Genomic DNA, 258,050 nt, shown 5'->3' on the forward strand with positions numbered 1-258,050 from the left:
AGGAGGGATGCCTAGAAAACTGGCAGAACACGCCTTCTGTTTATGTCTGTGAAATGTTGACTGAAGGGTTTGCTAGTGTGGGAGGCAGTGGACTGAGTGAACAGATGCAGGATGCCTGAGCACCACTTCATGAGCTGGGGGCCTGAGGCACAAGAAACAGAAGAAAGAGGAGCCGAGCCTTCTGAGGCAAGGTTCAAATGTTTCCAGCTTGTGGATGGTTAGTGCTACCTACCAACCTGACATGATCTAGATCAGTGGTCCTCAACCTTCCTAATGCTGTGAACCTTTAATAGAGTACCTAACATTGTGGTGACCCCAGCCATAGAATGAATTCATTGCTACTACATAACTGTAGTTCTGCTACTGTTATGAATTGTAATGTGAAGGTCTGGTATGCAAGGATATCTGATACTGGCAGGTTGCAAACCACTGATCTAGATTCACCAGGGACGGAAGTCTCTTTGAGATTTCTAGATTAAGTTCACCTATGGGCATATCGGGGGAGGGATCTAATTGGGTTAATTGAGGTGAGAACACCCACTCTGAGCATCAGTGGCATCGTTTCATGGGCTGAACCTTGGACTAAATGAAAAGGAGGATGAAAGGCGAACACTACAGGCGTGCATCAATTCAATGCTCTCTGCTCTTGACTGTACGGTGACATGGCCACTGCTTGAAGTTCCTGCCACCCTTAACCCCCCGACAGACACACTCAGTGACAGATTACAACCTGGCATCATGATTCAAATCAGTCCTTTCTCCCTTAAGTTCCATTGTCAGGAAGCAAAACCGAGGCACAAGTGGTTGAACATTGGCTTTCGATTATTTTAACTTTCCATTAGTAGGAGTTCTTTGAAGTTCTCAAGTCTTTGACCCCAAACGGGAGACTCAAATTTTGCTCTCCCTGGTTCTGTGGCGTCCGGTTTTCTGGAATGAGCCAAGCGGTTGAGTCCTCTGAATTTTCAGCTTGCAGAAGATACTTTTTAGTCTGTGATTCTGTAAGCCAGTCCTCTAGTAAGATCGTATCCACATGCATACTAATGTTGGTTTTGTTTCTCTGGAGAACCCTGACTAAGGGTGGGAAGTCCAGCTTCTCCACTGACACGGTGAAATACTGGCTCCTTACTGCACAGGAGAATTGGCCCTCACACTCTCCACAGGATCTTCTCTGGCACTGTCAGGAGGTGGGAGGACCACCTTGTTACAGTGCGCGCATAAGTTTCCCACCTGACCTCTGTTGGGGTATGTGGGGGAATCACAGTTGATTCTGTTTTAGTTGTAGATGTCTAAAAGGTTCTAGTCCTGCTAGACCACCTGCTTTTATCCTTTTTCTTGAAGATGGCAGGTGTTCTTAGAGCCTTTCCTTAGTCTATGCTGTTGGCACTTCCAAGCTGCCAGCTTCTCCAGCACCAGTCAGGCCCAGGCATACACGAGGCACTCATTCCATGTCGTTCCGCAGGACCCAAGCTCACTAGACAGTCTGCCTTCTTCCCACGGTTTTAGTCTGCCTGGGAATACTGATTCTCTTTCCCCATAGGGTGTTAGCTTAAGAATGATCAGCAAGGAATACAGAGAAAATTACATCTAACTCATATTTTCAAAACCCAGTCCATGTTTCATTTTTCCCAAGTGGTTCAAATCAAACTCGAAGCATCATATTTTTATCACGCAAAACATTTTAGTTGGGATAATATTAATAACTATATTACTTAAATATACAGTCAAATACGCCAGTAACTACCCATTTAAAATGAAAAACAAATCATTAATATAAAACAATTTCCTGGCTCTACACATGTGCACACACACACAGTGTATGTGTGGGTCAAAGAGAACTTTTGAGAATTGGTTCTCACCTTTCTGCGCCCCATGTTCTGCTGCTGTGTTCTCTAGGCTACCTAGCCCACGAGTTTCTGGGTGACTCTCTCATCTTGACATAAGAATGTTTCGATTGCAGGTGTGCACCTCCACATCTGGCCTCTTACATGAGTTTTGGGTTTGAGTTCAGGCTCACACAACTTTTGCGCACCTTTCTTTTCTTTTCTTTTTCCTGACACATTGTTTCCATTGAATGAAATTTTAGACTTCTTTATATTCCTTTCATTCTTGATGTATATTTCACTAGAGACTTATTGTCCAAAATGTTTTTGATGAACTGCTTACTCTGTGGCTATGCTATAAATGTAACCAGTTTTTTTTACCTTGCTCTTAGTTCTTTTAAACTTTAATTATTTTTTTTTACTATATAAGATATAGAGATGGCTTCAAAACTATTAGAGTAGGTGTAGCTTTCCACTCGGTTGTCTCCTTTATTCTCTTTACCCGACAAGTACTTACGGTTAGATTTGACTCAGGCTTCTATTACGAAACAATGCACAGCACAAACACACAGGCAAATGGCAGCAGGCAATGAGAAACCATCTATCTTCCCTTTGAAATAATTATAACAAGATGGTATCTAATATAAATTTACCATTTTAATCATTTGGATTGCATAGGATGGCTTGTTCCCACACTGCAGCCATCACTGTTATCCCTTTGGAACTTTTTCATGATCTGGAATAGGAACTCTGCAACTGTGGGACAACAGCTCCTCATTCCCTCCCTCCCTAGCTCCTGTTAATGTGTATTCTACTTTGTGACTCAATAAATGACCTCTTCTATCCACACCGTGCTGATTTTCCCCCAACCCTCTTTGCTAGACATCACTTCAGAGGAACACAGCGTTCCTAATTAATTTTTCTTCTATTTGCATGATATTCCATAAAATGAATCAAGCATGCGTGCAGCCAGTTCCTCCTTGATGAAATGTTTGCATTTCCAGCCCTTTGCTATTACAACAGTGCTGGGATGAATAACTAAAAGGATCCATCATTTTGTATTTTTCCAAGTATTTTTATGCAGGCTCCTAGAAGAGGTATCACAGAGTGAAAGAATGAAGGCACATGCGATTGTAGAACATTTGGGCTTAATGCAATAAGCAGCAATGAAATATAAAGTCGTTTAAGTATTAAAGGAAAAGTCACAGGGTTACAATTAAAGCACTGCTTTAACTCATGAGATCATTTATTTCGCTCTTTAAACCATTATTTGTTTGATTCAAAATGCAGGGGGGGGGAATGACTTCTCTAGCTCCCAGTGTCCCCTCCCCCAATCTTTGCTACTCCTACTTTTCCCTCCTGCTCTATGTGGACAGTGTTAGAAGGGTTACTACCTGAGAGTCTTTGTCTGCCAACTACAGCTACGCTGGGGAAATAAAGAAGGGAGGTGTGCCAATTCTCCAAGAATTTCTGGCTGTCAAATAGCACATCTGGACAATCCAGACTAGGAAAAACAAGGATGTATACTCATTTCTTTTCAAGTAAGTTTTTCTGGGCTGGAATGAGCCGAACATTGTTCCCAAGAACCATTTCCTAAACTGCTTGCTCATTCCTGGTTTTCAGAGGTGTGTGGTCGTCTGGCCCATTAATTCCACTGACTAAGAGATGGCAAGGGCTTCTTAGAGACCTCCTGAAAGCAGAGCCACAAAAGATCCCAGAATCTGAAGGAGAGACCCTCTACATTTACAGACCATTCATCGCACCCATTGCCAGGTTTAATCATTAATCAGAAGGGGTCCTGAACAAAAACTAAAGTCACGCCCCAGTCCCATTTACCAGCTATGCAGCCAACTGTCCCAACAACAAACCATTCCCGTTTGAGGACCCAGGCAGAGTTCTGCCAGGGGTCACACCTGAGCACATCTCCTCTAAGGACTCCTTGCGACTGTGGCGCCAGCGCGTGGCCGAGGCTCCTTGCCATGATATGAATTCCTTCTGTACTGCGGATGCAGTTTAATCTGGAAAGGTCCAGGCCGTTTGTTCTACGGATTGATGGAGTTCCTGGTGGGGGATAGCAGGGCGATCCGAATGTCCTAGATTTCCAGGACGGACAGGACTGAGGTTGAGCTCCAGTGTGAGGTCTGTCCTCCCCCCCCCCCTCGTCAACACACACACCCAACACACACAGGCGGATCAGAGTCTTGGTCCCCGCAGAACTGGGTCCCATTTTCTACCATGTGACCTCTGCCCAACGGGGAAGTTCAGTAGCACTCTCGGGTTCCCTTGTCTCCAGTCCTTGAGACCCCGGAGCTCTCTGGAGGAAAGGCTGGGGCCGCGGTGGGGTCTCTCCCCAAACTTGGTCGCTGGTAGCCCCCTCCCCCGCCGTCTGCTTGCTTTGTAAGGCAGTCAAAACAGAGCTAGCGGCCAAGGAGCGGGACGGGAAGCCTGGCCGCCTCGCCTCGCCCCTCCAGCGGGCTTTGGCCCCCTCTTCTCCCCCCTTTCCACTTCTCTCCACGCCCTCACCTCCCCCATCCCCCTCTCATTTCCTCTGGCACCCCTGCTCGCCAATCCCTCATCCGAAGCCCGCTTCCAGCTTCCAACCTAGACTAAGCGCTCAGCTCCCCCCGCCCCCCCACCCCAGCCGCCACTTCTCCCCAATCTCAATCTCCTCCGTTCCCTTTGCCCTGCCCCCCCTTCCTGCCTCTTTCCCCTCCCCCATCGCTCACTCCACTCCTCTGCCTGAGATCTCCCCGTAACATTGTCCCCGCCCATCCTGAGCCATGCTAGCCCCTCCATCCAGGCTGCGCTCCACGTGTGGACCGCTGCGCCCGGGCCCCCTCTGACAGCCACCGCCCGCTGTCCCGCCCCGCGCCCCGCCAAGCCTCTAAAACCCCGGCGCCGCGCCCTCCTCCGCGGCATCTTCCCCGGCATCCAGCCTCCTGCCCTCCCTCAGCCAACCCTTCCCCCGGGCCCCGCGCACCTCTGATGGGCTGTGCAGCCGCCCCGCCCCGCTTAACTGCCCCATAGGACCCCAAACGAGCCCCGAGAAGACCCTCCTCTTCTTTTGGGGGTGACTTTTGTTCGCTCGCCTGTTTCCTTTGGTGACTTCTGCAGCTTTCCAGGATCTGTGCCCGGAGCGCACGGGAATCCACTCAGCCTAGGCACCCCCCTCCCCCTGCTTTTTTTTCCCTGTGAGGTCCGCTTTCTTTGTAACTTTATGCCGCGGCTGCTCGGGTTACTTTTGTAATTTCCCGCCCCCACCCGCTGGCGGTCCTGGAGTCGCTCGGGGCAGTGGCCCGGGGGATGCAACGTGGACCGCGCGGGGCTGCCGGCTGCATCGCCGCCGCGCCTCGCTGCCCCCAGCGCTAGAAGCCCGCGCCCCGCACGCACGCTGCCGCTTAGGAGCTGACGCTGCATCCCGCTCCACCACTCCGCCAGGACACCGCAACCCAAGCGAGTCCCGTGAGCTGACGAAGGGCTGGTCAGACCCTGATTTTTTTCCCCCCGGGCCTCTCGGATTTGGTCTTCGACAGTCCCCTCTCTGCGGGCCTCGATCCGCGCGCTCTTGGCGCTGGCGATGGGGAGACGGCGGCGGTCGTGTCTCCAGCCCTACTTCGTGTGGCTGGGTTGCGTGGCGCTCTGGGCACAGGGCACAGCCGGTCAGCCCCAGCCTCCTCCACCTAAGACGCTCCGGTCCCAGCCGCCCCCGCAACAGGTCCGGCCCGCAGTAGAAGGCGGCTTCGCGGCGCCTGAGTACCGGGACGAGGGTGCGGTAGCGGCGAGCCGCGTCCGCAGGCGAGGACAGCAGGACATACTCCGAGGGTAGGTGGGCGGCGGGATGACTGACTTGTGCGGGAGACCTCCCTGCCTTCTACTTCACACTCTCCCTGACTGTCGCGCTGGCGGGTAGAGCCTCAGTTCCCTCCACTAGGACACTTAAGGACCCCGAGAGCTCCAGGAGCGCCCCTCATTTTTCTCCCGGAAAGCCTCAATTGCTCCGCGGAAAGCCCTCCCTAGGGGGCTTCGGCTGGCTGCCGGTGGGAGCGGGCCTCTGGGTGCAAATAGCAGAGCATGTGCGATGTCTGTGGCGCTGGGAAAGGTTCCCAGTGTCAGGCCGAAAGAGGGCCTGGGTCTGCCCTGGACAGGGCCCCCCGGAGTCTGCCTGCTCCCCACCGTCGAGGGCGCAGCTCTAGAGCCTTTTGTTTGAGGACTTGTGCGGAGCAGTCGCTGGTTATCATCGCCAGATCCAGCGCTCCGCCTTCCAAGTCGCCCTCCTTGACACTTGGGGGCCAGAGACAACAGTGGAGCAAGGAGGGATGGATTTGGGAGCAAGGGCAAGGATTTTTGAGCGGAGTGTTCCTTTTGTTCTCAGCATCCGGACTCTAGAATAGTAGCAAATTATGCGTTTCTTGTTTCTTTTCCCGGTTTAAAAAGCCGAGCAAGGGAGGGCAGTTGAGAGGGGATAGTTAGAGGTTCTGGACCCTCCCCCATCCCAAACTCTAGCCCCTTTACTTCCACATCTGCTTCCCAAGCCCCAAGAATTTGAAATGGAACTTTGATTTGTTCGTTGTCCTGATACCTACTCGCTCGGGTTTTGCTTAGGAAGAGCTTCTTTTGTGTTACTGCGCCTATCCTTATGTGGGTATTGCCGTGTTTGTCCCCTGCAGGCCCAACGTGTGCGGTTCTAGATTCCACTCCTATTGCTGCCCTGGATGGAAGACTCTCCCAGGAGGAAATCAGTGCATTGTCCGTGAGTGTTTGGCAGGGCCCACACAGCATACTCAGCTCTGTTTCAGGGCTGACCTTGTGTACAGTGTTTAAACACTCAGTTGCCCATACAAAGCCATTGGTCACACAATGGTAAGGAGAGCTCAGTGGTGGGGAGGAAGCCACACCAGCTGAAAAACTTCACTAAAGGAAACTCAGGAGGAAGACATTGATAAAGGTTTTAGAATGCTTAGATTTTTTTTTGTATCATCTGTGTGTATTGATACAAACGGGGTGGGGCATTGTGTTAGAGCAATACCCTGGATGATTCAGCATCACCTTTCCTATAAATTCCAGCTAAGACCACAGTGTTACTATGGTTACTCTTGGACTCCTAGGTTTGGGCCATCAGAAGATCAATCTTAGACCTTTACACTACTTTCTCATCTCTGGGCTACACTCGGCAGCCACATGGCAAAGGTTTAAAAGGAGTACTCTCACAGATTTTGAACTGACCAAAAGTTAACAGATTTTTGTAGTTGCTGTTTTGTTTTTTTAAGAGAATAAATGTAAGTTGTTTGACTCCTTTTATGGCTAGGAGACAGTTAAATTTAAAATTTCCACATGCCAAATCTTAACAGTGGACAGTATGTTTTCTCCAATGTGACTTTTATGCCCTGGAAAGATCTGTGTATCAGAACTTAAGGGTTCACATGAATTATTTTCAGCTTCCAGAGTATATATGCCGGTCTTCAAGTTCTAAGCGCATTAGTTTCTGGTGTTATGATTAAAGACTCAGGGGGTTCTCATTTCAAGGGCTTTGTGGGGTGAAGTGTGATTGGCCTTTCCCGGTGTGTTTGTGGAGCCCAGCCACATTGTCCTCTCTGGAGGACAGCCAAGGCACAGACAGCACATGCATTTACAGCCTGTCTTGACTTTAAACTGACCTTGGTATTCCCCAAGGGAAAGATAATTATGCCACTGTCAACAGAAAAGGGGTAAGCTACCCTAGCCAAGGGGTAGTGTGGGCACAGTGGCATCTCCAACTCTGTATTTATTGGGTTTGTGGGTTTGAGACAGAACCTAAATGCTATTTCTGTGCTGTCCTTTCAAAGGACAGAAATCTAAAGTTTTGTTGTAAAGATTAGTTCTCTCTTTTTCTTCTATTCAAAAACCCCACAACTTCTAGCAATGAAACAAAATAAGAAACAGCTACTGTGTTCTTTTAAATGATTGATTCATAAATATTTTCCAATAAACCCATGTATGTACAGGTCTTTGGTTTTTATGGGGATAGGGGAGAGGAAAAGGAATGACTGGTCACTTGCCTTCTCTCAGGACTTCAGACAGTCCCGTGTGAAGTATTTATAGAAGGTGCATTACTCTTTCCGGCCACTGGGGCATTACCGGGGCTGCCTTACACTGTTGGGATCTACAGACTCTTGAAACAGCTAACGTCACTCACCACACACCTGCCACACTGGCTGGGAATGACTTAGGCACTGTGGAAAGTCTGACTCACTAAATGTAATGAATGTGACTGCCATTATTGAGTTGGAGAGCAGCCGAGGAGAAGGGATAGGTTTATGGTACGGGTTGCAAATCTGTAGAGTCAGGTTTTATTGGATCAGTAAGGAATGGGAACTGCAGAGCCTCCCCTCCTGGCATGGTTGCACTGGTAATTTATGCATGGCCCAGTGAGTGTCCACTTTTAAACACTTCGGGTCTTTGACTGTCTTTATGCCATTTCCTTCTTTAGAAGGTCAGCTTCGAGCACCTCACAGTGAATATGGTCACCTACGTTTCTTCCATTAGAAATGCATACATTAGACAAACATTGGCGTTATCTTCATATCTCCAATAAATATTGATGACATTTATGTCTAGTATAGCTCAGCAATATTTATTATTAACATCATAGGAAAATAATTTATGGCTTGAGATTAAAACTTGTGCACAAAATTACCGGAAAGCACTGCCGCAGTGGTACCATCCCCTTTGCAAGAGCCTCGCCTAGTTTAGGAATTAAATTCAGTTAGTCTGTTATTTTTGCATCTTAAAATGGTCATATGTGGAGAAATATGGACATTAAAATCATTGTAAACTAAAAACTGGGAAATTTTTAATTCCCGAATTTCTTGGTAACAAATATTTCTTTGTTTAATTTACTTCACCATGAAGCAAAGCGAAATTCTGAGGCACTTTTACAAAATAATGATAATAATATGAAGACCCACAATTAATTTTCTCATATGTTACATCTCCACTTTGTTTCCACCCAGAGCAAGCTTTAAAGTTTGACGTTTGTCTCCTACCAGGCTTCACACGAGAAGACAGTGAAGAAATGTGTCTATTACTTTAAAAAGATGATGCATTGTGGTTTTGTTCCCTCCTTCATTGTGATCATTTTATTATTCGTTTTGAAAGACATGATCTCTAGCCAGTCCCAGGAATGGAACCATGTTGTTCAGGCTGGCCTTGAACTCCCGGGCTTTCTCTCAGCCAGCCAAGCGCCTCGATTACAGGCTTGAGACATCATGCCCAACTGTTATTATTCTTAATTGTGGCTTGATATGTCACTGAAGTACTTCCAAATTTCCATGTTTGTTTCCAAACCTACTTTCTAGCCTTCTTTTTTCAAAAAAATTAAAAGAAATCATCCAAGAACATGGAATAATGGAAGAAGAGTTTGCTTATGCATTTATTTATGGAGAAAGTATGCAGCAGTGTTTTGGTCATTGGGGAAACAGTGAATGGGATTGGCTTAGCATCACAGCAATTAAGAACTAAAAAAAAATAATATGTCAGAACCCTCCATGATGACCCGTTTCATTTATGCTTTTAATGAGAAAACTGAACCCAGTGACGTTTTGGGTATTATGTGTGCTCACGGTGGGTCATTGGCAGAGTGAGACTTCATCTTCACACCTCTTGTGTGCCACGTGTGTTAAGTACCAGTCCATGCAGCATCTCCTAATGTCACCAGACTCCCAGTGTGTGCACCCTTTCTCCTGCTCCTTCCAACACTCCTAGGATTCATAATGTCAGTTAAAATGGAGGAGTTGTACTGAGACTGCAGACTGCAATGAGCATAGAGAGGAAGGAGTTCATCACTCTTACTTCCTCCTACTGGCCTGTGCAGGGGACACATCGAAGCCTCGACAGCCAACTGACTGCCTGAACATGTCCAGGATCAGCCCCTCAAACCTTCTTTTGGTTTGAGACCAAATGGGTCACTCCATCTAAACCTAGATTAATCTGCCTGCTAAGAAGGAAGAACCCTTGAAATAAAATTATATTTCATGAGCATTTGCCATAGAAAATTACTGTTGGTCAGAACCTAATATAAATATTAATTCTATGGTGGAAGCCATTTTCTTGCCTTTTCTTTTAATCTTAAGACCATAATATTTTTACAGTATTTTCATTCAGGATAACCAGTTGAGACATTGCCCATATTATATAGATACCAAAGGCGATCTTAGAAAAGGAAAGCAATTACCAAATTGGTTTGCTCCTGTAGAGTGTGTTTCTCATATCATGGGGATCCCAGGTCTCGTTGAAAGCTCTGAGACCTCTCCCCAGCAAAAGATTCATATGCACAGTGTTCTAAGTATTTGTGTGTGGTTTCAGGACATTTCCAGACCCTTCCCTTGTTTCTTGCATTCGGAGAAATAACAAATCTGCACATAGCCTGCATGCTCAAAGAGGGAATTCAACTAGGGATATAGAGATAACTCTTTCAGCTCCTGACTAAATTTGGGAGAGAGTTCCCATTCCAAGGCACTTGACTGAAGGTTTTGCGTATCTGTGGTATGTGATGTGTCAATGAGCCTAAACTTGGCTTAGATGACCCTCAGCTTCGCTGGAGGTCACAGTTGTAGGGAGCTTCAGTCCCCACCCCCACCCCATCAGAATGGCTCTTTTAAGCAGCGGGAGTGGCTTAGGTTGCAGTGATGATATGGCAGACTCAAGAGTGGAGGAAGGAGAGGAATCGTGAAGGGGGATAAAGATTGATGATTGGATAGGGCAGAAGCCAGCTGTGATGGAATGTGTATGAAGCCAGACGTTTGGGCAACTCATTAGAGCCCAGGTCTCTGTCTCTACCAATATCACATTCTTAAACAGTGGGATCTATTTTCCAAGATGCTCAGTCTCTCCAGGTGTCCCCACTACTGCCAGCTCCCTAGGATCAAGATCCTTTGGTGAACCCTGAACTCAAAAGTTTCTGGTTTTGAATAGAAAAAGCAACTTGTATTGATAATCAAGTTAAAGAACTGGTGTCAGTTGGTATTACGGAATTTTAAAAGAGCTGCATTACTTTGTCCAACATCACAAGGAAACTGTGAGACTTAGTCCCACATCTCCAGTGGGGGATTTTTATCTCATACTAACACTCAGATGTTTCGCAACATTAATGTCATGCCAAGGTTTTCTAGACCTGTGGTTTTAAAACTGTTGTTTTCTCACTGTGGAACGTGACTGAGGGTGCTGTCTCTCATTCCCATCTGTGCTGTGCTCTCTCCAGCGATTTGCAGGAACAGCTGTGGAGATGGATTTTGTTCCCGTCCCAACATGTGTACTTGTTCCAGTGGACAAATATCCCCGACCTGTGGAGCAAAATCAAGTATGTTGCCTCTCCCTCTCCGTGGCTATGTCCACTGCATTTTCCCTAAGCCTGGGAACCAGTGACAAGTGCCGTTCTTGAAGGAGATATGGATGGGCGGTTGTTCTCACTAATTGGGCTTACCTGTGTTAAATTTTGAGCTAAGACAGTCTTGTGCCATAGTTGTTGCCTCACGTAGGCAATTGTCAACAGAGAATGTGTCTAGGTGGCGGTATGTTTAGGATTCCATGACGTAATGTTTTGTAATAGCTGTAATTTCCTGAGCATTCACTCCGCATAGCATTCTGGGAGAGGTGTTTCCGTTCTTTCAATCCTCTCATCCACATTGTTTGATATTGTCATGCTCCTATTTTGCAGAGGAGGAAAGTGAGACACATGCATATTAACTAACCTACTGTCCTACTTTGACATCATTGCTATGATAAGCAACATGACCGGAAGCAACTTGGGGGAGGAAAGGGTTTGTTTCATCTTACAGCTCCCAGGCCACATCCCATCACCATGGGAGGTCAGGGTAGGGACTCAAGCGGGAATCTGGAGTCAGGAACTAAAGTAGAGTTCAGGATGGAGTGCTGGTTTTTGGCTTTTAACACTTTTTTTTACACTGTTTTCTGGCTTTCTCATCTACCTTCTTAGCATCCAGGACCACCTGCCCAGGTAGTATTGCACAAAGTGGTCTGGGTCCTTCCATATTCATCAGAAAAATGTCTAATGTATTTCATCATGGTCAGTTAAGAGAGCCATTTCTTCAATTACGGTTTCGTCTTTCCAGATGACTCTTGTTTGTGTCAAATTGAAAAAAAAAATTCTAACCAGCTCACCTACCCAAAGACTTAAGTCTACCAACTAAGACTGGCTAACCTGTCATCCCAAACACTAGCCTGTATTTGGTGTCTTTTTGTGCAGCCTCTATTCTATTTGGGTCTTAACTATGGGGAGAGAAGATCAGAAAGACAGCAGATGTCTACTGAAATACTGACCAAATACTTTAGATGTATTAACTCACTTTCCTACACACATTAATTCCCAACAATTCCATCAAAGTAACTATAACAGTAGACTAAGAATGTATTTTTCTTTTCATGACTCTAGAAAATGTTGGGACTTCAAAGACCAAGATTAACCCCCGTGCAAGTGTTTGAGATCTCATTAGAGTAAGCTAGAAGTGATATTGTATATTTGCCTGCTCAATATCTAAACAAGGGCTTTAAAGCTCCCTAAAATGAGCATGACTTTGTTGAATTTTAATGGTTCCCTCCTAGGTTTTTGCTAAACAAGAGTAATGAGAACCTGTCTGATTCAGGAGTAAGATTTAAACTGGGAACACCAATGCATTTGTCTTCTTAGTGGCAATAAAAATTTATTGGATTATAACATTTGTGTCAGTAGAGTACATGGAATATACTTGCCATCAGGTTGGATCTGTAGTTTATAGACAAGCCCATGAATGCAATTTGGTGACTGATGTCTGTATTTTTTTGTCTTCTTCACAGTCCAGCAGTGTAGTGTGAGGTGCATGAATGGCGGGACCTGTGCTGAGGACCACTGCCAGTGCCAGAAAGGATACATCGGGACTTACTGTGGACAACGTAAGAAACCTTAGCAATAGCTTTTGTTGTAAACAGTGTGACTGAGTGTCCCTTTCCTTTTAGTCAGAGTGTAAGAGCTTATCCAGAGCTTCTTGCAAAGCTTGTGGATACTCATTGGAAGAGATACTTTTATATAGTAAGCCATAGTTCATAAGTAATTGTCATAAATTTAACCTGAAGGGATTCTTCTAACTTGCTCATTTTTGTGTTTTACAATATTGATGTTGAACACTAGTTACATGCTATAAAGTTTGACATTTGTCATGGGTATTTATGCCACAGAACATAGGTATGTTCCTATAAAGGTTACTGGAAAACCACTTCCTTCACTCCCACCACCACATACATGCAAATTTTAAGAATTGCCAAAATTAACCCATGAGAGCCAATTTCATAAATTACCTTGTTCCAATGTATCTAATACCAGAATACAGGACTGTATGATGATTTGAAAAGTTTAGATCAGTATGAAGAAAAAAGAGGCTTTAGCAAAGAACTTACCCACTCGCAGTCCTGGAGATTGCAGTCAAGATCGTGCATCTGCCAGACAGGTTGGTACCATGCTATGTATACCTTCACGCCAGTAAATAAAGCTGTCTTCATTGGAGAGAATTACACAATGATAAAGAAATAGTCCTGTTTGAAGGGGGTGCAAAGTGTGGCCCCTGTGTTGTGACACGTCCCTGGGGAATATATTTGGCTAATGTTTACCAGCTTTCCTAAGAGCTTACACTGATTCATTTGTTGGGTTAGTTTAGTTTGCAATACTGAGCACGAGTCTGAGGCTTCATGCATGATCGGCAAGCTTCCTGTAGACAGGATCTCACTTAATTACCCAAGCTGTCTGTCAACTCACCATCTGGTCTGAGCTGGCCTAGAACTCGTGATTCCCCAGCCTCCCCCTCCCGAGTAGCTGAGATGTATAGGCCAGGTTGGCCTCACTAACATAGTATAATTTTAAGTTCATATGAAGAACACAGAATTAGAGAAGGTTAAATGACATAGAGAAAGGTGATCTGTGTCCCTTCATTCACTTTTCATGTGAGTCTAGACTTCCGGGCTTCCCTAAGAACTGCCAGTCTATTTCTAGCATAGAAGAACCAATGTTAAGTGTACATGGGTATCTGCTTTTGATTAGGATATTCATTTTTGCTGCAGCTTAAAATGTTATTGATTGTGATAAACAGGTATAACATAGCATTTCTCATCTTGAACAAGGGTGTAGAACTCCAGTCTTACAGCACAGACATCCCAAACAGACATCCTGAAGATGAGGATGCAGTGTCTGCCCTGGAACGTGAATGGACTAATGCCACTGAACTGTAACTTAGCATGTTCAAGATGAGAAATGCCATGTTATACCTGTTTATCACAATCAATAAAATTTTAAGCTGCAGCCCCTATCAACCCATGCCCTCTGGTCAGAGGAATATGAAAGGCACTGAGTTCTAATCAGGGCACATGTGGGTAGTTCTTCCCTGAGTGTCTCATACAATGGTGTCTTTCTGTCGCTATTTCATCACAGAGATGATAAAACATATGGTGCAAGCAAAGGCTTTGCTAATAAACCCAGCAGTTAGCAAATATGGAAGTGAAGGTGGTGGCTACAAAACAGCAGTGGCAGGGATAGTTTAAGGTGACATTTTCTCCTAAGTTGTCCTATGGAAAGGGTGTTACATTGTTGAGAGTGAAGATGATGATGATCAACTTTTGATTCCAGAAAATCTCTTGAAATGTGATGTTTGGTAATGTGAAGATGTTGAAAACCTTTAAACTGCCTTAAAGAATCTCCCCAAATAAGGGCAGTTTTCCTTATATAGCATTCCTACATTGTACGGAGCAATGTCACTGTGTGTCCTTCCCTTTTCATGGTGCAGTGACATTGTGCACGTAGGGAAGGGGACTGGCAGGTAAATGGAAAGGTGACAATCTGGGCCAGTTAGTTTCTTGTCAACTTCACCCAAGTTGGACTCATCAGGGAAGAGGGAACCTCAACTGGGAAATTGCCTCCATCAGATTGGCCTGTCGGCAAGTCTGTGGCAGCAATTTTGATTGGTGGTTAATAGCGAAGGGTCCAACTCACTGTGGGATGTGCCACCCTTGGGGCAGATGGTCCTATGTTGTATAAAAAAGCAGGCTGAATGCTGGGAGATGGTGGTGCACGCCTTTAATTTCAACACTTGGGAGGCAGAGGCAGGCAGGTCTTTGTGAGTTTGAGACCAACCTGGTCTACTGAGTGAGTTCCAGGACTGGCTCCATAGCTACTGAGAAATCCTGTATCAAAAAACAACAACAACAACAACAACAACAACAACAAAAAACAAAGAACCAAAAAAAGAGAGGAAGGAAGGAAGCAGTTTGAGCAAGCCAGTAAGCAGTGTCCCTCAATGGTCTGTGTTTCAGTCCCTACCTCTAACTTTCTGCCCCAACTCTGCTTCAACTATGCATCCTTACTGTAAGGATGAAGAACTGTAAGCCAATTTTCCTACCCAGATAGGAGTAGTATATAACCTAATGCAGATATAGGTAATGGGAACATCTAGCATGAGAAGAAAACGGTAAGGGAATGCACATGTGCACACAGGTTGAAGTCTGTGCTTTGAATCCTGGGGGAAAATGTTCTGGACACAAGGAAAAGTGAGTTCAGAGATGCTGTGGCAGAAGACAGACCCCATCTACTGTGAAAGCAGTAAATAGAACCTCTATTCCCCCATAAGGTGGAGATGAAACACAATGACAAGAAACAGACAGATCTGGAGAGAAAGGTTTGGCTCTGTAGGCCTAGGGAAGAAACTTGTGCTATCTTCCAAACATACTGGGAAACAAATGCATTTGAGTAGTTAAGTATCTTAGCTAGGGTTACTGCTGCTATGATGAATCAACGTGACCAATTTAGGAAGGAAAGGATTTATTTGACTGAAGGAAGTCAGGACAGGAACTCAAACAGAGATGGAACCTGGAGGAAAAAGCTGATTCAGAGACCGTGAAGGAGTGATGCTTACGGACTTGCTCTGACGGCTTAGCTCTGCAGTTAAGAGTACAAAAAAGAGCCGGGCAGTGGCACACACCTTTAATCCCAGTACTCGGGCAGAGGTAGGCAGATCTCTGTGAGTTCAAGGCCAGCTTGATCTAAAAATTGAGTCCCAGGACATCCAGGGAAGTTACACAGATAAACCTTGTCTCACAAAACCAAAAACAAAGAGTAAAGAAGCTGTGTAGTACACATGCTTGTCATTCCCACACTTGGGTGAAGAAGCAGACAGATCTCTGTGAGTTGGAGGCTAGCCAGGAATACAGAGAGAGACCCTATCTCAAAACAAACAAGCAGTCCCCCGTCCCTCCAAAAAGCTCTAACAGTATAAAAAAGCCTTTGGTTTTTCATGCATGTTAATTCACATAATACTTTGGGCGGGGAAACGCCAGCTGTTATGAGCAGGGATGCTGAGGACCAAAGAGGTTGGAACACCGGGATGGAGGACAGGACTCATTGCTCATTACACCCATCTGCCTGGCAAAGTTGTAGAAAAGATGCTGGGAGGGCCTGGTATAAGGCAGAGTTGCTTCAGTAACCACAGGGCTTGGAAGGGAGAATCCTAAAGCCAGCTAACTGTTCCTCTTATGTGACTAACAGCAACAGCAGCGAATGACTGGAAGTGTGGTCTGTCCTTACCTTTCTGTTCACAGATCCATATCAATATCCACAGTGTTAGAAATCAGAAATCGGAAATATCAGAACTGTTTGCTAACTCATTTTGAAATTGGTGTTCACCGATGGCATATGTTCCCATAAATAGCTTATGAACAATAATTCTACTTTCTGAACCGCCAAGCATATTGTGAGGAAGAAAGGGCTTGTTAGCCTAGCACAGACAGGTTAGGTTAGGGTTGCATAGTAAGTGGCCCATATCTGCAGGAGAAGCTGAACCTTCATGGCACCGTCCACCTGTCTGGGTTTGAAAACCTCAGAGAGGCAGCCTCCTGCTGCTCATAGATCCCAGTCGGGGGCAGGCAGATCCTCTCTGTCTGTAGTCTATCAGGGGAGCGTTGCAGATATACGTGCATCTGGAGGGCAGAGATGGTCGGATGCCTTTCTCAGGAGTTCATTTTATTTATTTTCTTTTGAGGTGGGTGTCTCACTGGAGCTACCATTCAGGTAGGCTGACTGGCCAGAAAGCTCCAGGAATCTGCCTGTCTCCATCTCCCCCAGTGCTAGGATTACGGGGGGGGGGGGGGAACCAAACTTTTCTTATGAATACTGAAGTCCAAACTCAGGCCCTCGTACTTGCGTGCAAGTACATTCCTTGCTGACCCATCACCCCAGCCTGTCTGTGGCTTTTCCAAAGGCTGGTACAGTAACTGGACGTGGGTGGGAAAGTGGTTTTCATTCCAATGCCCTTCCGCTAGATAACATTTAAAGAAGATTCCTTACATTTTCATTAATCACATTCAATTAGAGTTATCCGTCTGCCAAAATATGTGTTGGTCAGTTGGGAAATCCACATCTAGTAATTGTTTACAATTGAGCCTTCGCATCCTGGCAACTGACTCCAAGACTCACGTGCTCCTTAGAGATCTTTGGGAAGTTCTCATTCTCTTTGACATTTCTATCCACCCCCATCTGTCTCGCAGCCCTCATGGCCTGCTTTCCCTTTTGCTGTCCTTTGTATTTTCTCCTTTAACTTTTTTTCCTGCCCGTCAGAAGTGCCACCTGGAAATACAAGGTGTGATGGGTAACGAAGCAGAAGTGCCTCTTCTCCAGAGCCCTATAGCATCATGCCTTGGAGCAAAATGAGACGGTAGCAGCTAACCCTGAGGTCGTATGGCATATAGCGTCAAAGCATGACTCCAATACGTAACCCCGAGGTCATTGACACAGTGATGCTTTAAGATGGAGAAAATCCTTTCTTTCCAAGTGTGTCCCCTCTTGCTATGATCAACAGAGCAGCAATCACCGGATGGTGACAATGAGTGAGGAAAGAGCCAAGTGGCTGCACCTTCGGCCTATTTCCCTCTTATTATCGAGCGTCTTATTTTTGATACATACATCGCTTGGAGGGCATGTTAATAAGTTATGCCTCTCATGTCCCTGAAGAAAAGGTAATAGAATATTGAATAGTGATTGCCTGTCTCTTGTGAGTATCAGACCTATTATCCTCATGAATCTGATCAAGAAAAAAGACTTACAATAAACTTGATTAATAATGAGATCTATGAATCGTGGTAGCATCTCTGACTTAGTGACCAATCAGATTCGTGCACTCATGTTTTCGAGAAACAATTGGATATAAGATGTTTACTTGGCAGCATCACTGCAGGATCTTGCTGTGCTTGGAGACGTGGTGGTTAATGAACTGTTTCTTGATCTTTTGTGTGCAGCTGTCTGTGAAAACGGATGCCAGAATGGTGGGCGCTGCATTGGCCCGAACCGTTGTGCTTGCGTTTATGGATTCACGGGGCCACAGTGCGAGAGAGGTAAGAGGGGGAAGAGACTGGGGAACCTATGTTTTCAAAGTTCATTCTGTAATGTTATAACGATGTCTGAATGTGTTTTTGCTGTTCTATGGGAATTGTTTCGATGAAATATATTTTTATACAACGGTAGTTAGAAGGGTAAAATATGGCCCAGTCCTCTCAGAAGCAGAAGTGTTCGGTGATTTTCATTACAGTGATCCAGGTCTGGGAGGCCTGTTCAGAAGCAGTGGCCCCAGGGTGATGCTGACTGATTGACTCGTGGCAGATTCTCATCATGTACTACATTTATTTTCTAGACACTATTGGGAGTAACCCCTCTGTTGTTAAAAAAAATCAATAGTAATATGTCCCTGGCTGGCCTCCATAAAATCTGACCCAAATTGCCTTAATAATAAAGAAACACACTACGTTCTATAACACAAGTCCAGAGCTACTGGGCTTTCTATCAGATGTGATCAAGTCTTTCCAGTCCTTTTGGCTCTGCCCTCCTGGGGCTTCTGTTTGGTCTTACTCTGGTGGCTTTTGGAGTGTTTTGTTGTTTGTTTGTTTTGTGGTTGTATGAGGACTGTCATCATTACTGCGGTGACATATTCTTTGTTGGCTCATCTATAGAAAGAAGCCTCTCTTTAACTGTGTCTTGGTCAGTCATAGTCTTCAGAGATGCTTCCTGATGGTGGGATTAAGCTTGGGTTCTACACAATAGTCTATGACAAAGGAAAACCTTACTCTGTTGGCTCTGGATTCAGCATCCATTCCTGCAGCATGGTATGAGGTAAGCATTCCCAGAGCTGCATGCAGAAGACGGCTGGGTATGTGAACCCAGCCAAACTTCCCTTGGGCAAGACAGAAGGGTTCCAGGAATGGGTGCTCAAAGAAAGCATCCTGCACTGACCGCTGCGCCTCCGTAAACAGTCATCAAAGCTGGCGTGAAACCAGCTGACAGTGATTCCAATAGCAATTAAAACCGTTCCCTATTAGCTGCTGAGAACAGCCAGCATTGATGCTGTAACGGCCATAGAGCCTGAGGACAGCTGTGGTCGTGGTCCACCAAAGAAGCTAAACCTCATCAAATGTGATGGCTAACTGCATAGCCCTGAGCCATTAGAGTAAATGCAAGTTTAGATTAAAGGTAACATTACATTGTCACATTGTTACATACATCTTCAAGTGATTTTCCCTGGGCTTGTGACGGCATCTAAAGTTACAGAGCACTTTATTTAAAAACTAAAGTGTACGGAGTTCATATCGATGAACTATTACAGGTTTATGTGCAGAGACCCTGTGGAATTGTGAAGAAAACTAGTACTTCAGAACCTAAATCATTATCCTCACAAAAAAAAAATGTAATGTTGGTATTCAGGATAATTTTCATTCTTGAGAATGAAAATGGCGAAGCCTGAGAAGTTTGATGCATGAAAACTTATAACATATGTCTGTGTGTGCACACTGAGATATGTGTGCTATCCCTAATGTCATAGAGATTTCTTGGGACTAAAGTACATTCCACAGATGACAGAGTTTATCATTATTCTTCGGATGAGTTCTAAAGCTTTTGCCAGATGTTCTTATTGGGGAAAGGAAAATGAATTGAGAAACGTTAGCCCAAGTGCATCGGAATAAAATAATACAGATTTCCTAAGCGATGTGGTTTAAAGACCATAGAACAGAAGATAGTAATCTTAAAGATGCAGACCCAGTCAGGACCAGTGGAAGCGATGCTTTCTGTCACTGACGTAGGTTCTGCAGCTCTTTCATCAAAGCAGGTGACAAAGTTCGTTCCTAACTGGTACAGTTGGTTGGAGTCTTCCAGCCCAGGCTTCCAGGTATGACGTCACTGTTCTCCGACAGTCACTCATTCACTGGCTCTGACTCCAGGGGAGTTATTCAGCGTTTACATACACAGTAGTGTGATTTCAGGAGAAACTACAAAATTGATCAGTTCATGAACTGACCTTAAAAGCTTGCTTCGCATTGTTTTTGATTACTGCCCTTCTGTCAGGCAAGTACAAAAGCTTCATTTCCTTTTTAACACGCAGCTAGGAGTTTCCACTCCTAAATTGCAGCCACGAACTTTAATATTTTATGGATGCTTTTTTTTCTTTTCAGTAGAATTTTTGCATGTCATTGTAATTTTAATAAAATCAGAGTTCCTCATCTCTCTTAAGAACTATTGGAAGCGCTATATACAAGAGGAGTTACCCATTTATGTTGAGTAAATAGGCTAATTTGCCTGTTTATGGTTAAAGTTCATGTTTTTACTCAATTACTGATTTCAGAATACATGTTCTCTACTATATAAGGGGAAAAGGAGCTGCATAAAGTCAAGGACATTTCCCCTCCTTATTGCAGAATACATATAATTTTCCTTTAAACTAGCCTCCTGGGCTCAGAAGTCACATTGAACAGGCCTGCTTTTGCAACTATCTGGGTTCTGGCAGACTGCTCTCTGGTCTCAGGCAAACACTGAGGGTAGCTAATGGCTGGCATGATTAAGCTATTTAACTTGAGTCTTGGAGCTGTAAGCTGAAACTCTGGAGTCTCCTGTCTTTATGATACACACAATGACCTTTTATAGTTAGCAGAAAAAGAGAGAGAGGCCTTGTGGTACCATGCTGACTGTAAAACGCAGACAGCTCAGCTGCGTCTAAAGCACATAAAAGTATTCAATTAGTTTTGCTTCCTTCACAAAACAGATGAAAAAAACTTGTATGTCCCATGCACCTGAGAAAAAGCAGAAACAGAAATCAGCATTATATAGCAAGCCTCCATGGTCACCATCCTGAGAGCACCTTATTACTTAACAACAAGAATTTCAGGGAGGCAGAGCAGAAATAAGTGAGCCCATGTAAGGGATGTGTAGACACACTAAAATGATTCTTTGATTCCCGATGTGGTCTGCCAAGTCTCTTTTTAAAATTTCTTTGACTTCAGTGAATGCTTATTTAATGATTGAATTTCCCCTGAAGCTTCCCTATGAGCATCTGGTAAAAATATATGCTACACCCTTCTAGTTACACATACACTATGGCTACAGATTATTTTTGTCATGTAAAATATGTTTTTCTTAGAAAAGCATTTAATTCTATAAACCTTCAAATACCCTGATACATAGTGACATTGTCTTTAAAGTTTAAGTTTTCTCCACACTACCACAAGAAGATACTTTTTAAAAAGAGAAACTAAAGGATTGCTTTTTAACCTATCAATGTTTTAAAAAAAATCCTTCCAGGGTATTAATTTGCAAAGATATAGGATTGTGAGACCAAGTTCCCAGTGGCATTGGTTGTAATAGCAAAGCTTTCATGCCTGGAGGGAAAATGATATAGGACCGGTTTCATGTTTGCGCAGTTCTCATAAACTCATACAGTTATAGTGGCAGAGGCATGAACTCGCTGTCGAAAAGGATGCTGAGGCAGAGGACTCTGATATGTCCCGGTGCCTGGAGCCACAAGGCTCTCACTCACGTCTACCTGCAGGGCTTTCATTGTCAGGTTCATGATTGGTTGAATACTTCACTGTCTCTTTCCTACCTAACCCGGACACCTAAAGTGTGCACACACAGCCTGGTGATGATGGTGCGTGTCTTTAATGCCAGCATGGGGAAGGCAGAGGCAGGCAGATCTCCGAGTTAGAGACCACCCTGGTCTAAAAAGTGACCTCCAGGACAGCCAGAGCTATGCTGAGAGAACTTGTTTCAAAAAAACAGAACAACAAATAAATAAATTGAAAAAAAAAGTGTGCCTACACATCCTGTCTTATCTGGTTCTGTACGAAGGTGAGAGCAACACTTTCTCCAACAGATTCATCATTGTCTCCACTAGAGTAGACAGGAGTGCAATGTCAGGTCTCATTCAAAAAGAGGTCTTAATTAGGCGCATGACTTTAATCCCAGCACTCAGGAGGCAGAGGCAGGTGGATCTCTGTGAGTTCAAGGCCAGCCTGGTCTACAGGGGTGAGTTCCAGGACAGGCTCCAAAGCTACAGAAAAAACCCTGTCTCAAAAAAAAAAAAAAACAAAAATAAAAAAACAAAAAAGGTCTGAATTTCCTGTATGTCAATTCATTCCCTCACATGTCAAGAGGTCAAGAGATAAGGTAATAGTGATAGTCACTAAACTACTTAGACCTTATCATATTTCAAAAACAAGAAGAGTTTCTTGGAGTTTCTTTGGATTCTGGGAATTACATAGACAAAATCCAAGTAATAAAGAATTTATACACTTGTTAGCCTGTGTTGATTTCCAAGACTTGGAATTTATTGTAATGGATGCACGGTGGGTTCCTACAGGATTTTAGTAACACAGAGACTAGATAATATGGGCAGAAATACTGGACCGTATGGTGAAAGAATAAACTGGTATCCTGCACACATCTGTGGGCAGTAGGTGGACACTTTCATGATACTTCTAAGAAATGTCTATGCAATACGTTTTATTCAAACTATAATTTTTTATACTTTGTAATTAGCAGTGATATGTGCTAAAATAATTTAGAAAATAATACAACATAAAAGGAGAAATTCAAATTATTCATAATTCCTGGGCTCAGGGTTAAGTGCTATATAGGTACTAAATAAGTTGAGTTTCTCTTTCCTATTCTTCAGAAAGTATTTTCAAAGAATGGGATCTTGCCTGACTAGAATCTGCTCCTCCTGCGTCTTTCCTCTCTGGCGGCTACATGGCATCTCACTGACTCTGCCTTCTTTCTCCCAGCATTCAGTTTAGTTTTCCCCATCTAGCTCTGTTCTGCCCTGCTATAGGCCCAAAGCAGTTTTATTAACCAATAAAAGCAACACATGTACAGAAGGACTTCCCACACCATCAGAGGACATGAGATTGCGATCGAATTCAAGGCCCAGCTTTAGTCCCTCCATTGTATGTGTCTGGGCAGACCATCTTCTGCCATTTGACCAGAACAACAGAGACTTTGACATGTTCTGCTGATTTCCATGGAAAAACTTTCTGGTGGTTGCTTCCTTGTCTAGTGTGTTTGAAAAATTCTTTATTATTATAAAATATTATAAGTGTCTATTTTTCTCATGCTTTTGGTATTTCTTTTTACCCTTTAATCTGTTACTGTGTGGTACTTATACAGCCACAAATTAAAATATATGACTACAATTAAACCACATTTGTTCAGGATGTTTAAATTTTACTCAAACAACCTTAAATATTTGTTAAGAACTTATCAAGTATCAAGTACTTGGAAATCTAGTTATAAAGAAATAGTATGTATCCTATTCACAAGAAGCTAATTGTGTATTTAAGGACCAGAACTAAAAATCCTCTCCAAACACAAAGGTACGGTGCCCATGGTAGATACCATAATAGGAATGGGAAGAAGTAATGAGCTCAGGGGTACTTCTCAACTGAAGGGAATTAAAACAGTCCCCTTGTCAGTAATGCAAATGTAGTGTAAAACGCCAGCAGACCACTCCCTACATGGATATGATGACGATAATATGGCTCATCTTATGACAATACTATTTAAGCTCCACAACCCATTAGATTTGCTTTGTGAACAAAGTCAGCTTTCTCTTTCTTCAGAAGGGCATGATCCTTTTCTTTCACACTGAAAATTTAGTAGGATGTCAACTGTAAAGACAAGAGATTATCGAGTATAAATGTTAAAGCCACATATGCTTCTGAGTCAGTGAGCACACACATCTCCCAGTGCACACACATGCATTTCTGCTCTGGGAAGGTCAGTAAGGAGAACATTTTAGAACTTCGCACCCTCGAAGCTAAACCTAGACTTAAGTGGGCATCAGAGGAATACCAGAAGATCTGTGAGAACTTTATTTAGGTTTTGGCACTCGTTCTGATGGTGTCTTTATCTTAAATGCCATGAAGAAGACAAGGTGGGAGATGGGGGGAGGGGGGAAAGCAGATGCTGAAGAGCAGAAACAAAGGGAAAGAAGAAACTAAAACCGATGGAGATGGGAGAAGCAGTGGTAGGCAAGGCCAGTGATGCTTACATTTGTCAAGGGAGAACTTGGGTCTTGGAGGAAAATCCTTTCCTGAATAGGCTCATCTAGAAACGGCCCCGGAGCCGGGCGGTGGTGGCGCACGCCTTTAATCCCAGCACTCGGGAGGCAGAGGCAGGCAGATCTCTGTGAGTTCGAGGCCAGCCTGGTCTACAAGAGCTAGTGCCAGGACAGGCTCGAAAAACTAAAAAAAAAAAAAAAAAAAAACCGGCCCCGGTTCCCGCCCCTTTGTTCTTAACTTAAGCCTCTCTGTGTACATTTGCTGAATAAGATATTTACTGACTTCAAGATCAAATCAGAGGACATTAGAAGTTACCAAGTCTGGAAACTATGCAAAGCTGCCATACCATATATAAACTCATAAAATTTAATTGGAATAAAATATCGCTATGTAAGGGTTTGTTGAAAGGAATTAAATACATCTGTGTACAGATGGATGAGTGTTATATAACAAATACAATTTCTACCCAAATCTCCAAAACAAATATTACCTGTTTCTAGGAGTGAATGTAGCCTGGAGTTTACTCTTAGAGTTACTGGGAGGATTAAAAATTGTAAAGCCTGACACATGATCCCTGAGCCTGCCACACAGCTGGCTTCCACTGTTATTTGTTGTGTTTCAGGAAGGTTGGGTGCAGTGAAAATTCAAAGATTCGTATTACCCTCATGTGGCATTGCTTGCCCTCCCTGACATCTGCTGCCATGCAGGCAGAAAGTGTCTCTGATAATTAAATGACAATCATGTCGTGGCTGGCATCTCTCAGATGCTGACATTGATAGCTTTAGTGACTCTTCAAATTATCGAAAAGATCTGTGTGGCAGTTTCTTATTCAAAATTAAGTCTCAAATGAAAGAACCAATGAGAGCCAAGTTCTAGGGGTGAAGTTTGATGCTCCTTTTATTCCTTTTACTAGAAGGGAACTTGGAATAAGTAGGAACATTTTGGAGCATCTCATCTCCATGAAAGGAGAATTAATTAAGAAATTTTCTAGCCAGTGTTTGGCCCAGAAAAGGCATTATAACCTATAAAAAAATTATGAAGCAAAGTTAGGATATGCACACTTAGAAATGATGAGCTTGGTGGTGTGGGGGAGGGAAATAACTTAGGGTTCTCAACACTTCTTGCTCTGGTTCAGGTGACTTGAATTGTAAGGGACTCCGGTTTCATCCTTGTTGTTTTGTGACCATGTACACTTGACTGGGAAATCTATAGCATTCTCACTACGTGGCTTGCTATGTAGTTGAGTAATCAGGCTCCACATGTATTGTTTTAACAAGTTTGTTACCCCAAATATCGTAATTACTTCTAGTGTGTTTTTTTTTTCTATTTGACTCCTTTAAAGTTTATATGATCCCTGTGCATAGAATGTGGTCTTGAGAGTTTCACAAAGAGGGGCCTTTGAACAATTCAGGAAGCCATTCATCTGCAAAGTGACCATTAGACGTATACCCCTTTTATTTTATTTATTGCCGTTTATCCAAGTTGCCTAAAGTAACTGTGCTTATCCTTGTGTTGTGTGTGCATATTCAGTTGACTGTAATCTCTCCACAGCAGAGACTTTCCTCTCCTCTTGCCTTTGTGCTCCTTGGATTTCATATGGTGCAGTGCAATTGAAGCCATAGCATCACTGTCTTGTGAGCCTGTGGGATGCCAAACAGAAGAAACAGGACAAGAAGTGCTTAGTAAGGGTTCTTAAATGTCCTTGGAGACTTGTTTATCTAGCATGGCCTTAATACACAGTCAGTGAGAGACAGGATAAGGCTGGAAGAAAAAAAATAGACCTGAATGTGTTTGGAAAGCCAGAGGCAAAAGCTGCTCTTTATTTAGTCTGCACTGGGGCAAGTGCTCTGAGTGGCTTCAGGATTTGAAAGTAGTTCCCCTCAAAGGTCAGTCTGGGGCAACAAGACAGAATGTAGGCTGGGAAGCAAGAGGGAAGCAAAAGGAATTAGGAAGAGACACATATATCAGTTGGAGTGTAGCAATCCAGTATAAAGTTTATACAATACACTCACTGAAGTATGATATATGTAGGCCTAAGTTAGACTGTTAGCATAAATATTAAGTAGAAAAAGTATGTGTGTAATATTGAGAAATAATACTTATTGAAGTGTTTAATCATAATACCACAAAGAACGGATTTTTTTAATTTAATTAAATTTTAAAAAAATTAGTTATGGGGTGTATATGCTCACCTTTGGGTGTATGTCACAGAAGCCTGAGGTTGACACTGATGCCTTCCTCCATCAGTCTTTGATCTTCGATTTTGGAAAGTTGGAGCTCATGTGTTGGCCAGACTGGCTGGATCTGCTTGTTTCTGGAGTGCTAGACATGCACGGCGTGTGGCCTTCACGTGGGGGAACTGGACCTGAACTCAGGTCATTCTTCTTGGGTAGCAATCACTTGACCTGCTGCATCATCTCCTCAAGCCCAAAGAGCATCTTTCAAATTTTCTTACAAGAGAAGGGGGAGCAGTCCACAATGAAACAAGGCCGTTTATTCAAACCCGCAAAGCTACTAGGTGAAAACAAAGGAAGATTTGAACACAGGAGGTGTAGCCTCAGGACCTCCATGCTTAAGCACATCTTCAGATGCAGCATGTAGGCCATCTCCCTAGAGACAAACCGTGTCGACCAATCAGTTTGTGTAAGGATAGCAGGGATGTGTTACAGGAAAGATTGAAAACTCACATGAAGCCAATGGTTTGCCGGCACTTAATTATTCTGCTATCTGACATAAATAAGTTTATTTTTTGTGTATGAATTTCAGATTTTACCTCTGAACTGATACACTAAAAATTATTTTTGTAATGGCCGAAAATGTTCAAAATTCATCACCTTAAAACAAAATGGATGGCATATGCCTTTAATCCCAGCACTTGGGAGGCAGAGGCAGGCAGATCTCTGTGAGTTTGAGGCCAGCCTGGTCTACAAGAGCTAGTTCCAGGAGACACACCAAAGCTACAGAGAAACCCTGTCTCGAAAAACCAACAAAAATATAAATAAAAAATGGAGTCTTTGATTTGTAATCAGAATAGACAAGTGGAGGCCTTATTGACCCTTCTCATTGAAAGTACTGGAAAAAATAAAATATTTGAGACAAAAACTTCCAAAAATATTGGACAGAAAGTTTTATGATTTGGCTCACAAATGTCCCCCAAAGGAAAAAAAAACACATAATGGCTTCGTCCTCACTGTCTACAATATAAGTAAGGTCTTCTATGTGTGAATAAATAGCTTTTATTTTTAGTTCGTGACTCTTTGAAAGGAGAATTTGGCTGTTGAACTGAAAGATAATTGCAGTGTTCCTTTTCTCACTGCATGGCTGGCCCATTAGGTTTTATTATGGAATAGCTTCCCCAAGATCTCTGCACACGAGACTTTCTCCTTGTGGAGAATGTGGACCTATTGTCTTATGTTTGAGTTCTAAGTGGTGTTTGTTTAATTTTGGAGGTTTCCATGTTCCTTACTCATTTCTTTGGGCATAATACAATTATTTTATTCACTGACTATGTCATAAAGAAGTCTGAATCAAGCTTTATTTTTTATGTCCTATTTTTTCTGTAAGATTGAATACTTTGGCTTTTTAATAATGTACAATATTCTTCTTTATTATTATACAAGTTTTAATGATCAATTTGGAATAATGGTTATTTGAAAACATGGAATTTTTCTTCTATTATATGTTTGAGTTCAATTTTAGGTCTTCCACTTCAGTTATATTGATATTTATCAATAAACTTAACCTGCCATTTGCTCTATAATTGTTTTAATCTTTGTCAGTGAGTCTTTTTTTTCAATCTATATAATCTTCTCACCAATTAGCAGTTTTATAATAATTTGCTTTTGCCTTCAATTTCTTTCTTTATCTTTCTTGGAGTTTTCCTGTTTTTCTTTTAAGTTTTGTCTCCTCACTGCCAGCCTTTTATCAGTCAATTCACTTTCTTTTTAAAATTCTCTTTTTAACTTTTTTATGTCTATGAGTGTTTTTTTACTTGCATGTATGTATGTGTGCCACAAGTATGCCTGGTGCCAGCCAAGGTCAAAAGAGGGCATCGGATCCCCTGGAGCGGGACTTAGGAATGTTTGTAAGACACCATGTGGGTGCTGAGAACCAAACCCAGGTACTCTGCAATTGCTCTTAATTGCTAAGCCATCTCTCCAGACCTTCAATTCATCTCCTTACATAGTTCTTAGTGGAGACCTACTTAGTGCCAAGAATGCCTGTCTGTTTTTGCTTCCTAGTTAATCTTTTCCTCCCCCAGTAATGGAACAATTTTGGTCTCTCAGCCTACTGTGTGCCTTGCTGTTAATACAAAGAATCGTAACATGCGAACTACCTCCTACCCTGTCCTTTTATGCCTCTAGGGAGAGGATAAAAACAGGTGACTTTGTCCAGGGTTGCTAGGCGATGGAGATAAATTTCCTCTTCTCCCTTTAAATATCACTCACACGTTACTTCTGCACATTGTTTCTGTTCTGTAACTCTTGTTGGAGACCCAAGTGTTCCAGGTTCTCAGTGCCCTAAGCCCTCCGGGGTAGAAGATCTCAGCTGGGCATTGGTAGTTTGGGGGAAGGAGTTGAGCTCTGTACTTTGTGTCCAGATGACTCCCTTTGCCTTTTCAAAGGCGTTCTTCAAGTTGTCCAGCCCCGCCCCCATTTCAGGTATGATGCCTGGTAGCTTCCTTGGCTGTGAAGAGACTCTGCCTGCTTGGTTTCAGATTTCCCCCAGCCCTTTCCAGCCCCAGTCCCTTTTCCCCATATTGTAAAGGATTTCACCTTCTTTTCCTGCACCCCCACGCCCCGAGACTCTGTCACCTTCACAATCCTCATTTAGTCTCTTCTGTTTAATGCTGGAGAGAATTGACCTTACGTAGTGATGATCATTGTGTCTTCCATAACTTCCTCCCATCTGGTAGCCATCACACTGGCTGGGGCTGTCCAGGACTTTGGCTTTTCCTCCCAGTGTGATGCTATATTGGTAGCAGGGCTTTTACTCCTACACATTTTCTCTAGTTCATAAGCTAAAGGCAAATCCAGCTCTCTATGGAGAATTAGTGAATTAGTGAACTTTCTCAGGGTTTGAGTCTCTCCCCTCATCCCCCATACTGTTTGCAGGGGAAGGTTTGCAAAGCCCTCTGTGTCAATCCTGGACTGTCATTGTGATGCTGTTCTGGGGCTATTTCCTTCTTTAGGTACTGGCGATAGGTTTTGCTCTGTTGTTTGTTTTGACCTCTGTTGAGTTGTTGTTGTTCATAGTTTCTGTGGGAAAAGAAAGAGTCTGTGATATGTTTTCAATTTGCTGGGTTTTTTCCCCCTAAGACATTGACATCACAGGCAATTTTTGACTTGGAAATCTATCTAAAGTCATACAGAAAGCCAAGTGTAGGTACTTCCCATACGATAAAATTTGTGTTCCTATATCTGATATCTACAAGTAAGATGATGGCAATGCATTAGGTACATTTAATGGAACCAGGAACCCCAATTCCATGGGTGCCTTTTCCTCTGTGGGTTACACATGTTTCCCATGACCATACTTCATGTCACAGTTTAATGCATGTAAACTCCTTCCATATGGGTCAAGTTGCATGTTTTCATCTGATTTAGAAATAGCACATAAGGCACATTCCACTCTTGAACAAGGCCATTTGCATCTTAAAAGGGAAAGAAAGAATGTTCAGAACATTACAGTAGACACTTTAATCAGAATCTGACAGTTTATTGTGTTCCTCAAACTTGTGAGTAAAATTGTCGTTTGGAAAACAAAGGCGTCGCGTTTGCTGGTTGACAGTCATGAGAATAACCTGGATATTTTGACAGAAACATTTGTTCCCATACCGGTTCCCTGGAAGTTCTGGTTCAGTGCTCAGGTGCACTGTATCAGAATGATACAGACCAGGGAGCTATAAAGATGCTGTCAGGAAGCCGGGCAGTGATGGCGCATGCCTTTAATCCCAGCACTCGGGAGGCAGAGGCAGGCGGATCTCTGGGAGTTCGAGGCCAGCCTGGTCCACAAGAGCTAGTTCCGGGATAGGCACCAAAGCTACAGAGAAACCCTGTCTCGAAATAACCAGAAAAAAAAAAAAAGATGCTGTCAGGAGCCTTCCTTGCATTCAGTCAAGTAAACAGGCCTGACTAACCATCAGCGGTTTACAAGCCTCCAAAGTAATCCCATTATAGACAGAAGGCTGTGAAATACTAGGCTACACATGGTCCTTTTAAAACACCCCAGGGTGTTTTTTTTTTTTTGTAACTAAATAAGAAGTTTACCAATCATTTTTTTATTTTTTCCCCAAGATCTAATACTGATTTTTCTTATTGCAAAGTCCCAAATGAAGGCCTTTGGGATGATATTCATTTTTAGGCTATTTTGAGACAAGTTATAAATCTTCAGATTATTTCATTAGAATAGTTGTGTGCCTCCCTCTAACACAGCAACACGGGAATCAAAAGTAGTCTACTTTTATCTAGCATTTCTCCACATCTTCTATTTTCAAATCCTGATGACCTCAAATTCAGAAGCACAGACACACCTGCTGACAGTAAAACGAAAGATCCCAGAGTGTGGTGACTTCAGACACCAGCTTGGGTGCTGTGACATAAACTAGAAATAATTCGAATAAACTTTAAAAGTTGTGTGCACAAAACAGAAAGTTTTCTCTAGATTTTGAAAAGGATAATCTCAGTTGTTTGAGACAAACCTCTGGCATACTTTGATGTAGTTGAGCTGTATTTTATCCAGGAACTCAAGGAGAGATTTGGAGGGTTTAGTGAGGCCGTGTGCAGACTGGAGTAAGATATATGAAGACACACATACTTACATTATTATTTCTTGTGTTATCTTTTATAATACCTCTTCTTTTAGAATACTGTTACTTTTAATGATATTTAAAAATTATAGCCGGGCAGTGGTGGCGCATGCCTTTAATCCCAGCACTTGGGAAGCAGAGGCAGACAGATCTCTGTGAGTTCGAGGCCAGCCTCGTCTACAAGAGCTAGGTCCAGGAGAGGCTCGATAGCTACAGCGAAACCTTGTCTCGAAAAACCAAAAAAAAATTAAAAAATTAAAAAATGTATATATACGTCTTGCTACTGATGGTTTTGCAAAGCTAAGTAAGTACATTTGGAATGAAGCCAAAGGAACATGATGGATTTCTTTTGGTTACATCAAGAATTTTTGTGAAGGAGTTAGCGTGTAAAGGGCTATTTAAAAAAAAAAGGCAGCTTGGAGGGTGTGGCTCTGGCACTTGAAGGAAAGAGCTCCCATCAGAAAGAACTAAGTGAAGCTGACAACTAGCTCATCAGAAGATTCTGGAGGAACTAAGGAAGTGATGGTATTTTGGGCATCTCTATGAAAAGTCTAAATATCCACTAATTCAAACATTGATTCTGTTGTGGTATTTGAACCTTTTGTTTCTACTTTTTCTCTTTCCCTACCATGTTTGTGTATTAAATGTGACCATGAGAATATATAAGATTTTGCAACAGTCTCTAGCCATACCCTCTGTTAAGTTCTAGGCCCTGTGGATCTGTGCAGGGACTATGAAGGGAGGCCCTTGGATTGCATTTGTGGAGTCTCCAGAGAGGACCACTATGCTACACCCTCTGCATTTCTTCTACTGTGTGTGTCCTGTCTCGTTTGAGTTCTGCTATCTTCCCACTCCACTTCCCTTGAAAATGGGCTCACACCTCAGAGAAGGAAGCAGTGCTGTAGAGGTTGAGGATTCTCTATTTAGATTCAGTTTGGCAAATAAAAAGAAGTCAGTTTCTTGCACGATACAGAGACCTAATTTTTAAAATACTATTTAATTACTAAAATTATTAAACGTGTTCATCCAGCCATTCCATTGAAAGCTCTGTGGAGATTTCTGTGTTGTTTATTTTTTAAAAATCTGATTGCAGCGGATCTTGAAATATGGCCTTAACATTTTCTACTTCAGTCACCCTGAATTAGGGCAAATTTCCTTCTTATAGAGGGTACTTCAACGCCAGTGGTCTGTCATGACGGAAAATCAGATGACTGTCTTGTGAGTCACTCTTCCCAGAGCTGGGGGTCTGTTGTTCCTTCACCTTAGGAAGACACTAAAGCAAACCTGGACCATAGCTATTTGCATCCTACGTGGCAGTTCGGAGTAAACTATCGCCTCTCACCACTTTGGTCTTCGTTCCTATGGGATTGGGTTTGTTGAGCTTACCAGACCAGAAATGATAAGTCATAGTGACCTGGGGGAATTTGACCCACAAATTTCAATCCAGATGTGGATCTGAATGTGTGTCAAATACTAAATTTTCCTAAGACTAACATTTGATATTCCAGCAAGTGGTCCTGGCACTTCTGAGTCCTCATTTGCCAGAAAGGATAACTCAAAGCCTTCTTCTGGACCTGACTCACCTTTGTGGAAGACATTTTTGAAAAATGTTTGATAATCATACATTACTTTTGTTTGTCCAAGCTGGTTTGCTTCTTTGTGGCTGTGTTAAAGACATAACCAGAAAGCAGCTATTGCAGGAAAAGAGTGATAGTATCCTTCATCAAGAGAAACTGATGCAGGAGCTGATAGAGACCCCGGGGGAACACTACTTCCTGACTTGCTAAGCCTGTTTTCTTATACAGCCCTTGACCACTACCCACAGTGGGCTGAACTCTCCTTCATCAGTCATGAATCAGGACAACACCCTGTAGACATGCTCACAGGCCAGTCTGATGGTGTGTGTGTGTGGGGGGGGGGGCAGTTCCTCATTTGAGGGTCCCTCTTCCCAGGTAACTCTAGTTATGTCAAGAAAGCTGTTTTAGTTGATTCTTTTCCTTCCAGTAAATGTTTTTCTAATGTATATCTTTTTAAAAAGACCTCAACAATGTTTTGTATGTTTCAGAATATAAATGTTGCTATTTCTTTTCTTAGTGTTTTCCTTAGGTAAATGGAATTCTTAATTTTATTTTTCATCATTTATTGCTAATGTTTAGAAATATAATTGATTTTCATGCATTGATTTTGTATCTTGCAACTTTGGAGAACTAGTTATTATTTAGATAATAGTGGAAAATACATGAGCATATGTGTGTGATCATGTTACCCAAAAACAGAGAGATTTATTTTCTTACCTAATTAGTCTGGTGGAAACCTCTATGAACAAAAGTGGCAAAGTAGCTTTCTTTGTTTAATTCTTAGTCTTAAGAAGGAAACACCCTTTGTTTCATCACTGTGAAATTGTATTTTCTTTTCTTCCTTCCTTCCTTCTCGCCTTCCTTTTTTCCTTCTATCCACTCTCTCTCTCTCTTTCTTTCTCTTTCCCTCTCTCTCTCTTTTTTGTAGATCTCCTTTACTAGATTAAAATTTCCCTTCTAGTTCTAGATTTTTTTGTATGTTTTCATCATAAAAGATACTAGATTTTATCAAATGCTGTCTATCTATTAAGCTGATCAGATTGATTTTGACTCTTACTACATTGATATTATGATATCATATGATATTATGATAATTAATTCCTATACATTGAAACAGCTTAAATCCTTGCATTTATCTTCTAAGTGATGAATATAATTCTCTGCATAGATTGTTAGACGTGGTCTGCCAGTGTTATGCTGGGGGTTTTGGAGCTATATCTATAATGAATATTGGTCTACTGTTTTTCTTTATTTTGATAGTCTTCTGTGCTTTTGATGCTCTCCAAACCCTGATCCCATAGAACGACTTGTTACTACTTCAGTCTGATTTGTGACTACTCCAGAAAAATTTTTGATACTTTGTATCATTTTATTAATTTGTCCTTGTCTAGATTTATAGATACATGATTGGCCATCACTTCATGATTGAGTGTACTTAAGTAGAACCAGCAATAAGTATCCTCTCATTCCTGATGTTCATAATTTCAGTGTCCTCTTCTTCTTTTGGTCAATCTAGCCAAAGATTTGCCAATTTTATCTATCTAAAATAGAACAAATTTTTAGTTCTGTTGATGTTAATTTTTCCATTTTTAGGTTCATTAATTTCTCTGTAATACTTACTGTCTTCTTTTGGCCTGCTTTAATATCAGTTTGTTCTTCTTTTTCCCAGTCTCAATTTTGTCATTTATCATTTTTTTTCTGGCAAGAAGGCCATGAATTTTATTGGAATTCTTTTGTTGGGGACATACTGGTTTTTTTTTTTTTCTTTTTCCAATTGATTAAACAGTTGCACTCTGTGTCTAGGGTTCTGTCTCTGTTTTTTAATGACTTGGATGTGTTGAATTTCTTTGAGGTTGTCTTATCTATTTTAAAGCATAGTGACCAAGACAACTTACAAAAGGAAAGAAAAGAATTTTTTTAATTTTTTGAAGGGGGTAGAGGGGAGACTTGCAATTTCAGAGGGTTAGAGTTCATGGCCACCATTCTGAGGAGCGTGAGAGCAGGCAGGCAGGCCTGGCACTGGAGCAGTAGCTGAGGACTCACGTCTTGAGAGATAATGATTAGGTACAGATAAGGGAGTGAGGGGAATAGGAGGGGACAGGCTTTTGAAAGCTCAAAACCAGTTCCCAGTTGGCCACACCTCCTCCAACAAGGCCACACCTCCTAACCCTTCCCAGTTTCAAATATCTAAGTCTTTGTTGACCATTCTCATTAAACCACCACAGAGATGTAGATTAATTAATAATGTATTCCATCAGACTGGAAGAGATCTGTTTTTGCTTTTCCCTCCCCCACTTTTTTGTGACTATTTTCTCTTTTTCTTATTACCTATATCTTCAGGGATTTAACAGTTTTCCACATTTCTCTGAATCCCCTTTCCTTTTAACTCTTTCTTGTCTTTGATGTTCTGCTCTCAAAGTGGCCTAACTCTAATATGAGCCAGTGAGTGAACTTAGAGGGTAATGGCGTTTGCCACTAAACTTGATACCATGATTTTGATCCCCGGAGTCCATGGTAGAAGAGGAAAACTTATTCTCACAAGGTTTCCTGTGACCTCCACATATGTGACCTTCACAGCACATCTGTTGAAAAAGAAAGCAAAGAGAAAGAAACTCAGTGCTTGCTTTCTGTGTGCAGTCCGCTCTCAGACCTGCTTTTGTCTTGCAGGTTTAGACTTTCTGTTGGGTTCTTTTTTTTTTTTTTTTCGTCATTATTGATCGCGAATGGTGTCACTTTTAGGAGACACTTATCATACCGTGCTCATCCAGCACGATTTCCTTTATTCCTTGAACTCGATTAATAATGATTGCTTTGAATTGTATCAAATCTGGTCCCCTGCGGCTTCTCAAAGACTGGGTGCTTCCATTACAAACTGTTTTCTTCACTGGTTTTGTTGAAAACTTTAGGAAATAATACAGTATAACAAGTCTATGCTTTGGCATGCTACTCAATGCTTGCCTGTTGACAAGCCTAAAACACAGTTGTTTAGTGAAGTAACTTCCCCTGGTAGCTGAATGCTTCTCCTTTGTTTCTCGGAGAAACCCAGGGCTTTGTCACCCTGGGGTGCTAGTGGTTTTAGCCAGGCTTTCTTTGACTCTCCCCTTTTCTGATCCCTGTTAAGCTGTCTGCTTCTGTTGATGCCACACCCATTTGTGAGGTTCCACTAATTGCCCTCTAATTACTTTATTGTTTTCTATAATGTCTTGGGGCATACATTGCTCCACAGGCTGATCCAGTTAAATCCAGGCCCCTTTGCAGAGATTTTTGAGTCCAGACTCTGAGGTACTTAGAGTTCTTTTTTTCTATGGTTCTCCCAGATAAATAACTGGACTGTGATTTTGCCCATTGTCCTCATAAAGCCACCTGCATCCTCTCACTTAGGCGAGAAAATTTGGCAAGTTTCCATTTTCAAAGTAGTCATAGTTCTTTCTTTCATAAGTTAAGTAATATTTCAAAGGTTTTTGTGGGCAAACTCTCTGAGCAGTTGCTCGGGATCGGAGCTGCAGGCAGTGAGTGGTCTGCGTCTTCTCAGCTTGTCCTCACTGGGAACCTCTCCGCATAGCATCATGCTGGTACCCTAGCCATGTCTGCCCTTCTGTTCTTGGTCTGATGCCAGAGTAGCATCCACTCTACCAGACTCTCTCCCCCGTCTGTCTCCGTATGTCAGCCTCTGCCACACCAAGCAGAGGATACTAGAGTCTTTGTCTGCTTTCCTTGCCTTGACTGAGACAGAAAGGGAGGGCTATCTGTCAGGCCTGCTGTCCTTGACTTCAAGGAGAGCTTCCTGACCCTAAATTGGCACATCAAAAGGAGGAAGGAGGTGTGGCTCTTAGTAACACAGACTCTTGCTGTTACTGAGATTCCATAGACTTTCTTGAAGAAATGTTAACTACTCTGCTTGGTTGCCTGTAGGACAATACTCACGACTTAAAATGACTGCTGGATGAAGAGCTTAAATAATTGTTTTACTGGGGACCACTTCAGCAGACCTTCTATTTTCTCTCTCTATTTTTTGTTGTCATGCATTTATCTTTAAATTACTTTTCTAATTCATCAACTTCCTCTCTGACATCAATTAAACAAAGCATCTCTATTTTATTTGAACGGCATTATTCCACTCGGAATGTTCACCTGGGCTAGTCCATAGTCTCGCCTAATGTCTGTTGTCTTTTTTATCCACTGCATTGAAATCTCTTCATCTCCATCTTCCCCTGAGTCTCAGCCTCCATTGCTTATGGTCAAGGTTTTTGACTGCTCCACTAACACTCTGGTGTGACACGTTACATTGGACCTGCTGGTGTTTCAGAGCTCCGGTATCTAGGTATGTTTCTAGTGAGGCAGGATCATCCGGTCACCTAAACCAAGGATCTCACAGTCACACTGGACAGTCACTCCACATCCCAGGCAGATGTCACTAAGTCTCGTCTACTCTACCTTTGAGACATCACTGGAATGCATGCCCTTGTGAGCAGTGCAACGCTGGTGTCTTACCTCAGAACTCTTTCCAGACTGTTTTCACGGTCATCTTTCCAGCTTCATACCACTTTGTCTCTACGCTTCCAAGTTAACAGATTTTCGTAAGTACCGACGTTAGAAATGATAGTCATTTCTCTCTTTTTTTTTGCCATTTTTTATTGATTTTTTTATAGAGTTCTATATTTTTCTCTGCTCCTCTCCCTGCCTCTCCCCTCTCCTCTTCAACCTTCCCCCAAGGTCCCCATTTCTCAGGAGATCTTGTCTTTTTCTATTTCCCATATAGATTAGATAACCATTTCTTTTTAAAAAAAATATTTATTTATTTAGTATACAATGTTCTGTCTGTATGCCTACAGGCCAGAAGAGGGCGCCAGACCTCATTACAGATGGTTGTGAGCCACCATGTGGTTGCTGGGAATTGAACTCAGGACCTTTGGAAGAGCAGGCAATGCTATTAACCACTGAGCCATCTCTCCAGCCCAGATAACCATTTCTTAACTCAGCAGAGAAGGCCTTTATGAGTGCGTGTAGCCCATCCATGCTCCTTGTGTGGACAGTGAGCATCAGGGGCATTATGGAGTATTGACGGCTCAGTGAATGTCAGTGTGTACTCAATGTCTGGCTCGTATATGTACTCAGTGATTATTTACTGTCACCATTTTCACACCTTTTCCTTCATACCTGAAAATTTTCCTCACCACTCCAACACCGAAGTGCAGCAGTCTTTTTCTGTGCTGCCAGCCAGCTCCCAAATCATGACATGGAGACTTATTATTAATGATGAAAACTCGACCAATAGCTTAGGCTTGTTTCTAACTAGGTCTTTTAGCTGAAATTCACTCTTATCTTTTAACCTGCCTTCTTTTATATGGCGTGCTTACCTTGCTTTGCAATGCCCATGATGCTTCCTCTATGACCCTCCATTCTCCTCTTCTTCCCAGCGTTCTCTCTGCCCTGAAAATCCTGCCTGGCTATTGGCTGTTCAGAGTTTTATGAAACCAATGTAGTGTACAAAAAAGATTATTCCACAACACTAAAGTATGCCCTGTCCCTGCCACAGGGAACTGGTTTGTTCTCCCCATTCCCTCCTCTGCCTTTGGACTTGACTCTGCCTGCTGGATTTCCCACCGCCAGGTCTCAATGAAGAACAAGAGGCACCTGCTCCCCCATCTTCTCTTCACGCTTACTGTAGAACACTTGATACCTTTTTCACAGGCTGCTTTCGAAGGCTAGGGCTCAGGTTGAATTTACCCTGTATTGACAGCTCTGTGCTGCTTATGACAGTAAAGCCATAGAGCTCCCACCCAGAGAAAAATGCAGGCCAGTTTATCTTTCTTATTTGACTTGTGTGTCTTGTGTAAACTTGCTGTGGTATGGATACTTTTTACATTTAAAAAGTATTTACATTTGCAACTGAATTTCTTCATCACATCTGTAAATTTTTCTTTTTTTTAATTTATTTATTTATTAAAGACTTCTGCCTCCTCCCCGCCACCACCTCCCATTTCCCTCCCCCTCCCCTGATCAAGTCCCCCTCCCTCATCAGCCCGAAGAGCAATCAGGGTTCCCTGACCTGTGGGAAGTTTAAGGACCACCTACCTCCATCCAGGTCTAGTAAGGTGAGCATCCAAACTGCCTAGGCTCCCACAAAGCCAGTACGTGCAGTAGGATCAGAAACCCATTGCCATTGTTCTTGAGTTCTCAGTAGTCCTCATTGTCCACTATGTTCAGCAAGTCCGGTTTTATCCCATGCTTTTTCAGCTGGCCTTGGTGAGTTCCCGATAGAACATCCCCATTGTCTCAGTGTATGGGTGCACCCCTCGCAGTCCTGAGTTCCTTGCTCGTGCTCTCTCTCCTTCTGCTCCTGCTTTGGACCTTGAGATTTCACTCCAGTGCTCCAATGTGGGTCTCTGTCTCTGTCTCCTTTCATCGCCTGATGAAGGTTAATATTCAGGAGGATGCCTATATGCTTTTCTTTGGGTTCACCTTCTTATTTAGCTTCTCTAGGATGGCGAATTATAGGCTCAATGTCCTTTATTTATGGCTAGAAACCAAATATGAGTTCCTCTTTTTTTTGGGTCTGGCTTACCTCACTCAGAATAGTGTTTTCTATTTCCATCCATTTGTATGCAAAATTCAAGAAGTCCTTGTTTTTTACTGTTGAGTAGTACTCTAATATGTATATATTCCATACTTTCTTCATCCATTCTTCCATTGAAGGGCATCTAGGTTGTTTCCAGGTTCTGGCTATTACAAACAATGCTGCTATGAACATAGTTGAGCATATACTTTTGTTGTATGATAGGGCCTCTCTTGGGTATATTCCCAAGAGTGATATTGCTGGGTCCATGGGTAGGTTGATCCCGAATTTCCTGAGAAACTGCCACACTGCTTTCCAGAGTGGTTGCACAAGTTTGCATTCCCACCAGCAATGGATGAGTGTACCCCTTTCTCCACAACCTCTCCAGAAAAGGCTATCATTGGTGTTTTTTATTTTAGCCATTCTGACAGGTGTAAGATGGTATCTTAAATTTGTCTTGATTTGCATTTCCCTGATCGCTAAGGAAGTTGAGCATGACCTTAAGTGTCTTTTGGCCATTTGAACTTCTTCTGTTGAGAATTCTCTGTTCAGCTCAGTGCCCCATTTTATAATTGGGTTGATTAGCCTTTTACGGTCTAGTTTCTTGAGTTCTTTATATATTTTGGAGATCAGACCTTTGTCAGTTGCGGGATTGGTGAAGATCTTCTCCCAGTCAGTGGGTTGCCTTTTTGTCTTAGTGACAGTGTCCTTTGCTTTACAGAAGCTTCTCAGTCTCAGGAGGTCCCATTTATGCAAAACTCTGTCTTTAATTCCCCCACAGACTGGATGTTTGAATAATCTTGATTCTGTGTGAAAAACACCTGTGATTTAGGGGTTTTGCCTAAAAAAAAAGAGAGACAGAAGTTCTATTTCTTCATTAGGGCCTTTTTCTGGTTTCCTCTGTGTTTGTGGCTGCATTTTCTCCTGATGCTCTGCTGATTTGGGAGCATCTATAAGAGAAATCTTGTTGTTAAAGAACAGAAAGATTTCTGAGCAAAGGCTGGGAGCTGGTTCAGTGGGTAACACGCTTGCAACCACCAAGTCCTGGGAGCTGGTTCAGAGGGTAACACGCTTGCAACCACCACGTCCTGGGAGCTGGTTCAGAGGGTAAACACGCTTGCACACCGCCATGTCCTGGGAGCTGGTTCAGAGGGTAACACGCTTGCAACCACCGTGTCCTGGAAAGTGGTTCAGAGGGTAACACGCTTGCACACCACCATTCCCTGGAAAGTGGTTCAGAGGGTAACACCCTTGCACACCACCATGTCCTGGAAAGTGGTTCAGAGGGTAACACGCTTGCACACCACCATGTCCTGGAAAGTGGTTCAGAGGGTAACACGCTTGCACACCACCATGTCCTGGGAGCTGGTTCAGAGGGTAACACGCTTGCACACCACCATGTCCTGGAAAGTGGTTCAGAGGGTAACACGCTTGCACACCACCATGTCCTGGGAGCTGGTTCAGAGGGTAACACGCTTGCACACCACCGTGTCCTGGAAGGTGGTTCAGAGGGTAACATGCTTGCAACCACCATGCCCTGTTTTGATGGGAGTTCTGGGGGGTTTGAACTCAGGTCCTGCCTTTGCTTAGTTTTCTGATTTTAAGAATAATGTATGTTCAATAAACATAACTGAGAAAATGCCAAGCCTTACCGGAAAATTTTTGAAATCATGGGAAAATATAATCAAAAACCCTTTGCTATCCTGTTTTATTTTAATTTCATACTGAGGAGTAAACCCAGGATATCACAGATGCTAGACAAGGTTGAAGCCAGCATATCACAGATGCTAGACAAGTTCATTGTTAGTTTTCGTTTTAAGAAAGGTGTTATCCATCTCACCTTGAACTTATAAAACTTGTGAATGCTGGAGAAACAAATATGTGCCACCACACTATGGTACCAGCCTCTGCCTTTGGTGAGCATCTGTTCTTTTAAGACCTTCTCCATTAACTGCTTCACCAAATGGACATCACGTGACAAGTGAGGGGTAGGATTAAGGTCTTCGCTCAGCTTCACCTTCTTCTAGGATCTGTATCTTCCTACTATGTTTTATACCACACTGTTTCTCTGGCTATGAATTGCAACTAACAACTAACTGCATACAATTTTGGACTCAACTACTAACTTCTGGGGGCTTCTATATGTGTCCCCTGTTGGAGCAATCACGCCTACCTCATCAGTGAGTTCGTCTTTTCAGAAAGCAGATGTAAAAGGGCCCCATATATGGACAAGTGTTTTATACTTGTTCATAATGTCATTACCAAAAGAAATCCATTCTTTCTTTTAAAAATTATTCTGCTAATATTTATATGTGAATTCATCACAAACATATAAATCCATTTACCTGATCAAAACAGGATTTTTAACTTTATGAACATGGAGGCAAGCATTGCCTGGACATATTAAAAATTTCCAAATAGAATTAGAAATCAAACAGTTTTTTTTAAAATTCAAAGAAATTAAAATTAAGATTTATGTGATTTAAAGAAATTCTTTAAAGTCAAAGCTCATCAGCAGTCCATGACAGACACACAGACACTGGCAAAAGCAATGGCAGCTGACGAAGAATGTTCCTACAGCCTTGCCTGCCTCCTCCAACCCTGACGGCTGAGCCCTGCGATTTAGAGTTGGACGCCAGTTTAAGGTTTTATCTTCATAAGAGATTTGTGAGTCTGGGTTTATCGAAGCATGAGCTCCTAAAGTGCTGTCCTGCCAACAGAAGTGATGTGGGGGAATGAAATAGTCATCAACATGACTGGAGCCTGTCCTCATCTGCCAGAAGAAAGGAAGGACCCAAACTGTGTCCACACTCCTGACAGCTTCAACATCACGCCAGTTTTGTAACTCTTGTTACTTTTTATATTTTCCATAATTCAGGTCTACACCACTCCTTAGGCAAACGGTCCCTGGGGTTGTCTGCGTGTCATTTCTCTAAGTCAGAAAACTTCCTTCCATAGTGTTCTTCCATGGAACTGGCTGTGTCCCTATTGTACAACACAACAGGTTTCAAGTAGAGAGTCAAGTTTGGGATGCGTTTTTACAATGTCCTGTGCATTTGACATTTGGTTACTATTTGTATTTTCTTTGCTTAAGAATGCTATGTTTCATAATTATAAGGTACCTACATTATTTTAATAAAGTGAGCATTCATTCAACAGTACTCACTAGTAAACTGCTGTGTACACACACACACACACACACACACACAATTTAGTACACACAAGCAATGAGACATTTTCTGGTGCATATAAAGAGGTTTCTGATATATTTCATTGAAAAAAAATTCAAATAATTGCATAGAAACTTTCAACCTGAGAGTATGTCATTGACTCTAAGGCCTCTGTTAATTGGAGTCTTTTACGTCAGGGCCTCTTTCATTTTTTCTACTCTCAACCCGTTTTTACCCAAGAAATGTTTATATGACCAATATAAACTAGGTGTACAAATAAAACCTTAACTGTTCATAAGTCATAAAGAAAAAATTTAAAACTGATTTCTTTTTGTTTTATGTGTATTGCCTGTGTGTACTAAATATAGTATGTACATGCAGTGCCCATGGAGGCCAAACGAGGGCATTGACCCCTCCCAGGAACTGAGATATAGACAGTTGTGAACCACCATATGGGTGCTGGGAACTGAACCCAGGTCCTCTGCAAGAGCAGCCAGTGCTCAGAACTGCTGGAGCCGTCTCTCTGGTTCCAGGAAATTTATTTTCAAATGATTCTTTGGCATACATATAAGTTTACCAATCATTAACGTTAAAAACTAATTTGCATATGGAGCTGGTGTTCTTATTTATTTTTACATGGATAATTAGGTATCAGCTCCATGAGTATTTGATATGACAGAACATAAAGCATCTTCAGTGTTTTCCAGAACTGATTGATAGTTGCGCATCACCTGAATATGTGCTAGAAAGCAGCAGAAATAAGTATGGAGCCATTTCAGAAATTCTTAGAAACTCTATGCTAATCCTAAACTGAAATTAAAGTCATGACTTTTCATGAAACCCAAAATCAACTACTCGTACAGCAATTTTAAGACCCCAACATCCTAACATAACACAATCCATTATACTTATAGACACATGCTGAGACGTGACAGTTGGAAAACATTCTGTCATTCTGCCTGTATTTTCCATAATCAGACCGTCATTCAATCTCTGTAGCTGGGACGGTACCGTGAGAAAGGCAGTTTATAACATTGAGCAGAGCCAGATTTGAGCCCAGGTGTAGCAGGCAGTCACTGTGAACATGATGGCATGTACCGTGCCAAGTGTGCCCATGACGGCATGTACCGTGCCAAGTGTGCCCATGGCGGCATGTACCGTGCCAAGTGTGCCCATGGTATGCTAAGAAGCAAGACCACAGTGAAGTCCCGTAGTGCAACCTGGGCCAGTGCTGGCAGAATTACCTCGGATTCTTTACAGGTGTATTTGTGAATTCCTTTCTGGCCACTGAGTGTTCAGAAACTTTTTACTATTGCGTGATATTTTGCAACCCCACATTCGATAATGTGACCCCGTGTGGGCTTTCGACCCGTGATCTATGAGGCTCTAAGAGCTGGAGTACCAACCTGTATTCAGTTTTCTTAGTCAGCAAAGGCTGATTTCAGTTTATCAAAATATCCAGTGGAGGCTGGTGGGGACTTTGATCACCATAGCAACTCAGGGACGTGGGAAGGAAAAAACTGATTCTCACTCTCCCCTCTGTACATGCTGAGGCAAGGAAAGAAGATACTGTGAGATGCATAGTGGCTGTTGGGGCTGGCTCGACATTCCAAGTCTTGCTTTATCAGCTATATGTGTCTCATGCTATAGTTACATCTTTGTAAGGGACAGAGATTTGTTTCTTCCCATGTGTCTGGAAAAAAGCAAGTTGTATGCTACAGGCAGCACTATGAACCAGTACAGGCCTGAAGAATCAAAGGACCTGGCTGTTTTTAGGGACCTGGCCATTTTTTTTAGGGATCTGGACCTTTTAGGGTCCTGGTTACATTAGGGACCCAGCCATTTTAAGACCACAGTGAAGTCCCATAGTGCAACCTGGGCCAGTGCTATCTGGCTTAACTCGGATTCTTTACAGGTGTGATTCTTTAAGAGTCAAAAGAAGAAAATGCTTGGTAAAGGAGTCTTCATAGGAAAGGTTTTAAGTTTGGAGATAATTCAACTGCTTGAAAGACTTAAAAGGAGGGAAACTGGACTGCTGTAATAGTCTATACATAGCTAAATCTCTGTTAGCACTGTTCTGGACACTTTAGTGCCACCCATGAAGAGACTGTACACTGTGGGAGATGCTGTGAGCACTGGTTCCTCACTGTGCACTGTGGGAGATGCTATGAGCACTGGTTCCTCACTGTGCAGTGTAGGGAGATGCTGTGGGCACTGGTTCCTTACTGTGCAGTGTAGGGAGATGCTGTGGGCACTGGTTCCTCACTGTGCAGTGTAGGGAGATGCTGTGGGCACTGGTTCCTCACTGTGCAGTGTAGGGAGATGCTGTGAGCACTGGTTTCTCACTGTGCAGTGTAGGGAGATGCTGTGGGCACTGGTTCCTCACTGTGCAGTGTAGGGAGATGCTGTGGGCACTGGTTCCTCACTGTGCACTGTACGGAGATGCTGTGAGCACTGGTTTCTCACTGTGCAGTGTAGGGAGATGCTGTGAGCACTGGTTTCTCACTGTGCACTGTATGGAGATGCTGTGAGCACTGGTTTCTCACTGTGCAGTGTAGGGAGATGCTGTGAGCACTGGTTCCTCACTGTGCACTGTACGGAGATGCTGTGAGCACTGGTTCCTCACTGTGCAGTGTAGGGAGATGCTGTGGGCACTGGTTCCTCACTGTGCAGTGTAGGGAGATGCTGTGGGCACTGGTTCCTCACTGTGCACTCTGGGAGATGCTATGAGCACTGGTTTCTCACTGTGCAGTGTAGGGAGATGCTGTGAGCACTGGTTCCTCACTGTGCACTGTAGGGAGATGCTGTGGGCACTGGTTCCTCACTGTGCACTCTGGGAGATGCTATGAGCACTGGTTCCTCACTGTGCAGTGTAGGGAGATGCTGCGGGCACTGGTTCCTTACTGTGCACTGTAGCGAGATGCTGTGAGTACTGGTTTCTCACTGTGCAGTGTAGGGAGATGCTGTGGGCACTGGTTCCTCACTGTGCAGTGTAGGGAGATGCTGTGAGCACTGGTTCCTCACTGTGCAGTGTAGGGAGATGCTGTGGGCACTGGTTCCTCACTGTGCAGTGTAGGGAGATGCTGTGGGCACTGGTTCCTCACTGTGCAGTGTAGGGAGATGCTGTGGGCACTGGTTCCTCACTGTGCAGTGTAGGGAGATGCTGTGGGCACTGGTTCCTCACTGTGCAGTGTAGGGAGATGCTGTGGGCACTGGTTCCTTACTGTGCACTGTAGGGAGATGCTGTGGGCACTGGTTCTTCACTGTGCACTGTGGGAGATGCTATGAGCGCTGGTTCCTCACTGTGCACCGTGGGAGATGCTGTGGGCACTGGTTCCTCACTGTGCACTGTGGGAGATGCTGTGGGCACTGGTTCCTCACTGTGCACTGTAGGGAGATGCTGTGGGCACTGGTTCCTCACTCTGCACTGTAGGGAGATGCTGTGAGCACTGGTTCCTCACTGTGCACTGTGGGAGATGTTATGAGCACTTGTTCCTCTAACAGAGAAAGAAGTCTTCAGATAAAAGCTGTGGGGTAAAAGACTATAGCACAGATCACATACCATTCTCAATGTAACGTTTTAAATCCATGATTCCAGGTGATACGTGTTTGTTGTATTGCAGTTAAACTCTAACAAGTATCTCTAAGTAAGTCCCATATGTGAATTATTTCTTGGATTCAGTTTTAAAAAATCTGATGGTTCTCACTAAAATGAGTCATTTCTGCAAGACGACTCTGTCCTTACCAAGGTGAACTTCAGTATAAGACTGAATAACTTAAAAGCACAGTGTGCAGTGCCTTAGGAGATGACTCGGCAGATAAGAGCTCTCTGTGAGGTCATCAGGACCTGGGTTTGATGCCGCAGCATCCACATGAAAAGGTGTGTATAGTTAGTCCCCAGTGCACGTAGCACCAGGGTTGTGGAAGACTGAGACAGGAGGGTTACTATGACTTGCTGGCTGCTAGCAAAGCTCCAGCTTCAGTGACAGACTCCATATGATATAGCAGGACAGGATGTGTGTACAGATACATGCATCCCCAGACGCACACATGCAAATCTATCACATGCACATACAACACACAAACACACACACTCAAAGCAAGAAAATGACCCTACTCAGTTCTTTAAATAAGTAAAACTTTATCAATATAATAATTTGTATTTCCTTTCATCCCTAACCTCCCTTACTTACTGGGAATAGTGACTGCTACATATAAACAGGGCACCTAATCTCTTTCTGGTGCTGCTGTAGCACTAGGGCTCAAAGCCAGGGCTCCACATACACTAGCCAAATATGCTGACCCTTGATATCTACATAACCCCCACCTGTGTGATCACTAGCTGTTAAATTTTGGTAGTGCTGCTTTTTTCTCTGCAAAATATTTCAGTTTTAATTATGGTCCCTTTATGATTTCTGCTTAGTAGTGATATTTCCATGTGTTCAAATATGTGATATTCTTAGTGAGCTTCATAATTACAAAATGATTTTTAAAAGTTTTTAGTTATCAGTGTTGTTTTTGAGAGAGAAAACATAGCGGAAAGCAAATACACTCGAACGTGAACAGTACAGGAAGAGGAGAGCTACAATTCTCTGAGAATCTAAGATGACAACAAAGCCAAGAGAAATGGCTTCGCCATTGAGCAGTTTTAACCCCGTCCCTGCCCTCGCCCATTCGTCCTCAGTAGTGTGCTAACCCCCCATTCGTCCTCAGCAGTGTGCTAGCCCCATCAGTCACCAGCCGCCACCACAGGTACTGTGAAAAATGGTGCATTCCCAGACTCGAGCCAGGCACCATGGCAAGATGGAAATGCAATTATGGAGCCTCTTCTGGCAGCCAGACTGGTCTGCTCTGTACAGATTATGATTTTGAAAAGTATTACTACATACTTAAGTTTTTCCAGATATTTTCACTTAAAATGTTAAAATGCATTGATTTATATAAAGACTAAGATTTTTCTGATCCACACTAATACAGTCTATCTTTCAGAGCATAGAACCCTATTAGACGTTCAAAGTCATTATATTTTATATTTTATGTGCTCACAGATTTACCTGCCCTAACTATTTCATTAACTATTCGTTAAAGTTTTCACAAAGACTTGGTAGTAATTCAGGATTTAGACACTAATGGGCAGACACTACGTTTTCCAATGTTTGTTAAGAGAGTTTTTTTGGCCGGGCATGGTGCCGCACACCTTTAATCCCAGCACTCGGGAGGCAGAGACAGGTGAATCTATGTGAGCTCGAGGCCAACCTGATCTACAGAGCGAGTTCCAGGACAGCTTCCAAAGCTACACAGAGACACTCTGTCTTGAAAAGTCAAAACCAAGAGAGAGGGAGGGAAGGAGAGGAAGGGAGGGAGGGAGGAAGGGAGGGAAAGGGAGAGAGAGAGAGAGAGAGAGAGAGAGAGAGAGAGAGAGAGAGAGAGAGAGAGAGAGGAAGGGAGGGAGAGAGAGATTGAGAGAGAGACAGAGAGAGTTTGAGATTGAGATTGTTTGGGCAGCGTCTTCCAGGTTAAAACATCAGCCAGCCTTTGGTGTTTTACAAGACTGCCTCTCATTTCTCACTAGAGTCAGGTGCCTCTGTGCCTTATAGTTGATACTTTCTTTTACAAAGTCATTTTTACTCTCCTACTAACCTCAAACCAGTGCATCCCACTGGATCCTTTCTTCCTTTCTGTGGATAGCTCATGTCTGTGTCATCCTGACCAATCAGTGTGGTGGAGACAGAGAAGGGTTTCACGTTGGACAATTCCAGCATGCGCAAAGACCTCTGCAAGGGTTAAGCCTCTTGAAATGGCTTAATGATGAGCAAGACCCTCTAAGCATCCTAACATTGCTGGAAGTGTAGGGAAGATTAATATTTGGGTCTCCACTGGATAATAGAACTAGTGTGCTCTGCTTAAACTTCTAATCTAAACCCAGACACTGGCAGAGCATTGGCTGCCACTTGTACACATCACCCCATAACTACAAAATCAGCAAACAGGAAAAAATGCGAAGTTTTAAAGCTGTACCTAACATTTTAAAAATTTTCATTATCCATAAGATGACCCATGCTCCAGTTAGGGTTCTCAATTGCCAAAAATATACCAGAGGAAAAAATTCAGCGTCTGTAACTAAAGATAGTAAAAGAGGAATGTTGTGTAAAGTATTGTGTATGTTATAGGACAGGACCTGCGGGCAGCGTGGGGAAAGGAGAGTGGAGACGAGGTGCTGAGGAAGAGAGCCAGGAAACCCACCCAGGTCCTTCCAGGTCCTTCCAGGTCCTTCCTCTATGCTTTGCTGCCACCATTGTCCCCTTGCACTGAAAAAATATGCAAATATGCTTTGTATGATTCTCCCACCAAGAACCACACAGTGGAAAGCTCTCTCAATTGAAAAGAAAGTTTGGCGCTAGACAAGTTAGGTATATCTACACTTTGTCTACATAGCTCAGGATTTACTTTCAGTGTGAGCTTTGAGAGCTCTGTGAATTGTGGGAGTTTAGCTTTAGAATGAAACTGTGCTGCAAAACGTGTTAGGAACAGTTAGGGGGATCTCAGCTGTTCGCTTTTCTGCTCTAATTTGGTACCATTTGACTTTGTTCCTGAAAGCCCGCCTCATGGGTCTTAACATTTAGTCTGTATATTAATCAAAGTTGTCTGCAGGTACCTGAGAATTGGGATAATTTTCTTAGTGACTAGATGGAAAATAGACAAAGACCTTATATACCAGAAATGAAATTGTGGAATGCATGATTTTAAGTCCAAAGAAGACTTTTTTTCTAATAAGAAGTGTCAACTTGATATGATTTGCTCAATAAGGAGAGAAATTGATAAATGATTGATTGATAAGAAAGATAAATAGATAGTAGGTGATGGATATGTGATAGTTAGATGATTGATTGGTAATGGATAAGTAGCACATGACTGACAAATGGTAGATGATTGACAGAAAGTAGATGCATAGATCTATAGATGACAGGCAATATACAGATAGGTAATATGTAGATTGACTGATAGGTAAATAGATACTACAGCATAATAAGAATCACACTTCTCAAGATGTGATTGAGAATCACATCAGAGATGAGCGATCAAAAGCCTGAATAGAATTTTTACAAATTGGTTGACTATAAGATGTTTTTGTGTCTCCGATTTGCTCGCGACATTGCGAAACCCTGAAACTCTACTAGGTCTCCTTCAATGTACATCACTGGGTGTGGCCGGCTCTCAGCCTGGTTCTCCCTGGAAGCCAGAGAGGCTGCAGAGAGATGATCTGAGCAGATAAGCTCAGAGATAATCAGAAACCCCTGGCTGCTCCTGATCAGATCAGAGCAGCAGGGCTGGGAGCAAGACTGAGTGAGAGCCAGAAAGCGAAAGTGCTCCCTCCAGCAGCCCACAGACAGACAGACAGACACTGTGTTTTTGTGTTTGCCCGTTGTGCTTTTTGGTGAGGTTTTTAAAAATGGAGGGTGTTCTTTTTTCCTGCAAAGCATTTCTGTGGATTTGGTATTTCTCTCTGCAAAGTTAATTTATTACTGGCTGCCCAGTATTAGTTTTCAGGCTGTGAGTCCTGGCTTTGATTCTAAACCAAACTTAGGGGAGGGGTGGGAATTTGAATAGTGGGGAGACCCACTCTGAAGGAGGTTTGCTCTTTCTTGGGAGGACCCCGCTATCCATATAAGTGGTTTCTTCCATCTTACATAAACGGGACCACTTTATCCATACACTTGTTAGACGTCCACAGCCTCTGCTCCGTGGACACTCTTCTGTGGTATGGGGTTCATTTTACAAACAGAAATGGAGGGAGGTCAGCTCCTTGAAGATCACAGGCAAGTTATTGGTGAAAGCTTGGGTTCTAGAGCTGCCAGGCAGCCCCTCCCCCATTCCCAGGCCTTGAGCTGGGTGCTCCTACACAGAGGGGCAGAATGTAATACCTTGCTTAGTGGGGTTAAGAAGAAGCATTTAAACTGCTTGAAAATCTCAGTACCACGTGAAATAAACGTAGATGCCTCTTGATATTGCTCTTATGCATATCCACATGTATGTTGTGTGTTTGTGTGTGCGCACATGCGTGCACACAAACACACAATTTCCTCGGCCCTGCATTGCTTACAAAATCTTGCATAGGAACATATGAATTAATATTCTAGTTCTGAAATGTGAGCTTTTGTAGATAGACGAACAATGCAAGGAAGACAGAAGAACCTTGAGGCTGTGGACATTTAGAAACACCATCAGCACTATTAGCGACTTGGGCAGTAGTGTAGGATCTACAGCGGATTGCTTGTGCATCATAGCATGGCACAGGTTCCGACGTTCTCTGAGATATTTATGGGGGCAGTGATGTCATCTGGAGGCAAGCCAGTCACACAAAAGATATGCTTTCACTAAATCTGTTTCAGGCAGCCACAGCTGAGGATATGACAAGGCCTTGCGTGGTGAGAAAGACAGATAAGTGTTTGCCAAAGTGTATTTCACCCCACACCGGTCTTCAGGAATACTCCTATATAAAACATTTTTATGAGCAAATAAATTTTGAAGACTGCCTACTATAGCCTCCTCTTGGCAGTTAATATGCACATGAGTACATTAACCACTCCTGAAGGTTAGTGGCTGCAGCCAGAGGAGCCAGTTCTCTTGAACTTGAATATATTTTCTGATGTTTGACCACAGAATTTTTTTCTGACGAAATATTTCTGATGCTTTGTGTAACTGGTAGGCCACTGCCCACACACTGAGAAAGGCTGAATTACACTCTACCCTGAACCTCAGGCAGTCACTAACCAGGCCAGGGACTAGCTTGGTACCTTAGAGTCATCGCTTGTAGGTGTCCGGGAACCATTTCCTATTGGTTGATAAAAGGATGAGCCAAGAAATTTGGGCTCTTACCTTAAAGCCTCCTGATGAGACTAGTTCCTCAAACTTCACAGACATCATTTCCTCATGTGTCGATCCACAAGCAGACCTCTTTGTTTCTAGGTTTTGGAAGCTAAGTTATGGAAAATGATTCGCCTTTAAGTCGTCTGTTACAGTGCTTAAATGCTTTCGGATGCTCCATCTAGGATGGACTGAAACTTTATAAGCACCCATGCAATTCTTCAAGTTAAACTGAGACTTTACTGTGCAGTCCAATGTTATCTTCTGTAGATAGTGTGTCTGGCTTCTTGGGCACTGGGTTAGCCTTTTCTGTCATCCACCTGGCTCCATCGCCACAGCCTCTTTCAGCACTGAAGTAGCACTTCCTTACATCCTGGCCGTGCAGAGAGTGCCAGCAAAGCTGCTGATAAGGACTTGAGTGGGCTGTACTGCCGCTCTGCAGAGGACCCGCTGAAAGAGAAAGTCCATAGCTGAGCATGATGTAATATTAGCAACTGTGAAACAGCAAGATCTGGGCAGTGGCTCAGAAGTCTTAGACACGGTGGCTCCTGGGTCACAAATCAAAGTACCCAGTGAAGCATTTAGTAAATGAGGCTAATTCATTGACAGAATAAAGACCTTACAGTCTGAAAATATGGCAATGAATAGATGGGCAAGAAAATGATTTTAGCTCAGAGCATGAGCTATTGATCTAGTGTGGAACGAACTCTGCCGTGATAATCAAAGATGCTGAAAGATAGAGAGTGTGATAGTTGAGAATATGGATTTGGGGGTGGGAACACGGCTCAACCAATAGAGTGTTCACTATGCAAGCGTGGGGACCTAACTTGGATTGGCATCACCTATATAAAAGAAAAAATCTGACACAGAGGCAGGAGTTGGGGAGGCTGCGGCAGAAGGATCCCCGGCTGGCCAATCTAGTGGAGTCAGAGTTCCTGGTACAGTGGGAGACCATCTCGAAAGACAGTGTGGAGAGCCATTGAGAAAGACATGCAGCATTGATTTCTAGTCTCCTTATACATGCACATATATGAACACATGCACACAAAATCTTGAAAAAGAAGAAGGGATTTGATGCGAGATACAATTACTTATTCACAATCTGCATCACTTAGGCACCAACTGTGTGACTTTGGGCAGTTTTGCTTAGCCTGTGTAAGTCTACTGTGACCATCAGTAAAAGAGTTATTTGTATCACCAAATAGGGCTGGTCACAGATGAAGCAGTGGTACACGCATGCTCTACACAGACTTCGTGGTGGGCACACACACGTGTGTGCTTTGTCCTCCGTTCATGTGTCGCCGTTTTCTCCTACCCACATGACAATAAAAAGGGAATTGCCATAGAACTGCTAGGGTCTTTGGACTTTGCATTTGGTCTTTGGCGTTTGGATGCGGACCAGCAGGTAAGTCCTGAATGTGGCCATGTTTCATTGCGCTCTGAATCTGTATGTCCTCAGGCACACAGACCCTTCTAGAACCATTCCCTCAGCACCAAGTGCTGTTCTAATTTCAATTTCTCTGTGGTGTTGGGAGATAACCACAGGAGCATATATAGCTAGAACATTCCGGGATGATGTAAATAAGTGTGTTTTCTAGTTTGGTAGCCACTAACCACTGTGTGGCCTCTGAACACTTGACATGCGGCGAGTGTGACTGAGGAACTGAATGTTTGTTTTATGTCACCCAGATTTTAAGCTGCAATTGAGGAAACCACATGTGGCTACTGGCTGCCGCTCTTAGCCACGCGCTGTGCGTGCTGGTAAACCGCAGTGCAGTGAGACTTTGAAGTATTGCCCCTTGATTCTCTAAAATGATCAATTTCGTGTCACAAAGTCTCTCGTTGAAAAAAATCATATATATATATATATATATATATATATATATATATATATATATATATATTGGTTTTTCAAGACAGGGTTTCTCTGTAGCTTTGGAGCCCGTCCTGAGCTCTTGTAGACCAGGCTGGTCTCAAACTCACAGAGATCCACCTGCCTCTGCCTCCCGAGTGCTGGGATTAAAAGTGTGCGCCACCACTGCCTGGCTGAAAAAAAAATCATCTTTTTTTTAAACAGCGCAGAAAGTTCTTTTCTTTGGTGACCTTTAGTTCTTTTACCCAAAACTACACAAGGGCTGTGGCAGATTCGAGCTTTACATGCTGTTAAAGATGTGATGTTTAGTAGACTCTGTTGGTGCCAATCTAAGAACTATGTAAGCAAAAACTACAATAAATTAATGAATTAAACAGAATAAATGAATAAATAAATTTATTGTGATAAACTTTATTATAATAAATTATTGTTCTCTGAAAAGCAAAGATTATATTTTATTTGTTTAGAACAAAATTGTATATCTACCAATAAGGCAAGAGTTTGTTTTCATTTTTTTCTCCTTAGTTGCTTTGTCTGTTTTTGAAAAACTCTGTGTTTCCAGAAGTTGCTGTTTTTTCTTTGTATTTCAATGTACCCTTTAATATGAGCCTTATCTCAATTTAATTTTAATTCTTAATCTTATATAATAATCTTAAACCAACCAATGCTCTATGTGTGTGTGTGTGTGTGTGTGTGGTGTGTAACTGCATGTGTGACTTAAAGTGTATATGGACATGGAACCAGACATCAACATTTTTATCTTTTAAAAATTGTATTTTGTTTCGATTAAGATATAATCATATCACTTCCTCCCTTCTCTTTCCTCCTTCCAACTCTTCCAATGTCTTCTATTCCACTCTCTCAAATAAATGACCTTTTTCCTTTGATTGCTAATCTAACACTAACATATACATGAATATATAAAAACTCTCTACTGAGTCCATTTTTGTTGCTTGTGTGTATGATATCAGAGCTGACCAATTTTTACATCATTAAATAACCATTTATGGAGCTTATTCTTGGGAGAGACTAATTGTCCTTCATTGTTGCCTGTAGTTCTTCTTTAACTAGGGGTGGATTTCTGACACCAACACCTTAGCATGTCTATTGATGTTGTACTTATTCCTGTCTTGTGTAGGTAGCCATATCATTGCAATATCGTGTATGGGTGGCTTCACTCTCATTTCTAGAAGACAAAATCTCACAGTAGTCTTCTTGGTGCTCTGGCTCTTATGCTCCTAGTCCACACACACCACCTTCTGCAATACTCCCTAGGCTGTAGATGCCAGGGTTGTGTTATAACTGTATCTGTCAGGGCTGGGATTGACCTTTGCATTATGACCAATACTGACTTTCTGCTATCAAGAGAAGCTTCTTTAATGAGAGTTGACAACAGCCGTTATCTGTGCCTCTAATGGTAAGTATTTAGAATGTGGTTAGGAAACATGCTGGTTTCCTAAAGTGGCTGTAGTAGGTTGTCTGCCAGGATTCATGACTTCACTAGCACTGCGTAGTTGGCTAAGTTTCTAGTCCCTGGCATGGCTTCCTTCATGCTGAAGGGGCTTTAGTCCAATTAGATAACTGTTGGTTACCACCAAGATGTGAATGCCACTACTGCTATGTTGGTAATTCTGGTGACTCATAGATGTCACAGCAGGATAAGACTGTGACTGCTCTCCTCCCTTGGCATCCTGTATCGTAATTTCTCATCCTGAGAGAGCTAGTTCTCAGGGAGGGTACTATCAGATCAGAAGCCCTGTGTCTGAGTTGTACAGTGTCACCAGCAGTAGGGACTTACTTTCTGCCTCTGAGAGACAACCAGGGATAACAGCAGTAGTTTATATTGTTTTGAGGATCACTTGGACCACCCTAACTAACAACTTAAAGAAAGCGTCTGTGACCTGGTACTGGGGTTCTTATTAGATAGTCTATGGCTCTTGTGGGGAATATTTTCATCTCAGGTTGCATAATTTCATTGGAAGATTTTGTGTGTGTGTGTGTGTGTGTGTGTGTCTGCATGCGTGTGTGTAAACATACTTACAGGTATTGTGTATAATTGTAGGCACATATAAAATAATGTGATTCCTTTAGGCTTTATCAAGCATCCTCATCGTTGTTTTTTCTTCTTCTCTTCCCCCTACCTGATTTTACCATTTTTGCCCTTCATAGTCCCCGCCTGTTTTATTTCTGAAGACATCATCTCTCACTGATTGAACCTGGAGCTCACTGATTGGCTATACTGGCAGGCTAACAAGCTCCAGGTTCCTATTGTTTGTGCCCCTGCCTTCACTTGGGTTACAGATCTACAGGTGGTTTTTACGTTGAGTGCTGGGGACCAGATGTTCAGGTCCTTGTACTGATACATCAGGTACCTTACCCATTGAGCCATCTCCCTAGTCCCTCATCGAACTTTTATTACCTTCAGATATTTTTGTTGACTAATTTTGTTATTTGATAATTTCATAAATATATAATGTTTTTATGATTATTCTCCCCTTTCCAGCCTTTCTTATCACTCTCATCTCATCTCTCTTTTATGCCTCTCAAAATGAACCCTTCTGCTACAAGGCTTTTGGTTTGGTTTTGTGACCCATTTATTTTAACCAGAGCCATCTGTGTAACAGTTGGTTTGAAACTACCTGAGAGTGATGGGGGAGGGGGGTCATGAAAGCAATTATATGCACTGCCCCTCACTAAAACTCTAGTTCATCAGTAAGGGTTAGGGCTTCCTGAGTCCCTCCCCAACCCATGCCTTAATGTTACTGGCACCACCTGTACGGACCCTGTGCAGGCATCTGTAGCTCTGTGTCTTTGCTAGAAGATGTTGTTTCATAGATTTTGCTTTCTTTTCTAACTCTGGCATTCTTTCTGCCGTGCCCCCTATTGGGCAGTGCTCCATGAGCCTTAGTGAGGACGGAATAGATTGCTTTGTTAGGATAGAACATTCACCCATCACTTATACTGAGGACCTTGTACAGCCATGAATCTCTGCTCATCACTGCTCACTAGCAAGGGAAGTGTGTTTGAATACACCTGAAAGTGGCATTTGTCTGGGGGTAAGCATACATGTTTAAGGGCAGCCTGGTGCTTTGTCAAGCTAGATAAACAGCAGTATTCACTCCCCCCTTAGTGCCTATTACTCCCTTGCCATGGGGTTTTGTCCAGATCTCTAGTTCAAGGTCTGTCTTTCCTTCTGTGGAGTGGGTCCCAAATCCAATCAGAAAGCAAATGGTTAACCTCATAACCATAGCACACCTTAGGATATAGCTTACTTATTTAGTCGATTGACCTAATAAGATCATAATATTCACAGAAAAGTAAGACCATTGGTACCGCGTCTCCCTAACTGGCCTGCATAGCATTCTCTGGCACCATGAAAGCTAGCTGGGCAGGAGGAAGTTTCTAGTTCAGTCCTAGTCATTTTCTCCATATCACACATCCAAGATCTATAGTGTCTTCAGTACTAGGTATTCTCATCTAACTCTGGTGGTACCCCCCCCCCCCACAAAATAGCATGAGCGTGTATTGTTTTAAAGTCCCTGGGCCTTCTTCATTAGCAGCTCAGAGGTATCTCACCTTTGACATTGGGGTTCAATAATACACATCCTTTGAGAACAGCTTTTTCTGGCTATACAAGGAGGCTCCTGTCAAATTCCTTTTTAAAGAATATAAATGATTTTCTAAAATACGGTTATGAGATACTAGGCATCTATAAGGCTCTTTCATATCCACTTTGTTTTGGTTCATCTTTCCCCTCCTCTCCTCTGTCATGATGTATGCTTACAGTTCAGTATCCTAGCCATCTTGCATCATGTGCTATATACAGTGCTTGGGTCCACTCCTCTAAGAATAACTCTCATATGCAGATTTGGGGCCTCAGACTCAATGTAGCCTATGATGTCATTTATCTGCATGCGTTGTCCTGAAAATGCAGATTTGTAGTGACAGGGCTTGGAGAGCAGTTGTCTAGGACTGGGCTGGTAATAGACATCAGGAATGTTGGAAAAGTAGCAAAAATGTTCCCGAACTGAATTTCAATAAATGTGCCGCAATCTTCTCATCGTGTGTTTCAGACAGATGGATTCACGACTTGTAAGATATACTTTAATTAAGTTGTTTGTGGGAAATGAAATGCAAGGAGTTGCCAGATTTTTTTTATGAGCATGTTAATTGTCCTGATGTTTAAAAGCATGAAATGAAGAGCCAGGGAGATGGTTCAGCAATTAAAGATACTTGCAACCCCAAGTTGAAAGCCCACTGGCCTGAGTTTGATCTCTGGAGCATAAGATAAAGTAGAGAGCAGACAGCTGACTCCACCAAGTTTTCCCCTCACATCCACGTGTGAGCCATGGCACACATGCCTCCCCCCTCACACATCATGCAATTGAACACAAGCAATGAAGAAAAAAAGATAATGAGTTTAAAAACAAAATCAATACACGAAATGGTCTAAAACAAGTTCTCAGCCACTCACGTTTCACTTGGATATTAGAAAATAAAAAAAAACAATATTTGTGTTCCTAGGCTAATTTAAGTAAAATAAAAGTAAAATTATTGGTCATAACCCAATGAGGAAGTTATTAGTTTCTCATCCATTGGCTCCAACATACCAAGTTGATAAAACATTCCTAAGCTTGCTCCCACCCTGACCCCTCATGCTTAGTGGTGTGGACAATAATAATATTTTGTTAATGGTGAAACTTTCATAAAGAGAATACATGATCAACAAGCAATTGACTAAGGCATGTATCAGATTCTTGCTCATAGCCAAGGTCCAAGTTGAATTTAGGGACAGAATACTTTAATTTGACCAAGAATTTAAATTCCTCTTAAGTATGCACTTTTGTTCTTGTGTTTGACAGTTGCTGAATGCCTAGCTAAGAATGCAAATTTAAACTTTAAAGCTATTTAAGTGAGAAAGAAAAGTGTTATTGCAATAAGTAAGCTCCTGTGGATTTGATGCAGAGGAAAGTGTAAGCCATAGGAGGAAGGCATAGGCAGTCTGTTGTTGGAAAGGCGCCCAAGGTTGCCTGCATCTGTTCCGCCAGAAAGGTCATTGGCAAAGATACACAGCTGCTTGTGTCCACTGAGAATGTGCCAAGAGGCCAGCCTTTTCAGTAGGTGCTGTGGGGAGATGAAGGAATGAGTCTCCTGGCCAGTTGGTTTGCTTGAGGATGGGTTAGAGGATGGCCCTACAGGCCTTTTCCCTGGGGATCAGAAAACCTAAAGTATTTGAAGATAAGAATTTATGCATGCACCTTACGGAGTCACAATCTTAACATCTTTTGGTAATAGAGTTTTCCTATATGTTCAGAACTTGATATAATTGAAAACTGCAAACCCAATATTTAAAATGGCAAAATATGGGTTTTATGAAGATTTTAAAAAGTTATGACCTGGAAAATACTTATTCCTAAGTTTGGTATATCTTTCCATATACATAAAAGACTTTTCTTCAAGAATTCAGCTTGCAGCCAATACATCTGCTGTTCTTATGAGGGAATTAAAATAAGCTATTTTTGTGGAAGTTAAGCTGAGAACGTTAAGCCAGCTTGTGCCAAAATACCCATTCTAGATTTTGTTTCATTACATTGAATTTACTTATCTTTATGTTAGCTCTCTAAGTACTCTGAACTTTTAAAATACCCATTTATTTTGTACAAGGAAGCCTCCTTTTTCATTAAACACGGTTTTATGTGGTTTTAAGTTTTGTTTGACAGTGCACAACCTTTATATGCTGTAACACATCCTACATGCCATTGTGAATGTCAGATTGTTATCTAAGTTTGGTATTCACATTCGTGGGTTTGTATAAGACTCAATACCACTAGTCTTTGCAGTGAAAGCCTGGGAGACGTCTTTCATTCCCAAAGGGTGGTCAACGATGAGCTACAGTTTTTCTGGAGAGAAACCTTTCTTGTATGTGTTCTGACTTTCAGGGCTACCAATGATTATACCAATTGGTCATTAGGAAACTAACTTTTCTTTCATTTCTTACATCTTGCAAATCCACAGCAGTAACACTCAATGGCTTTCTTATTGGTGGTTCAGTACTGCCTACAAGAATGTTTACTAGTTTCACCAGATTGTTATTGAAGTCAATTTTCAGCATGAGGAAAGCAGACTAGAAATACTCAGAGCCAGCTTTGAGTTGCCTATAGTCTGATTCAGCCTTCAAGCTTTGAGATGCATGTGGATCCCTTGAAAATTTTGTTAAATAAACTGAGTCTGAGTCAGTGGGTCTAAGGGCGGGATCGAAAGTGACACCAAGATAGGTGGACCCCAGATATTGACCTTACACTTTGAGGTGTAAGAGTCCTGACTTCATAGGAAGGTCATAGGAAGGTCATATGAGTGCCTGTATATCATGCACCCGTTACAGATTTACCCAGACTTTGGCCATCATCTATAGCAGCAGAGGGTAACGGTTATCTAATACAGAACAAAGAGAACACAACACTGCCTAGCCTGTAGAGAATTCTTGACATTTCTAAGCTAACCATAAAGATACAGACTGATACAGAGATAGACATCAGCTTATGAGACCTAACTATTTATGCATTGTTTAAACTGCCCAAATGTGTTTTTGATATGCAAAACACATTTTCGTCAGGTCACTTTGGCTTTCTAAACTCTTGACCACTTAGTCTGAAAGGAGAATACTTAGTGGGTAAGGAGGATTAATCCTTAATGAAAATGCCTTCGGAGCCCAGGTGGGACTTTTGAATGCATACTAAGGTTGGGATTAAAGTAGGAGGGTCCTAGGAGGACAGATGCTTTATCCTATCTTGCAGTGTGACACATTAAATTTAGCACAGCTAAAACGTCCACGTTTTTCAAGAAAAGCCTGAAATACAAGTTTCTTGTGAAATTTCCCATTTTTACAATGTTTACTACCAATTGAAATTCTTTAAAATCATCCAAGCCAAGAAAGCACATCTGGGTGCCATGAGCCATTGGCTGGCAATGCCCAGTGCAGAATCCACTGTGGTCTCGGAATATACATCTCACGACTGGAAGTTATAAATTTTCAAAATGAAATTCACTGTTCTTCTGTCCTTGGACGGCTCAGAAGGAAGTTTCTGGTTTCTGCCTCTGGTAAATGGGGTCTTTAATGATGCCTTTCCTTCTCCTCTCTCATTCCAGATTACAGGACAGGCCCATGTTTCACACAAGTCAATAATCAGATGTGCCAGGGGCAGCTGACAGGCATCGTCTGCACGAAGACACTGTGCTGTGCCACCATTGGACGAGCCTGGGGTCATCCCTGTGAGATGTGTCCAGCCCAGCCTCAACCCTGTCGCCGGGGCTTTATCCCCAATATCCGCACGGGAGCATGTCAGGGTGAGTCTGTTATGTTTACCATGCCAAGTGCCACCTCTTTGACTGGGGTCAGCAAACCTGAAACTGTTTATGGGAACCTTGAAAACAGTACCCACTGCTGTAAATGAAGACTGCCTCTTCGTTTCCCGGTTGCCCTGACCTGAATAATCACACAGAAACTATATTAATTACAACACTGTTTGATCAATGGCTCAGGCATATTTCTAGCTAGCTCTTGCACCTTAAGTTAACCCATTTCTATTTGTCTTTGTATTGCCATGTGGCTGTGGTACTATGTCATTTTCGACATGTCTTGTTTCCTCTCCAGCAGACTTGCCTCTCTCTCTCTTCTTTGGCAGCTACATGGCATCTGCCTGACTCTACCTTCTTTCTCGCTGAATTCCGTTTAGTTTTTCTGCCTACCTATATTCTTCCCTGCCACAGGCCAAAGCAGGTTTTTTATTAACCAATAGTAATAAAACATTCATACCATACAGAGGGGAAATATCATGTTGCCATGTGGATCTGCTCAGAAGTATGACAGATGTAGTTTATATTTTAGTCACCTAGTGGAAAGTTTCAGTTCTTAACATTAATGGAGAAGAATAAGATGATAAATAAAGAAACTTTAAAAAAAACCTAACTCCTAAAATATGTAATGCAATGAGAGGGCAAACTGCTCTATGTCCGTATTCTGACGTCACAATTCTTTCCACACCCATAGTGCACTACATATACACTTCATTGTCTGAGAGAAACTGATTTCTTCTCTCTCCTGATCATCCGTGATGCCTTTCTCTCCAGGTAATCTCCAGGGCCTCCCATGCCTCATAAGTGGCACTGTACATATATCAAGGGCAGATCTGAGGCCTGAAGCTCCATGGCCACAGAGTCCAACCCAAGTACCTAGACTGTGTAATGTGATTTCTAATTGGTCTTAATAATAAAAACTTGGAGTCTGATATTCAGGGGTGATCTTTATCTTTAGACACCTAGTGGAAAGTTTCAGTTCTTAACATTAATGGGGAAGAATAAGATGACAAATAAAGAAACTTTTAAAAAACTAATTCCTAAAATATGTAATGCATATTACATGATGAAAGATCAGAGAAGCAGAGCAGCCAGCCACTAGTTCTTACCTATACAAAATCCTCAGACCGAATGGGGTATCCTGTCTCTACAAGTCCTCAGACTGAATGCCTTCTCTGCTAAACCTCAGACTGAATCCTGAGCTCCTGGCTCCTCCCACATTATATTTCTCTCTCCCCCCAGCCATATCACTTCCTGTCTCCACTTCCCTAGTGCTGGGATTAATGGTGTGAGCAACCACGACTTGAATTTGTGTCACTTTTAGATTTATTCAGTCTTTTGTAGCCCAGGGTGGCATTGAACTCACAGAGATTGTCTGCCTCTGTCTCCAGAGTGCTGGGATTAAAGGTGTTCACTACCACTGTTTTGCCTCTATGGCTAAGCAGTGTGGCTAGCTCCATACTCTGATCTTCAGGCAAGCTTTATTTGCTAAAGCTCAAACAAAATGTCACCACAGGAATGGTGCCACTCATTTTTAGCCAACAGAACCCTTGACATTCACTGACTACTTCTCTGATGCCATATGTACTAAATCCATTTTTAGAAAGTGGAAATAATCTTTCCAGTAAATCGTTTAGATGTAAGGGAGTTTAGATGACTTTTGTATTATTGACAGAAGTGATGTTGTTTCTGTTTGAGACACAGACATTAGATGAACTATTATAAGTAAATCATGATCAAGGTTAGAGCTAAAGGTTTCTGACTGAATTCAGCAAGTATGTGAGATGTGATGATGGCATCAGTCCCATTAAATAAATGTCATAGTTTAGGAAGCAGACCAGTGTGTCTCCATGCCAAAATTACAACTGAGGATGCACATATAGCCTTAGTTCACTGAACAATAAACCGTGGAACAATTTGATAAATTTTAAAAAATAAACAGTAGCCTCAAAAGGTTTTTGCCAGTTTTGTAGTTTTATTAGAAGGATATCTAAATAGTACCCCTAAGTTGAAAAATCCAAATTCTATAAGACTCCCTAAACCAAGAACATTTTGTGCACTGACATGATACCATGAATGGCAAAGTTCCACTGTGACCTCATATGGTAAGTTGATATTAAAATGCACAGAACCAGGGCCTGTCTAAATGGCTCAGCAGTTAAAAGTATTTGCTACTCTTACAGAAAAACCAAATTTGGTTCCCTAAATTTACATTAGGAGGCTCATTATTGCCTCTAATTTGCTCTCCAGGGATCTGTAACATGAGGGCCTGCTTGTTGGGGTTTCTGTCCTGCCCAGTTCCCACAGTCATTAGGTCCCAAAGAATCACACAGAAGGTCTACATAAGTTATAAAACTTATTGGCCCATTAGCTCAGACTTCATAGTAGCTCTTATAACTTACATTAGCCCATTATTCTATTATATGTTAGCCACATGGCTCAGTAACTTTTTCACTAAGGCAGGTCACATCCTGCTTCTTCAGTGTCTGGACAGGACTACAGAAAGAGCTTTCTTCTTCCCAGAATTCTCCTCTTCTCATTGCCCCCCTACTTCCTGTCTGGTTGTCCTGCCTATATTTCCTGCCTGGCTATTGGCCAATCAGTGTTTATTTAAAACATAATTGACAGAATACAGAATTGTCTCATACCACTCCCCCCCCCTTTTTTAAACAAAAGAAAATATCCATAGTCTATTTTTTGGATATATGCTCTATATTTTGAGCATAGTATTCCAGGCTACTTCCGGCTGATTGGGGGCACTGATAATCTTATGGGGACCTAAAGAAAATTTAGAGTTATGGTCAAGTACTGACTGGAGTATTCTGTGAGGCTTGATCATCTCAGGCAGCATCTTGAATTTGTTCTGGATGTAGAACTGAGACATCTGGGCCATCTGTTCCTACCAAAGATTTCTCAGATGGTCTTCCTTAATCAAACCTGATTTTTCTTAACTCAGAATAAATCCACAACCTCTTATTTCCTGTAATCTCTTTTTTGAATCTCTTCTCCAAAGTAACATACCTTTTGCCTTCAATTTTGAAGTCAAGGTATTTTCAAAATACTTATCTTGGATTAATTCAGCAGCATTTATAAGCAAATATCTTTTAGCAGCTGTTGCTCCTTCGTCAGCATTCAAACATTTCAAAGAGAGCATAATAACATACAGTATCCATATTCTCTGTGTGTTTTCCATCTTTATGTGACTTTATTTTAAACTCTATTTCTGTTATTTTTAATTTTTGGCTTTTTGAGACAGAGTTTCTGTGTACCTGCACTCATCTGGAAAGCACACAGAACCTCATGCATGTGGACAAAGAAAAAATTAATCTATTCAAAAATGCACCACCTTTAGTCCTGAGTAAAATTATTGTGAAGCACTGTGTTCAAGTATGTAAAGCATAAATAAGCTTTGTGTTTAGAGTTGTGCCCCGTTCCCAAGGCATCCCATGTGTGCTGATACTCCAGATTGAAATGAACTGTCTCAGCTCAGTTAAGACAACCTGTGATTATACTGGTGTGAATTAATCACATCTTAATCACTGTGTCATAGTGATCTTCAGAAGAGAGCTTCAGGGACACTGAGGGAATAACAAGACAACTCCACAGATCAGAAATCGAGTATTAATCAAGAATGACAGTCAGGTCACTTGTGGGCTTATGAGGCTTTCTAGTAACTTTTACAGAGAAAACTTCAAGGATGAAAGCTGTGTTAAATGCTGATTTTAATATTCTTCACTACAAATAGGAAGCTTTTCTATTTTTCTTGTGAACACTCACCGGTCTGAGAATTGAAACTATTTTCTTTATGTATAGATGTACTTTAATACATTCTAGATATACTCTTCTCTAGAGGCTTCTAGAGAATTAGTGTACATAGGACACCATAAGCATGGGTAACTATTAAAAATAAGATAACCCATTGCATAGATATTATAATAATGTGTTTTCTTTATTCTACATCACCTTTCAGCTTCTAATATACTTCTTTTCTCTTTGGCTTAGTTCCCTGACTGTAGAATGTAATTTCATAAAGGCAGGCATCTTTTATTTCACTGGTGAGCTTGGGGCATGTCGGACAATGCCTACTGTGAGTGCACACACAGAAAAGGCAGTAAATATCCTTTGGGCCAAGAAATAGTTGCAGGATTTAAATGCCTTCAAACTTAGTATTTCAAGGAAAGAAATCATCTGGGTTAAAAAGTCATGAAGCCAAGGTAGGCACAATTATTAAATCTCCTCATCTATATGTGCATGTTTATTTCCCTTCGGTGTTCTGGCAGAGGCCTCATATTTCAGAGCACAACTGTTTAAGGGATGTGTCGTCCATGTTGGGATTCTGTAGGCAGGTGTTAGTAATGTCCCAAGATTTACTTGCTTGGTTTTGCTTATGCAGCAGAGGTTAAGTTTTGGACTTCATTTGCCTCAAAACTCCAATAGACTAGCACAGTAATAGAAGCAAAGTAAAACTTAACGCATGGTTAAAATGTCTGGGAAAGCGAGATGAGAGGTTCTGCTTCATTTCAAGATCACGCGGCACAGTTAGGAAGTTTCCGTATGTGTGCTAATTCTCAGTTTAGAAGGTTTCTAGACTACAGCTTTCTATGATTTCATTTTCTATTGTTCCTAGACTGTTTCCTCAACATTTCTGCAAGTTAGTTTGGGAGAGGTGGTACATTAAAAATGACACACTGGCATGCATGTCACACGTTTTTTGATAATACTGGTCGGTCACTTTATAGGGTGTTTGGAATTTTTTTAAGTTAAAAACAAATGTCAGATGCATAGAAGACAATAGAAATTGCTTTAGTTCCGGCTTGAAAACACTGATCATACTAACCAAAGCAGACCATCTCTGAGAGTTGGTTACCCTATGGCTCTTGCAGTTTCTATTGGTTCATGGCTTAAGAGAGAATAAAACAATATGGCTTCGTAAAGAACACAGTAACTGTGAGAAATGAGAGGCAATACAAAATTAAGATAATACTTTAGGAAACTTAATCTTTGGAGAAAATAGGAAGATTTATTGTGTTGACTTTTTAAGTTTTAGCTCTGTCTATGATAATATTCTATAACTAGATAAGCAGTATCCGGTGCACATTCTTGGGGTGCTTAACAACCTTTGACTTCTTTAATGTTGATAGTGGGGTGAGTTCTCTATGCACACTTAGTGGTGTGCCATCTCCAACCTTCATCCACATTTAGTGGTGTGCCATCTCCATTTCCATGGCACTAAGTGAACAAAGTTAGCTCATAGTAACCTTAAAGTTTAAGCTATCACAAAGCAAGTGAATTCAAAATTTTGATAGTTGTATTAAATCCTTCCAAGAATTTTATGAGATTTTATGTCCTATGTAAACAGCTATTTATTTGCATGTGTACACTATTTTCGTATAGTTTGTGTTTTATCTATTCACACGCATATATTCTAATTAGAAGTGATATTTTACTTAAGATTAATACCTGATATTTTGTCTTTTGTAATTGTAAATAAATGTATCCACTTCAAATCTTTAGTTATATTAAGATGTAAGCAATAGTTATTAATTTATGTCATTGATACTTAAGTATTGGGCTTTTAAATGTCTCTGCTTGTTCCAAAACTTAAAAACATGGTGAAGGAATTTGTTTATTAAATTTTAGTTCTTGGTTGAAAAGGAGATTTGGCTATTACCTTGGTTAATATAAATTAGTGAAGATATTTATAGCCAAAACACACGTAACTTGGCTGTATACATTGACCAAACTAATCATGTAATGAACAAGTCTAATCTTAAATGAGCATTCTGTCAACATGAGCCACTACTACACATTTCTGATTTATTGAGGCTTTTAAAATCATGAATTGGAGTTGAAGTCTGATATTTGTTTTTGTAATCTATAGGTTTATGATGGCTTTAATTTAATTTAGTAATATGAAGGACTATATTGATTAATATTTCCCTCTGCTTTTAAGAAAACCTTTAAATTCCCGGGATAAACATCTTCTGGTCCTGTTACACATTTTTTTTTTCATGTATTCCTAAGTTTGACTCATAATTCTGGGTGCCTATCCCAGAGGAAGATTATCCAATTCTGTTCTTTTTATTCATGTTTCCTTTGGTATTGTCTTGGTCTGACTTTGAGGTCAGACAGATATCTTGTTAGTCACGTCGGCAGGACAGCATCACATTTTCTGTTGTGAGAGTTTGGATGACATTTCTGTCATTTTCCCTTAAATCTTTGATAGGCTTCAGTGGCTTGTCCACTGAGGCATGAAGTGTTCTCTGTGTTAAACTGTGAATGAGACTGCCTTAATGGATATACTTTATTCTTAATGTCTGTTTATTCTTGACTGAACCTTGGCATTTTTACCTTTCAATAGACTAGTATATTTCACCTTAATTATTGAATTCCTGCCATTCATTCTTTAGATCTTTTTTATCTTTGTAGACTCTGTGGTGATATGTTCATTCTCATTACCTGTATTATAAAATAAGGTTTTTTTTATATCTGTAATGAATACTGACATAATACATCAATTTTACTCAAATTCCCAGAAACCCTGAATTTACAGTAGTTATCTATATGGGTTTTTTGTTTTATATTTTGACATGTTCTCTTGAATTTATTCACTTCACATTTAATTAATGCTTTTAAAATGCATGGATATAAAAAGTTAGATCATTGGGCATAGAACTTAACGCTTTTTGCAATATAGACATTTTGCTGCTCAACATTTACCTCTGGCTACGAGTTTAGCAATAGCTCACAAGCCTTTTTTGGTATATTTTCATTGTTTAATTAAAAACATGTTCAGTTTGCCTTATGATTTCTGTTTTAATTCATGCATATTGTTACATTTCAATATCTGAGCTTTGTCCTAGATCTTCTTCATTTTTGCTTTTAGTTTAACCCCTGTGCTTACATAACTTACTTTCTATGCTTTGTATGGTGTACACACACACACACACACACACACACACACACACACACACACGACCTGTCCAGGGATTCTGCCCTATTTCCATGGCAGAGAGATCTCGTGCCTTTGAATCCTCAGGGTTCATAGTCACTGAACTCCATGAGGAAGCGTGTTGGGAGCATTCATTTTACCATTCACTGGGAAACTGAGAAGATAATGATAAACTCCATGCCAGAACCAGGAAAACACACAGTAAGAAGCATTCTTTGACATAACCAAATCAGTAGATTGTCCACAGCACAGACCAGCACAGGTGGATCTCCAGAAGACCCGTGTGACACGCGTGGTACCATCTACATAAGTTAAATAACAAGCATGCAAAGAGGGTCTGCTTCCCTCAGCTTGTTGTCTTAGAACATTTTCCCCGGACATAAAAGAAAAATACTGATCTAGTCTGGGAATCAATTTTTTTATGTTTAAAATGTTTTCTTCTTGCAGACGTTGACGAATGCCAGGCGATTCCGGGGTTGTGCCAGGGAGGAAACTGTATCAACACCGTGGGGTCTTTCGAGTGCAGATGCCCTGCTGGCCACAAGCAGAGTGAGACAACCCAGAAATGCGAAGGTGAGATTGCCTCGGGTGCAAGCCCGGTGGCTGATCCTGAATCCAGGGAAAACTATGGGTTTGGAACTTCTCAAACTAACGACTATAATCCTGATTCTTTATCTTAATATGGAGGTGTGCATGTAGCCCATAGATTTGGTTTTAGGAGCATGTCCTATAGGCTTGAAGTGAACGTTCTGTATCTGGCTCGTCTCACTGCCTCTGAGGTTGTAAGAGTGAGTGCCGTTTAGCCTTTTATAATTTCTTTCATAAGGTAGGTTTCATTTCATCTGTGAATTCATGTCAAGTAAATTTAGTGTTCTAATTTATCTGTGATAAAGTCTCCATCATTATAAAACTTAAGAAATGTCTAAACGCATGTAGCTTCAAAGATCATGTATGTTTTTAGAATGCTTTTAGCAGGACTGAAATTTCTCCATCGTTACCTTACTTTAATCAATTTATGTCATTACAGGTAAATTTTTAGTGCATATGTCCATGTATGTGTGTGTGTATACGCTCACATGTGCGTGTGCCTAGTGTATGTGTCTGCGTGTTTGTGTGCATGCTCCTGTGTGTGATGACAATGTTCCTGTGTGTGAGGAGAGGCGTGCACATGCTTTGGTGTGCATATGCCATGGTATGCACAAGGAAGTTAGAGGACAGCGTCAGGTGCCTATCCTCTTCCATCTGATTCAAGACAAGGCTCTTGGATTCTCCTCATTCTGCCTTCTGTCTCACTATGAGAGCACTGGGGTTACATAAATGCTACCACAGCAACCTCTAAATTAATTCTGCAGATCTGAACTTAGAGCCTCATGCTTATACTCCAAGTCACCATCTAGCCCAAAGGCACTTTCTAAAGACAGTAACATATAATTATTCTAGCTAGTTGTAGAAAAGGATCCCCGTTCACTCTAGTTAAGGTTTTTCCTTTTATAGAAGGCAATAGTTGGATTACTTTATGTTGACCAGTTATAAAGAAGCATACCTATTTACATAGACAAGAAAATGGGAAAGTGGAAAGTGAATACTTCATTGTACACAGCGAATGGGAATCTGAGTGCCATTGGGAAAGAGGAGATAGCATATGGGCATCGAGGCTACTGTTTCACTCCTTGCTACACGATTTTGTGTTAGTATCATTTTCTGCTTTCCATGTTCTTCTATTTAGTTACAGTCAGTCAGCACTTGTCTTCACGGTCTTACACGTTTAACAGTGTTGCCAGCTAATTTTCTGATCCTCACAACAGCAAAGTGAGGAGAATGCCGTTGATTATTTTAAGGACCACATAAAATTTCTCTGGAATTCTTTCTAATAATATTCAAGTATTTGCACTACTTCAATATGATATTGATCATCAGTGTGCTTGAAATGCAAAGGTTAAAAAACTCTTGCAATATGTGGGAAATTAATCTGAATTAGCGCAAGAAATGGACCAAACATTAAATGGTTTACCGAAAGAGTGCTGCTATTCCAGTTTTCCCCCCTAGGTCTTTGGAGGAGTTTGTCCTATTGCTCACTCCAAACTTTATCCAAGAGTGAGGGAAGAAAAGCCAGTCTTTGATTATAGGTGAGAAGGCGCAGCCACTGGCTGATTCTAGTGGTTGTGACATTTCCGTTCCACATCAAACAATGACTTTCTTTTTAGTTGAATGTGGAAGAAGTCTTTTTCTCCATCACGCTTCATCAAAAGAGCATGCAGAGCCAAGGCAGAGCTCAGGAGAAGACAGGACCACTCTTTATTCCCACTCGCCAAGTTCTCTGGGAATGGGAGTTAGAGCTATACCATAGGCACCACCCAGGGCCCCGAAGCCAGTCATGTCTTGGCTTACATCCTGTCCAGGCAGCCAACTCCATTTAAACATTGCCCAGAAAGAATTATATGATTTAGTATTTGTGATTTGTGGAAATGGAGGAATTGGAACAAGGGTTGATTAGTTTTGTGAAAGCGCCGCTTGTTAGAAGGCATATGTATTTAGAGATGTCTTCAAAGTGCCCATTATCAATTTTCTTTGGGTAATACTGTTCCTGTGTATAAAAGAGCAAACAGTCCTTACATAGAATTATTTAATTCAATTGATATCAAAGTGCACCTTGGAATACCAGAGCTTTGGCTAGTATATACAATGTCTGGTTTTGAATTATATTCACATATAGTTTAATATTGTGTTATCATAAGTTCAAATTGATGGATGTTCTAACTAAAAATATTGCCACAGCAGTTACTTTTTTATTATCAGAACCTAGGTATTTATATTTCAGTGTTAAAATGTAAAATGGAATACTGGCAGATTTATTTTTAAATTATGTCCTTCCTGTTTTAACTATATGAAATTCCATGCTTTTGTTCTTGTAAAAGAAACCTCTGAATGTCTAAGTTCCTCTATCTTCCCCAGACTAAAAGGGCACAGCATTGTGAGTGTGAGTCCCTGGAGTGATGGTATTTTTTGTAGGTAACCACAACACAGGGCTGTCGATTTTGGGGAATTGTGATGTCAATGCACTTTGTGTGTGTCTGTTGACTGTTTCTCCCCAATGCTTGAATGAGATCCCTGAGGACAGAAGCTCTTCCTTCTACCACACCCAGACCCGAGAGCGATTTCTGATAGGTGTGGCAGACTCCTTACCAATAGATGCTGACCAGCAGGAGCCAAAGTTTTTTAAATGGTGATCTGTTGACCTGAGTTCATGTCCAAAAAGTAGGCCAACTGTGAGACCAGGATAAAACTGTGTTTAGAAAGAGGAAATTTGCCACAAAAAAAAATTATTTCATTGGGCCAGCTTTCATTTTCCTTTAAAAAAAAGTTTATTCCTTTATTTATTTATTCTTTAATGGATTGATTGATTGATTGATTGATTTGGAGACTGGGACTCACCATATAGCCCTGGATGCCTGGAACTCACTATACAGTCCAGTTGTTCTTAAACTTTTACCAATCTTCCTGCCTCTGGAAGGAAGTCTATCTTCAGAATCTGGAGTTATTGGGGAGTACTACAATGCCTTACGTTCATTTTTTTAATTTCATTTTTGTATGTTCACCACTGGGAGGCCAAGATAAACTTTAACTGTGGTGTGTTGTCTTTATCTTCTGAGTCATTGTCCCTTTATGTTGACCTATCATTCTGAGGTTAGGGAAACTTTGCCTTCTATGAAGAAGGAAGAACAGCCCTGCTGCCTGCTCATGGATTAGAACATCCTCCTTCTCTATTGTGGAAGACTTGATCTGCCAGTCATGGAAGTTTGTGCACCAGTGGCTTTTGTTCTGGTTCAGGGTGAGGACAGACTACATCTCCTTAATGTTTGAAGCCTGAGCCTTGCTGCCATCATGGAAGCTGTGGTGTTTAATATAGGTGATCTGGGATGTTTCTGCTAGGCAACTGGTTTCCCCTCTCATGCTCAGTATGGTCTACTGCTCAAGACCTTAATCTCAGCCCACATCTGGAATAAGTACACATCCATATTTGTCCATGTGTGTGGAAAGAAAGCCATTTCTCTCTTCTCTTTGGTTAGGGGCACAGTTCCATAAACTTCCTGATGATAGCTACTGCGGCCTTGCTTATTTTCAATTCTGTCAGACAGCAGACAAATGACTCTTCAGTGGAGTAAATGATCCCTTCACATCCCAAGAGGTGGTTGGTCCGGCCACTTATCCCACTCAGACATTCATGAATATAAATATCCTGGTAGCTTAAAGGAAGAGGAGACACTAAGGTCTGTGTAGAGCTGACACACCGCTGAGACTGCGCCGCTTGCTTCTTTCCGCAAACATGCTAATGTTGGTTTGTTTTGCCCTGCACATGGCTAGAGACCAGAGGGTGCCAGATGTCCTCCCCTCGTTGCCACCGTACCTTCTGTAACATTCCCGAGTCTTTTATTCGGTCTTGGCGCGTTGTGCCTGCAGGAAAGCTGCATTACAGTCTTTCCTTCTAGTGCTCCTTGTGTGTCGGGCGCTTATGTTCAATTTATCCTGAAGAGTCTTTGGCCTTGGTGTATTTATTTATACAGGATCTTGTCCCTTGGAGTCTGAGACAGCAAATGCATTTATTTGTGCTTGGGACACTCCCAGAATGTGTTGGCACGGTGTCCTTTGCTGCTGTTGCAACTCTGCTTCACTAAGCCTGGGAAGATAAATTCTCTGTAGTAGGATGAAAATTATTTGCTTCTACTCAGATTTCCAAGAGTAAATTAATTTTAAAAAATAAATGCATCAGCTATTTCTTATAGTGAAGGCTATGTATGGGTTGGATAATGAGGGAAGACAGTGGTTAGCAATGGAAGCTGATGAAGCCCTGCAGGTCACCAATAAAAAAAAATGGTGAAAACCAACATCACTTAAATCCCGCAGAAAGCTTAGAACTTTGAGGTTGAAACAGATCTATTCCCTCTGTTGAATATAGAATATTGAATATGAGACTGCCATATCTAAACCTATTTCCTGATCCCATAATAAAACATACTTAATCTCTCTGTCACAAATCTCACTGCGTTTTAGGTTGCTTTGTTATTTTTCTCATGCCTGGGTCTGCCAGCAGACTCCATGTAGCAATAATAATGGCTAATGTTCACTATGCACTTACTATAACCTCTGGCAATACTGGGGCAGTAAGATAACCCAATTTATGCTGGCTGTTTTACTGAATCATCACAACAGAGCAGGAGGGTGGCCTACTAACACTAATCTACTCCCCCACTGAAAACATCAAAGCACAACAGGCCTAGGAACTCTCTCCAGGTAATGTGACTAAAATGTGGCATTATTGAGATCCAGCCTGTTCTTGGTCAGGGGTGTCAATCAGACAGGTGAGTGATGGGAGGTACAGCCCATAGAGGCACAGCCCATAGAGGCACAGCCCACTGAACAGTAGCCAAGGAATTCAGCCTTTTCTTAGTTTGTGTATTGTGGCATGTCTCTGAAATATCTAAGTAGGTCAGAATTAGATGCCATTTTGTGGTCCACTCACTGGCTGTGGAGTCAGTAAACTTCATGAATGGAAAAAAATGCCAGTTCTGCCTGATGTAACAAAGATAGAAAACATGGAAATTAATCCTTTATTCTTCTCTTCGTCCTGCCTGTTCACAAGAAGCTTTCCCATGTCGTTGATGACAATAGTTGTATGTAACCAGGAGCTCTGTGGCTCCAGATGAGTTGCCATCCCTGTTCTCTACTTGGACTGGGCATTTGAAGCATCCCCACACGGCCAGTGTATGTGTGCTTTTCAGGAGACTGGCCCACAGGTCTGCTTCTCTAGGAAGCTTACTTCCCACTGAAATGCCTTCTGCTTCCTCTCTGGATTATTGATGCATTTATATACTCAGCTAGTGGGTTTTCTGGTACAGTCTCTGTTCATTAAAATATGATTTAATCTGTACCACTTCATCGAACTAATCCCCCTACCAAGACTATGAAACTTTAGCCGGGCGGCGTGGTGCGCACGCCTTTAATCCCAGCACTTGGGAGGCAGAGGCAGGCGGATCTCTGTGAGTTCGAGACCAGCCTGGTCTACAAGAGCTAGTTCCAGGACAGGCTCCAAAACCACAGAGAAACCCTGTCTCGAAAAACCAAAAAAAAAAAAGAAACTTTAGGAGGTCTAGGGAAGCAAGAGTCTGGGCTAAGGGAATAGAACTGAAATAATTCCCTTCTTTGTGGAAAAGGTCCATAGCACCACCCTAGAGGAATAGTCCTAAAAATTGAGTGTGTTTAACCACTTTTGTGGAAAGATAAGGTAAAATTTTAAGAGTCAAAAATTAAGGAGTATGATAACAATGCCTTTAATCCCAGCACTAGGAAGACAGATGACACTTTAGACTAAAGCATGACTTTAAAAGATATTAATTATTTACTATAGTGTTTGTTTTGAGAAACTTAGGGTTACGATTAAGCATAAAATAATAATAAAAATAATAATAATAATAAACCACACAGGAGGTGTCTCTGAAGGGTCTCCTCAAAGACTGAGAGAGAGTTTTGTTTTGCTTTGTTTTGTTTTTCACATCTTTGGCTTCTTTATCTCCATCTAAGGTGACATATGGTGATGGGCTATAAAGACGGAGTGAGAAAGGGAGAGGAAAGAAGTGGGTTACAGGAGAGATCTGGGAGATGGTGGAGTCACACACCACCCAACACACTGACCAACAGGTGACTTGCCCAGTTACTTTATCCTTGACTGTCAGGGGCTTAGCATGCAGAATAGCTTGGCCCAAATGGCCCAAAGACATTCAACAAGGAAAGTCCAGTAAAACAAAACAAATACATATCATATAGTCAATCAAGGAGGTGATCAAGTGTACAGCAAATGATTTTGAGATAACTGGATATTAAATTTGAAAAATATTAGATTGGAATGTCACATGACATGTAGTCCTAGGCCCAAAAAGACATAACTTCAACATTTTATCAACCCTGGATCTGTAGAGGAATAGATGGGTAAATTTCAGACTATAAAATAGAATAAATTCCATGCTAATAAAAGAGAAAAACTCCACAAACGTGAATAAAAGACATATGAAAAAGTGAAAAAATGCTGTTCTTAGCACAGATAAAGACAAATTTTTCAAAATATGTAAAGAAATTCTGTGAATCAATAAAAATATATCTAATACAAAGATGAGCAAAGACCTGATTTCACTTGACAAAGACAATTATTTGACTGCTATTTTAAACATATTTTTCCTTACATAGAATAAAAATATGTAAACCAATACAGGGATAACTTTTTTGACCAATAATCTATGACAAAATAAAATTGTAATTTCACTAAAGGTGAATAAAGGCCATAAATATAATCATAAATTCCTGACAAAAATATTAGGAGTATTTTGACTACCAAAATACAAATGTACTTGTCATTTAATCTATTAACTTTATCCTAAAATGTTATCCTATCTATATTCATCTTTAAAAATATAGACATAAAGTTATGTTTTCTTTTCTATATTGGCAAAATACAGTAAACTATATCTACAGTAGTGGACTTAAAGAACAAAATAGCAAATGATGACCTCTTAAAAAATTGTGGTTGCCTCATATGTTTATGTAAGTGTATTAAAGATATATTTCCCATGACAAAAGCAAGTTGTGAAACATTTACATACAAAAGATAAAATGTTTTGTGTTGAAGGCTAGACCAAACTGAGACTTTCCATTAAGTCCTGGTTATAGAAAAGGAACATAATTCCTTCTCTAAAACCAGGAATACACTTGGTAGAGTTGGTAATGGCCTGAGGCCAGGACCAAGGGGAAGCTGTGGCTTTGGATTCTGAGAACCCTACTCTTCCCACCATGTAGGGCTGTGGTTATTAGTTCCCAAGATGCTGTGTGCTTGGTTTCTGATGCCCTTGGGATATCCTGTGTTCTCCTTGTGCAACATTGCTTGATTAGTTCCCTGTTGAGCTGACTTCATCCCATCATATAGTGGCTTTGTACTGACTCTGCCCTATTTTTTTTCCACAAAAAAAGAATAGTATATGAGATGCTGGTCTTAATAAACTTGCTTGACATGAGGCATAGGTTGTATAAGACCCCTGTACCCTAGCTTTCCTGTTTTCTCATATTCTAACCATAATCCTAAAGAAAGACCTACTGGCCCAAGTCAGTTTTATGTGTGTATGGATTTACATATTTCTGCAGACTATCAGTGGAAGGACTTGAGGGAATTCTCATTCAGTATTTTAAAACATAAAAATTGGATGATTTAGAAAAAGAATGGGAAGGCAACTTTTCATTTAGTGCACCAGCTGATGGTTTTGTTCTTTTTTGAAACATCTAAGAATAGTAATTATATATTTAAAAATAGGAATTGATGCACGATTAATAAAAACTCAGAGAGAGAAATTGGGGTTCAACTTGAAGGTCAGAAAAGCAAAGCAACCAGCCACTGACTCTTGCCTCTACCTCAGTCTAAAATAGTGATCCTGCCTCCAAGAATCTCAGAATGAGACTGTGTGTGAGAGCTGTCTCCTCCCATTTCATAATCCTCTCTGGAGCTGGGATTAAAGATGTGCATCACTGGGATTAAAGGTATTCACTGCCTGATTGCTATGGCAACTAGTGTGTCTACTGGGATTAAAGGTGTGTATTACCAATGACTGGTCTGTAAGGCTGTCCAGGAGGCTATTTTACTCTCTGATCTTCAGGCAAGCTTTATTTATTAAAATACAAATGAATTGCCACTACAAGGGATAATTATTTGTACTCAGAAAAATTGATAGTAAAATTTCTATGGCCTAAAAATTCTTTTTATGATATATTTATATTGGACTGAAATTTAGAGAAAATTCATTTGGAAAATGGGGAAGTAAATCAAAACTGGAAATCAGGAGCGCCTGTTCTCTTATAAACCATCTAGGAATGGCAACCAACAGTGGGGTTATCAGGCTGACCTTTAGATGCGCCCCATTTCATAAACAGAAATACCAGCTCCAAGAAAGAGAGATTAGTGGGGTAGAGTGGTGGTGATAGGGACTCCAGAGGAACAGCAGAGCAGCAGCCCTGAGCTAACCTGTCAAAGAGAGAATAGATCTATAACCCCCGCGCTGCGAGGTCGAGACACGGGGGTCCCTGGAGCATTCTGGCAAGTCACTCTAGACAGTCAGCTCAGTAAAAGCCCCTGCCTCAGAAGAAGAAAGAAGGAGGGAGGAAGTGGAGGAAGAAGAAGAAGAAGAAGAAGAAGAAGAAGAAGAAGAAGAAGAAGAAGAAGAAGAAGAAGAAGAAGAAGAAGAAGAAGAAGAGTGACAATGAGACTGGGATGGAGAGTAGAAAAGAATACTCGACATTGACCTCTGGCCTTCACATGCACAAGCACCTGCACATATGCATACATGCACACACACAGGCAGATCGCATTTTTAACTTCTATCATAATTGTATTTTAATAATTTTATTCCCAAGTAAGAGGAAGCATGTAGAGAGAAATAGTTACTTAGGTGTGAAGTATTACTCAGAATGTCCATGGGAAGGGAGGAGAGTGGCGTACCTGTATCACAAAGTCAAGTACCCACACATCAGGCCGGTAGGAGCTATGCCAACACCAGCACATTAAAGTCTCAGCCTTGATACAGTCATCATGATCGACTTTACTGCCAATGATTTCCATATGTGTTATAAAATACAGTATTTCCATGGCGTGAATTATTGAGAGTTTTTATATATCATTCAGTGGGGATGGACAGTCAGCACAACATCCAATAAGTAAGACTTAACAAGCTAGCACAAGTTTTCAAAATGTTAAAATTGACATTCGGGAGCATATCTTTGCCTCGTCTGATAACCTGCTGAGGGCAATGACATGGTGATGAGGGAACGTAGCACCAGAGAGTTCATGACCAGTTAATTCCTGTCGGCTCTCAGCTGGCTGTGCTCCCCATGCCCTAGTAAGTTTCATACAAATCACAGCAATGAGCATTTGATACTCTGATAATTAAATGTATGTAGCATAAGAACAATCGTGCAATTACACTTTTCTAGGTCAAATGCTCTAAACCAGTGTTATTTTACCAGTGCCAATGTGTGTTCATGTCTTTTTATAAAGCACTGAAAAATAGGTAGAGCAATACACATAGTTCTTGCAGTTGAATGTCTCTTGATCCCTGGAAAATTCAAGAACCTCCAAAACACCTTTTTCATACGTGTAAAACAGATGTCACAGGCAAACAGCACTTCCTTTCCCCTTAAACAATTATAATAAACAGGTAGGAGAGATTTTCCTGGCGGTGTTGGTGAGAAGATAGTGAGTTCAATTTGGAGTTTCCTCAAAACAGAAGGTGCAGTAAACTTTATGCCCTCCAGCAAGAGGGACAGTAATGGCAGATTCATTAATTCAGAAATGTTATTTCTAAGTTGTTGCTGGTCTTCTAGACCAGTGGTCCTCGACTTGTAGATTGCGACAGTATATCAGACACCTTGCATATCACAATTTATATTTTGATTCATAGCAGTAGCAAAATCACAGTTATAAAGTAGCAGGACCGTTGAAAAAAATAAAATAGCAGGAATGCATCATCATCTAGTTACATCATCTAGTTAGAGGAGAGGTAGTGTGTCTACATCAGCTAGTTAGAGTGGGAGAGGGTGTGTGTACATCAGCTAGTTAGAGAGATTGTATATCTACATCAGCTAGTTAGAGTGGGAAACAGGTGTGTCTACATCAGCTAGTTAGACTGAGAGGGGGTGGGCCTACATCAGCTAGTTAGAGTGGGAGAGGGTGTCTACATCAGCTAGTTAGATTGTGTATCTACATCAGCTAGTTAGAATGGGAGAGGGTGTGTCTACATCAGCTAGTTAGAGTGGGAGAGGGTGTGCCTACATCAGCTAGTTAGAATGGGAGAGGGTGTGTCTACATCAGCTAGTTAGAGAAACAGGTGTGCCTACATCAGCTAGCTAGAGAGAGAGAGATGGTGTGTCTAGATCAGGCCAGTTAGGGTGAGAGTCTGCTCAAGTTCATCTGTGCAACTAGAAGGCTGTAGAGTCAGCCATTTTCATTTCCACAGAAAATGACTCCGTGAACTTTTGTGATTCCACCTCTTCCTTGGGAGGGTCCAGGTATGCACTTTATTATAGGCTGAGCCTGAAAAGTGACCCTTCCATACTAGTCACACAATCCATTTTCATACGTACACAGTGTTTATATCATACAGTATATTAACAACTGCTTTTGTGAAGTGCTGGAGATTGAAAACAGGGCCCTGCTCATGTGGGGCACGTTCTCTAATTCCAATCTGCCTCCCCAGCTACGTACCACTACATTAAAAGTTAAACTGAACTTGAAAACACAGAACCTCTTAGGACAATTTTCAACAAAGCAGAACTAAGAAAATACAACTACAGCAATAGCAGGTCGGCTTTCTCTGCAGAAATCGTATGCTGTGTGTATTTGGCAAGTGAGCATAGAGACTTCATTTTTTGGTTTGAAAAACTGAAAAGTACAGGGGGAGTTGAGCACTCATGACATTACACTACTACAGTGGAATGTAGAACTGGGTTCATTTTCACCTGAGACCATTTATTTAGGAGATAAAAATAAATTACTCATAAATGTATGATTAGAGCATTGAGAAATGATCAACTTCTTTAGCTTTCTTACCGTAGATTGCCAAAATGCTTCTTACAGCATCAAGGTTTTACGCACGGCTTAATAATGGGAGCAGGAGTACAAAGTACTGAATTCCTGAAGCTTTGCCAAGTCCAAATGGTTATAGTAAATTTCACATTGGAATTTCCTGGCTTTCATGTTCATGAAATTTTAGGTTTCCCCAACCTTAATGGGAGACATTCAATTCATCGTCTCCTCATTGAAAATTTGAAGGAAACTGTGAAAGGTGGGGAGAATTCGTAAAGAATTAGTGAGGGCCTGCTGGGAATACGGGTCTGTGGCAGAGTGCTTACTAAGCAGGTGTGGAACTCTGAACTTCAGAGCTGGTAGTGGGAATAAAAACCAAGAAAGATATTGGAAGACAATTTAATAGGGCTCCTCTCTGCTGTTAGAGGTACACTCTGCACATAGTTGTAAAGTTATGAAGATTAATTAGTTTTATTTATCCTAGAAGTCCATGTTTTAAATGTGATGTTGTTTCCCATGTGTCTTAATTTGGATTAACAAAGGGTAACAAAATATTTTACCCCAAGAAAAATGTTGTTGGTTCAAGGGGGGCGGGGGAAGCAGTTAAGCACTGTTGGTGAGTTATTTCCTTGCTCTCCAAGGAAATCATTTTGGAAAATATATCAAAACCTAAAGTTCATGTTGCTCAACCATGTTCTCAGTGACTTTTATGTTTTGAGGTGGAAATAGTTTTCCAGGTGTTGTTACAGTGCCACAAAGCATCATGATGGCATTGCCTCTTGCTGCCAGCACTTCGTTCCTGAATCACTCCGAACTAGAGTCTAGGAAGATGCAGCATTGATTCCAGGTCAGCGGGGAACCCTTTATTACACTGCACAATAGTAGCCTATTACAAATGTCATTATTCCTAGTGAGCGAGCACATAAAACTCTTCATGAGAAAGTTCTGCTGGCATCCATTTATGCTAACATACAGAGAGCATTTTAAGAGCACTTTCCTAGACTTGACAGCAGGTGCTATTCCTGCTGCCACATTGTCACCCCATCCTGTCCCCAGGTGTAGTCTTGTTTTGTTGGTCACCACTGCCAGCATCCAGAGAAGAAATGTAGCAAGTCCTTGGGCTCAGCTCAAGTCATCACTTTGCTATGATGTTGATGGTCTAAGGAAATATTTATCTGATATTCTCTTTCTTCTTTACATGGTTTCTCTCAGTACTCTGTGTTTGGAATGGGGGAGAGATGCAGAGCTCTTGCTATACTTGAGTAGGAGTCAAGAGTTGCATATCCAATACTTTGTGCTGGAGGCTCTTGAGCACCTTTGTAGATGGAATTTTCTTAGGGCCACAAAATCACAAATAATTATTTGGATACTTATGAGCTATGAAAGTTTGGCCAATAGCCTAGGTTTATTATTAACTAGCTCTTATAACTCAAATTGACCCATATCTTTTAATCTACCTTCTTTTACATGGTTTGGTTACCTTTACTTCGTAAAGCCCATGATGTTTGTTCTGCATCCTCTGCCGTCTCCTTGTGACTCTGTTCTTCTTCTTTCTTCTCTCTGCCCATAAAATTCTGCCTAGGTATTGACCATTCAACTTTTTATTAAACCAATCACAGTGACATATCTTTGCACAGTATAATCAAATATCTCACAGTATTTCCCCCTTTTTGTCTAAATAAAAAGGAAAAGATTTTAACACTGACATCGTAAAGCTATATATTCAGTAAGAAAAATTATCAGGTAAGAATTCCATTTACAATATCCATTCCATTTATATTTGGCAATTTTTAAAGAAAATAATGTATTATTTAGCCTGCTTAGTGAGTCCAAAGTTTTGTGCCTAATTTACCTTCTATCATAACTAAGGAAAAATAGAACTGTAACTATCCAGTGTTCAACTCAATTGAAGACCTCAGAAGGATATTATATTACCTGAATAAATAAAGTGCATTGCAAGCAACTTTCAAAAATTTAGAAATGACAGAGACATCTAGCTACTTGGGCAGTCACCCAGAATTCCTCTGCAGCACTGGAGCATCAAACATTTGGCCGATAATCCTAGAATATCTGGCAGACTCACCTATGAATCAAGAATTTCGAAGAATTGTCTTGCCTTATCTTGACAAAGTTCGACAATCTTTTTCCTTTGTGTCCTCTTAAGTAAATGAGTACTGGAAATACAAGCACAGACTCCTATGCTTATATGGAAGTGCATTACCACTGAGCCATTTGTCTAGCCTCGCTATTATGCATTAATTCTATTGTGATATCCTCTCTTTGCTTTATAACTTTCATCCCACTAATTTTATCTGTCTTGGTGGTTTCATCATTCTTTGTCCTTGGCTGACAATCACCTTCCAAAATTCAACTGTTTCAAGATACTCTAACTCAAAGGGTTAATGAAGAGGCCATTGATTTCCCCTAAAATCTCATTCTGTCTTACGTTATTTATTTATTAATTCCAGTCACTAATGAACCTTGCTATGTCTTTCTCTTACCCCTTCCTTCTTACATCTAGGCAACTCTTACCTTGTCTTTTTCTCCCCGAGGTCTGATCTATTAACTAGAACTTGATGACCTCTACTGCCCCTGTCCACACTAATAACTCTGTCCTTTTTTTTTCCAACACTGAAATGTCTTCTTAACTAGCAGTGGACATATAGTTAGTCTCTACCCTACTTTCCAAGACTCAGTTGCCCCTCTTTGCTCCAAAACAATGACAGCAAAGTATTCTAAGACTTTTAATTACTTTCTGGTTTTATCTTCTATGTAAATGACCTCAGCTCACAGGAAGGTCATTCCTCACCCAAGAGACTCCCTTCATACTTTTGACTCTCACTGTTCCCTATCTGGAAAAACACTCTGGTTCCTTCCTATACAGGTGATGTTTCTCTCATATTCTTGAAGGATCCTTTTCAGATACTATGACTTCAAGTACTTGTTCTGAGCCTCACAACTGCATTGAGTTAGAATACTACTATAACCTGTTGCCTTCCAGGGCAATCAATCATCTTATGATTTGTTTTATGCCCATCTTCTTGGCAGACTGCAGATGCCTGGCAGTTACAGACCATGTATAATTAGTTCTTGGTATGTGGCAAATCAAAGACTTTTAATCGGCAGTAACACACTGTATTTATGAGATATTTGAAAATACAATCCCTAGAAAAGACAGGAAAGATGATAGTTATGTCCTTTCTAAGTGACCATTGTTTCACCTGCAGCTCTAATTCATAGATACTAAGTTTAGTTATCAATTCATCATCTAAGTTTTATGGAAAAGGGTTAAATGAGGTGGGGGCTTAAACAAACATGGAGACTTTAGCTTCAAGATACTGAGTTTCCTTAAGAGACAAAATTTTTCAAGCATTTTTTTGGAATAAGGTAATAAAAATTAAAATGATGCTCTATTTTAAAAACCTTCTGCTTCATTTCGTTAAACAATAAAAAGCAATCGATTATAGACATGCTATTCTATGTGTGTAAGAGAAAGTAGTGTGTTATCCTAACTAACTGGCTGGTTTTGAGAAATTAAAGTTATCATCATTTATTGTTACAGTAACAAAGTAATGATTAGGATGGACTCTATAAATGTCTCTGGGAGTTCGAGACCAGCCTGGTCTACAGAGCTAGTTCCAGGATAGGCTCCAAAGCCATAGAGAAACCCTGTCTCAAAAAAACCAAAAAAAAAAATCTAAATGGGTAAATTTAGAAATTTGAATTTAGTATGGAATAGCATTAAAAAAATCAATGACTTCAAAAATATCAAATAAGAATCCCAGTAGAATTTTTCTTAACAAAACTGGTATTTAAGTTTGAAAAGTCTTAATTTTTTAAAATCTGCAAATAAAAAAACAAGGTCCTGTATAAAAATAATTATGTTTCATTGTCAGTTATAAAATCACCTTCCACAGATGAGCAGTTAGTTATACATCACTACCAGGAGTGTGAAGATCTGTTCCAGGAATATAGGATTGACTCAGCATCTTTAAATGAATCCATGTAGTACGTCAGAGTAGATTAAAGTTCACGATCACCACAGAAGACGCAGGAAAACATGAAAAACAACAGAAACAACATCTCTAATGTCACTTCCCAATGAAAAATATCTACAGATTAGGAATTTATTGAGAGGAGTTTCCCCGCCGTTATCAAGTGCATCTTCTGACATGCCAAAAGAATTTTTCTCCACCAGCAGGAAGTAAACTGTCTGTTCAGCATTTCTGCTCAGTTTTTGTGGAGGCTGCAGCCAGGACAATTAGGGAAGAAAGACAATAAAGGTCATCAACTAGAAGAGCAGAAGAAAACTACAGCAGTCTCTCCTTGACTTCAAAAGATGCATCTCAGAAGTCCCAGGGGATGCCTGAAGCTATAGTTACTGTCTGCCTATTTCTGTTTTACTGCCTAGTTAGCTATCTCTTTACATATCCATATGTAGTATTTTCCTATACATATATAAATACATGCATACATTAACTTACACATGAGGCATTTTATAGTTAGGTGCAGTGCTCACATTAGCACAATATTAAGAAACTCGGGAGGTTCTTGCAAACAGAGGGAGCCAGCAAGGGGACAATCCAGGAGAATGTATACTGTGTAGATGTGTCCACTAAAGGGAAGTTTGAAACCTGAGTAAGATGAAAATTTAATCACACTACTCAAAATATACACAATGTGTTGTTTTCCATTTAATATTTTTGGACTCCTTGAGCCTGGCTAACCAAAATCACAGAATGTGGATCCGTGTATAAGAGGGGTGTTGTGAACAAGCCATACCAGAATCATAGACAAATACACGTGTGCCTTTCAATGTGTCAAAATTTATTGAGTAAAAATAATTTTACAAAGTACAGAGCTTTCAAAGGCAACAATCTGCCTGATTTTTCTTCTTTCCTTAGAAATCTGGTTAAGAGAAACACATTCCTTTATTCCAATTTTAGTTACTAACATTAATTCTTAGAGATCATGCATCACACACGGTGTGTGTGTGTGTGTGTGTGTGTGTGTGTGTGTGTGTGTGTGCCTGTGTGTACATGTATATGTGTACATGTATGTGTTTACATGTATTTATATGGGATACAAAATGGATACAAGAGATTAAAAGGCTCCAGAAGAGGTTTAAGAAGTAGGCTGATAAAAATGTGCAGATTGTATTGGATAAGATAATGAACCCAAACCAGCTACAAGTGAAAGGGCAAGACCTGGTCAATAGCCAGAAGGGACAGACAGAGGAACAGCAGGTCCAGAGGGGTGAGCAGGAGGGCGAAGGTTGCATCCACAGTGGGGACCAGCTGAGAAAGAGTAGGAAGTTGTCTGCCTTTTGATCCTTGATGTACACACACAATGATAGGTCAGTTGTTGAAGGGGTCGTTGATGTCACCATCTCAGCGTGGGTGTCCATGTGAGGGAGTTTTACCCTTTCATGAGTCCACTGTATCAGATAAGTTCTGCTCTCTATGATATGGCTTTAGTATGTTCATGTGCCTCTGCAGTCTGTTTGCCATGATAAATTATTAAGGTGACAGCAATAAGTCATGTATCAGTCTATGCTGCATGGCGGTGCTGGACAGGTCATGTGTGTGAACCTACCCAGATGCATAGTGATTTTCCATGGTCAAAATGCAGTCAGCAGCTGCCCATGAAATGAAATGTCTCAGGAGAAAGCACAAACTGAAAACCACTGTTTTACACAGTTAGAGCAGGGCACACCCTGATTCAACAAGGGACTGCAGTGTCTGTATGGTAAATGATGTGCTTAACCAATAAAATACCACCTAAAGGCAATGAGGTATCCCCTAAAGAGTCTGCAGTGTACTCTCAAAAGAGTGAGGATTCCCAAAATGAAATTAAGAGAATTCTATTAATAATAAGATCAAAAAGAAAGAATCTTAAATCAAAAGACTGAAAACTATAAATAGTGTTGAAGTAAATTAAGATCTAAATAAATGGAAATAGGCTGTACTTTTTCAGAATAGAAGGTTTAGCATTGCTGAAGTGCAAGCAGAAGGCAGAGAGCATTCTGGAAATGATTCCTCAAAGCCCACCCCAGTGACACAGCTCCTCCTAGAAGGCCACACCTCCCAATCATTCCCAAACAGTCCCACTAACTGCGGACCAAGTCCTCCAACATATGAGCCTATTGAGGCCATTCTCACAAGCTGCCACAAAACTCTATAATAAAACGGTCCATTTTTTTGAGATGGGCAAAGGAATTAAATACATTTTTCTTAAGATATACAAAAGATTGATAAGCACCACATTGAAATATCGGCAGGATATCCTTAGGGAAATACAAACCACACTGTGGTACAATAACACTTCTACCCCTACTTAAAAAAAACACCCCCCCCAAAAAAAACACTGCAGGAAACAAACAAGAGAATAATAAATGTAGGTGACAATATGGAGAAACTGGAGTGCTCATACAATGTTGGTGGGAGTATACAATGTCACTGCTGCTTTGAAGACAGTTGGTCTCTGTGACACCTTAGACATCACATTGGTGACAGCTTTGTGTCCACTAGCTCCCAAATGTAAATCACCCAAATATCCACAAGGAATGATAAGGTGCATCATGCATACAGCCACTCCAAGGGAAAAAAATGTGAAAACACACCACAGCACGGAGCAGCATAGCCAATGTCAAGCTACTTGAAAGCCATGTGTCCCAGAAGGCCACCTACTTTATGATCTCATTTGCATGGACTGTGCAGACCAGCCAGTTGTGTTACGACAGTCTAGATTAACGGTTACCCAGGGCTTGCAGGGGGCTATGAAAAGTGATTAATAACGGAGGGGAATTGGCCAAGGGGGTGAAGGTGTCATTAAATTAGGTTGCAGTGATGGTCTTACAGCCCTGCACTATTTTTAGAAAAGTACAGCAGAAATTTATAAAGTGAAAGTGCGGAGTGTTCAGTAGAGGAAAAGTTTCTCCTAAGCCCCTGATAGACAACAGAACTCTGAGAGCAGCTCGTATATGTTGTGTTCTCCAAACCCAAGAGGGAGAAAGCAAGCAGGAGCTTTCCATTTACAATTTATTATATCACACCAGCATTGCCCTATTCGAACTAAAACATGCAGCGATTGATTGTCCATCACATCCCAGCTCAGGGATTTGCCTGCTTCCCACCAATACACCTACAAGTTCCTCAGATTGAACCTAAGGATACAGGCTGCTGGCACTGGTGGAAAGGAAGGGTTCTAGCAGCACTTCCTAAATCTTATCACTTGTTCCTGGTGCTCATGGAGGGCTTTTGAGGATGCCTCTTTTCCAGAAGCTTTCCAGGAAACAGAACTAGTTGAAGGAAAATGGGATATGTGCAGTTTAGCCAAGCCAGGAAAAGAATGTAGTTTTTCTCTGTACCATGCCTGTATCAATTTTTAAAACCTTAGGATTCCTAGAGAAGTAATACAAGGAGCAGAATGTTTAGACAGCTGGCTGTGTAACAGGCCAACCTGCACTTTTGTGGGTTGCAGAGGATGAAGAGCATCTTGACCCCATGCTGCCTCTATTTGCCATCAGATCATCTTGATTCTCCTGTATTTTCACAAGGTTAACACGGTTGTAGAATGTCAGCCTGGATGTCTTGTGACCCATGCAGGAAATATTGGTCTAACCAATCCTGAGGTCCATGTTTCTGTTCAACCATAATGCTATTACATCTCTGGCTTGTGTTTATATCAGTATTTCTGGGGGTTAAAAACCAAAGCTCCTGGCTCATTTTAAAAATTTAAAAATGTTCAAGAAGATGTGGGGGAATTATAATAGGTGTGCAGAAATGGCTTTGCCTTTTCCTTGGAGTAGACCTGCCGCCCTTAGATACACTTGTTTATACAAGACAATATGTGATGTTCATTGATATAGGTCCTCCTTTCAAATCTGATTTTAACATAGTGTCTTGAGGAAGAAAATTGGTTAGAGAGCTATGTGCATGTAGCCCACTGCACATAAATGTTAATGCTGTTTTATCAGATGAATAAATACTAGGCATTCGTATTCTGAAATGTAAAATGTCTGGACCACCATGTTCCTGTTTGTTTGATATTGCTTTTGTATTGTGTTGTTTAAACTCATCTCTTTAATTCTTAAAATTTGGGGAGTAACTTGTTCAAAAATACTTGGGAAAAATCATTTTCTTTATATAGAACATTCATTATCCTGACAGAGTGTTTACGGCACGTATCTGTTTTGAACTTAACCTTTTTAAAGTTCCCACCTCATTCTAAATACACAAAGATTTTGTAAAATAAATATTTTAACAGAAAACCTCAAAATTAAATGTTATAAGGATTAGTTTTGATTAACTTAACAAAATTATAGTCAACTGGGAAGAGCGTCCTTCATTTGAGGAATTGCCACCATCAGATTGGCCTATGAGGAAATGTGTGGAGCATTTTCTTAACTGATTGATGTGAGAGGGTCCAGTCCACTGTGGATGGTGCTATCCTTGTGCATGTATCTCAGGGAGGTAGAAGAAGGCACACTGAGCAAGCCGTGAGGAGAAAGCCGTAAGCAGCACTCTTCTGCATGGACTGAGCGCATTCGTGATGGACTCTGAGTCCCAACAAGGCACTGATGTTGAACGAAGGAATGAAAGGCACTGCCCCTTGGCGTCAGTCATTTGAACAAGAGCAAATTTAGATTTGCATCCTTCACTTTGGGCTCCCTGTGTCTCGGGTCTCCTCTCTGTCTGCAATCTGTGAGTCTGAATCTGTGCCTACCTCTGGACTTGTGTCTGCCTGTTGTATCCAAATGTCTGTCCCTCACTGCACAGGGCCTTGCTCTATCTTTATTGAGCCTTACAGGAAGCATCCATGGGGATGGAAGGTGAGGGTTTACAAAAATCTTTAACAGAGTTTTACGCGGGATTAAGTCACTGGCTCCGACTCATCCAAACTTACCCAGATAGCAAGCTTCATGGCTTATCAGCCAATATCCATACATGGTTGCCTTCAACTTTACATGGCAAATTTCAGAAGTTGCTTTCAGCTTCCGTGTTTGCTGCTTTCGGCAAATGATGCACACTCATTAGTTCGGTCAAGGGTATAGAAGGGTGTATGGTTTAAGGTCACAGCTATGCACTAGCTTAGGCTGTAAAAGTTGCTTACATGGGAAACCCAAGCACATAAGCTTGACTGTTACATTGTTCTCTGAAAAGCAGGTTAAGCGAACTCTTTGACTACGCAATAGGACAGCGGTCTTAAGCCTCAAGAGACCTCAAGGTGTATTACTAACTTGGACTGTGATGTCCAGCCAAAGTCCCAGTCTCTTAGAATGGAAGAGGTGTTTTTGTAATATTGCGTCACCACCCGATTCAATGACCTCTGCTTCAGTTCCTGTCTCCAGGTTCCTTCCTTGAGGCCCTGCCTTGGCTTCCCTCAATGATGGACTATAGACTGTAAAATAAAACAATTTTTTTTTTGCCCCAATTGGTTTTGGTCAGTGTTGTATCACAACAGAAAACAAACTAGGAAACATAGCATCTATTTCTATATTCCAGATATTTCTTTCAAAAATACCCCCTCCCAAATGTCAAACATCTTTCACTTTTCAGTTTTGAACCAAAAAAAAAAAAAGTTCTTTATTAGGAAATGCTTACAAATTAAAGTTAGCGTTCAAAGAAAGGACATGAGATTTTATAATATTTAAGAATTTTCAGTAATCCTAAACCACCCGAACTCTTGGGCTGCTAATCCTTTGGATGATGAAGACAATACGATGCCGGGTCCAGCCTTCCGCTCTTGCCGCCTGCTTCCCATCATGCTATGCTCGGTCTCATCTTCCTTGGGGAGAGGCGGTTTATCGGGATCTTTGTGGTTTGCAGTCTGTCCCAGCTTCATGCCTGTGCTGCTTTCCAGCGACTGGAAGCTCAGCATGCACGAAGATGGCAGCACCGGATGCAACAGGTCCTAATTTGCACACATGGTTTCATTTTGTGGGGCGAAGGCTGATGGGAGGGCTCTAACCGCTTACACATTTGCTCCTCATTTGTGTGGGCAGTTCCTGGTAGACTTCTGATCTCTCGGGGGATTGGTAGGTGTGGATTTGCGCCTCTGCCCTTCAGCAGCTGCGGAATCTCCAAAGAAGGCAGCGTTTTAGAGGACGTCCGAATGTTGACCTTCTTTTTACAAAGGACATTTAAAAAAAAATCTAATGGTTGCTTTTGATGATTTGTCAGAATAAACGGGCAAAAAAAAAAATGAGTGGAACAATAGAGGGATATCAAAAAGGGATGGCTCACCCTATGTATTATAATTTAAAACTCTTATTTATTATCTGTTTATTATCATTTCTTATATTTTTCATTTCATAGTTTTCATTACTTTCCGATTGTTTAAGAATCTCATACGTGTTTGCAATGTGTGTGATCAAATGTTCCCATCCTCCCCCCTCCAGTTCCTTCTCTTTCTCCCTCACTACTTTTTTTCCCCCAACTGCTCTGATTTTAAACACTCTTGAGTCTACTTTGCGCCGCCCATGTGTGAACTGATACAGGACCAGTTACTCCGGGCTAGCTTCTCAGGGACTATATCCCTGAAGAAAACTGCTTCTCTCTCTCCAGGCAGCCCCTGAGTTGCTTCTCAGCTAAGCGTGGGCCTTGCTGTCCACCTCCCTTCTCCATGCTGGCCTTTTGGCTAGCTCCGTCTTGCGCATGTCTTGTACATGCGGTCACACACAGCCCCTGAGAGTTAATGTGACCTTTATGTGTACTGCCAGGCCCAGGAAAGACCGTTTCCCTGTGAAAGTTCGCTATCCCTTTCAACCTTCCTAAGGCCTCTTCTGCAGGGCTCCCCGGGCTCAGGGGGAGGGATGTAACGATGCAGCTTAACCATTTTCCCTCTCACTTATAATTAAAATGCAGTTATTTTGCCTGTCTTGTAAATTGAGACATTCTAAAAGAATGTATACAGCACAAGAGGACAAGAACATAAAAGAAACAACAAGTCCCCATTTACTTTGATTCTAAGTAATTATGTTTATGACTTTTATAATTGCTTCCTCTGTTCAGTGGTCTTTCCTACACCAGTGTCTTTGAGAACAATGCCAACAATTGGGTATCCCTGGCTGGGTTTTCTCCCAGTGGCTCATTTCCTTTTGTAAAAGGGATTAGCCTTCAGCTCCCAGTGTGCCTAAATGAGGTTTTGTTTGACTTTCTACCTCTCTCTGCCCCTGGGATTAAAAGAGAAGAAGTACAGGAAAGCTTATAGAAACGCTCGGGTTTCCCATTTTAGGACAACTTAAGAAAAAGCAGGCTTTCGTTCCTGTGCAAGGAAACAGTCCATTCACAGAATGAAGCGGAGTGAAGAAACACAGAGAGCCACAGAAGGAAAATCCAGTGCCTCTCAGCTTTTCGCTTTGCCATAGTTAGTTGTTCAAAGTGAAGTTATTCCCAGGATGTCAAATGTACCAACATCCAAATGCACATACCAAAAGCACATCCTAAAGCCAAATAGGAAAAAATAATCTGAAAGTCTTTGTTGATTCCAATGCTTATTGTCAAAATTAGCTATGTTTGTATTTAATTATTCCATATTTAAAAGGTAATTGTATATGTGTTTTTTGAAGGACTCCAGAAGGATCTTTCCCTCGCTGGTGTAGAATAGGAACTTAAACGTTGACGTCTTTTTGGCAATTTAAGTTGCGCTTGAGCGGAAAGGACTATATAGAGTTTTGCTTTCGTTGGCCTTGTTTTGCTGCCCTGGGATGTGACACTCAACTCCGTTCCCATAGATATGTGTGAGAAATTCCTTAGGGCTTGAAACAAGAGTATCTTCGGGGCTACATGATCTGGCCTAATCAACCATGAGTGCCCTCCTGGTTTTCTAAATCCTGTTGTTTAATGAAGGCCTTTCTCAATTATCTTCCCTTGATTAGACATCGATGAGTGCAGCGTGGTTCCTGGGGTCTGTGAAGCCGGCGACTGTTCCAACACCGTGGGAAGCTATTTCTGTGTCTGTCCGCGTGGCTTCGTTTCCTCCACAGATGGCTCTCGGTGCATTGGTAAGCCTTGCATTTTGAAGGTACAATATGCTGCTTCTTGAGGACAGAACAGGCCTCACAGGTATGAAGTAGGTGACGATTATAAAGCCACTGGGAAATGGACATAGACCAAAGGGCCATTCTAAAGCCTTTGCAGTATTTAGCATCACTGAGGGGTTGCTAGACCAAGTACTGTTTGTAAAGTCTTCGCTTTCTGGGGCCATCTGGCTTAGTTTTATGTTGCCAAAATCATTTCTTTGGAAGAAAGACTTGCTTGGGATGTAACTGCTGCCCAGTGTTGCAGGCACAGCCAGAGAAAGATGTCAGATCTGCTTGGGAAGCTGGGATATAGTAATTAAAGATTCTTCTGTTGCTGTGCATTGTGAACACAGGCAGCATCTTTTTTACTTAAAGCTTGTTTGTTCTGGTGAGAAGTACTTATTACAAAGAAGAGTTGGCACTCCTAATTTTGTGTTTCCAGCGTATTCAAATTAAAGCCAAATATACTTACATGGTCTGCTCTGTTGGAAAAGATGAAGCTGTACTTTGCAGCATGGTATAGTTTAACCAACAGGAAGCATGCCTTAGGCTTCTGTTGCGTGAGCCCAGAGATTAGGAAATGCCCTTTGACGTACAATCATAGTATAGTTACCTTCACAATTCTTGCCTTGGGCATTCATCCCGGTCAGCAGCAATATTGAGCTGATAATAACTACAAAGAGAGGGAGAAATATGTACAGTTTCTACAACAGCACTCAAGATTTATGTGATGATGAATTAAGGAAATTAGTCTAGTGCCCGGAGAATAGAGTTTCATGGTCCACTGGAGGGAATAAATGGGATAATGAAGCTTTCCCCAGTCCGACAGTTGGTGTATGAGTAGCTCCCTGAGGGGTTACTGGATTAGTGACAGTACCAAGTGAACCAGTTCAGGAGCTGGAACTACAGAGTTAAGATGAACTGAAGATCTCACACCAGCGATAAAGGGCTATGGCTCAAAACCATTTGATAAATATCTTATCTCCCTGATGCTAAGCTAGCTATGGCCATCCATCCATCAGGGAGGGTGAGAGGTGTGTGTTCTGTCACCAGAGGGTCATGTTGTCATCACAGATAATAGGATCACAGGATAGACATGTCAGTGACAGTCACAGCTGTCATGAATTGTATATGACATGTGACATATACAATTCACACCCTCAGGCACTGCACACTCTCAGTCCCACCTATCAGGACTCAGGCAAGCTACTGATCCCTCTCCACTAACATTACAGGAAGTGTTTGATGAAGTAATCTCATCGTGATCACTGTTGCTGTTATTAGGAGAAGCAGGGAAAGGCAGATACGTCTACACCACAAGGTTTACCGGCTAGTTATCTTTCTTCGCTTTGTCTCACCATTAAATGAGAATAACCTGTTTGTCTCTTGCAAGTCTTCACTGAGCTTGTATCCAGGGTTCATTTGTGACCACCTTCAACCTAAATGCCCATCTCGTGATTCTCCTGCCTCTGCCTCCTTCAGCAAATCCTACCGGCATGCGCCACCACAACCGGCCTAAATGCCCATCTCTTGCTGTGAAGTAGGGTAGCATTGTCCTGTTTGCCTACAGACTCCTCTGCCCGAATTATCGTGATTTCTCCGTTCCATACCCAATGAAGCTCACTCATTCTCTGAGCCTCAAATTCGGAATTAGTTTTAATAGCCACCCCTACCTCATCTCAACTCTGGTCTTGGACACAATGATGGAGCCCCTTCCACATGAGCCGTGTCCTGTGGCTCAAGGTCTATTGTCCTCTCACAGGTGCCTGTGCTTTTCCCACCAGCCAGACTTTGGGCTCCTGCCTTCGTCAGCCTTGTGGGCCTTGTGGATTTCAGGCTTCATGTTAAATGTTGTATGAATTTCCTGCCATGTCAATGCATTTGAATGAGTGGGAAAACCACAAAATTTGTGAGTAAAGTGATAGTGAATATAGGAGTCTCTTTTGGTGAATGACATCTTGGCATCATTTGGCTTTGTGATGGGCAAAATGATGCAGTGCTCAGTCATGGTCCTGGATACGTCACAGGTTGACTCCAGAAGCTGAGTCCTGGACCTCCAGAAAGACCCTTCGTTTCAGAGGAAATATTCTATCGCATTAGACAGAGAAAGAGCACCCCAAAAACAGAAAAGTGAAAAATGACTCCCAGAAATTATAAAGCTTTTGATAAAATTAAGTGAGCAGCTTAATTTAAAAAATAAACGCATTTTATTTTGAATAAATATGTGTTTTTGTTTGAGAAAAAAATACAGCATCTTAACATGTAAGAGGTTTTGAGTTTTAAAAACCTTGTGTGTATATGTTCTTAGATTGAATTCATTTATGATAGACGATTATGTCGTGAATATATGAATTTCCTTCTGTTTGTTTTGTAAATACATAGTATACATACTAATGATGCTGAGCGGGATAAACTCAGAATGGTCTCAGGTGTGACGCTTCATGCTATTGCAGCGTTGTTCTGAGCGATGTTGGCTGGATCTGCCCTCCTTCCTCTTCCTAGTTAACACAGTTCTCCCTACAGTATCATAAGAAAATCAACGAAGCCAATATGCTGAGTCTAAACCACATTGTAAAATGTCTGGGAACTCAATCCTTCTCCTGCGGACGAGAGAAGAGTTTCCTGGGGCAGAAGCATTTAGCTAGTCATTTCAACTTTCAAATAGCATAGCCCTCCCATTTCATTTAATGCTAAATTAGGAAGACAAATCCTAACTTAATGTTACCTAGTGTGTTAATCATTTTTTTTATGTCTAGGAAAAGGAAAACTTTAACTTGGAAACTAACATAAGCCACATTTAAAAAGAATTGAAGTGTCACTAATTGTATTTTTCCTTAAAAGCATTTTAATAGCATTATTTAATGAGCCTTATGTCATTTTGGAATTTGTTCCCCTTGGGTATCATTAATACCTAATTTCCACAATTTAATACAGGCTCTGAAGAATGACTGGCGTAAGGAGTAATAAGTCATGACTATTTAAGCCGCATAGAGCAAGCTGGGTGCAGGCGAGGGCGGCTGCCTCTTTCTGCCCACAGAGCTAGCATCAGCCCTCAACAGGTACTGGTGAATGCCAGGCAATCAGAGGCAAGAAAAGTTTAGAAGAAGAGATTAAAACATTTGGAAACTCTTGCAGAGCGTGATGTTGTCACAACCCTCTAAGGCATTCCCCTCCTGCCTTACACGTTTCCACGTTCCGGTACACAGCATCACCTGGAACGTCCTGAGGATACAAACATGAAAATATAAAGTGTGTGTGTGTGTGTGTGTGTGTGTGTGTGTGTGTTTGAGGGAAGAAGTAACTCACTGCTAAATACTTTTAAGGTAATATGTACTGTTAAAAGAAAAAGAAAAGGCGAGAGCTGCCAAGATGGCCCAGCTGTAGAGTCCTTATGCAAACCTGCTGAGCTCAGTTTGATCTCCAGAACCCACAGAAAGGTGGAAGGAGAGAACCAACTCCACACAGTTGTCTTTTAACCTCCACATGCACAGAATCACAAAAATGTCTTAAAGGTTGATAATTAAACTTCTAAAGGAGAGGGCTGGAGGGGACTCAATGCCGTACTTGCTGTTCAAGCATGAGGACCAGAGATTAGCTCCACACAGCCCACAGGGAAATCCAGGGTGAGCAGTGTAGTAACTAGTTCACAATCATATAAAAGAAGACCAATAATTAAGGAGGAGTGCCCAGAGATGAAATGAGACAAGGAGGCATCTTGACTACCTCAAGGGAAGCAGTGAGCCCAATTCCCTCTGTGGTTCAATTTCTTTCTTTGTTCCTGGTTCAGTTTCTATTGAATAACATCCACATGAAATTTTCATAAAAATTATCCTGGAAAACAACAGATTTGTAGAGTTAATCCACAGTAGCCCAAACTGGAGCGAGGCCATCAGAAATGTGGAAATTTGTCCAGTACCAGGGAACCAACTGTCACGAGTATTCTGACCTGGACTAAGCTTCTCTGCTCTGTGTTTTAACGAGCAGATATCATTCAGCACAGACATATGTGCTTCAGGTTGCCATCTCCAAGTTTGCCCAAGGATTCATCACCCAGTGCACCCTGTCATTCAGTTTTCATCAATCAAATTTAGAGTAAATGCCAGCCCGTGAGGCACATTCCGATAACCATACCTTGATTTTGTTTCAATAAAGATTTACACTTTATTCAGAGGAAGAAAAATGTTTCCTCTTTCTGGGGACAGTGGTAAACAAGACTTACAAAGCCTGCTTGGGCAATTAAAAAGTCAGGAGACGACTAGCGGAGTGGACTTAATGTGTTCTCTTTGCTGTGTCCGTCTAGTTGAGTGCGCACCAAGGGTTAGGACCATTGTTTCATGGGTTTTCTCTGCTTTGGCTCTAATAAACCCTTGCTTCAATGAATAATGTCCCTGGGAAGCTTCCATTTCTGCCAGGTGCTCTTCTAAATGTCTTCTTTCTTGATAAAATGCAGTACTTTGCAAGGACCATGGAATTACAGGCACACTCAGCCGGACTGAACTGGCTTCCTATACAGGACATCTTTTTGTGGACCTTAACCATGGATGCCACTGTTCCATACCTCGTACTAGAATATTCTGTGTGCTTTGATTCAAGGGATTAGAAATATGCCATCTATCTCTTGGTTATTATTAGAGGAGAGGGATCATGAAGTTTGTGAAAACATTTATTATTTTCTATACAGTACTCCCTCTCTGCCCCTACCCTCGCACATATGGCCCAGTTTTCTAAGTGTGTGCGACATTAGCTCGAGATTTCCAATAAAAGAGCTCGAGACTCTTTTATTATCAGTTTTTTCCACATTCCTATGTGATGGTAATGTAATATGTGAACTAAAATACATAATTAAAAGGCTAGTTAATGTGCAATGATTTTTTTAATGAAGTCCTGCTTTCTTGATCCCACTGGTATATCCATCAGTGTGAAGTAGAGCTGTGTGTACACAATGGGAGGATGACTAGTCCCTCCTCAGTGCCCATGGCAAATGACTAGTCCCTCCTCAGTGCCCAGGGCAGATGACTAGTCCCCCCTCAGTACCCATGGCAGATGACTAGTCCCTCCTCAGTACCCAGGCAGATAACTAGTCTCCCCTCAGTACCCATGGCAGGTGACTAGTCTCCCCTCAGTACTCATGGCAGATGACTAGTCTCCCCTCAGTACCCATGGCAGATGACCAGTCCCCCCTCAGTACCCATGGCAGATGACTAGTCCCTCCTCAGTGCCCATGGCAGATGACTAGTCTCCCCTCAGTACCCATGGCAGATGACTAGTCTCCCCTCAGTACCCATGGCAGATGACCAGTCCCTCCTCAGTGCCCATGGCAGATGACTAGTCCCCCCTCAGTACCCATGGCAGATGCAGGTTTCTGAACTTGCAGTATCCCAGCCTGTATAAGGAGACGGCTCCCACATCACCAGTCCACAACCAATGTCTGGAGCCCATATAGAACGGCCCCCTGATGCACTTGCCACATTGCTCATTACATGTTTATATACATTACCTTATTCTAAATGGATAGTGTGCCTGGTTTAGGAGATGTGCTGAAGTGTGTAGAGTGCTCATGGTTTCATGACATTCATTCAGATCAGAGAAGTGTCTGGTGTTTGCTGGTGGCATAGAAAATGCTTAGTTTTACTAACTATTCCACACATGTCTCTTCAGGTCATATGTAATATGACCTGATCTCACAGACATATCGAGAGCATATGGCTGATAGACTCTAGATATGTCTGTGAGATCAAACTCAGTGACTTTATTGTCCAGATTTCTCTTCCTGTCCATCACCAAGAGAGCTGTTCCAATTCTACTATGGAACTAGATTTACTTAAAGTTTTTACCTTGGACTTCTATAAGCATTAGTTTATATAGTTTGGGTTTCCTCTTCTTTTTCCCACTTTGGATTTATTGGTTTTCTTAGGTCTGAGCTTGCCTTAGGACATTGCTGGAAATTCTGGAAGGTTTGTATCTGTAGAACATGCTGTTACTCTGTCTAGGCCTTCTTCCAATACTCTTATCAGATCATCACCCTTCCTCCTTCATCTCCACGTTTCTCAACCTCCTTAGAGCATTTCTGATCCCAGTCTCAGAACTCTCCTGAAGAGAATGAGTGCGCACACACCTACCGCAGCAGTAACCACTCTTCATTTGCATGTGGCAGCCTTCTTAACCCAGCTGTGACCCTCTCAGGCACAGACTCCATAGAGCTTGTCTAAGACAGTTCTTCCATTGTGTGCAGCCTCTTTTACACTATCCATAGTTCAGACGTTCACAGCTTTAAACCTTAAAAACAATTTAGTGGCTAATCAGTATTTAACTATTAATGATTTAAAATGGTTAATGCTTAGCAGGACTGGTCTGATTATTCTGTTACCAAAAATAGTCAACAGTGCTCCTTCAGATTCTTTTGCTTCCTTGAGGCTTGTTTCTTTGTGTTGTTTACTTCCCTACTGGCTAGTCTTGTTTCTTGAAAGTTCTCGAAAATCCCTTGAGACTTTCTTAGTGTTCTGCTCTGCTTATATTGGCTTTTTCTAGTTATACAGTGTGTTTCTTTGACATCTGTCAAAACAGAAGCATGCTATGAATTGTAAAAGCAATGTTGTTTATATGGGAAGAGCCTATGGTTATAAATTCTCAAAAGGTAGTTACCTCCTTCTCTCCACAGCTCCAAATAGAGACAGGCATGATTTCTCACTGCCCTCACTAGGTCACCAATGCCCTCAGGACATTTGTCTTTGTTACACCATGGTGGGCGGTGTCTAGATTTCCTGTTCTGCATGCTTGTGCCTTGTGAGACTGTAACAGGTTTGGCAAAGCCATTGTTTAATAGAATCTGAAAAGTGAAACCCAACTGCACACTTAAGACCTAAGATACCCACCTTCACCTCATTTGTAGGCTCCCTTTTAATCTTGCTTTTCAGGCCAACAGAGAGCTTTTTATTCATACATGTTTGTACTTCAGGGTAATTTTATTAAAAGGGACATACCATGTAGACAATCTACATGGGGGACTTATTGTTTTATTTCATTTTTCCACCAGCCCTGGTCCATGAGTAAGAAGAGTTAAATACAGTTATGGAAGTAAATATGGGTCAAAAGTGCCACAACCTCCTTCATGCAGAAGCCTTAGCAAATTTCATGTTTCCATCCTACCTTGTAACATTGGTTGTATTCTATAGTTTGGGGGATTATTTTTAAGAGTCCAGGGCTTTCTTGTTTCAATTTCCATTCTGTTCATGAGAGGCACAGCCATCAGGTAGAGCTAAGCATATGACACTTTGGCTCCTAGAATGAATGTTTTAAAATGTGTTCCCATGTCTCACTTCACAATAGAAATTAACCTGGGATATCACTCCCAGCTACAAACTGTTCAAACCCAGCTCCTAAGATTTTCAGTGTCTCCCATGGCTTTAGGCCATACATGCAACAAATTCAGTGCTTTGCTTTTGAGCAAGCTAAGCTTCTATTGAAAAATGAAAGGATGCATTCCACTTCCTGCTGGCTATCTGAAAGCCAGATCATTTGTTTCAAGCTGGGTTGGAAGCCCTCTGAAGACGCTATGGACCATTTGAGGAAATGATGTATTTATGTTAGACTATGGAATTAATACAAGAATGTCAGCTGTTTATATTACTGGCATTATTTGCGATAATTTTTTATAATTTTATGAGCATTGTAAGTGCATCACTTCTGTCCCTCATTCTTCCTCTTCCAACTCCTCCCATGCCCTTCTCAGTTTGATGACCTCTTTTTTTTTAATTAATATTGTTACATATGTGTGTGTGCGTGTGTGTGCAGCTCATTGAGTCCATTTAGTGTTGCATGTATTTGTATTTAGGACTGACCACTTGGGACTGTGCCACCTGTCGAAAAGCTTGTCCATGGAGAAAACTGATTCTCCCTCTGTCAATTTGCATCATCGGTGCGATGCTCCTCAGTATTGCTCTGTACCTTTTTACAATCAGGGAGAACATGTCTTTGACTGCATCTTCATAACCATCAAGATGGTGGTATCCATTCATAATCTAACACTTCAGAGGCCCAGTAAGGGTGGTTTCGAGTTTGAAGCTGCTCTGGACTCCACAGCAAGTTCTAGGGCTACCTTGGCTACCTGTTAGAACCCTGGGGGCTTTGTTGTTTATTTATTTGTGTGACAAAGGATCTTGATCAAATTTCAAAGCACATGATTAACTGGACATAACTTTTTTTTTCCTTTGGGAAAAGAAAGGTGGTTGTCCATCAAGCTTGCTGATGACCTGGATTTTTATTCCAGTGTGGTACGGAGTTGATAGTCTTTTGTCCAGTGTTTCCTGCCACTCTGATTCTTTCTCAGTTTAGCAGACAGAATGAAATCTATTAGACTCAAATTCGATCTGTTACTTTCCTACCTCAAATCCTCCAGATAGTGTACCAATGATTTACGATAACTGAATTGCCAAACTCAATGATACTTCTGAGTTTTCACCTTGCTTCATGTCTCATCCATATTTGACTGACTTAGTTACCCTTAGTTCTTACAAGGTATCTCACGGCCTTACAGTTTTCAGTTAATTAGATGCAATGACAACTCACAGATACACCCCTCTGCCTTGAGTATTCTCCTGGGTTCCAAGCTCATTTCTTCGACATCCCAAATGTATGATGGATTACAGGCTTGTATTGTCTCAGCTTGTTTATTTCCTAGCCATTGCCATCTGAAATGTGCAAATCAAAATTCAGGAAATTTCCACCATGCTTTCTCTTATATCCAGCATGTGGGTGACTTCCCATTCGCTCTGCCTTCAGATGTCTCTGCCCAATGCTTTTTACAACATGGTACTGACTACTGCCTTACGTCTCCTGTGTCCTTTCCATGCCTCTTCCTTCTCTTCTCTAAGTTCTCACCATAGTCAAGATCTTAAACATGTCAGCCATTTTCTTTTCTCTAATTTAAACCATCCCATCTGCAAACCCTCACAACAGGGCATTCAAATCCCATAATCATTTCATAGTGACTCTAGGGCTTCTGTGACAGTAGCCTCTACAATTCCCTCTTCTTTAGTCAATTGGGAACCTGTGTTTTGTACCGTTGCAGTCTGTGTACTCAGACGTCAGCGTCTCTGGTGACTTCTGATTGATCTTTAAAGCAGCACATCCATCAGTTAGATGCTGTTGTAGAGTGAACAGCTACATGGATCTCAATGGCAGAGCAGGACTTGTTTAGGTCAAGGGTGATTCTGGCCTAGAATACATAGAAAACTCTAAGCCAGCCTTGGTACATAGCACAACCCTGTTTTGTCATCGTTATTTTTGTTGTTGTTTTTTTCTTGAGGGTGGTGGTGTTCTTGTTTTTTAAAGGATTTTGATCAAGCCTAAACAGGGTTGCAAAGATGGGGTTGGGTTGTTACTGTTCCCCAAGCACCAGACCTGTCTGGCTTGCCACTGAAGCTTGCCTCAGAGTTACCTATCTTTCATTTTCATATTCAAGGAACTCATCATAGAACCAGTATATTTAAAGGAATCTTTCCTGAATAAATAAATTAAAGCAATGATCAGATGTATAAAAACTAAAAGGCAAAGGAATGAGCTGGTTTAAGGAAAATAAATCAATGCAATTTACTTCGCCTAACATGGGAAACAGTTGCTGTAGCAACTGGAGGTAATTCCGCCATGTCTTCTGTTTTCCCTTTCCATCTTCAGATCAGAGAATGGGCACGTGCTTCTCTGGCCTAGTGAACGGTCGCTGTGCACAAGAACTCCCGGGCAGAATGGCAAAGGCTCAGTGCTGTTGTGAGCCCGGCCGCTGCTGGGGCATCGGAACCATTCCTGAGGCCTGTCCTGTCAGAGGCTCTGGTGAGTGGCGGGTTGTGTCACCTTGGCAGCAACAGTATTAAGAAAGTCAGTAACACTGGTAATCTCTGCCCTTCTTGAAGCAGACCAGATGTTTATCTGGATCACCACCGGCTTGTAGTGTGCCAGTCCTTTACCATAGTTCCTTTCCTTTCTCCTGACCTGAGGATCAATCCCTCCTGTAGCCTGTGCCTTTCTATTGAAAAAATCCCCTAGGATGAAAAAGAAGACACAGCATGAATAGTAAAGTATGATCACGGCCTCATAATCGAATATGTTGACATTTTTTGTTATCTTTCCTATGTGGAATTCTGAAACTCAAAAATAATTCAAGCTTCAGAAATTTGCTAATAATGGCATCTTATGCATGCCTTTATAAAGGAAAAATGAGACATTCTTCATTCTCTCAAAAGCATGAAACCATAAGACGCCACCAAGTTTGATCCCTAATATATGGCCCTAATTCCATGATAATTAGGACAATTAGGCAGTTGCTACAGCCTTGCTTCTTCTTACTTGGTTTTGATATATACAACTAAGCAAAGATTTTTTAAAGCTGTGTGGATACTAACTACTGCAAAAATTTATTTTAAAACTTTGTTCTGGGTCTATATTAATATCTAATCCCTTAAAAATGAAGAAAACAGACATAAAATTTGGGTGGACATAATACTGATGAGAATTCAAGTATAACCAAACACGTAGAATGAGTTTCCTAAAGCTTTTCACCTGCTCAAGTAAATTTCTTGCAATAATAGCTATGCCTGGAATTTTATGAGTTACACTTAGGGGCTAAAATACAGGGGTGCACACAAAGGGCTCTTTGTGCGAGTCAGTTAAAATAATGAGGATCATTAGTTTTAAATATTTTTTGAAACACCTATACCTTGCTTTTGTTAATATATAGCGTTGAAAATATTTAACTTCTTATTCATATTGTGTAGACCAAGTAAAACTGACCTATGGCTTCAGTGCTGCGGCAAGAACTCTCTGTTTCTGTTTAACCACACTCTTTCTCTTACAGAGGAATACCGTAGGCTGTGCCTGGATGGCCTTCCAATGGGTGGCATTCCAGGGAGTTCCGTTTCTAGACCTGGAGGCACGGGGGGCAATGGCAATGGCTATGGCCCAGGAGGGGCAGGCTTCCTCCCCATCCCTGGAGGCAACGGCTTTTCTCCTGGTGTTGGGGGAACTGGAGTTGGAGCCGGGGGTCAGGGACCCATCATCACTGGATTAAGTAAGTACTCACATTTCCTCTAGATTCTTGAGTTTTCAGCCTCAAGTGATATTATATTAATAAGCATGTGTGTGTAAGAGTGTGTGTGTGTGTGTGCGCGCGCATATAAAATACACTAATACTAAGTTTAAGAAAATGTGGTAGGAAAACATTTCATCTGTCCTTCAACCCTTTTGATAAATTGGAACAATAGAATATGTGAGCTAGGCTCTTCCAAAATACAAATGAGAGTCCAGGAATATGCGATCTGGGTGACGTCACTAGGAAGCATGTTTTGGACTCAGTTCATCTGGCCTGTTTTGCTGCTCTCCTCATATACGGCTTGGATGGTGTCCCAGCACCGTGTCTCAGATGAGATAAAGCAAGCCCTGCTCGGGGCCTCTCCAAACAGCCTAACGCACGCATCCCCCTTCCCTCGTGCTTTGCCATTGTTGTCAAACTGCTTGAAATTGAGAACTGTGGGTTTCAGAGCAGAATTGGCATCTGTTTGCTTGACATTTAAGCTCGGTCTTGAAAAGCACAGTTCTTGATAATAATATTTAATAATGTCCCACCCTGCTATGTTTATTCTCTCTGGCATGCTGCCTGTTTGCTACATCTAAATATTCAGCAAGTTACAAAAAAGAAAAAGAAGTGGAAAGTGCTCACATGTATGGTAGAACATTCCTGAAATTTTTTTTAAAAGTCACGAGCAGAGTTACCAGATGTGTGACTTAACAAGTGTAACTTGTGACCATGTGTCTCGAGGATTTGTTTTTTTATAAGATCCTTCATATTAAAATTAATAAAAACGTGAGTGTAACAGAGAATGGCTATAACTAAAGTACACGCATGCGCACACACACATGTATACACACACTCACACACATATACACGCATGCATGCGCACGCACACACATGCATATGCACACACACACACGCATGCATGCACACACACACACATATTTCAAACACCTCCAAAATGAAAAATATGATTTAATAAAATATGGAGTAACGGAGTCTTCTGATATATACTTAATTTCTATTAAGCGTCTAAGAAAATCAGTTCAAGGAAATAGTGCATGTTATGATGATCAAGCCTGATTATGTCATAATTTTCCATAGCAATTCTCAACCAGACAATAGACATATGTAAGCACCACACCAACCTGTGTTTGAATGGACGCTGCATACCCACTGTTTCTAGCTACAGATGCGAATGCAACATGGGCTATAAACAGGATGCAAACGGAGATTGCATAGGTAAGCTCACAATTCTTTAATCCTCCTTGAGTTTTCACATAGCTGCTAGACTGTAAGATGAAATGGGACTGAATACGATCTTTTGAAGTAAAACTAATTCATGTGCTGTCTCTCTGATGTGTATGTCTCTCGCCTTATCCTGGGACCCCTTAACTGGTTGTTGACTTAAGTCACATCAAGAATTCCTAATTCTCTCTTTTCCTGCATATAATCTGTTTCTCCTTTCTTTGTAGAGTTTCTTATCCTTACTCTAAATTAAATTTTTAAAGTGAGTGTATTTTTAGAGCAATATTCATTGATCCTTTTGAAGTGGCAATGCTAATAAATATACAAATATTATGGTCCCTGACTCATTTAAACTCTTAAAAAGTGCTGGCTCTGACTATAGGACTACAGCCATTAACTAATTCTTTCTCTTCCTCCTCTCTCTCCTGCTTTTGGTTTTCTGAGACAAGGTATGTAGTCCTGGTATGTAGACAAACTATGTGGTTCTGGCTGTCCTAGAACTCACTTTGTAGACCAGAATGACTTTCAACTCACAGAGATCCGCCTGTGTCTGCCTTCTGAGTGCTGGGATCAAAGGAGTATGCCACCATGGTCTACAAGCATTAATTTCTTAGATTCAGAAGGGCTGTATCTAACGAAGTCAGAGAGCTATGGGGATGACCAAGCTGGTAAAGTATGAACTTTGTAAGCATGGGAAGTAGAGCTCAAAGTATTATGTTCTTGTAATCCCAGCAATGGGGAGGCAGACACAGGATGACCCTTGAGACCTGATGTGCAACCAGTCTAGCCAGTCAGGGACATTTAGGTTCAGTAACATATCCTGTCACCATCAAAAAAAGAAGAAGAAGAAGAGGAAGAAGAAGAGGAATTGTGGAAAACAGGGATGTTGCTTGCTTTATTTAGGGTTTCTATTGCTGTGAAGACACCACAACCACAGCAACTCTTATAAAGGAAACCATTTAAGTGGGGCTGGCTTACAGTTCAGAGGTTTATACCATCATCCTCATGGCAGGAAGCAGGCAGACATGGTGCTGGAGAGGTGGCTGGGAGTTCTATATCTATATCAGCAAGCAGCAAGAAGAGAGAGTGACACTGGACCTGGTTTGAGCTTCTGAAACCTCAAAGCCCACCCCCCAATGACACACTTCCTCCAGTGAGGCCACGCCTACTCCAAAAAGGCCACACCTCCTAAAAGTACCACTGCCTATGGGCCTATGGGAGCCATTTTCATTCAAACCACCATAGATATCAAGCTCTGTCCTCTCCACACACCTGAAATGCATGAGTGAGCACACAGACACACACACACACACACACACACACACACAGAATAGTCATAAATAAAAGTTTTTATAATATAATGACAGGATCTGGAGCCATGTCTCAGCAGTTTAGAATACTTCCTGCTTTTGCACAGGACTTGTATTTGGTGTCCAGTGTCCTTGTCAAGGGGCCAAGAATCTGCCTATAACTCCAGTCTCAGGAGACCTGACACCTTCTTCAGGTCTCCACAGCCACTCACATACAGGCGACATGCATTTACACAGATACACACACACACACAATTTAACATAAAGATAAATTTTAAGTCAAATTTAAATAACAATATAAATATCGCATATCAATGTAAGTACCAGGTATAGAAAAATATAAAGGAGAGTCTTTTCTAAACCAAAAATAAGAAGTGAGACTCTCTGTGTCTGTATTAGTCAACTGAGATAGGTTGTTTTAGCTGAAAAAAAAAATGCAATCAGACTCAATTTTATGTCAGCTAAATACTTGAGAAAGGAGAGGGATGTCTTGAAGGATTTTTAGATAATTGTGGATCTTCTCTGATATTCCATTCAAGGCTAATAAGCAGTGATTCTTACAGCTTCCATGCAATGTGGAATCATCAACAAACTGTCTGATTGTTGTGTTCAGTCCACAGCCTGTCTTGTATGTTGGGTGAATTTTTCAATGGGCATTGGATGTCACCAGAAAAACAATGGCTCCCTGCGCTAAAAGTTGTCCTATAGCCAAGATGTTTCACCATTATTAAAGAAACTCATTTGCTATTGCCACCTTCAGATTCAGTAGAAGAAACTCTGTTAAATTTTAGAAAATCAGCAGTATTCTTTTCTTCAACCACTTTAAGCCTGGGATTTTAACTTTAGCATCAACTAGACATTTTTATTTCCTTAAAGGGACAGGCTCTTGTGTTTCTTCTTCAAGAATATGTCTTATAAATCACACATTTGAAGAACTTTGGTTTGCATGTCAGCTCATCTTCAAGGAAACATAGTATTCTGTGACAAAACACGGCTCACAAAGAACGGTGCGGCCATTCATTTCTTAGACAGCTGAGGTGCCTCAGTCAGAAACGGTGTGTAATATGCGTTCCTGCTCTCAGAGAGTTTAGGAAGCACACTCACAGCTCAGGGTATGTATGGTACGATTCTGCTGTCACAAACACTGCTCTTTGCTGAACAGGACTGTTCTTTGCTCTGCTGTGCTGCGTGTCCTTGGCACTGTGGCTTTCATTTGGGCTTAGGAACGAGCATTGCTTTGTCCTGTCACTGAAAACGTCCACACAGTTGAAGAAGGCAGTGAGATCTTCATGTGAAAATGAAAAAGTTTCTTAATCGTGTTCCTGAAATCCCAGTGGCATCTAGGAGCCCATAGACCAAACCTCGAGACCAGTTATTATGTGAACCAGCCATATATGAACTCAGAAGCTGTCAACTCTCTTTCCCTTCTTTCCTCCCTACCTCCCTCTATCTATCTATCTATCTATCTATCTATCTATCTATCTATCTATCATCTTTCTATTTATCTATCTTTCTATCAATTTATATCTCTCTTCATTTCTCTCTTTTTACTTTACCTTTTATAAAACAAAAGTTTTTTTTAAAAAAAAAAGTTTTTAAAAAAGCCAGTATACCTCTGGCTTTCCATGGAACTCACGATTTTGAGCATGCTAGCCTTGAACACCCAAAGATCTACCTGCCTCTGCGTCCAAAATGATGGGATTAAAGGCATATGCCACCATTTTCTCACACTTAAAAAGTAGTCTTGAAAAGTCTGTGTCCCTAAATTTCATCTATTGATTTAGAGTCATAGCTGGTGACATGACAACGCAAAAGAATACAATGAGCTCAGAAGCAGGCTCTATAGGAGCTATGACTTCACTCTCTGAATAAATCAGAATTTCCTTGGGGGGGGTTATAAAAAGCCATACTCAGCACATCTCCTTTTCTCTCCTCACGTTCTGAATCACTGAAGAGAAACACAACCCATCACATATGGTGTTGCCCAGATACTGAAAACTGCATCTGGATATGTTGTTTAGGTTCCTCATTTGGACTTACCAAGTCTGAAGTCCTGAGGCAGATGGCCATATCTGTAAAAATACCCTATACTTTTAGATACTAGCCAAAGGTGTACCCATTTGTCCAACATTAGACTCATGCCTAGAAAGGACAGCTAGAACCCCACTAAAGCTTTGGGTTGTTCAAGTTGACTTCCCTCTGCAAATGCCACTCCCTGAACATCATCCTCCACAGAATCATAGCCATGGATTTTGCTCAGTTCACCCGAAGATGGTACATAGATCACACCCAGCCATGCCCAGGAGATGAGTTGGTTAAAAATTTAACATTGAAGGGCCTGGCATATTAAGCCCTAGGAAGGAAGGGTTCTTGTTACACTTCTTATCACCCTTGCCTGCTGTGGCATTGAGAATGTATATCTGCATGGTTTACTATGTTAGGGAAACCTAGAGCTTCTGCAGTGTGCCCAGATATGCATGGTTATGATAGAGATGGATCTCATTGTTCAACAATGAAATCCCATCAAGGTTCTCTTTCACACTATTATAATTCACACAGGCATAGCTTAATACTGAAGCACAATTTCAGCAAAAAAAAAAAAAGTTTTTGGTCTTTCTAAATCTACCATTCTCTTTCTGGGGTGTCAGATTTTAATCATTTGGAGTTCATAAGGAACAAACTAGCATTTTTGGAAAAACTGGGTGAATACTTAACTAGTAGTTAATATTCTAGTAGCTAGAATAAGAATGGTACCTCCTTAAAATAGGGCATTGTTTTGAGGAGTAATAAATTTGCCTTTATATTTGGAACTCCTGTTAGATGGTTACTGAAGCATAAGGAAATCACTGTGCTAAACATTAAAGCAACAACATCAACAACAACAACAAAAAACCTTTGGCCCTTCTTTTTTTTAATTTTATTTATTTATTAAGGATTTCTGCCTCCTCCCCGCCACCGCCTCCCATTTCCCTCCCTCTCCCCCCATCAGGTCCCCCTCCCTCATCAGCTCAAAGAGCAATCAGGGTTCCCTGACCTGTGGGAAGTCCAAGGACCACCCACCTCCATCCAGGTTTAGTAAGGTGAGCATTCAAACTGCCTAGGCTCCCCCTTCTTGCCTCTAGAATTGTCCCTGAAGCCTGAAACCAGTGGCCTTTGCTCAGCATGTTCCTCTTATCTTCTTGTTCTACTTTTGGTATGAAGTTCTGCAGTGTCTTGGTGCCTGTGTGAGTCACGCGGTTGTTAAAATCATTTTACCTCTTGTCATTGCATTATAGGACAATGGGAAATAAACCCATTCCTCTTCTGCTACGGGTAAAACGGAGCTCTTCAAATAAAGTATCTAAATTAATATATAAATTATTTTTCAAGGATAAACTTTTAAACTCAAATAGTGTCTGAAAATTCAAAAACTTTAATAGTCAATACTTCCACAATTTTTTCATAAGATTCCCATGAATTCTTCTTAACCTTTCTCAGTCCTTAATGAAGTCAGAGAAGAAAAAAAAACAGTGTAGTGACTCTAATAGTTGTTTATCTCTGTCCCTTTTTTTTTTTTTTTTGATTTTTGAGACAGGGTTTCTCCGTAGCTTTTTGGTTCCTGTCCTGGAACTAGCTCTTCTAGACCAGGCTGACCTTGAACTCATAGACGTCTGCTTACCTCTGCCTCCCGAGTGCTGGGATTAAAGGCGTGCGCCACCATTGCCCTGCTCTCTGTCCCTTTAAGAAAGGCAAATGTGATCACTTTGCCGTACTGGAATATGAGACCCAGAATTGAGAAGAGACATGAAATGAACATTTCAGAAGGTAGTGATAGTGACTTGTGCTTCTTCTGAAACCAAATCTCTGGTAGCTGGGGCAGGAACTCGATGATGAAGTGTTTGCCTGCATGCTTAAGATCTTGGATTTGATCCGGAACAAAAAAAAAAAATGAAAATTAAATATAATTCAACCAGGCATGATGGCACACACCTTTAATCCCAGCACCCAGGAGGCAGAGGTAAGCAGATGTCTATGAGTTCGAGGTCAGCCTGGTCTACAGAGTAAGTTCCACAACATCCAAGAATACACACAGAAAAACCCTGTCTCAAAAATAAAACAGAACACAACAAATCATAATCCTGTTAAACAAACAAAAATCAACAAATGAGGTTTAAAAGGCATATGGACATATAAAGCAACTTAATTAATTTGCCAACGAAGAAATAAAAATAAATGAACAGGTACAGCCTATCTGTTGGCTGGGCCCTTGGAGACTAGGAGACAGCTTTTATATCACTGAATGACAGGGTGGCAGGAAGAGTTGTCATGGTAACAATAAGCCATGGGTGTAGGATCTTAAAGTAGGAAGACATGCTGAAGGCTGTAGCCTCTTCCGGTTTGCCATGGCTTCCCAGACAGTTTACCTGGAAAGGGGAAGTTGGCTGTGTGGTCTCTAATTTTATTCAATTAAACAGTGTTATGTTGGGACTTCCATCAAGATACCTCTGTGGATCCTTTTTAATGGTTGAACATCAGTAAAGTCCATCTAGACAAACGAAGTGATTCTCAGCACTGTGCACTGGAGGTGCTGTTTCATAGTAGGAAGTGCACCGGTAATACCACTTGTGTTTGCTAATGCTTTAAACTCTCTCTTCCCCTGTTTTTCCTGCTTCATTCCTTTGGCTCAGTAGAATTGATGGTATCAACCAAAAGTATCAATGTACGTGAGTCTTAATGGGCTGAAAGGGCCTTTGAATGAATTGAAAAACCATTTAATCCTGTTAAACTTTGCTGTCTTAATTATATTCACCGTGAGGTTTTGTTTTGCCTTGCCTTCTTTTACCAGCGAGGGTTTAATTACACTCCATCTGAAGGTTTATAGAAACGAGGCTGGTGTGATTGAGAGAGCGCAGTCCTGTGGCATGAACATCTGTAGAAGGAGTGGCGATCTGTTTATTAAAATAGTCACCCTGCGAAGAGATCGCCTTGCTTTCTCCAGTGTAGCTAAAATTATGATGCTGATGGCTTCTGCATGTACCTGGGATGGCAAGCCACCACGCCAGCTCCTTTAACTTGCCAGCATTCAAAATATTATTTAGTGAGCATTGCTAAGGGAGGATAAATTCAACTTACACTGGCACAAGTGATTTCCCTGGGATTTGCCTGGTCTGAAATGTCAAGCCAAGTCCTTTGTTTACACACCCAAATGGAGCCACATTTAATTGGGCCTTAAAAGACTACAAAAAAAAACTCCAGCTTTCTCGTCTTTCAGATCAGGTAGTAATTGCATAGAATTCTATTCTCTGTGAGAAAAATCCTCAGTGCCAATTTTAAGACCTGCAGGAAATCTGGAGTTAATAGGGAAAAAAATGCTTTTTAATCAGTTTTCATTATCTGTGTACTTTGTTTGTTACTACAAAATAAAGCCTCGGTGAATGCCTAGTTGTGTTTAGATAGTTGAGTCCATAACCCAGTAGCAGAGAAAGTCCATAGTCCATCAACCCTGTTCTCTAAAACTAACTGTATTGACCACATGTGGTGTTCATATGTGTGCGTGTGTGTATGTGTGCATGCATGTGCGTGTGTGTGTGTGTGTGTGTATCTTTAGAAACCATTCATTGTTCTCATGACATTGTCTAAGGCCTTAGGCTACTATGTTGCCTAGCTTGCTGTAGTTACTGACTATTATAGTCTGTTGGAACTCACGTTGTTGCTTTTCAAGGTCTGTGCCCTTAATCACTGGGCATTATTCCAGTTGGAAAAAAAAAATCATTATTTCCTGATTAAAGCAAATTCTCTAGTACTCTCCAATAAGCATTATTTTTTTTTGTAAATCTTCACATTGGACGCTGTGTATTTGAGGAAAGGAATTTTCATTCATTTATAAATACTCCGCTATTTAGACTATTACCACGGGCTGGCCTTCTCTCAAGTTTAGGAGGCTAAATGCACTTTAAACAAACATTTCTGCAAATTGAGTGACGCCTGTAATGGTTTCTTTTGCTGCTCACAGATGTTGATGAATGCACATCAAATCCCTGCACTAATGGAGATTGTGTTAACACACCTGGATCCTATTACTGTAAATGTCACGCTGGATTCCAGAGGACTCCTACGAAGCAAGCATGCATCGGTAAAGCGGGGTTTCTGCACAGAGAAAACGGCTCTGTGAGATATAGTCAGCAAAGCTGTTGGAGTTAAAGGGAACTTACTAAAACGAGGCACGAATCGCTTAAGCACTCTTGCATAGTAGATTTGTTTTGTAATGCCCTTGGAGAATCTCCCTTTCAACTGAAGCACTGTGTGCATGTAGAACCCAGGCAATGTAGTATCTGGCTTCAAAACACTTCAGTCTGCCTTCTTTGCCCATACAGCATGGCCTCCTCCTCCCAGTACCATCAGCATTACCCTTCGCTGAGCTTAAGATATTGTCGTTTTCAATGACTGTTTTCTTTGAGCCCCACTCGCAATCCGACACCACATGGTGCCTTGTCTGCATGCAGAGTCCCATGGCTTCATCCACCAACACCGTCATCCAAACCCTACCTTACTGCTGATGCATCTCGGAATTCATCTACCAGACAACTCCACTTCTCTTCCCCTTTCCTGTTCGCCCACGGGCGGTGGTTGCCTGGATCGACTTCTCCTGCCTGCCTTTGGTCTTTATTGCCCTTAACCCAGAAATTCTGTGATTTCTTTCCCTTACCCAATATTAGGTTCTGACTTTTAAGTTCTTCATCCCTTATATCCTAAACAGCTGCATTAATAATTCCAGCCTACCCCCTCCCAGACCACTCCTAATCTCACTGCACCCCATTTCCTTCTCGCTTTCCTTTTTTCTTTAGTTTTGAAACAATCTTTTCTTGTTTTACACACCAATCCAAGTTTCCTCTCCCTCCCCTCCTCTAATCCTCCCCTCTTCTCTGCCCCCCTCGTCCCCTCCTCAGAGAGGGTAAGGCTTACCATGGGGAGTCAACAATGTCTGGCATATCACTTTGAAGCAGGACCAAAGCCCTCCCCACTATATGTAGGCTAAGCAAGGCATCTCCCCCAAACAGGCTTCAAAAAGCCAGTTCAAGCGCTAGGAATAAGCCCTGCTCCCACTGCCAGCGGCCCCACAGACTGCCCCAGCACACAACCGTCACCCACATTCAGAGGGTCTATTCCTATGCAGGTTCCCCCGCTGTCAGTCTGGAGTCAGTGCGTTCCCGCTAGCTCAGGTCAGGTGTTTCTGTGGGTATCAACATCATGCTCTTGACCCCTTTGCTCATATCGCTCCCTCCTTCTCTTTGACTGGACCCTGGCAGCTCAGACCAGTGCTTAGCCATGTATCTCTGCATCTGCTTCCATCAGTTGCTGGATGAAGGCTCTATGATGACCATTAAGTCTCCTGAGAAAATTGAGAGCATGGCGTGGGGAAAAGGGTGGGCCAAAGGGGAAGAAGAGGGGAGAAAGAGAAGGGGAGAAGAACACGAAGGAGAGCAAGGAAAGAGATACCTTGATTGAGGGCATCATTATGGGCCTAGCGAGAAGCCTGACACTAGGGACATTCCCAGGAATCCACAAGAATGACCCCAGCTAAGACCCTAAGCACTAGTGGCTCGAAATGGTCTTCCCCTGAAGTCAGAGTGATGACAACCTTGTCATCCTTCTCTCTTTCTTTCCCTCTTTACCTACTATCCGGTTCGTGGAATTGCTTACACCTTCTATGCAAGAAGACAAGTTAGTGAGAAAGCAACACGCTCTTGGGTATCACATGTAAAAATGCAGCGAGTATTTCAAGTCGCGTGCATTCTCTTCCTGTTTTTATTGACAAGCATTGCAAAGGAATGCTGTTTGCCTCTCTTTCGTCATCTCAGATATTGATGAGTGCATCCAGAATGGCGTCCTTTGTAAAAATGGCCGCTGCGTGAACACAGATGGAAGTTTCCAGTGCATTTGCAACGCTGGCTTTGAATTAACCACAGATGGGAAAAACTGTGTCGGTATGGCGTTTTCTCTCTCCCTTGAAAACGGTTTTTAGAGGATATACATTTTCTTTAGAACCACATACGTGATTTCTACAAAGGCTCCCGCATCTCGCGTGTGGCAGAAAGCTGGTCACAGGACTTAGGTATATAAAATATGAATGCATTTAGCATGAGTATCGAAATGACATGATAGAATTAATTAATTAGTCATGTCACAACAACTCATGATTTATGACGTCTCTTGTTTTTCTTATGCAGTGCATACTTAAGTATAAATAACAGGTATTCTTCTGCGGTGTGCTGTGCTGTATTTTAGATGCCAGGCATAACGCTGACAGGATAGAGAAGGAGCTTCCTTCTGAATTTGGGAGAATATGGCATAGTTGCTATCCATGGTCACTGACTGGAATGTTTGGCACGCCAATCATCCTTGGTTGGCATGCTTAGCTGAGCAATAGATGTCAGAAGTGGGACTCACACATTCGCTAAGGAAAGCCAGCTCGTTTAACCTGACTGAGGATTACCATACTTTAATTCTATCAAAAACCGGACACCCACTGAAACCGTGTTACCTTCTCGGGAAAACAAAAGCCACTGTCTATATGGTTTTAACAGCAGCTACCCTATCAATGGGGAAAGAGGCCGTGAATTTGAGAGACAGCAAAGAAGGGCACATGGGAGGGGTTTGGAGAGAAGAAAGGGAAAAGATAAATGATGTGATTATATCATAATCTCAAAGTGAAATCTAAATGGTTTTTAAAAGTGAAGCAGTACCCACAAGCACAGGGATCGTATATGAGGTAGTTTTGACTGGAGACCACAGAAGGAGAGGAAGCCTTGGTTTTCTGAGGCCAGGGTCAAAGCCATGCTGTCTTCTGCCACAGACCACGATGAATGTACCACTACGAACATGTGTTTGAATGGGATGTGCATCAATGAAGACGGCAGCTTCAAGTGCATATGCAAGCCCGGGTTCGTGCTGGCTCCGAACGGCCGCTACTGCACAGGTACGCACGGCGTTGAGATAAGACAGTCACCGTGACTGGACCCATCCTTTTCTCATCTGTGAATCATGCGAGGATAGTTCCATTTCCCTTACTTCCATTTCATTATTCACCTCTCTTGCTAGTTCAGCAAGGGAGATACCTAAAGCTTCCTAGGGGAAACTCCTCTGTGAGCTTAGAAACAGGAGTGCCTTTGCAAGGTAACAGGGTCTAGGAAAAATTAAGGAAATGTCACATTGATTTTAACATGTCTGAAGAAAACAGTATGGAAATAATTTCTTCCTGATTGTTGGCTAAATGAATAAGAGTAAGCGAACACCTTGCGAAACTGCCATTTTTATCTATTTCCAGGCCTGGATTTTCTATGCCCACTCCTTATGGACACAGTATCACATCTTCTCCATAGCAGTGATCTACAGGTCATTTGGAAACACATCATAACTTTATGATCTTAATTCGGTGAAGATGTGATTTGAATGTTTTCATTAGCTTTTCTAAGTTCTAGTGATAATTTTAATAATCAAAATAGAGGCCTCCCAGAATTATATGATATTGTATGACGTTCATGCTCACAAGCAGAACTTCGTAACGTGGAACTCATTTTGTGGTTTTGCCTTGGAAGCAAGCTTTTATTTACATCTCAGTTTCCTCCCTTAGAGGAAATCAGCTCAATGAACGCTTTCTGCCTTCCACTTTACCAGTCTACCTGAATAAAATAAGATTCATTACCAATTCCAATGATGTCATTGAAATTCCAGGACAGTAGGGATATAATATGGGACTAAGTTTATGCAATACAAATAGCTTTTAACTCCTCCCCCCACAAAAAATATAGAAAGAAAAGAAAAGGAATACAAGATGAAGTGGAAAGCTATAGGTTTGCCTTGATATCTCCAGGTCAGTTGACTGAGACTTAGCACAGGATAGGTGACCAGCATTTCTCTGTATCATGCAGCATTGCATGGCAGTCTGGAGCTTCATCTCAGGGTTCCTTAGGAAAGTTAAATGTGTGTATGAAGCTTTCACCTGTCAACCCTTCTGGGAATCATATTCTATCAATTTTCTCATTACTAATGTTAGACTCTAGGTGTCTTGAAATGGCCATAGCTTATCAGTTCTGTGTCTGAGGTGTGTTTTTGCTGTTAAGAAAGCTGCTTAGATTTGGACAGCATTTGATAATTGCAAGTGGACTGAAGATTACATGGACTATCTCAGCTTATTCTGTTAGGTAGGAAATGTTGAGATTAATGTCAGAACAGAATCTATTTCTGTGTGGAAAATATTGCAAGAATTGTTCATAGATTTGTAGATATTTACTTCGCTTAACTTGAATTACATAATAATAGTAGTAAACAAGATAATCAAATAAATAATGGATATTATGAGACTCTCTTTTTCCCTCAATGCATCCAGCAGATTTTACTCAGCCTTCTACAAAATGTGCTTGAAAGGTCTATATTTTTATAGAAGGTCAGTTGCCATTTTTATATATTCTTTCTGCAAGTTGCCCAGTTGGAAGGCTAGTAGGATAGACCAGTTTAGAGAGCAAACCTTCTACTCTGTAATGGACCATCTTTTGTCCTCCTCTGGGCAGATGTTGACGAATGCCAGACCCCAGGCATCTGCATGAATGGACATTGCATAAACAACGAAGGATCCTTCCGCTGTGACTGTCCCCCTGGCCTGGCTGTGGGAGTGGATGGACGTGTATGTGTTGGTAAGTGAGCATTCTGTGACGGCCTGATAGTCCCTAGTGATCTCTGATAACATAAAATAGGATATATCAACACAAAAGAATGGTAATATTCAACCACAAGCAGAATGCATGCTAAAACCCAAGTAAGGCTTAAACATGTGCCAAGTGAACGGAGTCTGTCACCAAAAGGCCGTTTTCTATGTGATATCATTTATAAAAGATGCCCCAAAGAGGCAAATCTGCATTCATCCATGTGATTGGTTATGGCAGAAAGGACAGGGTGGAGAAGAAAATGATAACTAAATGACATGCAAATGTTCTAAAAACCAATTGTGAGTGTAAATGCTCTTAAAATGTAGAGTTTCAGTGAATTAATTCTATAGCTTGTACATTATATCTCAATATACCTATTATAAAATGAGACCCCCACACTGTCTTCTTTCAAGACTTCTGATGATATACAAAGATACGAGAGTTCCAAATTCAATGGCAATTCATGTTATTATTAATAACCGTTATGAAATTGGGGGTTACAGTTACATCCATGTAAACTCTTACTTTTATCCAAACAGAGCTTGAGTCATAAGTAACGTGTGCCATAGAAGTGTATTGCTACCTAAAGCTTAAAGTTTTTAAGCTTATGCCTCAAACCATCAACTCCTGAAGGGAAAATAGGAGGCTGAGTATACGTTTTACCTTAAGCCATTCTGAATTCCTTTTGGAAACATCTGCCGAGTGGGTACCATGAAAATGAATCAAAGAGGTTGTGCATTGGCTTTGAAAAGATGCGGTGGGCTCTTCAGGACCTAAGCTGTAAAGCTGCAGGGACATTGAGGGAGGTTAGGAAAATGCATTCGTGGGGCTTTCCCTTCCAAGCACTTTCTGGAAACCTGAAGGATGAGTCGGTCATTTTGCACCCTCAGATCTTCAACTCTGCAGGAAAACAGCAAGGCTGTTTTGAAAGCGTGTTTTGGAGAGAAAGAAAATTCTCAGCCATAGTTGTTAAGACTTTACTTCTAACTCTTGAATCCCAGGAGAAGTGAGGAGGACCAGGCAGGGCCGGCAGATGGAAACCATTTGTTCCCTGGGCCGCATCTTCTGTGCAGGCCTGGCTGCATTTCAGCCTGCAGGTTGTCAGCACTTAGCAGCCAGAAGAATGCAGCCCCTTCCTGTGCGGACAGCTGAAATATGTTCGGTCGTCTTGAAATGCTTCGTTGCTTTTTGTCTACACCTACAGGATTCCATTGAAATCTAAAAGTGAACATGAAGCTGGTTTGGGAAGGAGAAATTAGTTCTATTTCCAGCAGCCAGTCTATGAATATTTTTCATGAAATCCATGCTCAAAACCAAGGCTTCATTCTTTTATTCACATACCGGGAGCACATCAGAAATCACTGGGACAACTTTGCGAATTTTTTATCACTATGGCGATTTCAATTTTTTAAAACAAGAGACATAGTTTGAGTGGAAAAATATATATTGCTATTCTCATACTGTGGTATATTTCTTCAGTCCACCCAGTAAACAGTGGGAACCATCCCTGATTATGTTAGGAAGAAATCACTGCTATGAATTATTCGAATTGGCTCTTTAACTTAGATTTCTTATTTATATACAAACAAAAATCCATGGTCACCAACAGCATCCAGACAGGTGAAAAAAAAAGACGTTTTAATTTAAAAGGTCAAAGCAAGCCATTCCCTAGACAACAAGCTAGTCACTTTGCGGCAGTTTATCCTCACTGCTCCTTAGAACTCCTCAATGGAGCTAAGGTCCAGGCTGAGGCTCAGACAACTCCACAATCAAAGCTCAAAGTGGTGTTTTGACTGTCGCTACATCCTCAGCCAATGAAATACCTTGAGACTAGGGGAATGTTGGGTACTTGTGTGGCACAGGGTAGGGCTAGGTACTACAGGTGTTGGGATGTTTTCAGTCGTTCCTTTTTGTTCATTTTCCCACCGTGAAGACGCTGAAGATGCTAAAAGGACAGGAAATGGCAGATGTCCTCTGGAAGTTCCTAGTGTTGTAGCTTCTCTGGTTAAAGAAGCTTCCCATCTAACAGCCCCTGTCTCTCTTACCATCGTTTATTTCCATTAGACACTCACATGCGTAGTACCTGCTATGGCGGAATCAAGAAGGGGGTGTGCGTGCGTCCTTTCCCTGGCGCGGTGACCAAGTCTGAATGCTGCTGTGCTAATCCAGACTACGGCTTTGGAGAGCCCTGCCAGCCTTGCCCTGCCAAAAATTCAGGTATTCCCTTGTAAGAAACTAGAACTTCAGCAACAAACTTGTCCAAAGATTGCATCTGCTCAGAAGTGTTCTGTCCTTATTCTGAACTGAAGAAGAAAAAACAAGTTTGCATTGGTGTGTGCAGCATGTAGTCAGAAGTCTCAGACTGCGTGTAAGCTTTGGCTGCGCCACAGTGATCACAGTGAGCAGCAACTCTTTGCTCATGCCACTGTGATTGTGGTACAGATTCTATATTCAAATGTTATCCTCAGTTCTCTTGATCTGTATTGTGATGTAGAATACAGAATACCTTGACATGTATGTGCCATTATTGAATTTATAAACACAAGACAATCTAGTTGACTTGGTAAAAGTCTAGACACCTTATGATGTCAAGTCCAAGGTCCATCAAAGTTGACTCTTGTCTGTTCATACTTTCAAGGAACCTTTGTAGAATATGCCTAAGGACAGCGGGGTTCAAAAATAAACAGAGTCCCTGCTTTTTCTTCAGGTTGAAAATACTTGGGATCACAGGCAGCAAACACCAATTACAATGTGTATGATCGGCACCTTGAAAGGGTCACGGGCAGGGAAAGCATGAAGGATGAAGCAGGCTGTTGCCTAAGGCAGGGGGATGAATGAAGCAGAGAGGTGCACACTTAGTTCATTCTCTTTCCACGTGAAGGATAAGAGAGAACTTCCTGCAAAGTTGATGGGTTTTGAGTTCTGTGGACAGTCTTAAATGGGTTGTTCGAACATTTGGAAAAATATTCCATGCATCTCAAATTACTGAATATGACATTTTCTTTTTAGAAAAAAAAGGGGGGATAAAATATCCTAAACTTAATATCAGGTATTAAAGCACAGATTTAAATGGAAAGAAAGCACTTCATATGTCATCCCTCACTCTTCAAGGAACACATGCTAATCAGCCAGGAAACACTCTGTTGAAAAAAGTTTACTGCACACAGGAGTTAGCAAAGGAGAATGCAAATAGTAGTTTTACATGTGAAAAAATGTCTGCTATAAAAATTATAAGGAAATGGCAATTTTATTTATCAGTTTGGAGAAGCTATAGGCAATTGATTTTTTTCCTGTGATGGGAAGATATACCAAAAGAGATACTCTTAAATGACAGAAGGCTGAGTATTCTGGGAGCAGGGAAGGGATGTTAGCCTCAAAAGCAGCATGCACTTGGATAAGTTTTGCTTCCAAAAAGATTAATTATTTGAGAAGCATAGCTGAAGCTGTCATTGCTTGTCTAAGTTTTTCCAAATTGGAAAGACCGAACTATATCAGTAAGGGACTGATGAAGAAATGTAGTCTCTCCATATAACTGAGGATAAAATATTGATGCCCTATAAAGGGGACATTGACACGACACGTCTGTGACAGAGCTCTTGGGACCCAAGCCTATTTCCCTACCCACCTCAGTAGCTTGGGGCAAATTACCCTGTTACTCTTTGTTAATTTACTCCCTTGTAAGAGGGGAAAAATGTTTCTAGCTGCTGTATTAGAACAATTAGATTAATTATTAGATGTAAAATGGAGACTACCTGGTATTCAGTAACAATGATGACATAAGTTCCGACTCTTGTCATGTTGTCATGGAGAAAAGAAGACAAAGGCAACGTGGTGGCATGTCCTAGATTAAAGTTGCCTGCGAAAAATATTGAAACATTTATCAATATAGTGAGATCATCCCTACCCATGGTTGCAAGGAATTCTACTTCTTATACTTTACCGTGATTCTTAGAATTCTTGAAATTATTATGGTCTAGAAAATAGTGGATTTTTTTCATTATTAAGATGAGTTTACATAAAATTATCATGTTAATGACAAAGCTTCTTTTAACTTTTCTTATTTGCATTGTTATGTTAATGGAGGGATGTGGAGTGGGCGTGGCTTAACACTTCCTATCTGTTTTCATCACACAGCTGAGTTCCAAGGCCTTTGTAGCAGTGGCGTGGGCATCACTGTGGACGGAAGAGGTAATCCTGCTCAACTCTCTGTCTCATGGCTTTCTGATTATCATGGGAATATGGTTATATTTACTGTGAAAATGAAGAAGTGGAGACTGGTAGGGTGAACCCTCTTCCGTCTTCCAGAGAAACAGCTGTTAAGTTGGATGGCGTTAAGTGACATTTCACACGTGACTGCTTTTCAGGAGAGATAAATATCTATCTGTTAAAAGTGTTCCACTGAGAATCTCACTCACAGTCCATATCCATGATTTTATGTGTCTGTTTCTTTAAGACAGCACTACACCAAATAATGATACAGATACAGCTAGGAAAAGAATACCTGTCTTTAAGAGATATTTGATATGGATCAGGTCTGGGATACACCGTCCTGAAATAACTAAGATCATTTATGCTCTAAAAACCATCAAAATGTTCCTCTCCAACTGCAGAAGTAAAATTCATTCATGGTCTCTTATTTCCAACTGTGTGTCATGCTTTAACAAGACTCCTAAAGAGAAGCAAGGGCGTCTGTGTTGATAAGGGCAAAGGTTTGAGACCGCGTTGGGGCGGACTGTAAATCTTCAGGCTGTGCTCTTACATTTTAAATAAGTATCTGAGACCAGAGAAAGGCAGAATGTTACTGGGATATTTTTTCCCAAATACAAAATGAAAACATAAGTAAATAAGCAGAGAGTTTCTAAGGAGGTCTTTCTAATTCCATTTTCCTTTTTTAAGACGGTGTCCTGAAGCCCAGGCTGGCCTTTAATTCCTGAGCCTTTTTCCCTGTCCCAGCACCTGGGATTATAGGGATGTTCTGACTGGCAGATCCTTCCCAATTTTGCTGGGAAAAGTCATCACCAGAATTTGATCACAGTGAACCAAATGGGGACTTTTGCAACACAGTAGTTTGTTGTTGGGGTTTTTTCCCCTCTTTTGTTGCTTTCTTTTGTTTTTGTTTGTTTGTTTCGTTAATTCCCTGTCATTGGCCTCCCACCAAAGCCCACTGCCTGCTGGGAATTGTGTGTTTGTTTGACTGGAGTTCACCTCACTGTTCCTGGGCAGTGAGGCAGCAGTCATGTCCTTAGCTTGCTGTAAACTGAGCTGTCGAGTAGCCATGTTTTAGTGACTTCTGGGTTCATTCTAACTCAGGAACAATGAGAAGCACCATGTATCCCATTACTTAAATAATTGCTAATTATGAGAACAAAGCAAGAACACCCTGTGACTATTAAGTCATACAGGCCTTCCTAATAAATCTCCATGTTTTAATTAGATGGCTATCATACCTATTAAATTGAGATTTCTTTTGGATTTTGAGCCAACAGCCTGTAATTTTTCTTTATTAATTTTGTCAAAAATATAGACATTACTAGATGGCTTAACTATTTGGGTGGGGCCAGCTCCTTTCATTACTTTCTCTTGACTTACCAGAGAAGTGTCGTGTCCTTCAGTGTTTTTCTTATTATATTTCCTTTTTCTTTCTAAAATACAAATGGTAGGTTTTCAAAGTTAGATGCTTCACGTGCCGAAAGCTCCTTGTTAGGTCCTCCTGTGTCAGCAAACAGGTGTCTGTGAGTGTTAAACATGCCGCCTTTCATGCAGATATCAATGAGTGTGCTTTGGACCCTGACATTTGCGCCAATGGGATCTGTGAAAACTTGCGAGGCAGCTACCGCTGTAACTGCAATAGCGGCTATGAACCAGATGCTTCAGGAAGAAACTGCATCGGTAAGTTCCTGCGGATATGTGTACAAGAGCCACTGGGGTCGTTTAATTCCCTGGATCGGAGGAGAAACAATAATTAACAATGAAAACTAGAACTCCCGTAGCTTTTCTTATGGTCTTTGTATTGTGCATTGATACAAAATTATTAGAATTGAGTTCTACAGGACAGCGTCGAATTTGATGGGGTACTGTATATTTAAACAGTCTTTTCCCAAGAGAGTGAGTACAAATGAATCGTTCACCGACTGCTTCTCTGTAGTTATCTGAATCCTAAATGTTTTCGGCGAGGTGTAGACTTCAATGGCTAACACACTTGATACGTTGGGAAAGTGCGGTTGACCCAGGTTGGAGGAACCTTGACTTTATCAAGAAACCATTAGTTACTGCTATGCCTAAATATGATAGCTGAGAGAAGTCTCTCCCTTTTGTAACTTACAAAAGAATGTGGTAACCAAACTCCTGTGTAATTTATATTCAGCAGAAGGAAAAGGAGGAAGATAAGGAGACTTTCAGGCCAACGCTTTATTAGTTTGCATCTTCAAGAGATTGGATAAAATCAAAACTGTCCCACAGAACAATTGAGCCCATTTTCATAAAATGAGAATTATTGGAACTATCATTGTACATAACACTTACAAATTACCCAGAATGCTTTTTACAACCAAGCAACTGATGATTATGAGTAAAGAAATTTAATAGCTGTGTTTTTGCTAAGGGTTTTATTGCTTAATATACCCATTTGATCTTGAATTTAAGATATAGACAGATGAATTTAAATTACGTTCTTGTTATTACATGCTTAAATAGACTATTATATACTTAAATGAACTAAACACATATAAGAAAGTGTACCGGCCAAAGATTATTGAACAGTTCTAAAAACATGCAGATGGGCCAGGAGTTTGGAACCATTGCTAGGAGCTTGCCTAGAATTCTTGAAGCCTTGGGTTCAATCCTCTGCACCACGTAAACCAATGATGGTGGTACACACCTGTAATCACAGAATTTGGGAGTCAGAAAGATCAGAAATTCAAGCTCTATGACAACCATAGTCCCTGGTCAGCCGGGCTGGAAATCCTGTCTCAATAAATAAATAAATAAATAAATAAATAAATAAATAAATAAATAAATAAATAAATAAATAAATAGAAACCGAACCACCCTTTGTTAAGTGGAAGCAAAGACAATTCCAAATGAGCATGTGGGTGGGCCCATTGAAAACCAAAAAAATCCTGTGACCAGGCCCACGCAGAACTCAGGTCACACAGCTATGACACGTTACATACGTGTGATGTTTGTTAAAGACTTAGAGATGAAGGGATTGGAGAGATGTTGCAACAGTTAAGAGCACTGACTGCTCTTCCGGAGGACCAGGGTTCAGTTCCCAGGACCCACGTGGTGGTTCATAGCTCTCTGTGACCCCAGTTTTCAGGACATGTGATACCCCCTCTGGCTCTCCACATTGTGTGCACACAGTGCACATACATACATGTAGGCAAACACACACATAAAATAAAAAACATGCAAGTCTTACCAAGTGTTTGACTCATCATTTTCTTACCCATTTCTCATGGAATCGAACTATGTCCCTTAGTAAACATACACCAAAGTCCTCAACCTCAGAAGCACAGGATGTGGCCTCATTCAGGATTAGTTTTTTTTTTAAATATATATCTAATTTTTGGAGAATTTCATATGTGCATACAAAGCATGTTGAGCATATGTCTCCTGCCCCTCCCCCAGCTTCTTCGACATCCCTCCCCCTTCTACTGTCCTGCCCCCTCCAACCTCGTCCGTTCTTTTTTTTAAAAAAAAATAACCAATTGAGTCCAATTTGTGCTGCCCATGTATGCGTGGGTGTATATGATCATCCACCGGAGCATGGTAACCCTAGTAGGGGCCATACCCTTGAAGAAAAGTGACTGAGGTTATACAAGTTTCATTTAAGAAGACATATTAAGAGATGGAATCAGAGCAAAATATAGCATCCAGAGTGGGTAAGACTCAAGTGAAGCAGAAAGAATACTATCTATGGTGATGCTACGTGAAATTGTTTCCTGATCCCTGTTTCAGTATCGTCATGGTGACCCTATGCCATTTGACCAAGGGCAACTGCTTGCGAGAGGAAAAAATGTCACTTTAAGCAAAAGGAACTCCCTATCCTCAGTGCCTGTAACCTCAGCCCACAGTGAGTGAATTCAGTGCCAGCTGGAGCTACAGCGTGAGATCTGTTCCAAATAAAGGGAGATAAAGCGAATGCAAATGTTTGAACTGTAGGTTTTAAACCGTCTTCCCTGGGCCATTCTGCATGGCCAGAGGAATGTACGAAATGCATCAACAGTGCTCTGCTAGGAACTCTACTTCCTTAGCTGGAAACACAATGGGAAACTTTCCCACAACCGACACTTAGTGCATTCTTGGAATTTTAATAGAAAAAAATTGAAAAATATCGTATTCTTATTATGTGTAAGGTTACTGGCAAATGAGTTTAACTATCTATTATATTTTATCAGTGCTTTCAATGTAAAAATAAACCTAGCATAATCGCTTTTAGGGAGTGGGGGAAGGTAACTGAGGAGAACAAAGAATGAGCCCTGGCTAAGTCTGAAACATTTTCCAAGGACTTCAGAAGATCGTGAAAGCCTCCACCAGCATAAGAAGAAGGTACCCACTGAATAGCACAGAATGTGTTTGCTCTAGTATGGCATAAAAATACCGAGTCAGAGCACTCCGGAGGCAGAGGCAGGCGGATCTTCGTGAGTTCAAGGCCAGCCTAGACTACAAGAGCTAGTTCCAGGACAGGAACCAAAAGCTATGGAGAAACCCTGTCTCGAAATCCAAAAAAAAAAAATACCGAGTCAGAGAAAAGAGTGAGGGACAAAACCAATAAAAATAAAGCGTAGGCGGTTCATGTGATGTTCCTGTAACCATGTCCACCTCTTGTCTTCTGCTGACTGCTTGCAGACATTGACGAGTGCTTGGTAAACCGGCTGCTTTGTGACAATGGCTTATGCAGAAACACCCCAGGGAGTTACAGCTGCACATGTCCCCCTGGCTATGTGTTCCGGACAGAGACAGAGACCTGCGAAGGTAAGGGCTGGGCTGTCTTCCTTGACTTGGCATGTCTGAGCCCCTGAAGCACCTCAAAATACATCCACAGAAGTCATAGTAAAGGGGTGCCATCAAAATACGTTTGAGAGAATGTCTTCCTTGTTTTATGATCTCTGTCTGTGGATTTGAAAATTCTAGGAGTGGCATTCATGTAAACACAGTTTATAAACACCGCTGGTTTGTTTCATTCACATAGGTGATCATCAAGCAGCTGGAAAAACCAACAGAAAGAGCCGTATAACTTCACTCATTCAAATAAAATATCTGATTTTGTTCACTAGGTTTACCCTTTAAAAAAAAAATCACCGTGACACACTAACCTAAAAACCTACATTCCAAAAGTACTCAGCGGCTAGCCACTTCATTGTGAACTGGATGGTTGATAGTGTCAAAACGTTGACCTAGAAAAATATTTGGAGCCTATGTGAAACTAATTCCTCCCTGAAATATATATTCTATGAAAATTATCCTTTCCGCTTGACTAGCTGAAGGATATCATTTGGGTTTGTAACTCTAAATTAGGTCAATATTTTAAAACCTCGTTTTTTCTGCCATGAGTTTCTGCGGTGCAAGCTTCTTGAACAAGTTCAATGCTTAAGGCAGTCTCCGTTTTCAGTGGGACTCGGGCTATGATGTGAGTGCATTCAGGGATGACTTGATATCTTGATCCCAGTTCTGTTTCAGAATAATCTATTTCTTAGCTACCGTTTGTTTTCTTCCTTCAGTGTCTAGGATGTGGGCCTGAAGACAGCTCCTATAATCTGCTCAAATCCTGCTACCACTTCCAAATAGTAGCTTGTTTTAAGAAAGTTAATATTAATTATTGCAGAAAAACCCTTTCCTTTTCTGTGGGTGTGATTGTTCCTCGGCGACTCCACACCCAGGAAAAGTGCAATAGCACTATTATAAGGTGTGTGTGTGGGGGGGGGGGGGATGTTAGCATCCTCTTTTCATCTTCTTCTTTAACTTCAAAGCATTCTTGTGGACAGAAGCAAGTTAGGACTATTGAACAAGATGGCAAAACACAAATGTCTCAGCTGAAGCCAAAGGAATGCAATTACAAAGCGCAGTTCTAAGTTTGGATTGAGTTGGAGGGACCTCTGAAAAAGAGTAATTAACCAATATGTATGGGTGGGGGGACAGTCATTTACATAAAATCACATTTTCCTAAACTGAGCTAAGATAATTGCTTCCCTTATTGTCTGGCAGGACACACCCATCCTTTCTGGGTTGGAGTACTTGTCTTCTCCACAGATGGTCAGGGCATCCCCTAAGAGCGAGGGGCATCTCTTGGTAAACCCTGCTAGGCTCTGCAACTATACATGTGACATTTCCTATTTCCTGGCTTCTATTCACACTCCCACCACCCATTTTCCTTCAACATTCTCTGAGAAAAGCTTGTCTAGAGCATTTCCCTGTTTTGCTTGTCCCCCAACCCAGAAGGGTGAGGTAAGGGGTTTGTGGCATTTTTGTTTGTCCTGGATAGCCACACCTCTGCTACATTTTACCATTTGGGTTCTCTGTTAAAGGGTTAAGTTTCTCTAAATCTCAGGAAACGTAGAAAGTAAGGGTAGATGAGATGTCGTCTCGATTAGCTCAGAACTATTGCTGATTAAAGGCTTGCTTCCCAACTGTCACATGCACCATTCCTTCTGGCAACGGCATGAGAGAGAGTGGGAACCAAATGGCTGGGGTCTGGTTCTGTGGTGCGAACACTGAATTGTCAAAACAAGTAAGACAGAGTTGAAAGGCACTGATAGGTAAACTACCAAACAGGTAAAAGACAGAATGACATTTAGTAGCAAAATGCTGGCTTGTCACATAAATGGTAAGTCACTTCAGTGGCAAACCAGACAACAAGGACAGTAGAGATGTCTTGACTTCCTTTGTTTAAAGAGCACTTGTTCCCACAAACCTTAGTCTTTCCTTTGATATGGAAATGACTTTTATCTGGGGTTCATAGGAAAGGAGTCTACAGTCTATGAATAAAGATGAAATGATAGAAAAATATTTTGGCTCCAACCTTATAATGTTGGTGGAAATTAAAAAAAAATAATAATCAGTTAGTCTGGAAACTTACCCAAGTAACTATTTACCCACTGTTATTTGCCTTTCATTTAACGTTTTCCCCCAAACTGCATATGGACCGACCAAGGGGCCTCTCATCTCTTGTCTCCTTGAGTCTCCTGACTTCCACCATTTGGCACAGTCAATTTGTCAGCCTGGTCTCTCCTCTCTAGTCTTCCTTCACTAATTTCCATGGGCTAGACAGAGAATTAGTACCAGACTTTTTGCAAATTTCAGCTTTTTGTGTATGTGTTTTCTCTTTTGGCTGACTCTATTTGTAATTCATGGTTTCAATAGATTAATTTAAATATATAATAAGCAACAGTACCAATAAGCAGGAGGTTTCTCTGTATTTTAGACTGAGGTTACAAAAGAATTATTTCATTTTGCTTGAGCTTGGAGAGTCTGTGAAAGTTAAAATTTTTACATCCAGGACTGTGGTTTCGGTTGTGTTTCCAGTGACATAACTAGTTCAATGTAAACCAGATGTGCTTTGAAGTTTATTTCCAGAAATGTACAGTGAACTGTTTCAATTTCTGCTTCCATGACATTTATACCATAAAAACATTGTATTTAAGGGAAAACTAAATAGCTGATATTTGTAGTTGTCGCTGTATGTGTTTATAGTTTTTGAGTAGGCCATTGCTTAATTCAAAATGGGTATTTGTAAAACTATAACTATGACACCAGCCCTTCTTTTTTTGGGGGGGGGGAGCTCTCACAAATGAATTAATTGGAGAATTAAATGTGGGATACCCTCAGATTGCATACTTCTTGCTCATCTCGTTTCCTTTGTACTTAAATTTTCATGAAAAGGTTTCAATACTTTTCATTGAAAAGCCTTGTATTTGAATTAATCTTATAAATATTTGTATTGTTCTTTCAAGAAGTCCTTTTTCATTGCAAGCAACCTAAAAGCAAAATATACTCGCATTTCCCGCAGTAATTTATAGTTCAAGAACTAAATTAATATCTGAGCTCATCTCTAGACACCCCGAAGTGACAGTAACTGCTCTCTACAGAATTTTTTTAATTAAAATATAATTATATAATTCTCTCCTCATCTCTTCTCTCTCTCCAGCTCCTCCCATGCATCTGCCTCTCAAGTTCATAGCCGCCATCTCTTTAAATGTTGTTACATGTGTGTGCATCTAAATATATAACTATAACCTGCTCAGTCCGTATGATGTTGTTGGTATGTGCATGTTTTTAGGGTGACCACTTGGTACTGAATAACCAGTTGGGGCGTCTTCCCTATTCTTAGTATTCCTTACTTGTCTATAGTTCTTAGTTTAGGGTTTAAGCCCCAGTGAGATTTCCCCTTCCTTTGCTAGCACATCTTTCGTATTTGAACATAGACTTTTGAGTTGATATTTTTATCCCAGTGACTGGCAGTCAGCTCTGAGCCTGGCCCTTTCAGGACTGGTTTACATCTCACTTGAGGTAGTCAGGAGCAAGCATTGGAGCCTTCTAGCTTTACTTACAATATTTTAAAGAAAAGAAGTGTCTATATTAAATCCAAAGATATGTGTAGAGGGGACTATCTCCTTGGGATCTCAGAGACCATTCTGTTTAACCTAAAATCATTGAGGTACATTGCTGTGTTTGGAGTAATTAAGCAAGGATAGATAATTAAGTGGCTGCCTTGGTGACTGAGTAATTGGATTTTATGGAAAGTGACTTTGATGTTATCATTCATATTTTAATTGAGACCTGTGTCTACCTTTTATTAATTCATAATGGTATGCTATTTATCTTTGAGAATTTCTTAGGTGCCTCTTGAAAATGTAGGTGTACTATGATTCTATTTGCTTTTGACATCAACAGAAACTGCTTAGGTTACTGGTATATGATTTGATTTGAGATTAAAGCAGTAATCATGAAGTCCTACTCGATGCAATTAAATTTATTTTTTTTTCTTTTTGTATTGGTTCTGGAGATTAAATTCAGCAACCTGAGGCATGTGCTCCACCAACAGACAACTCCTCCACCCTGCCCCAGCTCTACTTTTCCTAATTTATGTCTTGCTAAAGTTAATTAATTGTGTGAAGTAATTCATTAAGTAATCATGTGACCATAAAGGGCTAAGGAAAGAGAATGGTGACTGTGGAGAATTCTGTAACCAGGATGAATATCCCAGTCCTTGTTTCTTGGGTTGCCTCTAGGAATTCAGAATTAAAGCCAATGCTGGTATGCTTTTGTCTTCAAACCTCAGAGAACTCTAAGAGACAGAAAACAATGAAGCTTTGTTGTGCCATTGGATTGCACCTGAGTGACAACCAAGAAGCAAACCAAAGCAGCTATAAATAGTCAGAGTCTTAGAAGGTGCACATACTGAATCCTTTTCCAAACAGGGTGTTCCTTCTGGTCCTACTGAGGGTCCAGTCAAATAGATGTGTAACCACACTGTAGAACATGTCTTCATTCCCCATTCACTTTAGGCCTTGCAGATCCATATTAAAATTATAAGAGCCAAGTTTACCAGACGTTCTGGCATAGCACGGCTTGCTGGAATAATATTTTCCAGAAACGCATGGCAGCTCTAACGGAATCTTTTCCTTCTGCATTGTAGACGTAAATGAGTGTGAGAGCAACCCGTGTGTCAATGGGGCCTGCAGGAACAACCTCGGCTCTTTCCACTGTGAGTGCTCGCCCGGCAGCAAGCTCAGCTCCACCGGATTCGTCTGCATCGGTGAGCTTCCTACAAGGATTCCATGTGAAGGTCGTCCCCTACCTCAGCCTTCCTGTGGGGCAAACAGAAAGGACAGGAGGAGAGCGGAAGAGCAGAAATTAGGAAGGCTTTTAAACATTTCCGTCCCAGAATGCCCCCTTTCACATCAGTAGCTACGTGATGCTGTGGTTGTAGGCTTTTCTATATATGTATAGAAATATATAGAGAATACACACACACACATTTCTTATCCTTCAAATGCTTTAAAAGGCATGGTACCATCAAATCCCTATCACAGATCTTTAAACCTTCTTTTGTAATCAAAGACAAAAATGGAATTTGGATTCAATTCAGAGGATAAGAATATGGAGATTTTAACCAGGAACACGTAGAAGGAGTTTAGTATTTTCCTTTCTCTCATCCATCATCCTCCAAAGAAAAGAAGATAAGTGTTCTTCTGCTTTGGAAAATCTCTATGGATAAAAATATGACTCAAAATCACTAAGGCCAGTTCTTTTATTCCTGATTTTGTTCCAAGATAGGATTTTGATGTATAGCCCAGGCTGGCCTAGAACCTGACATAGAGCAGGCAGATTGGGAATTGACAATTCCCCTGTCTCAACTCCACAGATCCTGGGATTGCAGGCAGGAGCCACCGTGCCTGCTCAAGACCAGGTCTTGGTAATGGCACAGAATGTACACAGAGTGTGAAAGTGTGATCTGGGAATAAATATCGTGTATAAAGGAAAGGTCTGCCCCGGTCATTGCTCCTCCATCTTGTGGCATGCCACAATCCCCATGGCTACCTAGTATCTACCTTTAAAAGAAGCTACACAGTACCAATATACATGGGCAAGTTCTTGTTTGCTTTCTAGCCAAAATGAATTAGCGATTTAATAGTTAAGCAAAAGATACAAGTGGTTTCACCATTGTCTCCATAGACAGCTGGGTGCTATCTTACTTATTTGATTTTAGTTAGAAATGAGCAAGGCCCAGATTATCAATGGAACCCTCTTTGGAGACACGACACTCCTGTCTTCATTTCCTAGTGAAACATGGCCACTGGAATCTGAGCATTGGTTGGTTCTCCTTCCAGAAATCAGTTGCCACATGCCTTGGGCAGAGCTGCATTTTTTTTAAATCTAATTACCGGTGGTAGGGTATGGGGTTTGGATCTGTAAAGCAGAAATATTTCTGCTAAGGCACAATTTCCAACCAAGATGGAGTCATTTTTATTACATAAAGGAAATGAACTCAGCATCAGTCAATTCATAGTCAGAAAGCAATCTGTATGCCACTTGAGCATCAAAGGCATCCTCCTTTCTGTTTCATCATATAGACTTTTATTATCTTGGCCTTTTGTCCTTATAGTTATTAATGAAACAAAGACGTTTTATTCCCAAATCATTAAGTCATTCTTCCATTTGCCAACAAGTAAACACCACCACATTTCCCCAGCCAGTGTCTTAAGCTTTTCATTCATTCCGATAAAACTTGAGTGTTTCCGCTGGCTTTCTCTTTTCACCATGTGAATCCCAGGAATAGAACTCAGGTCATCAGGCTTGTTGGCAAGCACCTTTAGCCACTGAGCCATCTCTCCAGCCTGCCTGGAGCATGTTTTCAATGGGACTACCTAATCAATGATTGCCCTGCCACCTCTGGTCACAGGGCATAGGGAATGAAATTTCTTCTGTGTGGTTACTAAAGTCAGACCATCTGTGACTTCACTGGGCTCTAAGAATAGTTATGGACTTTGAGTTAATCCTTCAGATACACTAAAGATTATCTTAAGTGGTTTTCTAAACGTTTAAAAGACAATTGTATCCAGGTTGCTGTTGTTAGACATGACAGGACAATGTATTTGACTCAGCTTTCCTGCGTTGCTCTGCTCTGGTTCCATAGTGCCATATAATCCACACCTGTGTCTTTGTCCCAGGTCTGCGTGCATTCTTGCCCATGTCCCTAACTCCCATAGACATAAAAGAGCAGCAGCTTCCCTGCTATTGGATCCCATGGTTTATTCCTTATGGTCGACTATTAGCAAAGAAGCCTGTCACTCACTTTCTCAGGACTTGCATTGCGAACATTCCAAGGGCAACTGTTTTCTGGCTCTTTTAAAATTATTATTATTATTTGCTATGCCATTCTGATTCTCCTGACCTCCACCCTGAAGTCTATCACCAATTGGCCCTTGATCTCTTTGCTTCCCTGTGTGAACGCACCCTGTTTCTCAATTCCATGGATCCATCCTTACCCTTCCATTAATTCCAGGCTTGTGTTTCCACCTGACTGCAACTGTTTCCCTTTGGATGTCTCGTGGTATCTCAATAGAGCACGTCTAAAACAAAGCTCTGATTTCTAAACTCAATCCTGTTTCCTAGACACATATTTATCTTCACCAATGGAAGCTCCGTTCTTTAAACTGCTGCCCCCAATTGTCCTCTTTAGCATGGATACCTTGCTCCCGAACTCCACATTGAATCCATAGGCATGATCTTTTTGATTTTCTTGCTGGTTACCTGTATTTCCACTACTTTTCACTCCCACCCGTTATGTTTCTTCTAATGTTAAACTTAATTCTTTTAGGTTAGCTTAACATAGCAATATATTTCATCCCAGCATCTTCCTACACACATCCTATCTTAGTGTGTTCTTCTTCATTACCCCCTGTCCTTGTCACTGTCTCTATACAAACTGGTTAGGGTTAGGTTAGGGTTAGGATTAGAGTTAGGTTAGGGTTAGGGTTAGACTTTTCCCCAAACCAAACACTGCCCCAAAGAAAAAAGCAAAGACAAAGGAGAAAGAAAGCAGCTGCCCAGCTCCTCCCATACCCTCACCCAGCTCCTCCAACACCCTCAGCTTCTCCCACCCTCGCATTCAGTTCCCCAACATCCTCAGCTTCTTCCATGCCCTCACCCAGCTTCTTTTAGACCCTCAGCTTCTTCCATACCTTCATCCAGCTCCTCCCAGAACCTCAGCTTCTCCCACACTCTCATCCAGCCCTGCCCATGCTCTGAATTCCTCACACAGCTTCACCCCACCCTCCTACACCCTTGCCCACAGCATTTTGTATTAGGTCAAGGAAAGAATTGTTCCTTTAGTTTAATCTCTACCACCAGAAGATTTGGGCCGTGGCAACTTCTTGTGATATATACACAGGCATTGTAATTACTTCTCTCCTAGTTCCTGCTCTGGATTTATGAAATCACTTTTGTTTGTGCTTTATTATAGAATTTAGAAGTAAAGCTTTGCAAATAGAATTAAATGAGATTCCAGTACCTTCTATGGGAATGTACTTTGGTATCCCTCAGCCGTGTGCAGCAATATGTTCCTAGGGGCTTGTTATCAAATTTATCTGTGGCCACTGTCATGAGTTCAGATTTCTTAGCTGCACATCCAGAACTCCACTACCCGTATGTGCCCACTTACTTGAAAGCCACAGTGGTACAAAGAAAATTAAACATGCAGTTGTCTAGGAAGTTACTAGTGGCCTTGTCAGCTGGGAATAAATTCACTGCCACTGGCTCAGAATCAGTTGCCATTTCCTCTTTGTTCAGTTCAAATCTGTTATTCTGCCCAAAGCTTCCCTAACCACTGACCTTTCCCTTTCACACATGTGGAGTCACCAGCTCGATGTCCATGGTCACTCACTAGGATTTTACTATTTAAAGACAGTTAAATGAAATATGGAAACATTTTAACAATTAGGAGTAGCTATCTAGGGCGGTCAGATTGCTAGGGGATTTTTATATCTTATTTATATTTCTCTATGCCCTCACATCATTGATGATAAATAAGTACATATTAGTTTTAGCAATAGAGCTAAAACTACAGATAAATATGCAGGATAAAGTACCTAAAAGGAAGCATTCCTTGAAAGACCAAGGGATGACTGGCGCTTTCACATAATTATGTGTGATCACCATATGTTTGTCATCTTTGGGCTCGTTTTTTTTTTCAGATTCTTTCCAAGTTATTAATCAAATAAATGTTCACAGTTAGGGGAATACTGGCTCTTCTAGAATAGAATGTGGAGTTTGACTGGCATGTTCAATGAAGAATGAGGGAATAATGAAAATGATATATATTTGTTCTTAACTGTCAAAGCACATACCATAGAGGTTGTTCCTTCCCCCCTGTGTTATGGTGTTGTCATGGCAATGTACCATATTCCTAGTACCAGAATGAACCCTAGGGCAATAGTGGTATTTTTCTATAGCTTGTTAGTAGATACAATCGTGTTAATGGCCATATTGTATGGGGTAGTGCAGTTCAGTATTTGACTTATGCCACATTTAAATACAGGCACATGTCAATATATTCAAAGAATGTGGTGTCAAAATGACTTTAAGAATTAATACTCTTGTATCTTTTCCCACTGTAACAAATCCCTTTGGTGTCAGAGAGTTTTCTTCCCAGGTAAGAGCTTCCCAACCTCCCTATTCCTTTTCAGACAGCCTGAAAGGGACTTGCTGGCTCAACATCCAGGACAACCGCTGTGAGGTGAACATCAATGGGGCCACCCTGAAGTCCGAATGCTGTGCCACCCTCGGAGCTGCGTGGGGGAGCCCCTGTGAGCGCTGTGAGCTAGGTAGGCACTTGACCTGGCCCTCTGAGCTATTGGTTAGAACATCATCTCCAAGTCAACAGACGTCCGTTCTCACAGTGTGTCTATAGAGAAGAAGACTGTTGTCTTCTCTCCAAAAATGTCTTCCCAGATGGAATTCACTCTCCTTTAGAAATGGACAATTTGAGTTTTCCTTTAAGTGTGAGCAGACCTCCTAAGTATCTTAGACGTGGAAGAAGAATTGGCTCAATTGGGTCCTCGTTTGGCTGTGTCCCAGGAGAACAGGATGGCCTTGTCCTTGAGGCTTTGATTCGTTTGCTTTTTAATTCATTTGTCACTTTGAGCAGCGAGGCATTGTGGGAGAAGCAGCTGCAATCTAGGTCAACGCTGGTGGTGCTACCCCTGCAAGAGGGAGTTTTCCGAACTGAAGGCAACTGGTCCTCAGCCTCTGCCACCCAGCTGCAAATTTTAATTCCTTCCCACTGAGCCTGGCAAATGTATTTCTTTTCTTTTAATAACGAAATAAAATTCTGTCCCGTTCTTACAGACGCAGCTTGCCCAAGAGGGTTTGCCAGGATCAAAGGTGTGACTTGCGAAGGTTGGTACAATGCTGGAATGGAACAGATCCTTAGAGAAAGTGCGCCGATTCTCTGTCCGCTCTCAAGGAGCTAGTAGCTCTTCTCAAGACTCTTGAGGTTTCAGTTAAAATAGCTCAGTGTAATCAACACAGCGCTCTTGGGAAACAGCTTCAAGGTTCCCACTTCTCCTCTGTATACAGTCAGTTCATAAGGAAGTCCCCAGCCTTCAAGGCACAGAACAGCTGGCAAGGGAGCATGTCTGGGCTGCGCTTTTATGGACAGCAAGGCCATGGTCGTCTGCACAGCTGGTGCCCGGGAAAGCTGGTGGCTGCGCGGTGGAATATTTTTGCTTTAACCAAAGTAATAACCCACACCACCGGGTTGCAGATTGAATGCCCTCGCCGTACAGGAAATGAGGCTACACCTGCTTTTGCTATTTGTAAGGTCTTTATCCTTCTGCTTGCCGCGTTTCCCCCACAGATGTTAATGAATGTGAGGTGTTTCCTGGCGTCTGTCCAAATGGACGCTGTGTCAACAGCAAAGGCTCTTTCCACTGCGAATGCCCTGAAGGCCTCACACTGGATGGAACTGGTCGCGTGTGTTTGGGTAAGAGGCATGCTTTCCTGTCCACATACATGACGCTAACCATCAGATCCCTGTCCTCTGGGCCAGTCCAAAACCGGAGTCTGTACTGGAGACATTTGCTTTAAATGAGATACTGCTTGAGAGGAAAATCACTCCAAGATATTAAAATATGTGCTTTATTAAAAATGTTTCTGTTTAAAGCATATTTTATAATTAAAAAGAAAAACTATCATTTAAGCTTTAGTTTCTGATACTTTAGACGAGTTATTCCCGTTATATAATAGAAGAAAACTAGGCATGATCTCTCTCTCTATTTTTTATTATTTATTTATTTATTTATTTATTTATTTTTGGTTCAGCGAGACATCATGATCTCTTGCCAAATCTAGAGCCATTGTGGCTAGAATGGGTGGACAATGAATCCCCAGAGCCTGCCAGTGCTTAGTTATGGGTATCCACTGCCACACCTGACTTTTACAGAGTACTGACGAGCTGAATGATAAGTTTTGAATCCCTGGAAAACCGTTGCTGCCAATGTAATAAGGCAATCAAACAGAATTAGTAAGTCCAGGTTTCATCTGGGTGACGCTGAGGAGAGTGGGAGAGATGTCACATGGCAAATATGGCTACCAGGTCTTACGTTGCCATTCAAGGCAGTGACAGATTTCTCATTTGAAGTCTGCCTCCAGGCCTACCGTCGTTCTTTCTTGAGCTAGCTTCACCCAGCACTGCCATTGAGGTAGAAAGGATCTTTAGGAGACGAGAGAGTTTAACTGCGCACAGATAGCCTGAGGCACACAGTGTCTAAGTTGCTGAACAGATGCTGTAGAGGGACGTTCAGTGAGCATTCCGACTTAGGCTCAGCCTGGGCTTCACTCTCCATGCAGATATCCGCCTGGAGCAGTGCTTCCTGAAGTGGGATGAGGATGAATGCATCCATCCCGTTCCTGGGAAGTTCCGCATGGACGCCTGCTGCTGTGCAGTCGGGGCAGCTTGGGGCACGGAGTGTGAAGAATGTCCCAAGCCTGGCACCAAGGAATATGAGACGTTGTGCCCCCGGGGCCCAGGCTTTGCTAACAGAGGGGACATCCTCACTGGGCGTCCATTTTACAAAGGTAACTGCAAGCTGGCTCCTGGCCTGCTACACTACCAGGGCTCTCTCTACCTCTCTGAGAATGGGTTTCTTTGTGTGTGTTTGTGTGTGTGTGTGTGATTTTAAATTGTTTTTATTGAGCTATATATTTTTCTTCACTCCCCTCCCTTTCTACCCCCTCCCATTCTACCCTCTCCCATGATCCCCACCTTCCCATTTTGCTCAGGAAATCTTGTCTTTTTCTACTTCCCATGCAAATTAGATGGGTTTTGTTTTTGTGGCCAATCTAAGGTCTGAAACCATAAATTACATCTAAAAGACAGTATTGATAGGAATCTGGGAAACTGGACGCTCATCATTTTCTTTCTCTCCTTCTACTGGCCTTCTCCTTTCCTTACATGGCTTGAGGGGAGGTAGACCTGCCCAGTTCCTCAGCAGCAGAGAGATCCCCGTCCCCACTGTTCTTCATAAGCCACAGCCAGGTATAGAAAAGCGAGACTCAGTTGAGGGTGGAGAACATTATCCACAATGGACACATTTTCTGTGCCATCTCTGTGATCACTGCAGACCCCAGGAGCCGTCCCTGTCCAAGGCTGCACGATTTTTGTCCATGGCGATAGATTTTTAAGTTAAGGCAATAAAAGGACTCATTCCTGTCAATCAGCTCCATGGTTGGGCCTCACTCTTTTTTCAGATATCAACGAATGCAAAGCCTTTCCCGGGATGTGCACCCACGGGAAGTGCAGAAACACCATCGGAAGCTTCAAGTGCCGTTGCAATAATGGCTTCGCCCTGGACATGGAGGAGAGAAACTGTACAGGTAAGATGGCTTCTTCTCTCCATTAATAAGTCCTAGCTTTCTTGCCTTTGCAGTGAGTATACAGCCTTCAAAAGCCCATCTTCTCAGTGCGAATATAAGCCCCCTTTCTCCCTCGTTGTTATTATTATTACTTTCTCTTATGGAACTTAAAATTCAGTTCTCCAAATAATTTTGAGAGCTACAAAATCACACAAAATGTTGTTTTGATGTGAAAATATGATCCTCAAAATATGTGAGGACTAAAGAATATAGCTATGAGAGTCTGTGCCTATCAACTTGAAGAATATTCTAGTAATTGTTTTAGTTTGTGATAGATATGTTTTGACTTATTTTCCTCACTGGAAAACAACATTCTTCACCTCTTTACCTTGAGAAGAGATGAAGTTAGGAATGTTTCTGTTTGATGGCATGCAGTTTATTACAAATGCGTGGCCGGAAATGCAGAAGTTGTCCACTGATTTTACTGCAAGGCTTCAAACTTCAGTTCATCAAAAGACACAGTGAGGCTTCTATGCTGGCATGCACCTTCAATCCCAAAATTCAACAGGCAGAGGCTGGTGGATCTCTGTGAATGACTTGGTATTCCAGGGCAGTCAGAGACATAGAAGGCCCTGCCTTGATACATCAATAAATATTTTAACATACGATAAGATGGAGGCAGAAACATTTCTTTGTGACTTTTTTTTAATGGCTCATGTTTTCTTAAACATACTTTGTGTAGCTCCAACGTCAGTATTGAAAATACGCTACAGGTATGAGGGTTTCTCATAAACTTTTTCAGAGTGTAGATACTATGACTGGAATATAGAAAACACAGCAAAACACAAACACGTGATTTCTCTTTATTTTTTTTTAAAGTTGGTGAGTAAGCATTTCTCAGCCAAATGGAGCACAGATCACAAAGTGGGTTCACTCCAAGGCCCCGCTGTGCCCGCAGGCTCGGGCTTGAGAGGTGTGCTGTGTCTGCCTCGGAGGCTGCCTGTCTGTGTCCTGCCAGTCAGCCCTCTTAGCCTCAGGGTTCCAGGTCCCCACGCTCCTTTGGCTGGAGGAGTAGAATTAACAGTCTCACGCCTTGCTGGGTCTTCCTTTCACGTGAGCACACTGCCTCTCCTCTTGGGCCTTGCAGAGGAGTCGCTTGGTCCGTTCTCTATGACGACATCTCAGCCGCAAAGAGAAGGCCACATTTCAGAACTCAAAGACACACAGGCCCCACCTGCCGGTTGGCCATGACAGTTTTGGCAGTTGGAGAAAGGAATGTGCCTTATGAAGGAGACAACGTCCCCTTCCACCCCATCTCCTCAGAACATTTCTTCCTCCTCTCAGTCCTGGTTTCCCAGGTCTCAGAACCGCAGCCCCTGACATGGAAGGCCCCATGCCTCCAGCCCTCTCTTATCTCCTTCTGTGTTTTTCTTTCTCTTGAACACGGGGAGCAGACATCGACGAGTGCAGGATCTCTCCTGACCTCTGTGGCAGTGGCATCTGCGTCAACACGCCAGGCAGCTTTGAATGCGAGTGTTTTGAGGGATACGAGAGTGGCTTCATGATGATGAAGAATTGCATGGGTAAGCTCAGCCAGACCCTCCTGCTGGCTAGGACACCGGCCTCATGCAGGCTGGGCTGCTGTGTCATGGCTGGCTTCAGAGCCATGGCAGCACCCTTGACTAGAGGTGGAGTGACGCTGAGAGCTGTCAAAGGCAGACAAAATAACCTTCCTCAGACTGGAAGCAATACACAGACCACCCAGGGTGGATTTATTTTAAATGGGTAGCATTGTGGTCACCTCCAACTTCTGTCCTGCCTTGCCAGTCCCATGAGAGCTGTGCTTTGTAGCTGTGATACTGAAGCACGTTTAGGCCATGGTGTCATATGAGTGACTTGTGGAACTTGCCACATAAGATGTTGCCACTCTCGGGGTACAACCGATTCACATTACAAAGGGCGTTGTTGTCTATAGTATGCTGACCTGCACTCATGACTGAATTGAGCTGCAAAGACCCTCCTAACTGTAATCGTTTAGGAGTCTTAGGATTTTGTTTTTCAGTTGGATTTGAGCTATAAATGCTAAATGACTGGCAATGCCATACAAACTCTTAATTTATTATGACATAAAGTAAGTTTTGTATAAGTAACCTCTTATGAACCAGATTATATTACACATAAAAATTTTTCAATGGTTTACTGTGTTGAGAATAGAAGGTTCATAATTTTTATATTGAAACAAAACGTAAAACTTGCCCCACTTCTGATTGGATGTGTCGTTATGTGGGAGCCGCACACCTGCCTTCTAGTCCCACTTCTCCTGTACTATATATGTAAATGTATTTTCCTCCGAGTTCTTCAATGGATCTCACGTTTTTTACCTTTCAGACATTGACGAATGTGAACGTAACCCTCTCCTTTGTAGGGGTGGCACCTGTGTGAACACTGAGGGCAGCTTTCAGTGTGACTGCCCACTGGGACACGAGCTGTCACCATCCCGTGAGGACTGTGTGGGTGAGTTTTTCCCCTTCGTATAGAAATCCAGTGAGCACAATGGATAAAGATCAGGAGCATTTGCCCCTCTCATAAGGGCAAATTGTTTTAAACTAACAGTTGTGGACTGAAGGCCCATATACCCAGGCACACAGACAGCTTGATGAAAGCAAACATCATCTTGCTTAGGGTCTTGACTGTCCTAACTCTGTCCTCTGGAACCAGCGTCTTCCCTCAGGATAGCTCAAGTTCTGTAGGCAGCATCTGAACAGCGTTTGAAGACCACATGAACACACCAGTGTAAACCCATGAAGTAAAATAAATAATAATAAGATTCATTTACGGCACACACTCTGTCCGTGCACTCTGTGATGGCGATGGCTAGCTGCATGTGGCTATATAATTGTAAATAAAATTAAATAACATTAAAAATTGCTCAATTATGTTATATACATTTCAAGGTCTAGTAGAACATGCAGTTCCATCTTGGAAACTATAGACAGAGAAGGGAATGCTTCCAACACAACAGGAAGTTCTGGGGTCAGACATAAGTGAACAGGGACCAGCATTTTCACCAAACCTCCCAGTTTGTCCTGCTCCCTACTCAGGCGGCACCTCTTTGCTAAAGCCTGCGCTTAAAGGCTCTTCCAACTTTGCTGTGGCATAAAGCATAATTCTGCTTGTGTTTTATAGATATCAACGAGTGTTCCTTGAGCGACAATCTCTGTAGAAATGGCAAATGTGTGAACATGATCGGAGCCTACCAGTGTTCTTGCAATCCTGGATACCAGGCCACGCCAGACCGCCAGGGCTGTATAGGTAAGGGCGGGCCACACAGGTCTACATTTCCCATCTCTCAGACCATCGAGCTTTGGCATCAAATATGTCCTAAAGCCTATAAGGGTCCCTTGTACTGGGAATGAATGCAAGCAGGGGTCAGATGGTTTGCTGATTTTGCAGAAACCCCACTGGTCTTATTATAAAAAGTACCCCAAACTCCATAGTAGTTATATGCCTGGGTTCTTTCTTCTTCGGATAGTGGACTACATAGAATGCTATATAAAAGGAAGTGAAAGGGGTTAAGGGAGATTAATGGTATAAACTTAATCAGTACCAATATAAAGACAATCCAAAGCTACTCAAGCATCAGCTGTTTGAAAAGAAGATGCAGCACCCATTCCTTTGTACGGGCGCCTACTTGGCATCTAACGTGTGCGTGGTATCTGCACAGATATCGATGAATGTATGATCATGAATGGCGGCTGCGACACCCAGTGCACCAATTCGGAAGGAAGCTACGAGTGCAGCTGCAGTGAGGGGTATGCACTGATGCCAGATGGGAGATCGTGTGCAGGTACAGAAAAAATACACAAAATGTGCATGCTACGGTTGCTCTGTTACAAATGTGGCTCCAGACTTGGTCGCAGAGAGCTGAACAGAGGAAATGTGTTTGGGACCAAGGGAAGCCATTCTTGCTTTCACTGGGCGTTAACTTTGTGTCATCAGATATCGATGAGTGTGAAAACAATCCTGACGTCTGTGATGGTGGCCAGTGTACCAACATTCCTGGGGAGTACCGCTGCCTCTGTTACGATGGCTTCATGGCTTCGATGGACATGAAAACGTGCATCGGTGAGTATCAGAAGTCAATGGCAATTCTTTAGTATTCTCTATTATTGAGACCATCATACAGAGTGAAATATTATGACTATCCCATCTCCCTCTCTTCCCACATCTCCTCAAATGTGTCTCCTTCCCAACTGCATGTTTGTTTGTTTGTTTGTTTTATAACTGAGTCTGGTTGCCCTTATGTGCTTGGATGTAGGGCCATGCACTACCAGGGGGCCACATCCTCCAAATAAAAAAAAAATGGTTCTCTCTCCTTCAGCAACTGTCTAGTGACCATAGCTCCTCAGTTGGGGCCAGGACCTGGAGACCACCTACCACATCTATGTTTCAGTTTTAGTTGAGTTGATCTTGTACAAGTAACCACAGCTGCTCTGTGGTCATGCATGTGATAGCCATGTCGTATCCAGAAGACAGCATGTCACTCTCCAACAAATGAGAGTTTGATACATGCATGAATACACATCCACAGGGAAAGAAGACTTATTTCACTGTTACTTTGAAAATCTGAGCCATTTTGCCAGAACTGTAAAATCTGAAAAAGAATTATTTCAGACACCCTTAAAGGCGCATAGTACTTACTTGCAATACAAGTCTTTCAAGGAGACCTCATTTTCAATTTTATCTGTTTATTTCAGTACCGTGTTATTCAGATTAAAAGGTGGCTTTTAAATTAATGTGATAGCAGTAACCAGAACATGTGTTTTCCAGATGTGAATGAGTGTGACTTGAATCCCAACATCTGTATGTTTGGGGAGTGTGAGAACACGAAGGGCTCTTTCATCTGCCATTGTCAGCTGGGCTATTCGGTGAAGAAGGGGACCACAGGATGCACAGGTAGGGCTCAACCCAATGTCTGCGAGACTTCAGCCTCACAGGTTTCAAAAGCAGCCATCGCTTCAGCCTTCAGCATCCTCAGGCCAGTCCACCAGCATGTGACTGTCACGTGATGGGTAACTGACTCTTACCTTTACCCTGCATCATGTCTGAGGTCACCCCGTAGGAAGGAGTGGGCCAAGTCTGCCCTGCTTCTGGTGGGTCCTGCCGCCACATTCAGTTCCTCAGCTTGGTTACAGCCCAGATGGAGGGCCCATGTAAAGAAGGAAAAATAGTTCTTCATGTTGGGGTGATCCCCCAACCATAAAATTATTTTCATTGCTGTAGCGTGAATTCTAATTGGTCTTAATAATAAAATCCCAGAGTCAGATATCGGGGTAAATGAAGAAAGGTAAGTGAGACAAAGGAGCAAGCCAGAGCCACCTCTCACCTCACCAACTTCCCAGGTGAAAAGGAGCCAAGCTCCCTTCTCCACCCTGCTTTATCACTTCTTTTCTCTGCCCAGTCATATCGAGTCCTGTTTCCTCCTCCCTGGATTAAAGGTCTGTGCCACCACTGCCTGCCCTCTGGGGTTAGCTAGCTCCACGCTCTAATTTTCAGACAAGCTTTATCTGATAGAGCAAAATATCACCACGCATTGCTACTTCATAACTTTAATTTTGCTATTATTCTGAATCGTAATGTAAATAGCTGTGTTTTCCTGTGGTCTTAGGGGATCCCTGTGAAAGGGCCATTCAATCCCTCAAAGGGGTTGCGACACACAGGTTGACAACCACTGTCTTAAAGGATCCAAGTTTTCGTTTAGTTTGCAATGTTAAACTGATAATGCGTTCTTAGGTTCTATTTAGACTTTTACTGCCTTGCCCCCATGGTTTCTTCTTTTCTATTCTTTCTCCTCCCCTACCATTACCTCTCTCCTTTTTTTTCTCTCTTCACTCCTTCACCTCCTGACTCGAGTTTTTACTATTTAGTTTTATCCCATAGCATACAGATATGACTAGGAAACATCTTAATAATGGTCTGACTAACCTGAATGTTCACCTTTAGGTCCCTGTATAGCATTTTGTTCAAGGCCGCAGTGAGAAGCTTGGGCTGCAGGGAAAACTTCAGCTGCCCCTCCAGGAGAAGGCAGATGATGAGGAACGAGGGCAAAGACTTTACTAATAGCAAAGGGGATGGAAGTCAGGAGTGTGTGCTCAGTATCAGTTCAGCAGTGGCGGCCAGTAGTCAGTGAGCGGCGAGAACAGATACGAATTATATCCTAGAAAGTTTGAGGAAGCCAAATTGGCAGAGTTGTACACAAGTGTATATGTTCTGTATAAACACATTCACACAGCTGTGCATGGCTGTGCATGGCTTTACAATGGGCATACATCACAAGACACGTGTCCTTAGATGAATTCATCTGCATGTTAGCATCAGCCACATGTCCAGGCATTATAAGCTCATGGGACCATTGTCATGTACATGGTTTGCCGTTGGCCAAAATGGCTGCACATGACTAAATAAATCACATGTATGTGTTTCTGTGTAGTATTTGTGAACATAAACACAGGCCGGTGAGCATTGGTCCCCTTTTAGGCCACATCTGAAGAGAGAATTCTTTATATATTCTCAGATAAGAAAGAACAAACAAAAGCACACACATAAGTGACCTTTTACAAAAGCTCTGGGTATATGTGTAGCTTTGATCATGTGTGTGATGCTGGAAGTTAATCTTAGGTGTTTACACATGCTAAGCAAACATTCTACCCCCCCCCCCCATCTGCATTGGGGCATTGAATGAAGGGTGGACTTTTTTAATCAGGCTCATTCTTATCTTCATGAAAAATATGTGATAAATATTAATAGGAAGAAACAGTAAAGTCTTTTTCAAAAATCTCTCCTGAAATGTGTCTTTATATCCTTCCCACGGAGTTTTGAATGGGCCTTCGCAACATGTGGGGGCCGCCGCTCATATCCGCAGGGGACAACAGCTGCACTTTCTTCTTCCAACAGGAAGTGGCCAGCAAGTTCTTGGAGAGAAGGACTTGTTTGGTCATGATCATGAAGTCTTATATCTTACCGGAATGGAAAACGACTTAGAGACAAAGGCGGTGTCAGTGTTTCTCCATACAAGCCCCGCGTTTATCCTAAAATTGCTGTCTTACAGAAACATACTTGGAAGTAGACTTAATTAGCTCATGCTTCATCTTTTCCTTTTTAACTCTGGCTTCTCAGATGTGGATGAGTGTGAAATTGGTGCCCACAACTGCGACATGCATGCCTCATGTCTGAATGTCCCCGGAAGCTTCAAGTGCAGCTGCCGAGAAGGCTGGGTGGGAAATGGCATCAAATGTATTGGTGAGTTTGCAAAGAGGAAAACCCTTCTTGAAGGGCCAGCATTCTGCATGGCTCTTCCTTGCACACATGCTAATCAACACTCCAAACGGGAACATCCTCTTCACTTTTTATTTATTCTCTCGTAAATCAAAGCTATCTTTGGTTGCAGGGATAATTCCTGTCTGAGTGTTTCCTTAGCTTTAATATAAATGGTCAAATTACAACAGGATGCTTTGGCATCTGCCTTTTCATGCATGTTGCTCAGTTGAAAAAAAAATTATTTGATGTGCAGCCAGTGATCTAAACAGCTGTAACATGAAAAACAGCTAATGTGTTTTCCCAGTCTTTCCATAGAGTAATCAGTGCGGTTTGAGAGCCAGTGAAGTCCAGGGTGGAAACAAAGGGGTTTTTCACATGGCCTTAAGATGGGAGGAAGTGGGCAATTCTTAGTATTAAAATTGTCCTTGCAGGCAAAGCTAAGTATTTTTGTTGAATTCCAAGAAGTCTAACTCGAAAAAGGGAGACTAGGAAAATCTTTTTCCCTGGGTTCTATAACTCTTAAACTGAAGCCTAATAATAGTGTATAGCCCTGAGGCAGGGGACTGGATTATACTCTGGGTGTCGTTCATGAAGCTGTTTAATATGTCCATACTGTGACAATAAAGAATATTTCCAGCTGGTAAGCATTACCCAGGTCAATTTAAAATAGAAGAAGGAGAGGGGAAAAAAAGCCATCTGAGGTCCCCATGGTGACTTCTCAGGAAAAGCTTATAGGCCCATAGTAAGGATTAAATAAAAAACCTTTAATATCTCTTACCAATAATGAAAATTAATTTGAGTAAAGCTGGGCTCTCCAGCCAGATGTTTCAGACTTGTCAACGATTTAAAGCCAGTTGCAGAATGTGTATTATCGTAGTTGGAGAACGGTTTGCTGTATAGCCCCCTATGTCAGCCTCCTCAGGCCAACCGTAAACCGATTTCCAGGCCAGCCACACCCACTAGCATTAATCTCATGACTGTACAGGCAGGGTCTGTCCTCATTGCCATTTTTCTTGTCCCATGTGCCTCCTATTTTTCTCTTAGTTTCCATTTTATGTGCTTCATGTCCATCTGTCAGTCTGGCCAACCATCCCAAGACTGCCTGCCCCAAGATGAGACATTAGAGGGTTCAGTCACCAGGGCTCCATCTTCATCCTCCTCCGGAGTCATTTCCCTACCCTCCCTCTCTCCCCACACCTCAGTCCCCTCTCTTCTGCTCTCCCCTCCTCCTGTTCCCTCCCCTCTCCATCTCCCCCTCTTCTCCCTCTTCTCTGCCCCCTTCTGCCCCACCCCCTTCCCTCTTCCTTTTCCCTTTCGTCCTCCCCCCCTCCCCCGTATTCACTTATTCTTCAGACAGCAGTAGAGAAATCTTAAGCCTCTCTTCACACTGACAGTCACTTCTTCAAATTTAGGAGAAACCCCAGCTTCCTCTCCAAGGTTTACAGGTCCCTGCATCATTTTCTAGCTCCACCGTCCTCTGCCCTGGCCCCTGTGGTGTGTTTTGCCACTCCCCGCTGCCATGAATGCCACATTCTGTACTTTTCCTCTTTAGTGGCCCTGCCTCCATTATTCTCTATAAGAAACACCCTTCTCTCTTCTACTCAGTCAAGTTAGGCTCCTTCATCCCTGGAAGAGGAGGTCTGAAGGTGATTAAAAGTTACCTCTTCAATGGGTTCTTTGTTCTTCCCTGAATTTCAGATTAGGTTGTATCTGGAACCTGCTTCATGGTCTCTAGAAAAATACAGCATCCTTTCTTTCCTGTGTTTGACATGCATCCCTTCCGATAGGCTGTTAATTCCATGAAAGAAGAACCACGTCTCTCTTCCCTTCTTAGAAGATTTAGAACTCTAAGCTGACTCTCTCTTGTCGATGCTATCTCCCAAACAGATCGTCTCACAGTGATAAGAGAACCAGTAGTAAGAGCCACCGTAGGTGGAGGCCAGCGTGAAATCTGACTCAGACGTAGAATCTGAGGGCTATAGAGTACTGTCCTTCCAGATAAGCTAAAATAAAACTGGTTTGGGCTGGCTCACGCTTTTGCAAGTCCCACCCTCGCCCTGCATTAGGATGCCCCATCTTCACTGCTGATCTTCTTTGTTGGGCTGGCTCCTCACGCAGATCTGGACGAGTGCTCGAATGGAACCCACCAGTGCAGCATAAATGCTCAATGCGTCAACACCCCGGGCTCATACAGATGCGCCTGCTCAGAGGGTTTCACCGGAGACGGCTTTACTTGCTCAGGTGAGTAACAGGCCTGCGGAGTGCTCCGTTATCCCCATCTCAGGACACACAATAGGCTTTCCTTGTTTTAAAAAAAACATGAAGAAAACGGAAATGACTGTCTGTGCTTCTACTCGACCTGTGAATGAGCACATATCTTTTTCATCCCTTAAACACAGAAGCCTGAAAAAGCGTCCAGAGAATGTGGATTCTTTAAAGTAATGACGTCTCTCTTTTCCTGTACTGCTAATGACGATCGTTACCTCTTACTACTTGATGAAATACCCATCAGAAAAACACAGGGGTTGGGGAAGGCACCTGGGTTCACAATGCTTATGCTGCTTACTCTGGTGTTAACCTACCTACATGAGTAGTCAGGGTGACCTCAGCTCTTCTCATTTTTATTATTTTTTTAAAACAATCCTTCCTCATTTTACATACCAATCCCAGTTCCCTCCCCCTTCCCCCCTTCAAAAAATGCCCAGGACCAGAGGGTTTCAGCACAGAATTCCACCAGAACTTCATGAAAGAGGAGGGAGTTCTTCTCATTTTAAAATAGACATAGTGACCATAGCGGCATTTTTTAATCACTAAGTGGATGATCTGGGGGAACTTCGCAATTCTTGAAGATGGGATGCATAATGTCCCTTTCTGAGAGAGATCATCAAAGCTGCTTATTATCCTCCTCGGAGTTTTACTAGCTTTTCTCCCAGTTTTGAGAGGATTAAATGGAATAACAGAAGACACAGAGGACTTAGGAAGCCACCACGTAAGCTTCAGTACACACTGGTTGTTGTTTCCCTCCCGCTGCTCCCCAGGTCTCAAGGTTGAAAGGTCATCTCTTATACCCATATGTAAGACTAGATCATCCTTTGGGGCAAGAAAATGACTTTTTGCTTTACAAGCGAGGTGTCTCCCAGCTGAGGTTCATTCAAGCTTTTAACTCATAATTATAAGACTAGGTCTGTAATTCGTCAAAGTGCAGTCTCACACTCCCTCTCTGGAGAGTCTTGGCTGTGATATATGTCCCGGACTTTGTATGGGATGTCGTGTCAAAGAAAGAATGGTGTTGGTGGCAAACCCATCTACACTCAGAATGGGGCCCAGTGGGACCCTTGTAGCTCTTTTGGCCTCTCTCAGCCTGGACTTTTTTCTAGTGAACTCAATGAAAACTGCATACCTGGTGGTGGCCATGCCACCTGGCTCAGGACACGCTGATGTCTGTCCTCCTCCCCTTTCCTGCTTTTTAGAATTAAGTAAATCATCTTGAAGGCCTTTAAAAGTGTCCGTCTGTATATTTTGGTGAGACTTTGGTAGTAGGAAGGAAACTTTGTTTCCACGGCATCTCTCATTTCCTGTAAGACGCCTCAGCTAGGGAAACAGGGAAGTCCATTGCTGTACTTTCCTATGAATGAGCGGAATCCCAGAGCTCTTGGTCCCATCTACTAATACTGCTTTTAATACCCATTCATCCGCGCGTATTAAGGAGAACTGAGAGAAACCCCATCCATCTCTATTATAGCCGAGTGAGTGTTAGGTGTGTAAGTTAGGGAGCTTCCATCTCAGGCTTCGGACCCACTCTAGCGAAGGGGTTAATTGGTGCTTCATACTAACCAACCCCAACTCCAGCCGCTGAAACCGATATCACTCTTGAGCAAGGAGACAAACGTGTTGGGAAATTTGGAACATGACAGAGGTGTCTTCTCGTTCTGCAGACGTCGACGAGTGTGCAGAGAACATAAACCTTTGTGAGAATGGCCAGTGCCTGAATGTCCCCGGAGCTTACCGCTGCGAGTGCGAGATGGGCTTCACCCCGGCCTCAGACAGCAGATCCTGCCAAGGTGGGTTGCCAGGCTTCCAATTCATTTTCCAGTTGGATCCGCTACAGCAAATGAAACCACGGAAAGGGCTGGAACGGGCTCCACCTGGAAGCAGAATACGCAGCGCACGCAGCACATATAAAAAGCCGCTCGTTTAAGCGTGGATTATTTTGTGGAATGAATAATGAGGAAGGCTGGCTTTCATCTCTTATGAGATATTTCTGGCTCGGAGCCAATAGTTGGAAGTTTGGCTTGTTCCTCTTTTTTTCTTTCTTTTTGCTAAGCCATTTCTTTCTTCCTTTGGTGTCACTAAATGAATGACATGTGACACACCTCTTCTGGTTTTAAAGGGGGGATCTATTGCCTACCTCAGCCATCTGTATTCAGCATGCTCAGTAAAGTCAAAGCAGCTTGCTTTTGGCATTTCCTTTCGTGTTTGAGGCTGTGGTGTGTATGGCCGAGACTAGAAGCCTCCTACGTCCATCAAGGACTTGTTCACCTCTGCTCAAAAGTAGAAGAAAAAGAAATACATGATTTCTCCCCTAAAAATGGGGCTCTGTGTCTAGAATGCTAGAATGTGTCCAAGGGAAAAAATGGATTTTCTCTTAAGTTGGGGATTCAATTCACAGTACACAGAGTTTGGGCCATCAGCCTGCTATAGGAAATATAATATGATTGAAGAATGAAAAGAATGTAGCTTCATTGTGAGACTGTGGAGCGTCAACAAAAGTTGCCATTCATAGAAACATTTTTTTTCCAAAAGGTGACTTCCCCCAACTCCAAATCTGGGGCTCCTCCTCTTCTTTCCCCTCTTCCCCCTCAAGCTAACTATGGGGGAAAGATGATGAAATGAAACAAATTCCAGGCCCTTCCCCTACCATAGTGTGAAAGAAACGGCGAGCACCAGCACAAACACATCGCTATCAACCAAACACAAGCAAACTGTACCGGGAGACTCAAAGGCAAACCTCACCCTGCCCCACCACCAGAAAGTAGATACGAAGAGAGAAATGATGCCTGCGAGACGGTGTTGTCTGATTCGTTAGGATCGATTGCATCTGTGCATGGTGGTAGGTGGAGGTCCTAGAGGAAGATGCCATCAGCAGTGCATTCTGTCTCATTTGAGTTGTCTCGACCGTATAAAGGCAGTGTTTTCCCATACCCCATCTTACGTAGCTGCCGCGTTAGTATAAACAGGAAGCTTTTGGTGAAGTTCATTCCATAGGGAAATGTGTGCTCAGAAAGATGGTGCCATTCTCTCTCCACTACCGACAGTTTAATTGCAGCCTGCATCAAGAAATCTTAGCTCTCTCTTCTTAGAGGACAGCCGCCAACACAGGGCAAGATACATTTGAATACTGGCTGAACATTTGACACAATTTGAACAGTCCCTTAAACCTAAGATAGTTAGAACAAATTAGTGTACCTATTTTAAGTAGCCAGGAGACCCTTCTAATTTAAGATACAACTATTTCAAGAAAGCAGTTTGAATGACGTATCTATGAAGCCTGAAAAATGACTCACCTTACAACATGCAAGCACCCTTACTTGCTTGCCACCAAGTCTGGTGACAGGAGACCCATCCCTGGAACCCACATGGTGGAAGAAAAGGACTCCTTTCCACAAATCACCTTCTCACCTCCATGTGCAAGTCACGATGTGTGCATACACACGCACATATCCACACACACTAAATTACTGTTATATTTAAAAATCATTTTTAAAGAATTGTTTCCTCAAAAAATGTTAAGATTTTATCTTTGGTTACATGAGTGGGTCTGTGTGCTGTGGAGTAGGGTGGTATATGTACGTGTGAGCATGCGTACCCATGGAGCCCAGAAGAGGGTATCAAATCCCTGAAGCTGGATTGACAGATGGCTGTGTGTCACTGACTGTGGCTGCTAGGAATCAAGCCCAGGTCCTCTGGAAGAGCAGCATGGGCTCTTACCTACTGAGCCTCCTCCCATGCTCTGTTAGTAGATATATTTTATCAAAATACAAAGAAATCTATGGGTAGTGGATTATGTTATTTCATGGCATAAAGAACAGCATTCTTTCCATGTTTACAAATGATTTTATGGTGATAGGTCAGATTATAAAATAAACTAACATTAAGTGTTAAAGACTTTTTACCAATATATTTAGTATTTGGTGTTATGTTGTTTTATATTTCAATATGCCAATTACAAACTATGCACTGTTTGTACGAATCAGGTAGAATCTTTCATTTACTTGCTTTTTAAAATTTCACTAATTTAATGAGTTCGCATTTAATTTTCATATTCTACTTATACTGCCTAAGCTGGCACTTCCTATTAGAGTGTATTATAATCGAAAACAATTGGGTCTCAGGTATAGCTCAGTGTTAATGTACTTGCCTAGCATGCATGAGTCTCTGCATTAGATTCCTAACACTGCAGAAAGGGGAAAAAGCATAAGACACCCATTGAACCAAAATAGGACTTGTTTTATATCTTATCTGTGGCTAAGCATCTTATCCTATAGATAAGTGTGCCTAACTCACCATTTGAACTATTTATCCAGCTAAAGACAAAGCAAAAGAGTTACTGCTTGTAAATATCATAGAATCTAGAAAATTCATTGTTACATATTAAAAAGGCTAAATGTCTTTGTAAACAAGAGGTGACCTTCTTTCTTTGTGTCCTCAGATATTGATGAATGCTCCTTCCAGAACATTTGTGTCTTTGGAACATGTAACAATTTGCCTGGGATGTTTCACTGTATCTGTGACGATGGCTATGAACTGGACAGGACAGGAGGAAACTGCACAGGTATGGCAAGCCAGGGCCAACTGTGTTCTCATGGCTTGGCATAGTATTCTATGCTAAATACATAAACTCCTCAGATTTTTCTGAAGTTAATTCAAGCACATTAGGCTATGAATGTTTTTGTAAAAGAAAAGTACATTCTGACACATTTACTTTCTACTATGGAATTTATTAGTGTTTAGATAAACAACTTCATTATTTAACACAAAATTAGTAAGTATACATATATGTGAATGAACATATGTGAATTTGTACATATATTTCATTTTTCTTAATTTTTAATAGAATTTATTAACAAACCTTTCAAATAAAAAAATATCACACACCAGAATTAACCAGACCTAAAGTCTACACATCTCGGTGAACTTTTACACAGGCTGAATAGCAATTCTCAACCTGTGAAGCTTTTCAGTGGATTCTTCTATTATTCTTTCTGGTTTTTCTTTTCATTCTGTTTTGCTTTTTGTTTTTTGCTTTGTTTTTTGAGACAGGGTTTCTCTGCATAACAGACTTAGCTGTCCTGGAACTAGTTCTTGTAGACCAGGCTGGCTTCAAACTCACAGAGATCTACCTACCTCTGCCTCCTGGGTGCTGCGATTAAAGGCATGCATCACCATCGCCCAGCCTGGATTCTTTATGTTTCTTAAGCAGATCATTTTTCTTTTTTAGAATGAAGCATTTGATTATTGCTTATATATTAAGTTATTAAACAGCACTGTTGAAGATGCCATTTTCTATGAGTTCCAGGCCTTTCTGGTGTACATAGTGAATTAGGCAAGCCAGGGTTATAAAGTATAATCCCATTGTCTCCCCCTATACCCTCAAAAAATACACACTAACATGCTCACAGATGCACAAACACACACACATGAATGCACATACATGTGCACCGTACATATATGCACACACTTATATAGAATCTTCACCATTGAAAAACCTATTCTATGTTTGTGTCAAATCTATTTTCATTCTGTTGAGTCTTTCAGAACAATCTTTTCTAACTTGGGGGGAAGATCCATTCAATTCCTTGGAAAAGCGCTTCACATGTAGAAGTAAAGATGTTAATTAACATGGGCATCTGACATGTTCATAGATATTGATGAGTGTGCGGATCCCATAAACTGTGTCAACGGCCTATGTGTGAACACGCCCGGTCGCTATGAGTGCAACTGCCCACCTGACTTCCAGCTGAACCCCACGGGCGTGGGTTGTGTTGGTAAGTGAAAGACAAATGAATAGAATCAGACAGACAGGGCTGAATATTTAAATTCTCTTGACAATGAGCTATAATGTGTACTTGATATATTCATTTAAAGAAAACAGCCTGATCACCTAAGAAACACTCCAGATGATTCCACAGTTATAATCTGAAGGACAACTTTGAGTACAAAACCAAGAAAAGAGGTAGTAGATATTTGAGTTGACAATGACTAAATCCTTACTAAAATAAGCAATATTTTTTTTAGTATAGATAGATTTTATTTTCTATAAACCCCATTAAAATTATTTCAAAACATTAGAAAGGGTCCAGAGAATACAGATAATAAAGGATGGTGCTCTTTCCAACTGAAGAATCTGCGAACCCTAAGTTTTTCTCTTGGCTTTATAGACCAAAGATAGTAACACAGTGACTTTCATAGATGTCTGTAGGATGTTCATTACACTACTTGCAGTGACACAGATTTACTAGAAACCAATTTAGCAAACTGTATAGATTTTTAAAGGCAATCTGAACTCTCAGGAAACTGAGGCCGGAGGTTCTTACATTAGAGTCTAGGCTGTGCTGCAGAGTAAAACCATATCTCAAAACAGACAAACGAGAAATATAAGCATTTGGACATCATAGAACTCATACCCAGTTTGTCCCCAAAGCAGCTGTGATTAGACACTGAAACTCAGTGTTTTACATGACAAAAATTTTAAATTAGCACATTAAAACTGTTTTATAAGAACACATGCAAAAGCTAATAGCAGGGCATTTGAATAGTCAAATGGTCGGGGGGGACAGGAATGGAGGATAAAGACAAAAGAGGGGGAAAGAGGGAAAAAGGAATATTGAATGAATTCAAAGCTAGCAAGGGAGGGACCATGAGTTAACCCAGTTCCCTGCACCCAAGACCTGGCATCAGAAACAAGTAAAGATATGGAAGCATAAAAAAGAGAAGCAGTCAGATGGTTGCACTGTGTGCAGCCAGAAGAGAAAGGTACTCTGTGAACTCATAAAGACTTTCAAAATACTTGGGTTGGGATGAGACCTCTTAGGGGTGGCCTGGCCTGAAGCAGTTCTTCTGACGGATTACTTAGGCTACAAAGGCCAAAACAGACTGGACTTGGGCCAAGGGTTGAAGCTAAGAGATGAGTTAGGAGGCCATTGGAGTCTAGGTTAAAAGTGATGTTGGTAGCTGGAATTCAGATTAAGACATCAGTGACATCAGTTGCCAGGTGCATTTTGAAGATAAAGTTATCCAGCCTTTTTGTTCCTTGTGTGAAAGGGGAATGAGCGTGAGGGATCAGAAGTGGTAACAAGCCTCGACAGCTGAGAAAGGTGGAGACTTCCATCAGCTGAAAACCTCTAAGACTCAAGGTGAAGTAGAACAGATCCGTATGTGAACAAAGAGTATCCAGTTTAATTCTTGGAGGTGTTGACTCGGAAATAACTAATAACACTTATGAGAGAAATGAGCAGAAAGGTTTAGAACTCAGAAGAAAGGTAAGAGAGGACTCTGAACTTGAGATCACTCAAAGGAAAATGAAAATACTATGTAGAGCCATGCTTCAAGATGGTAGCTACAGAGATGAGGCCACCTTCAGCGACACTGGACCCTTTCGCTAGAGAGCTCTAGTTTGACAGTTCTGCAAACGTTGCCGTGGAGATTGACGTCAACCCATTTGGGGGTTGCCGATGACAGTCGGGCAGAATGAGACTGTTAGCACCTTACAAACCTAGTTAATGTACCTACATATGTTTCCACCTCTTCACAAACTCAAGGTACAGATTGATTAAACCCAATTTTCTTGTAGTCACATTATTCAAAATGTCCAGAGTACCCCCAAATAAGGAATGCCTCACTGTGTTGCTTCTTCCATGAATATATGCAACAGTCTGTGATCTCTAGTGACCACGGCCTGTCATCGTTTCTTATGGTTGATTCGAGACGTTTAAAAGCAAGAAATTGTATTGTGCAAAGAGTTAAAATGATCCCACCACATCAGCGTGCAAACTCCTGAACGCAGTCCTGTAAATGCCTTCCTGAGGGGTTCTCTCCATAGTGGGGACCACTTTAAGCTCCTCTGTTGTTCCGCAGACAACCGCGTGGGCAACTGTTACCTGAAGTTCGGTCCTCGAGGAGACGGGAGTCTGTCCTGCAACACAGAGATTGGGGTGGGCGTCAGTCGCTCCTCCTGCTGCTGCTCCCTGGGGAAGGCCTGGGGAAACCCCTGCGAGACGTGCCCCCCTGTAAACAGCAGTAAGTATGCAGCCGAGAGAAGAGGAACAGAACATTCCCAGCCCAGGATAGAAACAAGTTGCTATTGTATTCTTGGCCTGGGGGCGCGGGGAGGGGTGGTTTTGGACCGTTGTCGGTGCTTGTGCTAAAATCCTCCAAGAGTGTTTTTTAGAAAAGGAATTTTAGTTCCTCTCTTCCTATTTTTCTTCATTGTGTTACTCTAAAAAATCATTTTAACCACAATCCAATCTGAATGGTCATAATCTCGATTCTCCATGGTACCAAAGACGAAGGCCATTCCCAGTTCTTCTCAGAGGTTTAGTTCAGGTCCGTAGGTGGAGTGTATCCTGAAGTCAGTCATGGGGCACTCTAAATAGAAACATGTGTTCTGATATGCACAGATCCAAACCTTTGTACCGCAGGCTCCTGACATTTTTATTTCCTTGGCAAAGCATTTGTGATATGAATTATCTAAAAGGCAGTGTTCTCTATAAAATAAAAACAAAAAAATGGCTTTTGTTATTCCCACTGCATGTCACTGATGAAGTCATGCTATTTGGGAGTAAAATGTGATATACGTTATTGTAATACGTTTGAAAAGACACAAAGAAAACTATGGACACCCCCTGAGGATTTGAGTTTGGCAGCTGGTGAATGTTTGCTGATTGTCTCAACCACTGGGATTCGAGAATCAAACTTCTTGTTTTCCCTTTTTTTTCCTCCCAGCTGAATATTATACGCTGTGTCCTGGAGGTGAGGGCTTTAGACCGAACCCCATCACAATCATCTTAGAAGGTGAGTTCACCGCTATTTGTCGTGTAGGCTTTAATAAGGATATCGGTTTAGGTTAGAGGGAAGCCTGTACAAAAGCCGGTGTGAAGCAGTGCAGCAGGCTTCCTGAGTGGAGCTACAGGTGGGCAGGCTGTCACACACATGTTTAGCTACAATTTTACCGAGAGGCAGCCATCCATTGCCAGATCTGGTGTTCAGTTGTTATGCAGAGACCCCCTTGTTACATTGTCTGCAGCAAATGCCCACAGCTTGCTTCCATTCCTCTCCTCAGAAACCAGCAGTTGTGCAAGGAAGGCAGGAGAATCACGGTCAGAGTAAACCCAGCACTTAGAGGTCTTCTTTTAGGTGCACAGATGTCTGTGGTCCATACAAGATGTCACGTTTGAAAGCTGCAGATATTGACCCTTTGCTCACGATGTTTGTTGTTAATGGACTGTCTCCTCTTGTAGATATTGATGAATGTCAGGAGTTACCAGGGCTCTGCCAGGGTGGAAACTGTATTAACACCTTTGGGAGTTTTCAGTGCGAGTGCCCCCAGGGCTACTACCTCAGCGAGGAAACCCGCATCTGTGAAGGTGAGGGGATCTGGTGCTGTTGTCTACGGCAATGTCTGCTCTCAGGGCCCTGCATCCTACAGAAGGATGACAGCTCGTTGAGACTGTTGATAGCTTTTATCTTTTCATGGCAATGCTGTCCCTTTGTATAGTGACAAATTCAATTTGCAGTTCATTTGCAATGATTTACTTTAAAGTTTTCTCTGAGTAAGATGGTGGGTTAAATATAGATTGATAATGAAATTGCGAATATGAAGTTAGTTACATGTAAACATTGACAATAATTTTGAGTAGGAACAGGTAAACTTCAATGTGATGGCAAGTCAAAACTGGTCAGTAATTTCTAAATGTTGGATAAATATAAAGATGACAATATTGTATGGATTATGTCTCCCCCTCCCCCTATCACATAGCAGTTATAATTTTAATTTTAGGAGACCGTCTCGCCTCTAGAGGCAAGGACCACCCTTGTCTTTGTTGCTTCAAGCTCTAGTTAACAATATAACTCAGTGTTTGTCTGTGGGATGAGGGACTGCATCAAAAACTGAACATTAAGAACGAAACAAGCCTTTAGTCTTGAACTTCTTAGCCAAATGCATTTGAAAGAAATGTGATTTACCCTCAACTGAGAGCCTATGAGGGGACTTCTAGTTTGAAAGGAGGATCACACAGCCTACACTCAGTTTCAGGCTGCTGTTAAAACTTTAATCCAAATAGCATAGGAAAAAGCAGACTTCAAAGAAATTCCTCTTAGAGAATGTGAATTTCCCCAAATGTATACAGGCATGGGGCAGTTTCTTTATAGTTCATAGATTTTTAGGATTGAGAGCTTTTTATCTTTTTTTTGAAGTATGTTCTTGTGATGTATAAATATAAACACATCCTTTGTGGGTATTTTTTTCATTTCTGAATCTTATAAACACGGAATTAGGGAATCACCTGTGTCCTGTTCAGTAAGCTACCAACCTAACTCACGGATGTTCTTGCTTCTTCTAGACATTGATGAATGTTTTGCCCATCCTGGCGTATGTGGCCCCGGAACCTGCTACAACACCCTGGGAAATTACACCTGCATTTGCCCACCTGAGTACATGCAGGTCAACGGAGGGCACAATTGCATGGGTCAGTAGCGGACCCCGAGAGGAACCACCGGAGTCAAGGCTGCTGACTGAGCGCCTCTGGCATCTCTGTTTTCAGATCACTGTTCAGAGTGTCTGGGTCCAAATCTTTATGGAAAAGGAATCGTCATGATTGAGGAAGTGTTTCAGAGTCCCATGAACTGATGCTCTACCTCAGGCTCTTAATCTTCCACCACATAGATTCATATCCTGTAAATCTGAGATTTAAAAAAAAAATTAGGGCTTGGAGTTACAGGTCTCAGATAATTTTAATTCTCCCTGTATATAAAATGTACTTTGTATAGATAAGAAGATATTCAGATTTCAACACTTAATTTTTTTCAATTAAATTAATTAATATTTTTGATTAAATGAATATTTTAGTAGAAGAAATGCATGTTAATGTGCCCATAAAATGCTTTGCCTAAAAGCAGGGTCTGTCCATCCGAAAAGGATGGAGCAGTTCAGAGAGTTTAAGACAGCCGACCAAGACAGAACTTTCCCAGAGTTCCATCCCTCAGGAGAGTTGGCTGAGCAAGCAAGCTGGTTTTACTGCTCGTGATGCCGAGCTGACCCATTTTTCCCCATGCAGACATGAGGAAAAGCTTCTGCTACCGAAGCTATAATGGGACCACGTGTGAAAACGAGTTGCCTTTCAATGTGACCAAGAGGATGTGCTGCTGCACACACAACGTGGGAAAAGCCTGGAACAAGCCTTGTGAGCCGTGCCCAACGCCAGGAACAGGTAGGCACAGCTGCTCACGCTCCCTCCGCTCAGTGCTTTGTGTGGCATACAGTCACAGTGTGCGTCGGGTCCAGATAGAGCCAAACAGCGGGCTATGGCTTCGTTTCCCAAATGACCTGGGCCCTGCACTGACTCCTGAGATATATACTCATAAGCTCCAGATCTCAAAAAGAGGCAAGCACCATTGCCAGGGTTTATAGCATTGGTCTATGTACAATCATCATCAAAATGACTGGCCTTTTATTTATTTAGTCATCCAACAAATTTATTGAGCAACTACTGTTTGTCACTGTGTTCAACATGGAAGGTATAATGTTTTGGTAAAGTAACTTAAAAGCTAGCAACTTCAGTAATAATTGTTTAAATTAAATCTTGAAAATATGTAAAATAAAGTGATGAAGATATGTTGCTTGAAAAAATATGTTTTAAGAAAGTATCTCATGAAAAAAACTGCAAAAAAAAAGCCAGCTCATGTGCAGCTCCTCCCACAACACAGAAGGAACCTGTACATGACAATACATTTTAAAATGGTTTTAGAGTACTGGGGTTTTCTTTTGTGTGTTTCTGTGCCTGGTGCCTGCAGAGACCAGAAGAGGGCACTGAATCTCCAAGAACTGGGAGTTATAGCCGGTTGTGATGTGCTCAGTGCATGCTGGGAATTGGGCCCAGAAGAGCCTGTCTCCAGCCAGGCTTGGGAGGGTGTCACACAAGAGCATATTCCATTGAAAGAAAAAAAAAGAAGGAAGGAAGGAAGGAAGGAAGGAAGGAAGGAAGGAAGGAAGGAAGGAAGGAAGGAAAGAAGGAAAGAAGGAAGGAAGGAAAAATAACAGAGTCAAGATTAGCAACCACTTGTCTTTAAATTACTCTTTGTCTAGACTTTGTGAGGCCTAGAAAATGGTAACTTAGCATAGTTGTAGATCCTGAACCTAAACTAGGAGGACCAGTGGAAAATGAATGGACTGTGCATTTGTTACCAAATGTTGATGTGAGTGTGCATGTTTCACTCTGGGGATGCTAAAATGAATTCAGGGGAAGAGATATGGAGAAGTGGTGCAGAGTTCTCAAACCCAGTGTCTTAGTGACTCAATCCCAGCAGCAAGTACTTTCTTCCTCATCATGACAGAACACCCGACGGACCAACCCACCCGTCTCAGGGACGACAGATTTATTCTGTCTCATGCTTTCCAAAAGTCATGACCCACCATGGTGGAGAAAACTGAGCAGAGCCCTTTGGTCCAGGGTAGCAGAAGCTCAAGGCCTTAGCTTGTTCACAGGGCATAGACCAAGAGCCAGAGGACACAGGCAGGAGGCAGAAACAAGGGTGACCTTTAAAGATCAGCCCTTCTGGACTGCTTCCACCACCTCTAAATGGTCGACAGCCTCAAAACAGCAAACTCGATTAAAAAGCTAGAGGCCGAGTGTTGAAATGGTGAGCCAGGCAGGGCACCTTAGATAATATCGCAACCGTTTTCAGGTGGGTTTGGTTAGCCTTGCCCAGCCCCGTTTGCATCCGTAAGATGAGGTGAAGACATTCTCACCATTATGAAACTCCAGCAAGACTACTGGTTGGAGAAAATAAATGTCATTTTCTCTGACAGAAAACGAAGGGCTTAGGTTTTGGGACAGATCTATATATGTATAGGAAAGCCCTGTTGGTGGTGTGATCCAAACAGAGGACTTGCCGTTTTTAATGACACCTTCTCTGGAAAACAGGATAATCAACAGCAGCAGGGGCTATTCCATGGGGTACCATGCTTTCTGACAAACTGAGATGATTGGTAGGCAGGTCGGTAGGTAGATTAGATAGACAGACAGACAGATAGAGATGGATGGACGGATGTCAGAGGACAGCTTTGTGAAGTTGGTTCTCTCCTTCCCCTTTTCCATGGATTCCAAAAACCTGGCTCAGGTTGTTAGGCTTGCTCCATGAAAGCCTCTGCACCTGAGCCACCTAAGCCGCCCGAATTGAATCATTATTAAAGCTCTTTGTATCATAAGGTAAAAATAACTTAATTGCCAAAGAAGTTTTGTCTTCTTTAATATTCTGCTTACCTTCTCCTGATATCAGATCAATAAGAAGCTGATGATAGAGATAGCAGCGATCGAGGCTGCCTAGATCATTTGCAGAAGCAGACATTGTTATCAAATGCACATGATTACGATGTAGAAGACTGGCTGTGGATAATGTAAAAACACTCTTGTTGGGCAAAATTGGTAAAGATAATTTGGATGTGTCTGAGAATGTTAAGAGTGTCCGTCTTTGTTTCCATTTTAAAGCTGACTTCAAAACTATATGTGGAAACATCCCTGGATTCACCTTTGACATCCACACAGGAAAGGCCGTTGGTGAGTTTGTTCCCATTATAGTTGTGAATGCACACATGCGTATGTAAACATATGCATGTATAGATCACAGTTTGTACTCAAGTGTCTCCAAATGTATCAGTACCACAAAATCTATTAATCTGGATTCCAAGCTAACATGATTAGTTAATCAAGAAAGTGTGCTTCCAGCCTTTGACCAAGTGTTAGTTGTGTTTGCGTTATACTTCATCCATGTAGCCTAGCAGTTAAAGTATGATAATTACTTGACAGTCTCAAAGTTCCATGCATGCCATGCAAAAGTTCAAATTTCCCTTGCAATGCTCATCGTCTTGCACGGCTAAAAATCCTACCTTATTTTGTGTTCGTGGGTGTGGATGTACCTTGTGCGTATCTGTGTAGGTGCACATGTTTGTGCATGCCAGGAATTTCTAAAGACCAGAGATTAATATCTGATGTGTTCCTCAACATTTTACACATTGCTTCCTGTGTCAGGGTCCCTCACAGACAAGCTAGCCAGGATCTCCACGAATCCACACACCTCTGATCCCTTCCTTCCCAGCCCTAGGGTTACAGATGCATGCCACTATGTGGACACTGGGGATCTGAACTCAGGTCCTTATGCTTACATGGCAAGCACTTTCCCACTGAACCATCTCTCCACCCTGCTTCATCTTATTTTAACTGCTAGTTGCTCTTTTCAAAAATACATCTCAAGTTTTTTTGTCTATTTTTATATCATCCCTTTCATTTGGTCTCATTATGAATTTACGGAATCCCTTTTCAGATGAATCACTTCCTTCTGAATGGACTTTCTGTTGTGAATTCTACATTTCCCTCCTAGTTTAAACAATATAATTTTAAGTCTCTGTGAAGCAATCTACTTGAGTGTGTGTATAACAGAATACGTTCACTTAAGGAAATACAGCTTTGTCAGATGAACGGCAGCCATTCAGCTGACCTCACACAACTAGCAGTTGGGACTTGGTTCCTTAAGGGATTCACTGGTCTTCTTGTCACTTCTTTTTGTGTTTTACCAATCACCTTCATTTTTCCAAAGCTCTTCAGAGGAACTAACTGCACTGTGGTCTGTAGTTCTCCGTAAGCCACATGACCATTTATACCAGCTTATATTTGACTTGAATAGAGAATACGTATTTTCATTTCAGGCTACACAGAGGTAAGATGGTAAAGACGTTTCCCAGAAACACATATTTTATCCAATTCATTCCATTTCAGACATTGATGAATGTAAAGAGATTCCAGGCATTTGTGCCAACGGTGTGTGCATCAACCAGATCGGCAGTTTCCGCTGCGAGTGCCCGACGGGCTTCAGTTACAATGACCTGCTCCTGGTCTGTGAAGGTAATCTGAGAAATATATGTCCTTCCTCCAAAGACTTGGCTGCGCAAGTGGCTTCTCCATGGGAACTTGTGATTTTGTACCATCCCCTCTGTAATATTTAAGAGCTGAGCGTGGAAGTCGGTGACCTGAACGTACCCCTAAAGCAACTGTGTAAGACTGTTTACCTGGACCCGTTGCTTTTTCAGACATCGACGAATGCAGCAATGGTGACAACCTGTGTCAGCGCAATGCAGACTGCATCAACAGCCCCGGCAGCTACCGCTGCGAGTGTGCGGCCGGCTTCAAGCTCTCTCCCAACGGGGCCTGTGTAGGTAAGCAATAGGCTAATAGCCACCAGATATGGCAACGTATGGGTTCCCTGTTCTCCAAGGATTTCTCGCTTACTCACTACAAAATATTTTAAGGATGCCTGTAGAAAGATAGTCTGCCTCATGCTGAAACACTTCCACCATAATGTTCAAATTGTTTTCTTGAGAAATGATGTTCAGTGGGTTTCTCTGGCATCAAACAGAATCCTTGAGGTCCCAATCCACCAGCAAACATTGTCTGAATGAAGAGAGCCTTGGGTACCCAAAAGCCTCACTTATATTAATTCAGCTCTGGTCCTGGTCCAGTCTTAGCCTGCCTGTAATAATTACTAGCAGGTTAGAGAAATGCATCTGTGAAAAAACGGGGGACTCTTAATAAAACTCAGCTATGCATAACATGTGTCTTTTTTTTTCTTTCCTGTTTTAGATCGCAATGAATGCTTGGAAATTCCCAACGTCTGCAGTCATGGCCTGTGCGTTGATTTGCAAGGAAGTTACCAGTGCATCTGCAACAATGGCTTCAAGGCTTCTCAAGACCAGACCATGTGCATGGGTAGGACCGCTTTTTCCATCCAGGGACTGACATGGGACTGGGACTTAAAGACAGTGATTCCGAGGGCAGCCACCATGTCTCCACCATGCTAAACAGTTTCAGGCTTTGGAGTAAAATTTGCAAGCCAGGGGCATGCCGCAGTAGGTTCTTCTGTCCAGTGATCCTCAACATTTGACTCCAGAGGTTCATGTGGCATGACGTCATTCAGACGAACTCGGTGCCAGGTGGAATTTACCCACGAAATGCATCTTGGAGTGCACAGGAGTAGCGAGGATGACCGTATTAACACACACACGTGTGCAGATATGCATCCTTTTATACAAACTCTAGTTTAGGATTTGATGGCATCATTGAAGCTTTAGCTCTTATGATAATTGCAGACATGAATATAACCAGAGTCTTTAAAAGTCCCCAGTAACCAATATAAGGGTTGGTTAATTGCTGCAAGTGGTGAGTAATATGCTTGCAAAGGCAGCTGGAAAGGATGCCATAGGCTAGGATGGCACCGAATGCCATACCTCTGATGTTATGTAACTCAGAGGTCCTCTCTAAGCTTAAGATAAAACATAACACGTGGTGGTTTGCGAGTAGCGTGTCCTCTGTGTGAAAAGGCCAGGGGATTTTTGTGTGCCCACTCTATAGGGATCACCTGGCGAGGTGAGTGTTAAAATCAGGTTTATTTAGTCTGGAACTATTTCCTTCATGGACTATCTGTGCCACGAACAGCATATGGGGAAAGCCTCAGTTTACCCACTGTACCCTGAGAGCACCTTCCCACCATGGGCCGCCCCAGAATGACAAGAAATAAAAGTCTCTAACCTATATCACTGGTTCTGGACCCATGTGCGTGGATTTTCTGGGAAGGCTTGCTTATAGGAGAAACAGGGGTCTCCTTCTATACTCAGAGAGTCTAACCTGCTACATACATATTTTGTATTTATGACTCTGGAATTCATATGGGAACAACATGTCCTATATGAACAATTCTTTCACAATAAAGTCAGCTGGAGCCCAGGCCTCTCAGGCACAGCTCTCCTATGGAGCTGGGTCTGTTCCCTGGATAGTGGCCCTGCAGGCTGGCCTCCTAGCACAAGGGTTTGCTGTCTGCTGTCATAGATGACCTTGCTAACTATTCTCACTGTGACTTTTAGAAAGTTCATGACTAAATTCTAAATAAACTCCTCTTTGGATTTTATTACTTCCTTAAAGAGGCTGAACTCTTCATTGTTAAATTAAGATTTATCAATTCTTGACCAAGTGTTAATAATGCTTTAACATTTGCTAGATGAGCCTGTTCCTTGCACTATTTCTGCCAATGACATGTTTTCTACCCGTTGCTTCCGAGAATTGCACATCCCCATAGGTCAGACTGTTTTTTATCTTTCATCAGTTTGCAGTTTTGATTTGTTTCCCCGTCTTCACATTCTTACTTTCCTCAAACAACCACGGGTCCCTAGCACTGCGCTGGGGAGCATCTAAGTCAGGCAGCGGTGAGGGTGAAAGAAAATGTGAAAGGGGAGTAGCTGGCTCTAGCTAAACGTCGAGTTCTCCTTGGTAGATGTGGACGAGTGTGAGCGGCATCCGTGTGGAAACGGGACTTGCAAGAACACTGTTGGGTCCTACAACTGTCTGTGCTACCCTGGGTTTGAGCTCACTCACAACAATGATTGCCTTGGTAAGTCTTTCCGTCGGTTCCGTCGGTTCAGCCTTGGTTATTCAGAAGATAGGCAAAGCCGCTGAGCAATCTCTGGACACCCGCAGCAGTTTTTCCTCAGTAGTCACAAGGCCATGGGCTGTGTTGAGCCCTTCCTCACATACCCAGTTTATCAGGGAGGAAGGTCATCCGGACACCCATAAATGGAGCAGGTCTGATTTATAGTTTAGGCTCTTTGTCCCCTCTAGGTGAGATAGAGAGAGAGAGACGCTCAATTATTCTCATGTTACTTCATGTATTTTATATGAGTCCATTTCTAATTAGCACTCCAACCCTAGCAGACTCTCCATACCCATGTCCATGTCTGGAAATTTCCTTGCCCATCCATTTCAAAGCCTGTATGCCTTTCCCAGTTAAAAAAAAATGTACAATGAGCAAGTTTTGAGATGGGTCCTTGGGCCACAACTGTGCTAAATACAGGATTTCAGTTTTTGCCACACACTCACATACCAAGTAAATATAAAAGAAAGGCAACACTTAGTTGTGTATCCTCTGTGGGGTGCTTTTCAATACAATACAATGTAGCGACATGAGCTGTAAGGGGAGCATTCAGAATGATGTCCACCATTGTAGGACCAGCAGAGCTCAGCCCCACCACCACATCCCAGCTTCCCTGTTGATTTCCTTTATCCTTCGGAATTCTGCAATTGTGAAAAAAGATTTGCAGTTAGATGGCTATTTTATCCAACTTTGCTCGGGTTCCTCTGTAGGTTCCGTAGTTCTCCTGGGAGACCCAAGAGTCCTGACTGATGATGCTGTAACACAAAAGCAGTCTTCAGGAAACATAGGCAATGACTCACTTGCTCACTCGTAATCAGCCCGAGGCTTACCTGAAAGCCCAGCACCTGCCATCCTCCTTGCAAATGGTGCATTCTGGTCAGCAGCCCTGCACTTTTTAACAGAGCTGATTTCTGTGTTCAGTATGCTCACTTCTTTGTCCTTTGAATAGGATCCTGTGTCCAGGTAAAGGATCTGCAAGTCATGCAGTCAAGTTGCATCCCATCGTCCCCTCTCCTCTGCCAAAAGAAATACATTGCAATTTGAAAAAAAAATCAAAGATTGGTCTTAAATTGTCAGACTTTACCTGTTTATAAATCTCCTAAGTTATAGCTCGTGTCCTTGAAAACCGCAGCAGACCTGTGTGACCGTTCTGTGGTGCAGTCCTCAGAACGTGTGTCATTTTCCTTTTCTGTCACTGAAGCACAGTGTGGACCTTTTGGAAATGGGTTCCAGCAAATGTGTTTTCAGAGTTCAGCTAGGGAAACGGTTCTGTGCAGACGCTCCCTCTGAGACCCTGACCTCTCTCTGCTTACAGACATAGACGAATGCAGCTCGTTTTTCGGGCAAGTGTGCAGAAACGGCCGGTGCTTCAATGAAATTGGCTCCTTCAAGTGTCTGTGCAATGAGGGTTATGAACTTACGCCAGACGGCAAAAACTGTATCGGTAAGAAATGAAACGGTCAATCATCTTGGTGGCGTTATGTTCTGTGAGACACCGTGAACCCCACAGTCTCACTCAGCTTATCCACATTTCACCATTAATGGCAGGACCACAATGACCTGTGTCAGGGACATTTCGCTCTAAGGTATTAACCACCAGTTGGGAATGTGTCACAGGGAGAGTTTTTATTGGGGACAGCGCCTGAGGCTATGTCTCAATAAAAGTACATGAAGAAACAAATCAAAAGAATTGGCAGCCTTCCTCATAAAAACCATCCATGATAGGAGAGGAGCACAGGGTATCTTTGTCCATGGTGACCCAGCTGACCAATGGGTCCAGGTGGAGTCCGTGTGTTACCATCAAACACTGTCTACCATTTTAGCAAACAGAAAAGACCGCAATGATTGTCTCCTGTCCAAGTCACATTTTTTTTCTTCTTCTTCTTTCTCTCTAAAGATACTAATGAGTGTGTGGCGCTTCCTGGCTCTTGTTCTCCTGGGACCTGTCAGAATTTGGAGGGATCTTTCAGGTGCATCTGCCCCCCCGGATATGAAGTGAAAAGCGAGAGCTGCATTGGTGAGGCTTGACTTCATTCTGAGGTCACGGGTGTGCGGGAGAATAAGGCTTGGTAATGATAAAGGCCGCATGGGAACCTCAAACCCAGCCCCTGCGTGCCTGCTGGCCTCGGGAGTTGACGGTGCCTGCATCGGTCTTACTGAGTCAGAAATGGTTGTGTTGTAAAGTGTTGGCAGCGAGAACTTAGAGACGTGGGCTTGTTTTCATCGACAGAAATCTTAATGCTATCAAGGGATTTTTCATTATCCTTAGTATTCAAGTCCTAGATGTCAGTAGAGATTACCTAGTGAATTTTAAAAGTTTCTACAGTGTGATCTCTGACACGTGATCTTAGAGTAGTTATTAAAGGTGTCCAGGCTCCTGAAAGTATGAACCAGGAAGCTTGATGGTTCTCCTGACATTTCCCCTCTTGGGAAGGCTATACTTACATAAAAATGGAAACTATCAATTTCTTTGTCATAGCAGATGGTTTCTACCGCAGCCCCCAGCACAGGAGGACACTGCACAGCCTCAGAAGGCCTGGTAGACATGATGAAGGCGACCTTTGTACAGCTCACCCCGTCACTTCTTGTCACTTGTTCTTTCAGCATGATTGACATTCAGAAGCAGTGGCGTCTAAGGGAGGCTTTGTGAGCATGAAAGGGTTGCTGAGGATATGTCTGACTTTAAGGTTTTCACTCTCTCAGATTCTAAAGATAAACGCCTCTGTTGTTCATATTCAAGGCAGTTACAGAGAGCAAAATGAACTGCTGATGTCATGGAACTGAAATTTATTTCAGGCCACATGATTAGACAGTATGTATCCCCATCGGTCTTGTTGGTGTGCATAGTTTATTAAAAGACTGATTCTTATTTTACTAGCCAAAATAATAATAAACACAGATGAACCACCTTGGTAAAAGTTTCTTGAAAGCCTAAGATTCTCTGCTACTTTTAAAAATTTTTGTTTTGTGGATATGAGAGAGGATTTTTGTATTCGTGTATGTGTACACATGGATGAGTTCACAACAAAGTAGCAAAGAAAATCCATAGTCCACCAATCTCTTTCTTTAAAAGTATCCGTATTGGCTACGCAGTATATATGTGCTTATGTGGTATGTTTGTGGGGGGTATACATGGGAGGTAATGCATGTATGAAACATGTATGTGTAATGTACATGTGGTATGTGTGTATAGTGTATTAGTATGTATGTTTGGTGTGTTATATGGGTAGTATGCACATGTGTGTGATGTACATGTATGTGGTATATGGGGAATGATGTATATGTGTGTATGTGAAGTGTATTGAGCATGTATATGTGGTGGGGAGACGTAGATGTGTGTGGTGTATGTGTGCATATGATGTAAGTATGTGTGTGTGTGTGTGTGTGTGTGTGTGTGTGTGTGTGTGTGTGGTGGACGGGATATATGTGTGTGGTGTATATATGTTGTATATGTCTGATTTGGGCAGATATATGTGTGTCTAGTATGTCTGTGCATGGTGGGAAGTATATATGTGTTACGTATGTATAAAGTATATTGTGTATGTGTATGGTGTATGTATACATGTATATGCGTACAGATGTTATTCCCCTTACTCCCTTGAGACAGTCTCTCACTGAACCTGGAGTGAGGCTGGCAGGCAGCAAGCCCTATGACCCTGTCTGCCTCTGCTTCCCAGTGCTGGGGCTACAGGCCCATGTGGTGGCCAACCCCAGCTCTTAACATATTGTCTAGGGATTTAAGCGTGGGTCCTCCTGCTTGCACAGTGAGTGCTTCCACCCACTGAGCATCATATTTGCTTTTCACATTCGATTTCATTTCGTCATCGTGTCCACTCCATCCTTGTATGGAGAGATCCCGCATGCTAGAGCAGTAAGGACGTAGAAATGCAGATGTCGCTGTGCACCGTAGCATCCTCGATAACCCTGTCTGTCGGAAGCACCTGCATCTGTGGTTCCGTTCACTGCGTTCCATTTCCTGTGGCTTGCATGGCCTTTCTTTTGGTCACCCATATTCCTTGTGCAGCTATTGTCTTTCTCTGAAGGCTGGAGAAGAGCTGTGGGGTAACAGGGTAGCGACCGGATGTGGGTAGAAGGTACCGAGGAGCAGAACAGGCAGGCTACACGCTGTGTGTGTGTAGGAATTAAAAAGCCAGAGGTAGCCCTATCGGAGTCCCAAAGGAGGCATTAGGGAGGGGGCCATGAGTAAACGCCGGCTGAGCACGCTGTACCTGTGAGGCAGGTGAGTGGGTCATGTCAGGCAGGAGGGTAGAGCGCCCCCTAGTGATCAGGTGACAGGACCTGGAGGTGGGAAGTTCTGGCATACGGCTGGCTGAAACTGGATATAATCTTTGGCTTTTAAGGCAATAACTTACTTTAAAAGAACAAATTAGCTATGTTCACAGCGTCATCTCTAATTCCATCATTAAACCTCTATTAATTAATATCTGTTGCCGCATGGACAAGTAGATATTTTCAACTCTTGAACATTGATTGGATTAACAAACTCTCCTGTCCTGCAGATATAAATGAATGTGACGAAGACCCCAACATTTGCCTTTTTGGTTCCTGCACCAACACCCCCGGGGGCTTCCAATGCATCTGTCCCCCTGGCTTTGTCTTGTCTGATAATGGACGGAGGTGCTTCGGTAAGCTGTGGTGTGACTTCTCTGGCAGCGTGTTCCCTAGACGGTGTAAATATGGACAGTGGAGCATCATGCTCAGGCTTTCTTACGATAAAATATTTGTCTATAAATATATAATACACAGTCTGCAGTTAGAGCACAGACTTCTCAAGAGTGTCTCTAATGGACAGTGTTCAAGCAGTCTGTTAAGACCGTTAGTACCATGTTCAGACTTTATGCTAAAAGGAAAATCATCTTGGTTTGCCATTTTCATTTGGTTGCTGGCATGGGCTGTTATTTATCAGTACACGATTTGCCTCGGGCGTCGTTTAACTTCCTGGATGTTAAATTCGTTGTTTTTGGACAGCCTTGATGTGAGAGTGAAGGAAAAAAAGGAGACTGTGGGAATATTTTCCCGACTAAGGCCGATTTTACAAATCCCTGAACACATCGTAAAAGTATTTTAGATGCAATAACATTTTACACGCAGATCAATTTAAACTAGCAAATGAAAGCGAACCGTGACGAATGCCCAGGCCTGTCTCTTAACTACTGATCTAGCATGTACCTTGTGTCCAGCCCATGAGAAGTGTTCCCTCCCAACTAGTTGTATCCACATTGTTCTGTCTGTCTCACGAGCAGTGAGGAGCTGTGCTCTTTGCTTTCCTGACTAGATACTCGCCAGAGTTTCTGCTTCACCAACTTTGAAAATGGCAAGTGTTCTGTGCCCAAAGCCTTCAACACCACCAAGGCAAAGTGCTGCTGCAGTAAGATGCCAGGCGAGGGCTGGGGGGACCCGTGTGAGCTGTGCCCCAAAGACGATGAAGGTGAGAGTAACGGCAGAGAGGGCTGGGGGGACCCGTGTGAGCTGTGCCCCAAAGACAATGAAGGTGACAGTAACAACAGAGAGGGCTGGGGGGACCCGTGTGAGCTGTGCCCCAAAGACGATGAAGGTGACAGTAACAACAGAGAGGGCTGGGGGGGGACCCGTGTGAGCTGTGCCCCAAAGACGATGAAGGTGAGAGTAACGGCAGAGAGGGCTGGGGGGACCCGTGTGAGCTGTGCCCCAAAGACAATGAAGGTGACAGTAACAACAGAGAGGGCTGGGGGACCCGTGTAAGCTGTGCCCCAAAGACAATGAAGGTGAGAGTAACGACAGAGAGGACTTTGTTGTGACCATGTGGAGGGCGACATCGTACCTTCAGATAGGATTACCAGTGGTTCCGGAAGCGGCTACTTGGCAAGAGGCCCACCAGCATCTATACACAGCGTGCCCACTGACATAGCCCGCTTACTTTTCCTTCCAATGTTAGCATTACTTGCGTTCTGAAGACTGAACTGCAGAGGCGAGGGCAGAAGATGCCAGGGGAGGGTGGAAAGGAAACTCCACATGACTTCACAAGTTCCAGATTGGGGTGTAGAAGTGTAGCTTGGCGATAGACCATAGGCCTAACTCCTGCAAGGCTGGAGTTCGGTCCTTACCACCAAAAATGAATGCCCAGTTAAGTAAAAGCCTATGATGCTGTAATATCATGGGCTGTGGTTCTCCAAATATTACGTAAATTTCTGAGATGTCACATCAGCACATTGGCCCCACGGCTTCCCATCAGCACCAGTGACTTGTAGAGTAATTCCCAGCAAGATCAACCTGTGGTGGGTCCTTACGTCGGGGGTAGCTTCTGTGTGTAAAGGACAGGGGCAGTTTTGGACTTCCTGGTGTTAGACAGACAGATCCAGAGTCCCCAGGTTGGTGGTACCCTAGGAGGAGCTCAGGCAGCCTTCTATGAGTATACTCAGTGTTGGGTTTAAAAATAAACCATGGCCAGGTGCAGTGGTGTGTGCCTTTACTCCCAGCATGCGGGAGACAGAGAGCAGGTCAAGACCGCTTGGTCTAAGTAGCAACTTTCAGACTCAGGCAGGGGGTGGAGTGAGTCAAAGGAAAGAAGGAAGGAAGGAAGGAAGGAAGGAAGGAAGGAAGGAAGGAAGGAAGGAAGGAAGGAAGGAAGGAAGGAAGGAATGGAGGGAGGGAAAGGAAGAGAGAGAGGAAGAAATGCTCTTGCTAAACATGGATTGTACAGTGTTAACTAGTTTTTAAAATGTGAAGCACTTTAGTGATGGAGAACCTGTTTCTCTGTAGTTGCCTTCCAGGATCTGTGTCCATACGGCCACGGGACAGTCCCTAGTCTTCACGACACACGAGAAGGTGAGCTCTGACACATTTTAACCTGGGTGGATTTCCCATTTTATAAATCATGCTAGTTTTAATATGTCCTATAGTGTATCATATTTAAAGTATGTATGTAATAGTTTGTGAACCATTTATCATATGCATGTATCATATGTGAAATGTCTGTTTTTCTAGTAAAAAGAAAAAAATATTTATGTACCATTCATGTTAGATATGTGTCTAGTAGATACAGCTATATTAGCACATCTTTTCTTATGAAGAAGTTCATGGGCAGTTTTATATTTTAGACGTCAATGAGTGTCTTGAGAGCCCAGGCATTTGCTCAAACGGGCAGTGCATCAACACGGATGGCTCTTTCCGTTGTGAGTGTCCAATGGGCTACAACCTGGATTACACTGGAGTCCGGTGTGTGGGTGAGTATTGCCTCTGGTTGATGCACTGTGAATTCCCTCTTTTATTCTCCTGTTAGCCCAGGGACCCCCAGGTAGCCTTGGTGGTGGTAGTGGTAAGATTTAGAAAACCAAGATGACCTAATAGTAGGAGCTTCACTTCTGCATTTTTCCACACAGAGTGACTCGTTAGAACATTGAGTTTCCCGGTATCTCTGCCTTTAACCAAATACACAAACTCTTAAGGCCTTCAGATATAGTCCAATGATAGATTTGCCTTGCATGCACAAGGCCTGGGTTTGGTCCTTAAAGACATGAAAAACAAACAAGAAAAAAAAAACGCTTCTTTTAATTGACAAAAGCCTAACTAGGAGAATTGTTCATTTGATGTTATGTCTTTGCCCACATCCTCTTGAAGTAGTGCACCGTGACCTCTGCACACATAAAGGCTGGTCAAGGCCAAGGGGGAGGCGCTGTGGCGGGAAGGGGGGTTCACTGTGCTTTTTTTCACATCCCTGAAATGTGTGTGAAACTCTGCACACCTTACGTTGCCTTGCAGACACTGACGAGTGTTCAATCGGCAATCCCTGTGGGAATGGCACATGCACCAACGTGATTGGAAGTTTTGAATGCAATTGCAATGAAGGCTTTGAGCCGGGGCCCATGATGAACTGCGAAGGCAAGTCATCCTGCCTTGAGATTGCGTTGTCTTCCTTTGATGTATAGAATGTGTTTTAGGAACTTATATCCACCTATATCCGCTGTGTTATTCTGCTGTTTTCACTCTTCACCAGTACATTGTCCTTCCCCTCATCCAGCTCCCTCAGTCCCTACGCATTTGTCTCCTGATGGCAGCCCCAGAGTGGCTCGGAGCTGGCATCTGTTATTTTCTCCTTTCTTTAAGAGTTGGTTACATTTTCATGACTTTTCATTGTATCGGTTAACTTTTAATTTGTACTCTGAATACTGAGAATGATACATTCTGGGCAGGGTTACACTCCTTTGAGGAATGTTGATGCTTTGATCTTAGAAGATTTGAGTTTTGTAGACCCAAAGGCAGCCTGGATTGCCTGTAAAGGCTCAGATTTCAGGTCCACCCTTGGAACCTAGAAGCTAGCTTCCTTGAGTTTTGTCCCATACATGCACGGCACAGTCAACAGCCTAGGCTGCAAACGTGGAAAGGAAGAAAGTAGAGCACTTCTCTTTTCTGGCACTCCCTTCCAGAATCTCATTCACTCTTAAGCACCATGACGGCCTCAAGGTCATGTCCCCTGGACAGGATATTAAGAAGTTGACATTTAACTCTCAGACTGCCCCTGTTAGGATACTGGTCACCGGCAGGTTAGATTTGGAGAAGGGAAGAGACAGGGAGGGCAGGCAACATAATTAACATTAGTTCCTGTGGGTTCTTAGCTTGAGTTTTTACCCATCACTAAGACTCCAGGGAGCCTTTGGGGTTCTTCCAGCATATGGCTGTTAACTCACTGGAGGAGGAGTTGCCCAGGTACTATATTTTATATACCAGAAATGAGAGTTTTATTACCTTCTGCTTCCTATATGGTTTACCAGCAAACACACTGGTGTTTCTTTAAAGAGATGATTGGGGGTGGGGCTACAAGGAAGAGCCTCGTGCTGAGTGCATGCCTACTTCCTTAATCAGATATCAACGAGTGTGCCCAGAACCCACTGCTCTGCGCCTTCCGCTGCATGAACACTTTCGGGTCTTACGAATGCACGTGCCCAGTTGGCTATTCCCTCAGGGAAGACCAAAAGATGTGTAAAGGTAAGACAAGAGCCGCAACTTGACTTGCGCCATTGGGATGGATCGTACTTTGACCTTTGTCTTCGTCTGAGCAGTTTTCTCCCAGGGCTTTACAGAAAGAAGCGTGGCAGCTTTGCTGTAGGTTTTCCCACCTAGATAACAGGACATTTAAAAGCCTATGGATGGGGCGGCCTGAGCATCCCATCCTGCTGTTGTCGTACTCCTGGACTCTTAACTTAAGAGGAGGTCACCCTTCCCTGACTTACTGTAAGGACCAGTCCTGAGAGTGCTACACATCTGGACAAGAGCCAGCTGTTCAGGAGACTAGGCTCCTTCCTCTGTCACACTGAATGGTAGCATGACGTGGGTCAGAAGACCAGAAATAATGACTGAAAATAACTAACGTACAGCCCGCTAAACACGATGTGCTGTTATTTTTTTTTCTCCTTTCGATACATATCTTAATAAATGTCTTCTAGATCTGGATGAATGTGCCGAAGGGCTGCACGACTGTGAATCTCGAGGCATGATGTGTAAGAATCTGATCGGCACCTTCATGTGCATCTGCCCCCCTGGCATGACCCGCAGGCCCGACGGAGAGGGCTGTGTAGGTAAGCCCCAAGGACGGTCTCTGCTTGAGCAGTGCTCTTGCTCCAAGCCAGAACTAACACTGCTCCCAGAGGAGCTAAACATAAGCCAGTGCTTTTCCAGGCTGTGCCAAGGCCCTCTCCATCTTCTCAGGGTCCAGGGCGGCGCATGGGACTCTGGACCGTGCAGTGGTGGTCCACACAGCTGGGAATTGTGGGCATTTGTTGTTCGTTAGCTTCTGTGAGTCTGAAACATCAAACACTGAAGTGTAGGAAACATCCGGGGGAATACCTCTACTCGTGCAGAGAAATGAAAGCTTCGAGGTTACTGGTCCCACCTTTGTGTCCTCCCGTGAGTGAGAAGAGCAGTTCAGGGCCAGTCCAGCAGGCTTAGCACCTTGTCTGCCATGACTCGACTTGTCTGAGTCTCAGTGCATTCATGGTTAAAGGGGTAGGTGGTGGAGCTATGATTTCATGGCATGTGCCTCGTGCGAGCATGTCCCAACTACCACAGTCATTCCGTGTGTCCTTCTTTCCTAAAGTGCTGTCTGCCACCCCAGCCACCGCAGCCACTGCAGCCACTACATGCGCTTTCTCCTCCCTAAGACTGGGACTGTTTAACTTACCAACCTCCACTACCTAGTGACATGGAGGTATTTTTGGAGAAACAACAATTATTAATACTTTCCTGTTTCTGCAAAAAGAATACCAAAGTAAAGAATAAGGTTTCTTAAAAATGAATCTACAGGCTGTTGTCTGCTTCTCAAAGCTATACCAGACAGAGGCTGCAAATGGGCACGGGTGCCTTTAGGGGACAGAAACGTTATGAGACTGCATTGTGGTGACAGTTATGAGGGCCTGTAATTGACCAGAAACCATTGGATCGTATGCTTACAAATTTTATGGCATGCAAATTGTACCTCAGTAAAGTTCATTTTAAAAATAAAAAAAGGAAGCTTCCCTAGGGAAAGAAATACAGGACATATAATATTGTGCTATTTGTACTAGCAAAAAATAAATGGACAAAACCACCAAAGTGTACATTATGAATACATATATAAATCTGTTGTGGAATATCCATGCCAGAAAATACATAGCTGTTAAAATGAGTGTGATAAATGTATGTATATACTGACACAGAAATAACCGTGAACATACGGAGCGAAGCCATATAAGATAACATGTCGTTTTATGGGAAATCTAAAGTGTTATGTTTTCTGTGGGTAGCACAAGCAAGCGAATATGTAGGATAAGTTTTAAAAAAGAGAAATTGTGATTCGCAGCAGGAATTACCCACCCCCATAAAAGGTATTTAAATTAAAGGCTTCTAATCTAGAGTGACTTCATCTAAAAATTTTGATCTTGGACAAAAATTAATTCCTAAATCAGATATATAGTATAAATCTTAAAATTGCAGCAGCCTGCTAAGTTCTGCGAGGACTTAACGTGTTTGCCTCTGTCTGTCACTGCGACAGAATATGTGACATAGGGTATAAGAGAAAGCGGCACTTTGTTCATAGCTGTAGAGTCTAGACCATGACCGAGAGAAAACGGCGCTGTGGTTCCTAGCTGTAGAGTCTAGTCCATGACCGAGAGAAAACGGCACTGTGGTTCATAGCTGTAGAGTCTAGACCATGACCGAGAGAAAACGGCGCTTTGTTCATAGCTGTAGAGTCTAGTCCATGACCGAGGGCCCATGCTTTGAACTTAGATCCAGGAATCACATCACAAGAGGAAAAGCACTCCTGCGGGTCACTGAAAGGCCAAAGAAGTGAAGCAGGGGCTGGGGTCCTGTAGTCCCCACAGGGGACAAGTCTGCAGTGACCCTGGCACCCCTTGTTATGCCCCCACTTCCTCAGTGTCTTACCACCTCCTGCTAATACCACATGGTGGAGACCCTTTAGCGTGTCCGCCCTGAGGGGGCATGCAGTGTCCACACTGCAGCGTGCCGTGTCTTGTAACTAACAAACTTTATCTAATGAAAGTAGGGTTTGTGTTTGTTTGTTTTGTTTTTAAGTCCTACATTAAGAGATTAGTTACACTCCGGTTGTTTCAAAATCACTATTCATCCAAGACCTGTCAATTCAGGGGACTAACCTAGGCTCCTCAGTCAAAAGAGAAAGTTCCTCAAATCTAGCCCAGGCAGAATCCTAACGTGGGGGGAGGAAGGAAAGAACCATCCTGGTTACTGCACTTGAGACACTTTCTCTTTTGTTTTAAATTGGAATGTACGTGCTTAGTCTAATTTTATCTGGCTAGAGTACTCAGAAATATGTTCGGCTTTATTTACATGGAACTTTTTCATTGTTTATAATTAGCAGACGCTCATTATAAAGCCAGTACATTTATCTGTCGGTTTCCTGGAGACAAAGGTAGACAGCAGGAGAAAGCGTCTCGTTAGAACTGTTAGAGATGAGCTGGGGAGCTCCGAAAAGGGTTGAATTCTTCGTCCCTCATTTTCGTTATGATGTGTGACTGGTGGAGGGTGGGAAGGATGACATCTCCTCTAGTCCAAGTATGGTATGACCTTGTTGATGGGTAGCATTTTGTATCTGTCTTTTTTATTGTTAAAATATGCAATAAAAGATGTAAGCCCCAAGACCCAGCTTAGTGGCTCAAGCTTGTGACACCAGCACTTGGGACCACGTGTTCAAAGGCAGCCTGGGCTATGGAGTAGGAAGTTGACTTTGAGGTTTGTCAGGTACTCAGCTCTTCATTGCAGGACACTGGTAGTGGAAACGTATGCAAAGCCTCTTTGGACCGCCACAGAAACCCTGTGGAGAAAAACTTCATTTGATGCTGGCAGTATGATTTCATAATTGGAAATCCCAACAAATAACAAAATATTATAACAATTAAAAGTAGTTGAAGAATTTAGAATGGAAAATAAAGTCATTTGAAAATTGGGAAATGTACATGTGTGACCTCGGGGTCCAAGAAAATTTCTGAAAAAAAAGTCAATTGTAATAAAAATATAAAACATGGCAAGCTAAGGATGTTATGCAGGACATAGGGGGGAAAAAACAAAAACTGTAAAATTAACCAGAGGTAGAAACTTGATCCTGAGTGCATTATAATAAAAGAATCATTTCTTGAACTAATCACAGATGCCAAAATCTAATAAATGGAAAAAAAATATACCGAGATCATTAGATTTGATTAAAAACGGACTCATAAGCGTCTGAGATAGTAATTTAGGAGAAGGCAGTTTATTTTTAAAATGATGGGATAAAGGCACGTCCTTCTCAAGGTTAGGGATTCTAGAAATGTAATGGGAAGAGGTGAATGCTGGGCTGTCTGGACTTCAAGGAAGACCCAGTCACAACAGACTGTGAAGGCTGCCTTTGAACACTGTGAGGTGTCAGCCGCCACACCACTGTTAAGAGGCAGGCTCTCCTTCCTGGCTTCAGCCAGCCAGCTCAGTTTTCAAGTTTGATTAGAAGATGAGGAGCACGGTGAGTCAGAGACGTGGGAGTCTTTTTGTGGAGGCCTGGATGGACTCTGCAGTCTCTGGAATGGCAAATGTGAGAGAGAGCCTGGCACCATGCTGTTTCATTATTGACAGGCTTGTCTAGATGGGAAGATTCCTGGAGTCAAGGCCAAAAGCAGAGGGACAGAGCAGTCACTAGAGAGTGACTTCCTGAACTTTGTGTCTCAGACCGGAACGATCGTCTGACTCAGTACAGTGCCCCAGGGACAGAAAGCATGACAGATTCATTGAAGATGTTCATAAAGAAATATATGAATTGAAACCGTAAATTATGCCTGCTTTCCCTTAGAGACCTGCCAGGCTGCTTTTTCAGCAAATAAAGTTAAACTGCAGAAAACTATTCAAGGCTGAACAATTTACCCAAAATTCAACTCGTGTGTACAGAGTAGGGAAAAGACAGGAAGATAAGAAATAAACTCAAGACAATGGGAAAGAGAAAATGATTTACAAAAATCACTTCAATAATATGTGAGAAACGCTGTTAAGTAAAAAACCAAAGTGGTTTAAAACTATTGAAATACAGGGGGGAAAGACAATATAACGAGAATCTAGCCAAGCTCAGAGGAAATGCACCTGTCACAGGACTTTAACATCACTTTGGAAGTCACAGAGTAGAAATGGGGGGGCTGGGGCGATGGCCCGGTTGGTGGAGATGAAGTGCTCGCTGTGCAAGCATCAGGACCGGAGTCTGACCCGCAGCACCCACACTAGAGGGGTGGGGGCGGGGCTCTCGGGCCTTGCTGACTAACTGGACTAGTCAGGATGGTGAAAGCCGGGTTTAGTGAGAGACCCTGCGTCAAAAACTAGAGTGGGGCACAAAGAGGAAGGAACTCATGGTAACCTCCAGGTGCCAAGTGTGCGCGCGCTTGTGTGTGTGAACTCATAAAACAGAAATGGCAGAAAACACAAATAAAAATATGGATATAGAATGGACCAATAAAATGATCAAGTGGAAGACAGGTATCCATAGTAAGTTTATAAATAAAATCCCTTTTAAAAAGGAAAGCTAGCCGAGTGTGATAGTGCTAGCCTTTAATCCCAACACTTGGGAAGCAGAGGCAGGTGGATCTCTGTGAGCTCAAATCAAGGCCAGCTTGATCTACAGAGAAAGTTCCAGGACAAAAAAGAAAGAAAGAAAGAAAGAAAGAAAGAAAGAAAGAAAGAAAGAAAGAAAGAAAGAAAGAAAGAAAGAAAGAAAGAAAGAAGGAAAGAAGGAAAGAAAGAAACAAACCTAAGCAACCTCTACTCTAAGCAAATAAAAAGGTTTGGGGTAGATTTGAGTATTTTGGAGAAATTCTTAGGAAAAAGGCAGAAATCTCCATCACAAAGAGCCCAGTGCCTCATGAAAACCCTTACTTACACAAGAGTCATCCATTAGTTTAATTATATTTATGAAGCATTCACCATGTTTGTGGTGCTGGCAGCACAGAGTAAACCAGCTCCATCTGAGGACAAATCCCTCACTTTCTCCCTGGCTTGGGAAAAACAGGCTTGAACAAATAAAGAAACAAATGAACCCGGTAATGTCAGATAAGGTTAATTAGCTCTTTAAGGAAAGGAAGGTTTTGTGATTGGGTAGGAGATACTGTAGACTGCACCACAGGGTTTACTGGAGCAGTGGGGTCTGTGCCCGAGTGTGGCACAGAGGGAGACGGGAAGGAGGCCAAAGCAGTGTAGACACTGTGGAGACTCTGGCTTTGTAGAGATAGCCTCAAGGCAAAACGGTTTATTAGTAAGGCTTGGGGATGTGCCCTGAACGTGAAGAACCTAGCTGTAAGCCATTGGCTGGCCTGTAACCTTGGGTAAACTGGATTAACTGTGTCTCAGATTCCTCTAGCAATCGTGAGGACACTTACCTCATGGGGATTGTTGTCATGGCTCATTTAGGACAGAGCTAAGCCGATGGTAAAATTTCAATTAAATGCTAACATTGTTATCCTCTAATTGGCATTTTTTAGAGCACTCTGGCTGCCTTGTTAAGCGGTGTGTTTTAAGGGGGAAGAAGCAGAAGTAGTGACGTCATTTAGGTGGCTATTAAAAATCATCCAGGTTGGGGCCACGGTTGTGTGGACAGATCTAGAATACACGATAAATAAACTAATCAACATCCAGGATTGCTGATGGATGCCTGACAAGAGAAATAAAGGAAAAGAGACGTAATAAAGGAAAAGATATGTAAAAGATGAGAAGGATTTTTACTGAAATGGATTGATTGGATAATGTTAACATTATGCACTATGGGAAAGACATTACTTCTGTGGGAAAGACTAGAAAGAGCAAATGTGGTTAGGTGCACAAACGACTGTGGGCTGTGCTGGGTGTGTCTCATATCCCACTGGTATTATTACACATGCAAACACTCATGAGGCAGAGGTATAAATTGCTGGCATACTTACTGTTGAAATGATCATGGAATTGACATGCACACCGGGAAGCAGATCTTAGAGAAGAGAAGCACAGCAGCTGAGCTCTGAAAACCCATGGAAATGGAAACAGAGTGACCTCCCTGTGGGATGGTGTGCTGTCTTGAGAATGTGGAGAAGTGGTCATGGGGGAGGAAGTTGGGGAGTCCCTTTTTCGAGGTGTTATGGATTGGAAGAGTAAGATACAGGCAGCAACATGGCGGTTGGATTTGGTGGCCTTCCAGGAAATGTCACTGGAGAGAGAGGCCAGTAAAGCCCAGAATCAGAGGGGCAGGAGTGAGGCAGACAATCATAGGTCCTTCTTATCCTTCTTTCAAGTTTCATCCCTCAAGGAGAATGAGGAGATGTGACAGTAACTGGAGCTGTCATGTGTGACTGAGAAGTGTTCTGTTCTGGTTTGGGTTTGTAAGGTAGATGATGTGGCATTTCCCTCTGTATACTGTGATTTCCATTGGTTAATAAAGGAACTGCTTTGGACCTGTAGCCGGGCTATAGGGGAACACAGGCAGGGAAAACTAAGCTGAATGCTGGGAGATAGGAGGCAGAGTAATGAAGAAGCCTTGGAGCCGCTCTGAAATTTGCTGGTAGACCATAACCTCATGGTGATGCACAGATTAATGGAGATGGGTTAAATTAAGACGTAAGAGTTAGCCAATAAGAAGCTAGAGCTAATGGGCCAAGCAGTTATTTAATTAATATGGCTTCTGTGTGATTATTTCCGTTCTGGGCGGCAGGGACAAACAAGTGGCCTCCTCCTCCAACAGGTAGATGTTACTGGCGAATGTAGACCAGGGTGTGATTTTCCGAGAAGGGAGAACTGTAAGATCTTGGAAGGCAAAACAAAGTGCTGACCTTGGTGGACAACAAAGAGGCCTCATCTTGTGGGAAGAGGAAAGGAGCTGAAAGTGAGGGAAGTCCCCAGCAGGACAGTCGCAGATACCTCTCAGTACCACGGCTGCATAGACACGGCAGGGGCTGTCCTGGCATGGTCCATAGAAATCCAAATTCCACGCTGCCCAGGCCCATGAATGAAACAAGACCTGTCTGGGGCGTCATTCTCCTTTTGGTGACCCCACTGTGGGTTAGACACAGAGGAGGAAGAGGGAGTGGGCACAGGGAGAGCAGTGGGCATGGAAACGGCAACAGTTGGTGGTCCCGGTGTGCAGAGATTGTCCAAGGGGAGATGGTGGAGGCTAGGAATCAAGGTGTTGCGGGTGGTGTAGCACAATACTAAGACAACCCTCTGAAAGCTACAGATGTTAGCAGCCAGCAGCCATGGGAATTCAACTCCCCCACCCCCTTTTAAATTCTCATTGCCAGTGGCAGTAAAGCAAGGTATCAGTGGTAGAGCCTGAGGCAGGTCAACTGGTCATTCAAGTGCCAGAGCTTAGGCTAGGCGGGGCATCCATCAGAAGCTTTACTGAAGAAATTAAGTCCTATCATTAAATTATAAATACATTAAAGGTGGTGCACACCTTTAATCTCAGCATTGGGAGGAGCAGAAACAGGCAGACATATGAGTTCAAGGTCAGCCTGGTCTACACAGTGAATTCTAGGACAGGCAGGGCTACACAGAGAAACCCTGTCTCAAAACCCCGTGTGTGTGTGTGTGTGTGTGTGTGTGTGTGTGTGTGTGTGTGAGAGAGAGAGAGAGAGAGAGAGAGAGAGAGAGAGAGAGAGAGAGAGAGAGAGAATGAGAGAGAGATAAGAGAAAAGGTCAGATCTAGGCTGCCAGGCCTGAGCTCTCAGATTGTAAAAACAGCAAACTAGAAAATTCAAACTTCATAATTCAGATCATCATTTTGTAAGTACTTTCGAACTATTCATAATAACAGTGTTTCCCCTAAAACTGACTATCTAGAGGAAGTCTCATCATTGTGAGTTTTAGAACACACTAAAAACAAAACAAAAATATTCATTACTTCCAGAAAAGAAAACTAGGTTCCATTCCAATGAATAAAAATGCTGGGTAAAAGAAAATATCCCACCATTTTCACAATGTTCAAAGGAAAATAATCTTGATCTAAAATTTTAAACACAATGGGGTTTAAGAACAATCAAAATAAGGCATTGTCAAACATCTGTTTTGGAATTTATTTCATATCCACAAGCCCTCTCTAAACTAGTTAGCCAGCTCTATAATGTAATCCAAGAGACAATCATAGCATATGTGTAGTAACTTAGCAGTCCAACCAGAATACAATGTACTGGCTATAAACTTTGGAACAGATCCCGCTATTGGGACAGACCCTAGGAGGCTGAGGCAAGAGGATGGCAAATTCAGATCCACCCTAGATGACAGCCAGGTTAAGCCAGTGTGGACAATTTAGGAATATACTTTGTCTCCAAATATAAAGGGGCCTAGAATAGAGCAGTGTAGAACGTTTACCTAGCGTGCACAGGGCACCAGATTCAATATATGGTGTGGAAAAGATAAAAAGTTCTCCTTGGCTCTGGTAGGAAATTCATTAAAGGAACATTTTGAAATCATTTAAAGGCTGTTGCTAGAAGAGTGAAAAGAACATGGTAATTTTCAAACCTGGAGTGGAGATGCAAGGAAAACATAAAAAAATTAGATGGATTTGATAGTTAAGAGAATGGAGCAACAGCATAGTAAATATGGAATAATTTGAAACATATGAAGTGGCAGGTAAGAATGAAATCATAAGGATGAATGGTTTCAATTGCTAGATGAAAGATGAATGCATTTTTACAATTCTTTTTTAAAAAGTTCGGTTAAACGCTTTTTGTAAGAAACCTAAATCAAAGGGTGAGTTGATGGCTTGAAAAGAGATGGGAAAGATATTCAAGGCAAATGCTAATAAAAAAGAATGCAGGAAAAATATGTCAGAAAACTCAGGGCCAAAAAACTAAAATGTGTAAAAGAGAAGGAGGAAGTTTTCATGAAGTCCCTTATGTTGAAAACAGCTTTGAGAAATCATCAAATACATTTTACAAAATGTCATGCAAACCCAGTAATGATATAGGGAATTTTTATAAATAAGTTTGGGTTTTTGTTTTGTTTTGTTTTGTTTGGGTTTTTGTTTTATTTTTACTTATTCATTTTTACCAAGCCAAAGAGCACTGTTCCCTGATTTCTCTGTCCTGTTACCTGCCCTCAGATGTTGCAGTTGGCCCTGGGGGTTCACTCAACAAGCTTTCATCCCTGGTTAGCACCATCTCTAGATGCCTTCTCTCTACCTGCAGACTTTAGTCCGTCTCCACAGCTTTCTTCCTCTGCTGGTGGGACATCTTGGGGAAAGGCTGTCCTTACCGTTGCGATTCTACAAGAACTTCATTCCTCTTCTAGAGGGGCAGGAATTACCTGGGTGGATGAGGCACGCTGGGTGCCATAGTCATAGGCCTCAGTCATTTGGAATGTGACCTATGCCATCTTATTGGTATTTTGTCAAGGAGCTTTCAATGAGATGTAACCACTGGACGAAAGTTAGGAAACTATGGCTTTACAAGCTGCTCATTGCTCATATTGGTTTTCTTTTTTTTTTTCTGTGAAGATGAAAATGAATGCAGGACCAAGCCAGGCATCTGTGAAAATGGGCGTTGTATTAACATCATTGGGAGCTACCGATGTGAGTGCAATGAAGGCTTCCAGTCAAGTTCCTCAGGCACTGAATGCCTTGGTAAGCGGATCTATGAATATTTTCCTTGGTCAGCAGAACATGTTTATGATGTCATCAGAGAACAGCTCCACGCATGTATTCTTGTCCATTGGCCCTCATAAGCACAGTACTCTACATGCCTCGCCCCATAGGTATGTGTCTGTTAAGATGATATATTTCTATGCCTCTGCCATGCATGCATATGTAATGTAAATAACAACCTGAAACGGTCTTTTCAAAATTAAGATTAATGAAGCTCTGTGGAAAATGTGACTTTAGAAAGACTTACACGAGGAAATGACTTAATTCCCAAAGAAAATATTTGCAGTGTGAGGTAAGCTCTGCCCTCACATTATCAATGCAAAGCAAGCGCCACATTGCAAAAGTGCAGCGGAGATTAATTTTTATATTACCGTCCAGAGAAAATGTTTTCAGAAATATTTTCTCGTGGAAAACCTAGACCTCATGGGCAGGACATCACACTAAGCCAAGGCTGAAATATGTGCATTGCCGTAACCGTTTGCAGTTAACGAGGGCAGCTGGAAAAGGAGGGCGTGGTCGAGCTTATAGGAACCAGATAAGGAAGAGCAATCAACTGGCTAGGGGCTTGATGGGGCCAAACGTCAGAGGGGCAGCAACATGCTGTACCTAAGACAATGTATTTTAGTTCCTCTTTCTCCATTCTAGACATTCACTGCTAATAAGTCTTTGAGGAAACAGTAAAGATACTCTACAAAGAATACTGTTTTCTGTTCAGAAGACAGTTTCACTGGCACACTTGGCTTATGAAGCCATGCTGAAGAAGAAACCCTTTTACTTATATTACAATACTATCTATAATGTACTGAGTCCTTTTGCTGTAGAAAACACCAGAAAATAGTGGAATAAGCGCCACGCTCATAACATAGTCTTGAATATATTTTACAACCCCTACCTGTCATTACTTTTAGATAAAGAAAAAATATATATATATGTGATGTTCTTTCATTGAATTGAAAAGAGTACATGTTGTAGAACTTTTGCCAAGTTTGATCATCTTTTTCAGCATAAGCACCACGGGGGTGCAATGTCAACACAACTTTATAATCACCAAGTGTAGACTGTTGGCGCAAGGGTTGAAGGTTGTGGCTGAGGAGAGGATGATCGTCCACTGAAAACCAGGCTGTCAGCTCTTGACCTTGACTTGTGTCTTGCTTGTGTCTGTTCCAGACAACCGGCAGGGCCTGTGCTTCGCGGAAGTCCTGCAGACAATGTGTCAAATGGCCTCCAGTAGCCGCAATCTGGTCACAAAGTCAGAATGCTGCTGTGACGGTGGACGGGGCTGGGGCCACCAGTGTGAGCTGTGCCCGCTTCCTGGAACCGCCCAGTACAAAAAGATTTGTCCTCATGGCCCGGGATACGCCACTGATGGGAGAGGTAACGTGATGAGGGACTTGGGGCACTGTATCAGACTGGTGAATTTTATACACCCACATTAGTTTAAAAGAAGTGTGCAAAAATGATCTTCATTATGAAACCTACTGGTATGGAAGGATCCAGAAAATAGGATGAATCCCTGCCTACACACAGGAGGCCAACATTTCTTTCAACAAGGCAAAGGTTGTTAGGAGGTTACCAGCCGCCATGACCTTTGGGATCGGAGAAGTTTGTGCCATGTTCTTTAGGACATCATTTACTTTTAGCCTAGTTCTGTGCTTCCCTCTCTTCATCTGTCAAGTGAGGGCGATAAAGTCTCCCATAGATTTGGTGTAGGAAGAGATCTCTTAAATTCTGTGCAGTGTGGTCTGGGGCGATAGCTCCATTGGGTGGAGTGCTTGTCTTGCAAGCAAGAAGACCTGAATTAGATTCCCAGCACCTACGTTTTGAAAAGCCAGGAGTGGTAGGGAGGTGAAAACAAGCTCACTGGCCGGGCAGCCTGGCCTACTCAGGGAGTTCCACTGGCTTCCACACACACCCCTGCACACAGGTGCTTACATATCTATACACACACACCTGTACACAGGTGCTTACATATCTATACACACACACCTGCACACAGGTGCTTACATATCTATACACACACCTGTACACAGGTGCTTACATATCTATACACACACACCTGTACACAGGTGCTTACATATCTATGCACACAAACCTGTACACAGGTGCTTACATATCTATACACACACCTGTACACAGGTGCTTACATATCTATACACACACACCTGTACACAGGTGCTTACATATCTATATACACACACCTGTACACAGGTGCTTACATATCTATACACACAAACCTGCACACAGGTGCTTACATATCTATACACACACCCCTGCACACAGGTGCTTACATATCTATACACACACCTGCACACAGGTGCTTACATATCTATACACACACACCTGCACACAGGTGCTTACATATCTATGCACACACACCTGCACACAGGTGCTTACATATCTATGCACACACACCTGTACACAGGTGCTTACATATCTATACACACACACCTGCACACAGGTGCTTACATATCTATACACACACCCCTGCACACAGGTGCTTACATATCTATACACACACCCCTGCACACAGGTGCTTACATATCTATACACACACACCTGCACACAGGTGCTTACATATCTATGCACACACACCTCTATAAAACATTACACAAGAATATTCTTGTGATTCATATGTGTAGAACACACATAAAGGCATCAGTATTTCAGATGGAATTATGATAGGATTTCTCCTTCACATTTCTGTTAGCCTGGCTGCTAACAGCAGCCTTCCTTCCGATCTAAGGCAGATGGGAACTGGAGGCCCAAATCTGTATAGTGTAGCTTCCTGAAATACATATTTAAAAAAAAATAGTAACTCCTACTCAGAATGCAGAATGGATAAACAGTCCAGCATAAGCCTGCAGCGTGGCCTTCCTTACTTATTTCTCCCCAGTTCTTCAGGTGATTTTGTTCCCCTCCCCACAGCATTCCCTGAACAATGAAAAGGGACGTTGGAACTTCTGTGGGTGCTCACTGCCACCTCAGTCTGTCCTTCGTTCCTCTTCATTTCCAGTCGCCCCCACTGTTCAGACATGAACTTCTTTTCCTTTCTCTTTATTTCCTGCTGTGCAGACATTGACGAATGTAAGGTGATGCCGAACCTCTGCTCTAATGGCCAGTGTGTCAACACCATGGGCACCTTCCGGTGCTTCTGCAAGGTTGGCTACACCACCGACATCAGCGGGACAGCTTGCGTAGGTAAGAGGAGGTTGTAAAAAGGGCTTTGGCAACTCCTGCTTCCTCCAGACCAGGTGCAGTCAGTGGAGTGCTTGTCTATGCCGCTTCCCTTAAAGGATGCTGGACTTGTCAAGGGTGCTGTTCTTAACAATGGTGTTCTTGCCTTTCGTCTCCTTGTGTGAGGCGCGGGGTCCGCTCCATCTCAAATTCTGTGTCCTCAGGGAAACATAAATATTGAAAAATGTGCTTTTAACATTTTATATTTAATTTAAAGTTTACAAATGCGCGTGTAATTGGTGGAAAAGGCTTCTCTTGTGACTCCGGTGTGTTTGTGTGTGAAACAGAATGCATTTCTACAGTTTTCATGAAACGAAGCAACTAGGCATCATCTAGAATCTGTCCTTGCAAGCAGTCTTGTTACAGCATCTTTTGGCTGTTCTACAATGTATCTTTTTAAAAATTTTTATTTTTTATTGTCTGATGCACACCATGTTGTGGCAAAAGGAAGGCTAGAGAATAGCCTTCATTTGTTTGTTTAGTTAGTTAATTAGGTTTTTTATTAATTTATTTATTTATTAAAGATTTCTGTCTCTTCCTCGCCACCGCCTCCCTTATCCCTCCCCCTCCCCAATCAACTCCCCCTCTCTCATCAGCCCTAGTTTTTTTTTTTTGTCTTTGTTTTTTGTCTTTCAAGCATTTCTTAGTTTCTTTGTATTTCCTCAGCTTCTGCAATATCCTCTTAAATTACCCATTTTAGTAAGAAGTCCCTGGCATACAAACATCGGATTTAGGAAAAGCCAGCTGACCCCTTGTACACATTTGACTCACGCAGTAGAAACAGAAAACAGGAGGAGCCAGGAGCAGGTTGCTAATCGAGAACTTTCTCCATGCCAAGTCCTCCATCCTGTGAGCTCTGTGGAGGAAATAAAGATTACCAGCTGTCAGTCCCAGACCTGGCAGTAAAGAGGTGGTTCGTCCCTGCGAGGACAGTTCAGTATGGCTTAGCAGTGAGTCTGAATGGCCAGCTGCGTAGAAAGGCCAAAAAAAAAAAAAAAAAAGAGGGAAAGGTGATGAGAGGCTGATGTGAATAGAGCACTCATTGGACATCCATGAGAGGCAGCGACAGGGAGCCAGTGGCTCAGAATAAATCCACTCTGGAGAGACAGTGAAGAAATGGGAGCGTCCAGAAGGCTCAAGGTGGGAGAGCCCACTGATGAAGCCTCCGGGGTCTAAGCCAGCCTAATGAATCTGAAGGAAAAAAAAAATTGAACCCAGACAGTTGTCTAGACATTACAAGTTTTAGCCAAGATGTGCGCATTGATCTTCACAGTAGGCCAGTCTGCTACCTTAGAGAAAACGGTTCTAAGAGTCGTTTTTCTCTGGCTGGATGCCACTGTAAGTGGCAGAGGAAAATCAAGAAAGATGAAGTGGGAAGGTGGGGGTGGGAGAAGGGCTGGCCGTTTCGTGTAACCAGGGCTCTCATGTTCATGCTCCTTCCCTGTAGATCTTGATGAATGTTCGCAGTCTCCAAAACCGTGCAACTTCATCTGCAAGAACACGGAAGGCAGCTATCAGTGCTCCTGTCCCCGGGGGTACGTCCTGCAGGAGGACGGAAAGACGTGCAAAGGTGAGGGGAGCCGGCCACCCTTGTCTGTCTCTTCAGTACGTTTGCATCTTAGTGATCAGAGTTGTAGCTTATACTTCCCCTATTAAAACCCTGCTTCACAGAAAACTACACCAGGCCTCCCATTATGGAAGAAAGAGGACCTTAAAATCTAAGTCACAGTATTTCACTTCTTAGAAATTAAAAAAAAAGAAAAAACACAAAATGTCTGCACGTGTTCACACAAACACGCACACATAATAGTGGTTGTTTTTTTTTTCCCCTCCAACCAAAAAACCCAAAATTACATCAAAGAAAAGTGGGTGGAACTCGATGTCATCACATTAAGCAAAATAAACCAACTTCAGGAATGGAAATACCATGTTTTCTGACATATACAGACTCTAGACTTTGTTAAAGGGGTGGAGAAATGCCATAATGAAACCTAAGCTTTTGTATGCCGCCTTCAATGCCAATTTTAAAAACTTTTAAAATAAAAATATAAAAGAAAATATGCATGACATGAAAGTTGAAGAACACTCTGTGGGATATGGTCAGAGGCAAGAGGGAAAAACAAGAAGAGATAATGGGGGTAAATTTGAGAAAAATTACAATGATGCGCGTTATGAAAATGGCATAATCCACGCATTCATATGGTAACTTTTTAGTTAGAAAAATATTGAAGCAAGAGTTGGAACAATGCGTGAGAAATTAGAATTCCTGTTGCTGCTTACGTCTGACTTCATCTCTCCACAGTGTTGCACTGACATTTCCTGTAGAACGGAGAAAAGTCAGCGTGTGGGTCACGTTCCGTGGAGTATTAAAAGTAATTACCATGCTAAACGTGATCACTAAAAATGGCTTCAGTGCCATACTGTGTTGGATTTTACATGGACCCTCCCAATCATGATACTAATGGAGTGAACAGATGGTATTTTCTGCCAAGCAAGGTTTTGTTTCCAACCCATATTAAAAAAAAAAAATAAGTGCAGAAAAAGCAGCAAGTTCTGGGCTGTTCCTAACCCTGTTTAGAGAAATGGTTTGTGTGAACTGACTTTTCACAGTGTTTATAAAATGTGTGGAGCTCATACCTTCCGCTGTAGAGGGAACTTGCTTTTCCCAAATTAAGTTTCTCTCAAACCAAAATCAGATCTTGAGTTTCCTATAAGAAGAGTCCAGACATTAATTCTAAATTTCCAGTTGTTTTGTTTTTTGTTTGTTTGGCTCTAGTTTAGGGTTTATTACTGTCTTTTGCTCAGGCATGCACTACCACGCCCAGCAGAAACTTAAGTTGTTGTTTCCTCTCATCTTAGTGATGGTGTTTCCATTTGAATCTGCTAAGCCTTCCTCCATTTCCAAACTCTTTTTACTTAGTAGTCCCTTTAATAGGTAACCATCCATGTCCTCAACTACATTAAATACAAGGACTGCTTTTCCATGTTAGCTTTGAAAATGATGGACCTGCTATGTTTTGCCCATCCAGTTCTTACTTTAAGAAAGCTTTGCCCTAGCCGGGCTGTGGTAGCGCACACCTTTAATCCCAGCGCTCGGGAGGCAGAGGCAGGCGGATCTCTATGAGTTCGAGACCAGCCTGGTCTTCAGAGCTAGTTCCAGGACAGGCTCCAAAGCCACAGAGAAACCCTGTCTCGAAAAACCAAAAAAAAAAAAAAAAAAAAAGAAAGCTTTGCCCTAAAAACCTTTAGCCACCCTGTCCTGGCTGGTAGCCTTCCACGCTTAGGCTGTTTAATATGCACATTCAAACCCTTCCTAATAAGCATACGTGAACCTTGCTAGACTGTAGCTGAAATTTAAACCAAGCGCCCCCGTAGAAAATGCACAGTTTTTGTGGATTCATGAGACCACATTATTCATAACCGAACAGCCCCGCTGATCCTGCTGGACTTCTCTGTCGTTGCAGATCTCGATGAATGTCAAACCAAACAGCACAACTGCCAGTTCCTCTGTGTCAACACCCTCGGGGGGTTCACCTGTAAATGTCCCCCCGGTTTCACCCAGCATCACACTGCCTGCATCGGTAAGGCAAATCAGAGTCGAGGTACTTTGCAGATGTCTGGTGGGGGCCGGGCCACAGCGCAGTCTGGTCTGAAGAAGTTGTAGGGAACGTGAATGCATTTGTGCGGTGGGCACACTGTGCGGCGCTTCCACGTGACATCCTGAGCTGTGGCGTCAGATGCAGAAGCCCTCCAACTTTTGTGTTGGAGGCAGTGCTTCAATTTCACATCCCGTACTGCTGTGATGCTCAGATAAAATATGATAAAAGGCTAAAAGTCATACTGGGATTTTTTTCAGTTTTATTTTAGAAGGCACATGTTAAGAAATTCTTAGCCTATGTTATCCGAAGTGGTGCCTCTAATAACTCTAAAATACATTCTGGTTTCAAGTCCCTGAGAAATGCACTTCTTATGCTACTCTTGCTAATAAATTCAGACTTAACGTTGTCTAAAACGCTTTCCCCATGTAATGGAAACTTGAGCTTGTATCCATCTGCTCATTCCGCGCAGAGAGATTTAGTTCACATACTACACACCAGAATGCTTGACTCTTTCCATCCATCTTGTTGCTTTGCTAGACAATAATGAATGTGGGTCTCAGCCTTCACTTTGTGGAGCAAAAGGAATCTGTCAAAATACCCCTGGGAGCTTCAGCTGCGAATGCCAAAGAGGGTTCTCTCTTGATGCCTCTGGGCTCAACTGTGAAGGTGAGTTCATATGCACACGAATCCTTAACATCTGGGCTTCAGAAACGGCTTAGTACATAAAGCATGTGCCATGCCAGCCTGAGGACCCAGAGTTCAGGTCACCAGAACCCAAGTAAATGCCAAATAGTCATGGCGCCTCTTCTGTAATCCCAGGGCTCTAGAGGCAAGAATGGGCTCTGTGGAGTAAGGTGGAGAGCTAGACGACAGGAATCGACAGGCTCGGACTTCAGCAAAAGACCCCGCCTCAATTTCCGTGGGGGAGCACAGTAGAGGAACACACACAAACACACACACACACACACACACACACATGCATGCACACCACATACAAAGACACACACACTTCCTTTTGTACACGGAAGCCCTTGCCCCCATGCTCTTTACTCGTGGGAGCCTATGGTGCCTCACATGAAATAAGTGTTTTGTTTTGTTTTGTTTTTTTCCAAAATCAAAAAGAACACTGACTGGGAGGTAAGTAAGACTCATGGGTCTTGAGTGTTTCCTTGGCAGATGCTCAGGTACAGGAAGATGAATATGTTAATGTTGAAGGCCTCCTCACATCTATATCTTTAGAATGTATTGCAATTTATAGTATTGAGTTAGTTATCCTTTTCAAAGTTATTCCTAGGAATATATGGTTTTCAACGCTAGAAACAATCAATTTTTTTAAATGTTCTTTGTAAGAATTATAGGACTTTTGTATTATTTTTCAGTCAATTTTTTTGCTTTAGAAAATTTTAATTTTAATTTTGTATTTGAAGTCAATAGGCATTGAAAGCATTCTGAACCTACAGCTGCTTGCCATGTGTGAACTCAGCTCACAACCATCCACATAAGATACCGTTTATTAATTATCCATGTAAATTTGTTACACACACATCAGACATGCCAATTTTACTTCACTCTTTTGGGGTAGATTTCAAAGCCTTAGTTGTCATTCCAAGAGTGTATGCATATATTAACAAAGAAATTATTCCATATGTATCTTACCACATCTTGCCTAAAAATAACAGCATATTCAAAGACTTAAAAAGGCTTTGCATCTAATTAGTCTTGACCAACAAAAAAAAAAATCTGCATGCAAAGCCATTATACCTTGTAGATATCTCCATGGCTTTTGTGTCTTCCCCACAATGAGGATTACATGTGAGACATTTTGAATCAACTAGAATCTGTAATGTACATATATGTGTGTGTATTCTTATGTGTATACACATATATAATTTACCAAATAAATCATACCATATGGAGCTAATCAATTCAAAATCCTCCATATTTGTGGTTACTATGGTTGAATTGCAGAAATTAAGCTGTTGTTCAGAGCGCTGCTGTGCCAGGGTCTGGTGGACAGCACGAAGTATGAGATGGTTTCTTATCACAGCCATTCTTGGCGCCACCACGGACTAACGATGCTGTGGCAGGAAGGCCCAGTCTCTCGGCACGCCATGCCTTGTTTGTGTGTCCCCTTAAAGGCTGTGTTTGGAACGCACTGAACGAGGGACCGTAAAGACCGTCCTTGGGTTGTTTTTGCAGATGTCGACGAATGTGACGGGAACCACAGGTGCCAACATGGCTGCCAGAACATCCTGGGTGGCTATCGGTGCGGCTGCCCACAGGGGTACATTCAACACTACCAGTGGAATCAGTGTGTTGGTGAGCGTTCCCGGGCACTTACTTTTCTTACTTTAGTGTTAGTGGTAGAGCACTTGCCTAGCACAAGTCAGGCCCAGGGTTCCATGCCACCCCTGCTCACTGTGAGAAACGTGGACAGGGGAAGTCTGCACAAAAACACTGATGCACACCGGGGGGTTATTCTACTGGGCCCTGTACTTGTGACGTGATCCAGGATAAACCTGTCTCTGAGGTATTTCAAGGCACATCAGCTACAGGTGTAGTCATTTTCTCTCTTTGGTGTACTGGGAGGCTTCTGAGGATGACATCAAAAACGTCGTCCTTCACCCTGCTTTTCTGCTTTTCATCAGTAAGTTGTGAGATTTAGGCTGTGGAAGAACTCCTCGTGCCTTACCCTCTTAGAAATCTAAAGGAGCCTTCCCCTCCTTTTTGAGATAGGGCCTCATATAGTTCTGTAGCATGCCTAATAAAGACCCAGAGACAGATATTGGGGTTCAGCCTGAAGGTCAGAAAATCAAAACAGCCAGCCACTGGCTCTTACCTCTACTTCAGTCTGAAACGGTGATCCTGCCTCCAGGAGTCTCAGAATGAGACTGTGTCTGAGAGCTGTCTCCTTCTGTCTTACATTCCTCTCTAGGGTTGGGATTTAAAGCATGCACCAACACTGCCCCATTTCTATGGCAACTAGTGTGGCTACTAGGATTGAAGGTGTGTGTCACCACTACCTGGTCTGTAAGACTGTCCAGTGGGCTGCTTTACTCTCTTGATCTTCAGACAAGCTTTATTTATTAAAATCCAAATGAACTATCACTACACAGGCCGGGCTTGTCTATAACTTGCTATGTAGCGTCAGGCTGGCCTGCATCATCTGCTTCCCAGGGCTGTGGTATATGACAACAGGCATACACCGCCATGCCTGGTCAGGAAGTATAAGAACTGAAGCCAGTCCGACTGTGCTCTCCTGTCACGCAGCTTTAATAAGAACCATGACGGTGTCTCAACATAGAAAAGGCGACTAGTCACAGCAAGTCCTGCTGACCACTCCAGACAAAGACGCTTATGAAAGAAAACACACAGGCATTTCATTCTATTCTTCACACTGGTCATAATCATGGAAACCACTGGTCAAAAACTCACTTAGCATATGCCCGATTTCTTGGTTCTCTTCGAACATACTCCATAGCTGCACTGTCCAGCGCATCTTGAGAGTAGAAGCTTGCCTTACCAATCAGAAGGGAAATGAAGCTTCCACCCCCCCCCCCACACACACACACCACAGAGAATGGCAGGATGCCTTCTTGTCTATGAAGTGATTTAAGCTACTACACACATCACATCACTCAAATGTAGTGTAACGATCCACCAAACGAACTGACTCGGTTTGGTCTTTTATGTTCTTCTCAAAAGAATTTCCTAATGACAGCTCAATGAGCTGAGAAGAAAGCACACAAGGTCTGTGAAGTTCTTATCTCGACTGTGGCCTCCTGCCAGGCCAGGGGCAGATGCTTTACCTCACCAGCAATGCATCTCTTTGGGAGGAAAGGCAGAGGCAGCCCGTGATCTAGAGCAAGGGAGGATGACTATATGTGGGCAAGTGTCACAAATAAAGACCATTACGTTATACACTAACTTTAAAAATTAAAGACCTGCAGCTGGGGAAATAAAAAGGGTAAAACTTAAATTTTTCGATGATTACCAAAGCAATGAATGAATGAAGTTGCCAATCAAAATTTTTTCATAAATATAATACACTTCCTTTTTTCCTTCAAAGAAAATGTGTGTGTGTGTGTGTGTGTGTGAGAGAGAGAGAGAGAGAGAGAGAGAGAGAGAGAGAGAGAGAGAGAGAGAGAGAGAGAGAGAATGTCGTAGAATTGCCTAGGACCTGATACATTCATTCATATACTGAGGCCAAGTGCTGGCAAGCTCTTTACCATACAGACAATGGTGGTTTTGACTATTAAAGATGGTGTAGAATTTTATTAGATTATCGTGTTTCTAAACTCCCAAGGCCATCATTTTAGTAAGGACTGTAGGCTTCTGGGTTAGCTCTGCAAAACTTAAGACAAAAGGATCATTCTCTATAAGTTATTTCACACGGAATTCTTGGGTTTAAAGGGAATTTAAATAGAAATGATAGCACGTACAAGTCATGGATTCAAGCTTTTATACTTCTGAAATGACCTATAAACATCCAGTCCAAAACTTCCTGTGCAGGCTTCTAGTAACTGTGGAGTTTCTATTTGAAATTGCCTGAGTGATATTTGAAAGGATAAGGTACCATTCCCGTCGCCTTTTCACAAATTCCTTGAGTTAGGTGCTCTAGGCTAGGCTGCCCGAGCCCTGACCAAGACCCGTGTGCCTTCTGACAAGAGAAACACCTTGAGCAGGGCAGTGGTGCCCGCCAAGGATGAGGTGTGGGAGCGTGTGCCCTCAGTCCCAGCACCCACAGACTAAAGCAGGAGAATCCAGGGCCAGCGAGACCCAGAAAGAAAGGGGATCAAAAGTACATAAGCAGGTCTTCCCAATTGCAAGGGTTGGTTAGGAGCTTTTCTTTCCTAAAATGGTTATCTCTAAACAGCCACTCCCTTGGTAGACAAGCAGAGACTGATTTCCAAGGTTCTGGGTCCTCCCAGGGATTCAGCTGGCCTCTGATAAAGCCGGCACTCTTCTTGCCTTTAAACCATGTAACAGTTGGAACGTTAGCTCAGATACTTGGCAGAAATAGAGTGAAATTGCTCCAGCCAGGAAGCTAACGAAAGCAACAAGTTCGCATAAGTAAAAGAACCATGACAAAGTTGAGATTTTCCGTGACTGCTGGTGTCAATGCCCTGTGATTGGTAGGAGGCTCTGAAGAGGACTTTCAAGGAGTTTTCCCAGAGGCCTCTAGTGCACAGCCGAAGCTGTCAGTCAGTGCAGCAAACTCTTGTCAAGCGGACAGAGTCGTAAGTTTATGGTACTATTCACGTTGCCACCAATTCAAGGAAAGGAAAAGTTCTCTTGAAAGTGTCCATTTTGGAAAAGCCTTTCCCAAACTCCCACTTTAGAAAGTTTACCACTTTTAGTCAGTTTCCTGTAAGTTAGCCCGGGGAATCAAGAGAACGTTTAGAACATAGACTGTCCAGATGTAGGTAGCATTCTCAATCCCTGACACATATTGTGATTGTTCAGAATTGAAAATGCATGACTCTTACAAACCCTTGCCCGTGAAGAAAATGCTTCAGTATGCAAATTTTTTGCCGTTTACTGCTGGTCGCTTTCAGTTCCTTCTATAGTGTAAACTTCTCAAAAATAATCCCAACATAGCCTAGCAAGGCATTTTAATTCACAGCATATCTCAAACAAGGCCATACTTAACTAAACACATACAATGTTATCATGCTATATATTTATAGCATATAAATATGAGATCTTTCAGTGCTTCCAGAGACATTATCCTGTTCTAAAATGTTCTTGCAGTGGAATATTCAAATTCAATTGGCTTTCTTGGTAATTTTTCATCCTAACACAATGCCTGAATGAAGTCATAGTGGGAACATGGCATTAAGTTATAATCTAATTTACATTCCCTGTTAAAAGAGAAATATGGCATGTTCATGTGAGAACTAAGTATCAATGGGGATGAAGCTTTGGGGCAGAATCCCAAGTCTCTCAAATATAGAAATAAAACACTGGTCACATTCAGGTCCCACGAAGCCAAGTTACTGAGAATTTATGTATTTTCTCTGTGTGTAATAAAGGCCGGGGATTTCATACATTAGGTAATCCGAGCATATTTTATATTCGATGACTCATAGTTCAACGCTTAAATTGTCTCATTTAATTCTAAAACTATGCTCATTTCATTAAAGTGCACCTACTACCTGCCCTTTGGGTAGCCTCTATCCTGTGCTTAATGAAGTTCAATTTCCTGTCTAGCAGCCTCTGCTGAGTCCCATCTCTGTCTAGGAGATCTCATGAGCCACTGCAGGTCCCCGCCCCCACACCCTGTAATTGTTGTGTTCCCTGGATACATATACTCACAGATGGGCCTGCTTCCCCACCTGGGCTGAAATATGTCTACAGACACTCTACATTCCATGTTCAGTCACAAGAATGGAAAGAATTCCATGCACCAGATGTGATTTGTGCCCAGGGTGAAATCTGGGTTATAATAAAGCTCAAAGGAGCCAAACCCAGGGCTATCTATCAAGCCAACAGTTAAAGGCGAGCTCATAATTTCCAAAGTCAAAAGCACCGTGGGGCCTTGAATCGGTGATAACAGCAACTGAAAAGAGACCTGTGATGGTGTTCCTGCCAGGCTTCCACGGGCCAAAGCTGAGCATTTAACGGTTAAGAGCTCGGTGTCAGCTAATGGCGGGATGCAACCCTCGCAGAAGGCTCGGTCTGCACCAGGCAGGCTCCCGAGCAGTTAAAACCAGTCTTGGTTCAACAGAGTCAAGCAGGGCCATTTCCAATATTTTCATAAAAGGCTCTGAATTTTCCATAGACTCCCTCTCCCATATCCACAAAGGCGTGGGGACGTGCTGAGGGGCAGTTGACACACACCCTTTTATCATGTCAGCTGAATGGCCTCAGTGTGTCCCTCCCAGGGACACATGCAGCACCTGCCTACCCCAATAGTCTCAGCTGCCAGCCCCCAGGAGAAACCCCATACCCAGTGGCCATTATTCCCGCTTCTTCCCTCCCCCAAACCCTGGCAATACCAATCTGCTGTCTCTAAAATAATGGCGTTAGAAATAACGCTTTGTTTAAGAGAATCAAATGATTATTCATTAGGTAAACTGCAAATATCAGTCCCTAAGAGCTACCCACAAACTCAGAAACAGTACAAATAGAATGAATGGTAAAGGGCGATGTGAGGCTTCTCTTGTTTTGATTTGGGGTTTTTGTTTTTGCCTTTAAAGATGTGTTTTTGAAGTATTTTTTAGTTAACTCTCTGACTGCTTTGAAGTCAGTCAAAACAGTATTTTTTTATGTTATCTATCCTATAAGTTGATAGGCCCGTGGAGACCACTCCCCACCTCCCCCCATCCCCCCACCTTATCCCCTTCTCCCCCCCCCCCCCCAGTATCATCTTCCTTGTCCAGGCCCCTTCCCGTGTAAACTCTTCTTTCTTTCCTCGGACAGATGAGAACGAGTGCTCCAACCCCGGGGCCTGTGGCTCCGCTTCCTGCTACAACACTCTGGGGAGTTACAAGTGTGCCTGCCCCTCCGGGTTCTCCTTTGACCAGTTCTCCAGCGCCTGCCATGATGTGAACGAGTGCTCCTCCTCCAACAACCCGTGCAGCTATGGCTGCTCCAACACGGAAGGGGGCTACCTCTGCGGCTGCCCGCCTGGCTACTTCCGAGTGGGACAGGGGTAAGGCAGCCTTGCTTCCCGCCCAAGAGATAGAAGTGTTGGGACTTGGGCACCAGAAGTGAGAGTCTCTTACTTTGTAAAGAGCCGAGGACTCGAGTTATCACTGCCTGCTCCTTGTAAGGGCTGCAATTGATTCATTCCTACTCAAGGCCGGATGAAGGCTTATCAGCACATGTGTTACTGCAAGAGGTCAACGTGGAAATGACTTGTGTTTTTTTGTTTGTTTTTTTCTGATGCTGAGCCCAGCAATCTCTGAGGAAGGACTTCATCTCTTTCTTTTTCTCCTCTGGTTTTATGTAGTCCAGGAAGGGAACAGTTCTTCTCTACAAGGCTGGCTCCCCTTGGGCAACTGACTTCAAATCTTCCCACTCGTGACTGAGTGCTAGCTCCACACACCCTTCTACCCAGGGGGTGTTCTTCAGTGATGCAGAAGATGGTAATCTAGAAATAGGGACCATCTCCTTTGAAAGAGTTCGTAGACAAGGCAGCACTAAGGGACATGGACCAACCTTCCCCCAACTGCTATACCATCACTTGTAACAGAAAAAGTCTGGGCCTAGCACAGGTCTCTTCAGAGCCAACACATTGCCCCTCCTTGCTAACTAAAATAGGAATTCAGAAATGCCAGCTGCTAAAGCAGGGATCTCTGTCCTGGGCAGTAAGAACCAGCTTCAGGCTTGCGAAGCAGCAGAGTTTTCTCTTACCGTTGTCTTTGGACGTCCAGTGCTGCTTTTCGGTTCTTAAGTAAATCTACCTTTCCGTGCTTGGGTCTAGTTCGGATTTCAAGCTGAGGCAGCACAGGTTCGTCCTCAGAATTTTGTTGTTTCAAACCAAGGGAAACTCTCACTCTCTGTGTGGTAAAGAACAGAACCACCAAGATGGGGTTTTGTGATTAAGAGTCTAGGGCAGTGGTTCTCAACCTTCCTAATGCTGTGAGCCTTTAATACAGTTCCTCATGTTGTGGTGACCCCACCCCCAACCTTAACATTATTTTCATTGCTACTTCATGATTCTAATTTTGCTACTGTTATGAATTATAATGTAAACATATGTGCTTTCTGATGGTCCCAGGCGAACCCTATGAAAGGGCCATTTGACATTCCCTCAAGAGGTTGAGAAACAGTGGTTCAGCGCTTGCTCCATGGCTTCCATGTTTATGAAGGCTCTTTGGACTTGCTGAGCTGACAATAATGTCTAATCGTGTTTCTTCCTCACAAACAGCCACTGTGTCTCGGGGATGGGCTTCAACAAAGGACAGTATCTCTCTTCGGACACGGAGGTGGATGAGGAAAATGCCCTGTCCCCAGAAGCATGCTACGAGTGCAAAATCAATGGCTACCCCAAGAAAGACAGCAGGCAGAAGAGGAGCGTGCAGGAGCCTGAGCCAGCCTCAGCTGTGAGTAGACCCGGAGTAGAAACGCTGCTTTGCTAAAATCAGAAAGGTTTCCCACATCATCTTGTCTCAGTGCCATTTATAGGCTCTCAGCTTCAGCACAGTTCAGTCTATCTGCATAGTTAATGGGTCCATTGGCAGATCCAGTGTGGGAAAGATAAGAAAATTAAAATTAGTTGGGATGATGTGTAAAACACAAAGCCCTGAGGAAGACAACGATTCAGTTTTAAGTCAATTTGTCTTCATTTGTGCCACAAAGTAGATGCCCGCTTGAGAAATAATTATTTGGAAATAATTCATAAGTGAAATGATTCTGAATTTTCCCGGTTATATACAAGACACTGTCGATTTTAACTTTCCAGTGGGTCCCCAGCCCGGTCACCTGCTCTGTGCTTATAGGTCTTACCCATCATAAAATTTTGTTTTCAAATAATTTTCTTTTGTTGGACTAGAGGTCCAACTTCCCAGCCTCCAGTAAGTAAGGTTGGACCAAGGCTGCCTGGGTTTGGATCTGTTCCTCAGCCCTTGTGTCTTATAGGACACATGCTACTAACTCTCGGAGATTAATAACCCGCATATAAGGATACTGGTGATTTCCCTGAGGCCCGAGACAGTATGATTTCACAAGTCACCTCTCTTTCCAATTAATATTGCTGAGAATTGCTCCTGCCGAAAACAAAACAAAAACAACCAAAAAAGAAACTACAGTCACCAAGTAACTGGCTGTGTCAGTTGGCAGCTTGTCTCCGTTTTCTCGGTCCCCGAACTTTTTCTTATCTATAGGACTACGCTAATTTAGCCCCAAAATCTCTGATAGTATTTTAAAATAACGAGTTAATGTTACATTTACTTTTAAGTAGACTGAAGTATTCAAGGATGTGTAATCATGACAAATCGTTCATCAAGATATAAAGCCTTCCCCTTGCGGTACATGAAACATAATTCTGTCTAAATAATGATGGGTTCCTCTTAGCTACCACAGCCACAGCCTCACCAGAGCACAAACCCACATCAAAGCATTATGGCTTTTTTGGCGTGTCTAACTAAAGCACAGTCCTACCTCACACCCCAGCTGACACATTCGGATCCTGTTATCTGGGCCCTAAGCGCTGGCTTTCACCCATCTTGGCTCAGACTCGGTGTGTTCTGAGACCCTTTGCAAACTCAGAGCCCAGCCTTGAGCGTGATGGTTTCTGTGGCTGCAAGACCTACTGTTGAATAGTCTTCTCATTTTGACCCCAGAAAAGATAAAATTAGACTCAACTTCTTAACTTGTCCTTTTCTTCTTTAAAATGTGGAACAATTTCACAGATGTACGAAATGCGTAATGATCATATGGACCCCCCATTTCTGCCTTCCGGCTCCCTGCAGAGAACCTCCCGACACAACCTATTCCCCTCCCCACTTCTTTAGTTAATGTCCCACTGGATATACTTGTATCCAGTACGTGCCCATAGGCGTGCAAGTACGTGGCCATCCCCTGAAACATGGGCAAACTACAAGGGGCCACGACACCAGATCAAAATGACTGTCACTCAGTTTAAAATTACTGAGTGATAAGTACCGTATCCTCTAAACTCATCAGAAGACCTACCTATGTGGCCTAAGTCCTGTAACTTTAATCATCTTGTTGGGGCCAGGTGAGAGTCAGGAAGATTTGCGGGGGGGGGGGGGGCCTTTCTCCACGGGATGAAGCTTTGTCCCACCTCTCTTTACTTTACAACAGCCTCTTTGACTGACAGCTGATGGCCAGACAGGGAACAACCTAAACCTGCCACTGTGACTGTCACCCACCAGCCACGGATGGCTTTGGAGTCCACTGTGTGCCCTGTAAAAACTCAAATGTGTTCGCGCTCTTTCCCCAGGTGGAGCACATCAGCCTAGACAGCGTTGCCATGGACAGCCCAGTCAACATGAAGTTCAACCTCTCTGGCCTTGGCTCCAAGGAGCACATCCTCGAACTGGTGCCCGCCATTGAGCCCCTCAACAACCATATCCGCTACGTCATCTCCCAAGGGAATGACGAAGGCGTCTTCCGAATCCACCAAAGGAATGGGCTCAGCTACCTGCACACGGCCAAGAAGAAGCTCACCCCCGGCACTTACACACTGGAAATCAGCAGCATCCCACTCTATGGGAAGAAGGAGCTTCGGAAGCTGGAGGAACACAACGAGGATGACTACCTCCTGGGGGTGCTGGGGGAGGCTCTCAGAATGAAGCTGCAGATTGAACTCTATTAGCCCTTGGCAGACTTGGGTCCCAGCTCAGACCCCAGCACCGCCAGCCTTCAGAAGTGTTTGGAATGTCAGTGACTAATTTTAAATAGAGGGAAAGAGAAAAAAAAAAAGACTTCTGTTCCTTTCCTCCCTGATTCAGACTTTGGAATGTCGACCCTCACAGGGAGGGGTAATTTAGGCTCCAGTATGGCCAAAGATTTGAGTGCAAAGGCAAACATAGTTACTGTATTTTTTATATAACTTCATTTTAAAATATATTGAAAAAAAGAAACCTAAATATTCAAGAGATCAGCATATGGCACTAAATGCACAAATAATGTGAGCTTTCTTCCTGTTAGCAGTCTGGAACACTTTGGGTATTTTGCTATAGTTGCTAATTAAAAAAATATAGATGTTTATTTATTTTAATGCAGTAATATATGGAGAAATGAACAAACTTATGTAAACAAAAAGGGAAACTCGCTTGGTTTTCTTTAGATTTATAAATTTGAGCTATTTCTTTTAGAGGTGCTTTGAAAAAAAAATCCAGTACATTCAAGAGATGTTTCCTTTGGTTTCTCTGCCAGCCCTCCAACTGGTATGCCCCTGACTATTCGAAAGAAAGTCTCACGGAGCTGAACGGGCAGTGTAATCGATATTTTAAAAGACGCGAATGTCGTTTGATCCTATCCAAAGATGAAAGCCAGAGCAGCTCACGTGACAGTGTTTCACATCACCAGACTCCACCAGGCAACAGTAGAGGAAACTCAACCTCTGTAGCAAAATACCTTGACTGCTTGTGAGACCATGAGCATTGCAGGCCAAACTGTACTGTATTTCCTTCTCCTAACCTCAAGGGACCACATGTGCCGCCCACAACACCTCATTCTTACCAGGGCGCGCTGCACACTTGTGGTCCCCCAGGCAGCTGAAGAACGGCTGTTCCTCGGAAGAGGAACACCTGGCGTTCTGTCGCGTTTGGTGCTGTCGTCGATTAATGGTGCATTTATTAGGTACAAGCTATTTCAGGATTGCCATATGTGCAAACAATCATGCCACGCAGCCAAGGAATATATGTTGATGTTGTTTTTTTTTCTTAAAACCCATGTGTTTTATTTTTTAGAATTTTTCATTAATACTGTAGTTATACACCATATGCCTCATTTTATCATAGCTTATTGTGTATGAAATACCTTTGTAAAATGAACTGATGTTTTAGCTTGCTTTAGCCATTTGAAAAGATGCTCCACCAGCAGGTCCCAGTAAGAGCACACGTCCATGTTCTCCTCTTCAGAGAACCCATCCCTGGACCGGCGTTGAAACCTCATCCATGAAATGGCCAAAGCGCACACAGACTGCCAATCATCCCTCTCACACCTGTGTCCACCAAAGAGTAGTAACCAGCTGTATCCAATGTTTGGGGGCTTTTTTGTTTTGTTTGTTTTTAATAAGTAAAAGAAAAACAATGTAAATTTGTAATCAAGTGTTTGTGAGGAAAATCTTATGGATTTTGGTTGTGTTTGTTTTTGTAGGTCTATGTATCAAATATGACACTTGTCTGGCAATAAAGCTTATTTTGGGGTACTTTTATGGCCGAGTTTCCTGAGACTACAATGGCTGGTACATTTGTGGGGAGGCACTGGGGACTTAGCTCACGGGATATGTACTAAAGAACTGCAAAGGCAGTTAGGAGGATTTGCTTTCAAGTCCCGGGCATATAGAAAGAGACAAGGAAAGCAGTGGAAGTTTTCAATCCTGCCTGAATTCTAAGCTCCCTGGGACCCAGTTTTGCAGTGACCTCAAAGCATTTCCCTTCCTCCACCAGTAAATCTGTGGAAGCTGTCGTACTAAAGCATCCTGAAGTATCTGTAAGAGGGTAAAGAGCAAAGTCTCTAAATGGAGCCAAATCTTTAAGCAAAGCAAACAGCAGGCATATCTCAATGAAAATGGGACCTGCACCCAAAGGCCATCCAAACCTTATCTCTTTCAGTGAAGTGAATAGATTTAGCAGGGGATTGAACATGAACCCTCCTTTGATAACGTTTCTAAAATGGACAGAGACACACATACACACACACACACACACGCACACACACACACACACACACACACGTTTCCAAGATCTACGAGTTAGTTCAATCCGTGGTAGGATTTGCACGCTTAAGTGTTTCATACAAGGAATAAGAAAACAAGGGAATATTATGACTGATCTTAATTCTGTCCTTTGCCAACCAGAAATTAGCTGTGTGGAGTAAGAAAAGTGCTTGCCTCGGGGCATCCTCTAAAGCCCAACAGGCACGCGCAGCTTCATCTGGCGTCTATTAAAGCTCCAGCGTGAGCTCTGTAACGTCCAATGACCTGGAACCGAATCTGACTCCGGCTCTGAATATCAAGCAACAAGGCTCTTAGTTAACCTTAAACCTGCTCATGAGGACGTTTAAAAACCTACACTGCTGGGAGCTTCATGCAGAAGATAAAAGGCATTAGGCATGCTACACGGAAGAATGTGCTAGAAGAAAGGGATTCCAAAAAGCTTTTCCCAAGCGCGATCCTTACGAGCATCCCTGCCTCCTTTACGGCAGCTGTACGTCATACCATCGTTCGTAGAACTAACCACCCAGGATGTTGTAGGTAGCATTATCTTATTCCCGTTCCCATTTGAATCCGAAATTTACTCAGCGTAATTCTTTAAAAAAAAAAAAAAAACAGAAAAATACAATGTTGACTCAGGAATCTAAACCAAACCCAGTGACTATATTCACTAGGGATAATGGTCTTCAGGTGACAGGGGAGAATTCTCTCCCCACGTGCTTTGTGACTTAGAGCTCTTGAGACGCTTGTCCTGCTTAGTTCTTTTCCTTGTTGCTGCACCTCACACTGCGTGGACCTCAGTCACATCTACACCTGAACTCTGAACTTAGTTCAGAGAAGCATAGAAGTGACAATTCATTCAAATATCTGTTGGGATTAATGAGTCCTGCCTGCAGCTGCTCTTCCCTGTCTAGAGCCTTGTAATTAACGTTACTAGAAGCTGTGCCTAGCCTAGAGGATCAGAGGATGGGATTTTCACCTGTTGGCCATTGACTGCAGTGTATTCAAGCCTCCATGGTGCTACTAAACAAGGGCTTTTGGTACCAGTGATTGAAGGTCTGTGTGTCAGTCTGTCTCTGCGTGAGTATTCTCAACCTCCAGCCCCTTGCCCAAAGCTCGCGAACTGGGGTCTAGCGCAAAGAGCGCAGACCCGGGCCTCGCTGCACAGCAAACATCTACTCTTGTTTTATTGTCTCAGGATTGGGAACGGTACCCATCACACTGTCCATTCTCTGAGGCATTATTTGGCTTTAATTATCTTGTTTTGCAGAATAGATCCTTTGTGTTAAAGGTGAGACACACACCTAAACAGTCTAAAACATTGGTCCACTTGAGTCTAAAAACTTTGGGGAACAATGGAACGTATGAAATTGAAATGACCGAAACACAGCCATATTTGATATAGAAGATGGCAATTTAGTGTGTTCAACCTAACCGTTCAGAAATACGCATGCTCTTTTAAGAATATGCTGGAAATATGAAAGTTCCGTTCTCTTCAGAAGAGAAAACTCCACAACTCCACGGCTTCCCACGTCTCTCGTGGCTCATCTGGACTCTCACTTTAAGTAGTCCCACGGAGGAGGACATCACTTACTCAACCTCTTTCTCATCTCCTCCAGGGCCATGGAAAGAGACTGATGTACTCACCCTTGGGACCTTGATTGGCTAATTGGAAACTATTTAAAGACAAGTTTATTGGAGGAGGTGGTGAATAGAGGACTTTTTTTTAGAGTAAAAAAAAGAAACCTAGGAATTTTTAAAGAGAAATAAAGATAGACAGAAAGATGGAAGTCCACTGCTGCTTCATGGGAAACGAGACATTTGATACTTGAGGGTTGGTTTTGATTTTTTAGCATGCTAATGTTCTCAATATACTCAAATCCATAACTTCTTCATAAGAAGTACATTTTGCTGACTTTATCTTTGAAAACCCTTTCAGTAGAACCCTAACATACAATGCAAAGCTAACTCTGTAATTCAACCCTTGAGTTGGATTTTAATTACAAGTCTGGTCTTATAATTAAAAACAGCAACATAAACAAATGACGCTCCTTTGAATCGGGCAGAACAATTTAGTCCTATCTCCTGGAACAAATCGTATGACATCTCAGACTTGATCGCTTCCCTGACTTTATCTCATTGTGTGGCTCCAAAGGGTCAATGAGGTCAAGGAAAGCTTCCGGTTGGTGGAGGGACCCCGCAGATAGCAGGAACTCCGTCAGGAAAGTCAGCCTTTCTTGATCTTTGCATCCTTGCCATTGCCACCACTAGGGAATAAAGGAGACCACATACTTATCCACAACATCTTCCTAAACATGTTCCTCTGAGTACTGATACAGTCACTAAACTGAAGGATATGTCCAGACACACAACACCCAGATGAACCAGTCTTCCAAGTAGCTCACACCTGTGAGATTTGTAGGTACCCTAATGTTGCCACCAATGTTTATAATTGCCATACGGTCCTTTGCTTATTGGAATTGTGGGTGAGAACCCAGAAGTCCAAACCACAAACACAGCCAGAGCCTTCACGCTACAGAGTCCCCAAGAAAGTAAGTAAAGAGACTGTGCTCACCAACAGACCCCATTAAAATGATTTATTACCATGGAGAGCTAGAAACTCACGCATATTTACAGGTAAAGAAACTGAAGCCCGGATTTGTAAGAGTTGAGCGCACAGCCAGTTTACACACAAGTGAGACCTGATTGTCTGGCTGAGGTATGGTACTCTGCATACTTCCATTCCATGGTAAGCCCTATTTGGATCTCTTTTAAGCCCTAAGGATATAGGCCAGTTCCCATGGTTTTGGCTTCTACTGAATCCCAAATGTTTTCCAAGCACGATTTAAACACTGCTTTTGCTTTGTCTACCCCACCCTCTGTGTAACTGCTCCCAGTGTCTCATAAACCAGAGATTTGTGTGTGCTAACATGCCAAGATATTGGCTGCAATACAGCAGACCCCACCCAAAACCCTGTACCTTAAAATATATATTAAAATCCTGAAGGGTTAAATATTTTATTTAAACCAGACCTTCGTATTTTAAAAACACATACACACTTCTTTTTTACTAAGAACGCTCAAGGAAAGTACACTAGTTACTTGTGTTTCTTAATTGTCTTTTCCCCCTTTGCCTGTGAGCCTAAAAATGGTACTAGTAGATTAAGTTGGCCTGCTTTCAAAATAGCCAAGCACCTATAGCTCACATTAGTCGCCCCCATTAAGTCCTCGGGTTAAATGTTAGGATGTAGAGTAGACGTTTTCCAAGGGAAACGGAAAACGTGTTACATAATTCTGAGCAAACTATAACGAACACTAACATGAATAGCCTTCCCCAGACAACCACTGCTTCATCCACGAATTCCATTAACAACAGTAGACGCTGTGAAAAACGTGTCCCTAACACTGTGTCTACAACAGCAGCGTGTTGACCTGGCTTCACTGCCTACATTTCTGCCCCAAGGGTTTTTGCCTACCTTTTTCCTGTTACGAATTCCCTGCACTCAGGTAACCTACTCTCTTTTTAAGACAAGGGCAGTGTTTCACACCCTGTCCAGGGCATTTATGAATCTCAGACCTAAGACAAGTCTGACCCTTGCTGTGGAATAGCACCTAGAACCTCTAACCAGCGGTGAGCACATGTCAGCATCATTCTATTGAACCCACAGACTAAGTCTAGAAATTTCCACTGAAGGAAGGAAATGATGAAGACAAATCAGAATCTGAAGACAGAATTCTATAAATAGTTTGAATCATTGAAGAAGATGCAACTGAAATTAAGATAGAGTTGAAAAAACAGATACCCCAACTAGAAAACTCAAAAGAAAAGCATACACATAGAGCAAATCAAGCAAAAAGTAGAATATCAATACTTAAAGATAAAAGAGGATCTCGAGAAAAAATATTAAAACACAGGAAAGGAATATACATGAAATATGGGATACCACAAATAAAATCATGAAGAAAACTTCCCCAAACTATGAAATGACACACTCGTCCAGAGCACCCAATTGTTAAGATCAGAAAAGAATAATCTCCAGAGCATACCATACTTAAAACATCAAGTAGGCAAGACAAAGACAGTGTATTGAAAGACACCAGAGGAAAAACTGAAATCACAAATAAAGAAATACACATAAGAATCAGTGTTGATTTCTCAATGGAATTCTTGAAAGCCAGAAGAGCCTGGAACAAAGCACTGAAAATCCTAAAAGACTGTGCCAGCCAACCTAGACTAATGTACACAGCAAAATTATCTGATATAGCTGGAGAAGAAAGAAAAGCTTTACACAATATAAATAACCTAAAAGTATTTATATTCAACAAATCAAACCTAAAGAAAATACAGGACGCAGGATTCCAGACTGAAGAAGAAGCATGAGCCTAGCCAAGACACTGAGAAGAGACAGGTAGCTATTAGAACTAAAACACGAAGTGTCATTGAGAACACCAGCAACCAAAACAAAGATCAACAACAACCACAATGAACATGCACATTTAAGTAATAACTTTAACTATAAATGACCTCAATCCCCCAATCAAAAGACACAGACTGGCTGAATGGTTCAAGAAACAAAATCCACCAATCTGTTATCTGGAAGAAACATATCTTAGCTTTAGTGATAGGCACTGCCTTCGAAGAAAAAGGAGAGAATCAGTCTCTGTAGAGTAAACCAAAGCCTGTCTTCCTTCTTCTGAAACACATGCTGGAGAATGGTGGAGTTTGCTCTGTCCAATAACTGGGGGTTGACATTATACAAAAGACCAAGACAACTGCAAAGAGAGGAGCCATTCAGTCTCAAAAATTACAATTTATAGCCAATTATGGTGAAAACTGCCCAGATAGTAGAAGAAAGATAGATCTTAACACTGTACCTTGTATTTTCCACTTTAATTATGTTTCTTTCCATTCTGTCACTCTTTGCTTTCCCTGAATATTGTGTTCATTTGTTCCGTGAGCTGATTGAGAACATACATATGTGAAGCTTTGTGTGAATAATTACATGAGCTTTTTGAAAGAATAAATGCATTTAGCCAATAAGGCCAATTCAAATATTAAGGAGCCAGCTCTTACAAATGCCAGGTCTGTCCGCCGCAACCTGGCAGTTTGATTCTTCTCCTTTGTCTTTCTGGCCTCACTACACATAAATGGTTCTCAGAGTGGGAGAGAAAAATTGCTTCCTGGCGTCTGTTTGAAATCTGCTTTTTATCAGCATTGTGTGTCTGACTTTGTCCTCGTATTTGTTTTACAACAAAAACAAAATAGAGGAAAGATATCAACCATGTCCCCCCAAGTTTATATAAGTCCCCTTTTGTTGTTGATAATAAAAGCAGTTCTGTTTTATAACTTTGAGCTCATCCATAGTCTACAAACATCAAGTTCCCTCATTTGCTCCCAGTCTCTTTTGAGTGTAGATGAAGGATGAGTCAAGGTCCGGGATAGTTGTTGTCTGTGGTCTGTCTGTGAGTCCACAGATGCCTCTCATCACCTACTCACCCCTTGACTTCATAGTTGGATTGGTGACAGGCAGTGGGGTCAGTGGTATTTTCTGTGCCCTGCCTTTATTACTAGGTGTGTCATACCTCTGCATCTAACATAAAACCCCAAGTGTGAGACAACCCAAGTCTCCTCCCATTTTTCTACCTGAGACTATTCAGAGAGAGAAAAAAGATGAAATAAAAGGTCAAAATGAAGCTGTAAATTTAAAAGATTATATAAAATAATGTTGGTTTTATCCATTCGACGGTATATCTATTTTAAAATTTTTTATCTAAACTCAGATTGCAATTCAAGATCTTTTAATTTTGCACACTTATACTGTGCAACTTGACTTTAAGGTTAGAATGTGTATCTTTAATTTAGTTGTGCTTTGACCTTTTAAAAGAAACATTTAACACAGATCCTAAAACATGCTACTTCTATGATTACCTAAATTATTTGAAATATAACCCTTTTTAATTTTAATGACTAGACAGATTTGATTATCAGAGTTTCAAATAAATACGCCAGGTAATGTGTATACTCAACAAAGATCTACCAGTAAAATTTGTAGCGGACCTTCGCTTTGAGCCAGTCTGCCACAGTGGGTACAACAGACCATCCTTACTTGTTTTGAGGGTGGGGAAAGCAAGCTGCATCAGTTTCCTAAGATGCTATAACAAAGCACTGAAAACCAAGCGCCTTAAATAAATGAGTTATCTGAAAGTTCTGCACTCTAAAATCATGGTGGGTTTAGTCCTGTGCCCATTGTGCAACTTGTAATGTACACTTCTCGCCCTTGACTGGTTTGCTAGAGCATCTGTTGACTCTCGTGACCAGCATTTCAGTTTCTGACTCCATGGTCATGTGGTAACTTCCTCCCAGTACATCTGTCTCTACACGCCCATCTCTTCTCATAAGGACACCAGGCATATTGGATTAAGGAGAGATTCTGGAGTTCAGTGTGACTTTGTTCTTGTTAGTTTTGAGATCAGGTCTCGTGTTGTAACCTTGTCTAAGTACATCACCCAGCCCAGGTTGACCTTGAACTTGGTGATCTGTCTAGTTAGGACAGATCTATTCTATTGCTGTGAATGGACACCATGACTGAGGCAGCTCTTATAAAGGAAAACGTTTCATTGGGACAAGCTTACAGTTCAGAGGTTTAGTCCACTATCATCACGGTGGGTGGCTGTGGCGGCATGCAGGCAGACATGGTGCTGGAGAAGGAACTGAGAGTTCTCCATCTTGATCCACAAGCGGCAGAAGCAACTGTGTGTCACACTAAGCATAACTCGAGCAAAAGTCACCTCAAAGCCCACCCCACCCCCAGTGACACAGTTTCTCCATCAAGGCTGCACCTACTCCAAAAAAACCACACCTCCTAATAGTGCCACCCCCTATGGGAGCCTTTTTTTTTTTATTTTAAATCACCTTATCTTCCTATCTCAGCCTTCTGGGTGCCTGCATTGCAAGTGTGAGCCATCATTCTAGAGTGGTTTGATTTCACCTGAACTTACATCTTAACTACTTTCATTAAGATTTTATTTCTCAATAAGCTCACTTTCATCACCAAAAGCAGCCAAGAAACTTAAAAACCAAAACTTGTGGTACAAGCTGAACCGTTGGAGCAGAAAGAAACGGTCTTGAAGATTACAGATTTCTGTCACGTGTGTTTGGGCCAGGCTCTTCAAGCCTACCTTTTTTTTCACCCATCCCCGTACTCACCCATTTCCTCACCTACCTGGTCATCCATCCCTGCCTCCTGTTCTTTTTTGTGAACATTTAAGAGGCATTTGTTGAAGGATACGCAGCGTCTTAGACTATACCATAGCCTCAACAGGAGCACCATGGGAGTGTTAGACATGTTTAAACTGCTGATAGTCACATAGTTAATAAGCTCAGCCAATTACCTGCACCCATCAGAGATCAGAGAACTCCTTCAAGTTGTAACAACAGCAGCTGCTTCCCAGAGCTGCACTGGTCCTTTGAGTGACTTGCAAATGTCCTGGTCAGGGAGAAAGGGGCTCCCGATCACAGAGCTTCTGTAACATGAGGTGGCCTGAACTTATTATTTTCTGCCCTGCTTTTCCTCTTGATTATTTTCCAAACCTAGTCTGCATCTCTTGGTAACTATAAGCCATATTATTTCTATGGGGAGTTTTTACTAGTAGATGCATTATAAAAGCAAGCTTTATTATATTATAAAGGTAAATTTTTTACATTTATACCACATGGTATAATGGTGGGCACTGTGGTATTCAATTAATACAACTTAGCGCCACCTGATAAGAGAGTCTTAATGATGAATTATCTAGATCAGGTTGTACAATGGGCATATCTGTGTAGGACTGTATTGATCGTTAATTTGTGTATGGTGATTCAGCCCATTGTGTGTGGCATCATTCCCTAGGCAGGGATTCCTAAATATAATTAGAGTTAAAAAAGCTAACTAAAAGCAAGCAGGTAGGCCGGGCGGTGGTGGTGCACGCCTTTAATCCCAGCACTTGGGAGGCAGAGGCAGGCGGATCTCTGTGAGTTCGAGACCAGCCTGGTCTACAGAGCTAGTTCCAGGACAGGCTCCAAAGCCACAGAGAAACCCTGTCTCGAAAAACCAAAAAAAAAAAAAAAAAAAAAAAAAAGCAAGCAGGTAAACAAATAGGCCTGAAAGCATTTGTTTCTCTCTGTTGTGGACTGTGGAGGTGATGTGAGTAGCAGTTTGAGTCTTTGCCATGACTCAGGGATAGACTGTAGCCTGGAATTGTAAGACAAATCAACTCTTTCTCGCAAAAGTTTTTTTGTTTGTTTTTTGTAGGATATTTTGTCACAGCGACATAAATGAAACTAGCCTTGGCACAGATACTGACTGACAAGAATTTTTTATTTTCAATGTTTAGATTTTTCATAACAAAATATTGATGGACTACACCTATGAACTCAATTTTGCACATTAATACATAGTTTCAACCTTAGTTGATTTCCCATCATTCTTTTTCTATTCCATCACTCACAGAGTGAAGACAGTATTTTTTTTATCTTAACAGCTTCATAGCATATCATCACAGCACAGGGCATACACCGTCTGTCAATGTTAGCCTCATGGAGATCTTTAAAGGGGGAAAACGTACCTCCGAAATCATTGTTCTTACCTATAAAAATGAGTTGACTCACCCTGAATCCTCTCATATCTAATTGACATTAAATCCTGAGGAATTGTCTTCACTGGATATGAGATGAAAACACTCATCACCCCTTCCTTAGCCAATAGATAAAGCCACTGTCACTTCTCAGTCAAATTGTGCTCACCATTGTTGTCTCTTGCTGCTTAGTGTTCAGACTTATTAACCCTCAAGTAGTGAGTTCTTCTCATCCCCCCAGAGACTCTCTGCAACCCAACAGAGGTCTATCTTGTCCACCAAGAAGAAGAATCAAGGTAAGCAGTTATTTTCCCTGTCTCCAGAGTCCCTTTTAGTGCTCACGGTTTGACCTGTTTTGATCTGATCCAAGTCCTGCCATTTCAATGTGGTGTTTTCAAGTGGAAATCCATTTCCTTCATTTCCTTCTAAATGACAGAGGAAGAACTCTGTGCAGCAGCCACCATAGCAGGAAGAGTCAGCTGAGTCCACAGACAGCTGATCTTCGGCAAAACCATAGATCTCCTTGAATTTGACTCCATAGTCAGACATTAGGTGAAATCTGGACATGTGTTAAATCATAACAGATCAATTCCCAACTAGTAAGGACATCAATATTGATCTATAGGATTTAGATTTATTCAATTAGATCAATTCCCAACTAGTAAGGACATCAATATTGGTTATAAGATTTAGATTTATTCCAATCTCTAGCTACTTGGAAGAAGAAGCAAACCCCTAATCAAGGTAGCGTTTCTTCTCAAATCTTCTTACTTGGGAATTTCTGTTTCTCTCCAATGGTCAGTCTTGAGGCCAAGAATTCTCAGAAAGGAAACTGGAATTGAGAACAACAAAAGCATTTAAGGCAACTGCTATGGTCTGACACTCTTAATGTGCTGGGAGTTCTGCTTTCACTGAATGAGAGTGGAAAATATCTCTGGGGGAGAGGCCTAGTTAGGCTCCTTGAAATATCTCCTAACTTTGAATTTGCACGACACTCTGAAACCCTAAAGCAATTCCAATAACTCAACAGCAAGTCCTTTAAGGCAAGGCATTTCAGACATCAAGGTAAAAATTTCCAATGTAAATTATAATATAGTGCAAAAAGTAACAACATTTAAGATAGTTTTTTTTTAAGCTGGGCATTGGTGACACATGCCTTTAATACCAACATACTCAAAAGGCAGAGGCAGATGGATCTCTGTGAGTTCAAGGTCTACAAGTGCTAGTTCTAAGACAGGCGCCAAAGCTACGGAGAAACCCTGTCTCAAATAAATAATAAAAAAGATAGCTTTCTAGTGTTTAGAAGGGATAAGGTAATGCAAAAATAAGTAGAAGAGGACACTGAAACAAAATGCTAGGGTGTGTGTGTATGTGTGTGTGTGTGTGTGTGTGTGTGTGTGTGTGTGTGTGTGTGAGGCTAATATAAAATTTGTATAATCAGTTTCTGCATACCTTCTCCCAACCATCCCTTGGCATAAGGTGGATTAGGATGATCACAAATTCTTTATAACTATTTCTATTAAAATAAGCTTAATAGGCTGCCTTGTGGATTTGTCTTGAGCATCAGGAAACAGTGAGTGTGACTTTGTATGATTTCTAAAGGTAGACTTCAATGAGATTTTGCCATTACTGCTTGCTTTCACTTGGATCCCAGTTTCCATGTGATGAACACTAGGCAAAGCCAATGAAGACTTTGACCCAGCCAATAGCCATTGACAGTTGAGCTACCAGATGACAGTAACCACATAAGAACAGCAGGAGAGAAACATCTCTCAAACCAGCCCAGCTCAAAGAGCTGACCCATAAGCAATTAGCCACTCATATTTTTGCTATTTATGACATTCACTTTAGGATTTTATTATTTAACGAGAACTAACTAAATATAGCATTAAGCTTTCAACAACCACCATGAAAAAAGGAAATCGAGTGATTCACACAACTCAGAGGCAATTGCTGGAGAGAGCCCAAGAGGGTGTGTTCTCCAAACTTGTGTTCTCCAAACCAAGCCCTGTGGTCCAGATGAGTAAACTTGCTTACAAATCCTGGTGCCCATTCCATTTCTCATGAGTCTTTGCTATGTCTATGTCTCAAAGACAGAGAAACATTCTGTTGCTTGTTCCTATTATGTTTCTGATGCAAATGAAGTTTTTTGATCTGAATGGAGCCCCTAAAATCATCCAATGCCAAACTCAAGGCGTCATCCTGGCTCTTTCTTTCTCATGCTCTACATTAAATCATATGAACACTGTTTTCATTATCTGTTGGCATAGGGCCACATCCTAACCTTCCATTGTCAATGCTGTAGTGAAAAAACACTGTCAGTCAGGTTATGGGAAGAGTCTCCCTGCTGGCCTTTCTGCATCTATTCTTGATGACCACTTCAGTTTCTTCACCGTTTGATAGTCCAAGTGTTCCATTAAAAATGCAATTCTGATCATTTCTCTACTCCTCTTCAAATTTCTAGCGCATTCTCAGGTTACACAGAAAAAAAAAACTGAGATCCCACAAGACCCTTGACAACCTGTCCCCAAGCCCACCTCTCTGTCCCCTCCTCTGAGAGTCTTCTCACTCTACTGATACTCTTGTTGACATCCTTGCAATTCCTGGAATCTGCTGAGAGATTTCAGCTCCTAATACCTGTAGATATCTAATGTCTGTAGGCATGTCTCTCTAAGATCATCTTCCCATAGGCAGTCACAAGTCTGTCTCTGTTCAAATACTATTCTATGAGAAGGCTTTTCTCATGACAGATGATTTTAAAGTAACAAGTCCTGACATTTTCTATTCTCTTAATCTTTGCTGGACGTGAACCCATCTGACTTCTTGTCTTTTTTTCAAGGATATTCTTGATCAAAAGAGTTTATGACATATCAGATGTAAATTAAGCCTCTGGCTGAATGAAGCCTTGAAAAATATTACTTGGGCTGGAGAGATGGCTCAGTAGTTTTGAGTACTGGCTGCTCTTCCAGAGCTCTTATATTCAATTGCCAGCATCCATACTGTGGCTCACAACCATCTAAAACTCCAGTTTTGTGGTATCCAACACCCTATCTTGGCTTTTATAGGCAATAGGCACGCATTGGTTCACAGACACAAATGCAGACAATACACTCATACATGTAAAAATACAACAAATCTTTCTAGAAATGTTTTTGGAAATTTTTAAGAAAAATGAAAATATTACTCATTTGTGTGTTACTTATTTGACTTGGGATAGTGCCAAGCCCATTGTAACCAATCAACTATTTCTTAAAAGGGAAAAACTGATGGCAGTTGAGTAGATCACTTTGACTACTAAGGGGTGGACAAATTGGAGCAGTTGTCAAGGCCAGCTAGGGCCATGCCAGTAACTTGACTGGCACTGAGTTTTGCTATAACATTGGCAATGGAAGGGGTAAGAGAAAATTCAGGAATGGATTTTCCTCGCAGTGCCATCCTCAGTACATCGTATATACTATATACTATTAAGCACGCACTACCTCTTGTTTTCTGCATTTGCTTAGGAACTCACTTTATGCAGGTTATTCAGGATCCACAATGTTCAGAGATCATTAAGTTCCTTGGACCTAGTAAGGAAAGGTATATCCATGATTCTGAAGTTATATAACAGATATGCTGGAAGAAACAAGAGAGATGAAAACAGTAAAGTCCTTAAAAAAAAAGAAGTCCTTAAAGGGAACATCTATCTTATCCCCATCACCACCAAGGCTCGGGAAACATCACAGAAGAGGAGGTAGAAGGAATGCAAGAGCTAAAGGATGGGGAGGGTGCATAAAATGCTGTCTTCTAGCTAAGACATGGCTACTGAAACCATGAACTCACAGCAGCAGTGGTTACATGCACAAGACCTATACAAGTTCAAGCAGCCACATTCCCAGCATTGATGAGGTAGATGATCTTCAGGTACCACCTTTGACAGAGGAGCTACAGGCTAAAGGTTAAGAGCCGTTTGTTATTGGAGACATGGCCACTGTTAGCTTCCTATGCTTCAGTGGAGGCTCCCATGCCCATGCTCCAGCACTAACTGGACTTAGTGGGCTATCAAAAAACAAAGAAAAGGGCATGAAGTTGGAATATGTTAGCAGAGGAAAGATGGGAAAGAGTTGTGGAGGAAAAGGGGGAGAATATATGGTCACATTTTATTGTCTACAGGTATGAAATTATCAAAAACAAAGAAAAATGGAATAGACACCAAAACTGGGGAAGCAAAAAGGGACCACAGTAGAGACAGCTTTCGATTCAGAGAGCAGGGCACAGGTGCTGTGAAAAGGAGATGAGAAAAATGGGAAGAGACTTTCAGTAGGGAGTGAAGACAATAGTGATGGAGAGGGAGGGAGAGGGAAAATAACATTAAGGATGTTTAAAACAGCCACAGTATTGGAGAGATCAGGGATACAAGGAGCATACCTAAACATAACGAAGGCAATATACAGCAAGCCAACAGCCAACATCAAACTAAATGGAGAGAAACTCAAAGCAGTCGCACTGAAATCAGGAACAAGACAAGGTTGTCCACTCTCTCCATACCTATTCAATATAGTTTCTGAGATCCCAGATAGAGCAATAAGACAACAAAAGGAGATCAAGCAGATACAAATCAGAAGATGAAGTCAAACTTTCACTATTTGCTGATGATATGATAGTATACTTAAGTGACTCCAAAAATTCTACCAGGGAACTTCTACAACTCATAACACCTTCAATAATGTAATAGATACAAGATTAACTCAAAAAAAATCAGTAACCTTCCTTTATACAGATGACAAATAAGCAAAGAAAGTAAGCAGAGAAATACCACTCTTTACAATAGCCACAAATTACATAAAATACCTTGAGGTAATGCTAATCAAACAAGCAAAGGAACTGTATGCCAAGAAATTTAAAACTTTGAAGAAAGTAATTGAAGAAGATACTAGAAAATGAAAAGATCTTCCATGCCCTTGGGTAGGTAGAACTAACATAATAAAAATAGAAATCTACAGATTCTATTTAATGCCCATCAAAATCCCCCCCCCAAAAAATCTTGTTCTCAGTAGAACAATACTTAACTTCTTATGAAAAAACAAAAAACACAGGATGGCCAAAACAATCCTGTACAACAAAAGAACTTCTGGAGGCATCACAATCCTGTACTTCAATCTCTACTATAGAACTACAGTAATGAAAACAGCCTGGTATTGGCATATGGCATATAAACAGATAAGAGGACCAATGGAATCAAATTGAAGACCCAGATATCAATCCACACACCCACGAACACCTGATTTTTGACAAACTAAAAATAAAAAATTGAAAAAAGGCATATTCAACAAATGGTGATAGCCTAACTATATATCAACATGTAGAAGAATGCAAATAGATCCATATTTATTGCTATGCACAAAACTCAAGTCCAAATGAATCAAAGAACTCAACATAAAACCAACCACACTGAACCTCATAGAAGAGAAAATGGGAAGTACACTTGAATGCATTGGTAAAGGAGACCACTTCCTAAACATAACTCCAGTAGCACAGACACTGTGAGAAACAATTAATAAATGGTATCTCTTGAAACTAAGAAGCTTCTGTAAAGCAAAGACACAGTCAATAATACAAAATGGCAGTCTACAAAATTAGGAAAGGTCTTCACCAACCCCACATAGGACAGAGGGTTGATCTCCAAAATACACAAAGAACTCAAGAAACTTGACATCAAAAGAACAAATTTTAAAAAATGGGGTATAGACCTAAGCAGAAAAATCTCAACAGACGAGTCTCAAAGGGCTGAAAGACACTTAAGGAAACTTGTACAGCCACTTTGGAAATCAGTGTGATGATTTCTCAGAAAATTAGGAAACCATCTACCTTAAGACCCAGCAATACTGCTTGCTGTTGGGTATATGCACAAAAGACGCTCAATCATGCTACAACGACATGTGCTTAACTATATTCACAGCAGCAACCTAGATATCCCTCAATCATAGAATTGAGAAAGAAAATGTGGTACATTTACACAGTGGTGTACTACACAGTGATAAAAAATAATGACAACTTGAAATTTGCAAGAAAATGGATGCACCTAGAAAAAACCATATTGAGCGAGGTAAGCTATACACAGGAAGACAAATATAATATGTATTCACTCATAAGTGGCTTTTAGACATAAAGCAAAGAAAAACCATCCTACAGGTCACAACCTGTGCATATTTTATTGATTGCATATTATACACATGATGTGGGAAGTCCTTCTGTATATGTGTTTCTTTTATTTGTTAATGAATAAAGCTGTTTCAGTTAATGACTCTAGAGTATTCCTAGTTAGCTCTTGCATCTTAAATTAACCAATTTATATTGATCTGTGTTTTGCCACAAGGTTGTGGCTTGCCAGGTAAGATTCTGGGCATCTGTCTCCTTCCGCAGCTACATGGCATCTCCTTGACTCCGCCTACTCTCTCCATGTATCTCTGTTCAGATTTCCCTCCTGGCTTTACTCAACTAAGCCATTGGCCTAATAAACAGCTTTATTCATTAACCAATAAAAGCAGCACATATACAGAAGGACTTCCCACATTAATACACATTTATGTTTTTTAAAGATCTTATTAAATGCAATCATTTTGCACATTTGTGAGGTGTCAATGGACTTTTTCTATTTTTTATTTTATTTTTAAAACAATCTTATTGGTACATAGACCAATCCCAGTTCCCTCTCCCTCCTGTCCTCCCGCTCCTCACATCTTCTTCCCACCCAATCCTAGTTCTTAACCAACAGTGACACACCCATTCAAAGGTGTTTATTCCAAACTAGGTTGTGAGAACACGCTCCTGCTCTGATAGCCATGAATTAGACCTGCCTCAGGATGACGAAGGAGGTAAGGTCCATCCCCAAAAGAAACGCTGAGGGGAACAAAGACTGCTGGAGAGTGCAGACTCTCCTCACATGCCCTCCAAGTGCAGTCCCAGCCCCTAGCCACAGAGCTCTTAACTCCTGTGGCCGGGCCGATCACCCAGACAACCTCCCACCAAAAGTGTACTGCGGGGACTGTGGGTGAAATGTATAGAAACCCACAGCTAGAACTCTCAAGCCATAAAGCTCGAATCTAAAAACAGAGTTGCACCTATCAAAATGAAAGATGAGAAGCAGATAAGAGAGTAATGTGAAACAGATGGCAAAGGTATTTTCTATTGCCCTGATGCCTTGCCGAAAACAATTTTTAGTTCTTATGTCCTGAAAACATTTCTACGGGGAGACCACGGACATTCTCTCTCTCTCTCTCTCTCTCTCTCTCTCTCTCTCTCTCTCTCTCTCTCTCTCTCTCTCTCTCTCCATCATTTGTGATGTTCTGAGAGGAACAGTTGGTATGCTCGCATGTCTTGGGGAACACTCAGTTACCTTGAAGGCACCCAGTGTTTATCCATCCCCTAGACATCTCCCCGACAAACAAGGAAAGATCCGAGAGACACCCTGCTCTCGCGTTTTGTCAGAGGTGAGACTTGGCTTTAATGGACCACCTGCCGCAGGGACCCTTTCTTCCTCCAGAGTTAAATGAGAAGTGATGCACAAATCATTGTTAACACCAAGAAAATGTGCTTGGGCTCATCTGATGGGATAATTCCCCGCAGCTGGTACAGATAGGTAGAATTTACTGTAAGGGTTATAGGAAGAGGGGGGATTGCCTCATTATTCCTTAGAATAAAGCCTGACTGGGCAGTGATGGTGTATGCTAGCACTCGGGGGGGCAGAGGCAGATGGATCTCTGTGAGTTCGAGGCCAGCCTGGGCTACAAGAGCTAGTTCCAGGTCAGGATCCAAAGCTACAGAAAAACCCTACCTCAATAAAACAAAAAAAACAAAAAAAAATAGAGAATAAAGCCTGTTTCTGAAATATTTTATTTTAAATTGGAACAATTTTGACTAGAATATGTGAGCTTTTTTTGTCAGAAAAATTCTGTTGGGGGAGAGACATGAGTTATAGATGGCTTTGCATCACAGAGACCTTACTGCTTACTGGACAATGAAGGCCTGGCCTACTCATGTAGGTACCAGCTTAGCTGTGTAAGAAAACACAAAGGAGCTGGGTGCTGGTGGCGCACGCCTTTAATCCCAGCACATGGGAGGGAGAGGCACGTGGAGCTCAGTAAGTTCGAGGCCAGCCTGGCCTACAAAGCGAGATGTCTAGGACAACCAGGGCTATTACACAGAGAAACCTTGTCTTGAAACCCCCCCCCCACAAAAAAGATAGAAAGAAAGAAGAAAGAGAAGAAAAGAAAACACAGAAGAAATGGGGTTCAGAATTAAATGAGAGGTTAGAACCTAGCTCTGATAAATAGCATGTTCAAGGTCTCTGTGGCAAATTAGTTCACATCAATGACATAGCCGGACTCCCACCATCCACTTCCCGCAACTGCCATGGCGTTAGATGAAATAAGGCCGCTAGAATTCCTGGCAGGAGTCAGTCATAGAAAAGGCAGCTGGCTCAGGTCCATCTCCAGCCCCTGATCTCCCTTTCCTGCCCTGGACACTCTCCCAGGCTCTAGACACTCGGCTAACTGATGGCCTCCTCACTTCCCTCCATCTGGAGATCATCTAGGCTCCAGGATGAGGAACAGATTCAGTGTGACCTTCCGCTATCTCGGTGTGATGTGTCAAAGCTGTCTGACTTTATTTCCATATATCCCTCGGCAGGTAGCTGCCAAACAGCAAGTAAGCCTGCCAGCCCAAAATACCAGCTCCTTTTTCTAGTCATACCAGCCTTCCTTCTGTGAGCCCTTCAGAGACAGAAATGTTCTTAAGGACACACCCAAATTATTGCTTGAGCCAAAACCCCACGTATGACTCTGGAGAACAGGAAGGGCTCTGCCTGGATCCAAGTGGGCTTGAGCTTCCTCCTAGGAGGATAACAGAAATAGAAATTATTTTCCTTCTTGAAATTCTTTGTCTGTGAAACCAAAAGATCCAAGCAATAAAAAGTCAAAATACAGATACCTGGGCTTGGAGAGTGGGGTGTTACTGAATAAAGTCAGCCAGCAAAGGGAGTCTTGCTGTTCACCCATGAGCTTGATTTAAAAGAGAGAGCCCCTCCCTTGGTTTAGAAGACCCAGCGACTTAGGGAGAGACCTCACATAAGAGAGATTAGCCTTTTTAAGCGTATTATGTAAACAGGTTGTGGCTAAAGCATCAGTACCGAGAGCATGGTACTGTGTTCTTTGGGGAGGATAGAAGGTACTCTGTGTGGAGCTCCCACTATAAATCAGCATGGTGTGGGGTTTATATAGCGTTTCTAAGCGTTTCTTGCATTACCTGCAAGTGCACCACAAATTGGCCCAGTGTGTAGCGTGCTCACATCCCCACAGCACATTCTTTGCGGTGTGTGGGATGCTGCCCCTTGCTGCAAACCAGAGACCACCATGCAAGACTGAGAACCCCATTTTTGGTAGTATTAGTCATCCCGTATCGGGCAGCTTTTGTGGCTGTGCTCAAAGGAAGCCAGGGCAGCTCCAGAAATTTTTAAAGACTATTACTTATTCCTGAGAAACTTCCATTTGTTTACGAGGAGGGATTGGACCATGGCCACGGACAGCAGATGCTTTAGCAGAGGGAGGTAGGACAGAACATGCTCACTCCGCATAGTGTCCACCGAGAATCTGAGTAAGAACCACTGGGGTTTAATGACCGAATCCAGTAAATTCAGCCAATAGCACAGTGTGGAAAGAACCAAGCGCCAATGCCTTGGTGGAAACGGAGCATAATTAAGATGGCACAGTGAGGTCCTACACATGCTCATTGTCCCTGAGATTGCATTATTATCACTATCAAATGTTCTGATTTTATGGAGCATGGGTAACTGCCTTTAACCAATAATCTGGTCTCAAATATATCCCATAATGTCTGTCTCTGAAGGACAAGTCCCTAAGAATAGTGGCAGGTAAGACTCATGAATGTAATGAATTTGACAGGAACTAAGAGAGTCAGATGGACAGCAGGGATTCAGGAATTTACAGTTCTGATCAGAGTGTGTGTTTGCATTGCTGCCCACCCAGAAGACTATGTATCTATCTCCTAGGCTCAAAGCAGGGACAAGGCTGGTGGGTCCCTTCCACTAAATCTGCAGAGCCCTATTGAGTCAATGATGGTGTCCGGCAGAGTGACCCATCCCTTAAATCTAGTCATCAGCTTGGTGAGGGAATGGGCTGCCTTCACTGATGCAAGCAAAAATGTGGGGGTAGCTGTGGTCATTCTGTGGGATATGGGAGTAGTCATGGAGCATAACAATCAAGTTATCAGTATGTTGGTGGGAATGTTGGGAGCCTGTTGGGTACATACCTCCATCTTTAATACATAGTACACCACACACATGCACACAGACACACAGACACACACATACACATTAATACACAAGGGAGGAGGGAGAGAGAGATGGATACAGAGGAAAAAAGACATGTGGCCCACAATTGTCCAGGTGTCTATAGCTCATTCTCAAGGACCACTGTGGTCCAAGCTAAAAACACCAGAGAGGCACAGGCAGATCCCAGTGTGTGGATTCTGTCTGGCTTCTCTAGAGGATTCCTCTTCCCTCCACAGCAGTGGAGCGCTTCCTCCTTGCTGGGGAGTATTATTTTTAGGTGTGTGACTTTTGTTTCGGCTGCAATTGTTTAACTCTGTGGAGTTGTGATTCTTTGCCTGTCTGAAACACCTGATGGGCTAATAAAGAGCTGAACAGCCAATACCAAGGCAGGAGCAAAGATAGGAGGGCTGGCAGGCAGAGAAGATAAATAGAAGGAGAAATAAGGGAGAAGCGGAGCAAGAGAACAAGAAGAGGATGTCAGGGGCCAGTCACCCAGCCAGCTACAGAAGAAAAGGAAAAAGTCTAGAGGCAAAAGATGCCCCCCCTCCAAAAAAAGACAAAAGAGTAAAGCATCACACAACCATCCTAGCATAGGCACACACAGGTCCTCGTGACCCACTGAGCACAACTCTCCTTTCCGGAAAGATGTGTCTTCCTTGGTGCATTCTCACTGTCCCAAAACCTTCTCCCTCCCCAGCTGCCACGCCAGAGGGCCACAATGGGTCACCAGTAGGTCTGTGCTTCTTCAGTTCCTGAGACTTTTAATATGCAGCTTCTACCATAGCCAGCTGGTTACCGAAGAGAAAGGATCTCTCTCTTTCATGTTCTTCTCACTTGTTAAAAAATACATTTTCAAAACCTAATTTATTTATTTTTACTTAATGAGCATCGGTATTTTGCCTGCATGTATGTCCATGTGAAGGTCTCAGATCTTGGAGTTACAGACAGTTGCGAGCTGCCATGTGGGTGTGCTGGGAACTGAACCATGGTCCTCTGGAAGAGTAGTCAGTGCGCTTAACCACTGAGCCATGTCTCCGGTCTCACTCTTGATCACTCACGCTTCCCTTGTGAGCTTCCTCTTGTTGTCCCTCAATTCTGCACGTTTGTGCCACCTCCTTCTTCACATTTTCCACCTGAACTTGCATACCGATTCCATCCGCACTATTCCCGCTATGATGCACCAAGACCATTCGAGTTGTTGGGAATCCGAGTAGCGTGCAAGCTTTGCCAAGGCACTGCTGGGCCTGGGACAAGATGGAAGGTCAGAATGACAATGGGCAGCAACTAATTCCCAGGCCCTCCCCTCCATCAGGTTTTTTTTTTTAATTCACCTTGCTAGGGAGCCTCTAGGGTTGTGAGATTCAGTGAGATGAAGTCTAAAGTGTCCCTGGGAACATGGAACTGAGGAAGGCCTCGTATTTACTGATATACAGGAACCCACCTAGTGAGTACAGCAGGTTTCTCTTTACTCAGAGTTTCTCATACCTTCTTAAAGGATTTATTTCATTGGATTATTTAATTGTACCAGTGTATCTGCGAGTGTATGCTCATGCTTACACACATGGAAGTCAAAGAGGGAGCCTATGACCTCTTCTGTGATGCTCTGCCTGTATTTTTTTTGAGGCAGAGTTCCTCCCTAAATCAGAAACTCACATTTGCTTGACTCTCCTGGAAACCGGCAAACCCTCTTCCTGTCTCCGCCTCCCTTGGTGGTGGGATTATAAGCATCTCTGAGGAGTTCTGACTTGTTATGTGGTTGTTGGAACACAGACTCCAGTCCTAAAGATTGTAGAGCAAAAATTCTTAACCACCAAGCCATTTGTCCAGCCCCTCAGACTGTCCTTAATTCTGATGGCTTTGATACTTAGGGCAAGCCTTGTCAAACATTGTAGAGAATAAGCCTGCATATATCTTTATGATTAGACTGGCGTCAGTGAAGTTATGGAAAGCACAAAGGGAAAGCGTGGTTGACACCACATCTCATGAGCAGTACATACTATAAGTCCTCTCTGCTGGAGCTGACCTGGGTCTGCAGGTGAGATCATGTCTGTCAGGTGGCTACCCTGTAAACTTGTTCTTTCCTTCTCCATCCTTTTCTAGTCTCTTCTCTTTGAAAGGATACAGTTTTGCATGGCCTTTATTTAAAGGCTGGATCTAGTCCTGTGCCCTTGAGAATAAAGAACCCACATATGATCTGGAATTCACTTGCAAGAGCTACATGTGGATATTTTCCTATTTACACATTATATCGTTTATTGTGAGTGTGCAAACATCTTTCATATTTTGGGTGATAGTCTTGTATAGGTGAATTTTGTAGATGAAATCATTTCATGTTGGGAGGTGTTTTAGGTATTTATTTCTCTTAAAAATAACCATACATTGAGAGGATTTTGTTTTGTTTTTATTAACTTACTTATTTGTTCAAATACTGTTACACCTTCATGTACTACAGGGCGATCTGTCTAGTCTGAATTTTTATTATTTGACTATTAAAAGTTCTTATCATAAATATTTAAGTAACAAAAAAAAAGAAAAGAGAAATCTTTTTGATGGCTAACAGTGTCGGTCACTCTCTTGGGGAACAGAGCACCTGGACCAAGGGCATTCAGTTGTTGGACCAGGACCCTGACATAGAGCTTAGCAATTGATGTCTGTTGTAGTAATATGGGCGGCGGCAGGGTTGCGTCCCCAAATCCCCAGCCGCCTGGCTCGGCTCGGCTAGCTTATGCCCCAAATAATTACACAGACACTGTATTCTTTTAAACACTGCTCTGGCCCATTTCTAATCATCTATGTAGCGCCCCTAGGTGCGCTTACCGGGAAGATTCTAGCCTAAGTCCATCCTGGGTCGGAGCTGGGGCATGGTGTGCTGGGGCATGGTGTGCGTCTTCCCTGGAGCAGGTAGCATGGCGTCTCTCCTGCGTCTGCTCCGGAGAGCGGAGCTGTGGAGTCTGACCTCACTTCCTCTTCCTCCCAGCGTTCTGTTCTGTTTACTCCACCCACCTAAGGGTGGGCCTATCAAATGGGCCTAGCAGTTTCTTTATTGCTTAGCCAAAGATCACAACAGATTGATATGACACTCCCACATCACTTCCCCTTTTTCTGTTTAAACAAAAAAGAAAGGCTTTAACCTTAACATAGCAAAATTACATATAACAGTTATCAAGTAAAAGTTACATCAGAAACATTTATACATATAACAAAATTGACCTTAAAATCCATACCAATGCAAATTATTCATACCTATATCATTTCCCCCTTTAAATGTAAAAGAACATTTATAAACTATATTTGGGAACATGGGCGCAGTTTTTTCTCTCCAAACTGCTTCCTGCTGAATGGGGGCGTCGTTAATGATTTTAGGGTGTAACTTGTGTGCCAGGTTTATCTCAATTGGCAGTTGAGCAAGGCAATTTTCTGAAGATGTTCACAGCAACCCTTCAGGAGGACGTGGTCCATCATACCAAATCGGAATAGAAGAAATCCATAGAGTCTCATCCTCTGTGAAAACAAAAGAAGACTCTCTCCAAAGCATCATATCCTTAGACCCAAATTCTGAAATCATACCCTCATGATATCCGTTCTGGTTCCACTTGGCAGCCCATATAATGAAATGTCTCTCTGTACTTAGCTCCTTCACAGTCAAAAATTTTAAAGAAAACACAATAATACAAAGAATCCAGACTCTCTGTGAATTTTTCATCTTTACGCGGCTTATTTTTACTCTATCACTTTACTTTATTCTGTCTCTTTAAAGACTTTACTTTTTTCTTTTTAAACCATTAACTTTATTCTCTATATTCTTTTTCTTCTCTCTCCCAAGCCTACGTACATTCATCCAACAGTGTGACTCCTTTAGTGGTCTGAATCTGTCCTATTGTGCATCTGCAATTTTTTACTATCCAGGAGCACTTTTGATTTGCACCTTTAAATCACTAGGCGCTTACGAATCTAAGCTGTGACATTCCTAGGTTAACTTTTTGCTTTTTGAGCGCATATCTTTGACCTGGAATAACCCTAGACCAGGCTCTCTTTGAACTCTCAGAGATCCACCTGTCTCTGCCTCCCAGGCATTGGGATTAAAGGTGTTTGCTACTACACCTTGAACTCACAGAGATCTATCTCCCTCTGCCTCCCAAGTGTTGGGATTAAAGGTGTGTACACACAACAACTCTCTTCCTTTTTTTGTTTTTTGCTTTAAGAACTTCAACTTTCAGCTTGCATATATTTTTAACACATTTTAAACCATTCAGAAATTTTCTCTGTCTTTGAATCTCTCTTTACTGTATATCTCTCTTTTTCTGACCACAAGAGCCTTTACTTTACCAAGCAATATCAGTAGGACTAAAGGCGTGGCTTTGCCAGCTAGATCCAGTCCATTCCTTAGCTTTCCAGCCTCATGGCGGAAATACAGGCTGCAGCCATGTTTATAGCATTTCAAGGTACCTGCCAGCCAGAGAGCTACAACAGACGACACTCAAGTCCTCTCTCGGTAGCCGGCCCTCCTGCCTCAAACAGTCAGAGTTTTCCCTGGCAGGATGGCCCAGAAAGCCGGCATTTTAAAACAACACAGGTTTGTTCCTGCTGCTGAGTCAGGAAAATTTCAAAATGGAGGACATACCATTTTGTGCTAGCTCTGGGGCCACCAGGTAGGAGCGGCACTCAGCACTTTAATTCTGAGACTGAGTGTGCAGCACAGAAATTCTTTTCATCCAAGTTACATCCAAATCTGACACGCAGAGCACTACGCAGTCTGAAAACACGTCTCTGTATGGCGGCAGGAATCCGCCATGCTCTTCCGCCTGCCTAAGCCTGATTCTGCCTTTTGCCCAGGGGCAGGCGGGGAGCTCTGAGTCATCGTCAAGGTCTCAGAGCACTCTCCTTCCGATCCCAAGCGGGAACACAAACATAAAGCCAGAGTTTGCACTGGCGGCAAAGCCCCAGGAAGCCACACTTTAAAATAACGCAGCTTTTTTTCTTCTACGGCTGAAAACCGAAAAGCATGTGTTCAGCTTTTCGTCAACACCGTTTAAGTGTTTCGTGGCAGGACCTCTTAATGAGCTGCAGGCTTTGCAGCTAAAGCTGAGTCAGGAAGCCTCTCTTAGATGAGGCGCTTTCTTGCCTCTAGCAAGCAGAGTAGACCCGAGTAATTGTCACAATCAAGAAAACATGCTTTACTCTTTCCCAAGCTTTCTCAAGTTTTCAGTGGACTCAGTTAGCCACACGTCTGGGCGTCATTTGTAGTAATATGGGCGGCGGCAGGGTTGCGTCCCCAAATCCCCAGCCGCCTGGCTCGGCTCGGCTAGCTTATGCCCCAAATAATTACACAGACACTGTATTCTTTTAAACACTGCTCTGGCCCATTTCTAATCATCTATGTAGCGCCCCTAGGTGCGCTTACCGGGAAGATTCTAGCCTAAGTCCATCCTGGGTCGGAGCTGGGGCATGGTGTGCTGGGGCATGGTGTGCGTCTTCCCTGGAGCAGGTAGCATGGCGTCTCTCCTGCGTCTGCTCCGGAGAGCGGAGCTGTGGAGTCTGACCTCACTTCCTCTTCCTCCCAGCGTTCTGTTCTGTTTACTCCACCCACCTAAGGGTGGGCCTATCAAATGGGCCTAGCAGTTTCTTTATTGCTTAGCCAAAGATCACAACAGATTGATATGACACTCCCACATCAGTCTGTCACCTGACTTAGTTACATGTCCCTCCCTTGGAGATTTATCTGGCCCTTCTGGCTCCCTGAACTTGACTTAGAGCCCAGGGTACTAGAGGGATGCAGGGTTTAGGTTCCCATGTGGCAAGCAATTAAGCTGCTTTGTTACTCTTGGCACGCTGCTTCCCCACGGTGAAGGTCCTAATGAATCCCGCTCTCTCAACAGAGCTCCCTTTCATGCGCGTTATGACGTCACGGGGCTTTGAAGTCTCAGCTGAAGAAAGAGAGAAGGAAACAATGCGCTGATATGGGGCTCTAGCGCTCCCCTTCACCCGAGTGCCGCGCTTAATTGCTTGCTCTTTAACCGGATGCTCTTTGCAGCAGATAAGAACATCACCTGCTCCATGGCAGGGAAAGAAGGGACTCGAAAACTGATGATTTGAACAACAGCTTTAAACCACATGGGAGCCATATCATAAAGGGAACATCAACATTTTGGATGCTGCATATAACAGAGGTATTCTAAACAGAATGAGTGGGAAGGGAGGATGTAGGCAATGGCCTTGTGTGTGAAGAAGGAAAATGGACCAACTTGTCATCAGAGATATAAGCCTGAGGGTTGGATGTGGAATGGATCACATGTAGCAGGAGGCTGCTTGTTCATTCCCGGCTGCCCAGACCATGAAATAACCACTAAGAAACCATATTATTTAAATCACTGCTTGACCGATCATTTAAGTGTATTGCTAGCTAGCTCTTACATCTTTGATTAACCCATTTCTATCATTTTATATTTTACCATGAGGCTCATGGCCTACTGGCCAGGTTCTACCTGGCAGCTCACGTCTTTCCCTTCTGGCGGCTCGATGGCATCTCCCCGACTCTGCCTTCTTTCTCCCAGCCTAGTTTAGTTTTTCCCTCCTAGTTCTATTCTGCCCTATCACAGGCCAAGAAAGCTTTTTTGTTGATTAACCAGTAAAAGCAACACATATACAGAAGAACTTCCCACACCATAAGAAGAACTAACAGTAGAGGCAAGGAGAACAGGAATGGATGTTGTAATGGCCCAAGCAGAGATTGAGAGGACTGAACTCAAAGAGACAGGTATGTGAACCTTGGGTCTTCAGTTCTTTTTGCATCTCTCTGAACTCAATCTTCCTGGGGAACCAGTCTGCAGTGGTCTTCTTTGATAGTTTTAAGTTGGTTCTTGTGTAAAGAATAATGCATGGGCCAAGTTTCAAATACATTCAGAGAGACACAAATTGTACCAACAGAGTCAGTAGGATCATGATTTCTTAAGTGGATGTGGTAAGTTCCACCACTTGGGCTTGAGTCTTATTGTAGAGTATCATGAGTGATGAGTTGATCTTCTTTTCAAATGCCACTGTTCCTGACATGCTTGAAGTGCATGTCCACCAAGCTTCTGAATTAGGATGGAATGCTTCGGAGAAAAGTATGATAATGTTGGAGGCTTGTACCTGCTTTCAGATGCATAAGCAATGTCAGTGTGTAGGCTGTGTGGAGAAAATGCTTGTCCATAGAAAGCAAGAGGACTAGAGTTTGATCTTGCCAACGCACATAATTGTCTAGTGACTGTCTTGACTCAAGGATAATTATAGTCTTGGAAGGCAAGGCCAAAACAGAGACTCCTTCAAGCAAGTTGGCTAGTGAGATTAGCCGTATAGGCGAGCTCCATGGTTTATTAAGAGGCCATGCCTCAAAGAATGAGATGGGGAGTGAGGAATATTCCTAACACAAGTCTTAAGACTCTACACGTATGCATGTGTGTACGTGCACACACATACATGCACATATATAAACACACATATGCTCTTGCATAACACACACATCCTCATGTGCACACCATACACACTTATAAAAAAAGAGAAAGAAAAAATATGTAGATCAGCCTTCAGCATTGGTAGGAGAAATAGAAAAGGGTTTACTATGAAATTCTTATCCTTCTGAAGTTAGTACTTTGGCATCCGTAGAAGGAAGAATTCAGGAAAGAAATAAATGATTCCCTTGCCTGGCATGAAGAGCACACATTTAATTTCAATACTCCAGAGCCAGAGTCATGCAGATCTCTGCAAGTTCAAGGCCAGAAAGGGTGTTTTCTATAGTTAAAAGTGCAGTTAAAAATGGTCCAAAACCACAATATACGTATTTATTGGGCCTGGGGAGATGGCTCAGTGAAAGAGCATGAGGATCTGAGTTCAAATCCCAGGCATCCATGTAAAGGCCAGGCATGACTGCACACGTCCGTAACCCCAGCATTGGGAGTGAAGATGGGCAGATCCTGGGAGCTCATTGGCCAGTGTAGCAGAGACAGTGAGCGATTGTTTCAAGGGAAGGCAGAGAGAAACTGAATTTCTCCTCTGTCTTCCAAATGTGTGCACATGAATACATGAATGCATGCGCATATCACACACACAATACATACCGTACATACACATGTCAAATTAGCTATGACACTTTGTTTACTTATTTAACTATTTCTTTCTTAATGCACCATTGTATGACATATATAAAACTCCATGCGGCCATTTCTAGAAATAGTCACTTAGGTGGTTTTCCAAGTTTCAGGTATAAGTCTTCCTAATTACAGTATTATACACAGATGTGAACAAGACTGATGTGGGAGATGATGCTTACTGTGAATATGTTTTATTGCCATTGGTTAAAAAAGAAGTTGTTTTTGGCCAATGGCTTAACAGAGAAAAGCTAGGCTGGAAGAGATAGAGAGAGAGAGTAGGTGAAGTCAAAAAGAAGCCATGTAGCCACCAGAGAAGAAAGACGCTAGCTGCCGGGGGAGAAAGATGTGATCCTCCAGCTGGAAACTTTGCCTGTAGACTTCGACCTCGCAGTAATGCACAGATTAATGGAAATGAGCTAGTTTAGGATATAAGAGCCATCTAGAAATATGCTTAATCTATTGACCAAACAGTATTGCAAATAATATAGTTTCTGTGTGATTATTTCAGTTCTGAGCAGCCAGGAATGAACAAGCAGTCTTTCTCAACAAAAAACAACCTATGGAAACTTACCTTTGGCATCCTGGGACTTTAAGAAAGAAGGGTTCATGAATATTGTCCATGTGGTGGCATGCATTGACAAAGGCCTGTCTGTGTCTTGGTTTGCCACTACCGCCGCATCTTTATCCTTGGTGTCTTTCTCCTTCACCTGGCCTCATGAGCAGATGCCTCCATTCCTTGGGTCCTACTCTGGGCCTCTCTGGCTAGTGGCCATGTCCCTGAAATTGTAGGCTCTCATTTTCAGTATTTTCCATATCACTACTAGATTTAATTGTGAGTTGCCTCCACCCTACCCCAGCCACAGGCGAGGCTGGGCCTGCTGGAGACTTCCTGGGGACTTCCCTGTTTATGAGAAACTAAGTCATGGGCTCTTTTAAGACCACAAAATCCAGCGTGGGTAGAATTATTCTCAGAGAAAGAGGAGGGCCATTCTCCGTGCATGCCACCCCTGGGCACACTCCTAAGGTCTTCTAGCATGGTGTCTCCCAGGGTGTCCTGCAGGTCTGGCCCAGAATATATTGTTTTCAGACAGCTCTGGGTTCAGACATCCTTCCACCTTACTAATACACACTTCTAAATATTTTTTTCACTTACCGACACTTTTTCTTCTCCTGTCCTAACCGCAGGTGAAGGTACATTCATCCTGTAGAGAAGCGGATAGGGAGCATGATGGTGGGTTGCCCTGTCTCTTAAGGGACCTAACTACAGTCAAAAGATCATAGGGCTCTGAGCTCTGAAGCAGACTGCATCGTCTCTGTTACTCAGCTCCTTCTGGGCATCCCCTCCCTTCTCTCCAGACAAAGCCTGGCTCTGGTCTCGGCGCAGCTGGCAGGGGCATAGCAGTGGAGGGAGGTGGGAAACCCCTGTTAGTGCTCCCCGTGTCCCTCTCCTACATTAGCTGTATATGACATACACCCTAGGTGTGACCCACAGTGTTCCAGTTTCCATTCAAACCAGCCTGCCTGACAGTCTGATTGCATCTGGCCCTGACTCATCTTCCAGGCACAACGCTGTGGGCACAAGCTATCCAAGCCCATTAAAGCTGGCTGGGGGAGCCCCAGGCAAGCTACTCAGCTCCCCCAGAGTCTCAGAAACCCAAACCTGCCTGCAGAGCAAGAGGGAGAGTGAGAGCAGGCGGTCGGTCTCCCCATGCTCTGTCCACATCAGGATGGAAACCCAGCCAGGAACAACACTGTGGCTCCTGGCAGAGCCCTGCTGGGTTCCCTCTGTGCTGTAGTCACCAAGGGCTTGTGTTTTTTTTCTGAGGTGTGGGCTTAATACTGATCTCCTGAGGCCTGGCTCACAGCTGCAGTTCGTACAGGATAAGAGACTGGAAGCTGAAGCCTCTCTAGGGGGTTAGGAAAACATAGCCGTCCGTTGTTCCTGGGAAGGATCCTGTGACGGTCCACATACCTGAGCATCTGCCTCCATGGGACCAAGCCACCAAGAGCCAGTGACATGAAATTGAGTCTTGGGAATGTCCCCCCAGCGGACATGAGAAGTACTGAATCCAAACTTACACTCTACAAGGCAAGAAAGCCTATCAGAAGGCTGCCAGGCACCAGCCCCGGATCCCGCCCTTCTGTTCGTCATTTCCTTTATGTATGTTGCTTCCTTCTAAGCTAAAAAAGACATTTTGGGCAGAATTCATCTAAGCCTAGAAAAATCTAAATAATAAATGATGTAGGTCTATCAAACCTGAAAGAAACACAAGCCCTGAATCTTGGTCAAATGCTATAAATCAATGTTTTAATTATTTTAAATTATTTTAAAATAATTTAATTTAATTATTTTAATCACGGTACTTTGTGTTTACAGTCAGTTGTTCAATACTTATACAATAAATACTGTTCTGGTAGAATAATAATGGGGAGAGAGCTAGAGAGATGGCTCAGAAGCTAAGTACGGGTATTGCTTTGGTAGAGAGCCCACCTTTGGTTCACAGCTCTCATATGGGGAGGCTCACGACCACCTGTAATTCCCACTCCAGGGGATCTGATGGCCCCTCTGGCTTCTACTGGCACCTGCGTCAGTGCACACACACACACACACACACACACACACACACACACACACACTTGCAGTTAACAATTTAAATTTACGTGCTGGAGAGATGGCACAGTTTTAAGAGATTCAACGCTCTCTTCCGGCACCCAGAGCACTGTGTGCCCATGGTGCACAGATATACATGCAGGCAAAATACACATGCATATGAAATAACAATAAAGGTCGATTTTAGAAAATCATTTTAAATCTTAAAAAAAAAGATTTAGAATTGGAAAGAGAAGAGAGAAAAGAAAAGAGAAAGCTAGCAAACCACAGACCTTCATGGCTTGCTCTCCGGTTTGGATTAGCCTCGGTTACCTTGGGCAGGAATGCTTAGGAAGAAAGACAGATCCTTAAAGTGGGTTAAGGAGGGGCAAGAGGAGAGTCATCTGTGATGTGGTGAATTTAAGGGTGCAGGATCATATCCACCTGCAGCAGGGTTCTTAGGATAACCAGGAAAAAGTCTGATCTGCCAATGAGTCTTTTACTGGGCAAACCATCTAACCATAGCCTTTTCCAGACAGGCTTGTCTATGAACTACAGGAGAGAGGCAGGGTGCCATGGATGAGAAGTATTGGAACCTTAGAATGGAGAGGTTGTGCCCATCTGATTATGAGAATAAAGAATTTCAGAAGCCTCCTGGGTCCAGGTGGTTGAGCAATGATGTGTAATAGGCCACTGTTCTTCAAAAAAAGATAAACTGTATAGTTCAAAATGGCCTCCAATGTGTGACCTTCTTCCTGACAGTAAGATCACAGGGGTGCACCCTGCACTCCCAGCTCTAGTTCCCTTCTTCCGACTACATGTTCCTAAGAGACACCCCCAACACTACCGAATCTCACTATCTCCAAATCAAAATGGCACTTTCTGTATCCCATGTTTCCAGTAACCCATATATTCATGTCTGTAGCACCAGGGCCTTGCTTTATAAAAATGTCAGTCTTTCTAAACAATCACACAATTTTCTTCTAAAATACTGGCCCCACAGTTCAGGGTTCTACTTGCCTGGGCCTACACCATGGACTCTGATTCTCTCCCCTTCCCTCACCTCTGCTGAGGAATGTTCGCTTGGCTCTTCTCTGGGCCTTCCTATCCTGTTCTTCCAGCTGTCTCCTGTTGTGACCTCCTGCCTTACGGAGAAGCCAAGTTATAAAGACACTTTGAAATTTTATAGACATTTGAGCCTCCAAAGAGGACCTTAGCCAAGCCTCTGTTCTTCATGCTGGGCCCCGGCCAACCTCTGCTTTCTCCCTCTCTATGGAGTGGAAATTCTGCGGGGTTAAAAGAGTTTGACCCCACCCCCCGCCAAGAAATTTCACCACCTTTCCATCCAAATACAATCATGCTGTCCCTTGATCTTGTGGCCTTGTAGGCAGCTTCCAGGGGCCACACTTTCTTCTTCACTGGGTCTTAATGAGTCTGTTGGGTCATGAAGCTGTTATATTAAGCCCAGACTTTGGTGTTGGGGGAGCAGAGCATAGACATATGTTCTGGGGATCCCCACAAATGATCAAAGGCTTCTTGAGTGTAATAAAAAAATAGAGATAGATATTGGGGTTCAACCCGAAAACCAGAAAAACAAAGCAGCCAAGCCACTAGAGAAGTCTTACCTCTACCAAGGCTGACTGACTGACTGCAAACTAAGCTCACAGCCTCTCTCCTCTCACTTTGCATTCCCTCTAGTGCACTGTTAAAGTCGCGTGAGTCCCAAGTACCGGGACTAAAGGTGTAGACCACCACTACCTGAATTTATTTCTGCATTAATCTTGTGTAGCCCAGGGTGGCCTTAAACTCGCAGAGCTCCATCTGACTCTCTCTCCCAAATCCTGGTATTATAGGTGTCCGTCACCATTGCCTGACCTCTAGTGGCTTTAGTTTTGCCTCTGGTCTTCAGGAAAGATTTATTTATCAAAATACAAATAATTTACCACTTGAGCAACCAGGAGTCTTTTGTGTGTGTGTGTGTGTGTGTGTGTCATTGCTCTGCAGTGGAACTCAGAAGACCGCAGAAAACCAGATTCCTTCCAAACCATTAAGAAAGTATACTTGTTGACCATAGAAAACACAGTGTTTCCCACTCAGTATTCATTCAGTTTCTAGCTTGGTTTCGAACTTTAAAATAAGAGAGTATTGAGGCGAGCCTCTGCCTGCAAGCAGTGCCCAGACCTTCACATACAAGGGAGTAACCCAAAGGCTGAACACCACACCACACTGGGAGTTTCATTCACCTAGATTGGACCACTCTTTTCTAAGAAAGACACATGAACCTCCCCTCCAGAGAGAAATCGAGAGAGGTGTGGAGAGCTTTTGATTGACTGGGACTTGAGGGTTCAAGTGTAAGCCAGCTTTCACTGGGCAATAGCCTTGTGGGTTTGTTCTGCCTCTTCAGTTCTCCAAACCCAAGTTCTCAAGATGTTTGCGGACCTTTTTTATGTCCATCAAGCACAAGGTCTCGGAGCCAACAAAACTCCAAAGCCTCTCAAGGAGTCTTTTAATCCATCACCCACTACCCTTATCTAAAGGGTAACTAACTTCACAAGGATGTACTTTAGAAATTCCTAGCCTATTAACAATGAGGATGGTTGGCTCTACTGAGTTCCCTGGATTTCCAAAGAGGATACCTGGGTGAGCGCCCTTGGACTGCCAGCCTTCTACTTCCCACAGAAGGGGCGCCTGCTGGTTTCTAGTGACACACAGCACTGTGGACTCCCAAGAAAAGGTGATTTCCCCTCCAGAAAAAGCTGCTGCAAGAAGTGCTTCTCGGACGTGAATTTGCATGTAAGGAAACTGTAGTTAAGCACAACACAGTGGTGACGTCTAGGATTCTAGACACTGCAGGCCTGAGGTGGGAGGAGCAGCAGGTCTCATGAGTTCAGACCAGCCTAGAAGAATGGTCAAGAAAATGACTATGGATTCTCATGAGGTAGAAGTTTCTGAGAACTAATTTTCATGCTGCAAAGATGCTTTGAATTTACAATAACATACTTAAAGGATAGATGGGCTGTACAATTTGCACACCACAATTGTAAATTGTACATACATGCTCTTGCGTGTGCACACACACACACACACAATTTGATATATTATTTTGTATAGGGTATAGAAGCCACCCTCTTCCTTGTTGGTGAAATTTGTGTGTCTCATACCTCAATTCTGAGATGGTGAAGTGCCTTTGTTACAACTGTCTTTTGACACCTTTAATTCCAGCACTGGGGAGGCAGAGGCAGGTGAATCTCTGTGAGTTCTAGGCTAGCCTTGTCTACAAGAACAAGTTCCAGGGGCAGTAAGCAGTCAGCCACTGACTGACACCTCAGAGGAAGTGTTTGAACTGTCTAAAGTCAGTGACCTCATCTGTGAAATGGGGGTGATGGTTCCCACTGTATAATGGCAAACATGGGGAGCACTGGGCACAGAGCCTGGCTCAGCAAGACAAACATAAGCAAAGGGTGAATCCACAATAGTACTGATATTGCTTTTTGATTATTGGTCTCCTAAATCTGCTACTGTTGAGATGGTAGCAACTCTCCAATTGTTCTTTTTCTTTTTTTCAAATGGAATGTTTCATAGACCTTAGTCGGCTCTTCCCTGCCTCCTGGGTTGAGTTCACTAGATAGAGCAAACCACCCGCGATGCTTCAACAACCTCAACACTACAGAAAAGGGGGGGTAGAGGCAGATTCCTCTGTTTACAGTAGGATACAGTAGGATTATTTCCAACCCAATAGACTGGACGTTTAACCAGACTCTGATGGCGAAACAGCTCCAGAGGCCATTTTCCCCAGACAGGAACAACACTGCCATCTACTGTTCACGTTCGCAATCACCGAGCAGAAACTGCTCTTAAAGTAGTTGGAAAGTTTTGCTTTATCTTTGCCTTATAAAACCAACAATTCCATTTCCATTTGTCTTCCAGAATAAGTCTCGCTGTACACAATTTCAGTGTTTGAAAATTCTCATGAGGGCCCTAAATTGGCCTGGTTACATTTAGTCAAATCTCTCCTGAGTTGTCTAGCGTGCACGGAACCTCAAATATTTGCTTGTAACGTAGGTGCGTTGTATATGTTTTCCTGCCTCCACTTTGCAAGCTGGAGAGTCGGGGCGCGGGGTGGGGTCGGGAAGTGGAGGTAGCGTGAGAAATACTGAGAAGCAAACGTTGGTGGTCTCAGCTCAAAATCAAGTTGTCTCTGTTTGAAAGAAATAAACTCTGCAAACATGGGTTTGGACCATGGACTCGGCCCCTTGGGGTCCCTGACACATCCAGCTGACAGCGGTATCAACTAGAATGTTTTCCTCTGTCTTTGGGGTGATTTATACTGTACCCTAACAACGGGTGGGTGCAAGGCTTCCTCAATTATTTTTTGTTGCAGCGGGGCCCCATGTATCTCATCATGTTATGCAGCTTGGGATGACTTCGAACTTCGAATCCTCCTTTGCCCATCTCCCAAGGAATCGGGGTTACAGGTGTGGCCCCATACACTCATTTTATGTGGTGCTAAGGATTGAACCCAGGTCTTCATGCAGTCAGGATAAGCCGTTGTCCAAATTGAGCTACATTCCCAGCCCCAAGCCGAGTTTTTTATTAACTGTAAAGTGGTTTTGGAAGCGGTTTTCGTGAAAGACACTTTGCAAAGTCAAGTGTTGTACTAAGTCAGCGAGGAGGCTCCATTCTGCACAGGTCTGTGTATATACTTGTCGGGCATTTTATTTTTCCATCACCTCACCCTGTACAGGAAAGTATCTTGGTATGGCTCCCTTCCATGTGTCAGTGCTAGACGGGTCCTTGGTGGGCTGTTCTGGCTGCAGGGCGTGTTCCTCATAGGCTCAGCAAAACTATGCGTATCCTGTGCAATCCAGGAGGTGCCAGCTCATTTTGCACAGACAATAAAATAATATAAAGTGCCTTTACCTCATCCTGGAATGGACTGCACACCCTCCCGCAAAGAACAAGGCCCCTTTTCAGATCACAGGTAGGAAGCAAGGTGGCTCACACGGAATGAGAATTCTGAAACTGTGTTTGTCTTCACCACAGGACCAGATGACAGCCCTTCGAAAATTTCAGCTCCTTTTGGGGTCATTTCCCTCCAGGAATCAAGATCAAAGTGGCCAGGGTACGGGGCCAGGCTGCGGTATGCTCTCCAGAGAGGTGGCTGAGTTTACTTTAGACCCACACGAGAGACTTTCCAAAACCAGAAAGGATTGCTAGGGAAAGCAGGAAGGGGAATGTTTGGGGAAAGTGCTGTTAACACCTGACGCTTGCATTCCTTCCTCCTCCTCTGCGGCTCATAATCACTCCCAGACGTGGACGGTGTGGGAATGGAGAGGAGGCTCCGACTCACGTAGTCCGGGAACACAAAACCACAGAAGCTTCATCCAGATCCTACATTGAGTGCACAGGGAATTATATATTTCAATTTGGGGGCATAATTTAAAAATTGAAGTCAAACACAATCCTGCCAGTATTTTCTTCTCTGTGTGCTCTTTTGCAATTTTCTGCTTTTTCTACTAATAACAAAAGGGGGTCTGTTAGAAATTTAATGTGGGGCTGTAGACAGAGCTCAGGCAGAGAGCTGGGAAAGGCCTTGTGTTCCATTATGACCCCAAATACCACCACAAATAGTCTTTGCAAACTAGCCATATGGCAGGGGATTAATATCTAGAATATATAAAGAACTCCAAAAATTAAATATCTAAATCCACCCACTCAATAAATGGTTATAATTATGAAAAAGAAGGCTAAAGATTCTTAGATATCAGGAAAATGTTAATTTAAACTTCTTTGAGATGCTACAGAGATGCCTCAGTGGTTATAAGAATGGGGTTCAATTTCCAGCACCCACATGGTAGCTCACAGCCATCTGTAATCCTAATCCCAGGGAATCAGATGCCCTCTTTCGGCCTCCATGGGCATTGCATACATGTGATTCACAGGTTTTTACATGTAGACAAAATATTCACATACATAAAATTAAATAAATTTAAAAAACAACAGGAACAACCATAATAACAAAAATCACAGACTTGAGAATCCATCTTACTCAATCAGAATGGCTAACATCATGAAAATAAGAGAAAACAAATGCTTTTCAAAATGCAGGCAAAGAGAAACACACACACACAAGCACACACACACACACACACACACACATACACACACACATATGCTGATGACTCAATTGTGAACTGATGCAGTCCCTATGGAAATCAGTGTGATGATTAAAAAAAAAAAGAGTCAGGCACAGTTCTCTGAGTTCCAGGCCAGTTGGGGCTACAAAGTGACCCTGCCTCAAAAAGAAGAAAAAGGAGGAGAATGAAGGGAGGAAAGAAAAGAAGGAAGGGAGGGAAATAGAGGGGTTGAAGGAAAAGAAATAAAACAGAAAACTGAGCCATCACAAGGCACAGCTGTGCCACTTGTGGGCACATACAGGAAGGGCCGTGAGTCATGTCACCACACATGTGCCTGCATACTCTGCTTATATTCTCACGCACTACTAACAGAAGCCAAGATAGAGACTCAAGCTGGACCCAGGAGCTGAGTGATGAAAATGTGGGATACATACATACCAGGATCTTATTCTGCAGGAAAGAAGGACAAAAAGAAGTTGTTTGGAGAGAAATGGAAGTTATTTAGAAGGCATGGAAAGGAGCAGCAAGCAAAGTAAGCAGGCTTACATATCATGGGTTTTTTTTTTCCTCAGTTGTGAAATTTAAATTTTAAATCCACAACACGAAGGCTAAAGGGAGACTATTAGGGAATTGAAAGAGTTAAAAGTGAAAGGGGGGAACAAGAGAGGGTCATTGAGGAAGAAAGACAAATTGATCGCATTTTCTCTATAGGTGAAATATGGACTTAAATATATATGTACATAGGCACATTTACATACATGACATGAAAGTAGGAGGGGACTATTGGAGGCAGGAAGAGCTAGAAAGAGGAGGAAGAGGAACATGGCATGGTGGCAAGGGAGCAGATATGAGAAATATACAATGATACATTATTAAAATGTCATAATGAAACCAAGTATTCTTTGTGTCAACGAAATATTGAGAAAATTTTTTCTATATAGTTATATAGTTATAGCTATAGTTTTGTGGCTGTCTATGTCTAGTAGTTAGGTCTGTTGACTTTTACTTTACTTGCCTAGAAAGTCTATTATTTCATACAAGTAAATTCCATTTACTTCCTTATTTATGTAGTTATTTCTCTCATACTTATTTTCCTGCTTCCACCAGGTAGGATTGACATGTGAACTGACATTGTGGATGACATGATGTTTCAGATGTATATACATTATATCTGTTGTTTTTATCTAAGTTGTTCTATTACTAATAAAGACTCAAAAGTCAGATATTAGGGCAAACGCCCGATGGATCAATGAAGCAGAGCAGGAGAGACTAAGCTGACTTTGTCGTATTTTACAGGAGAGCAAGGGTCCTCTTTCCATACTTCCCAGACCCAAAAGACATGAATCTCCAAGTCCCCCATTGCTCCTTCCTGAGCCTCTCTATCCACGTCCCTGGGTCCTCCATACTCTCTATGGGAATTCTTGTCTACTCATCGATGGTCCTGCCCACTGACCCAAGGTTAATTTTAGTAACACAGTCGCAGGGGTTCATAGTGTGATCAAATATCTCTCAACAACTCTCTGCACAATAAGTTAGGGTGTTTGCGGGCACACCCCAACAGGGTACTTCAAGGGTACACACCTCAGCTGGCGTGAGCAAAGCAGATATTCAAGAGTTCTGAGCAATGTTTAGATTTAAGAGAAAAGAAAGAGAAAGAAGAATGTTTTCTTTTTCAAAATTCATTTTGTCAGGGCGGAAGGGCAACTCAGTTGTCCAGGGCACTTGGTTTTGCAGAGGACCCTGGTTAAGTCCCAGTACCCACAGGGGCGTTTTCAACCACCTGTGACTAAAGACCTAGAGGATTGGAAGCTGTCTTCTTGCCTCCTTGGGCAGGCACATCTCTGTGCATAAAACGTTATATACATAAAATGTAAAATAAGTAAACCTTTTAAAAGTTAGCAAGTATGCCAATTGCCTCAGTTAGTTAGTGGATGTCTACGGTGAGAGCGTCTATGAGCATTGTCCCAGCAGACATCAACCCCAACAGTGCGCTACAGTTAGCGGAATCACGCACCCCATGCCTCCCCAGAACCTACTCATCAGACACCTGCGCGTTTGCATCCTTGGCCAGATGCTTCTCTGTTCCCCTACCCTTTGCATGCTGGGAGTCACCAGTTTCGCTCTTTCCGAGTTTTGCTTACTTTTAAGTTCCACGTGTAAGTCCGATAGCACAATATCGGCCCCTTCCGTCTGATGTACTTAAGTTAGCCTAAGGCCCTCAAGTTTTACACGTTGTCACGAAAGGACTTCCTTTTTAAATGCCTGACTTTCATCGTATATGCCGCCTCTTCTTTGTCTATTCGTGTGTCAGCAAACACCCAGAAGATGTCCGTGACCCAACTCTTGGGAACAAAACTGTTAGGAACGACATTGCTTCATTTTGAACATTTTTGTACTTGGGATGACCTGTAATCATCTCCTACTATACAATAAACAGTTGAGGCTTTACTTATTTTAGCCAACCTAGACTCTTCTACCAGCTGGGGTACATACAGCTCCCTCTTAAAGATACTGCTTGTGCCGGGCGGTGGTGGCGCACGCCTTTAATCCCAGCACTTGGGAGGCAGAGGCAGGCAGATCTCTGTGAGTTTGAGGCCAGCCTGGTCTACGGGAGCTAGTTCCAGGACAGGAACCAAAAGCTATGGAGAAACCCTATCTCGAAAAATCAAAAAAAAAAAAAAAGATACTGCTTGCTTTGGAGATGCATGTATCATTGAGGGCACGGGAAACTCCAGATTGCTAGATGTTGTATAAATAAATTGAATCCGTAATTAAGACCAAGTTGCTTAATTATTTAGTCATGCTTCATTCCCGAAAGCTTTGACATTGGACAGGAATGGGGTTATAGAGCCCCCTTTTTCTTTAGACATGTGAGCCACGCTCTCCCAGCCTTTTACCTTCAGCGCCTTCTACTGTAATGATTCACATCTGCCTCTTATTAGACAGCTCTTCCTTAAGCTCTTCCTTTTCCTACTTTTTTTTTCTTTTGACTGGAGGATTCTGGGTTTTTATATATTAAACTTTCTTTTTCTATATTCTTTGTGTCTTTCCCATCATGCATCTTGATCCTATTCATTTCCTCTCCCTTTGTGTCTGCTCTCTGCCCTTGCAACCCGCCCCCCAAATATAAAATAAAATAAAATTTAAGAGAAACAAAGGGAAAATCTCCTCATGGAAGCTGTAGTGTGACAGAAACTCTTTTAGCTACACATCTTTACTTGCAAGTGTTCATTGCAAAGCATCACTAGTCTGCTTGGAGGCCTAAGGTTTCTACTACACAATTGATGCTGGGCCCTCACTGGGACTCTCCTCAGATGTCCTCCTTTTGTTCTGTGTCCTGGAGATCCTGCAGCTTTGGATCTGCATGACTGGTCTCTTCTCGTGCTCCAGCAGTTTATAGATGGGGTAGATGCTGGGGTGGCCCAACACTTCACCCTGGTTCTGATCCTGGGTAGCTGTAGGGTTGGTCAGCTCGCCAGCTCTCCCTTGTCTTCACCACCAGGGTGCGCTCTCCTGCATTGCCCTGGTTAGTTCACCACAAGGTCCTCTTTCCCGACTGCTGCAGCTGGTAAGGTCAGCTACCTCGCCCTCCACAGGTGGCAGGGGCAAGGCAGGAGGGGCATCTTTCCCTCGCCCTCACCACCACATGGCAGATGGCAGACGAGGGGTGTGTGACCAGCTATCCCTGTGCTCACACCCTCAGGGACAGCTCACCTGCTCCTCTGCCAACAGGGTCAGCTCTAACGTGCTGCCCAGGCAAGGAGACGGGCTTGCTTTCCAGAGGGCCGCAACTGCTAAGGGGAAGGGTCAGTTCCCTCATCTGTTGCAGGCAGTGAGGGGCAAGGGGTGAGGGGCTCATCTCTTCCCAACCCACATCTCTGCATGACATGTGAGTAGAAGGGACAGCTCTCACCCCCTCCCACCTCTCTCTCACACACAACTGTGAGTGCCTGTATTTCATCCCCATCCTTAAAAAACATTTTGACTATGTATAGAGTCTAGATTATCACTTAGATTTTTCTTAACACATTAAATACATTCTGTCATATGCGTTTGAGGTAGTGACTGATACATGGTTGTGAAATTAGTGTCCTTTTCCAGGACATCTCTCTTCTTCCAACCCTCCCTCTGCTACTTCCTTCTTTCCTTTCTCTTTTTCCCTCCCCTTTTACCTCCATCCCTTCTCTTCTTTCTCATTTTAAAACACCCTTTTCAATTGTTTTCTGATTCTGCTTTGCATTTTCAAATACCAAGAGTCTTTGCTGTACTCTCTGCCAGTCCGCCTTTCTCACACCTTCTTCCCAGCGGCTATTTCAACCCCCTAATGAATGTATCTGACTTCCCCATTGTCCCTTGTAGTCTTTGTTACTATTTCCATCTCTTGTCTCCACCCTGGGCTCTGCATCAGTGTTTTCCAAGCGTCCCCCCCTCCAACCTGGGTTACTAATCCCTGCTCCCCCAACCCATCTCTGTGGACTCTGCAGTTGCCTCTATTACCCTACTATAGCATTTGATTAATTCAAAGAAGTTCAGTTCTTTTTTTGAACTTCTTTTCTTATAGGTTTCTGTTCTCTAGAGGCTTCTCCAGATTATCTTTTTTTGTTCAAAAAAGTAAGAAAAGTTTTCCCATTCTGAGTCTGAAAGCTCCCACCGGAGGCTCTCCTGCGGTTCTGGGCACTTTGGGTTCTGCAGGGGCTCACCTGTGAGTCTAGGTATTTTTAGTGTTCTTGAGAGACCCACAGGCAGGGGATCGACGGAGCGGTAAAAGTGAGCATCCACCATGAAGTGCTACTTTCCCCAGCACTCAAGGCATCTTTGCTATAGTAATTATAAACTCACTTCATAGATAGAGGTTTTTAGGCCATGGAGATATTGACCACTTGGATTACAGAGCCTTGTCAACACAGTTTTCTGGTTGCAATTTGGATTTTGTTTGTTTCCCCTTTCGCTGTGTTAAAGCAATTATTTATCATTCACTTTCCACAATCAGCAGTTGGGTGAACTTCCTTCTGACCTGCTCTTATTTGGCCATTTGGCTGAGGCCTAAGTGGTCTTGTACGTGCTTTGAGCAGCCATCTGCCGTCTCATGTCCTGTCTGTGGCTCTGAAGGCTGGAGCTCTGGCTGAACTTCTGCATTACCTACAGATAAACAAGGACATCCACAGACAGTTAGTTCAAAGCCATTAAGGTCTTTCTTAGATGTAATCACAACGTGTATAGGATTTTCTTCAGATTTATTAAAAGATTTTAGAGATTTATTATTTATTTGTTATGTATAAAGTATTCTGACTGAAATATGATTAATTAAAAACTCAGAGAGAGAGAAATTGGGGTTCAGCTTGAAAATCTGAAAAGCAAAACAGGCACTCGCTCTTATCTTGACCTCAGTCGGAAATGACAGTCTCAGAATGAGACTGTGTTTGAGAGCTGACTCCTCCCATTTTATAATCCTCTCTAGGGCTTGGATTAAAGGCATGCACCACTGGGATTAAAGGCATGCACTGCCTAGTTTCTATGGCAACTAGGCTGGTTACTGGGATTAAAGGTGTGTGTTACCATCACCTGGTCTGTAAGGCTGACCAGTGGGGCTGTTTTACTTTCAGATTTTCAGGCAAGCTTTATTTATTAATATACATTTAAAATGTCACTACATTCTGTCTGCATGTGTGCCTGCAGGCCAGAAAGAGGCCACCAGATCTCATTACAGATGGCTGGGAGCCACCATGTGGTTGCTAGGCACTGAACTCAGGACCTCTGGAAGAGCAGCCAATGCTCTTAACCTCTGAGCCATCTCTCCAGCCCGTGTAGAGGACTTTCTAACTATATCTTATCATCTTAGCCACATGGATACATGAAATGCTAGCTCTCTTATCATTCCTATTGCAGTTTGTCTCTTCCTTTGAGAAGTTTTGTTTTATTTTTAAACTTTTAAATTAAAAATAGATTTTTTTCATGCAATATATTTTGATTATGGTTACTCCCCCCTACTTCTCCTAGCTCCTACGCATCTCCCCACCCACCCAAATCCACATCCTGTCTTTGTCTCTCTCATTAGAAAACAAACAGGCAAGCAAAGAAATGAAGATAAAATAAAAACAAACCAACCTGAACAGGTCAAAATAAACAAATAAACAACAACAACAAAAGTAGTCAAAGAAAAAGCACACCCACACACAAAAAGAAAACATAGAGACACAGATATTCACATATTAGCATGCATAGGAAGAAATCCCATAAAGACACAAAATTAGAAGCCATAACACATAAACAAAACCAAGCCTGTAGGGTACTTGCTTATATGCTTAGTACAGTCTATTAGCACTGTCATGATGCTCTCAAGACTGCTCCACAAATAAATCCGATTCGATAGAGCATTAGCATATGTTATTTTCATGTTTTTTCCTCACGTACTTGTAAATAACATTTTCAATTTAATTTTTTTTTATTTGACTGTGTGTCAGGGAGTACATTTTTTTCTCTCCTGGATAAACATTTGTGTTTGTATGCTTACGTGAACCAGCATCTAATTTTCTAAAGATTTCCCTAAATGGACTCAATCTTTGGAGAATTCTCAAGAAAATCACCATTCTGATTTGCAATGAGCATTTCACAGTAGCCAAATAAATCCCTAATTAAATACCCAGGGATTGGGCTACAGACGGCAAGAAATGACCTTTTGCTTGTTTTCAGAAGCAGAAAGGGGCGTGAACAGTTACATAGAGGACGCCACAAACCCGCTTTATCTACCTCATTCAACAGAACAGAGTGTATGTGAGGTTGGAGTTTGAGTTTAACTCGCTGTAGTGAAAGGAACCGAGAACTCTGTGCAGGGAGCCGGCAGAGAGACACAGGCTGTCAGGAGCTTGCCCTCCTGGAACTGCATCAGGAGGGATAGCGGACCACCTCCCTAAGACAGAGTCTGGGGTGTCCCAGTCCCACAGACAAAAGAGAGGAAAAAGGGCCGCACAGCACCGGCTTTTCACCCACATGGAGTCGTTGCCTCCCCAGGGAGTAGTGGAAGCACGCGTTCCCGTTGGTGGCCGGCTCTCGGTTGTTCCTGGACCCAGCTCGGCGGTAGGGCTGCTTGCCCAGAGCTGCCCTCTGCGAGCTCTGAGAGCGGTTCAGTTTGAAGCCCTTTGACCTAGTTGGTTGTCACTGAGATGTGGTACAGCGGTAGAAAATGCTTGCCAGCCTCTGGACTTAGCATGGGTGCCCTTCCTAACCCCTTCCTGTTCTCAAGCTGGACCTCCTGGCTTAGAACAGTCTGTTCTCTGAAGACCACGGGTTCTCCAGCCCTGAACAGGAGCTCGGCTTTCACCAAGAGTTTCACTCTGTTTTCTACGTCCTCTCTGCCTCCACCATATACGGCTGACAGGGGAGAATCTGGGCGAGCTTTCCTCTTCTAATCCACAAGCGTCACAGTCCATAAAAGAGCAATTCTACCTCTGACTGTCTTCCAAGCCGGAGGATGTCTCTTGAAGTTAGGTGACAGTAAAGTCCATGCTGACCTGAGAAAACTGAAGAGCATTTCCACTCTGAGGAAGACAGATGTATTAGGGCTAGGGAGAAATGGGAGTGACCGGAGGGGAAAAGAAGGGAGGGAAGAAAGGAAGGAAGAAAGAAGGGAGGGAAACGGGAGGGAGCCAGAAACAGAGAGAGAAGGAGAGACAGGGAGGAGAAGGGTGAAGGGGAGAGGGGGTAAAGAGCAGAATGAAAAGAAGGGAGGGAAAGAAAAGAGGGTTGGAGAGAGGGAAAGGAAGGGAAGAGAGAGAGGAAAAGAGAAAGGGAGAGGAGGGGAGAAGAGAAAGAAGAAGTAGGAGAGATAGAAAGGGAGAGAGGAAGGGAGGGACGGAGGGGTGGAGGGAGGGAGGGAGAAAAGAGATTGAACTATTATGTCTTCTGTTTGTACTGAGGTATGTATACGTCCCTCGGTCCCCTGAGATAAGCAGTCAAGATACAGAGTTAATACCCACTGGCGCCACACGAGGGCGCCCCCAGCAGTAATTTGGAGCCCTTGGTCCTCCAAACTGGTGTGCTCAAGATTTGCATCCCAGGAACCTTTAAAGACCTAGAGGTCAAGTCCTCACTCCCCAAGCTGCGTTCATTCAAACTGACGACAACATAGGAAAGCAGGATGCTTTTAAAACTTGAAAACAAGGGTCTGATGAGATGCCTCAGTGGTTAATAGTGGGTCCTGCTCTTCCAGAGGGCTGGAATTCAGTACCTAGCACCCACATCCAGTGCCAAGGGATCCGTCACGTCTAGACTCTGCAGGCATGAGTCCTGTAAACATATCCACATGTAAACACACACACATACTGAAGAGTCAAAATTTTCAATTATTTTTAAAAGTAATTAGAAATCAAATGTAAAGCATTTTCAAGTCATGCACATGCCCTCGAAACACATTCCTGTGGCCCAAACCGTGAAATATCAAACAGAAGACAGAAGGGAGTCATTTAGAGCTGCAGCTATAGTAACCCAGAGCGAGGAATGTGGAAATGAGGAAGAGAGGAAAGGGAAGGATGGAGGAGGGCAAAGAGAAAGGCAGGGAAGGAGGGTGGGCGGGAGGGAGCTGCATTTTGCAGACATGATCCTTAGTTGGAGGCAACCAAAGATTTAACAAAAGGTCCCAGTTCTGCTTAGAACCCTGGGGTTCTGTCAAATCTCAGAGTCAGTAGCCTCAGCAGAGAGCCCCTTGAGAAATGGCAGGAACCCAGCCTCGATATGAGCGCTTTTGCCCTGTCTTACTGCTCTTGGTTGGTCCTGTTGTCTCTTGGAGACAAGCTCTTCTCTGAAGAAATGGAAGGGGTCTAAGGGAGAAGGGAAGTGATGGGGGAGTGGGGAGGAGCAGAAGGAGGGGAAACGGTGGGTGGGATGTATTGTCTGTCTCCAATAATAATAATAATGAATAAAAAGATAGCAGTTGAATAATAATAACTGAGGATTTGCTTCCATTCAACTGATTTGTTTTGTTTTTTAACACAAAGTCTTCTCAAAACAGTAGGCCCTGTAGGGCCGGATAATCCAATAATCCTTGAAAAACAAAAGCCACCAAGACGCCTTTGAAGGTGTCCAAACTTGGACTAGCAGGTTGCTAATGCCTTAAGTAAACACTCAGGCACCTAACTAAATACTAACTCCCTTCCTTCTTGACTTAAAGCATTTCCAACCAAGTCCCACCCAGAGTTACTGGAGTTTGGGGGAGGCAAAGGCCTGCCTCTAACAACCCCAACAAAGGAGGGCCCTCTGCCAGTCCCTAAGACACCGATTAAAGTAAAAAAAAAAAAAAATTGAAAAGTACAGGAAGGAGATATACACGGTGAGGGCACACTGGGAAAGAAACAAAGAGGTCCAGTGATCTCCCCACAAGCCTGTTTTGGGGTACCAACAAGAAGTTTATGTTTAACTAGAGGGCAAGGGGTTTGCGTATCTCAGCAGTCCTAGTCCAGGTCCTACCAATCATGGGTCAGCCATAATGTCAATCCCAGGCTACCCTGAAAAGTGGTTTATATTGTCAGAATTGTGTTAAATCTTTCCCCGAGGGTAGTTCCTGCTCTGGCTAAAGACTTCAGGTTTTCCTTCCCCCCAGAGAAAGACTCCAGGGGAATGTTTAGTTGTCCAGTGTTCTTTATTTCAATAGTCTGGCAGCTGAAGAGAGATGTAAGCATCCCTTTAGAAGAGTTAGTCTCCTGTCTCAGTGATTACATCCACAACTTCATTTGCTGGGGTCCCTGAGGTCCTGGGAACACTTAGGCCAGTGCAACTCCGAAGAGCTTGGCTTTACAGAAGCCTGTGTGGCCTGACTCCCTGCCCCAGATGTCCCACATCCAACTTCATTTTCCCAATTTTCTTAGCCTCTTTCTTGTTGCCCCTCAGTTTCTCTGGCCTCTACCCTCTCCTCGGTGTCCCCTGCACCAGCTCCTCACCACCAAGACACATCTCCTTTCTCCTACCCAAGCAGCTCCGTTCCCCCGTCCTACCTACCTCTCCACCTCTCTGTCTTAATTTTCTTCTAGTCTGTGGGACTGGACAGGGAAAGAGATTCAAGACCATCCCTATCTTTTGGTTTGTTTTGATTGTGTGTGTGTGTGTGTGTGTGTGTGTGTGTGTGTGTGTTTAAGACAAGATCTCACTATGTAGCTCTGACTGTTTTCATCGGCTACAAAGACAAGGCTAGCCTTGAACTCACAGAGATCCTTCTGCCTCTGCCTCCTGAGTATTGGGATTAAATGCACCCATCCACACTCCTGGCTCCGTCCCTGTCTCTTTAAGTGAAGCCTAAGCACTTTGCCCTGGCACAGCTGATCTCAGGGTTGGGCAGTCCAAGCCTGTCCTCCGACCTAGATCCTCATGCACTCTTGTGTAAGAGGTGTTCTCAAGCCTGGGGCGCCTGAACTGGGGGCAAGTAGAGCATCCTACTCTCGTTTTTCTCTAGGATGGAAATAAGGGACATCATCAGTTCTGGACGGGGCTCTCTCCATGTGAAACTGGGTGGTAACACAGTAATGATAAGTTGGAGGTCGGGGCTTCTATGAAAAGGTACAGGGAAACCACAGCTGGCTGTTCCTGAGTCCCTGTGTCCGTGTCCGGCAGCCCACAGGGCTTTCCGTCCCAGTTTGTGAACGTGGTAAACAGAATAGGTAATCTGAATTCCTCAGGCCCGTATGTACCTCTCAAAGCCAAGAGTTCTGACCTTTTCCTTCGACAAGTGTCTTTCTACAAAAACTTGTTTGCTGTGCCTGGATGTTGACGTCACTTGCAGCTATTCATAGCAGGAGGCTGTGACTTTTTCAAAGACAGGACAGTAGCCTCTTCCTTTCCATGGTATAGCAACTGATATGGCATTGGTGATGTGGCCGTTCAGTGATGTGGCCGTTCAATAAATCTTTGCAATATTAATGAAGTTGATTATTTGCATAGGTCATATACATTGTTGTGAGATATTTGTACACTGTGAAGATGTATTGCTGTAATTGGTATAGTAAAAGTTGAATGGCTAGGTTGGAGAGATAGGCAGATCTTCCGGGCAGAGAGAGAATGCTGGGAGGAAGAAAGGCAGAGTCACCAGCCAGATGCAGAGGATGCAGGATGGGCAGTATGAAGGTAAACACATCACACAAAAGAATATAGAATAAAAGATATGGGTTAGTTAGGAATATGCTTAAGCTAAGGCTGAGCTTTCATAATTAATAGTAAGTCTCTGTATTGATTGGTTTTGTGTATCAAGGTGATACAAGCTGGAGTCATCAGTAGAAGGAGCCTCAGGTGAGGGAATACCTCAAAGAGATCCAGCTCTAAGTCTTTTTCTCATTTAGTGATCAATGGGGGAGGGCTCAGCCCATAGTGGGTGGTACCATCCCTGGGCTGCTGGTCCTGGGTGCTAAAAAGGGTGGTCTGCGCAAGCCATAGCAAGCAAGCCAGTAAGCAGTTTCCCTCCATGGCCTCTGCTTCGGCTCCTGCCTCCAGGATCCTGTCTGAGTTTCTGTCCTGACTTCCTTCAGTGATGAACAGCAATGCTCAAGTGTAAGTTGAATAAACTCTTCCCTCCCCTACTTGCCTTTTGGTCACGGTGTTTCATTGCAGCGATAGAAACCCTAACCAAGACAAATTGGTATTAGTGCCATGGGATGTTGCTGTGACAGACCTGACCATACGTTTTGGGAGATTGTGGAAGACTTTGGGACTTTGGGGTAGAAAAGCCAGTGAACATTTAGAGCTCTGTGGATGTTCTATGGGAGCTTGGGAGATAAGAACATTGAGAGCAGTGGAGAAGATGGATTCCTAGCTTGGGAAGTTTCAGATGGAAGTTGAAAGACTACCAGGCCTTCTGAGATTCCGGTCAGGTGGAACCGGAGAGTCAACTGTGACTAACAAGTCACAAGAATGACTGAAGTGAAACCTTTACGTCACTGGGACACTGGATGCTGCTCGGCTGGAGCTAAGAAATGAGAGGCGATTAAGAAGAGACCGGCATCACTGAGGCAAAATCTGGGAAGGGTTTTCTTAGAGCACAGAGAAGCTGCGTTCCAGAAGTGGCCAAGGTTATACCTCGTGCTGGCAGCCGGACTTAATAATGTGGAGGAGTCACCCAGGTGGTACTGGATTGGGAGGCATGAAAGGGTCATGGAGAGCAGCTGAGGCTTGGCACTGTGAGGCTTGGCATTGATGAAGGTGCAGCCTCAGTGGCAGTTGAAGGCCCAGGACTGAAGGAATCATACAAAGAGGTTGAGGCTTGGCACCATGAAGAGAACCTATGAGAGGCTATTGGTGAACGTGCAGCCCAGTTGCTGCAGAAGACGCCGGTGTTTTGGAGCCACCAGCCGAGGTAGAGTGGAGCCGACCAGAGTCTAGATGAGCCGTGTGTGCTGCAGAGGGCAGAGCTGACTAAGTGACCCAAGCCCTCTGGAGGAGCCCCAAAGATCGTGAGTGCATGCCAGGTATCGAATGCTTAGAATTTTATTTTGCTTTGATTTGATTGTGATTTGCCATGGGTCTTCCCTTTCAAAGGAAGAGTGTATTTTCCTGGAGCCCACAGTTGAGAGAGACTGGATTTTAAAAGAGATTGGTTATTTTAAAGGGACTAAAATTGTTAATGTATTTGGATTTGTAAAGACTGGGACTTTTTAAGCGTTACTGAAGATCTTGGGATGAATAAGAAAGGAAGGGTTGTGGCTTAATAGTGATGTGTTCATGGGATGGGTTGGCAAGGGGTCAGTTGTGCTGGCTGGTTTTGCGTGTCAACTTGACATAAGTTAGAGTCATCAGAGGAAGGCACCTCAGTTTCATTGCAACAATAGAAACCCTAACTAAGACTGTCTCCGTGTAACTATTTATGAGCTGACAGCCCCCCCCCCAAAAATCCATCTATAACACATAGTGAAATACCCTATGAGCAGAGTGAGAACCTGTAAACGGAATGTGATGAACCCCGATAAACAACCAATGCCCGGCCCAGCACCACACTTCCTCGAGCTCCTTGTCCAAAAGCCAAGAGTCAGTGAGAAATGAAGCAAAAAAAGATGCTTCTGGCATGGATGATGTATTAGCTCCAGTTCAGACTCACATGGACCAGACAGTAAATCAGTTTCTATTTTTAAACTAGCTGATTTTGTTCATTTGCTCCAAAAACATTTATGGAGTGCCCGGCATGTAGCAGATACTGTCCTAAGTGTTAGGGATATAAAGCCAGTGCATGTTCATTCGATCACAGTTTATTAAATAATCCCCTCTTGAAACAGCAGAATCCTAGTAAGAGACTAAGTAAGTGTCACATACTGTCTTAGATGTCGTAAACCATACTTGAAAACAGACCAATAAAGGCATCTATTAAATTAGGATCCTTCATTAGCCAGATCAGAATAAACAAATGGACCTTCAGTCAAACCAAGGGAAGTCCAAAGCCTGGGCTCAATGGGCCCATGTGGGTACCCGGCTCTCATTCAGGTGATAATCTCTGGTGAAAGTGGGGGAGCAATCCCATCTCAGGTATTTCAAAGCCTCACTCCGACTTAGTGTAGAGTGGGAGGGAGTTGGAAACAGGTTTATTAGGAATCTTTTTTACTCACGTGAGAAAAAAAAATACTGGTCTCTATATTGATCTACAAAGCCCCCAACAGAATTGGAGAACTAAAATGATTTATGCTTAGTGTCTTAGACCTGGGGTTGAGGTTGCTGACAAGCGAGGAGGAGCCACAGTGTGACACCAGGCTGGCAGACATGCTCTGAGTTCTCCTGAGTGCACTGCAATGGCAAGGTAGAGGCATGGAGAGAGGAGCCGGATGAGTGGTCCAAAGGGCTTTGATACCTGATGGGAAGGCAGAGCTCAGAGGATGGATAATGGGAAGGAGGGAGAAGAAATAACAGGATCTGATAAGGGACCGCTCCTGGCTGTAAACTAGAAATCAGACTGTGGAGTACCCAGTGTGGTCAAGAACGCCACTGATTTCCTGTAATCCCAGAGACATGGGGATGGGGTGGGAGAGCTCACAGCAGTTATCAGACTGAGACAGCCCTGTTGCCTTTTGAAACCTTCAAAGATCCCTCTGATGCGGGGAGAGAATCCTCCTGCTAGAATTGAAGAACAAAGCTCTCAAAGGCCAAGGAACATGCCCCTGGCCACGGCACTAGTGAAGTCAGTGCTAGACTGAGGCCAGCCTCCTGTGGAGTCTCTCTCTTCTCTCCCAGGTGACATTCGGGGTGTTCTAATGCCCCACCTCTTCCTGTCCCCAAAGGGAGATGAATGGCCTTGGGTTGCAGAAGAAGGTAACTACTGCCTTCTATAATGATTTAGGCTGGTGTTTTTTATCTTCCCATTCTTTAAATGTTTAGAAGAGAACTCTGATAATTAGCAGGTCTGGGTCAAGTGCATCCAATAGAACATGTGAACCTGAGCCTGACTCGAAACCTTCTGCTAAGCAGCTAACTTGTCCCATCCTTTTAGGAATGACTTACTCTGATATTGTGAAATAGTTGATCATGTTTGAGCTCTCAGGTTAACTACCATTATCACAGGTCACATGTGTAAGATGGTGGAAACTTCAGGAAGGCCACAATTATCTTCAGAGACTTCTCTTAATATTCAGTCATGGACTTTTCCTGGGATTGAGTTGAACAAAAGGATTCTGTGTAATTTACATAGTTTCTAAGGGGGGGAACTACAGCAGAAAGTCTCTGGTTTGCATTGGCCATCGCAACTAAGAAAAGCAGGGATCAATACAAAATCATCTCTTTCAGAAAACAGAAACAAATCCAATACATGTAAAACCGGGGGAACGAATAGGCAACAGGCATACAGAAACTTGACACCGCGGTGTCCGTGACAGCGTGCACTACCCAATTGCTTCATGTGCTAACTTTTGGCAAATTCCATTTTGACACTGAAGCTGAGCACTGGAACCTGCTCCCCTGCTCCCTTCACATCCTGCCTAACCTCAACGAACCCCTATCCTCCACAAACCAAGGATAATCAGGTGATGGTTTCTTTCTCTTCTTTATCTAGTTCCCCAACCCCACAATAGTACTCCAGCACGAATTTTCAAAAGTTTGGTGATCAACATAAGGGCCTCTGGCCAATGCCCCTGTCACCCGTGTGTGTGGCATGTCAGGAATGGCAAGAGGGTAACTTACCAGTGTCAAGAGTGACCCCGGGCAGAGATCATTGTGGCATCATTTGGCCACTAATCTCCACCTATGAGGAAGTGTTGACCAGGCCACAATCAGCCCATCCTGTATAAGTGATTGGATTCAGCCTGGACGAGATGGCCCGGTTTGAACTACACTCCCTTCAATGGCCTTCTCTCAGTGAGAAAGTTATCTCACTGTGGCAGCTTGGGTACCTGGCCCCTACTGTGTGGTGGATAAACCGTCCCTTTCCATGGGAACAGCATACTTTTGGCTACTCTGGTGATCCGGCTAGTTTTCTGTAAGCACAGGTGAAGGTTGGCTTTTGTGAAGCACAAAGGGCGAGGGGTGGCTTTGCCAAGAACTCTCCAGCTCACAAACATAATCAGGTGGTATCAAACAAAGCGCCCTTGGTATTTAAAACCCCAGTGGTCAGCTGTAAAGGGCAGAAACTCAAAACACAAGTGGAATCAGGAGTTGCCTGAGGCCAAGAACTTCTTGCCATCTCCCCTTCTGGGTCCTGTTCAGCAAGTCCCTCTGACCAAAGTAGTGCAGTCCGGTTGTGACAGGTGTGAACTGGACTGAAGTACCGATGGATGTTCTTCCGGAAAGCAATGGTGGCGTCGCTGGTGGGCACAAGGCGGAGAAGAAAATGGCAGCAGGAACTCTACAGAGATCCCACTGTCCTGAAGGAAGGGATGAGAAGAGCCAAGCCTGCAAACCCTCCAGGGGTGTGGAATTCTCACAGTGGAACGCTGGCGTTTGTGTGTCATTTGAAGAATAGGTTCCCAAAGTAAGCATGCAGGCAAAAACACCACCCTTAGACCTCCAGAGGAATAACAGACGGCTTATTCTAGAGCCAGATATGAATGACCAGGGCTGGGACATGGGCTCAGTTCTCAACACACACATGAGGGCCCACATCCATCTGTCACTGCAGCTCCAGGGGACCCAACACCTTTCTCCGGCCTCTACGGACAGCCACACTGAGAAGTACATTCCACCACTACCCACCCCACACAATTTTAAAAAGCTTTTATTTTTATTTTTAAAATGTGTGTGTGTGTGAGAGAGAGAGAGAAAGAGAGAGAGGGGGGGGAGCGCGTGTATGGGTCTGTGCCTCCAGAAAAGAGAAGACATCAGATAATTTGAAAATATTTTAAATGATGTGCGTGGGATCAGAAAATATTAAAAGCCCCCCCTCTTATTATAAACCACCGTATTTCTGCTGAAAAGAAAACTCGGTATGTACACTAAACCCCTACATTTTTACCCCAGTGGTCTTGACTCTCAGTACAGCGCTTCCGGCAGCACTTGTTGACGTCATGGCAGCCGGATGGCACACACGGTGCACAGTGCAAGCTGTGTGCTCAGGACCAAGACCATGTGGAGCAGAGACACGAGTGTTGCCGGAGACACCTTGGAGTCACTGTGTGTGTGAGGAGCCAGTCTTCGGGTGCTGCACGTTCTAAAGTCATTACTATTGCCAAATTGCCCATGGCATTCAGTTACCAGTAACGCAGCTCCGAGTTTCAGGGCATAGGCACTGCAGAACAAGTCGCTGGGGGAAGACAGAACACAGCTACCTCCTCGGAGCTCTGAGCTGCTTCTGTGTGCACATCACGAAGTAACTCTGTTAGACATTGACTTCGGCACTAAGCATAGCTGTTTGGGGTTTGGTTATTAATATTAAAGCTAAAAATATTAATATTAAAGTTGCTTTTGTAGTTTTACTTTATCTGTAAGCTTCCACGTGTTCGCTTTTAACATTACACTTTTGATTGGTGTTGTGTGGTTGGTTGGTCTGGCTTTAGTTGTCTGAGACAGGGTCTCTCTATACAGCTCCAGCTGTCCGGGAACTCAATTTGTAGAACAGGCCACCCTTGGCCTCACAGAGCCACCTGCCTCTACTCCTGAGTGCTGGAATTAAAGGTGTGTGCCACCATTGAGTGTTCTTAATGAGACTCCATGGGTTTTGTTGACACGGTTTAATTCTGTTTACCAACCCCCACAGTGGTACAAACTAAGCCAACTTCCACTTACTGCTTCTGTTTCGTCACTGTTGGTGAGGGGTTGAGAGAGGTGCTGTGGTCTACCAGGGAGCTCTCTGCTGCCTGCTTCCTCCTCTTCAAGAGCTGTGAGGCACTCTCTCTGGCATGTGGCAGTTTGCACATATAATTGAACTAGAAATTAGTCAAAATGCCAGGACCAAATCTATAGCTAAAGGAGTTATTTTTTTTAAAACCACCTAGGCCTTTTTCGATGCCTAGTTTTATTTGCTAAGCTATGTTAGCTATGTAGGGAAAGTTAAATATACTTTGTGGGAGTTGGGATAAAGCCTGCTCCTAGTTGAAGTTATAATTAAATTTAAAAAAATCAAATCTAGAGAAACCACCCTTGGAGAAAAAAAGATGTTATATTTAAGTACTATGTTAGTGCTGATAAATCTTTTCAGTAACTTCCCAAGGAAAAATAAAGTTTTAGCCCAATAAGCCGGGAGAGGTATAAAGCTTTTGAGTTTCCAAAGACGGTTTAATTAAGAGTTAGCTGAAACCTGTTGCTGGTTGAAGCTGTAATTTCATATTTATGGAGTCATCCTCAGTAATGGATACATAGTGTTTTCTGGTTTTAGGGTTTTGGCAAGAATAAAAGTCTATGTATTACAGTAATACATGAGTTTATTAGTGACACATTTAGAGATTTGAGGAAATGTGGGGAGTGTAGAGATGGTTTGTGAAACCAGTGCATCTGTGTATGAAGATGTATATATGCATGAAAGCATGCTACATGCATGTGGTATTGTGCAGATGTGCATTGTAAAACTACATCGTCTTACATAGATGGTAGAATTACCCCTTAGGATTTATATGTAATTTCCTGAGTATTCAAGTTCAGTTACAGGGTAACTGACAGCATCAAAACCTTGATAGCTATGCTGGATTCTAGCATTCCCCAAATTAAAAACACTCAAGTGAGTCGTAGCACATGGATGTGTGATAATGTGTCCATCTGTCACCAGTCCAATGAGTAGGCGACTTTGATATAATGACCCTGAAATAAAAGGGGGGAAGCACACTGTGATTATAGATCCCCCATGGGTTACGCCAGTGTGAGAAGGGTGTATGTACTTCCACAGCAGGCTGCTGGCTCTCTGGAGCATGGCTGACTGAGATTCCTATTGGAGGTGGTAAGGAGGTGACAAGAATCTATTAGACTTAATATGTACAAGTAACAATACCATGTCCTATGTAAGAATAAGAATTAAACTGAACAGTAGTTTCTGCCTTAATCTCAGCTTTTGGAGGCTGAGATAAAAAAAAAAATCATCCACAAGTTTGAGGCTAGCCTAGGCGACATAGTGAGTTCCAGGCTAGCCTGGGATTCAGAATGAGACCTTATCTCAAAAAAAACAAAAACAAAAAGACTATAATAGTCACCCAAGAAGTGAGACATGGTTAAATAATTCATATATTATGTGTACTTATATAGGATTGTGTACATGCTTATTTGAATAGGGAGTAGATTCTAAATTCAATTAAACATTAATGTATCTGTACACATCTACCATTCGTGAGGTAAGGTGCATGATGGGAGACGTTTATAGAGTGTGTTGAAATTTATGTTGTAATGCAGTGGTACTCACATAGTACAGACTACAATGAACCATATTCAGCTAGGTCCCAGTAACTAGACTCCAAAACAGTTGGTGACTCGGGTCCTGGTATTGAGCCAGTACCAATATTATTTAAATCGATCCCAACAGGTCACAGGCCACACAATCTATTGCTTTAGTCTTTCCAGTCTCTCCCCTTCCTTACTTGTATAGAGAACCCCCTGCAGGTCATGCCTAACCAATGCCATCCAAGCCAGAGAGACCAGTCCTGCTCAGCAGAGCCCACTGCTGCTCTTCCCTCATCCCATCTCTAGGATGACAAAGACACCCTTTCCTGCTGCAGGTGTGGCTAAGCAGCAGGAGCTCCGAGTAACCTGGCTGCCTTCCTGAACTTCCTTTACTATTGGCAACTTTCAGGTTCTGATCTGGCCACAGAGGAAAAAGAAAAAAAACAATACAAGTTTCAATAATTGAGTGCATAGCTGCTATTAAAAAG

The 258,050-nt window shown here is 42.6% G+C and overlaps 1 protein-coding gene and 1 long non-coding RNA gene across 2 annotated transcripts; one reads left to right on the top strand and one right to left on the bottom strand.

The window, feature by feature from the left end:
- Positions 1–5,381: 5,381 nt before the first annotated feature.
- Fbn2 (fibrillin 2) lies at positions 5,382–202,505 on the top strand. Its single transcript, XM_075968617.1, has 65 exons — positions 5,382–5,642; positions 6,488–6,570; positions 11,056–11,154; positions 12,648–12,743; positions 18,120–18,215; positions 60,196–60,393; positions 67,802–67,927; positions 90,847–90,972; positions 100,663–100,815; positions 101,837–102,049; positions 103,154–103,291; positions 110,600–110,719; positions 112,446–112,571; positions 113,441–113,563; positions 115,155–115,277; positions 117,354–117,506; positions 119,424–119,477; positions 121,053–121,178; positions 124,140–124,265; positions 128,926–129,045; positions 133,478–133,615; positions 134,139–134,189; positions 134,650–134,775; positions 135,642–135,869; positions 136,542–136,667; positions 138,101–138,229; positions 139,035–139,160; positions 139,833–139,958; positions 140,371–140,493; positions 140,646–140,771; positions 141,477–141,602; positions 143,823–143,945; positions 146,082–146,204; positions 147,899–148,024; positions 150,673–150,795; positions 151,886–152,008; positions 154,098–154,259; positions 154,965–155,033; positions 155,480–155,605; positions 156,581–156,706; positions 157,295–157,447; positions 159,725–159,793; positions 161,009–161,134; positions 161,320–161,445; positions 161,870–161,995; positions 163,554–163,670; positions 165,025–165,153; positions 165,607–165,726; positions 168,230–168,355; positions 169,006–169,158; positions 170,469–170,534; positions 170,807–170,932; positions 171,468–171,587; positions 172,569–172,691; positions 173,150–173,281; positions 182,686–182,811; positions 184,000–184,206; positions 185,905–186,030; positions 187,514–187,636; positions 189,531–189,647; positions 190,203–190,331; positions 191,865–191,984; positions 197,091–197,322; positions 198,544–198,718; positions 200,581–202,505. Exons 1-65 carry the CDS (start codon positions 5,398–5,400, stop codon positions 200,953–200,955), a joined length of 8,712 nt encoding a protein of 2,903 aa, XP_075824732.1. The 5' UTR covers positions 5,382–5,397; the 3' UTR covers positions 200,956–202,505.
- LOC142847694 (uncharacterized) lies at positions 146,220–154,100 on the bottom strand. The gene is made up of 3 exons (XR_012910283.1): positions 153,749–154,100; positions 147,970–148,108; positions 146,220–146,265 (listed from the first exon to the last, which is right to left on the bottom strand). It is a non-coding gene; the product is annotated as an uncharacterized LOC142847694 (long non-coding RNA).
- Positions 202,506–258,050: the final 55,545 nt, after the last annotated feature.

Source organism: Microtus pennsylvanicus, chromosome 4 (genome assembly GCF_037038515.1).
Source record: "Microtus pennsylvanicus isolate mMicPen1 chromosome 4, mMicPen1.hap1, whole genome shotgun sequence".
NCBI classification, from domain to species: domain Eukaryota; kingdom Metazoa; phylum Chordata; class Mammalia; order Rodentia; family Cricetidae; genus Microtus; species Microtus pennsylvanicus.

Coding starts and splice junctions, on each gene's coding strand:
- Fbn2 (XM_075968617.1), top strand. CDS start 5,398: ATGGGGAGACGGCGGCGGTCGTGTCTCCAGCCCTACTTCGTGTGGCTG. Junction 100,816..101,836: donor CTGTCCTGTCAGAGGCTCTG/GTGAGTGGCGGG, acceptor TTTCTCTTACAG/AGGAATACCGTAGGCTGTGC. Junction 134,776..135,641: donor AACTGGTCGCGTGTGTTTGG/GTAAGAGGCATG, acceptor CTCTCCATGCAG/ATATCCGCCTGGAGCAGTGC.